This window comes from Cryptomeria japonica, chromosome 4 (assembly GCF_030272615.1).
Source record: "Cryptomeria japonica chromosome 4, Sugi_1.0, whole genome shotgun sequence".
Taxonomy (NCBI): domain Eukaryota; kingdom Viridiplantae; phylum Streptophyta; class Pinopsida; order Cupressales; family Cupressaceae; genus Cryptomeria; species Cryptomeria japonica.
The window spans coordinates 516903223-517191580 of record NC_081408.1 but is presented as its reverse complement, the minus strand read 5'-3'; the positions used below and the strand labels follow the sequence as shown (position 1 = coordinate 517191580).

At 38.1% G+C, this 288358-nt stretch overlaps 1 protein-coding gene across 1 annotated transcript; it reads right to left on the bottom strand.

The window, feature by feature from the left end:
- Positions 1-57072: 57072 nt before the first annotated feature.
- LOC131031224 (phosphoglycolate phosphatase 1A, chloroplastic) lies at positions 57073-261321 on the bottom strand. Its single transcript, XM_059219922.1, has 12 exons — positions 260883-261321; positions 260727-260794; positions 206937-207029; positions 206746-206817; positions 171146-171217; positions 160026-160085; positions 159821-159873; positions 147639-147736; positions 90658-90757; positions 57834-57937; positions 57414-57536; positions 57073-57252 (listed from the first exon to the last, which is right to left on the bottom strand). The coding sequence occupies exons 1-11, from the start codon at positions 261178-261180 to the stop codon at positions 57430-57432; spliced, it is 1125 nt and encodes a 374-aa protein (XP_059075905.1). The 5' UTR covers positions 261181-261321; the 3' UTR covers positions 57073-57252; positions 57414-57429.
- Between the last annotated feature and the right edge of the window lie 27037 nt (positions 261322-288358).

Sequence of the window (288358 nt, the reverse complement as noted above, 5' to 3'; positions counted from 1 at the left end):
CTAAATTCAATTTTGAAAGAATTTACAGATGTTGTTGTAATAGTGTTGATAGGTAAGATAATATTTTCTAATTTTGTGTGCCAAATGTAATCTTTATGTACTTGTTTATCTAAATTAAATGTTTGCAATTCCATGTGTCATTAACCAATGTTTGGAATTTGGCTTTACACCAGCCAATTGCATTTACGGTGATGTTATTCCATGCGCTGATATCTCTGAATCATTATGTTAAACAGTTCACATGCCTGGTCTTTGCTTCCATGTCTAACTACTTCCATGTCTACTTGGATAGTTAGACATGCCTGTCTATGCTTCCACATTTCAGATACATGGGCAGTTACACATGCATCTTATATGCTTCCACATTTTGGAAGCATGTCTTCTGGGTAGCTACAACCACAATATTGACAAAATTCTTTTATATTTTACCTATACAATATATGACAAAAATCCCCCTTCCACTATGCTTTGATGGATTTTCAAACCCTGCTCCAAAGCTCCCATTTTGGAACAGGTAGGGAGGATTTTAGAAAAGGTTGTAAAATGTGACTTTACACCTGCCAATTGCATTTTCTTGAATGTTTCAACAACCTTTTTAATACAGCCGTTTTAATAAATCCATTTTGTGCATATCCTGTGACCATGGGATTGCATGAGATAATCTATTTGAGGAATTCTGTCAAACAGTTTATGTGCCTTGTCTATTCTTCCACATTTTGCAAGTGTCTACCAGAGCATTTCCAATTATAATATCTGAGAAAAATTCTCTTTTCATTATGCTTTGATGGATGTCCATGCTCTGTTCCAAAGCTCCCATTTTGGCATTGGCAGGGAGGATGCTAGAAAAGGTTGTGGAATTTGGCTTTACAGCATAATTGCATTTGCTTGAATGTTTCTAAAGCTTTTTCAGCAATTCCATTGTGTGCATATCCTGCAACCATTGCAGTCCATGTGATCACATTTCATAGAGGCATGTCGTCAAACAGTCCAAGTGCATTTCATCTAGACTCCTACCTGTAATAGATAACAGAGCATTAAGCACGACCTAGATTAAGACACACCCTGCCTTTGTTTTGGAGAGTGGAAGATTAAGGATTTGCCCACACCATCCTTTTACAGTAGCTTCTCATGGCTGCAACCTGTTATGAACAACACACCTCCTAAAAAAAATAGAGTAAAAATTACAACCATGAAAATCATATCTGCAAAGCTCAACCAATTGGAGAAGATTTAGCTACTTGAACAACTGAAAGAGAGCCCCGTTATAAAAAATCAAAAGAACTAGCTCAACCACCTGAGGAGGACTCCATCTAAAAGGAAGTCCGTGACCATCTTTAAAACCAAGAAAAAACAGCTCAAACAAAAAGAAGAGAAGTTTTTTAGTGCTCCTCCATTAAACCACCTAAAACTCACCCCAAAGAGAAGGTAGATTTGGTGGCCAAGATGGTCTCTAGATGCAGAGGAATGATCCTCAAACTTGCTTCAATGTCACTTATGGTCTTCCCCTGTTTATTCAGCTTACCCATCATTTTATCCTGAACGCACAAAAATATCTAAGGCTTAACACTTGCAACAATTCAAAAATGAAATTGCTACAACATAACAAGGAGTAGCACGCATTGTTCTGGTTTTGATGAATGTGCATGCCCTGTTCCAAGGCTCCCATTTTGGCATAGGTAGGGAAGATTCTGGCAAAGGTTGTGGCATTTGGCTTTACACCCGCGATTGCATTTGTTAGAAAGTTTCAAAAGTTTTTTCAGCAAATCCATTGTGTGCATATCCTCCAACGCATGACCACATTTCTTAGAGGCATGTTCTCAAACAGTCCAAGTGACTTATTTGTTCTTCACGCATGGCTACCAGGGCAGTTGCGACTACAACATCCAAAATTTTTTATTTGTCCTTTATACTTTGAAAGATGTCCATACCCTCTTCCAAAGCTCCAATTTTCGCACAGGCATGGAAGATGCTGGCAAAGGTTGTGGAATTTGGTTTGACATTTGGCAATTGCATTTGCTTGAAAGTTTCTAAAGCTTTTCAACAAATCCACTTTGTACATATCATGCAATCAGGGTATCCCATGCAAACACATTTCTTTGCGGCATCATTTCAGAGAGTTCATGTGCCTTGTCTATGCTGCTTGTCAGTCACACACAGCAACCGCTCAACAGGGGATCCATCTTTTCGCTGGTATTCAGAATGCAAGTGCGCGTGGGGTTATTAGCAAGCTTCTCCATTTCGTCGAGGATGGCCAGAAGCACAATGCTCAGCAGGGTATCGATCTCTTATGGGAACGAGAACTGCTAAGTGAACGGGAAAAGCAAATACGAAAACGGAAACCGTCAAACAGTCGAAACGGCAAATCCATAAACGGAAATCCTACAAACGGGGAAGGTCAGGTTAATCCTACGAACAGGGAAGGTTAGGTTAAAGGTTAAGAGTGGGCCCGGCGATTAAAAGAGTCAAAGCTTCGAGTGTGTCGGTTAAGTCCGACCCAGCTTTTCAGAAAACCTACATCCTCCCGCCAGATGGCCATATAGTGTGGCCCCCCTCCATTTTGATCTTATGTGCATAATGATAAATCACTCGGATATTTTATATCTTCATTTCAATATTGTCAATAATAATTAATTTAAATCATTGATTTAAATTAATTTTGACTTTATTTAAATATTATCCCCTTCATTTATAACCATTGCATATATATATGTGTGCGCACGCGCATATGCATATGCATACATATATATGCGCATACATATACATATGCATATGCATAGACATATACACACATATGCATATGCATATGCGCGCGTGCGCACAAACACACACACATATATATAATGAAATATTATTTAAATCAAATTGATTTAAATAATATAACTTTAGACCTGAAATCAATTTTTTGCCTTTGCATGCCATTATACTCATAGGTCCCCTTTGAAACTATATGATGGGCTCTACCCTTATGGAAGTCACATCTACCCCACATATAATGCAAAAATCGAAATATTAAATTCTGTTTGAATTTAAACCATGACTTAATGATGAATACAATTTTAGGATTTTTACCTTTTTTTCTTATTTAGGAGACCTTAAACTTTGCAAAAAATTAAGATTCCAATAGAAAGCAAGGTATATATAGAACATATCATTGAAAATATTTATTTCTTTTGTATGCATAAAGTTTGCAAGGCATCCCCTATTCATTTGTTTTCACCACATTCTTGGTTTTTTAAATTTTCACATCAGGATTAGTCTACATTGATTTAGCTAGTCTTAAATAGTTTAGGTTTACGAAAACACAAGTGGGGCCAAACAATCCAACTAAATATATTGAATAATTCTTTTGGAGTTTGTCATGTTTTAATTTAATTAATTTAATTTTATGGAGAAATGTTCATTCTAATATTTTATGTGGGTTAAGAAAGGAGTTTGGAAAATAATTTATTTAAAACTTACAAATTTTAGATTTACGATTAATTAATATTTTTAATTTGTTTAATTGAAGCTAATTAAATAGTTTAATATTTTATTTGTGTTGGTAATTTTAAATGAAGTATGACGTTGTTATGGTGCAATTAATAAGTAACTTCCACTCATGTTGCACCTAATTTTAGAAAATTCTATAACAAACTACAATCTATTTTTATGCAAAAAAAACTCAACTTTTATGGGGTCTATTTTGAAAGGAAACATTTGAAAATATTTTTAATTAATATTTATTTTGGCATTTTGGGATGTTAAGATTTGTGCCCTAACTTATATATAAATCAAGAAGCTTTTACAATTGATACCTTTTGTCAATTCATCTTATCAAACTTTTGTAAAAACACTTATGTTTTATATTTTCTTTTTGGATGAAAATCTATAAAAAAAATAAGAATCATTGAATAAAAATTCAATGGTTTCAAGAGGCAATCTTACTTAGAGGTTGCATGAGCTTCAAAGATTTGCAAGATTTTGCAAGTTGTGTAATTTGATTCGTTTGTTGCAAGATTTCAAGAGATTATGTGGAGTTTCATTTTCATATTTGTGTTTCTATTGTAGATCAATATTTTTTCTATTCATTTTTATTTCTGGATTAACTTACAAAATTGTGAAGATTTATCTTTCAAATTGAAACAAAATATATATTTTTGTGCTGAATTATTGTAGGTTGTAGGTGAAGTTTATGTATAAAGTTGTTTATTGTTTTGGTGTTGTATGTTGTAGCTTATTTTGTTGTTACATAGTAGTTTGCTTATGTTCATTTTTTTTGTTTTTGATCGGTTCCAAGAGCTATAAATGATCTAGTTAAGTTATTTAGTAAGTTGTTGAGTTTCGGTGAGCTCTATATAGTTTATTGAGGTAATATTTGTAAGTTTGTTTCCAATGTTCATTTGGCATTTTAGGTTACTATTGTTTTTGTTAGAAATTTGTTTTTTCTTTCTATTAAAATTTACTTTATTTCTGTGTTTTTGGGTCAATTAAATCAATGTCAGGTGTTGGAAAATTCATCGTTTAGAACTTGGAGTTGATTGGAGTCGACAATGTTGTGTAATTTGCAGTTTTTTGTGGTTGTTTGTTCTAATAATTTCTAGATTTTTTGCTGCTATTTATGTTGGAGGTTTTTCTATTGTAACGATATATTTCAGGTATAAAAATCATATTTCATTTATAGAAAAGTATTCATAGGTTTATGAGCAAAAATCTATCAATTTGGGTGCATAGATTTGTAAATAAATTATTACATTTCTTTGGGTGTTAATTGTATTTCAATATTTATTTGAAGAGGGTTTGAAGTTAAATATTTTAATTCAAATCTATTGAGCATAACTATAAAATTACAAAATATTTTATTCAAGAATATTACAATGGTATTAGAGCTATGATCTTGTTAACTTGAAAGGTAAATCAAATTTAGTCATGGAGGCGAGATCCTTTCTAAAATCTAGAAGACTTTAAATTCTTACCAAAAGAAGAGGGTATAGATCCTTTGGAAAAAAAATTGTTGAAAGGAAAAAGTCTCAAAATAAATGGAATAAGACTTGTAAGAATGGGATAGAGATAAAAGGTAGAAATTTGAAGCTTCCAAAGTTTTTATTAAATAACAAAATATGTTTGACAAGGTTAAAAAGATAATGTAATTTGATGACTATTTGAGTTATCTTGAAATGAGGAATCCAAATAAAAAGGAGTTTTATAACTATATAAAAAGATAGAGAAAGAAAAAGGAAAAAAAACAAAAGTTGCTAAGGATGATATCAATGAGAAAAAGTCAAAAGGATCATTCCTAAAAGATGAAGAAAATCTAGAACTAGAGCTACAAGAGAGTGAACCAATCATTGAACATAAGCTAGAAAAAAATGTTGAAGTTTCAAAGCTTTGATACCATGTTGAATTTTGCAACACAAGCCTACAAGATCAAACAACAAACAAGAACACCTTCCACAAATGAGAGTTGCACAAAAGAATACTATGTCATTCAAAAGAAAAGAATATAGAGTAACAAAATGAATTACAATTGTACAATGAGGTGCTTATAAAGAAAGCACAAGGCTAAATTTAGGAGAACTAAAGTGCAAGCATGAGGAGCTAAGTAAGGCTCAACTCTATCTAAACTAGATGCATAAAATCTAAACTAATATCATGTTCCTATGCGGCTGCTTAACTCTATTTTTTGCTTAAATTTAAGCAGTTAAGTGTTCCCATGCAACTTAAAAATTGTCAAAAAATGGATAATTGAGAATCTTTCCCTATTTTGGTGGAGCAGCTATTGTTTAGGAATTAGAAATAAGCTATGGAACAAAAGGGGGGGCTGGAAATAAGCAGTGGCTGCTTATTAACAAAAATGCCACATGGCTCCATAATTTTCTTTCCCTCTTTTTTTTAAGATTTTATTTCCCTTTTTTTTTCAAATTTTAAGTGCACAAAGTAGTATTAATGCTATTAATACAAATTTAAGATGTTTTGCTTAAACATAAGCAGCAATGATCAATATTCATGGAGTCAGCTGCTTCACAAATAATCCCTAAAAATATTGAGCAGCGACTCCTAGCCAAAATAAGCTAAGCAGCCGCATGGGAACATGCCCTAAGTGCACTTGACTAAAATAAACACTACTAAGTGAACTTAAGCAAAACAACATAAATAGTTGTAAAAAAGCAACTAATAGCTAAATATTCTCTAACACCCTCCTTAAGTGAAACTTAGGGTGAGTAGAAAAAACTCTAAATGCATGAATGGAAAAATGGGTCCCAACAACAAAAGCCTGGATTAGGTACCCATGTACAAAACCAATGAAGTTTCTCTAAATAGAGAAAATGAGAAAAATCAAGTGGAAAAAACCCCTCTCCAAAAGTGAGAGATGCAATGCATGAAAAACATGAACCACAAAAGGAATGGAGGACTAAGAAGCCTCCAAAAAAATGTCCCAAAAAACAAGAACATGAAGAACATCCTCAAAGCACAAAGAAGTTGCAGACATCTGTTGAATGATAACTGCTATAGTGCTGAATGAAGAACCTTCTTCAAAACCAAGATGATGATCAGGATTAAGAAGACAACAATTTGCATGAGTACCTCCAATGACACTACTTGAACAATTAGATGGAAAAAAATGCAAACACATCTATTAGTCAAGATACATATGACACATGAATCTACATGAGTGGCCCCAAGTACACTACTCAACCATGCAAGAGAAAATTGCTAGTAAAAAATATAGGTGGCAATAGTCTGAAGAACTTTGATCAACAGGAGATGGAAGGTTGCCTCCACAAAATTGGAATGTAAGAGTGTCTAACTTTAAAGTAAAATTGAGGAAGCATTAGCACCAACATTTGAAACCCCCCCATAATGCTGACAAGGGAGAGGCTTGATAGATCCACTGAAACTGTGTGTCACAATGAAGTGCATGAAGGAGAATCTAAATGCGCTCAAGGAAGTACTTGCAACTGAAAAAGGCATGCAACTAATGCACACATGCATGGGACAATAATCATTGGGATTCAATGTTGTCCTGGACGGATACTCATCAAACAAAGGTATGATAGGAAAACAAAATGCATTACACAAACCCCCATGACACTTTATAATATAGTGCATGTACAAAATAAGGCACAACAAGATATGTAAAACCCCCAAAAACCATACACAAGAATGACACTTTATCTCAGTGTGTCTACAACCAAAGAAGTTATTAAAAAGGATACTCAAAATGTCCAAATAGGACAATGTGTTGCAAATATATTTAGGACAGCCCAAGAGAAGCCATCCACTGCAAACATAGAGACTTTAAGAGCCAAAATGACCAAATAATCAGCTATGAAGTGAAAACACAAAAGACTAAATAAAATATACTTGGAGCACAATTTGCAAAAAAATAGCAATATATCTGGATAGAGGACTCTGAGAGCTTTTCGATGATATACGAAAGTTAAAAAATGAAGTAAGTCTACCCAAGTTATGAGCAAAAAACTGAAGGCAACTTTTTATTGCTTGAGAGGCTTGCATGGTTCCCAAAAATTGAAAATGTCTAGAAATAACAACTTTCTAAAAATAGTAAGTTTTTAAAAAAGAAACTTTCCAAAAATAGAAACTTTTTGAAAACGAAAGCTTATCGAAAATGGAAATTTGCTGAAAATGAAAACTTTCCATAAACAAAAACTTGGCAAAAATAGAACCTTGTTGAAAATTGAAACTTTCTAAATGTTTTTGCAAAGAATTCCCTGATCTTTGATTTTGACAAATTGACAAGTGATTTTAGGGTTCTCAAGCCTCTTGAATGCGATGGTGACCTCCGTTATGGTCTAAAATGACTAGATTTTTTAGCTACCTCTAGAAATCACCTCAACAAATGTGTTCCCAACCAATTTGACTCCAAATTTCAATTGCCCAAATTTTGACAAAATGACAATCAATCTTAGGGGTTTTCGACACTACAGACAAAATGTTGAGGTTCGTTCTACTCCAAAACTAATATTTTTTTCCTCACAACCATATCCACAAAAAAACAAATTTGGGACCCTACAACTCTTTTGAGTAAAGAAAACCCCTCAAAGCTTGAGAAGGGGTTTGTTGAATCCATGCTCTGATAACATGTTGAAGTTTCAAAGCTCTGATACCATGTTGAATTTTGCAACACAATCTTGCAAGATCAAGTGACAAACAAGAACACCTACAAATAAGAGCTTCACAAAAGAATGCTATATTACTCAAAAGCAAAGAATACAGAATAACAAGATGAATTATAATTGTACAATGAGGTGCTTATAAAGAAAACATAAAGCTAAATTTAGGAGAACTAAAGTGCAAGCATGAGGAGCTAAATAAAGCTCAACTCTAGCTAAACTAGATGCATAAAATCTAAACTAGTTGTACAATTAAAATAAGCACTCCTAAGTGAACTTAAGAAAAAAACATAACTAGTTGTAAAAAGGCAACTAATAGCTAAATATGTTCTAACAAAAATCTTCTTATGAAAAGAATTTGTTTAGAAATAGAGCCACAACTAGCCCCAGAAGAAGAAAACAAATCCACATTAGATATTCTTACTAAAGATTTCTTAATAAATATTTAGTATTCTCTAATGAGCACTCACATGAAAAAATGTATGTTGTAACGAAGTCAATAAGAAATCAACTTTGCATATTGAAGATAAAAAAATTTTAAATGGATTTTTTTTTTCAAGAATTTCTAATAATGTCAAAGAAACACCTATCAATATTCCATGTAGTAAAACGATTGAATCATTGGTATGTGAGAAAAGTTTACAAATTAATAATGTTGGACACGGGTTTTTGGAGGATGTTTTGATTGGTTAAATTATTTGTAATGTCCTCTTCCTAGAATTCATAGCATGATGTTGTCCTTAGCCTATTTCTCATGGTACCGTAGGCTAACCAGGACATTGAAGGGACTTAGAGGCCATTTGCCCTAGACTGTTTCAGTTGTAGGCCATTTCTAAGGGGTTTTGAGGTAGTTTTGGGCACACTTACTATTTATAGTAAGTCATTCTCGACATGGCTGAACATCCAGTGGTAGTGACATGTTGATGGTAATTGTTTAAAATTGACAAGATTTATTTCGCATTGATACTATTTATTATGCATTAATAAAGTTATTTTATAAAGCTAAATTTAATTATTTAACTTTATTAATGCATAGTCTATAGTTGTGGGAAATATTTAAATAAAAGAGTTTCCCTTTATTCTATAATACATTGAAGACATAAAAAAAAAGTGTTTATGGACTTAAGTTGAAGGAAAATCATTTACATGGTATGTGGAATATTAAAGAAAAAGAAAAAGTGATAAAACAAGGGCCAAAAAAGTAATCACAAGAAAATAGGGGCGAGAAAGCAAAAAACTCAAAATTATAGGGAAGGGCAAAAAGAGTGATTTTTTTTAATCCCACATTGATAAGTGGAGTGAATGAGCTCTTAGAAGGTGTTATAAAAGAGATTGAAGAGTCCTCTTTCAACATGATTTGGATGAGGTTAATATTATGTTGTTAGATTTATTGGAAATCTGATTATTGGGCGGCCTAGAGGACGAAATCCCTCTATGCTAACATTCTCTTCGCTATTTAAAGACATAGTCAGGAGGATTTGGGTTTGAGATTCAAGATAAATCAGAAGTTTGTGGTAGTTGTAGAAGTTAATATTTAGTGCTAGGAAGGATTTGGTTGAAGGATTTGAGGGTAGATTAAAGACTATTTGATGTGAATGAACTGTTGGTGATATTTTACGCATTTGGGAAGTACATTGCAAGCCATACAAGTCTGAGATATTTTCCAAAGTGCCGACTCAACCTGCAACACTTCAACACTCAGTCATACATGCTTGTAAACACCTAAATCAAAGTTGTACAGTACAAGGGAGAGCAAGGATTGAGCCGTACAAACTTGTAGCTACATATAGGGAGCTGTACATGTCATGGGAAGGGCAAATCAGGTCTTAAAGGAGTATGGAACTGTATTGCGGTAGGCGTTTCCTTGACATCTCTTTTTGAGTTGCAATGATCAATGGATATGTAATTTGAGCTGAGTTTTTAAAATGAAATATAGTCCATTAACATTGTTTTCAATCTGGAAACATGAAGTAAATTTGAATATTGTTTGAAAGCATAGTGGGTTCTTTAAAATATGAATATTAATATTGTCAATAAATTGGTTGATGCAATCCATTATTTCCTATGTTTGGGTTAATATGATATATTTACATCTACAAACATTATAAACAGCGTGTGGAACAAATTAGGATAGACCCTCACAATAGTATCAGAGCATGTCAAGTGTTTGACAAAATGTCAAGCTACTCAAATTGAGAACTTAGGCCAGATTTGATAGGGGAATTTACACTGGTATCAGAGCAGAAAATCCTACCATCCTAAGGGTTAAAAAATGTACAAGCAGTGACATGTTTGGTTTTTATCAACAACCTTTCATTCACCATTACAACACTAGAAGGAATAGAGCAATATTAAATACAAGTCCAGAGGCACAAGGGGCTCCAAAAGAACACGGAGCTACAGGAGAACATAATGTTGACAATATGGGTTAGAGAAGAGACCTAGGTGAGGAGAGATTTTTCAATATGATGGATAAATTTACGCAAGGGCAACAACAGGTAGATCAAAGAGCATAGGAACAAAACCAATGGATGGACTTGTTGTTACAGATGATGGATAGGCAATTGGGTGTTAATATTAATGCTAATGTTGGAGGTGGAAACAATGGGGGGAACAATGGAGGTAATAATGGTGGAAAAAATGTGAATGTATAAAATGGAAATGGGGGTAATATAGGAGGAAATGTGGATGACAACTCTAGTCATGTAGCTCAACCCACTAGAATGGTGAGCTCTAGACCTCTTCTAACCACCTTTCCACCTAGGGAACCTGCTCAACCTGTGAATGAGCCTTAGATCGCCAACTTACAAGATCAATTCAGAAGAGATTGGGAGAGTGGAGGACCCGATTTTCAGGCAGCTATATCTCTATGAGATTACATTGATGTGAGGATGAGACACATGCCTCATGTAGAAGACATGAATTAAAACTTTGAGTTATGAAAGAAAGTAGGGAAGTTGTCTCTACCAAATTTTGATGCTTTTGGGAAGACTACAACATGAGCTTGGGTTCAAAAGGTGGATACTTATCATCAACTTAATCCTATGACTAAAGAAGAATCCATTAAATATGCCACTATGCACCTCGATGGAGTTGCACATGAGTGGTGGCACCATGGCATGGTGATTATGGGACATAATCAAATCAATTCATATGTTGAGTTTACAAAACGATTGATAGAGAGATTTGATAGGAAGGATCCAAAACTACATTTTAAGGAGTTGGCACAGTTGAAACAATGGGGACCACTGGAGAACTATATCTTTGAGTTTCATAGACTCTCAGCTTATTATTTACAGATATATCACAGAGGAGGCTCATGGTGATTTTTATGGATGGATTGATTGATCCATTGAGAGGATGGATTAAGGCCCTCAATCCCCCTACACTATAGGAGGCCATTAAGAAGGCCAGGGACATGGAGGCTTCTAGCTCAAAAAGTTGATTTCAGTCTAAGAGTTTCCCATAGAAAAGAAAGGGACAAGAAACATAGTGATTCCCACCCACCACGAGCGGATTTAGGGAGACTTGACAGTGATCAATTGAATGAGCTTAGAAGAAAGAAACTTTGTTTTCATTGAAAAGAGCCCTAGGACCCTTCACATAAGTGTACTGTTAAAGCAAAGGCAAAACAATGAGTATTTTCTGCTACAGAATCAACTTTAGAAGATTCAGAACAATAGTTAGATTCCGAAAGTAGTGGGGAAGAAGATACTACGATAGAGGATGCCAGAGAAGATAAGAACATTGCACGACTTACCAATACTGAACCATCAACAACCTTTAAGGTAAGAGGTGTGATACATGGAAGCAAGTGGTTTTGCTAATAGACGGAAGAGCCACCCACAATTTCATTGATGCAAGCTTCGTGAAGAAGCGAGGTCTTCAGAGAGAGGAGCATGAGGGGTTCAGAGTGATGGTAGCTAGTGGACACAAGATTCTCAGTACTCAGATGATTCCTAATCTTCATATGTTGATGGGAGACTATGACATGGAAGGTAAGTTCTATGTTGTTGATATAGGAGATTATGATGTCATCCTGGGCATGACATGGATGAGATCTCTAGTGGAGTTCACCTTCAATCTAGAAAAAATGGAAATGAGATTTAAGCATCAGGATCATAAAGTGGTTCTTAGAGGATTATCAGATGGGGGACTTACAATAGTCTCACTTAAGAGGATGGAACGTTTGTTTAGACATGACCAGGTGGAGTGGGCAACAAAATGCATGATCATGCCTATAGTTATAGAGAAACAACTTAAGGAGTACCATCCGAGCATTTAGGAGGTCATATCTAAGCACACAAAGGTGTTTGGAAGCATTTGACCAGGTGTTCCTCCAGAGAGAGGAATAGAGCATGTGATTGAACTGGAGGAGGGGGCGAAACTCGTGATTACCAATCCATATTGTCATCCTAAGGTGCATAAGGATGAGATTGAGAAAGTGATAAAGGAGTTGCTGGAGATGGGACATATTAGGCCAAGAAAAATTCCATTTTATTCAATAGTGGTGTTAGTGAAGAAGAAGGATGGGACAATGTGGATGTGCATTGACTACATAACACTTAATAAGAAAAACATTAAGAATAGATATCCCATTCCTAGGATAAACGAGCCGATTGATGAGTTGCTCGGAGCTTGTTATTTCTCGAAGATAGACTTGAGATCCAAGTATCATCAAATTAGGATGAGGTTAAAGGACATCAAAAAATTAGTATTTAGATGTCATTTTGGGCATTTTGAATTTTTGGTTATGCCATTTGGGCTAACCAATGCACTGACTACTTTCCAAAGATACATGAACCAAGCCTTTTAGAGACAGTTGAGGAAGTTTGTGCTTATATTTTTTGATGACATCTTGATATATAGTAGGACATGGGAGGAGCATCTTCAACACTTGGAGGAGGTATTGAGTATTCTTGAGAGTGAGTCCCTTATGCCAAAGAATCTAAATGCAAATTTGGTTTGGCAAAGTTGTTGTATCTTGGGCACATCATTAGCACAGATGGAGTGAGGGTGGACCTAGATAAAATCAGAGCTACAGTTGAGTGGCCTACTCCTCCTAATCTTACCCGACTCAAGGGGTTCTTTGGTCTATGTGGATTCTATAGGAGGTTTGTGAAGGGGTTTTCACAGACAATAGCTCCATGTATGGATTTGACTAGGAAGGGAGCCCTTGTATGGACAAAGATAGTTCAGAGTTGTTTTGAACACTTCAAATAGTTGATGACATCTTGCTGAATGTTAGCACTTCCAAACTTCTCCAAACCATTCAAGCTTCAATGTGATGCATCTGGAGATGGGGTGGGTGCAGTCTTAATGCAAGAAAAGCATCTCATTTATTTTGAGATCAAGAAGCTAAGGGGAGTAGAGAAGAGCTATTCTATATATGATAGGGAGATGTTGGCCATAATGCATGCATTGGCCAAGTTCAGGTCTTATCTGGTTGGAGGTAAATTTGTGATTAAAATGGACCAAATAGTATAAAATATTTTATGAACTAGAGAGATTTTAATGATAGGCAACAAAAGTGGATCACCAAACTACATGCGTACAATTTTGACATCGAGTACATCAAGGGGAAAAATAATGTAGTGGCAGATGCACTCTCACGAAGACCACACATATGCTCTTTGGTGGAGATATCAACTGATTAGAGGGAGATGATTGCAGCAGAGTATGTAAAAGATTCATGGGCAACAGGTTTGATCAAGGGCACAATTCAGGATGATATGTATACAGTGATTGGTGACCTCATTTTATATAAGGATAGGATTTATCTAGTGCCTTCTTCTCACTTCAATGAAGTAATTTTGAGGATATTCCAAGATGCTTCATTGGCTAGTCACTCAAGATTCTTTGAGACATACAAGAAGATTTGGGAAAGTTTCACATGGAAAGGACTTAAGAATGAAGTCCCTAAGTATGTTAGAGAGTGTCCAATATGCCAGAAGAATAAGAATGAGCATACATTTCCAATCGGTTTACTTCAGCCCTTACTGATTCCAGATCAAAAGTGGGAAAGTGTATTGATGGACTTCATTACATGATTGCCCAAGGTGCAAGATAAGGACTTCATATATGTGGTACTCGATAGATTGACAAAATTTGCATATTTCTTCGCTATTGTAACCACCTACATAGCATCCCAAGTGGCTAACTTGTTCTTTAGGGAGGTATTCAGGTTACATGGGTTGCCCAAGAACATTATGAGTGATAGGGACCCCAAGTTCTTGAGTCTTTTTTGGTAGGAAATTTTCAGGTTGAGTGGTGCAGAGCTCACTCCTAGCACCAGCTATCACCCGCAGACTGATAGTCAGACAAAGATAGTGAACAAGTGGTTAGAAGGTTATCTACGAAATTATGTATTAGGAAAACATAAGGCTTGGGTCAGATGGCTGCACTTGGGAGAGTATTGCTACAATAACACCTACCACATGACTATCTAGATGACTCTATTTATAGAACTGTATGGGTATGAAGCCCCAAACTTCATGGATTTAGTCTTTGGGAACAACAGGGTGCCTAAGGCAAAAAATAATGTTGCAAGAGAGTCAGGACATCCTGAGGGCATTGAAGGAGAACATACAATAGGCATAGAATCAACAAAATCTATATGTTGATCAACACAGGATTGAGCGTAGCTTTGAGATTGGTGATATGGAATATCTGAGACTCCAACCTTATAGGAAGTCTTCTCTGAAGAAGAGTGACACTGAGAAATTTAAGCCATGATTTTATGGTCCATTTAGAGTCACTCAACACATTGGGGAGGTGGCTTATGAGCTAGATTTTCCAGCCAACAGTAAGGTACTAATGTATTTCATGTCTCTAGACTCAAAATAGCCTTAGGCCATAATGTAGTGCCATCAACAGAGTTGACACCCTTGGATGAAGAAGGGAAGCTGATATTGGTTCTAGAGGCGATCATTGATACCAAGGAGAGGACACTTCATAGAAGGAAGATTAAGGAATACTTGGTTAAGTGGAGGAACTTGCTAGTTGAGGATGCTACATGGGAGTGTGATCAAATCTTGCAGTATCCAGAGTTGAAATTTCTTGAGGGCAAGCAATTTTGGGATGGGTGGACTGTAATATCCCCTTCCTAGCATTCATTGCATGATGTTGTCGTTAGCCTATTTCCCATGGTCCTGTAGGCTAACCAAGAAATTAAAGGGGCTTAGAGGCCATTTGGCTGAGACAGTTTAAGTTGTAGGCCATTTTGAGGCAGTTTTGGGCACACTTACTATTTATAGTAAGTCATTCTAGACATGGTTGGACATCCTGTGGCAGTGACACGTTGATGGTAATTGTTGAAAATCAATAAGAATATTTATTTGTCATTGATATGATTTATTTTGCATTAATAAAGTTTTTTTATAAAGTTAAATTTAATTATTTAACTTTATTAATGCATAGTCTATAGTTGTGGGAAATATTTAAATAAAAGAGTTCCCCTTTATTCTATAATACATTGGAGACATAAAAAAAAGTGTTTGGGGACTTAAGTTGAAGGAATATAATGTTACATGGTATGAGGAATATTAAAGAAAAAACAATCGCGATAAAATAGGGGCCAAAAAAGCAATTATGAGAAAATAAGGGCGAAAAAGCAAAAATCCTGAAATTATAGGGAAGGGCAAAAAGAGTGATTTTGTTTATCCCACATTGACAAGAGGAGTTAATGAGCTCTTAGAAAGGGTTATAAAAGAGATTGAAGAGTCCTCTTTCAACATGCTTTGGATGAGATTAATATTATGCTGTTGGATTTCTTGGAAATCTGATTATTGGGCCTGGAGGATAAAATCCCTCTATGTTAACATTATCTTCGCTGTTGAAAGACACAGTTAGGAGGATTTGGGTTTGAGCTTCAAGATAAATCAAAAGTTTGTGGTAGTCACAAAAGCTAATATTCAGTGCCAGGAAGGATTCAATTGAAGGATTTGTGGGTAGATTAATGACTGTTTGTTGTGAATGAACTGCTGGTGTTATTTTATGCATTTGGGAAGCACATTGCAAGCCATACAAGTTTGAGATATTCACCAAAGTGCCGAATTAGCCTGCAATACTTCAACACTCAGCTGTACATGCTTACAAACACTTAAATCAAAGTTGCATAGTCCAATGGAGAGTAGGGACTGGGCCGTACAGACCTATAACTGCATATAGGGAGTTGTACATGTCATGGGAAGGGAAAATTAGGTCTGAAAAAGAGTATGAGACTGTAATGTCCCCTTCTCAGTAGTAATCAACTCAGTTGACTGTTAGCCTATTCCAGAGACTCGTAGGCTAGTCAGAAACAAAAATTAGGGTTATGTTTAAGCATTTTTGGCGGCTTGCATGTTGAAGTTTGTCAGTTTTGGTTTTGGATTCCTTTTGGGTTTTCCGAAAGCTTCGTGCAATGATGGTACATGCATAACAAGCAGTGGAGTTTGATAGACTTACTATCTTTAGCAATTGGAGGTGAGGACAGCTTATTTCTCTGGGTTTTCTAAGAGCTTCGTGATGGTATAACATGCAAATCAATATGAAGACTTTTTCCAGGCACTATTTTTAGTAAGTTGCGACGACTGCTCAGAATGTGGTTAAAATCACTTTTTACTATTTTTAGTAGTATGATATTTATAGTAAGACTATTTTTGGCAGGTTCCTGTGTTCTAGCTCAGATGGCTATTTTTAGAAATGCAGTTCAGTACTTTGGCCTTAGCTCAACATTGGTAGTTGTCAGTAATTGAAGAAGGTATATTTTAAAAATCAAGCCTTATATTTATTTTATTTAGACTTGGATGACTTGGAGAGGAGAAATAATATTTTTATCCTGTTTATTTGGCGAAATATTTTACCTTCATAATGGGGCACCAAAATGCTGTTAAATTTATAACTTATGGTTGGACGCCTTTGGAGGAAATTCTCATTAAAAAGGTTTATACTTAGTATTATTTTATCATTGGCTAAAATTGGCTTCCACTTCAAGGAATAATGTATTTGTTTCCAAATAAAATATTATTATTATTCCTTAGGTGATTTGATGAGGGAATGAAATGAAGTGACATGAAACACAAATTAAAGGAAATTTGAATTTTGCTGTTTAATCCCATATTGGAGGGAAAGGAAATTCAATTTGGAGAGGAAGTTATAAATAAGTACCTTGGCCTTAATTTGAGACTATCCATGAATATTATAACAAAGTACTACTGAAATGTTGTTGGAATGCTTCAAGGAATGCTTACCTCCTAGACTGTATGCTTAGCTTCTCATTTGAAATATAACGACTAGTTGAGATTGGGACTATTCTTCATTAGTAAGAATGGATGGATTCATTGCAAAGTGTGTGTTTGAGTTTTTTGATTTTTGAGTGTTGTGTGTGTTCCAGGTTGCTGGTTTTGGTATGGTTGTAGCTTATTTTCATTCATATCTCTGTGCCCGTGCATCCGTTCATTCTGGGTATCGACTCATTATTTCTCTATGCTATAGGTGATCATATCTGTAATTTTTTAGCATCTATATTTGAGTCTTGAATTTTTAAATGCAAATCAAATTTTCTGCCTAGCCGTACCCTGCTATAATTGCCTTGGGATGTTTGCAAAATAGTTTGGGGTCTGTTTGATGTATTTTTCAGTCCTAGATTCATTTCTTATCTTCTAGCTTTCATTTGCATCTGATTTGGGGTCATTCTGTTGAGTGTGGGCATAGTTGTGAGCATTTTGGTGAGTTTTTAGGTTTTTGGTCTACATTTTTCCAGTGTGTGGTTTGCATATCAGAATCTAAAAATTGATAGTGTGGAGTGTGTTCTTGGTGTGTTTGGTCTGTGTTGGTTTTGGGAGTGCTTAGATTATCATTTGTAGCGATGGACAATGATGTTATTCATCTAAAATCTTATGTTCTTAGTTGTAAAGATGATTAGTAGTACTAACTACTACTTCATTCTGGATTGTAACATCAGACCCACTGAATAAGTGGAAGAAGCTGGCTTGCCGCCTTTCTTGTTATTGTAATATTGTCCTCCCACTGAATAAGCGGTCGAGTAGATTGTAATTTCATTTTCAGCTCTCCCACTGGATAAGTGGTCAAGTGATTGTTGCTCATTTCAGTTTCTTAGATTTTGTAATTTGGCTGGTTGCACTGCCAAACTGCTGTGGAAATCTCTATCACCCACTGGATAAGCGGAAGGGGCTGGATTGCCGCCCAACACTGTAATTTGCATTGAAATTTCTACTTGATTATTAAGATAACGATCCCCTTATCACCGTACGCTCTCACCTTCCCACATTGGGCTCTTGATGATCAGAAAGTGGAAGGGTTCCTTTCAATAGTGTTTGATTATCATTTCCTAACCCTAATGGGTGTTTGTGTTGATTGTAATTTAGAAAAATCCAAAAAAAATCAAGGGGTTTATTTCAGAGACTGTATTGTGTTAGGTGTTTCCTTTACATCTCTATTTGAGCCGCAATGATCAATAAATATGTAATTTGAATTGAGTTTTTTAAATGGAATATAGTCCATTAGCATTGTTTTCAGTCGGGAAACATGAAGTAAATCTGAATATTGTTTGAAAGCACAATGAGTTCTTTAAATTTTGAATAATATTATCAATAGATTGGTAGATGCGATCCATTATTTCCTATGTTTGGGTTAATATGATATATTTAGATCTGTAAACCCTCACAATGGTATCAAAGCATGCCAAGTGTTTGATGAAATGTCAAACTACTCAAACTAAAAACTCAGGCTAGATTTGATAGGGGACTTTACATTATTCTATTAATAATCTTCATTTTGAAATTGGTGATATTGTTGCCAATCTTTCAAATATGTCTTGATTAGCAATACAAGGTAGAAGCATTAATTATTTATTTGTTAACAATTGAAGGAATAAAGAGAAGAATAATATAGAAGAGTTATTACATCAGTCTAGCTCCATATCATTACATAGGTTCTAACTTTACGAGGACTTTAACAATGATAAAAAGATGAAAGGTGCAAAGTGAGAGAGAGATATTTCTCTCAACTTTAAAATGTTTCCTGGATGATGTTGTGGGATGTTGGTGTTTTAGCCAAATCTAACATCAATGTTGTTGTTAAGTTCTTTGGTAATAGAAAACATTTTATTGACTTTTAGTGATTTTACATGGTAGAAAAATAATGATTAAGTTAAGGAAGAAAAGGATTTACTTGTTGGATGCAAGGAGTTCAAGATGAAGGACCTTGCACTATCCTTTGTGCTTTCAAAGGGTGAGCCATTGATTAATTTTTCAAGTTGCATTGTGGATGGACGCACATTTGGAAAAAAATGTTTTGAGCTACAAAGATAGATGTGTTAAATGTTAATGGTATCTCCACGATTCCTACCTTAGCAAAGGAGGATGATCTCATTGTTAACAACCTAAGATATAAAAATAAAGATCATATTTGAAACTTGCTGCTTCCTCTTATCACTACAAAATTCTAATCATCATGGGAAGCATGTTAAAAAAGGGTGATAGAGTAAGGGAACTTGCAATACAAGGCATGAGGACTATTTGATTCAAATTCAAGTTGTTTTTTCATATGGAATTCAAGTGATTTTTTGAGAGTCAAAATAAATAGAGGTATTGATGTCACAATTATCTTCTCCATCTCTTGTATTTGGATAGGAAAGGATATTATAAAGAATCATATGATGATTTTTATACATTCTACATACTTTGTGAAGGAAAAATATGGCAACATAAGTGTGTGCAACATCTATGGAGTTTTAAACAAGATTCCCAAGTTCACACAACTCGTTAATGATTTGCAAGAGCAAGTTTATTCCTCAGATATTAATTTGAGAACAAACTACCATTGGATTCAAGTGAGAGATATAGATATGCACATGATAACATTCAGGAGACACTTTAGCACTTTGAGTTCATGATCATGCCATGTGGCATAACTAATGCACTAGACACCTTCCAATCCAAGGCGAATGAGGTATTTGGTGACCATTTGGAAAAATTTGCATTGATGTTTTTTGATAATAATTTGATGTGTAATAAAGCTTGGGAGGGTTGTATGTGGAAAATAACACTAACTAATGAAGTGTTGGAGCAATGGGATTTAGTTATAGAAGAATCTCAATATAAATATGAGGTCAAATTTTCTATTCATGGGCCATGACATTAATACTAGATGCATGCAAGAAAATACCACACTAGAAGATTTTGATAAGTGGGAGAAGGTATTAATCTTATGTCATTTTATTATTATTTTATGTTTCTCACAATCATCCTCTATAAGATGTGATGCTTCAAAAAAGGGTTCCTTGATGTAAGGGAGAGGAACTGGTACCTAAGTGTGTTCCAATGGCTATGATAGCAGTTTGTTGTCTTCATTTTGAATTCAAAAATATGAGGACAACTTTCATGAATTTTTCTTTAAAAACTCATATTTTTATTTCTCTAAGGCACCTTTTTCAAGGCCAAATTTTATCTTGATTAATGTCTAATCATTTGTAGGAGTTTTGGTCATCCTTGTTCAGGTTTCAGTTGTTTTTGGTTATTGTTTTTGTCCTTTTTAGTGCATTTTTTGGGTTTTAGAGTTTGCATTCCAAGTTGGGGAACTTTTTTTTGAGACATTGCAAGTCTTTATTGTTGGAATCAAGGATCACTGAGAGGGGGGGGGGGGGTTGAATCAATGATCTACAAGAAAGTAAAATGCAGAAACACAAGATAATCAACCATAAAATTATAACACTAGGTTTTTTACATGGAAACCCAAATGGGAAAAACCACGATGGGATTTGAACCCACAATATTATTCTACTATGGCCAGTACGAAAACAATATTACAAAAGGGGAATGCACTAGCATTCATGCACACTGCCTAGAGCTTACAACTCAAGATACAATAGTCCGGAAGGCTCACTGCCTTACAAATCATTCACAATGATAAATTACAATTATTGAACTCCAAAATAGCATCAAACAATGCATGGATGAATTCCATTTAAGTGCATAAAGTTTGATTGTACCACCTCTTCTACTCTCCTCTATTTTTCTATCATAGTTAGCTATTAGATCAAGAATGCACACGTGAAACTGTGCTAAAAGGATTTATCGATCACAACTCACTCATATAACTTCATACCACACACCAAAAAAGATCTTCTACACCGATCTTATATATCCTCAATCACAAAATAGACAATTATCAAGTCGGGCTACAGTATAATGTGTAATCATGAGTCAGCTTGAACCAGACCATCAAAACATATGTGGATCCATCAAATGACGTCAAAATGTCTTTGAAAAGTTGTTCCTATCACCCCATACACGAATCTCACAACCGCAATCACCATAAAGCTTCTGGACCAAAACTGCACTGCTTATCCTGCAATATTGGAGCCAGATTACTCGTTACCGAACCACAATAACTTCCGGATATCAAAATATGTGATTACTGGATAGGATTTCCAAGGAGATTTTCCATCAATGAAAACCCTAAACCATTAATCAAGCATCGATATCCAATGGATGAGTTTCAATTGCCAACATTTATTTCACTTGCAATCGAATCTCTTAGACCCGATTACAAGTAAGTGGAGACTTTAATATTTTTATAAAAGTTTCTACATATGTAATCAGGGATCTAAGGCTCAATTACATATGAAGCTTACCATTTTTATAACTTAAAAATATAAGACTTGTAATCGAGGTTTCAAGACCTGATTACAAGTGTTTGAGACATTGAAAGTGTCATATACCTGCGTGGTTTCCTTTACCTAGGCGGTTTTAGGGGAGATGTTTTAAATGCTTCCTAATTTGAATAGGATTTCTCCTCCTAAAAATATTCTTAGAGCCTACCATTGAGGGTTTGAGAATTGTTCATTCTTCTTTTGGAAATCTCATCTCAGTCTTGGACGATTTTCAAGCTTTGTTCTTTCATTTTTCAGGTATGTTTTCTCTCTTCTTTTGTTTGTTTTGGTAGTTCATTATTGAGTCTTTTATAGGTGTTTTTATTTGGTTGTGGTTTTGCATTTTGATCTCCTTAACCAAGCATAGAAAGGAATTCATTGTTGCTAAAACCCTTGCATTCCATGGTTCTTTCACGTTGAATCCCATGTATGCATTTGCCCATCTTATTGCATAATCTTTCCTTGCGCCATTGCCTCTATTGCAAGATTTAAGATTTGCAATCGAGTTTTAGAGACCTTATTTAAAGCTCGTGTTTTGTTCCCTTGCATTCTTGTACAAATTTTGTACGTTTCGCTAGTTCGTTTCTCATGCATTTTCCATTGATATTCCTTTGTATGCTTAGAATCAGGCCTTGGCGAGCTAGCTGTGAGTTTCTCATCCATCGCTTTTCCTATGCATTCATTTGTAATGAAATTGGTAAATTTTCAAGTTTATTTCACTTGCAATTAGGTCCTAAAGACTCAATTACAAGTGCTCATTATTATATTTTCCCTATCAATCCCATTCACTCGCAATTAGGTCCTAAAGACTCGATTATAAGTGCTCATTATTATATTTTCCCCTATTTTTCCTTCAAGTTGCCTTCGGGTTTCTTTGGGTATGATTACAAGTTCATCTTTTTCACATAGAAACTTTATATTTGCAATCGGGTTTTAGAGACTTGATTGCAAGTCTTTCACTATAATATATTTGCTTACATTTGGGTCTCTGAAACCCAATTGCAAGTGACTTCCAATATTCAAGCATTGCTCACTTACAAGTTTCCAAGTTCCGATTTCAAAGGAAGATTATGAAGACTTTTCCCACTCGACTACAAGAAATTCACACTTGCAATCGGGTCCTCAAGACCCGATTACAAGTGCAAAATATATCATTTCACCCACCATTTATTCAAGCTTATTTGCTTGCATTTGGGTCTCAGAGACCCGACTACAAGTGAAAGTTTTATCATAGCTTTCAAGAAATGCATTCTAACTTTCCTTTCATCCACTTGTAGTCCATCTCTCAAGATCTGAATTCCACCCTTCTCATTGTCCAAGTCTTATCCACAAATCATCTTTTGAGTTTATCCACACTATTTCATAATTGTGAGATTTTGCCAAGATCAAGGGCACAATGAAAAGTATAAAAATAGAGACAAAAGAATGACAAGAACAAACTGTATTCTCATCAATATGAAAATGATCAACTAGATTCACCAATACAATGAATATAGGCCTGCTTATATAGGCAAGGCCATATGGATGTACGAGCACACAATCATGACATGTGGCTCAATGAGAAACAAGGGTAGGTAAGAAATACTAGGGGTAGGTAGGAGAAATAATATAATATTCCACAAGAGGTGGATGACCCACCGAATGTGGAGTGTAACAACAAAACAAGACCACAAAAGGTGAAATTTCTCCTACAAGCTCTATCCCTATGTGCACACTTCCCTAAGTGTCTCAAATCCAAACTACGAAGAAATGCATTATCCTAAGTTAACTTAAGTAAAGTGTAATAATATACATAATGAATATTTATTTACACCAACACCCCCCTTAAGTGCAACTTAGGGGAATGAAGACTCAAGTCAACAATGCAAGATGGGTCCCGGCTACTAGGCCATGATAGGTACCCATGTACAATATGCAAATGCAAGAAAAACTATGCAATGCAATCTCTCACAAATGGAGAAAAGGAGAAAACCCAGCGGGAAAAACTTCCCCCCAAAAGAGAGATGAATGTACAAAAGACTCTCAAAGAAGATGGACAAAACCTCAAAGAGGAAAAAGTCCCCCCCATAAGAGAGGAAGGAGAAGTCAGCTGACCCCCCCTAATGACACATCCCGCACCCCCAAGAGAGCTCGCAATTGCTGGAACTCACTCTCGGTGAAAGGTTTGGTGAATATGTCTGCAACCTGCTCCTCTGTAGGACAATACTGCAAATCAATGACCTTCTCCTGAATCAGCTCTCAGATATAGTGCATATGAATCTCGATGTGTTTGGTCCGCTGGTGCTGGACCGTGTTCTTTGAGATAGCAATAGCACTCTGATTGTTGCAATGTAGAACTGTCAGCCGTGGAGTGGTGAACCCAAACTCTGTGAGAATCTGCTGAAGCCAAATGGTCTCAGTTGCTGCGTTAACAGTGCCTTGATACTCAGCCTTAGTCAAAGAGAGAGCAATAGCATGTTGCTTCTTGCTCTGCCAACAAATGGGGCCTGAACCAAGGTGAAAACTGTAACCGGAAGTAGACTTACGATCATCAAGATCGCCAGCCCAATCGGAGTCTATGTAACCAACCAGGCGAAGTCCTGTGCCTGCTGCATAGTGAATCCCATAGTGATGTGTACCCTGGATGTAATGGAGGATGCATTTGGCATCTTTCCAATGAAGCTCATGTGGTTCCTGCATGAAGCGGGAAACCATGCCAACTGCAAATAAAATATCAGGGCGTGTATGGGTCAAGTAGATGAGACTACCCACAAGCTGACGATACAAAGTGGCATCAACTGGTGGAGAAGAACACTGAGCCTCAAGCTTGACTCCTGAAAGAAAGGGAGTCGGTGCAGGCTTACAATTAGCCATATGAAAGCGTGCAAGTAGATCAAGAGCATACTTGGGTTGCGATAGTGTAATCCTGGAAGGTGACTGTGAAATCTCTATCCCGAGAAAGTAGTGCAAAAGACCCAAGTCAGGCATAGCAAATCTGTCATGCAAAGCATATTTGACCCTGCTAATGATGGATGTGGTACTCCCTGTAATGATCAAATCATCAACATAGAGCACAAGTATCAAGTGACAGTCATCCTATTGCAAAATGTAGACATTCGGATCAAAATGACACCTGGTGAACCCTGCAGAGAGAAGAAAGGAATCCATCTTGGTATACCAAGCCCTGGGGGCTTGCTTAAGGCCATAGAGAGATTTCCTTAGTCTGCAAACCAAAAAAGTATCCTGGATGAAACCCTGTGGCTGCTCCATATAAATCTCCTCATCAAGATCACCATGAAGAAAAGCACTCTTCACATCCATCTAATGTACAACCCAACCATGAGCTACAACAATAGCAAGTGTCAAGCGAATGGAGTTCATCTTGGCTACGGGCGCAAAGGTCTCAGTATAGTCAACACCTGCTACCTGGGAGAAACCTTTCGGAACAAGTCGAGCCTTGTACTTATCCACACTACCATCCACAACATACTTGGTTTGATAGATCCACTTACATCGAACCATCTTTCTCCACTTAGGGAGATGGACTAAATCCTGGGTGTTGTTCCTCATCAAGGAACTATACTCTTCCTCCATAGCTTGGTCCCACTCAGGAACCCCTGATGCTTCCTGAAATGTCTGTGGATCGGAAGCGGTAGCAATGAATGCATGTGGAAGATCCTGATGCTGTGATTGATTTCTCTGTGTATCTGAAGGATCCCCAACAAGAGAACCCGTAGACTCAAGTATCTGTCGAGCCAAACAAGGTCTAGGTGGAGGTGGAGAACAAGGCTCCTTAACTACAAGTGGACCCTGCGGAGGTGTAACCCTGTGAGTCGGAGTTGAAGAAGTCTCATCATCTGAATCACTAGCATCACTATCCACAATGGAGTAAGGTGGAGGAGGTAGAGAGGCTAAGCTAGGAGAGCTTTCCTCAAAGTGAACACTCCTCTCAATGAACACCTCATGTGTCTCAGGATCCATCAATCTATATGCCTTAACACCCTCAGGATATCCAACAAATATGCAAGGTCGACTCTATAGTTCCAATGCCTTGCGTTTCTGTGGAGGTATGCGAGCCCATGCTGGACACTCAAAGACTCTGAAATGTCTCACAATCGGTTTCCTACCAGCCCAAGCCTCAAAAGGAGTAATACCTTGCAAAGCTTTGTGAGGAACCTGATTCTGGATGTGTGTGGCACAATTGATAGCCTCTGCTCAAAAGGCGGGATCAAGAGAACGTGCATGAATCATACAACTAGCCATTTCTTTGAGAGTTCTATTCTTGCGTTCTGCAACTCCGTTCTGTTGTGGAGTGTATGCTACAGAATGCTGAAGATCAATCCCCTCAAATGTACAAAAATCCTCAAGTCTCTTGTTCACATATTCCCTTCCATTATTTGTACGAAGAATCTTGACCACTTTCCCGGATTGCTTCTCCACATGAGTCTTGAAGTCTTGAAATCTGTCAAATACTTCACTCTTATGAATAAGAAAGTAGACCCAAGTGAAGCGGGAGTAGTCATCAATGAAGGTGAGGACATAGCGGGCCTTACTAAATGAAGGTGCTGGAAATGGACCTGCTACATCGCTGTGAACAAGTTGAAGAACTTCCAAAGCTCTCCAAGCTTTCCCCTTATCAAATTTTTCCTCGGGATGCTTGCCCATGGAACAACCTGAACATACACCCTCTGAAAAACTAATTCGAGGTAGACTTGTGACCATGTCTTTAGTGCTAAGCTGCTGAAGATAGCGGTAGTTGAGGTGACCAAATCGCTCATGTCGTAGCTTACTTTTAGAATTTGAATGAGTAAGCAAGGCCCTAGAAGGTGAACTTGGCACAAAGTGGGAGAATGAATAAAGCCTTGAGTTGTCATTGAATTGTCCCACTGCTACCAAGGCATCATCATCAAGTTCCTTTACCACAACTGAATCTGGTGTAAACTCAACCTTTTTCCTATTCCCATAGTGAGTGATTTGGTAGATAGAGAGAAGGTTGGTAGACAAGTTAGGAACATAGAGAACATTCTCAAATGTTCCATCATCCATGTCAACTGAACCTTTCCCTTCAACCTCTACTTGTGTATCATCACCTATGTAAATGTGAGGTACCTTAGATGGCTCCAATGAAGAAAACTGCTCCTTTGTAGAACCCATGTGATATGAGGCACCTGAGTCAAGTATTTACTGCTGTGAAGAACTTGTTGTAGCCACAAATGCTTGCCCTTTTCCCTTAGACTGTGAGGAAGAGGAAGGAGATGAATCCTTCTTTGTGTAGGTGGATGGCAAGTTGATGTTGTTTTTCTTAAGAAGATTAGTTAACTCATCAACTTGCTTTGTGTGGCATTGATACTCATCATGACCATACTTCTTGCAATATGCACAAGTTGGCTTATCCTTCTTAGGTGGTGTCCCCTTCTTGGAAGAGGATGAAAAATCGCCTTGTGATGGAGAGGATGATTGTCCTTTTTCCTATTATGGCTATGACTTAGATTGCTTCTTCTTCTTGTTGGAATCTTTGCCTTGACTTCCTTGATTCCCTTGATTAGCCACCAAAGCCTTAGACTTTGAAGACTTGAGAAGCCCCATGTTCAACAACTTAGATTGTTCCAATATCAACATTTATGTTAAAACATCAAATGAAGGCATAACATAGGATCTCCCCACTGTCAAATGATGAGTTTGGAAGCTAGACACAAATGCTGCATATTCTAGTGCAAGCTTGTCCAACAAGTTGAATATCAACTGAGCATCCTTTTTGTCAATTCCACAATCCTTAAGCTTTGCTCTTAGCTCATTTGCTTTGGTGACATAATATTGGATTGTATCAAAACTCTTGGGATCCAAGTTGGTGAGCTCATTGTCAATCTTATAACATCTGATTTCATCAACTTGACCATACAATTTCTGAAACATATCCCAAACATCTTTGATTGTAGTACACTTTTCAATATAAAAGATGAGGTCATCTGATACATACTTGCGCAAAGTTCCAAGAGCCATGCAATTCTTAGTGAGCCATTCTAATTGAGTATTAGGATCAGCCTTAGGATCAGGTGGTGCTGCTATTGTTCCTTCTATGTAATGCGTGAGACCTTTTTCCATTAATTTGCTCCATACTTTAATTTTCCATGATGCATAATTATGTGGAGTTAAAGGTGGAAATTTATGAGGACTCATTGCAACAAAAATGAAAGAGCACAAGGAAAGAGAGGCACAATCACACAAGACACCCCCCCAAATTCACTCAATCAAAGAACCCCCCCAAAAGTGATGATTTGACACTTTATACTTAGTGCATGTACAATGGCCCACTTGCAAAAAATGGCAAAGTGGACTTCTGATTTCAATTTTACAACTACCTCAATAAGGCCAAAAGAGACTCAAACTAATAATGCAAGAGATCTAAACTAAGATCCAAGCAATTTATAAGTACCAAATAGGCCAAATAAGACCAATATCTGAAAGTACAATTTATAATTAAAATCCTTGAAATATGATCATATATTATGAAAGTAGATGAAAAAAAATGCACTTTAAAAAAAAACGGCACCTGAAAAGAAGGTCGTATGAGCTCAAACGAGGCCTTTGAAGTTGCAGAATTGAGGATTGGACAGGTATAGCTGAGAGAATCTGAAAATTTTGAAAAGCCTATGCACCAAAACTAGAAAATAACAACACCACTGCGAAGAGAACGAAAAATTAGCCCAAATAAAAAAAAATTGCACCCAAAAAGGAGCAAAATTGAGCAAGTTATGGGCCTCCAAAGTTGACCCAAAAATCCAAACTGCTCAACGGAGAGGGGTCTAAAAATTTCCAAAGAAAATGTTGACTGGGCAGAAGGTACGGATCCAAAAAATAATTTTCAATTTATTTATTTTTTTTCTCAATTTTTTTTTTTCAAACTGGAAAATAATTTTCAGAAAAAAAATAATTTTTTTGTTTTTTTTGAAAAAAATCCGAAAATTCCGTACCGTACCACCCGAATTGGGCAAAAAATTTCCTCCACACCCCAAAATCGATTTTCACCAAAATAGGTCGAATTTATACTCAATTTTTATGGAAATGGCCTCCCGGATGCAATGGTGAGGTCGAAAATGCTCTAAGATGCCTCCAAAAAATGCAATCCCTCAGATCCGAAAATAGAAGCCTTCCACGATGTCTCCAAAAACCAATCAATGAAACCCCAATGGCTCTGATACCATGTGAGATTTTGCCAAGATCAAGGGTACAATGAAAAGTATAAAAATAGAGACAAAAGAATTACAAGAACAAACTGTATTCTCATCAATATGAAAATGATCAACTAGATTCACCAATACAATGAATATAGGCCTGCTTATATAGGCAAGGCCATATGGATGTACGAGCACACAATCATGACATGTGGCTCAATGAGAAACAAGGGTAGGTAAGAAATACTAGGGGTAGGTAGGAGAAATAATATAATATTCCACAAGAGGTGGATGACCCATCGAATGTGGAGTGTAACAGCAAAACAAGACCACAAAAGGTGGAATTTCTCCTACAAGCTCTATCCCTATGTGCACACCTCCCTAAGTGTCTCAAATCCAAACTATGAAGAAATGCATTATCCTAAGTTAACTTAAGTAAAGTGTAATAATATCTATAATGAATATTTATTTACACCAACAATAATAAATACCCAACGAGTCTAGGTTTGAGCATTGATTTTCCAAGTTTTGGTATCAAGGCATCCCCAATAGCTTCAGAATACGTCTTAAATCTCCCAAGTTTTCATCACAGTGTTGCAGATTCCCGTTCAATGACAAGAACCGTAAACTCCTTCTAATAAGACGATAAAATACAAATATGATAAATATCAAAATGAGATTGCTCCTACTCAAGTGAGCTCTTTGGTAGATGAGATTAAGGATATAGAGATTGGACATGTTGACATGTTTGAATTCCTGGAAAGGACAGAGGGATCACCGGCCTATGCCATGTAGATGCTCTTGAATAGCCACATCCATCTGGTTTCTACTTTTTGAGTGGCTGCCTTGGAGCCAAAGTTTGTTCTTGCATGCGCTGCTCATTTTGATAGGGGATCTAGGACGATCGAGGATGATGACGATAATATCATTATCAAATTAGGTGCTAAGACAATTGACAAGATCTTCAAAGTTCCTACCACTCACGTGTATGCAAATATCTCAATGAAGAATGCTCTAGATTATTACAAGGAGAGAAGGTTAGACTACATTAGACATTTCAACTCTAAATGACTCAAGACTCCAAGGACCTATTTCTCAAGATGGCCCAAGTTGTATCACTCTAACTTCATTGAAGAAGTCAACGATATGATCACACTTCTTAGTAGAATAATGGGATTGAAACACTCCAATGTGTTTAAGATCTGGATGTATAAGTATATTGTGGTCATGAGGAAAGGATAGTCTCACATCTTCTGGGGTGAAGTAATTATTGACAACCTGTGTGAGTAGTTGTCACAAGTACCAACCACCCTCACTTTTTACATGAATTTGTACTTGGTGTACATAATGTCATCACTTAGATAGTTTCCTGGTCTTTCTACCAAAGGTGACAAGTCATTGGTACTGGTATGGAGATATTATGAGAAACTCATCTTGAGGCCCAATAGAATTCACTATAGGAGGGTGCATGATGCCTTCTTTGGCCATTTCATGTGCTTGTTTGATAAGACACTCAAGAATAGGAAATTGTCTGAGGCATCCTAGAGGAAGGTGAATGAGTATGGATGTTTGTTCCTACAGTTCCCAACCTTCACCTACATGAGGGTTGGATATTTTGAAGATTAGCCATACATGCTTCCTAGATATCCTACTGACAAGATCATCCTGATGAAGTTAGCTAGGTAGCTGATGGTAGTTCAGGCAGTCCAGTTAGCCAGTCATAAGAAAGGTATCAATATATCCTCTCACAACTTTGACAACCTCTGCTAGAGCCAAGTTAATGGAAACATAACTTCAAGAGATCAAGTTGAAGAAGTTCAAAGAGAGGAAAGATTTTGATTATCAATGGATGAAGGACAAAATCAAGATAGCCTTCACTCATGTTCACCACCTTGAAGATATATGGGTTGATCTTCACACAGAGGAAGATATCAGAAAAATGGACTATAGCAGGCTCACTTTGGAGCAAATTGTGGATATGGACCCGACCAAGATTCTAGAGAGAATGATAGATGATGGGAAAATTCTTGACCCAGTGTATATAGAGAAAAGGGTTGCTGAAGCTCCTATTCCATCTCCTCAATTGGCACATAAGTAATGTACTTCCATCTTTGATAGATTTTAGCCTATCCTTGCTAACACCAATCATTGGATGAAGAACAATAATGTCAAAACAATCAAGATCAAAGTTGGTGAAGAGAGTGATTCAGCAAGACTAGTCGGGCATAGGTTCAAAGTCAGGGTCAAATCCAAAGAGGGTGCTTCTTCCTTGGGTACAAGGATAAAGCTAAGGGTGAGTAGAGCCTTGGTCATTCCTCCTCAAGAGGTGTCACTAAAAGGAAAAGAGAAGCCTCAAGTGAAGATTCATTTCATCGACCTTGAAGGTGAAGAACATGAGGAGAGTACAACAGGATCCCCTCCTACTATGGGCTCAGATTCTCCTCATGCAACCATTCCCTAATTGTCATTGGATGTACCTATGTATCCAATTGACATGGATGTGGATTATTTCTCTACAGTTCATGTAGATCTTGTTGTGCTAAGCACATTTGCCTACACTAACATTTCATCATCATATGCATAAGTGCTTGTAGAGATTCCTCATGGTGGCTTGGAGAATGTCTTTGATGTGAACCCCTCATATGCCATTTTGTCTAGCATACCACTTTATGAAGTTGATACTTATGCCATAAGATTCGTTAAGTTCATGTCCGAAGCTTGTCACGATTTACCATCTGAGAAAATACTTGTTGCTATCCAGATAGAGGCTTCTCCTAAAGTGACAACTGTGGTATAGGCGGAGTCTGTTTCTTCACAAACTACAGTTGTTTCAGATACAAACTCATTAGAGTTACCCCCATGGTTGAGTTCAATCACTCCAAAAAGAAAGAAACAAGAGGTTTCTCCCGATATATTTGATTTTCAGTAGCTTAGGAAGCCTAAGTCAAGAGCTACTAAGAAGGCAAAGACAGTTTCACGAGTGGTTGCAGACATTAATAAGAAGAGGTATGCAGAAGTGGTAGAACCTCTAGCTAAGAAACCTCCATAAGAAATGTATCTATCTAATTACTGACTCGCAAGGGTGGAACTAGGAAAGCAGATACATGATGGAATTATGCATAATGCTCAGGATTCGGTGGCTTCACTGGTTTAGAGTTATGATGAACTCTTGGCAAAGAAGGATGAAATCAAGGAGAAAAATGCACAACTTATCTCAATGATCCAAAAGATCACCAACTCTTTGAAAAAAGTTGATCCTTTAACCTCCTCCACTTCTGAAAAATCCATCAAGCAATTGGAGAAAACTTCTCGAAAGGCCAAGGCAATTGATTCTTGAGTAGATCAGTTAGTTAATTAGAGCACTCAAGTGGTGAGGGAAGAATTGTACATGTTGAGTAATGTGAGAGCAACGAAAACAAAGTTGAATAAGACTTTAGAGGCTTTTGGCCAAAATTTGGAATCAACTAATAAAGATTTGAAGATTTGACATGAAATGGATCAGATCAAGTTGGAAACTCTGTGCAACAATATGGTGCTACCAAATAGAGAGACATACATTGAGTTTGAGGGACTTTTGGTCAATAAATCATTGGTTATCAAATACCTTATCAAGGATATATAGGTTACTCTTGAAATGAGTGATGAAGTGGAGCAAGATGTCATCCTTAATTTTGAGAAGATATCTTGTGAGATCTTAAGTCGTGATGGAGAGTTGCACACAAAAGATTTGATACTTATTGAGTTGATATCAAAACTTCATCAAGAGATGGAATCAAAACAGTTTACGATGGCTTCATTTCATTAGTTTGTGAATTGCCAAGCCTTTCTTGATAAGATTCAAGCTATTCTTGAAGAACATAGAATTGTAATAGTTAGATACTTTGATGTCATCACCAAAACTCTATCCGTTTCAAGGAACATAAGAGGTCCAGATCTTGATGAGTTGTAGAAATCTATTGACAAATTCTAATCTTTCATGGCCAGGGAAAGAAGAGAATAGGAAGTGTCTTATGACATTTGATTTTTGTTTAATGTATTTTCCTTTCGACAAATTACATGTAGTGTCAATACTTGTGATTACACTTGGATTCTCACTTGTAACCTTGTAAATTGTAATTACATGTAAACAAATTACAAGTTGGTTAGTAATAGAACTGTAATTTGAATAAGTCATAGTTAGTTAGTTAGTTGTGAAAAAAGTCTCAGTTAGTTAGACTTCTCCCACATTTTTCTCTCATCCTCTCTCCTATATATACATGAGGGTGTCCTTTGTAATTTCTATCTTTTTCAGCAAACAAGAAAACTCTGTAGAAATTTGCAATCATAGAGACTTTGAGCTTTATACTTGTAAACTATTTTTTCTCAAGTAAAATCAAAAGGGTTTTTGAGTTTCAGACTTTGTGTTGAAACCACACTTTTATATCCATTGTGTTCTTGTGTCATAGTGGCATATTTCTTTGCATTTGCTTGAGATTATAGTGAGGTTGTTGAAAGAAAATTCAATTTTATTTCTTGTGGACTTTGTGCTGCAAATATTAAGGGTTGAATTAGTGTAGTAAGTGTTAAAAATTGAGAAAAGTTGCAAGACTTTGTGTTTGTGGTTGTTCCCATTTGAAATAGTTCAAAAGGTGCATCATACTTGCAGACTTTGTGTTGTTATATGTTGTTCATTGTTCTCGTTTTATTATTCTGAAAAAAGGTAGATATGATAGTGGGAACTCAAGACTTTGTTCTTTGTTTCTATTTTCCCATCTCGGAGGAAGTGATGAAAGACTTTGGGCTTTCACCGAAACTTCACTTCATTTTTGTTTAAGCATTAATGTTATTTCTTTAAGTTGTTGTATTTGTTGTTAAAACTGCTATTTCTTTCCTAGGAAGAGGAAAAAATATCTTTTTTGAAAAAACAGAAAAGGATGTCGTCTCATCCAAATTAGATTAGTGTTTAGTTAGTAATAGTAGAAAAGGGGGAGCCTTCCCTTAAATTAGGAGAGTTTTATACTCATACGCTGTGGTTGAAACATAATTTTGCACATCTTCCCAGGTGTGCAAAATTTTCAACCAACACAATTGTTGATTTAATACCCATACTTGTTGATTTAATGTGTAATTTTTTTTGACAACATTGCAACACTACTTGTGACTTTAACGTTGTTATTGTTAATGATGACTACCCATAAGTGAATGAAATATATCCCTCAGTTGTAAAATGCAACCAATCATATGATGCCACTTCAACTGCACAAGTATGGGTCTCCCTTTTGCACGATCACTGGTCTCACCTTTTTTTTTGGGGCTGTTTTGGACACCTTGGCAAAAAGCATGCTGATGTGGCATCATATTTGAGGATGTGGCCTTGAAACCTTAGTTATAAGCAGGGGACTTTCCAACTAAGCTATTGTAAAAAAATTGAGAGTGATTTAAAATTTTCATAAAGAAAATTAGGGTGCTCAACTATAGATCCTCTCCCCTATGGCCAAAATTATTGTCATCATACATATTATAGAAAAGTTTAGAAAATATTTTGAATCCTTAAATCAACCTAATTTTAATATGAGCAACAAAAACGGGTAAGAAAATTCAATTTTATGATTTTGATAATAGAATGAAGGCAAAAAAGAATGAAGCTGATGTCCACACTTTGTTCTATTTATGTCATTTTTGAATGTTAGAAGATCTCCAATGTGGTAGAATATGTCAAGAATACATTTTTCCCAAACATCTTCGATGAAAATAACTCTGTGATCTGTGGATTTGGATGGGCTTCTGGGCACCCCAAATCCTCCTGCAACACCATTCGTTGTTGGCTCCGCATCCTCTGGACTTACCTTGGGGCCTCTGCCTCCATCTATTATAGGTGTGCATCTTCCTGCACTTGATATGGGTACCAATGACAAAATGGTCGTGGGTGGGTATGTTCCTGGTGCCCATGATTTGCATGCTATCTCTGGCCTGGTGGGGGTTGGTTGTGGTGTTGCACCTAAGAGGCCCACTGCTGGTGTTAGAATATTTTCTTGTGGCCAGTGTTGCTGTTGTTCTCCCAACCATGGGAAGCCTCACCTGTTTCCTTGTGCCAAAACCTCTTCGATGGTAGTGTGCGGCTAGGATGTGATGGAAATGAGGTTTTCTATTAGCACTGTGGTTTGGTCTATTGTCTTTGGCCTTCCCTTTTAGATATTCATAGTTGGGTTTTGGAATCTTGGTTGTCTTTGGTGTGAGTAAGGTTAAGCTCTTTTCTTGAGCTAAAGGTTTTTTTATTGCTTTCTTTGTATAGATTCTAATGATAAAGATCCAGTATTGAATAAATTGTGGGCTTGGGATGTTCATTCTCTTTCGATTAAATCTTGGACAATTTCATTTAATCCTTTCCAGTCTTGGGAGGTTTCTTTTTATGAGGCCATTGGCAACCATTGGTTTCTTCTTTCATGGGGCATTCCATTTTTGTGCACATTTTGGTTGATATTGACACCTCCAAACCCCTTCATAGGGAAGTGGTTTTGATGGTTGGGGATAGGCCATGGACTTAGTCATTGGATTATGAAGGCCTCCCTTTTCGATGTTGTTGTTGCTTCTCAATTGGCCATTTGACTATGGATTGCACTCTCAGGATTATGTTGAGCCTCTTGTTGATGGTGTGGGCTTCCCTGGCCTAGTGGATCCTACTCTGCCTATTGCTCATGTTCAACTCTAGCTTTTAGTGGATGATGTTTCACCTTGTCAGCACTCTGCCCCTTATGCTAACAAGCCTTCTAAGAGGATTTCCCCTCATGCTTCTCATTGTAATGATGTTCTATATCATTGTATTGCTTTGATTGTTGTTCAACACCAAAGGAATGTCGTTCTTCCTCCTCTTCCAAAACTCTTCCCCAATCAATCAATGGAAACTTTACCTAATCTTGATTTGGGTTGCTATAAGTAGTCTTTATTGGCCTGAGTTTCTTTTCCCTTGGGAATTTTCGCTATTTGGGGTCAACACCCTTGTTTTGTTGATCTCTTTGTTTTGATGTTCTATTGTATTGGGTTTAGGGTGCTTCCCTATTTTAATTATTCAAAAACAACTTTGATGAAATTGTTAAGAATGACAAGTTTTTGCTAGAAATTAACTCATTTTGTATTAGAACATAATCTTTCTAGTGCTTGAATCAAAGTTGAAATATTTTTTTTGAAAACATCCTACATAAGAGAAAGATTCCCTTGGAGAAAGGGCTTGAAATTCATAAGGAAATACATCACCTACTAGCAAAATGAAGTAGAGCATGATTTTTTGGTTAGTTTATTGCAATCATTGTTGATTCATTAGTAATATTGGAAAAGTGTCTTCAAAGATGATATTGGAAGTATTTTGATAGTACGTGATGAAGATCTCATTTATGTTGTAAGTTTTCAATTTTTATTTACTATTTATCCTCATAGGAGACAAGTTTTTCAAAAGGAAGATTAAATCATGAGTTGTACAAGGATGTTGTACATATTAGGGATGATATATCTTACAATGCTCTTGGTTTGTCTCACTTGCCACGTACAAAATTTAGATTATATGGACAATTCAATTAGATTCATGATATTTGCATTAAGACACTTGAGTATTTAAATTTAAATTTTCACAAAAGATACATCTATCATGTACAAGACCTAGGTTTTATGAGAAATATAACACAACTCATTACATTGGCATGGCAATTTATGAACATTTTGGATTGTGATTACTTGAGGAAAATAAATTTTGGGAAAGGCAAATTTATCATGTACCATTTTTTATTTAATTTCATTGATAAAATATTCATTCCAATATTTTATGCGGTTAAGGAAAAATAATTTATTTAATATTTAATATTTTGGACCCATGACTAATCAATATTTTCAATCTACTTAATTGAAACCAATTAAATATTAATTTTTTTTGTGTTGACAATTCAAATGTGGCGCAAAGGTTCTTATGGTGCAATTAATAACTTCCAAGGTCACCTTTCACCTATTTTTTGAAGATTCTATGACAATTATAGATTTTACATGTCATACTGAGAGTTACAATCTATATACACAAATCAACTAATGATTTTACCAACTCTTTATGGGATTTTTTTTGAGAGGAAATATTTGAAAATATGTGATGTCCCCTTTCTAGCATTCATAGCATGATGATGTTGTTAGCTTATTTTCTCATGGTCTCATAGGCTAACTAGGACACAAAAGGGATCCGAGAGATGTTTGGCCTAGACATTTCCAGTTACAGGCCAAATCCAATTGATTTGATGCAATTTTGGGGAACTTACTATTTTTAGTAAGTCAGTTGGCTAGGGCAGTGACTTAGCATTTCAGTGCATTCTTGAATGACAACAATGTCGGTGATGATAGTTTAATGTCGACTAGGTAATTTACTTCTAATTCGAGATATTTATTATTTAAAGATAAGTTAGTTATAAAGTTAAATATAAATCATGATTTAATAACTTCTATGGGTCTATAAAGTTAAGTGTTAAAAGTATTAAATGTCCCTTTTCTTTAAAAAGGTACATGGGCAACTTAATGAGGAGATTATAATATTAAAAAAAAAATGATTTGTATTATCCCACATTGCCTGTGAGTTGGATTAGCTTCTTGGAGAAATGGATAAATAGAGGCTATGAGAGTTTTTTAGCATGCTTGGATGAGATGAAAGTTATGCTATTGGATTTCTCAGGAATCTGATTATTGGGCTTGGAGGACGAAATCCCTCTTTGTCAACATTCTTCTCAATATTGCAAGCTACAATCAGGAGAATTTATGGTGTTTTCATTTAGGAAACACATTAGGCTTATTATATTTTCAAAGGGAAGATTTGGAGAAGATATTAGGAGCAGATTCCAAAGTGATAGTGAAGATTTGTGAGTTGCTATAGTGTCATGAACAATGCCATGAACAATAATGTGAACAATGTCATGAACAGTGCTTCTACAGTGCGTGAACTGTGTCATGAACAGTAACATGAACATTACTACGAACAATGCTGCTACAATGTGTGAATAGTACCGTGAACAATGCTACTACAATGCGTCAACAATGTTTTGGGTAGATTTCAGACTTGTGGAGTTCAAATTTGAATTTATTTTATTATCATATAGTCTTCCACATAAGTTTGAAGTATATTTGAGTGTCATTACGAGTTTGAAGACATTCACAGGTCTGTAATATTGTTCAAATTTGTTTTGTATGCTTGGAGTTGGAATTAAATAAGTGTTATTAGCATTAATCTTCTTGTTATTAGTATTTGTTATGTATAATTTTTCTATATTGAATGAAATTTGGAAGCCACTCAACAAATATCAATTTATCCAATTTATTTTATTGCAAATTAAGAACCAATTTAGAAAACCAGTAGTTAGCTTGCAAGCCAACTGTTTGACAAAATTACATTGAGTGAAAAAGCACCAAAAATAGTCTAGAACAAGGGGTGTTCTTATAGTGGTATCAGAGCATTGTATCCTGCCATCTTGAAGGGTATGATAAGAGTAAACAGTGATATGTCTGGATTTGATCAACAACCTTATACACACCACTATAATACTCATAGGAACAGAGCAGTTGCGAACTTAAATCTAGAAGAACAAAGAGCTCCTGAAGAGAAAAATACAGGTAACATAGAAGACATGAATGTAAGGGATCTAGGAGAGGAGAGGTTTCTACAACTATTGGACACACTAGTTCATGGGCAGCAACTAGCAGAGCAAAGAGCTTAGCAACAAAATTAGCGGTTAGATCTTTTGACACAGATGATGGCTCGCTAATTGGGTATTGATGTAATAACTTAGGTGGCATAAACAATGGTGTAAATAATGACGTGGAAATAATGGGGGAAACAATGGAGGTAATAATGGACACAATGTGATGTAGGAGGACTGGAGTAGTTCATCCAGTTGGAGTAGGAGCACCGGAGTAGTTCAAATCGGTTGGAGCAGTTAGCGGTGGAATTGCTTGGAGATCATTGCATTTCTTCATCTTTGAGAGTTTAGCGTTGTGGATTTGGATTTATCACCTTGAGTTAGTTGTCTTTATCATGTTTGATATTCATGGCATTTGGATTTGATTCTGGTGAGATATCGATTCCGGTATTGGTCCGGTGTTGGTATGTTCTTACCGGTTGGTCTTGTAGTGTGTGGAACGAAGATGAATCGGGCTACGGGTGGTTCCCGTAACTTGCAGATCGTTGAGTGATGTTATTTTGGGCCTTGGCCGATGTTTTAAGAGGACCACACAAATTTTTATACATTTGAATATGTTCTTGGTGATTTGGGCCGACATGTTATCGTTTACACATTTCATCATGAACCAGTTGGTCTTTGGTCAACTTGATTGAGTTGTTATTGCTTGCGATTGGTATAAAAGGAAGTTTTGAGAATCATTTTAGGGGACAAAGGTCGAAGAAAGAAGAGATCGAGTGAAGATGTATTTTCCGGAGAGATTTTGGTCTAGGGAGAATGAAGTTTGGAAGGACTGAGGTTTGGATCAGTGCAGACTGCTACCAGAGACCTATTTGTCGAGCAAAAGATCTGCGGATCTTAGATTTGTGTTGTAAGGATTGTTTTTTAATCCTGGGCTGCGGTCTGGCATGTGTAGCTGCTGAAGGCATATGTAATTCATTAAATGGTTATAATGATTGATTTATCTGGTTACCAGTTCCATCGTGTGTAACTTCTACTGGTTAGGGTTTGTCTTTCTCTGTTTACCAGTTAGATATTGTGTTGTGTTACTGGTTGCTGATATCTTGCATGGTGTTTTGTGTTATAGGCGGGGAAGTCCTTCATTGGATCTCCTTCCCTTGGTTGCGTCAAGTGGTATCAGAGTTAGTTTGTGAACCTGTTGATCGAAGAAGACCTGGTTATGTACCGGTTGGTTGGAAAGGAAGTTGAGGCAGCTTGTAGACTTGTTCAAATCGTCGAATGTGAGACAGTGCAAGGTTTGCAAGCAGACCACCAAACCCCTGAGGCAGTTGCAAGTACCTACTGATAGATCACCAAACCAGATCAAGTGATGGGACTCACTTTTCAATTAACCCTGAGAGTCTGATGCAGGAGCACCAGAGTAGTTCATCCAGTTGAAGCAGGAACACCAGAGTAGTTCAAACTAGTTGGAGCAGTTAGCGGTGGAATTGCTTGGAGATCGTTGCGTTTCTTCATGTTTGAGAGTTTAGTGTTGTGGATTTGGATATATCACCTTGATTTTGTTGTCTTTATCATGTTCGAGATTCATGGCATTTGGATTTGATTCTGGTGAGATATCGATTCCGGTATTGGTCTGGTGTTGGTATGTTCTTACCGGTTGGTCTTGCAGTGTGTGGAGCGGAGATGAATCGAGTTGTGGGTAGTTCTCATAACTTGTGGATCGTTGAGCGATGTTGTTTTGGGCCTTGGCCGATGTTTTCGAAGGACCGCATGAATTTTTATGCATTTGAAGATGTTCTTGGTGATTTGGGCCGACATGTTATCGTTTACGCGTTTCATCATGAACTGGTTGGTCTTTGGCCGACTTGATTGAGTTGTTATTGCTTGCGGTTGGTATAAAAGGAAGTTTTGAGAATCATTTTAGGGGACAGAGGTTGAAGAAAGAAGAGATCGGGCGAAGATGTAGTTTCCTTGAGATTTTGGTCCAGGGAGACCAAAGTCTGGAAGGACTGAGGTTAGGATCAGTGTAAAACAATGTAGATTGTTATGGGAGACCTATTTGTTGAGCAAAAGATCGGCAGATCTTAGATTTGTGTTGTAAGGATTGTTTTGTAATCCTGGCCTGCGGTCTAGCATGTGTAGCCGCTGAAGGTATATGTAATTCATTAAATGATTATAATGATTGATTTATCTGGTTACCGGTTCCATCATGTGTTACTTCTAGTGGTTAGGGTTGCTCTTTCTCTATTTACCAGTTAGATCTTGTGTTGTGTTATCGATTGCTTGTATCTTGCATGGTGTTTTGTGTTATAGGCTGCAAGGTGGGGAAGTCCTTCATTGGATCTCCCTCCCTTGGTTGCGTCACAATGGTGGAGAAAATGGTAATGGGGGCAATGAAAGAAGAAATGTGGATGATAACTTTGGGCATGTAGCTCAACCAACTAGAATAATGACCTCTAGACCTCTTCTACGTACCTTCCGACCTAGGGCACCATCACAACCCGTGAATGAGCCTCAAATCACCAACTTACATGATTAGTTCAGAAGAGATTGAGAGATTGGAGGACTTGATTTTTAGGCAGCTATATCTCTACGAGATTACTTTGATGTGAGGATGAGACACATGCCTTGTGCAGGAGACAAGAACCAAAACTTCGAGTTGCAGAAGAAAGTAGGGAAGTTGTCTCTACCATAATTTGATGCTTCTAGGAAGACTATAGCACAATCTTGGGTTCAAAAGGTGGATACTTACCTTCATATTAATCCCATACCTGAAGAAGAAGCCATTAAATATGCCACTATACACCTAGATGGAGTTGCACATGAGTGGTGGCACCATGACATGGTGACTATGGCACTTCCTATGTTGAGTTTACAGAACAATTGATAGAAAGATTTGATAGGAAGGATCCAAAACTACATTTCAAGGAGTTGGCATAGTTGAAACAATGGGGATCATTAGAGAATTACATCTCATAATTTCAGAGGCTCTCAGTATTGGTTATTGATATTTCACAGAGGAGGCTCATGGTGTTGTTTATGGATGGGCTTGCTAATCTATTGAGAGAATGGATTAAGGCTCTCAATCCCCCCACATTGCAAGAAGCATTTAAGAAGGCAAGGGACATGGAGACATCCACTTCAAAGAATAGATTTCAATCAAAAGGCTTCTCACATAACAAGGATAAAGATAAAAAAAATCATAAAGGAATCTAATCAGCAAAAGAAATCAGTTACCAGAATTGATAGCGAGACACTCAATGACTTAAGGAAGATAAATTTATGCTTTACATGCAAAGAACCTTGGGCTTGGGCCTGAGGTCATAAATGCACAATAAAAGGGAGGAACATCGGATAGAATACTATTCGATTGAGGAAACTACATCAAAAAAATCAGATCAACAATCTAATTCAGGGGAAGAAGAATCATAAGAAGAATTTGAAAAGGAGGAAGAGCCTAAGGAGGATAAGGCCCTAGCATAAATTTCAGGAACTCAAAAGGCTATTACCTTCAAGGTAAGGGGTGTTATACAATGACAACGTGTAGTAGCCTTAATTGATACAGGTGTAACACATAATTTTATTGACGAGTGGCTTGTATCTAGGAGGGGACTTAAAATAGAAGAGCATGATGGGTTTAAGGTGATGGTTGGTGATGGGCATAAAATCCCTTGCACTCACAAAATTTCAAATTGGACTATGCAGATTGGTGACCATTGATTGCAAGATGAGTTTTATGTGGCAGATATGGGGGACTATCATGTTATGCTTGGGATGACATGGATGTTATCATCAGTAGAGTTCACCTTCAATTTGGAAAGATTGGAAATGAAGTTCAGATATTAGGGTCCAAGAATGTGGTACTTAGAGGACTCTAAGATGGGAGACTTAAAAAACAATGTCACTCAAGATGATGGAGTGTCTATTTAGGCACGACCAAGTGGAGTGGGCAACATAGTGTCTCATTAAGCCCATTGTTACAGAGCAACAGGTTAAGAGCTACCATCTAGACATACAAGAGGTAATCTCCCGACACACTAAGGTGTTTGATAACATCCCTTATGGAGTCCCATCTGATAGGGGAATTGAGCATGTGATTGAGTTAGAGGAAGGGGCAAAACTAGTGATCAGCACTCCATACATGCATCCAAAGAAACACAAGGATGAGATTGAGAAAGAAATTAAGGAGTTGTTGGAGATGGGACACATTAAGCCTAGTAAGAGTCCCTTTGAATTGACGGTAGTTTTGGTGAAGAAAAACATGGGACTATGCAAATGTGCATTGAATATAAGGATTTGAATAAAAAGACTATCAAGAACAGATACCCCATACCACAAATAGATGAGATTATGGATGAGCTACATGGAGCGTGTTATTTCACCAAGATTGACTTAGGTCGAGATACCATCAGATCAAGATGAGAGTCGAGGACATAGAGAAGACAACATTCAAATGCCATTACAAACACTTTGAGTTCTTGGTAATGCAATTTGGGCTTATCAATGCTCCTACCACATTTCAGAATTGTATGAATCAGGGGTTCAGGAAGCAGTTGTGAAAGTTTGTATTAGTCTTCTTTAATGACATCTCAATTTTTAGTACATCTTGGGAGGAGCACTTGCAACATTTGGAAGAGATCCTAAGTATACTCAAAAGTGAGTCACTATTTGCCAAGGAATCAAAATGTGAATTTGGCATGACAAAGCTTTTATACCTTGGACACATCATTAGTGCAGATTGAGTGAGAGTGGACCCAGAGAAGATTAGAGCCATCATTGAATGACTGACTCTGAATAACCTTACATAGTTGAAGGGGTTCCTTGGGTTGCGTGGCTTCTATAGGAGGTTTGTGCAAAGGTTTTCCTAGACAATAGCTCCATTATCAGATCTTACGAAGAAGGAATCCTTTGAGTGGTTAGAGACAACACAAAAGTGTTTTGAGCATTTCAAGCAGGTGATGTCATCCTGCCTAGTGTTGGCCCTTATAGATTTTACCAAATCATTTGAGCTACAATGTGATTCTTCAGGTGATGGGACTGGTGAAGTTTTCATGTAGGAAAAACACCCCATAGCGTATGAAAGCAGGAAGTTGAGAGGGGTGGAGAAGAGCTATTCCATTTATGATCGGGAGATGTTGGCTATCATGCATGCGTTGGCCAAATTCAGGTCTTATTTGGTGGGAGGCAGATTTGTGATAAAAATATATCATAACAACGTTAAGTACTTCATGAGAAAGAGAGATCTCAATGATAGACAACAAAAATGGATCACTAAGTTACATGCCTATGACTTTGACATTGAATATGTCAAAGGGAGAAAAAATGTGGTGGCAGATGCACTTTCACGGAGACCTCATATATGTTCTTTGGTGGAGATATCAGTTGATTGGAGAGAGATGATTGTAGAAGAATATGCAAAGCATCCATGGGTAGCTATTTTGATTGAGGGCACTAATCAGGATGACATGTATACAGTGAAGGGTGATCTCATTTTTTATAAGGACATAATTTACTTATTGCCTACTTCACACCTTAAAGGGGTAATTTTGAGAACTTTCCATGATGCTCCATTGGTTGGTCACCCAAGTTTCTTCAAGACTTACAGGCAAATCTGAGAGAGGTTCACATGGAAGGGACTTAAGAATGAAGTCCAAAAGTATGTCAGGGAATGTCCAGTTTACCAATAGAATAAGAATGAGCATACCTTTCCAGCTAGTCTACTTCATCCCTTACCGATCCCAGACTAGAATGGGAAAGAGGGTACAAGGTAATGACTGCATTTATGTGGTGGTTGACAAGCTGACAAAGTTTGTACATTTCTTCGCTATCACAGCCATCTATACAACAACCCAAGTGGACGACTTGTTTTTTAGGGAGGTGTTCAGGTTGCATGGGTTTCCCAAGAACATTGTGAGTGATAGGGACAATAAGTTCTTGAGTTTATTTTGGTAGGAACTTTTCAGATTGAGTGCTACGAAACTCACTCCTAGCACTAGCTACCACCCATAGACCGATGGCTAGACATAGATAGTAAACAAATGGGTAGAAGGTTATTTGCAGAATTATGTGCGAGGACAACAAAAGGCCTGGGTCAAATGCCTATATTTGGGTGAGTATTGCTACAATACCACCTACCACATGACTATTAGGATGACTCCATTTATGGAACTATATGGGTATGAAGCCCCAAACTTTATGGATTTTCTATTTGGGGACAATAGGGTGCCTAAGGCAAAATATTTGTTGCAGGAGAATCAAGACATCTTGAGGGCATTGAAGGAGAACATCCAACAGACATGGAACCAACAAAAGCTGTATGTTGATCAACACAGGGTTGATAATAGTTTTGAGGTTGGTGATATGGTTTATCTAAGACTTTAGCCTTACAAACAGTCTTCTTTAAAGAAGAGTGGTACTAAAAAGCTCAAACCATGATTTTATGGTCCATTCAAAGTCATTCGATGTGTTGGGGAGGTGGCCTACAAGCTAGAGTTGCTGGCCAACAGTAAGGTTCATAATGTATTTCATGTCTCCAGATTCAAAAAAGATTTACATAATGTAGTACCATCAGTAGAATTGCCACCCCTGGACAAGGGGGGAAAATTGATATTGGTTCTAGAGGCGATTATTGATACTAGGGAGAGGACACTTCAGAGAAGGATGATTAAGGAATATTTGGTTAAGTGTAAGAACCTTCCAGTTGAGGATGCTACATGGGAGAGTGATTAGATCTTGCAACACCCAGAGATGAAATTGCTTGAGGACAAGCAATCTTGGGAGGGCGGATTTGTAACGTCCCCTTTCTAGCATTCATAGCATTATGATGTCGTTAGCCTATTTTATCATGGTCCCGTAGACTAACCAGGACACAAAAGGGATCCGAGGGATGTTTGGCCGAGGCATTTCCAGTTACAGGCCAGTACAAGCCGATTTGATGCAATTTCGGGGAACTTACTATTTTTAGTAAGTCAGTTGGCTAGGGAAGTGACTCAGCATTTCAGTGCATTCTTGAATGGAAACAATGTTGGTGATGATTGTTGAATGTCGACTGGGTAATTTACTTCTAATTCAAGATATTTATTATTTAACGATAAGTTTAATTATAAAGTTAAATTAAAATATTTAACTTTATCGTTATTTAATAACTTTAGTGGGACTATAAAGTTAAGTATTAAAAGTATTAAATGTCCCCTTTCTTTAAAAAGGTACATGGGCAACTTAATGAGGGGATTATAATATTAAAAGAAAAGTGATTTTTATCATCCCTATTGCCTGTGAGTTGGATTAGATTCTTGGAGAAATGGATAAATAAAGGCTATGAGAGTTTTTTAGTATGCTTGGATGAGATGAAAGTTATGCTATTGGATTTCTCAAGAATCTGATTATTGGGCTTGAAGGAAGAAATCCTTGTCTGTCAACATTCTTCTCGCTGTTGCAAGACGCAGTCAAGAGAATTTATGGTGTTTTCATTCAGGAAACACATTGGGTGTTGGAATCAATGAACACTAAGAGGGGGGGGGGGTGGTGAATCAATGTTTTGTAAATTTCAAACTTGTTATGCTTATATTTCAACCACCAGATGCATAAGAAAGAAAGTAAAGTGCAACAACACAAAACGCATAACCAAGCAACCATAACACCAATATTTTTACGTGGAAACTCAAAAGGGAAAAACCACGGTGGGATTTGAACCCACAATATTATTCTGCTATGGCCAGTACCAAAACAATATTAAATAAGGGGAATGCACTTGCATTCAGGAACAATGCCTAGATCTCACTACTCAAGTTACAAAAATAGGGCAACAACCCCAGAGGAAGGCTCACTGCCTTACAAGAGATTACAAACTGATTACAATAGGTGGTGAATTAGAAAATAACATCCGATTATGCCAAAAATTAGTTTTGGTTAAGTGCAAAATGATCCTCCGTAACTGATGTGCTTATCCGCTCTATTATACTCTGCAACTGCTTATCGGATCAACCAAGATCAAGATGTGCATGTGAAACTGCACTCAATCACTTCAAACAATTTTCCACATCATATCACACCAAATGCATCATCCAAATCGGTCTTATATAACCACACATACAAAAATTAATCTTCCACAAGTCGACTTCACCAATTATCAAAATGTGAAACGTGTAGATGCAAGCTGACTTAGATCTATTACCGAACCATATTCCAGACCTAAAATACAAAATCACATGCTTCCTATAGGTCTCACATATCACCCCAAACACATTTCCAATCACCGAAAATCAACTTAAAGAATCCAGACACGATACACCATCAAACATGAAGAATACTCTTCTTTATTGCTCTACCGGATACCAGATCTTTAAATAGACATAAGAAATAACACCGGAGGGTGGATTGTCGTGATAATTTGCTTCATATACCCAAACAACTAATCACTGATCACCGAAACCAAAATCTGCTTCATATACCCAAACAACTAATCACTGATCACCGAAACCAAAATCTGCTTCATTGGAAGTGAGAACAATCACAAAACTGTACACTGAGCATCACCGGGCAAATTGATATCAGAAGACAAACTCAAGACAATCGGTTAACCAAAACTTCATACCAGATCAGATCAGAAGGATGAGTTGCCATCAATGGAAACTTCTAAGAATCTACAAGTATCAGGAACCACCAATCTTCACCGGAGCATCACCAAAACATCAAATGCCAACAATCTCCCCCTTTGGCATTGATGGCAACACAGGTGAAAAATGATAAGTATCCCAAAATATGCAAAACACCAAAAACTGAATTCCCTACACTCAATTTGACTGACTCCCCCTGAACTGCTTCCTCCATTTTTCATTGCTCTCTCTCTCCCCCTTTGACATCAATGGGAAAGGGTGGGAATATACCATAGCTTATGTACAAAAGAATGAATGAATGCAATTATTTACATGGACTTAAAGATGTCAGAGTAAGTCACCTTTAAGGATTTCAGATACTCATTCCATCCTACCAGGAAACACTCCAAAACACTTATTAGGGCACTATACATGAATTCATGAATCTCAGGACTTTTAAGATCAGATGGCATCGGTTTACCTAAGGAACTTATTGCATCCTACTAAGCTCCCAACAAGGTATCCATTCGGGGAGTTATTAAACTCCTCAATTCTCCTACTCTGTTCAACATTTTCTCCTTGTCTTGGTTCAAACTCTTTATTTTATCAGTATAATCCAAAATTTGTGCTTCAAGTGAACTTGGAAAGATCGATTGAGGTACAAAAGAATGACCAATACTGGATAAATTACCCTCAAGATATTTTATCTGTCGATCAATGTCTACAGTAAAGCTAGACAAAAATAGACACGATTTGAAAAATTTACCACCTTCATCCAATGCCTCTTCTACACTCTTCATTGCAGTTTTTAGGCTTGCTCTATCTCTCTCAACTTCTTTCAATTTATTTTGTAATCTCATCTCATTATATCTCTCCTATACAGATTCATCTGAAGCCTTCTCTAATAATACAAAATTGGAGTTAACAACATTTAACAAGTTCTTAAGGTTTCTGGAGGGAGAGGCACCAAAATCTTGACTGAAACTAGGTAATAGATTTTCCAAAACCCCAGTTGCAAGAGAGATAATTTCTTTATCTTCAGACTAAGATTTCAACAAGTCTTCACTTGCCTTGATTTGAGCTTGAGTAGCAAGTTTCAATGCTTGAAGAGGGGAAAGAGTGCTTAGATCAACAAGACCATGAGAAAAGTCATCATCTACAATAGTCTCCTTTCCTTTGTTAGTGATATTGCCTGCAGTCATGGTTACCTGATGTTTCTCTGTTGACTCATCACCCTTCTCCTCTGCACTCACACCCTTTTCAACTTTTGCAATCTCCTCTGCTATCATCTCTGCAATTACTTCTATCTCAGGAGGGTCTTGAGTAGCTTCACCAAAGATATTTGCTGTTAGATTCTCAGAAGGTGCATCTTGTGCTACTTCTTGCTCAACCGAATCAATTGATGGCTGATCCTTCTGATCATCAAAGACTTCTACATGTACTTCAGGAATGGAAGTGTCTTCAAGATTCTATCCTTTTGAGTGGGAGGCATCCTAAGGTTGATTTACCTCATATCTCAACTCTAGCAAAAAGTCTTTTATTATTTGCTCAGTCTCTTTTGCAACTTCATCAATTTTTTGAGCATTATTCTATTGACCCTTCTCTTACTCCTGAAATTTTCTTTGGCCAACTTCATTAATCTTTCAACTTCATCCTTGGATATAGCTCAACAAGTATTAACCAATACATATTCCTGCATTTCTTCATCTTCTTGACATGCAATATTTCTTCAGATATCAAGAGTATCATACATATCTTTAGGTAACTTAGATGATAATTCAATTAGAGCCCTACTGAAGTCGTTCATATATTGAACAATTGCTTCCTCAATTTCTTGCCACTCCTTATCATCCGTATTCTCATAATATACAACAAGATTATTCAAATTTCCATCCTTAATGATTTCATTCTTTATATCTTCTAAGGACTTAGGAGGAATAATGTCAACCTTACCGAACTCCAAGGCTTCATCTATCTCATATTTCTACTTCTTGGTTCCCCTAGATCTTCCAGATGGCTCACCTTGAGTCTTTGTCTTTTTGGAGGGTGGAGCATCACTGTATGGATTTTTGACTACTCGAGCATAGGTAGCAGTCTTCTTAACTTCCCTGATTTCCTCATCCAACTTTGTCTCCTCCTCTGCTACAACATACTGCCTTGAAGGCTTCTCTATTTTCCTTTTCTCAAATCCACCGGTAGATACTACTAGTTTGGGCTTAGGTGGAGGTACTAGTTTCTTCACGCCAGAGACAGGTGCAGATTTACTAGGCTTAGCTTTAGGCAACATAGAAGAGGAAGACATCGGTTTAAGATGTGGTTTGATCACATCCTCTTCCTTTAGTATATTCTGAGCTCTTGCCCTCTGTGTAACCTCCTTTGTTAGTCCCATCTGTTCTGCAATAGCCTCAGCTTCCTTTCTGATCTTTCTCTTTCTTCTGGCATCCATGAATTGCATGTGCAGGCTTAAGTCCTTCTCCTTAAAGGTACCAAATCTTTCTTCCTTAGGATCTACTGGTTGTCTCAATAGATGTTGAGCATATGCTTCGAGCGTAACAGAATCAACTTCATACCCCATGGGCATGATCCAAACCATATGGCATTGATCTTTATCAATCATAAAACAAATTGTCTTCTCATACTTCTCTACAATATCCTTAGGGATTCTTTCACGGGATTTCATAGAGGCCTGAAAGGTCTTGAAATAGCCCCATAATGTGGATATTCACATTGTAGCATCACCGATGCCCCACAACCCTTCCTTGATTTGCATTGCCACTGGTCTATCATAGGCCCATTGGACTTTTCCTTTTATATTGGGGATCTCATTCAATAAATATAATGCCAAACAAATAAGAAGAGACCCATACTTGAAAGTGTGTTCCTTGTCCTATTTAATCTTTTTCAAGTTATTTATCAGTTCATCTAGAAGGACTGAGCACAAATCATACCTCTTATCCTCCTTAAGCATCTGGTATGCTGAAAATATTGTTGTCCCAGAGATCGAGTTCTGTTTGCTCGATTGATAGACTTTATAACCAACCACCATTGATGCAAATCAGACATCATGCTCCAAGACGTCACTAATAGTCATTTCTCTGTTGTGAAACTTCGAACTGGTAGTGGCTATTACAATGTTATTTGATACCTTTCTTAGACCAGGTACTTCACCGGTTGCACTCAGGCATGTCACAACTTGAATTGTCTACTTAGTGATCTTATAGGGCCTATCAAGCCACATGAACTCATCGTGGAGTCGACTGAGGACGTACTGAATCCATTTTGCTTCATCAAATAACGAGAAATGGATGAACTGTGCAAAACCCTTGTCTTGCAGATTTTGATATTCTGGTTTAAGGTTCCCCAAGCTATCCACCAAATGTTTGTTGTACAAGGACAACATATTAGCACTCCCAAGCTCCTAAAGATTACAATGGATATATGCCCTGATATCCTCGTTGTGAAGAACGTCGTAGGGTACTTAAGAAAATGCTCCTTCCAGATCATCTTCGATAGACTTGAAGGGATGTTTCTTGAAAATAGGTCTAGCCCTATCCTTAATCTCAACAACCAACGGGGTAGAAATTTCGGATGCTCATGCCATTTTGAATCTAGGGTTTGATAACATATAGCTTCACGAAATAGATAAATACCTTTTAATTCAATCGGGCACAAGAAATCACTTTCGGATTGCTACGAGATCGATTTAGATCGCCAAATCTCCTCTATTCACTGCACTGCTCTTTTCTTTTGATCGCATTGTGAAAAATAAACCTTTGAGATGCCTTTTTAACCTCTGAAAACCTAATTCTGCATTGTAATAAATGCTTCAACTAGTTACCTTGATTTTCATGAAATCGCTTATCGGAGCCTCAAATCTCCATTAGATCTTCTGGAAAACATCTGCATACATGATTTAAACCTTCTACAACCTATCGAAATCAGTTACAGATCACCGAAGAGGGGTTTCTATGAATCTGCATGGAAAATTCCCCTTAAGGCCAAAAAGCCCTAGTTATCGGATGAGGTTCCATCACTGGATTCAGGTGTGGACCCATTTTGCACATTGGAATCATCTTTCTTAAACAACATTTTCTTGTGTCGATCTTTGATTTCATCTACTTTTGCTTTGCCTTTCTCATCTGATTTGCCTTTGTTTACCAGACCATTATTCTTGCTTCTGCAATACCTTGCAATGTGACTTGGTTTGTTGCATGCATGGCAATCAATATTTATCTGCATAGGTTTGAAATTCATCTGATTTGGTCTCATCCTGCATTGGTTAGAGATATGTCCAAACATCCCACAAGCATATCATCTCTTGTTCTGGAAATTATTCATAGCTGCTTTGCACATGTTTGACTTGTGACCAAAATTGTTGCATATAAAACACTGACTGGCAAAGGTAGGACCATTGTTCACATTATTCATTCTTATTCATCCTACTTCTGCATTGATTTGCCATATGACCAAATTTATTGCAAGTAAAACATCTACTATTGAATTTATAAGCATTAGGTTGTCTTATTAGATAATTCTTGCTTTTCTGATGATTAGGTTTTGCATTGCTCTGTTTAGAACCGGAGGATTCTCCTTTCTCATATCCAAGTCCTCGCATGTCTTTGACTATCTAGCATCTCAACAAGCCTTGCCGAGCTAGCATTAAATTTGTCTTTGTATTCATTTGCAGTAGCAAGTTCATCTCTTAAGACAACAATCTATCTTTCAAGTTCTTGTCCATCATTCTTTGATTGCATCAACTCAAGCTTCAATTGATCATTCTCATAGGTGAGTTTGTAGCATTCATCTGATCTATCTTTCAATGATTGAGTCAAACTTTCTTCATTCTTCTTCCGGTCTTCAATCTCCTTAGTCAGCTTCATCACAATGGATTGCATCTCATACTTCAATACAACATTCTCTCTAGCAAGCTTTTCACATTCATCAATTTTGCTTTGGTATTGTTTCTCCTTCAACTTGTCCATTAACTCTTTCCTCTTGTCTCTTGAGGTGTTGACTTGCTCTTTTAAATCCTTAATGAAGTCTTTAGTTGCATTCAAGTTTCTCTTTAAGGAACTTATTTCATTTCTTGTTGCATCAAGATCCTCAAGTGCCACACAAAGTTGTCTTTGCAAACCAAAATCCATTGATTCAATCTCCTGGACCTTCCTCAAGCGGTTAGGCTTCCTTAGAGGAACTAGGCTCTGATACCAATTGTTAGAATCAATGAAAACTGAGAGGGGGTTGGGGGTTGGGATGAATTAGTGTTCTATAAATTTCAAACTTGTTATGCTTATACTTCAACCACTGAATGCATAAGAAAGAAAATAAAGTGCATGAACACAAAACAAATAACCAAGCAACCATAACACCAATATTTTTACGTAGAAACCCAGAAGGGAAAAACCACGGTGGGATTTGAACCCACAATATTATTCTACTATAGCCAGTAGAAAAACACTATTACATAAGGGGAATGCACACCGCCTAGAGCTCATTGCTCAAGTTACAAAAATAGGGCAACAACCTCGGAGGAAGGCTCACTGCCTTACAAGAGATTACAAACTGATTACAATAGGTGGTGAACTGGAGAATAGCATCTGATTATGCCAAAAGTTAGTTTCGGTTAAGTGCAAAATGATCCGCTGCAACTGATTTGCTTATCCGCTCTGTTCTGCTCCGCAATTGCTTACCGGATCAACCAAGATCAAGATGCGCACGTGAAACTGTGCTCAATCACTTCAAAACAGTTTTTGACATCATATCACACCAAATGCATCATCCAAATCGGTCTTACATAACCACACATACAAAAATTAATCTTCCACAAGTCGGCTTCACCAATTATCAAAATGTGAAATGTGTAGCTGCAAGTCGGCTTAGATCTATTATCGAACCATATTGTGGATCCAAAATACAAGTTCACACGCTTTCTATAGGTCTCACATATAGCCCCAAACACATTTCCAATCTCCAGAATCAACTTAAAGAATCCAGACACATGATACACCATCAAACATGAAGAATACTCTTCTTTACTGCTCTACGGGATACCGGACCTTTAAACAGACATAAGAAATAACAACGGAGGGTGGATTGTTGTAATAATCTGCTTCATATACCCAAACAACTAATCACTGATCACCGAAACCAAAATCTACTTCACCAAAAGTGAGAACAATCACAAAACTGTGCACTGAGCATCACCGGGAAAACTGATATCAGAAGACATACTCAAGACAACAGGTTAACCAAAACTTCATACCATATCAGATCAAAAGGCTGAGTTGCCATCAATGACAACTCCTAAGAATCTACAAGCATCGGGAATCACCAATCTTCACTGGAGCATCACCGGAACATGAAATGCCAACATTGGGCTTATTAGAGTTTCAAAGGGAAGATTTGGAGAAGATATTAGGAGCAGATTCGAAGGCGATAGTGGAGATTTGTGAGTTGCTATAGTGTCGTGAACAATGCTGCCACAGTGCGTGAACAATGTTTTGGGTAGATTTCAGACTTGTGGAATTCAGATTTGAATTTGTTTCATTATCATATAGTCTTCCACATAGGTTTGAATCATATTGGAGTGTCATTACGAGTTTGAAGACATTTCCAGGTCTGTAATATTGTTCAAATGTGATTTGTATGCTTGGAGTTGGAATTAAATAAGTGTTATCAACATTAATCTTCTTGTTATTAGTATTTGTTATGTATGATTTTTCTATATTGAATGAAATTTGGAAGCCACTCAACAAATATCAATTTATCCAATTTTATTTTATTGCAAATTAAGAACCAATTCAGAAAACTAGTAGTCAAATTGCAAGCCAACTATTTGACAAAATTACACTGAGTGAAAAAGCACAAAAATTAGTCTAGAACAGGGGGTGTTCTTACAAAATATTTCTAATTAATATCTATTTTGGCCTTTTGAGATGTTAAGATTTGTGCCCCAATTTTTATATAAGTGAGGAAGCTTTTTACAATTGATATCTTTTGTCATTTCATCTTCTCAAACTCTTGTAGCACTTGTGGTCTACATTTTCTTCTTGAAAGAAAACCTATCAGTTTTAAGAAAAACTTACTTAGAGGTTGCATATGAACTTCAAGGATTCATGGGATTTCGTAGGTTGTTTCAATTGTGCGATTTGTTTTATTTGTTGTAGGATTTCATGAGCCTTTGTGTAGAGTTGAATTTTCAGATTTGGTGTGTTTTATGAGTGTGTGCCTATTGCAAAAAAAAGTAACTTTTCTTTCATTTTTCCTTTCAAATCAGCTTGTAGAGTTATGAAGATTCATATTTCAAATCACAACAAAATAGACTTTATGTGTTAAAGTTGTAGTAGATTGTGGGTGAAGTTTATATGTAAGCTTGTTTAATGTTTTGTTGTTGAGTTGTCGAGCAATTTGTTGCTATTCATTTTACTGTTCTTGATTAGTTCCAAGAATTAGGAATGATCTAGTTTCGTTGTGTAGCAAGATTGGATTTTGGTGAGCTCTATGCTATTTATTGAGTGGAAGTTTGTAAGTTTGTTCCCAATGTTAATGTGGCTTTTTGGATTGCTATTCTTTTCTGTTAAAGATTAATTTTCTGCTGTAGAAGTTGAATTTGTTGTTGTTCTTGGGTCAAGGAGATCAACCGCAGGTGTTGAGAGTTTTCTTTCATTTAGCAAATTAAAATCAATAGTATTGTGTGATTTATAGTTTTCAATGGTTGTTTGTTTCAATAATTTTTTGATTTGGTTGCTATTTTTTATATTGGATTTTTTCTTGTAGTAACAACATATTTCACTTATAAAAATCATATTTCATTTAAAGAAAAAAAAAATCATAAGTTTCTATTCAAAAAACTATCAATTTGGGTGCTAAATCTTTCTAGGTGTTCATTGTATTTCAACATTTATTTGAAGAGGATTTGAAGTTTAATATTTTAATTCAGTTTTTCTCTGTAATGTTATAAAATTGCAAAATATTTTATTTGAGAATGATATAGAGTTGTACAAAAAAACACAAACATTTACCATATTAAGGAAAGCAAGTTTGGGTTATTTATTGTGATAAAGGCCAATTTGTTGAATCATTATGACCCACCAATAATTTTATAGAAATACTAATGCACAAACAAATGATATCTAACCACAATTTAGTAGAGAAATTGCTAAATATTTGTAGCTGTTCATGGTATTTCAATATTTATTTGAAGAGAATTTCATTTTTTTAATTCTGATTTGCTGTGGATTGCTATAAAATTATAAAATATTTTATTTAGGAATAATAGAATTTTACAAACAAAAAACATATATTATATAAGGAAAATATTTTTGGGTTATTTAATATGAGAAATGCCCATCTGCGAAAACATTATGGTCTATTAATAATTTTATAAGAATCTTAACACAAAACAAAACAATATATAATCAAAATATAAAAGAGATTGCTAAATCTTTGTGAATGTTCATTGTATTTCAATATTTTTTTTGAATAGGATTTAAAGTTTGATATTTTAATTCAGATTTACTATTTATTACCTCAAAATTAAAAAATATTACAAAGTTATACCCCTAAATAATAAATAATAAATTAAAAAAAAAAAACAACCACAACAACATTTACCATATTAAGAAAGCATTTTTAGCTTATTTAATGTGAGAAAGGCCGGTCCACCGAATCATTATGGCTCACCAATAAAGTCATAAAAATAATAACGCACCAACAAATGATATCTAACTAATCTAGAAGATAAAGTAAACCACGTGAAATAAAAAATGGAACACGAATACATTTGTTTATATTTACACATCTATATACATATTTCCCGTTTCCAGGTTTTTTTATTGTTTCCAAAATCAGAAACATTTTCGAAATTTCTGTCATAACTCATAGGCTACTAGATGCAGAGGCCAACATAAGATTTAGAACCCTCATTGTCAGACAATTTGAGGATTCTAGTCTTTATGAGGGGTCGCATATTCGAATGATTCTAAGAGTAAACAAATGAGTTTTAGGAAGCCAAGAACTAATGAATACAAGTATAACGCTGCAGTTGATAGACACATCATTATCTGAATCATTACGTACACACCATACACTCTTTGAAGATTTCCATTTTGACTACATAAAACTCACGAATCATTACTTATCTTTAGATGTTATACAGAGATACAATCAAGAAACATGGTGCATTCTTGTAAATGTTTCTTAAGAGGCTGATGTCAAGAGCAATTACTAGTCAACGTATATACAGGATGTTCAAGAAAGTCCATGTGTACATATCTTTGGCAAGATTTCAATCCAAAGATTTTTTATGTCAGCCATTGACAACATTTAGTTCCCAAGATACTGAGATTTGCATTTATATCTTTCAAACGCTATTTATAAACTAAAACCAATCTTCTAACTCTGCAACTTAATTGGCAGAATTTTATTTCTGGAATAAAAGAGAGTATTTGGCAGATATACTACCACTCTGCTTGAGAAATGATAGGTTACATTATTAGTCTTTCCATAACCACAGGGATTCCCATATGATAGTGCATTTGGTGTACAAATGGGCTTATGAATCCTTTTTTACAAGCATAATACATTCATTGTATCAAAGAATTTCAAGAAACATAGGGAACCATATTTTTGTTGAGACCAGGTATAACTCTGCAACTTAATTGGCAGAATTTTATTTCTGGAATAAAAGAGAGTATTTGGCAGATATACTACCACTTGCTTGAGAAATGATAGGTTACATTATTGATCTTTCCATAACCACAGGAATTCCCATATGATAGTGCATTTGCTGTACAAATGGGCTTATGAATCCTCGTTTACAAGCATAATACATTCATTGTATCAAAGAATTTCAAGAAGAAACATAGGGAACCATATTTTTGTTGAGACCAGGTACAAATAAAATCTAAGAGCTACTTGCCAAAAAAATTGAAAAAACAAAATATTATTTTATTGCACGTAAGAATGATGCTGTTTTATTACCAGCACTGATTTCTGTCTAATGGCAACTACAAAATAAACCATCATCGAATAAAATGGTCATTTTAATATCACCACCATTAGTGTTTCTCGTGACCATATGTATTTCATGTTACATTTGTTCCAGTGCTGATATACATAAAACGGCTTTAGAAAGAAAACTGCTTGTGCATTCGAAAAATTACAATTGTAAAAGCACAAGAGGTGATACCAATTTATCTATATTATATATGGAAATAGTGATGAGAAACATGACATTTGATAAAAATGGAATGAGTCAGCTCAAATACCTTACTGCTTCTATCCCTATACATTAGCAGATTTCTTGGCAAGGAGATCTGACACCTTATTTGTATAGAAGTCAGGTTGGATACTGTTCTTAGGGTTTTCAAGCATGGATAATGTAGTCACACCTGTATTATAAGAATAAGAAACAAGTTGAATATGATAAATGTGGATGATATATATGTAATTTGCCAGGAATGTGCATATAATCACAAACAGAATAGTATCTACAGTATATGAATGGAAATTATGTATCTAAATTTATACTAAGCCACTATGTTCAATATATGTAAGTTATGCCAAAGATATGATAAAGAAAATAGGACTGTTAAGCACAAATGTGAGATCTCTGAAATGTTTGAACACAATATGCATATACATTCAATGCTAGGAAAGGGAACAGACAAAAATAGTTTCCATATTACCTGAAAGAACAAGAAGCGTTTTGCAGCCACCATTCTGGCCAAATAAAATATCAGTGTCCAATCTGTCACCTACCATGCATATCTGTGACTTACTAATCTGAAACCTGCAACACAAAGAGCATGAAAAATGTTAAAGAGTGAGATTGAAGCCTTAAAAATAAAGAAAATATTTTATTATACCAGGGATTGGGATAATACATTCTATGGCCATTTGCCTTTGTCATTGTAAGATTGGCTTGGGCCAGTATTGGATAGCTACCTATTCTTTATTGCTTGAGAAGTTTTATCTGGGAAAACCTCAACGAGAAAACATTATAAATATAAATTTAGTCTCCCCAAATTCGTGGGATTTCTTGAAAATCCTATAGAAAAAGCTTTACCACTTTTCTACACCATACACTGTGATTTGACAGCAACCACCTATCATGGCTAATGGTAAAGGCTTTTGTTGAGTTCATTTTATTTTTCACTAAAATGCAGAATAATGCTTGTCTATCATGACAAATGATATTGCTTCAATGCTAGAGACCATTAACACTCATTGTCAAACTATAAGGCAAAGGATATCCTCATATGAGATTGATATTTATTAACTTATAGGAAATGCAGGCCATACCATCTTCAACAGATTTCACAAGATGACAATCTTTATAAAGACAATTCCTTTCTAGGATTATTTGTTAAAGGTATCAGCACTGCCCAACCATGTTAACCAAAGAATTTTAGAAACCTACCTTTAAAAGTTTTGGATGCGAAGTAGAAAATTGAAAAAGTTTTTGAATTGCAAATGATTGACTATCAAGCTAGACAGGATGTAAATCACTGGCTAAATGATAAGCAAACAAAAGCAGCATAAAATGCAGACTAGCTGTTAAAAGAAAGCAAAACCAAATCATTGGCCACTAATAGCCCACATTCGAAAAGATTTGGACTAACTCAAAATTCAGTGACTCGGCCTCATTAAGTATGTAAAGACCCTGCTCAATCCGTCTTTGAAATTTCACCACAATAAAATATTTTGCTGCAATGTTTAATTTCTATACTGCTGAGCGTATAGTTTCAGATGTGCATGCTTTTCATATTTGGTGTTTATTGTGCTTTCATACAAAGAATGCATTGATATTCATAAATAGAAAACAGAGTAACCACACCAGCTTTGTAACTCTAAGCCAAGGAAAATAACAACAGATGCAAGTAATTTTATTGATCTTTGTTTCCCAATCTGAAGTTGACAAAATTGTTCCAATAGTCTCAGTAGATACATATATGGAAGGTAATTTACATAAGCAGAAATTACAGTTGGCACCTTGTAGTTAACAGCAGTATTGGAGGGATTGATGAATCGATATGATGTCTCACACACAGCAATAATGAGCAGCGATATTAGAAAAGTTGATGCACTATGATAATGCCTGCATTGTAGAGGCACTAGGCATTATGAGGTCAGAGCAGATATCAAACAGCCGCACAAACCAGCAAACTCCTCATTACAAAGAGAAAAGACACCAGCCCAAGCCAAGAAAGACAGACCCGCATTCTAGAATAGCTGCCACACATATTAGCTTATGCCAAGATTAGAGAGGTATGCACCAAAAGACTCCCATCCAACAACAGACCATGTCCAATAGAAATTCGCATTGAATATGAGGCCTGTGCTGAATAATTAAACACCGAGTTAAGATATGATGCCGTCTTTTTATAACGACCCATGTTCCAATAATCCTTTCAATAATGAAATAGCCCAACTGAAGAATTCCTACGCCAACAATAAAGATAGATAACTACAATAAATATAAAACTTAATACCATTGAAATCTTCAGAAATATAACCTTCCAGTTTCCAGAATGACGTCTCCAGGCAGGGAATCTATAATGAATATCCTTCAAATAAATCAGAACCATTGGCAAATTTGTCTGTAAAGAGATTTCACAAATTTGCAGCAGTCAACTGTAGAACACTGTGAAAGCACTGCAAAATACATGAGTGATATTTCCTGCAGTTAGGGCTGGTTAAAGCCGATAGTAGCACTATCAAAACCAGCAGGCTCAAGATTCAAGAACCTCTCCAAATCAACATGAGAAAAAAATGAGGCCCCAGCTGCTCTTTTATAACCACTGGTTTCCACTCTTTTCAATTTAAATTTGAGTTGATGGACTCAATAAACTGACTTTATTAAAATATCACTTAAATCATCATTGAAACCACTATATAAATAAAATTATTTTTAAGGATAAATATTAAATAATTAAATTATTCCCTTAGTCCTGACTATAGTCTACCGGAATTAAATAGACTAATAAGTCCTCCAAAAGCGACTACGACGAAGGGGACATGTTGACGTGTATTTTGTACACAATCATACACAGAATAAAATACCCAAGGGTACCTTATCCTCTCTTGAATAAAGCCTCTGATTGCTGAAGATGTCGCAAAAAAGGATCAATCAGGGTGACTCCAATGTTCTTTTATGTAGGGTCTCTACGTGTGGATAAGCACCAGTGGTCGTTGTGAATGCTGTTTCATCAAGGGGCCTTACGTTCTCCGATTTGCAGGAACAAGATTTCCTAAAACTAACAAGTTCTTAAAAAGATCAAAAGGTAGAGTTTGCAAGGGATAAATTCTAATCTAATCCTAAGAATGACCTAATGTAGGCTAGACTTGGCAAGATTCTACCAATTTCAATATTGCCATGAAATAACAACCTAACTGAAATTGATGCGATCTTCTAAGGTAACAAATGATTTTTTCAATTCATCAAGGGTCATGGACACTACCACAAAGGCACATATCCAAAGCTCAATGACGATTGAATAATTCAAGTCTCTCCAGTTGACCACACAAGGCGTTCCTACAATCAGTAAGAAGCTAGTGGTTTGGAACGTGAATCTCACCAAAATCAAGCCCAACACTTAGTCCTTCAAACTTAAATACTAATTCGACTGAGAATGATTCAAGAAAGTAAACAACCATGAAGATAGCCACAAGAATTGCAATAAAACACCATAACTTCAATATTTTATTGATCTCAAAGCCAAAATAGACAACAATTGCTTGAAATTCTTTCTTCAAAACTCAATCTTGCTACAAAATAACTTTCTTCTCTCCAAAAACTCTAAACTTCTAATTATTTCTTATTGCTCACTATTTCTAATTATCAAAATGAAAATGAATGAGGGTATATATAGCATCCTCAATTACAATGAACGGCCCAGATCAAAAGAAGATCAACGGCTGAGATTTTGACACCTAAACCCTAATTAGGGTTTTATTACAAAAGTTCCCTTTTTATTGAACAATATTAAATGCATAGACAAATATTTAATTTGGCACAAAAATCTAGGAAACATAGACCAATGATAATTAAGGTGCCATGTCATCTATAACAACCTCTCTTCTAGAACCTTATTCCCTTTCCAATGCTCCTCTGTGAGGTAGTCCTGCATATTCAAAACTCCTGATCAAGGCATATATGATGTATGAGCTCATGTGGAAGGATTTAGTAGCTTTCAGTCTTCTCAACTGCACGTCCAAGCAATGGCTAATGATTCTAGCCCAATGAATTGTTCCTTTTCCTTGAACTATCACTTGGATGAAGAAGAACATCCACTTCTCAAAATAGAAGGCTTGAGAAGCCCCTGTAACTCGATTGAGTAAAGTTATCAAATCTCTGTACTCTTCCTAGAAGTCGATCCTATGTGGTGTGTTGGGAATCTTGCTCAGGCGAGGACGACTTTTGAGTAACCAATTCTTGTTGATGATGCTCAAGCAAGTGTCTGGATCATCTTCGTACATGGATCTAGCTCCTTCCAAGCTTTTGTAAATCATGTCTTTATGTTCTGGTAGATGGAGAGCTTCACTGATAGCCTCCTCTGAAAGATAAGCCAAAGTGTTTCCGTCCTTGGATACGATCGATCTTGACTGTGGGTCATAATGGCGGGCACACTCGATCATCAGCTCATGGCACTGGACTGCTGGAGGGAAGCCGGCCGCCTTGATAATGCCACTTTCAATTATTCTCCTTGCGACAGGTGATGGCTTTCCAATATAAGGGACCTCTCGAAACTTCTTCACACTGAAGTTTCCCAAGTTGGTATCTCCAATGTTGCTCCATTTTGACACGATCTTGGTCTCCATTTCTTCATTCCTTTGATCTTCCTTCATGAGGGTTGGACGACTAGTGGATGCTCCTGTCTTCGGGGTCGCCATCTTGACACCTACACAACATTTCATAATGAGCAATATACCTTGGAACGTAGAAATATAGACTGGATTTAAGTTTTAAATTTAGGAAACTTCATGATAAATCTTTGAATTATCATTTCCTAAATACGATTATGCAATTGGAAATTCAAAATTTCAAAATTTGAACAAGGGAGATTTTGCCATACCTCTCTTTTAGAACTAGCTCTAAAAAACGATGCAAAAATTAAGAAATTCGCTAGGCAAAATGAAGATCGAAGTCTTCTAGCAAATGCGCCTCCTTCATCAACTTCATCACCCTTTGGGTCTTCAACGCCTTGAGAAAAACTCGCTCCACCTCTAACCTCCAACAAAGTTCGCACTCCTTCTTGGATTGAAATTCGCACTTCTTCTTGGATCAAAATTCGCACCTCTATTGCTTCTCCAAATCGCATTTAAATAAATGATTGAATGATGGATTGAAATGCATCAAAATACCTCCCTTATATAGGCGCTTACTATTGCAATTGCCCATAGGCCGACTTGGAAAATAGGCAAAAAACAAATAAAAATTAAATAAAAGAGGAGGCCGACTTTTACAAAAATATTAAAATAATATCCCAAGCGCTCTCTTTTTATTTAATTTAATAATAATTAATTTAAATGTCTTTGCAATTAAAAACTTCGATTTTTTCAAAAGGCCTAAATTAATTATTAAATGCCCATGCGAACTTATTAAATGCCAACTTAATTAAATATTTCACGTTTTTAGCGAATTTGGCATTTAATGTAATTTGGAAAATATTGGCGCCTAAACATGGGAAGAATAAGGGACATCTATCAACATCGCTCTGGTCCCTGGGAGAGGGACAAGAGCGCCCATGCATTTTGGCCTTGTATTTCTCGCTTTTCACATTCAAAGTCTTATCTTGGACATCCAAAATGGCCTTTTTGCTTGGAATCTTGAATTTGATTTATTCCATCTTTGGAAGGAGTGTATCTTAAAACATTTTCGCCCTAGTCCCTTGGTGACGGACAGGAGCGATCCTACCTTTTGCCCTTGGTCCTTGTCTTTTCCAATCGCCAATTCATGTTGCAGGGCAATCAATGATCTTCCTCGTTTGTTCTATGCATGCCTAACTCGCTTCTCCAAGACAAAATGAGCTCTTCCAAGGATATTCGCCCTGGTCCTTCAGTGAAGGACAGGAGCGATTTTTGCTTTTGAGCTTAAAATTGTTGATTTTGAGGTTAATTCCTTGTTCATTATCTTCCTAAAGACGTTTCTCACTTTGCATAATCTCGCCTTGACGTGGTTTTGGAAAGGAATGATTGATTCTATAGAAATCGCCCTGGTCCTTGAATGAAGGACAGGAGCGATCTTTAGTCCATGGCACAAATCCTTAATCATATCAATATCTAATTATCTCCAAGGCATGAGACATTGTTCCTTAATCCATCTTGAGTCTTGCAAACGAAAGTAGCACTCCAAAATGTTAGGCAATCAGGCAAATTTGAAAATTTCGCTCTGGTCCCTTGGTGAGGGACAGGAGCGCCTTAACCAATTTCATCAAGTTTTGTGGGTTTTTGCAACTTCGTTCTTCTTTGAAATATTCCAAATATCATTGCCATCATGTGCATTGGCCTGTATTCGACCAAATTTGGAAGGGAAGACTTGATAATGTATTTTTCGCCCTGGTCCCTGGGTGAGGGACAGGAGCGCCTTGGCCATTATAGGCTCCACTTGTGTTTTGCAATCTTTCAAAATTATCTTCAATGGAGCGATTATGCCTCCCTTTACTCATCTCAAACGTAAAACTTGCTTTTCCTTTGCCAAAAACTTGTCTCTTGAGAAAATCGCTCTGGTCCCTGGGTGAGGGACAGGAGCTTCCTTTAAAAATCGCCTTGGTCCCTGAGAGAGGGACAGGAGCGTCTTAGCCAATTTGGATCGATTTTCTCCATTGTGGTCCATTCAAGTTATATTCAATGAGCAAAACATACTTTCCTTGTCCTTCTCAAATCGCGAAATCATTTAAATCTTGCAAGGATAAGGCAAACTTGGAATTCAAGCTCCGGTCCTTCAGTGAGGGACAGGAGCGATTTTGTCATCTTGGCATATTTCCTTGCCTGTCGATTACTCAAATTATATTCAATGGACAAGACATGCCCCCCTTGATCTCTTCCAATCATAAAATTGTCTTGATCCTGCAAGAACAGTGCAACTTTGAAAAACAAGCTCCGGTCCTTCAGTGAGGGACAGGAGCGATTTTGGTCCTTAAGGTCAAATCTTTATAATTTTCATCTCAAATTTCCTTTGCTGGGGAAAATACCATCATTCTGCAAGCTATGAATAAAAGTCCAAATCCAAAAATGTCCAAGAAGGTGTGCTTTGAAGAAAATCGCTCTGGTCCCTGGGTGGGGGACAGGAGCGATTTGTCCTTTAGACAACGATTTCAACCTTTCACTACTTTTTGACTAAGTCTGGATATTCAATTACGTTCACTTCATCTTTCATTGCGTCCTTGATGCTTCAGTTTGATCAAATGAGGCCCAAAACGATCTAAGTGAGCCATTTCGCCCTGGTCCTTCAGTGAAGGACAGGAGCGATTTGGTCTTAAACTTTAAAAACTTGTCATTTTGAGTCTTCAAAATCTTCAAAATCTTCAATTTACGTCCAATTGTATCCCCTGGTGACCCTGCATAAAACAGTTAAAACAAATCAATAACCAAGATGCACAAAATATCACTTTCGCCCTAGAGGGACAGGAGCGATTTTGCCCTTATAAGCCAAAATACCAAAAATTTAGGTCTTCAAATCACTTCATCACGCAGGGCTAAGTCATCTTCAAGTCCAAGAATCGGTTACCTTGCTTCCAAAATTTGGTTAGAGTTTGCCCAGACAAAATGTATAATTCCATCATTAAAATGCTAACCCTTAGACCTAACTTGAATTTGCCCTTAAAATCTTAACTGGACCCATCCTGAGACATACTTGACTTCCTGGTAGGCTCATCCTATTTCAAAATTGCAATCTCTGTGAGGATGCTTAATAATCTTTCAAAAATAGACTGGACTTCGGCTTGAAAATATCAAAAGGAAACTCCTAAGGCCTAACCCTAGTCCAGACGACTCACTCACTTACTCAAAACCCTAAAAGCAGAGAGAAGAACAGGCAAAACAAAAGCAAAAGAGGGGGTCCCCATTTTAATGGGGCGATGTGTGAAATGGTCACAACAGGACATTACAAGGGAACTCAGAATGGTTTTGTAACTCAGAATGGTTCATTGCAAAGGGTGATATCTTGAGAAAACAGAACTTAAAAGAGTAAGATAATGTTAAAATCAAAAGTAGTATTGGTGCAAGAGCACCTGGGTGAATTAACAATCAGCACTAACAAAAATATTTTGCAATTTGTTTTGGTTTTTATTTGACATCTCTCGCTTTGCGAACACTTTGCACAATCAGATTCTGACAGTATAATATCCCAAGCACCATGAGGTTTGGTGTTCTCATCAAATGCAACTAAAAGAAGATTTGATCCAACATTCTATGGATGCATCAGGAACCGCCTCATTTTACAACTACATATAAAATCGTTGAGGGCAACTGAAGTAGCTTGCCATTCCTTGAAATGTCATGAGCAATAGAGGTTGCGACCATATGGAGAATGCACCTTTCATATTTTCATTTGCAACCACTGTGGAGGCTGCGGACAATGTAAGGAATTGAGAAGCTATTAAGTCAACGCATATGTGAACTCATATTCTGCCATCACTTTTGTTCGAAGGTAATCATATGCAAGGCTTAAAGTTGTTTTCATTGCTCTTGATTTAGAGGCCACATGGGACAAAACTTGGAATGTTGGGCAGACTAGAGGGGCCACGCAGTAAAAGCAATAATGTAGAAACTACCAAAATAATAGCAAAAACTCGCCAAAACAGAGAAACCAAATCCCAAAGTGGCATTGTCCTTTCTGCAGCTGATAAGAACATGCATGAAGTAAGAAAGTGGAAGAGCATTATGCCAATAGTATGTGTTATATTTGCTATAATAGCATGTGTTATTTGCTCCTAAGATTACGATTGGAAATTAACAAAATTAAGGTCTTTTGTTTTTGCCTATCGATATAGAAACCGTTCAACTCCCATTTCAAGCAAAGACCGTATTGGGGGATTAATAAAATGTAAGTACTTTGGTTTTTCCCTATCAATATGGAAGTTAAGTAATGGGCTACAGGAGTTGATAAAAGGCCAAGACACATCCATCAAATGAAAAAAATGAAAAGTTGCTAAGTCATGGATCAATTGGACTATTGCATGGCAGAGGGAAAAAAAATGATGTGATGAAAATAAATTGCAGTTTATTAAAATGCTTTATAAAACAGAAAAGGAAGGAAATCGTTGGTAGCAGTGGAAGGGAGAAGAGAATTGGGGTTTTTGGCCAGAGAACACAGAGATCTTGTGCGAGTAAATCATAGAGGAAAGCGAGTTGAGACTCTTGAGTGTTAGTTGAAATTTTATGCAAAGCTGAGGATCAAAATAATGAAATATTATGCAGAGAGGCCATTGAAAGGCCATAGCTGTAAATAATATGTTCGCGGATTTTATGTATGTTTATCAAAGCATTTGATTGGAATAAAATTAGTTCTCTATGATGCAATCTATGTGCTGAATTAAACGCAGAGAGTCTCTACTATTGTTTAGTGTCATTAGAGTTTTGAAAATTGTAGGCAGGATGAAGCACCTTTGCATCAAGTAACAATTCATTTTGTTAGAGTTTCAAAGGTCAAGGGTTTTCTTTTGTGTATGCATGCAGATAATTGAGGAACAGAAGTGAAGAATTAACAAATGCTTGCTTTCTGTTGTCCTCATTTTTGTTTCCAAAAATGAAGGACCACTACATAAGATTTTTGTGACAAAATGAAAATTTTTACTCTATGGCACACTTCCCGATGCAGAATTTTGACTAATCTTTGGACTGGCTTAATCCTTAGTCCATCCTAGAACTACGTTTCGAATTTCGTCAAATTCTGCGTTCATTTGCTATGTCTTTCCTTCAATTTCGGGTTTTAAAATCCCGACTGCAGGTGGAGAATTTTCTTCAAACTGCAAGTTTTAATGATATTCATTGTTTTGGTCTTTGTAGGGGAATTTTCAGCTTATTACATGTGCACTTTTATAAAAAAAATGTTACTTGTAATTTTTTTTAAATTTCCCTTTTATTGTTTTTATCTTTTTTATTGTTTTTTGGTCTTGTTTAAGTTAAAATAGGGATTTTTTGGCTAAATTGCGAGTAAACTTGTAGTTCTCTCCAAAAACCCCTACTTTAATGGTTTTTACATGTAATAGGGATTTTAAATCCCCATTACATGTGTGCAAGCAATTCTAACTTGTTGTAGGGATTTTATTTTCCCTTTACAAGTAATTAAAACTTGCATCTCTCTCCCCAAAACCCGATTTTACACATAAAGTGCATTTTTGACAATTTTAAACTTGCAGTTTGTTCCAAAAACCCGAATTTGGCTTTGTAAGTGAAAAAGTGAAAATTAGAATTTGTCATATGTTCTAAAAAATCCGATTTTCACATACATACTTATGCATTTCAAACTTGTTCTTGTCTCCCAAAAACCCGATTTTCAGTTGGAAGCAAAATTGTTGAAGATTTCAATCGATTTTTGGGGAGAGTTTCTAGGAAGGAGAGGCATTTTGGTTTCTACCCTATTCTTGTGCATTTGAAACCACTTGTCACGCCATTTTGGGGTTGCATTTACTGGTTTTTTGCTTCAAATCAGCAACCACGTGTTTCCAAAACGCCACATTTTGGTTGATTAAAACTTCATCAAGCTGCATTCTCCTAAATCGATTTGAACTCTCCTACCTAGGTGTGGAGATTGGAGTTTTATTTGTGCCATTTTATTTGCATTTGCTGCCACGTTTTTCCACATAAGACGTTTTTCTAAAAACGTGGCAAGGGTTTGGCATCTCGGTTTGTCTCTATTTATTGGATATTCTTCTCTATTCCAAGTTTGTTGCATTTTTGGAGAAGCATTTTCAGTTTGAAGAAAGGTATGTTCTCTTTCCTTTCTTTCCTTCATTTTATTATTTTCTTGTTTTCTTAGTTTTCTTTCTAAGTTGCATTTTTGGAAATGTGTTGTTCTTCCCTCAAAAATCGGTTTTTGTGAGAGAGATCTTCCCCTTGCTATGCAATTTTCGAATTGCATTGTTCTTCCCAAAATTCCCTCTTTACTTGTATTCGGGATTTTTAATCCCGATTACAAGTTCGCTGGAAATTCTTGTTCTTCCCTTACGGTTAAGGAATTTAACCATTTTTGGTTAAAATTCCAAGTTGAAAAGTGTGAAATACCCCTCCCTTTCAAATTCGGGTTTTAAAAACCGGATTACATGTTGAAGAGTTCTTCCCATTTTCATGAAAATGACATTCCCGGATTTTCCCATTTTTATCCATTCATTTTTCCCATATCCGTACTTTCCATTTCCATCATTTTCCGCAAGTCAAATTCTCATTTTCCATCCATTTCTCCATTTGCAAATTTACAAGTGTACTTGCATTCGGGTTTTAAAACCTCGATTGCATGTATGTTCTTTCCAACTTGTATACTTGCGAAAATTTCCCCAAGATCCGAAATTGGTCAAAGTCAAGATTTTCCCATTTCCATATATTTCCCCTTCCTCTCACAAAATCGTGAAGTTCAAGAATCGAAGTTTTTCTCATTTGGAGAAGGAAGAATGATATTTGCAGTTGACTATGATGTTTCCTTAACTCTTTTAAGTCTTCATCACAGTATTCCAGGTTCACAATCAATGTCAGATTTGTCAGCATCCCCAGCTCCAAAGAAGATGAAATACAAATATGACAAGTATCAGAATGAGGTAGCACCTTCCCAGGTTTCTTCTTCTTTGGATTGCATCAGAGACACGGAAATAGGGCACGTTGATATGTCAGAATTCATCAAGAGGGTAGAAGATCCACAGAATAATAACTTGCAGCGGCTGTTGGACAGCCATGCCCACCATGCATCATCTTTCCCGGTGGCTGCCTTCGAACTTGAATTTGTTCTCGCCTGCGCCCATCATTTTGACAAAGAGACAAGGGTCATCAAAAATGATGATGGCGAAGCTATAATCCATCTTGATGCAGATACGATCGAGAAGGTCTTTAGAATACCTCCTGCACCTGTTTACATGGAAATCTCCCAAGAAAGTGCAGCAAAGTATTATGTGAAGAGGGAAAAGGATTGCAAGCAACATATCAATAGGTGGATCCAAGAGCAACGAGCCTCCTTCTCAAGGTGGGCGAAGTTGTACCACTGTGATTTCAAATGGGAGATCGGATACACCATAACCCTTCTCAGCAGGATGATGGGCCTTGAGCATTCCAATGTCTTTGAGCCATGGATGTACCAGTTCATCATGTTCATAAGGCAGTCTCATCACATTTCATGGGGAGAAGTCATCAGCGATGCCTTGTGCGAACAACTTGCAGCAGTTCCTACCACCATGACCTTCATGAATTCATATTTGGTATATTTGGCAGCATCACTTAGACACTTTCTAGGTCTTTCTACCAAGGGTGATCGTGTTGGTTGAAAATTTTGTACACTTGGAGAAATATACAAAATTGTGGTTTCAACCACAACATACGAGTACAAACTCTCCTAATTAAGGGAAGGCTCCCCCCATCTAACTAAAACTGAAATAAAAATAGGATGGTACAACAGTCTTCCTTCTTTCTTCAAGAAAGACAATATCCTTTTCTCTTCACAGAAAATGATAGCGATTGAATATGAATAGCAGTAACTACTTTCAAGTGAAATGAGAGAAAGGAAATGAAGTTTCCTGAAAGCGCAAAGACTTCCGTCACTTCCTTCGGGACGGGACAGCAATATCAAGCTCAAAGACTTGACTATTGGAAGTCCTATCTACCCTTTGCTATACTAAATTTTACAACGAATAAAAGATAACAACTCAAAGACTAGAATAATCTATTCTTTCAACACAAAGACAAGAACTAATGCAAACTCAAAGACTTGCTGCTATTTCTTATCAAACAGTAATTTTTCCTCAAAAATAGACGCAAGCTCAAAGACTTGCTGCTCCTTCAAGAGAGTTTCCTATTTTAATTAATCTTCTCTACTTGCAACTCAAAGACTTCAAATCAGATTGGACTAAGCTCCTTTAGAAATACTTTGCATAGAAGAAATAAAAAGATTCAAACTCAAACATGTAGCTCAAAGACTCAAAACTTGAGTAATCCTTCTTTATTATTCTTCAAAACCTTCAATTCACATACATAAGCTCAAAGACTTCTTGCTGTAAATTTGGCAGAGTTTTTGCTTGCTTTCCCAAAAGATAAAAATTACAATAGACCCCTCAAGTATTTATAGAAGAGGAGCCTTGAGAAAAAGGTGGGAGGATCCTAACTAACTTGAGAGATTCTCTCAACCACCAAGACTCATTCAATAACTAACTGGGACTTCATTAACTAACTAAGAGTTACTCCAACTAACTAAGACTTATTCCAACGACAGTCCTAATCAGACACAACTTGTAGTTGCCTTACATGTAATTATAAAACTGCAAATAATGTGTTACTTGCATTTTACAAAAAATACTTTTACATGTAACTTGTCAAAACTAAATTACAACTAAAGATTACAAAAGAGGGAAAATTCAACTAAGTGTTGAAAAACACTTAAGTTGCATTTTGTGAAGACACAAATCCTTGAAATTTATGGATGCTCGCTTGTAGTTCATCGGGATTCGGTTCATGGGTGTTCTTGGCAACAACCATAGTCTTCACAATAGTGTCGTGACAGCCGAGAAGTGCAGAATTGTTTTTATCCAGGATAGACTGGATTTCATGCAGAAAGGCTTGGTGTTTCATCAATGCTTGAATTGAAGCTACTGAGAATTGTTCGCTCCTCCATTCATTATGAATCCTCATCTGTAAATCAGCAAGAACTTCTTCTTCTGGAATCAGCTCTCCATCCTGACTTACTATGTTGCAAGAGGCCCTTTCACAATGTGAGACAATATCTTGGTAAACTTCACCCTGGAATCTCCTTGCATCACCGATCTCCTCAATGAGGGATTTAAGAACAAGGGTCTTGTTTTCCAAGAGTTCTTCAAATTCCAAGTACATGACCCTGGAAGAGATGATGGCATGCTCCTGCAAAATACTTAGCTGTTGTTGGGGCATGGTACGTCAGATTGTCAGACTTTTCTCAACACTTTCCAGATTCTTTTTGAAAGTGTTAGAAGTCTGATCCAGTTTCTCCTCAATGGTCTCTAGTTTAGACATTATTTGAAAAATGTCTTTTATTAATTGTACACATTGATCATGAAGTTGATCAACCCAGGAATCCAGTGCTTGTACCTTTTGAGCAGCCCTTTCCACTCCACGAATCAATTCTTGGGAACCAGAAGAACCTATGGAGTTACTCCCTTCAGCAGCAGGTTTTGTGATTTTATGAATGGCTGCCATAAGCTATCGGTTTTCCTCTTCTAGCTTGTCTTTCTTTGCTAGAAGATCATCACACCTTTGCACCAATGAAGCAACAGAAAACTAAGCATCATGTTTAATGACCTCATGCGTTTGCTTGCCCAACTCTATCCTCATAACCTTATAATTAGCAGCTGACATTTCATCAAGTGGCTTATTTGCAATAGGTTCCACAATTTCAGCTACTTTCATCTTGTTACTGTCAACCGTTACTCTGGAGATAGTCTTGGCCTTCTTAGCAACTTTAGATCTGGACTGTTTCAATTTCTGATAGTCAAAGGCATCAGGTGAGATCTCTTGCTTCTTCCTTTTTGGGGTGAAAGAACTAAGCCATGGAGGCAAAGTCATCAACTCTCTTCCAGTAGCATCCATAGGCAAAGGAGAAGCAGTTTCTGTTTGAATTACCGTGGCCATCCTGGGAGGAATATCTGTTTGGACAGCGACCACGGTTTGCTCAGTTACCAATGGGCATGAAGATTGCCTCATGAATTCTTCAAAACCAGAAGTGGAAGTATCAATTTCTAATAACTGGATGCAAGTAGGAATATCTTCAGGAACTTTCAACACACTTTCTTGTTGATGATCAGGAGATGGCTCGTATGCTGAAATGGGAATTGCATTCTGAGGAGACTCATCCACAAGCAAATCAAGAGGAGAAAGAGGCGTCTCAATGGAAACTGGAGGAATGGCCTCATGAGGCGAGTTTGAAACTGGAGACTTAGGAGCGTCATCAGATTGCTGCCCCTCTTTTGGATTATCCAGATCGATCACCTGAACATGGAATCGTGATTTTTCCTTCCCACGAATAGTCGTCTCCTCAGGAGGAAGCACTATTGCACGACTGACTCGTAACTTGATCCTTGTGCTCGAAGATGAAGCACCCTCCTTGTTGTCAATCTGAATCTCAGATTTCCGTCCAAGAGGCCCCGTAGAATCATCTTCTTTACCAACCTTGATTTTGTTAAGGCTAACAACATTACTTTTCAGCCATGCGTTAGTGTTGGCCAAGATAGGCTGAAATCTGTCAAGGATGGAGATGCACTCTTTGTGCGACCATTGGATCAAAGGAAGTGGAGCTTCCTCAACCCTCCGTGAAGTGTATTTAGGATCAAGTATATGCCCGTCATCAATCATCCCTTGTGGGATATCCGCCAAGTTCAAATCAACAATTTGCTCAACAGTGAGCCTGCAGTAATCCATCTTGAGGACTTCGGCTTCTGTACGGAGATCTACCCAAATGTCTTCAATGCGATGAACATGCACAAAGGATTTTTTGATTTTCTCCTTCATACCTCTGTAATCAAAATCAGCTCTAGGTTTAAACCTTTTGAGCTTGATTTCTTGCAATTCAGCCTCCATGGCCTTAGCCTTCACAAATGTGACAAGGGAGTATCGGTCAATTTTCAATGGGTTTGTGGTAGAGATCCCCATTCCAACCTTGTGTCTAGCAGATTGAAAAGTGTGAACAGCCATAATTTGTCTTCCCAACTCCATAAGAATTATCTTATCGGTTGGGTATCTCGGAAGCATGTATGGCTGACCATCATAGCATCCTATCCTCATATAGGTGAAGCTGGGAAATTGCAGAAACAAACACCCATACTCAGACACCTTGATCCATGCCTCATCTGATACTCTCTTGTTCCTGAGATTTCTGTCAAACTGACACATGAAATATTCGAAGAATGCATCTTGGACCCTTCTGAGATGTAGTCTGCTGGGTTTCAACGGCAACTAGTCATAACATTCCCAAACTGGTACAAGTGAGCGATCACCCTTGGTAGAAAGACCTGGAAAGTGTCTAAGTGATGCTGCTAAATATACCAAATAAGAATTCATGAAGAAGGTCATGGTGGTAGGAACTGCTGCAAGTTGTTCGCACAAAGCATCGCTGATGACTTCCCCCCATGAAATATGATGTGACTGCCGTATGAACATAATGAACTGATACATCCATAGCTCAAAGACATTGGAATGTTCAAGGCCCATCATCCTGCTGAGAAGAGTGATGGTGTCTCCTATCTCCCATTTGAAATCACAATGGTACAACTTTGTCCACCTTGAGAAGGAAGGTCGTGGCTCTTGGATCCACTTATTGATGTGCCGCTTGCAATCTTTTTCCCTCTTCAAGTAATATTCCGCTGCACTTTCTTTGGTGATTTCCATATAAACAGGTGCGGGAGGTATTCTGAAGACCTTCTCGATTGTATCCGCATCGTGACGAATTATAGCTTCACCATCATCATTTTTGATGACTCTTGATTCCTTGTCAAAATGATGGGCGCAGGCAAGAACGAACTCAGGTTCTAGGGCAGCCACCGGGAAGGAAGATGCATGATGGATATGGCTGTCCAACAGCCACTGCAAGTTATTATCCTGTGGATCTTCTACTCTATTGACGAATTCTGCCATATCAACGTGCCCTATCTCCGTGTCTCTGATGCGATCCAAAGGAGAAGAAACCTGGGAAGGTGCAACCTCATTTTGATATTTGTCATATTTGTATTTCATTTTCTTTGGAGTTGGAGATGTCGGCAAATCTGACATTGATTGTGAACCTGGAATGTTGTGATGAAGACTTAAGAGAGTTAAGGCAACATCATAGTCAGCTGCAAATATCATTCTTCCTTACCCAAATGGGTAAAACTTGGATTCTTGAATTTCACGATTTTGTGAGAGGAAGAGGGGAAATATGTAGAAATGGGAAAATCTTGACTTTGACCAATTTCGGATCTTGGGAGAATTTTCGCGAGTATACAAGTTGGAAAGGACATACATGCAATCGGGGTTTTAAAACCCGAATACAAGTACACTTGTAAATTCGAAAATGGAGAAATGGACGAAAAATGAGATTTTGACTTGCGGGAAATGATGGAAACGGAAAGTACGGATATGGGGAACATGAATGGATAGAAATGGGAAAATCCAGGAAAGTCATTTTCATGAAAATGGGAAGAACTATTCAACATGTAATCCGGTTTTCAAAACCCGAATTTGCAAGGGAGGGGTATTTCACATTTTTTAATTTGGAATTTTAACAAAAAATGGTTAAATTCCTTAACCATAGGGGAAGAACAAGAATTTCCAGCGAACTTGTAATCGAGATTAAAAATCCCGAATACAAGTAAGGAGGGAATTTTTGGGAAGAACAATGCAATTCAAAAATTGCATACCAAGGGGAAAAAACCTCTCACAAAAAACGATTTTTGGGGGGAAGAAGAACACATATTTACAAAAATGCAACTAAGAAAGAAAACTAAGAAAGCAAGAAAATAATAAAATAAAGGAGAGAAAGGAAAGAAGCCATACCTTTCTTGAAAATGCAAATGCTTCTCCAAAAATGCAACCAATTTTTGAAAAAAGAAGACCAAAAATAGAAGCAATCCGCAATGCCAAAACCCTTAACACGTTTTTGCAAAAAATCCCCAAACTGATAAATGTAGCAGCAATCCCAAATTTGGAAGATCAAAGTGCCAATGAGAGAGCACACCCAAGAGGATTAGAACAAAACGCCTAAGGAGGAAGTAGAAGAAATGATGACAAGTGTTTGCAAAACGTAGCCAAAGAAGTCACGTGGAAAAAACGTGGCCATCATTTGCACACTAAATGGCATCATTTAATAGCTCAACAATCCTCCTAAACTCCACGCCTAGATGAGAAAGGGCAAAACGATTTAGGAGAGTGGAGTTTGTTGAAGATTTAATCCCTCAAAAAGTGGCATTTATGAAAAACGTGGTTGCTGATTTAGGGCAAAAAACCAGTCAATGCAACCTCCATTTGGCGTGAAAGATGTCCATGAATGCATGAAAATAGGGTAGTAGCAAAAACGCCTTTCCTCCCTAGAAAATCTCCACAAAAAATTGCTTTGAATTCTTCAAAAACCATTTTTTTTGCATTTCGGGTTTCTTGGAATGAAAGACAAGTTCGATTTTGCATAAGGGAATGAAAATCGGGTTTTTGGGAGAGAATGACAAGTTTTATTTTCCACTTTTTCACTTACTAGCCAAAATCGGGTTTTTTGGAGCAACCTACAAGTTTTATTTTCCACTTTTTCACTTACTAGCCAAAATCAGGTTTTTTGGAGCAAATGACAAGTTTAAAATTGTCAAAAAAGCACTTGCAAGGCAAAATCGGGTTTTTTGGAGAGGAATACAAGTTTTAATTACTTGTATAAAGGAAATAAAATCCCTACAACAAGTTAGAAATACTTGCACATATGTAATGGGGATTTAAAATCCCTATTACATGCAAAAACCATTAAAGTAAGGGTTTTTTGACCAAACTGCAAGTTTATTTGTAATTGGGCGAAAAAATCCCTATTTTAACTAAACAAGACCAAAAAACAATAAAAAAGACAAAAACAAGAAAGGGAAATTTAAAACAAATTGCAAGTAACATCTTTTAATAAAGATGCACATGTAATAAGCTAAAAATTCCCCTATAGCAACCAAAACAATGAATATTATTAAAACTTGCAGTTTGAAGAAAATTCTCCACATGCAGTCGGGGTTTTAAAACCCGAAATTGAAAGAAAGGCATAGCAAACAAACCCAAAATTTGACGAAATTCGAAACGTAGTTCAAGGATAGATTGAGGATTAAGCTAGTCCAAGGATTAGTCAAAATTCTGCCTTGGGAAGCATGCCATAGAGTAAATTTTTTCATTTTTTCACAAAAATTTCATGTAGTGGTCCTTCATTTTTGGAAACAAAAATGAGGACAACAGATCGCTCACTTATACCAGTTTGGGAGTATTATGACCAATTGCCGTTGAAACCCAACATACTACATTTCAGAAGAGTCCAAGATGCATTCTTCGGATATTTCATGTGTCAGTTTGATAGAAGTCTCAGGAACAAGAGAGTATCAAAATGAGGCATGGGAAAAGGTGTGCGAGTATGGATGTTTGTTTCTACAGTTTCCCACCTTCACCTATATGAGAATTGGATGCTATAGTGGTCAGCCATATATGCTTCCCAGATACCCAACTGATAAGATCATTCTTATGGAGTTGGGAAGACAAATCATGGCTGTTCACACTTTTCAGTCTGCAAGACACAAGGTTGGAATGGGGACCTCTACCACAAACCCATTGAAAATTGGTCAGTATTCCCTTGTCACATCTGTGAAAGCTAAGCCATGGAGACTGAACTGCAGGAAATCAAGATCAAAAGGTTTAAACCTAGAGCTGATTTTGATTACAGGGGTATGAAGGAGAAGATCAAGAAATCCTTTGTGCATGTGCATCGCATTGAGGACGTCTGGGTAGATCTCCACACAGAAGCCGAAGTTCTGAAGATGGATTATTGCAGACTCACTGTTGAGCAAATTATTGATTTGAACTTGGTGGATATCTCACAAGGGATGATTGATGATGGGCACATACTTGATCCCGAATACGTTTCTCGGAGGGTTGAGGAAGCTCCACTTCCTTTGATCTAATGGTCGCACAAAGAGTGCATATCCATCTTTGAGAGATTTCAGCCTATCTTGGCTAACACTAACGCATGGTTGAAAGTAATGCTGTTAGACTTATAAAAATCAAGGTTGGAAAAGAAGATGATTCTACAGGGCCTCTTGGACATAAGTTTGAGATTCAAGTTGACAACAAGGAGGGTGCATCGTCTTCGGGCACAAGAATCAAGTTGCGAGTCAGTCGTGCAGTAGTGCTTCCTCTTGAGGAGACGACAGTGCGTGGGAAGGAAAAAATCACGATTCCATGTTCAAGTGATCGATCTGGATAATCTAGAAGAGGGGCAACAATCTGATGATACTCCCAAGTCTCCAGTTTCAGACTCGCCTCATGAGATCATTCCTCCAGTTTCCATTGAGACACCTCTTTCTCCTCCTGATTTGCTTGTGGATGAGTCTCCTCAGAATGCTATTCCCATTTCAGCATGCGAGCCATCTCCTGATCATCAACAAGAGACTGTGTTGGAAATTCCTAAGGATATTCCTATTTGCATCCAGCTGTCAGAAATTGATACTTCCACTTCTGGTTTTGAAGAATTCATGAGGCAATCTTCATGCCCATTGGCAACTGAGCAAACCGTGGTCGTTGTCCAAACAGATATTCCTCCCAAGATGACCACGGTGATTCAAACAGAAACTGCTTCTCCTTTGCCTACGGCTGCTACTGGAGGGGAGTTGATGACTTTGCCTCCATGGCTTAGTTCTTTTACCCCGAAAAGGAAGAAGCAAGAAATCTCACCTGATGCTTTTGATTACCAGCAACTGAAACAATCCAGATCCAAAGTTGCTAAGAAGGTCAAGACTATCTTCAGAGTAATTGTTGATAGCAACAAGATGAAGGTAGCTGAAATTGTGGAACCTATTACAGATAAGCCACTTGAAGAAATGTCAGCTACTGATTATAAAGTTACAAGGATAGAGTTGGGCAAACAAACACATGAGGTCATTAAACATGATGCTCAGTTTTCTGTTGCTTCGCTGGTGCAAAGGTGTGATGAACTTTTAGCAAAGAAAGACAAGCTAGAAGGTGAAAACCGACAACTTATGGCAGCCATTCATAAAATCACAAAACCTCCTGCTGAAGGGAGTAACTCCATAGGTTCTTCTGGTTCCCAAGAATCAATTCGTGGAGTGGAAAGGGCTGCTCAAAAGGTACAAGCACTAGATTCCTGGGTTGATCAGCTTCATGATCTATGTGCACAGGTAATGAAAGACATTTTTCAGATAATGTCTAAGTTAGAGGCCATTGAGGAGAAACTGGATCAAACTTCTAATACTTTCAAAAAGAATTTGGAAAGTATTGAAGAAAGTTTGACAATCTGGCGTACCATGGCCAACTCCGCTAGGACCGCCAGATGACAGTTCCATTCCGCCAACTCCGCTAGGACTGCCAGATGGTAGGTCCACTCCGCCATGTTTGCCAGGTGATGGTAGCTCTGGAATGTTCTCCACCCGAACACCCAATGTCTCTAGTAGCCATGAATTGATTGTTTCTTCCTGCCCATCCGTACCTCTTGTGGGGCTGAACGACGATGCCTCTATGTCAACTACATCCATAATGACTCGTTCTGGAACATTCTGCATCCCCTCTTCCCTTGACAGTGGCATCTCCTCCATCTGACCAACAGGGCTCTCGTGATTGCCAGGAGTTTCCTTACTTCCGTCGACGGGTGGAGCAATGTCGAGCATCATCTCAGGAACTACTTGAGAAACTCCGTTTTCCCCTAGTCCTGCCACTCGTGTCTCACCGACCACTTCCAACAACTCTCCTGCTAGATGTACACTTCCCTCCGCCAAACGGTTGGAGAAACCGTTTCCTTGCCCGTACAGATGCCTCCAATTGTCACCATATGAGATCTCCTCAGCCTCCAATTCTGTATATAGATTCCTCCAAATTTTCCCTCCAACTCCGTACGGATTCCTGGCAATTCTGTACAAATCTCTTCAAACTTCTCTGCCAACTCTGTAAGGATATCTGCAAACTTCGTACGAATTTCCTCACTGCTCGTATGGATTTCTGTCGCTTTCGTACATACTACCTCTTCGTAGACTGACGATTCCATAGAGATTTGTACGATAACTCCTTGTCTGCTATTTGCTTCCTCCGTACAGATTCATACGGTGACTCCTGGCCAGTATCTCTCACCTCTCGTACGAACCCGTACAACAACTTTAGCTCTCCTGCGTTGGGCTTCCACTGTACAGATTCATACGACAATGTCCCTCTACCAATGTCCTTCTCTTTCCGTATGGATTCGTACGATATTCCCCTTTCTGCCAGGCACTTCCTTTGATGGTACAAATTTTCTCTTTCTACTAGGCAATCCCTTCGATAATGCAGATTGATTTCCACCAAGCAATCCCTTCGACTGTATCAAGCAATCCGCCAAGCAATCTGCTAGGCAACCTGCCAAGTAATCCGCCAGGCAATTCGCTAAGAAATCCCTTCCTTCAGCTAGCCAATCCTTTCAATTGTCTCCGTACAAAATGTTTCCTTTGGCCAGTGAATCCTTTCGAACCTGTTCGTACGGGATTTTTCCTTCGGCCAACTTGTCTGAGTGATGATTGTACGAAAATTCTATGGTGGTGTCTTGGCAATTGATGCTTCCATATGAAATTTCTCCTGGTAGTTTGGTGTCTGTACAATGGCGACTGCTGTTTCTGTACAAAATATCCCCTTGGTAGTTTGGTGTGATGACGTCTGGGCTACTGGTGTACGAAATATCTTCTGCTCGTATGATGATGGCGTGATTGCTGGCGTACAAAATATTCCCCACGTACGGATTTTGGTCTCCCACTATTCTCGTGTCTCTTTCCATACAGATTCCTTCGTACGATTTGAGCGTTATTCCCTTCGCAAGGCTTCCTTCGATTCCGTCATTGTATGGTTCCATTATGTGGCTTTCCTCAATGTTGCCTCCGTACAGATTTGTGGTACGGATTCCTTCGATCGCTTCCTCATTCCTGCAACCACCTTCTATAGTTTTTGGCCTCCAACTTCTCTTCTCCTTCTCATATGGCCTAACCCCATACAGTTCCCTCGAGCCTGTTCCTGTACATAATGTTCGAGCTTGGCTTGTGTACGAACTTTGAACTTCCTCAGTTCCGCCAATCTGTAGCATGTTACAGTTGGGGTGGAAGACTTCGTAATCCTCCATCTGCCAGTGAAATAATCCATTCAACGAACTTGTCTCATCTTCAGAGCAATCTTCCAATTCGAGCACCCCTTCGTCATTGGGTTCCATCTTCCCCTTTCCGTCCTCTGAACCCCATTCATAATCATGAGAGTCATTTGAGTCAGAGTCGGATGATGCCAATTCCTCGCTCACTGCTTGGTTCCTCAGGCCAATCACATATTTACTGCCTTCACTCTCGATGGAGAGTGTATTCTTTTTCCAATTATGGTTTGCCTTGGCTATGATCAGCCAGCCCCTGTTGAGGATAGCATCGTAGGCCTTTTTCTCCAGTGGGATGACGACAAAGTAAAGGAAGAAATGTTCGGTGCCGACAACAACCTTTTGTGCCATGAGTGTTCCCAAGGGCTTGATACCATGTCGGTTGACATCGACAAGGTGCAATGTTGGTGGCCAGAGAGTTGGTTTTCCTAGACCCCTTCACGTCTCCTCCGGCAACACGTTGACTCCGGAGCCGCCATTGTTGTCCTCATTTTTAGATTCTCAAAAATGTGACAACCCCTACAAATTTTTGCTTAAAAAGTGTCATTTTTGTCTCCAAGACACGTTTTATGAGGTACAAAACTCACATTTGATAGTGTCAAATCATTGGGGGGTGTCTTTGCCATCATTGTCTAAGTTTTGGTGAGTTTTGGTCTTCCTTTTCTTAGCTTTCTGTGCAATTTCGGGTTTCAGAATAGTCACTGCAGGTTGAAGATTTTACTCTATGGCACGCTTCTCGAGGCAAAATTTCGCCTAATCCTGGGACTGGCTTAATCCTCGGTCCATCCTCGAACCACGTTTCAAATTTCGTCGCATTCTGGGTTCGTTTTCTATGTCTTTCCTTCAATTTCGGGTTTTTTCTCCCTGACTGCAGGTGGGAAATTTTCTTTGAATTGCAAGTTTTAATGATTTCCTTTGTTTTGGTCTTTGTAGAGAAATTTTTGGCTAATTACAAATGCACTTTATTGAAAAAAGAACTTGTAACTTACTTTTTATTTCCCCCTTGATGCTTTTTGGCTTTTTAAGTCATAATAGGGATTTTTTGGATAAGTTACAAGTTAATTTTAAATTGCATATTTAAAAGTCACTTGTAATTCTTTTGAAAAACCCCTATTTTAATGTCTTTTGCTTGTAATGGGGATTTTATTCCCCTATTACATGTGTTGAGTTTTTAAAACTTGTTGTAGGGATTTTATTTTCCCTTTACAAGTTATTTATAACTTGCATATCTCTCTCCAAAACCCGATTTTGCTTAGAAATGGAATAAAGTGACAATTTTAAACTTGCTATTGTGCCCAAAAAACTCGATTTTCTCCATTAAGTGTAAATTGAGGAATTTTAAACTTGCAATTGGATTTCTAAAACCTGATTTTGCCTTGTTGAGAGCAAAGTAACATTTTAAACTTGTAATATGGGAATTAAAACCCGATTTTCACTATTACATGTAAAATTAAACTTCTTGTTCTTTCCCAAAAACCCGACCAGCAATATTGGAGGATTTTGTTGACAATTTCCACTGATTTTTGTGGAGAAATCTTAGGAGGAAGGCGTTTTGGATTCTTTGCTATTTTCATGCATTTTCCAACTCTCTTCATGCCATTTGGAAGACATTTTTGCTGGTTTTATGGTGTTTTAACAGCAAAAACGTTTTTGAAAAATGCCACGATTTGCCTCATTCAAGTGCCATGAATCTTGTCTTTCCTAAATCATTTTGGCTTGTCTTGCCTAGGCGTGGAGGTAGGGTGCTTTACTTGACCGATTATTCATGCTTTTAATGGGCATTTTGATACATATGGCGTTTTTTCAAAAACGTGGCTAGGGTTTGAATCTTCTTCTTTTTTCTATAAGAGATTCTTTGTCTTCATGATAGTTATATGTTTTGTTTTGTTCTTGCCTAAAATTGGTTTTGTGAGAGATTTTCCCCTTTGTTCCAAGTTTGCAAAGCAATTTGTGAATTGCATTGATCTTCTCCATTTTCCCTCTTTACTTGTATTCGGGATTTTAAATCTTGATTACAAGTAGGATGAAAATAATTGATCTTCCCCTTTGGCTGGAATATTTTAATCATCTTTTGGTGAAACTCCAAGTTCTAAATTGGAAAATATTCATCCTTTCAAAATCGGGTTTTTAAAAATTGATTACAAGTAAAAGTTCTTCCCATTTTTCATATGATCAACATGGAAAAGTTCTTCAAAAATCCATTCATAACCATCCACACTTGTTGTTTTTGGTCATAAGCTTCATTTCCCTCATATCAAGATCCCTATTCCCACCATTTCATCCACTCATTTCACACCATTCATTTTCCCCATTTAAAGTCTACTTGCAGTCAGCCATCCAGAACCCGAAATTGGTTCAAAATGCACTCAAAAAAACACTTGTAAATGAGTTTTAAAGGTCCATTTACAAGTGCAAACTTGTAGTTACCCATTACACATATGAAGTTGCATGTTTGTTCTCCACAATTGCAAGTTAATACTCTTGTTTTTCCCACACATGTAATGCAGCTTCCAAAACCCAAAATTCACTTGTGAGCCCATTTTTACATTAATTTATCCCTTCCATTATCAGTCCGGTTTGCACACATGACCTACCAAATCAATGAATTAAGGCATGGGCCTTATTTTGCAAGCGGATTTGAAGATTGGAGGATGGTACAAAGAAGAGATACAACAACAATTCATGGTGAGAACATAGAATGCTTTCAAGACAAAGATGGTCATAACATGAAAAGAGGAAGGTAGTTCTTTCCCTCCTGAAAATCTAGTACTACCCCAAGCAAGAAGATAAGGTTGAAGTTCGTTGGCCAAGGACACAAAGATCATTAAGGATGCAAATTCTCGTTCCGGTTCAAGATGCCTTCACTGATCCAGAATACTTCAAGTTCTAGCATCCTAAAGCGACATGAAGATCATCACAGACAAAGGATGATGCAGTTAGAGTCATGTCTGTAGACACATGGAATAGTTTTAGTTATGCATTTGTAATTTTGTTTTGACAAGTTACATGTAAAAAAAATTGTAATTGCAAGTTAACTCATTACTTGCACTTTTGTAATTACATGTAAAGCAACTACAAGTTGTGTTCAATTAGGACTGTAGTTGGAATAAGTCATAGTTAGTTATTGAATAAGTCTTGGTGGTTGAGAGAATTTCTCAAGTTAATTGGGATCCTCCCACCTTTTTCTCATGACTCCTCTTCTATAAATACTTGAGGGGTCTATTGTAATCTTTATCTTTTTGGCAATGCAACAAAATTCTGCCAGTTTGTATGTGCACTCTAAGACTTTGAGCTTAGATGTAAATCAGATTGCTTTCAATAAAAGAGGCAAGTTGTGTTGAGACTTTGTGCTAATTCAAGTTGTTATGTGACGACATTTTCTAGAGTTGATTGTGAGTTTTGTTCTATTGTGAAAGAGGGATTTAAATTCAATTTTGCAGACTTTGAGTTGCTAATTGTATTTAGAGTTATATGTTTGGTTTTCAGATTTGGTCTTGCAGACTTTGAGCTGCTTATCATATCTGAAACTAGTGTGGAAAGCTAAAGTGGGAAGATAGCTTGTAGACTTTGTGCTACCATTTTTAAGACTTGTGCATGTAAGGTGAAGTGCATCATGTAGTTAGACTTTGAGCTACTACATATTGTGCTTAGTTAGCAGAAAATCATCTAAAAAGGTTGATAGGAGAATAGATAGTTGAAGACTTTGAGCTTTCTTTCTGTTTTCCCATCTCAAGGAAGTGACGGAGGTCTTTGTGCTTTCATGGAAACTTTGCTTCCCTTTATGTTCCAAAAACCCTACAAAAAAGTCTCATTTCTATATTTGTTGTTATTTATTTCCAATTGCTATTACTTTTTTGTGAAGAGAAAGGCATATAGTTTTTCTTGAAAGAAGAAGAAAGACTGTTGTCCCATCCATATTAGATTAGTTTAGTTTGTAAATAGGGGGAGCCTTCCCTTAATTAGGAGAGTTTTACTCACACACTGTGGTTGAAACCACAATTTTGTATATTTCACCAGGTGTACAAAATTTTCAACCAACAACCATCGATGATGGTGTTTGTCAACTTCCGTCCCATTATCTCCATTTCTACTACGACCAGCTTCCGACCGATACTCACGGTGAGTAGCATGGGGTCTGTGGCAGACGTGCCTGGTAGTCCTGTTGATGTCACGAGGTCTATGTTAGATGGTTTTGTTGCCATCTGACGGTGTTCTTGGGTGATGGTGTTATCATTGACTACATTTGTAAGCACCATTTTCAATTGTGGCATTGTCTGCAAAAGGTCAGATACCCGTACTGGTACGGTAGCTTGCAACATCTGTTTGATTATAGTTTTTTCGGACTTTGACTGAAGTGGGGTACCTGCAATGTTGTGTGAGGCCCTTCGTTCTTCCACCATCGCCCATTCAATATCGACCTTTGCTTCTCGGAGTCTTTCCTTCTCCATATGGAGATTGGGGTACACTACCTTTTTTCTCTGCAACCTTGTGATTGCCAGTACCTCCTCGTTCAACTCCTTCACGTCCAACATATTTACCCCTTTATGCTTTGGGCAGTTAGTGTCCTCGTGGTTCCCAGGGCCGCACCACTTGCACAACAAACTTTCGTTATTGTTCTCGCTCTGACACTCACGAGCGAAGTGGCCCCACTCATTACATTTGCGGCATTGGATCATGGATCGCCCTTTCTCATTGTACTGGATTTTAATTCTTGGTGTGTTGTTATTGGACCGGTTGTTCCCTCGCCAATTATTACGGTATCCTCCTGGTGAAGCATCAGAGTTTGTTGATTTAGGTGGTGTGGTTGGCGGAGTAGCTTGTTCCCCTTGGGTGAAGAGCACTTGTTTGCTCCGTGTTTTTAGATTGTATGGGCATTCCTTAATGGAATGTCCCAGCACCTGACAGATATCACAAAAAGACTTCCTTGGGCATGTTCCCTTGGTATGACCTTTTGCTTTGCAGTCGGTGCACCAGAGTTCTTTACCCTCTTTGCCATTCTCCTTATTGGCCTTCAACTCCCTCATCATCCGCATCATATCCCTATGGAGGGCCTGTATAGTCCTGGACTCACCATCACTATCTTCATCTGTACCATCATCGTCGCTCGCCCTCCTCTTCCCTTTTGATGTTTTGCTTTCACTCTCAATATTCATTGCTCTGTTGTAGGCCTCCTCATATGACGGTGGAGGGACCACCTTCATCTTTATTCTGAGGGATGGTATGAGTCCCTCCACAAACCATCTTTTTTTCAACCCATCGGTCGACTAATTTTCCATCTTGTTTAGCAACTCCTTAAGCCTACAGTTATAGGCTTGGACACTTTCACTTTTCCCTTGCTTAGTACTATAGATCTCGGCCACGATCTCATTATCATCCCTAAATAGCTTGAATTCCTCCTAGAAGGCCCTCTTCAAAACATTCCAACTTGTTTTGTGTTGGGCATCAAGGTCCGTATACCAATCAATCGCGATCCCTCGAAGAGTGGTTGGGAACGCTTTCAATTAGTAATCTTGGTCATCTTGGCCATTTGCTTCCCATATGGTTACACATGCTTTGCAGTGTTGTACGGGGTCCTCTGACGCGTCGCCCATGAATCTTGGAAGCTTCTGTCTCTCTGGATTGTTCTGTTTGTGTGCCATTGCTTTTACTTGGAAGGTACTCTGTCCCGCTTGGGAGGTGTTATGTCTCGCTTGGAAGGTACTGTATGTGTTCGACCAGATTGGGCCGTTTGGCTCCAGACGCGAGCTTTCTACGTGTCCCCCTCCATCCTTTGCACCTTGGTCACCCTCACTCCTATAGTCCCTCCTTCCTGGGGTTTTTGGCTCCGACCATCCTATTTTTGACTGCTCCTCGAGAGACAAATTCCCAATTCTATACAGATTATGTTCAAAAAGTTCGGCGACCTCACCCTAGAGGTGTCATACGACCTCTTCGTCACGGTTGGATTGCTCTCAGATTGACTTCCGGTTTCTTCACTCGATGTCGAGTGAGCGACTTGGTCGGCGAGATCTTCCTCTGCTATGTTTGGTAGTGGTAGGTTGCTGGCAACCTCTACCAACTAGTTTCACGTACACGGTTCTTGCCTCTCCCAACTATAGCTTCAACTCACACTCTGACTCTTGCTTTGCCTTTCCAGACTCTTTGGGCCTTCAGCAATCTCCCTCAGCCGACGTCTCCTCTCATTTTGTTCTCTGAGACGTAGGGTTCTCCATACCGATCCCTCGCCTACCTCTTCGTTGGTACCAGTACATCGTCGGTCTTTGTTGGGACATAGGGGCATTAATTGCCAGGGGTACGACGTCTGCTTGTATCCCTCTCTTCCTCTTCCCTACGACTTTGTTCTTCGTACTACTGCAGGATTTGCTGCCAACGATGTTCACGACTGATTTCTTCCCTCTGCTCTTGCCGTTCAATCAGGTTCCGTGCCAGCAGTCTAGGAAGCCTCCCAAGAAGATCAAATACGACAGAATTTACTGTGAGTTCCTCACGTACCGTGCCCTTAGGGACCGCTCTCTCCTGAGCTTCCCTCTACACGTATTGAGTGACGGAAACGTCCCACAACTCCACCAAATCCTCCATCAGTTGATCCTCCCATGCTTCCGCCTGCGTGACCTCTTCGTGTGTATCACCTTCAATGACTATCAACTGTTGTTCAAATGGTCGACCCATTAGTGGTTACTACCTACCGCCATATTGATCTCTGGAATTCAAATCAGCAACGACGCCAAAATGTTTGGTCCCTTAAGTGTCGGTTTAATTCACATAGTACAGAAAGTAATACATAGACGATTATTCATAAAGTGCTTAATAGAAGATCATAGAATCACATAGGCAGAAAGATATGTCCTTTATTGCATTTCAGAAAATTCAGTACATGATCATTACTACTGCCAGGGTTCCCTTACATGGCAATATATACTACTTAGCGGTTGGTTGAGGTACCAACTGTCATAACTAACACGGGAACCCACATGATCGACTTATTACAAAAGTATTATTAAAACATAACTAAGAGTATTATTCTTGTTTGCCACCTAACACCAAGTGCAATGAACCAAACTCAACAAGTGGAAGGTATTAAATGGCTCCTATTTTCTCATTAGTTATCCAAAGTGTTGTAATTTTCTCATTGGGTAGAAGGAGTTTTTTTTAATTAACCCTAATTAACGTTTTATCTGTTAATCTTGGCCATTGATCTTAAATCAATCTAGGTCGTTGTTTTGTAATGGGGTGCCTATATAAACCCTCCTCTCATTTGTAAAGAGAGATTTCTGAGAAATTGTTGTAGTGATACTTCTTAAGTGCTAAGACAATTCATTGTTCAATTGTTGCTAAATTTTTGTCCACTTTTACAAGTTAGCATGGTTTCTTGGCTCTCAATAGAATAGATTTCATTTTCAAGTTGATAGATTGAATGAAAGATTTGATAGAATTGCTTAATGTGGAATGGATGTGTTCATACTTTTGATAATTGGATGATTTTCAATTATCGTGCAAAGTTAGCCTGAACCAATAAATAAAAACTTAACTTCAATTTCTATATTCATTGTTCAAAATGTTGGTGAATATCCGTGATATGAAAATATTTTGAATTCCTTAGAAGATAGCATTGTTCTTGCATAGTTGAATTTGGTGAAACAAGAATTGGTTTTGGATTCCACTTTTGCAATTTATGTCTCCGGAGTTCATAGGATTAGATTATGCTTACAACTATCTTTCTAAACCGTCACCCTCTTTTTCCCTTTTTTTCCAAGTCTTGGTAGAAGTAGGATTGAAAAGGAACTCATTGCAAAATCCAAAAAAAGAAAAAAGTTAGAAGTGTCAGCAATCAGCAAAATCCTTTGATTGATTCACTCCTTGAACAATTGTGTAAGTCCTCCTTGAGATTACCAACATATCACAACGAACCAATTGAGACTATCCACATGAATCTGGAACCTTGGAGTTGTCTTTGTGATCACAGAGTCCGTTTGTTTAACACATAGAAGATTTTGATCAAGAGAGAATAGGATATCTTTGGGTATTTTATTCTGAATTGTGCGTGCATAAAAACACACCAAGAAGTTCTTATTCAACTTTTCACCTATACCTTTCACCACACAATACATGTGGGATTAAAAAAAAACACATTGACTTGCCAAGTGGAAAATCGCTATGAATTGGGACAATCAAATTTAACTTTATTTTTACCTCATTTCATCCACAAAATGCAATGGTGGAAAATCGCACCTCATTTGGACTGATTTGTCATTAAAATCGTATTCACTTTACCCTTAAAAGTTCATTTGATCATGCAAGGGGAAAATCGATGTCCATCAAGACATTAGAATTCATCATTAATTCACTTCTCTTCACATATTTTCCTCAAGTGGAAATTCGTGTTGCATCCGGATTGATTATCCTTGAAAAATTCTCACAAAGCTTAGTCAAATATCTCCTGGTGGAAAATCGATGTCCATCAGGACATAAAATTAATCAAATCATTGCATTTTGACCCCAAGTGGAGAATCGACCTCCATCAGGACGCATTGTTCACGTTATTTTTCTTATCGTTTAACCATTTTCCCCTCAAGTGGAAAATCGAACCTCATCAGGACATTCAAATTTCACTTCACCTTGGTCATTTTACCATCAACTGGAAAAACGTGGGTCATTGGGACTCACTTTCCTTATGCATGTTTACTCTTGTAAACCTGGTGGAAAAACGACCTCCATCATAACTCACTTCATCCTCAACATAAATTTGGTACCTTTATGCTCAAAATGGAGTGGAAAATCATGTTCCATCGAGACTTTATCTTTTATGACTTAACTGCTTGGTGGAAAAATGTTTTCTATCGGGACTTTGTTGATTTTCGCACTTTAAAGGTCCATACTTACCCATTTTCATCAATTTGTGTAGTGGAAATTCTATTTCCATCAGGACTTTTAACTTTTTCCAAAATTTGGAGGGTCGAAAATAGAAGTCCATTGGGAATTTGTGCAGTTTTGACTTATTTCACCTCCTAGGAGTGGAAAAATGACTCCTATAGGGACTTTTAACACTTTAGCACAAAATTCACACCCATTTGCAACATTTTTTTCATTTTTCACTCTCATTTTAGGGCAAGTTGCAACTTCAACACTTGGAAAAATAAACTGGAACTTAGGATCACTTTAACATTTTAACATCTTTTCAACGTTTTGATCCTAATGACTTCAAAACTTAGAGATTTAACATTATTTGCATCATGAAGAGCCGAAAGCATGACCATACCCAAGGACAAGACTTGGTCATTCAAAGCTCAAAATTGTCCCTTGACTGCCAAAACCTTAAACAAACAAAACCAAAAGCAGGAAAGAGAGGGTCCCTGTTTGCAATGAGGCGATGTATGAAAAGGTCACAACAGGTTGCTACAAAGTCAAAAGGCAAATGAATGTATTGTGCTAAATCTTGAAAGAACCTATCATAAGCACTCCTCAAGTTTTTTTTTATAGTATTTATACACCTAGCACCATAAGAGCCTCAAATTTCAAAAGTATCCCATTCCATAAGGGATCCAGTCCAAACTCAACTGAAATGGAGTAAAAAAATGTACTAGTACCATAAAGAAGATGCAACCATGCTTCCTTTCTTTCTAGGAAAGAATCCTTCTCGGTCTTGAAAGAGTCTTGGTAATCATTGAAACCTCCTCCTTGTTTCAGTCTTACTATTTGTTGTTCTTTTTTTCTTGGTGCTCTTCTTTTGTTCAAACTGTCATGTTCTCTTACTATTCTCAGTACTACCAGATGTAAAAAGAGAGAGATTTTTAAAAAGTTGATTTTTTAATCTACACCAACCACTTTCAACCTCTACTTGGTTCACAAAAAGTGCTGGTTTTTGTAATATGGCTCACATTACAAAAACCAGCACTTTATGTGAGCCAAGTAGAGGTTGAAAATGGTTGGTGTATATTACAAAATTAGCTTTTTTCAATTGTCTTTTGACATCCACTAGTAGTGAGCATAGTAAGAGAGCGTGGCAGTTTGAATAAAATAAGACCATTGTAAAAAAAACGGCATGTAGTAAGAGTCTGTAAGACTGAAAAAAGGAGGACATTTCATTATAAAAATAACACCTAGCATTATTTTAAAGGATTTAAGATTCTGTAAATCTTTTGCTTATGTAATGACTCTTTTATCCACCTTACACCTACCATGTATTTAAAGGACGAGATTTTCTAAAAATTTCCTTTATGTAATATAATTCTCTTTAATAAAAAAAAAACGCCTGCCGTGTAATTGTAAAACCTGTTTAATAATTCATCATATTTTGCATCATAGACAAAACTGATCAAGCTAGTGTAGAATGGAAAATAATGCAAAATAAATCATTTTTTAATAATGAATCATATTATGTATCAGCAGGAATAAACCTTTTACAAGGGGTAAGGAAAATAACCAAGATTGAACATAAGATAATAAGAAAACAATTGCCAAAAAGAGGTAAGGGTACACACTTTTTTGAAAGGTAATCCATCATAAACGTTGAAGGTTTCCCAACAACAATAGGCTCCCTTTGTGTTGATCCTCTCAATGCACCAACCATGGATCCACCGCCTATACTTTTACATTAACCAATACTTAATCATTAATCTATTGTTATCTACTTATATGTATGTTAGTGTGTTTATGTATGAATATGTGCATATAGCTGTATGCCAATGTTTTCAGCAATGGAAGTGAGATAGGAATGCATGACAAAGGTGCATGTATGTGATTCAATAGTGAAGTTTGCTTTTCCACTACTTTATATAACCACAGAAAATATATTGCATTGCATAGAAGATATTCATTAGTGTGAGTTCATGTGTCTGACTTTATTATTGTGTAGTGCTTCTTAAACTCATGAAGATGTCAGAATGCTGATATGGAAGAGATGACTAAATTTATTAAAAACAAACATATTATTGTATTGATGCAACTGGAACTCTCTATTGTGTTATAGCTCCTTTTCCATTTAAATTTATTTCTGTACTACTAATATATCAGTTATCCAGAAAGGATCTTGATGAACTAAGGAACAAGAACAGAAGTTTTTTCCAAAATTTGAAAATGTTCAAGTATTTATTGTCTTGTGACAGATGAATTTGCCACCTAGTCGAAGTCATGAAAATGATGAGCTGAACCAGCGAATTCATAATTAAGTTGGACTAGTGATTAATGTTTGCCCTGACAACTGCACGAAGCAGTGAAATGCCATAGCGCAAGCAGCAGTTGGAGAGTTTGAATAGACATGACTTTTGATGCTTCATTTCTAGTCTTTGAGGCTTCTGCTCAATGAGAGGACCATGCCAGAACTAGAAAAAGAGAAGTGAGGAGTATATCGAAGCTTCTTGAAAATTTTGGGGAAGTGCAAAGCATCTTTTTTTAGCACCAAAACATAGTTTCAGTTCCCAGTGAACCAAATGAAGGGTTGAAACAGTAATTGAAGTTGTTATTCTTCCTTGGTATTGTTTATGTGTAATACAAATCAGTGAAAGTGCTATTGGCACCTACCAAGATGGGCTCCTCAAAATTGGGGAATTTTCCAAAGAGAAAAATGGTAATTTCAAGTAAGTGATTTTGTTTTGCAATGATTTCCAGCTTGCATGAGCATAATTAAGGTTCCAAATATTGAACACTTCTCATACAGAGAATACCAATAATTTGGTAATTTACTAATATGTAATTCAAAAAGCATAATTTTGTAGGCAATTACAGATCAAATAGTCTAATTTATAGCTTATATTCTGTGTATCACAAGGATGCATCCCCAGCCTTCAATCCCCCATCCCTGTCCCCTATGGTGTTTCAAGTATAGTGGGACAGCAAGGGATGTCCTCGGCCATCTTCAAAAATCTTGAAATGTCTGAAAAATTTGGAAATGTTTTGTAGGGACAGGAAACACCACAGGCACATTTTGCCATCCCTAAGGTGGCCAAGAACATCTGAGATGTCCTTGACCATTTTGCGGACAGCCAAATGTCTCTATTGGCAAGGCAACTTTTGCTAATGTTTTTTTCTATTCCCTTTTGTCATTAAGAATTTTTTTAAAAAAAAATTCCTGCATGAATCTGAAGAACTTACATAGCCATTATTTGTTATATTCCTCGGTTGTGCTTCTAGACAAACAACACTGCACACTATTGCTTGCATAAACTCAATGGAGAAATGGGCATTGCTGCCTTTAAGAGCATTGTAAAATTAAGCACACAAAATCCTGGACAAGGATGATCAAAAAATTGTGTGAAGATTCTTGGGAGCTAAAAATCACCTACCTCATTAGTGTTGGCATGGCCGCCCTCATCATTCATTGTTGAAATCATAGTTCACGAACACAAGAAATAGTTGACAACATTGTTTTCCTCATTTTTGTTTTCAAAAAATGATGGACCATTACATAAAAATTTTGTCAAAAAATGAAAATTTTACTCTATGGCATGCTTCCCGAGGCATAATTTCGCCTTACCCTTGGATTGGACTAATCCTCAGTCCATCCACAAACCACGTTTCAAATTTCATCGCATTTTGGTTTTGTTTGCTATGTTTTTCCTTCAATTTCGGGTTTTTTCTCCCTGACTGCAAGTGGGAAATTTTCCTTAAGTTGCAAGTTTTAATGTTTTCCTTTGATTTAGTCTTTGTAGGGAAATTTTAAGTTAATTACAAGTGCACTTGATGAAATTAGAACTTGTAACTTACTTTTTATTTCCCCCTTGATGCTTTTTGGCTTTTTAAGTCATATTAGGAACTTTTTGGATAAGTTACAAGTTAATTTTAAATTATAAATTTAAAAGTCACTTGTAATTCTTTTATAAAGTTCCTATTTAAGTGATTTTACTTGTAATAGGGATTTTATTCCCCTATTACATATTTTATTTTCAAGTCACTTGTAAAGGGAATTTTATTTCCCCATTACAAGTTCTTTTTACAAGTTATTAAAACTTGTTAAGGGGATTTTATTTTCCCCTTACAAGTTATTGTGACTAGTAAATCTCTCTCAAAACCCGATTTTGCCTTGTGCATGAACAAGTGAACATTTTAAACTTGTAAATGAGTTTCTAAAACCCGATTTCACATGTTATTGGCAAAATTTGAACTTGTTGTTCTCCCTTAAGAACCCGACCAGCTTTTGGGAGCAAATTTGTTGAAAGTTTCAATCGATTTTTGTGGAGATTTTCTAGGAGGAAGAAGGCGTTTTGAATTCTTAGCTATTTTCATGCATCTTGAAACTCTTTCCATGCCATTTGGTGGATTTATTTGCTGGTTTTAAGGCATTATAATAGCAACACGTGTTCTTCAAATGCCACGATTTGCTCCTCCAAAATGCCATGAATCTTTCATCTCCTAAGTCGTTTTGCCCTCTCTTGCCTAGGCATTGGGGTTTGATGATGTTTTGACCTCTTCTTATGCCATTTTGTTAGGCGTTTTTGCTGCATAAGACGTTTTTGAAAAACGTGGCTAGGGTTTTGGGAGTTCGATTTGTTGCTTATTTAAAGGTTTTGCCTCTTCATCACAAGGATTGTTGCATTTCCTTGGACGAGCATTTGGATTGAAACAAGGTATGATTTATTTTCATTTTGTTTTTATTTCTTGTCTTGTTGTTTTTATTTCCTTGCTTAATCATGTTTATTTTGATAGTTCTTGCCTAAAACGGTTTTGTGAAAGAGATTTTCCCCTTTGCAAAGCAATTTGTAAATTGCATTGATCTTCCCCATTTTCCCTCTTTACTTGCATTTGGGATTTTAAATCCCGATTGCAAGTAAGATGAAAATAATTGATCTACCCCTTTGGCTGGAAAATTTTAACCATCTTTTGATGAAATTCCAAATTTCTAAGTTGGAAAATACCCATTCTTTCAAAATCGGGTTTTTAAAACCGGATTACAAGTTGAAAGGTTCTTCCCATTTTGTTAAAAGTGATCTTCCCAAAATCCTTCCATTTTCATTCATACTCATTGCCTTTATCCTTACATACCATTCACGGCATTTCCCACATGTCAAAATCTCATTTTTCACCCATTTCTCCATTTTCCTTTTTACAAGTATACTTGCATTCGGGTTTCAAAAATCCGATTGCATGTTTGTCGTTCCCTACTTGTATACTTGTAAAACGTTCCCCAAGATCCAAAATTGGTCAAAGTCAAGTTTCAAACATTCCCATTTATTTCCCATCTTTCTCTCACAAAGTTGTGAAGTGCAAGGGTTGGAGTTCTTCCCATTTGAAGAAGAAAAAATGTTAGTTGCAACTGATCTTGATGTTTCTTTAACACTTTTAAGTCTTCATCGCAACATACTGTTGTGACATATTCACACATCGCCCCATTGCAAATGGGGACCCCTACTTTTTTTTTGCTTTCTGGGGTTTGCTTTCTAGGTGTTTAGGGTTTGTTTGTTAGCCTTTGCATTTTGAGTGTCGCCAGGGGATCAATAGGATGGTAGGCTTTTCTTGAGCCAGGGGAGTCAGCAGCTGCTCAAGGTTAGGGTTTCTTTGAGAGTCTTCCTTAGGGCCTGGTTTTGCTCTTGTTGCTAATTGTGTCTTGCTTTGTGAGTGGGTATCATTCTTGAAGGTCCGAGCTAGGTCAAGTTGGTGAGTGATGAAGTTTGGAATGTCATCCTGATCTTCAAATGCCCTGAAATTTGGCTAAGTCTGGAATGTCCTGATCCTGAAATTTGACTAAGTCAGGAAAACTGAAGAATCCTCCAAAAATTAGATTTTGCAATATAACTCCTGGAGGTCCGAAACCACTCTCAAACATCCTGGAAGTATATATGGAATATAACTTAAAGTATAAGCTCTTATACTTAAATGTTATATTCCATAAAATGATCCTGACGGAGAGACCAAAATGTCAAATTTCGCTCCTGACCCTTCGAAAGGGTCCAGAGTGAAATTCTCCATAAGACATTCTACTTTGACCAAAACCTAGAACTAACGCATTCCCAGGCTGAAGGTAAAAACGCTTGTTTGAATGAAGAAATGTGAAAATGAAGTCAAGATCTTGGCCAAGATTAGGAATTTCGCTCCTGACCCTTCCAAAGGGTCCAGAGCGAAAATCTTTATAACTCTTGTTTTCCTCCTTATTTAGGCGTTGGCTTGATGGGAGATGAATGGGTATGTTTTTGCCTTGAGAGGGAGTTTGATTGATTTTGAAGAACAAGATTTTGGCCTAAAGGAGAATTTCGCTCCTGACCCTTCCAAAGGGTCCAGAGCGAAATTCATCATAAACTTCATTTGCTACCTTGTTTGACCTTGAAACCTTCTTCCTCAGGTGAAAAATGATCTAAGTTTGCTTCTTGAAGTGGTTCGAAGTTTGAAAAGTGAGTAATCTAGCCTAGAATGAGATTTTCGCTCCTGACCCTTCCAAAGGGTCCAGAGCAAAAATCTTCTTAAAGCTCATTTTGTCCTAAGTTTGACTAATTTTGATTTGCAGGGTATCTTGGAAGGAAGGATGGACATTCTTGTTGCCTTTGAAGTGTTTGAAAGCGTTGAGAAATGAAGGATTTTGGACCAAAAGGGAAATTTCGCTCTTGACCCTTCCAAAGGGTCCAGAGTGAAATTCCTAAAAGCCCTTATTTTTGCAATGAAGAAGATCAAGTTTTGATTTGTTATGACGTGGATGGAAGAGAAATAACTTGTCTTTGCCTCTTGAGGTCGTTTTGAAAGGGAGAAATGAAGAATCTAGCCCAAGTTAAGATTTTCGCTCCTGACCCTTCCAAAGGGTTCAGAGCGAAAATCTCTCTAAGAGGCATTTCTTTCCTTGTTTAGCCAAATCTTGATGACCAAGACATGATGAGAAGAAGAATGAGCATGATTTAGCCTTTGAGAATGTTTGGAAGTTATGAAAATGAAGGATTCTAGCCAAGAAAGTGAATTTCGCTCCTGACCCTTCCAAAGGGTCCAAGGCGAAATTCCTTATTAGCCTACTTTTCTGACCTTTCTTGGACATGAAACCTTGTTCCTAGGGCAATGAAAGATGAAATCCTACCTTGCAAAGAAGTTTCAAGTTGAAAAAATAATGATTTTTGGTCAAGAATGAAAATTTTGCTCCTGACCCTTCCAAAGGGTCCAGAGCGAATTTTCTCAAAACCTCTTTTTGCTATCAAGTTTTGCTAGATCAAGTGTGGGATAAGGTAAAATCAAGAGGAAGTTGCCCCTAAGAGTGACTGAGTCGCTAGAAACCATGAAAGATGAAGGAATTGAGCCTAAAAGTGATTTTCGCTCCTGACCCTTCCAAAGGGTCCAAAGCGAAAATCTTTAAAATCATCTTTTCTTCAAAATTTTGAACAAAGCCAAGCTTGGACAAGCATGAGAGAGATCATTTGGATTGCTTTGGAGTGGATTTTGGTCACCAAGAATGCAAATTTTGAAGCCAAACGAGATTTTCGCTCCTGACCCTTCCAAAGGGTCCAGAGCAAAATTCTTAAGATCACCCTTTTTCCTTGCAAATCAAGTCAAGATTTTGGTTTTTATACCCTGGAGAGGAGTGAGGCAAGATGTTCTAAGTCTTGGAGGTAATTTGAAGTTGAAAGGATGGCAAAATAGCCCTAAAACAAGATTTTCGCTCCTGACCCTTCCAAAGGGTCCAGAGCGAAAATCCTAAAATCTACCTATTCCTTTCAAATTTATGCTAAGCTATGCCTAGACCAAGGTGAAAGATGCCCTTAAGATTGCCCTTGAGTTGATTGTTGTCTCCAGGAATGATGATTTTAGGCCAGAGGAGGAAATTCGCTCCTGACCCTTCCAAAGGGTCCAAGGTGAAAATCCTTCAATCACCTATTTTGCCTTGCAAAATCAAGTTAAACTTGGGTTGGACGTGAGAGGAGAAGTATTTTCTAGCCTTTCGAGGTGAATGCAACTTGAAATGATGGACGAATAAGCCTAAATTAAGAAATTCGCTCCTGACCCTTCCAAAGGGTCCAAAGCGAATTTTCTCTAAATCACCTTTTTTCCCAATTTTGTGCCAAGCCAAGTGCTGACTAGGGCGAGTTTTGATGGAGAGGTCCTCAAGAATGACTTTGACTTAGCAATGATTATCAAACTTGAAGGAATTGAGCCAAAAAGTGATTTTCGCTCCTGACCCTTCCAAAGGGTCCAGAGCGAAAATCCTAAAACCACCTATTTTCCTTGCAAGTCTAGTCAAACGTTAGGTTTTCATGGCTTGGATGGGTGTGAGGAGACATGTTCTTGCCTTTCGAAGTTAGTTGGTGTTGAAAATGATGGAAATTAGCCCAAACCAACGATTTCGCTCCTGACCCTTCTAAAGGGCCCAGAGCGAAAATTCTAAGATCACCTACTTTCTTTGCAAGACAAGTTAAAATTTTGATTTCTATAGCCTAGACAGGAGTGAGGCAATGTGTCCTTAGTCTTGGAGGTGAATTGAAGTTGAAAGGATGGAGGAACATGCTCAAAACTTGAAAATCGCTCCTGACCCTTCGAAAGGGTCCAGAGCGAAAAACACTAAAACCATCTTTTTCTCCAAATTTTGTGCTAAGTCAGGCCTAACTAGGCTGAGAAAAACTATTTGGAATGCCTTGGAAAGATGTTTGACCATCAAAAGTGTGAATTTTTAGCTAAAATGAGAATTTCGCTCCTGACCCTTCCTGAGGGTCTAGGGCGAAATCCTTAGGGAAGCCTATTCTTCACCTTGTTTGGGCCAGGCAAAGTGCTGGTTGTGAGGTAATGTTGAAAAGAGGTCTAATTTGGCCAGGAATGCAAATTTCGCTCCTGACCCTTCCAGAGGGTCCAGGGCAAAATTCTTATAGGGCCTGTCCCTAGAAAGAGTCTTGAACTAACTTCATTTTAATATCTTTTGTTGATGATTTAAGGTGTGAAATACTATGTTGAAATGAATTTATTATGTCCTTAATCATCTTTTGATTTGTTTTTGCAGATGAAAGAAGATCAAGCCAAGACAAGGACGACCTTCTCCAGTCAAGCATCAACAAGGACAACCTTCTCCAGCCCAACATCAACAAGGACGACCTTCTCTAGCCCAGCATCATCAAGGACAGCCTTCTCCGGTCCAGCATCATCAGGGACGACCTCTTCCAGTCCAACATTCGAAGGAAAGGTACACCATCCATCCTACACATCGAAGACAAAGGAAGTTAAAGCAAGGGTTCGTTGAAGAAGCAGACAGTTTTAGAAGAGTTAATTAAAGCTAGCTTCTCAGCAACATCAAATTGAATATCTACCAAGTTACAAGTGTCAGACAAGGTAGCATCCCAGTCATCACTCCTCCAGTCGGATTGGTCCACCTCAGCGTGTCCAGATTCAATGTACCTGACTCATCAAAGATGGCACAAACTTCGATGTACCTACCCCGGTTATCCATTAGTCGAATATTCCAGAGAAGACATGTGTCCAAATAATGCAATTATTTCATTGGTCAGAATTAAGTTTGTTGTAACAAACCCTAATTAGGGTTTTCATTGTAAAATCTCGGCCATTGATCTCAAATTGATCTAAGCCATTGAATTGTATTGTGGGCACTATATAAGCCCTGGCTCTTCATTTGTAAAGGCTAATAGTTAGTCATTAATAGCTAGAAGGTTAATAGTTAGTTCATAGAGGTTAGAATAGCTAATGATTAATAGCAAATAGTATAGCAATTAGAGTAGAATAGAAAGAGAAGGCAAAGATTGTTGCCAATATGTTGTTGTAAAAGGCTTGTAAAACTTCATTGAAGAAATGGTAAAATCTATGGGTCGATTCAACAATTTGCATGGTCTCTATACTTCTCAGATTTGATTTCATGTTATTAGATGAGTGGAAGAAATGTGTTTGATTGATGGTGAAATTTGTATATCCATACTACTAGCAGTTTGTTGATTGCAGACTTGCCTTGTGTAGTCAACTGGAATCATTCAGCTTAAGCTTAACTTCAATTGTCGCTTCTTCACTGATATGCATCAACCTGATGGTGTCTATGCTTATAGCGATGATCTGAACATCATAAAGCTTTCCTCCGAAGATCGCACTAACCTTGTGGAGATGGTCCTAGGATGTCAAAACAAGACTTAGTTAGAATTTCACCAAAGGTTATTCATTGCTCCTACATTCTTAGTGTCAGAATTAGATCCTTTCCTCGCCCTCATCCTTTTTCTTTTTTTTTCAAAATCTAGGTCAGTGAAATCTTGTGATTCCAACAAATCAGACGTTTAGGTCGTCAAGTGTAAGTCCCCTTGTGATTCCAGCAAAATCACATCATACCACAAAGAGCTTATCCACGAGTAGAGATCCTACATAACAGGAACCTTGAAGCTTCTCCGATTGATCCTTCTGCGATATCTTCAACATTCGGGAGCTTTATTCAAGAGAGGATAAGGTACCTTTAGGTATTTTATTCTGTGTTTGGTCATGTACAAAATACACATCAACACATATCAGGTTGTTCTTCAATGTCAGATTTACCATCATCTTCCATTTCAAAGAAGATGAAGTATAAATATGACAAGTACCAGAATGAAGTTTCCTCTTCACAAGTTTCCTCTCCTTTGGATCATATCAAGGATACGGTAAAATAGGGCATGTTGACATGTCAGAATTCATCAAAAGGGTGGAGGATCTGCAGGATAGTAATATGTAGCGGTTTTTGGACAGCCACATTCGTCATGCATCTTCTTTTCCAGTGGCTGCCCTAGACCCCAAATTTGTTCTTGCTTGTGCTCACCATTTCGACAAGGAGACGATAACCATTAGAAATGATGATGGAGAGGCAATAATCCACCTTGATGCAAATACTATTGAGAAAGTCTTCAGAATATCGTCAGCACCTGTGTGTATGGAGATTTCCAAGGATAGTGCAGCTGAGTACTATGTCAAGAGGGAAAAGGACTACAAACGTCACATTAACGGATAGATCCATGGGCCTTGAACCGCTTTTACAAGGTGGGCTAAGTTATATTGTTGTGACTTCAAGTGGGAAATTGGAGACATCATTACTCTCCTCAGCAAAATGTTAGGTCTTGAGCATTCTAATGTTTTTGAGCCTTCGATGTATCAGTTTATCATGTTCATAAGGTAGTCCCATCACATCTCATGGGGAGAAATTATTAGTGATGCTTTGTGTGAACAACTTGCAGCAGTCCCTACCACTATGACATTTTACATGAACTCATATTTAGTGTATTTGGCAGTGTCACTTAGATATTTCCTTGGTCTTTCTACCAAGGGTGATCGCTCGCTTATACCAGTGTGGGAGTACTATGATCATCTGCCCTTGAGACCCAACAGGTTACATTTTAGAAGGGTTCAGGATGCATTCTTTGGTTATTTCATGTGTCAGTTTGACAAGGCTCTAAAGAATAGAAGAATATCTTATGAGGCATGGGAAAGGGTGAATGAGTATGGTTGCTTGTTCCTTCAATTCCCGACTTTCACTTATATGAGAGTTGGATGTTACAATGGGCAGCCATACATGCTCCCTAGATACTCAACTGATAAGATTATTCTTATGGAGTTGGGAAGACAAATCATGGTGGTTCATGCATATCAATTTGTCAAGCATAAGGTTGGAATGGGGATTTCTACAACTAACCCATTGAAGATTGGCCGCTACTCCCTCATCATATCCACCAAAGCCAAAGCTATGGAGACCGAGATGCAGGAGATTCAGATTGACAAGGAAGGTGCATCATCTGCAGACACAAGGATCAAATTGCGGGTTAGTCGGGCAATGGTGCTTCCTCCTGAGGAGGCGACAGTTCGTGGGAAAGAAAAGTCCTAGATTCACATTCATGTGATTGATCCTGATGATTCGAAGGAAGGACAACAATGAGATTATGCTCCTAAGTCGCTAGCTTCGGAGTCACCTCATGAGATTCCCTCAGTTTCTATGGAGCTGCCTCTCTCTCCTCCTGATACAATAGTGGATGAGTCTCCTCAAAATGTCGTTCCCATTTCAACAGTTGAGCCACCTCTTGATCATCAACAAGAGAGTTTGCTGGAAATCTTCTAGGATACTCCTGCATGCATTCATTTGTCAGAGATTGATACCTCTACTTCCGGCTTTGAAGAGTTTATGAGACAATCTTCATGCCCTTTGGTTATCGAGCAAACCATGGTTGCCATCCAGACAGATACTTCTCCCAGGGTGACCACGACTGTTCAAATAGAAACTGCTTCTCCTTTGCTTTCAGCTGCTATTGAAGGAGAACTAGTCGTTTTACCTCCATGGCTTAGTTCTTTCACTCCCAAGAGGAAGAAGCAAGAAATTTCTCCCGATGTCTTTGATTATCAGTAGCTTAAGCAATCTAGGCCCAAGGTTGCTAAGAGAGCCAAGACGATCTCAAGGGTAACAGTTGATAGCAAAAAGATGAAAGTGGCAGAAATTGTTGAGCCCCTTGTAGATAAGCCACACGTGGAAATGCAAGCTGTTGATTACAGGGTCACAAGGATAGAATTGGGTAAACACATTTCAGAAGGGTTCAGGATGCATTCTTTGGTTATTTCATGTGTCAGTTTGACAAGACTCTAAAGAATAGAAGAATATCTGATGAGGCATGGGAAAGGGTGAAAGAGTATGGTTGCTTGTTCCTTCAATTCCCGACTTTCACTTTATGATAGTTGGTGTTTGCCCTCTAGGCGAACAGTTTAATACATACAGACTTAATACTTAACAAGAATCAGTAATGCCATAGATACCAAACAATAATATTAAACCAACAGAAAAGATACCATTTCATTCATAATCGTGATACTGACAAGTTACATCACATAGTATATAAAGGTACCGAGTGGGTGCGAGGAACAACCGTCGCACCCGTAACTACCAACCCTCGGTTACATTCCTAACAAAGTACTTCCTAATTAATTACTTTTTATTCTCGTACGTACAATATTACCACCAACATCATCCCCCCCCCAAAAAAAGGTCATCTCGTGACGACTAAAAACAAAATGGGATGATCAACAAAAAAGAAATCATGACTGAGAATGGGGCGGAGGAAGCATCCCTGGTGAGAAGGGTGCCGATGCGCGGGGTGCGGCTTCCAAGCGTTCCCGTAACTCATAGACCTGCTCAGTCCTTAGCTTCAGATCCTGCTCTGCAACCATCTGGCGCTCCATAGCTGTTTTCACCATCATCGTGGCCTCCAAGACCTCTTTATCCTTGTGCTCCACCATCTCTAAGGCACTAGCTAGGCGGCTCTCCAACATAGTCCTGTCCTCTCGGGCTTCCTCCAACCGTACCCCCAAGGCATCCCTTGCGGACCTCTCCTCGGCCAACACTGTTTCCAAGGTAGCGCGTTCTGCATCCCATGAGGCCTTCTCCCGAGCAAATTGCTCCCTATGCGACTCCTCCATCTGCTGGAGTTGAGCAACCAACTCTTCTCGTGCCGACACGACCTCCTAGCGCTGGGTCTTGGTACCCTGAGCAATATACTGCGTCCTCCTCAACTCATAGTATGTCTCACGGAAGACCCGCTCTATCCTCCGCAACAGTGACTGTCTACTGGTCTCGCCAACCTACTCCTGGAGGCCCCAATCCTCCAACATCTGCAAGGTCTCCGTAGTAGGCCACCCTCTAAACTCAAAACATTGAGCAAAGTGTGTCGTGCACCTGCCCCTCATCAACCCAAGCAGCTGCTCCAATTCTCCATCTGTCTTGGCATCTCCTTGAAACTTGGTAGAGGCTACAATCCTCTGGGCTCCAACAGCCATGTCCGCAAGAAACTACTCCAATTCCTTGTCACCCTCCACTCTCAGAGATGCTAGGACACCGTGCTCCTGGGCATCCTCATGAGGACTTTGCAGTGGCTATTCATGATGGGGGACTCTGGATCAACTCCTCCTCCTGCTTGGGACTCAGCACCAATTCACGAATGGGTGAGTGGTCTCTTTGTACTATCCATGAAGTTTCTGGCGAGCTATCTCCAACAAAGTCCACAATCTCACGAGGGCTCGGCTCATGCCGTGGGGAGAGGACAACTGCTCCAACCAGTGCTACTGGTGCCATCTTGTATCGACTCAGCCAAGAACTCATATTCGTCTGAGAATGGGTACCACTCCCTCCAGGATGCTTCGATGGTACCGCAACCTCCCTACCAACCGTCCCGCCACTGGTTCCAACCTCTACGTTAGGTGGAACTCCTAACGTCGACTGTTTGAGGCTCTGGTAGGTGTTGACGTGTCTAAATCGCATTGCTACGACTCCATCCGGCCACGCAGAATAGAATGTACTTGTTGAGTATCCTATCCTCTCTTGAGATAAGGAAATCCCTAATGATATGTTAAATTGATCAATGGGGATGACCTCAATGTTTTGGTTGTTAGGTCTTGACTGCAGGATAGCTTAGTAGTTGATGTGATTTGCTAGGAGCACAAGGGGACTTACGTTTTGCAACAAGGTGGTCTTCTACAATTCTTGAACTGCGAAATAAATCAAAAGGGAAGGGATAGGAGATCTAAAACTAACAAGACTGGTATGCGGGTAGACGGATTCAACATAACCAATCCCTGCTTGGCTAGAATGGCTCACAACCTCGCAGGAATGGTGCAATCTTCAAAGGGACTTGGAAGATTTTTAGACAGCAAACACACAGCTAGGCACCCAATTCTGGCGTAGCTCAGACGGACACCTGCAATTGAACTAAGCACAATTCAAAGGCTTAGGTTAACCATACAAAAGGATACACAATCAGTATATCCTCAATGGTATGAGCCTGAATCTATCAAATACTTGCACACCCAAAACAGAAAGATCTATCTAAAATGCTGAAAGAAACCATGCAAACAAGATGAAAACAAGACAATAAACACCAAATCAATGGCTATATATTGATTTCAGCTGCCTATTACAACAATTTCTGCAACATCTCTATGCTACTGCTAAGATCTAACCTATTCTAACTTCTAAAATCTAACTCTCGAACAATCTAACCTTCTAACTGTCTAACCACCAAAAATTCTAACCCTTTACTGTAAATGTTATTCAATTTCCAATTTAAGATGCAAGTTATATTCAAGGTTATCTTTTCTTTCAAGTATGTGTTTATTTCTTAATATAATAAATCTGATTGTTGTCTGGTATGTTGCAGATGGAGAAAGAGCATTTATGAATTTCAATGATCTTCCTTCATTTTACCGATTGATATATATATACAAACATAACGGATCAAGCAATACCTTGACCAGTCATGTCTATTAGACATGAATGATCAAGATATTACTTATTGTGCCTCTTCATACCGGTAATCGGTGTGTATGCATTTAATCATTGAACCTGATACTTAATCGGTGGGTAAGTATTTACTATCAAACCCGATACCAATCGGTGCGTGATCATTTAACATTAAGACCGATATTAATCGGTGTGTTTAGCATTAGCAATACACCCGATACCAATTGGTGTCCTGTGCATTACGTTTAGTAATGTTAATCAATGTTAGTTAAGAACCCGATTGTTAATACAAGATTATATATATGAAACGCAGAATATGATCACAGTTAGATCGTGTATCATGTACATAATATATAATATCTGAATCATGATCATAATCTCATGTGTGTATAAGATAACTGGAGTCTTATCATAGTCTATCGATGAGATAGATGATTGAATGAGAGACTTCATTTATCTCTCATTCAATCATTTATCTTAGCGAGGCTATCTTGTATCAACATTTACAAAAGAATAGGCCTCTGCCTTTTATAGATCTTTACAATATTGAATTGAATGCTAGGATAGACTGCACCCAAGGGTACTGATTTGCCTCCAAAAGCTTAAAACTTTAACTCATGCCCATTAAACTCTCAGTCATCTATCCAACCACTATCCCAACTACCCACAACTGTTTGGCATTAATTTGAGTCTATCCGGTAATTGGACATAACTGTCCATAACTGACTTGTTTCCCCTTTCTTTCAAAATATCTGAGTGGGGCCCACAGGCAGTTTTACAATAAAACAGTTTCAGTTTTCAGAAACTGAACTTCTGGAATTAATTCTAGTTGTGTATTTCTTGAGGATGCATAGACTTGCCGCATTCGGAGTGTTCTTCAGTCTTTGGTCCCGGTGGTGGACTTCAGATTTGTCAGTGGCATGCTTCCCAATGCTCGGTTGCTCTCGCGCTCCTGCAATGCATGTCATGTCCCCTCCTTGATCGTTATATATATTTACTAAATGAAATAATTAATATAATAAAGACCAATGGATGATTATTTGAAATTTATTTATTTATTAAATATTATTATTTAATTAATATTTATTACTAAAAATATTGTTGAAATATTCAAATAAAAATATATTAATATTATATTTATATATTACAAAAATTATATACATATTCTTAATTATAAACACAATGTATATATTTAAAATAATAAATATATAATTGTGAAGACCGGGGGAAATCTACGTTGTGTGTTGTATCTAATTTGATTTGCACTATGACGGTATGGAGAAAGCATCAATAATTGTGATACACAAGGTGTCACGATTATGCCATTACCACTAAATATATCTTCTTTGAATGTATCGCTAATTAGCTGAATTGATTCTAATACCCGATGGCCAATTGATATTTATGATGGTATATGAATAAACCATTTCATATTCTTACTATGAGAATCGGTCCCACTATAGAGACACATATATTCTCATCATCCAAATAATTATATCAAACGAATCCTTCAATAAGTTCTACGATATCGTTGAATATGTCTATTCCATAAAGCCCGTAGAAACAAACATTAATCTATCAAAAATCCACGTACATTTTCATATTAACTCATCCTTATAGTAATCAGTATAAGTATGTTTATTTTGATCAACGAGTGTCCCTAAGGCCATCGTATAACAACCGAACTCATGCTATTTGTATATAAGCGGTGATCTATATATAAACACACATCAATACCGACGGTTGACTTTATTAAGCCATGATTCGTATATTATAAACAAACACCAAAATATACCGATTATAACAATAGAGGTATGATTTGTTAGGAAGTATCGCTTCTCTTTGGAAAGGCATGTCTTTTAAGGACATGCATATTTTGGAAGAGATATATGAAGATGAAGGAGAAAGGATAAAAAAGGGGAAGAGAGAATAATACGGCAGTGACAGGTACGAATTTCCTTAACTTTCTGATTTAACATTTAATATGATAGCCAGCATTATTAATTAAAATCAAATCTGTGCATCAATGAAAATAATTAAGTGAACATTCTTAAATAAAATAATGACAATTAAAATGAGATATGTATATCTCTGTCAAACAGTATTAATCATAGTTTTAAAACTCGTGGACTCGCCACGGACTCGCCACGGACTCGCGAGTCCATGGGAGCCACGAGTCGACTCGCCAAGGACTCGCGCGAGTCTTTTGCATGGACTCGCGAGTCTTTCAGATGGACTCGCGCAACCCAGAAAAAATGTCATGCAAGCTTTAAAATTGAGTTTAACATGTGAAAAAATTTGGTCTCTCCGTTAGGATTCATATATGGAATATAACATTTAAGTATAAGAAAGAAGAAAGATAATTCTTATACTTTAAGTTATATTCCATATATACTGTCAGGATGTTTGAGAGTGGTTTCAGACCTCCAGGAGTTATAATGCAAAATCTAGTTTTTGGAGGATTTTTCAATTTTCCAGACTTAGTCAGATTTCAGGATCAGGAAGACATTCCAGACTTAGCCAGATTTCAGGGCATTTGAAGATCAGGATGACATTCCAGACTTTAAGTTATATTCCATATATACTGTCAGGATGTTTGAGAGTGGTTTCGGACCTCCAGGAGTTATAATGCAAAATCTAGTTTTTGGAGGATTCTTCAATTTTCCAAACTTAGTCAAGTTTCAGGATCCTTCGGCGATGCCCCTTGACCCCAACTTGGGGGCGTTGCCCCCAAACCCCCGTCGAAAAATATAGGGGGAAATTGCGCCGATGGAAGTAGGGAAAATTTAACCTCCGAGTCTGATTAGGCTCCATATAAAAGCATAATTAGCATTGAAGAAATCTTGGTATTATACATTTTAGAGTTGAAAGTTTGAAACTATGAGTATGTGACACGTGTAATGTTTCAATTATGGCTCTTATGTTCTCTAAATGCATTAATTTCTTTATGTTTTTTTGTAAAACTACGGTTTTTTTTTTTGCCGAGTCTTTCACGAGTCTTTCACGAGTCCGAGTCCGAGTCCAAATTTTTGGTTTGCCGAGTCCGTGGCGAGTCCGAGTTTTTCAACTATGGTATTAATTCACAGCACTGTCAAACATAACATATAAATATATGCCTGTGTATACCTCCAAGGATACATAATAGTATAATACTCTTAAATTTGGGTTTGCACAAATTATTGTAATGCTGTGAATATAAAGGATAATAAATTGATTGTAATGAATGAACACTTCATGTTATATATTAACAAATATAAATAATGAACATTTAATTATATACGTTAATAAATATAATTAATACTTATTTAATGTATATGTTAACAAATACAAGTAATTAATATTTATATATATATATTAATGAATGGATAATTTAATATATATGTTAATAAATATAATTAATGTATATTTAATATATGTTAATGAATACTTATTAATGAACAATTAGGAATATACATAATAAATAAAATGTGAATATTGGTTAATGAACATTTTTATGAAAATATGTTAGGGAATACATGTTAAATCAGGAATATGTAAATGTGGATTATAGAATGGAAAATAGTAATCAAATGCAAAAATGTATTATAAATGTGATTATATGATGGAGGCTATAGGGAGGAGACTCACTTAGTCTAAGGAAGGGATTATGATAATCCCTAGGGTAGTATATATATTGAAAATTGATATGCATATGTATGGCTTGGTTGATTAAACTCAACCAAGAAGAGACGGATCTGGCCGGTCCCCTCTGAGGACTTGGATGATGAAGGCATCACCCAAGACAAGGAATAGACAAGGGTCTTCCTTGGATGGCTTGGGTGACAGGATTCGAACTCATCTTCGATTTCCTGGAGGCTTGGAACCAAGGGGTTCCAAGAGGGCGAGCTTCACGACTACCTAAGGACATATTTTCGTATGGCATTCGTATCCTTTTTATTAGATGAAAATTATGATTATGTTAATTTAGTATTAAAGATAGATTGCAAATTAAAAAATGGCTTATATATATATATATTTTGTATTCTAACAATTTGTTTTGCAGGACAGTAATCTCTAACTAGTAGGGACATTACAACGCATTCTTGCATCTTCTCATTCATCTTTTAGTGCCTGACTTTGTCATTTCAGGCTTTCTCCTGGTTCCTTCTGATGACGTCCTTCGACCTGCAAACAATTGATTTCACTTTAATAAATTAATTTGAAAAATTAAATAATTTAATTTAACAAATATTAAATTTTATTTACGACGTCTGGCTTGAGAAGCTCTTTGTGAGATGTATCTTTTGAATGTTTTCGATTTCTCTTCGAACGTGAAATCCGATCCTTGTCTAAGATGTGTGAATTTCACTTTGCTATAAAAAAATGGCTAACTTGATTAAAATCCGACATAATTATTAAAAGGTTGAACTGTAGTGTCTTTTAAATGCGTCCTTTCCTAATTTCGGCCATTTAGACCATTTTGTGAATGTGCTCTTTTCCTCCAATTTTGGCCTGGAAGAGGTGTTTGCAAACTTCATCGCTTTGACATTTTGGCTTCTAAGCCGAATTTGAGAGCCCTGTTGAGTTTTTCGGCTATTTTCAACTGAATGCGCGACTTTAACTTGCCCCTGGTCTACCGAGATTTCGGCAATTTAATTGGGAATGTGCGACTTTAACTTGCCCCTGGTCTACTGAGATTTCGGCCATTTAATTGGGAATGCGCGATTTAACTCTTACTCTATTTTCGGCCGATTGGTTACCTCATGCAAAACTTATGGTTTAGCTTGGTTTGCAACTTCGGGCGAAAATGATTAAAATGTGCAATGTTTAACTTTGGCATTTTCGGCTTAAACTATGACTTTGCAAGATGGTATTTAGGCTTCTTTTCCCTTTCTATGCATTTTAGGTGTTTTTGGCCTAAAAGGCCCTTTTGCCAAGTTTTAGAAGTTTAAAACGCCTTACCCTCCTGCAATTTCGGCCTCGAAGGGCCTTTTGAAAATTTTCTATGTCAAAGCCTTACCTCATGCGACTTCCTATTTTGGGATGAGGGAGGTTTATGAAAATGTCTTAAAACGCATTTTCCAAACATCACACGATTTTATTTCGGGTTGGGAAGGCATGTTGAAAAGTTTTAATATTAAACGCTTTCCCTTCATTTTCATTTTTCGGGCCAAGAGGGGCTTTTGCAAAGTTTATAAGTTAAAACGTTTTTACATCACGCGATTTTCAAATTTTCGGGCTAAAAGCCCTTTTTGCAAACCTCACGATTTTACTGATGTTTGCCCATTTTCGGGCTGGGATGACTATTTTGCAAACTTTAAAAAATAACGCCTTTCAACTTCTGGCATTTTTGGGCTAGAAGGTGATTTTGCAAAGTTGATTTTAACGCCTTTCTGACTTGAGTGATTTTAACTCTTTTGTCCATTTTCGGGGTGAAGAGACCTTTTGCAAGTTTAGAAAAATGACGCCATGCCTTATGACTTGCATCTTTGGGCTAAAATGAGGGTTTGGATTTTGGCAAATTAGCCGATTTTCGCGAGTTTACCCCTTGTTTTTCGAGTTCATTGGATCATTTGTGAGATTGGGCCTTTGAGCGCCTTTGGAAACTCGGGTCCCCTCTCCCTCTTAGCGCGAATGTCCTCCTTTCTTTTTGGCATTACGGGCCGATTCGAGAGCTTACTTTCATATTTCGGCCTCTTAGGGATTTTTTGTGACTTCGCCACTACAGGGCATTCCACAGGTTTGCAACGCATTCTAAACTGGCATTTTTACCTTCTAGACCGATTTTGCCTCTTGTTTTGAATTTTGGATTTGAGGGCCGAGTTTGGCTTTAACCTTTGCATTATGACTCAAATTTTCAAACACCTATTCCCTCCCGTCGGGACAGACAGATACAAACTGGGGGGGGGGGTCCCTTGTCAAAATGACGGGGATGGGTGTGCGATACGCACAACAAATGGCGACTCGGCTGGGAAATGTTCTCGAACATTTCAAGGATGACTGTCCGGATCGAACCCTAGAATCTCCGACATATACCCCACCAAACAACCCAAATGACAAAAGACAGATTCAAGTTTAAAATGAGGTCACAAACTGAATTAAGTCACCAAACTTGAGAATCAAGTGTGTGCAGTGAAGTTCATTCCAGCTTTAGAGAGAGTTGAAATATCATTGTTCAATTAATGCAAGCTACGTAGAGCAACTCTAACTCCAAAAGCAACCTGGATAGAGCCCCGCTGCCAGCAAGCGTCTATAGCCCCGACGGAGTTATCGCTTGTAAGCTCACAGAGATTGCTTTGTTTCCGATTAATTCTCTTTTGAATACCGACAGAGGTGTCTGTACTCCCAAAGCCAAACATTTGATATTTCTTTTCTTTTCAATTTATTTTCTCTTGATTCTTTCAGTTTTTCACATTGGCTGGTAAGCAACGAAGCCTACGTGGGATTGATCGTTACAGTGGTCGTTGAAGTAGAGCCTCAGATTTTCACTTGCAATGACCTCCCTTTGATAAAACGACAGACTGAAGCAATTTTAAGCGTTTAAAAGTGTAGTGATTGCAATTTTGGTGACAAAATGCAGTAAGCAACTAAATTTTTAGAATGACTAAGCCTTAAACCAAATGAGATGACTACGGGGGCAACCATCAATTTGGTGCTCTAGCAAAGTCGACATCCAAGAAATGAGTCGGAAAAACTTTCCAAATTCGTACACCAGTGCTAGGAAAAGCAAACAAACCCCTACAAAAACTGACAAGGAGACAACTTCTTCCGAAAGGACACCTACGCTATGAAAAGCAAACTAACTAAAGCAGAAAACAGGGAAACTATGCTAAGGACAAAAAAGAAAACTACTCTAAAACAGAAATAAAAGCCTAAACTATGTACAAGAAGAGACCGATTGTACAAAATGCGGACTATAAGTATATGTTCCTGACCCGGGGTGATTTCTCAATATGTGCAGTAGTAACAAGGCAACATGAATAGTTCTCAGTTTGGCTTGTTTGTCTTCATACTCTGAAAAGAAAATTTTCAGTTGGCCAATCTCAAGTTTATCCGGGACATTGGGCAAAATTATCAATTGAGGGAGTTCATTAGGTTTGTGGTTAGTCCATTTACAGGTTGTTTTCCCAGAATATTCAAAATTAAATTGAAATTTTTTAGAAGTAATAGCAGGAGGGAAACAAACAACTTGGCAAGTTTTTGAGTCATGTGGGGTGTTGTGTGGAAGATCTTTAGCAACTGTATTAGGAGGTTGCCATTGGTGGTGCAACATCTCGATAGCGTTTGGTGTGTGCAAATCAGCATCGAATTCCACATTAGGTTGCGCAGGCTGAAAATCAGTCTTGAAACTGAACTTGAACTCAAGAAAGAGGGGTGCATTGTCTATCAGTGTATCTTTGGATTGAATGAACCATGCAGCCTTATGCACTTCTGTCAGCACGTCTTCAAACAACAGGGACTCTTTGATTGATTGATCCTCAAAAACGTCCTCGACGAACTCCTGGACCGCATCGTCAATTGGCAGGGCTGCTACAAACTGCTCCTTGGTGTCGGGTTGATCTATGGAGCTAACTGGATCATTCTCAAAAACATCCTCTTCAGCCCTATCTTAATTAAGTGCACAGACGACACAGTCACCTACTATCACATCCTCTTTCGGTGCAAGAACAACATAATCATTTGCTGCCACAGTTTGACTGATTGGTTCACCCTACTCAACACTTGGCAACTCCATCTTTTCATCATCAGGTTCATCATCAGGGAGTGCGACGCTGCATTGATTTTGCGATCTTCTGTACTTGTCTGCAGCAAGGTAGGCACTCCATTCTTTGTTGGTGATGGGCTCCTTTGGTTCTTCCGATAGTCCATATTGGGCTTTGACTTGACTAACTACCTCCATGCATAGCGAGTAGGTGAATTCTAAATGTTGGGTGTGGTAAATTCTACACCACCAAGGTGACAACACGTTCTCCAAGCGTAATTCCTCATCAAGACCAAACTGGTTCTCAATCTGATCCTTAAATCGTGTAAACTCCTCGATGCTGGACGAAGGACTGGGGATATCCGTCTCTATGAATTCCTCTGGTTTGGAGATATCCCAAAAGAATATCAGTCCCTGCAATGCAAGCTCAGCCCTTAACAAAAATGTCAAGCAATTCAATTCATGGTGCGCTGTGGTGCCATGAATTCTGCAGTGAGCTGCAGATGCAAATTCAGACAGTTGCTTGGGATATAGCTGCCAACTTAGCCTCTGCTGGAATTGGAAAACGTCGGATTGCAGACAATCTTCATGAAATGGCTGACCCAACATACTGACTCAGAAATATTTTTTTGTATTTTCTGATTTTCAAGTTTTTTGTTTTTTCCTGGTTTTCGGGGATCTTGCATATCCTGAGTATAGCATTTAAAAGGTCTCAATGGACTCAACTTGCTGCAAGGAACCTGACAGGGCCCTCCTTCTAGCGCCAATTTTGTTGACGCGTCTAAAATCGCATTGCTACGACTCCATCCGGCCACAAAATAGAATGTACTTGCTGAGTATCCTATCCTCTCTTGAGATAAGGAAATCCCTAATGCTGTGTTAAATTGATCAATGGGGATGACCTCAATGTTTCGGTTGTCAGGTCTTGACTGCAGGATAGCTTAGTAGTTGATGTGATTTGCTAGGAGCACAAGGGGACATACGTTTTGCAACAAGGTGGTCTTCTACGATTCTCGAACTGCGAAATAAAATCAAAAGGGAAGGGATAGGATATCTAAAACTAACAAGACTGGTATGCGGGTAGACGGATTCAACATAACCAATCCCTGCTTGGCCAGAATGGCTCACAACCTCGCAGGAACGGTGCAATCTTCAAAGGGACTTGGAAGATTTTCAGACTGTAAACGCATGGCTAAGCAGCCAATTCTGGTGCAGCTCAGACGGACACCTGCAATTGAACTAAGCATAATTCAAAGGCTCAGGTTAATCATACAAAAGGATACACAATCAGTATATCCTCAATGGTATAAGCCTAAATCTATCAAATACTTGCACACCCAAAACAGAAAGATCTATCTAAAATGCTGAAAGAAAACATGCAAAGAGGATCAAAACAAGACAATAAACACCAAATCAATGTCTATATATTGATTTCAGTTGCCTATTACAACAATTTCTGCAGCATCTCTATGCTACTGCTAAGATCTAACCTATTCTAACTTCTAAAATCTAACTCTCTAGCAATCTAACCTTCTAACTGTCTAACCACCAAAAATTCTAACCCTTTACAAAAGAAAAGGCCTCTGCCTTTTATAGATCTTTACAATATTGAATTGAAGGCTAGGATAGACTGCACCCAAGGGTCTTGATCTGCCTTCCAGAAGCTTGCAACTTTAACCCATGCCCATTAAACTCTCAGTCATCTATCCAACCACTATCCCAACTACCCACAACATTTTGGCATTAATTTGAGTCTATTCGGTAGTTGGACATAACGATCCATAACTGACTTGTTTCCCCTTTCTTTCAAACTATCTAAGTGGGGCCCACAGGCAGTTTTACAATAAAACAATTTCAGTTTTTAGAAACTGAACTTCTAGAATTAAATCCAGCTGTGTATTTCTCAAGAATGCATAGACTTGCTGCATTCGGAGTGTTCTTCAATCTTTGGTCCAGGTGGTGGACTTGAGCTTTGTTCAGTGGCACGCTTCCCAATGCTCGGTTGCTCTCGCGCTCCTACATCTTCTTCTTCATCTTTTAGCACATGGCTTTGTCGTTTCAGGCTTTCTCCTAGTTCCTTCTGATGATGTCCCGCGACCTGCAAACAATTGATTTCACTTTAATAAATTAATTTGAAAAATTAAATAATTAATTTAACAAATATTAAATTTTATTTACGACGTCTGGCTCGAGAAGCTCTTTGTGAGATGTATCTTTTGAATGTTTTCGCTTTCTCTTCGAACGTGAAATCCGATCCTCGTCCAAGATGTGTGATTTTCACTATGCTATAAAGAAAAATGGCTAACTTGATTAAAATTCGACATTTTTATTAAAAGGTTGAATTGTAGTGTCTTTTAAATGCGTCTTTTCCTAATTTCGGCCATTTAGACCATTTTGCGAAAGTGTTCTTTTCCTCCAATTTTGGCCTGGAAGAGGTGTTTGCAAACTTCATCGCTTTGACATTTCGGATTCTAAGCCGAATTTGAGAGCCCTCTTGAGTTTTTTGGCTATTTTCAACAGAATGCGCGACTTTAACTTGCCCCTAGTCTATAGAGATTTCAGCCATTTAATTGGGAATGCGCGACTTTAACTCTTACTCCATTTTCAGCCGATTGGTTGCCTCACGCAAGACTTATCTTGGTTTGCAACTTCGAGTGAAAATGATTAAAATGCGCAATGTTTAACTTTGGCATTTTCGGCTTAAACTATGACTTTGCAAGATGGTATTCGGGCTTCTTTTCCCTTTCTACGCGTTTTAGGTGTTTTCGGCCTAAAAGGTCCTTTTGCCAAGTTTTTGAAGTTGAAAACGCCTTACCCTTGTGCAATTTCGGCCTGGAAGGGTCTTTTGAAAATTTTCTATGTTAAAGCCTTACCTCACGCGACTTCCTGTTTTGGGTTGAGAGAGGTTTTTGAAAATGTCTTAAAATGCATTTTCCAAACATCATGCGATTTTATTTCGGGCTGGGAAGGCATTTTGAAAAGTTTTAATGTTAAACGCTTTCCCTTCATTTTCATTTTCGGGCCAAGAGAGGCTTTTGCGAAGTTTATAAGTTAAAACGTTTTTACATCACGCGATTTTTGGATTTTCGGGCTAAAAGCCCTTTTTGCAAACCTCACGATTTTACTGATGTTTGCCCATTTTCGGGCTGGGATGACTATTTTGCAAACTTTAAAAAATAACGCCTTTCAACTTCTGGCATTTTCGGGCTAGAAGGCGATTTTGCAAACTTGATTTTAACGCCTTTCTGACTTGCGCCATTTTAACTCTTTTGTCCATTTTTGGGGTGAAGAGACCTTTTGCAAATTTAGAAAAATGACGCCATGTCTTATGACTTGCATCTTCGAGCTAAAATGAGGGTTTGAATTTTGGCAAATGAGCCGATTTTTGCGAGTTTACCCCTTGTTTTTCGGGTTCATTGGATCATTTGTGAGATCAGGCCTTTGAGCGCCTTTGCAAACTCGGGTCCCCTCTCCCTCTTTGCACGAATGTCCTTCTTTCTTTTCAGCATTACGGGCCGATTCGAGAGCTTACTTTCATATTTTGGCCTCTTAGGGATTTTTTGTGACTTCGCCACTGCAGGGCATTCCACTGGTTTGCAACAAATTCTAAACTGGCATTTTTTCCTTGCCTCTTGTTTTGAATTTTGGCTGAGGGCCGAGTTTGGATTTAACCTTTGCATTATGACTCGAATTTTCAAACGCATATTCCCTCCCGCTAGGACAGATAGATACAAACTGGAGGGGGGGGGGGGTGTCCCTTGTCAAAATGACGGGGATGGGTGTGCGATATGCACAACAATAGGGCTACCAATGTCGCGGCCACATATGGGGGAATCATAATCATTGGTGTCTGACCCTGCCCAAAACCAGGAACCAACACTGCAATATTGTCGCTCTAGGCAGAGTTTGAGTGGCACCTGCTGAGGCCGTCTGCTGGGATAACTCACCCGAGGGCCGTGTGGCTGCCATTGCTGGCACAACTACGGGAGGTGGAGGTGTGGCTATCTATGCAACTGTAGAAGATTTCGCCCCTGTCTCCTCTACCTGTTGTCCACCTCTACCCACGATCTTGAAACTACTCTCGGTGGCCTGTGATGTATCCACAGAGTCCTCTGCACTGGCTTCCTCACTCGGGTCACTAGGCTCGGACTCTGACACAACCACCCGCCGCTTTCGTTTCTTGCCTGATTGTGTATCTCCACTAGGTGCCATGATATCCAAATGAACCCAATAGAATATAGGCGGCTGCCCAGGGTGTACATGGCCTTGCAGTGCCAAGTGTTGTGTGTCTGGTGAACCCTGAAGGCGTACGACATTTAAGAAGAGTCCAATGGCATGGTAGGGCATGTAGAAGGTTTTGTGTTGTAGGGTCATAAATTCCTTCATCCTATCCGCTAGTACTGATGCCCAGTCGTATACTACGCCATTGCAGATGCCATTCATCAATACCACCTGCGCTATGGCAATGTCTGAAGCCCTACTAGCTCCTATCAAGCGGTTCTTCAACACATCTAGAAGGCACCGCCATACCCCGTCTCTCAAAAACGACTTCTTCAGGCCTCTTCCCCTGCTGGCATGTTGGAGACTATCGAGCTCGGCTTGTGTGAGGTCGTCGCGGCACATCAACTTCAGGAGTTTATCCTTTAAATCTGGGGATATTTTCTGCCCCTTATCCACTTTCTTTCCCTGCGCTCCTGGAATACCAAAAACTCTCGTAAACTCTATGGAAGCCAAAGAGACTGTGACCTGGTGGTGCTCATAATCGAATACCAACTGTCGCCTATGTGGGTCATAGGCACCAATCATGGTCCGCAACACAACCTTAAAATCCTTAATGCAAAAGATGGGCATCTGGATGGCCCATTAAACCTGTGCATGTCGCAGCTGTGCCTTCACAGGATCATCATGTGGGGTCTCGTTCCACCATTTTCTACAATCTGCTCCACTCAAACCCTCGAAGGTAATGGTGTCCATGGTCATATCATTCTTCGCTGCTATCTGCTACTGCACTTTGGGTTGCACCTTTTTACCTTTGCTTTTGCTGTTGTCAGCCATGCCGCCCCTGACTTTCACACTGGAAGGCAGAATCCGAATAGCTTTCTTGTTCGCAGAGGTTGATGGCATTGTAGCAGGTAACTGCCACAACTGTCTTTTCCAATTCTTTCCACTGCTAGGGTCCATTAAATGATTTTTCTTGTCTCTTGTGCCCTTAAATATATTAAAAAGTAGGGTTAGGGAATAATTTTCTGCACATGCTTACCCCTCAAGCGACCACAACCTCCCCCTTATACGCCGTTAAACACTTCCGTACGCATGTTGCCAATTGAACGCTTCTGTAAGACCTTTGGAACACTATCGTACGACCACCATACGATCACATCACCGCGTGTTGCTACCGTGCAAACCATATGGTCACCTTTCCCTTATGTTGCTTCTCTTCGCCATACTTCCATTGTACAAGCCGTACGGTCACTTCATGTCGCTTCTCTATCGTATGGAAATCGTTCTTGCCCCACTATACACTGTACAATCTCTCTGCATAGTGACGAAGATCTTTTTCTGTCGTACACCAGTCGTACGGTAATCATATGTTGTACGGTGTCCCTTCTTTTAATACTTTCGTCGTGCGTTATTGGTCGTATGGCGCCGTACATATACCGTACGGTGTTTTCCCCTTTATATATTTGTCAGCTGTACGGTGAGCGCTTCCCTTGCATGAACTTTTTGTCGTACGATATTGGTCGTACGGTGAATTCTTTTTATTTATTTATTTATTTTTAATATATATTTTTTATTTTATTTTATTTTATTTTTAATTTAATTTTTACATTTTTTAATATATATATATATATATTTATATTTTCTTTTAAGAAAAAGTTAGAATTCTGAACAATTTTACCTAAGTCTTCCCACGGGAAGATTCCGAGTCGGTCTTCTGCCTGCACTCATGATATGGTTTTAATTTCAACCCCTTAATGCTGTCCGGAACCGCCCGTCCATCCAGTGTCCACAACTTGACTGACCCGTTCTCGGCCACCTCTCGAACTTTATATGGTCCTAACCATCTTACCTTGAATTTGCCCGGTTTAATCTCATTGCGCCCATTATATTTCAGTACCAGTTGGCCCGAGGCGAACCTCATTCGTTTTAAGTGCTTGTCGTGCCATAGCTTCCTCCTTTGTTGGGCTACCTCTGTAGCCCACTGGGCCATCATTCTTTTCTCATCCACCTTGTTCAAGACATACAACCTCTCTCTTAGGCTTTCCATATCCCCCAGTCTGTTTTTGATTGCAATACGGAGGCTGGGCACCATAAACTTGGCTGGCACAACAGCTTCCTACCAGTACATCAGTTGGAATGGAGTTTGGCCTGTGGTCACCTTGTAGGTGGTGCAATAGGCCCACAAAACCAAGGGTAATTTTTCCTCCTAGTCTTCCCCCTCGACTCCACATGACTTGTAAGTCACTGCAACGAGAATCTTGTTGGTGGCCAACGCCTGCCCATTCGCTCGTGGGTAGTAAGGGCTGGACAATGAATGCAAAATTTTGAACTCAGTAGTGAGTAGCTTGATGACATGGTTTACAAAATGTCCACCCTAGTCATTGGTCAACTGTATGGGGATGCCATACCGTGTAATTATCTGCTCATAGATGAATCTTGCCGTACTCAGGGCCAAGTTGTCAGGCAAGGTCCATGCTTCTACCCACTTGTTTAAGTACTCTGTGGCAACCACAATGTAGCGGCACCTCCTGGCACGACTGGCCTTGAGTGTTCCAAATTTCCAATAAAATCCATCCCCCAATGCTCAAATAACTCTTGAGCATGCGAGGGGTTGAGTGGCATGAAATCCCTCTTCAGCGGCTTCTCGGCTCTCTGACACGTGTTGCAACCCACTACCCATTCTCTGGCGTCATTATACAACGTGGGCCACCATACACCTGCAAGTAGCACCTTTCGTGCGGTAGTGTCCGGTCCCATATGGCCTCTCGTGGGGCCCTCATGTGCCTCCCTCAGAACGCTAGGCACCTCTTCCTCCATCACACACCGACGCAACACCTGGCTAGGCCCCATTTTGTACAGTAATCCATTAATCAACTGGAATGTATGGCTTCTTAACACCAGTTTCCTTCGTTCTCCAGGTGGCATACCTTGCGGGAACACGGAGGTGGAGAGATATTCCTCGATAGCAGTATACCATGATGGCAGTACTGCAATCTTGAACAGGTGAGCATCTTGAAATTCATCATTAATTCCCTCTGGCGGCTCCCCCGACCTTATCCTGGATAATTGGTCGGTTATCACATGGCTTTTTCCCGGTGTGACAATGATGGTGAATGTAAACTCCTGCAGCAAGAGTAACCATCTGCTGATCCTTCCTTGAATGATTGGTTTGTTGACCAGATACATAAGCGCCTGGTGATGCACGTAAAACGTGAATTGCGTTGCGAGAAGGTAATGTTTGAATTTCTGCACAGCATAAACCATTCCTAGGGCCTCTCGCTTTGCTGTGCTATAATTCTTTTCAGCCTTAGACAATAATCTACTCGCAAAGTAGATTGCATGGTCCAGTCCATGGTCATCCACCTGAGCTAATGTGGCACCAATTGCGAAATTAGAGGCATCTACGTGGACATGGAACTTCCTGTCCCAATTCAGATATGCGAGGATGGAGGCCGCCACTCTTCAAAAGCTTCGCCTTCCCGAAGTCCCCCACGTGTACGGCTCACCCTTCCGAGTTAGTTAATCCAAGGGGTAGGATATATCAGCAAAATTTTTTATAAACCTTCTATAGTAACCAATGTGAACCAAGAAGGATTTTACCCCTGTGACATCTGTGGGTGACTCCATCTCCACAATCACCCGGATCTTATCAGGGTCTGTTTTTAGCCCTACTTTACAAATAATGTGCCCAAGCAATTTGCCTTGAGGCACCATAAATCTGCACTTCTTAGGGTTGAGTGCCAACCTTGCCCTCCACCATCTCTCCATGCATTCCCTTAGGGTTACCAGATGTGTGTCCTGCTCGTTGTAAATCGACTAATCGTCGAGGAAAGCCTTAAAGTTTCCCAAAGACATCTTATCAAAGATGTGCAAGATGATCCTCTGAAAAGTTGTAGGTGCATTGCATAATAGACCGAATGGCATCCGGTTATATGTGTAAACGTCGTCCTCCACCACGAAGGTGGTCTTGAGCTTATCCTCCTCGACGATGGATATCTAATTGTATCCTGAAAATCCGTCCATGAAGGAATACATTTCGCAGCCGGCTACCTCTTCCAGTATGCTATCCGTGAAAGGAATAGGAAAAGGATCTTTGATGGTGACTGCATTCAGGCACCGAAAGTCGACGCAGATCCGGATTTGATTAGCCTCTTTCTTTAAGGAAATAACAATCGGAGACACCCATTCACTGGTCTGGACCCGGAAAATGATGCCAGTGTCTAACATTTTTTCTATTTCCTCATTCACTCTTGCGGCATAGTTTATGTTCATTCGGTACGACCTCTTCCGCATCGGCTGGGCTCCAGGTACCAGTTGAATGCGATGTACACACATCTCAGGGGGCACTCCTTTCAGATCTGTATATGTCCAGGCGAAAACAACCTTATATTCCAACAAGATTTTGAAAGCTGCTGCCTTCAACACAGGATTCCAATCGTCCTCGACCAAGCTGTTGCAAGTATTGGAGATTAATTTAGTTAAAATAGAAGTTCTATTGAGAAAAGTTGTAAGACTTTGCGCTTACACTCGTTCTTGAGAGAGATTAGAAGTAGATTTTATAATAAGAAATAGTTGTGAAACTTTGAGCTCACACTAGTTCTTGCTGTCTTGTGTAGAAAGAAATAAGTTATTTCAGACTTTGTGCTGTCATAATTTGTTTTTGATATCATTAGAATAGAAAATGGCAGATACGACTTCACATAGTCAAGACTTTGAGCTTGATATTGCTGTCCCATCCTGAAGGAAGTGACGGAAGTCTTTGAACTTTCAGGAAACTTCATTTCCTTTCTCTCATTTCATTTCAAAAAGTTATTATTGTTGTTTTATGTTAAATTGCTATCACTTTTCTGTGAAGAGAAAAGGATATTGGCTTTCTTGAAAAAAGAAAAAAGGCTGCTATTTCACCCTATTTTAGTTTTAGTATTAGATAGATAGGGGGAGCCTTCCCTTAATTAGGAGAGTTTTACTTACACACTGTGGTTGAAGCCACAATTTTGTATATTTCCCCAAGTGTACAAAATTTTCAACCAACAAACATTGTCAAGTACTTACAAGGTTTACTTGCCCAATGTTTTTGCTGAGTATTTGGAAAAACTCAGTGAGTTTTTCTGCTTAATAGGCTGTGCTAGCAACACATGAAAATTGTACAAAAATAATGTTGTTTAAACTCCAAAAACAGTTTTTTGGCTTTTAAAAAATTATGAAATGGTGTGCACCATGAAGGTTTGTGTAGTTTTGAAGGTAGTCATTTGGGCTTGGTGTTGGGGGATTCATCCCTCGACAACGCTAGGGGCACTAGCCCTTGACCCTACAAGGGGTGTTACCCCCAAACCCCACCAGATTTATTTGATACATTTTGTAGTCGTATTTTGCATAAATTTATGATTTTTTAATTTTTTTTTTACAAAAATTTAAGCTTTTTTTAGTTGTTTAAGTTTTGTTGAGTTTTTGCCTAGTACTTTTTGAATCAAAAATTGCATTTGAATCCATGCCCCTAGAATTAATAATGGTTTTTAGCATCGCAGAAAAAATCGGCAAACCAAAAGTATAAGATTTTTTGAAAAAATCGGGAATTAAATGAGAAAAAGTTGGTTTAAAACAAAAACATAAAAAAATGTAGAAAAAGAGACAAAACTACTTGTTTTTTAAATTTAAAGGCATTTCCATAGCATAGAGATATAGATAGCAAATAAAATTGAGAGTTAATGAATTGAATTGAATAAAAATCTCTATCTTGCTTACTATTGATACCTCGATAGTGTTTCTAATAGGTAAAATCTTGTTACTCAGAAAATAAGTTTTGTAAAATAAAAAGATTTCATAGATTAAAGAGATGGCTTTCATAAGGTAGAATAGTGCAATAAAAGAATCTTTATCATATAGGTATATATGCATAATCCTCTACAATCAATTTGATCTCTTAGTAAGACAAGAAATGATAGAATGAGATACATAGTTGACCATAAAATGATCTCTAAACCAATTGTCCTATGCTAAATGGCTTATGTGTAAACGATATAGAATGAATATATTTTTTTGGTACCTCTCCCTCCATTGTGATATCATTTCAATAAGTAGAATATGGTTACTATTGTGTCATTTGCCATAATATAACTAACCTTATAAATGTGAGGAAAACTATAGATAATAAAAGACAATTTCTTGTTCCATTGTGCTATGTCAAGAAAGGTATTATATGATGATGCTTACTTAGTGGATTGGATTAATAAATCTTTATCTTTTATGTACTTTCCTATTATCATATTCTTGTATTATAAAAGTGGAAGCTTTCAATGTTTCAATCTCACATTTCCTTCCTTTTTTGTTATGGAGCTTAGTTGTTGTGAACAAAACTATTTGGTTAGGTTGTACTATCTGATTTCTATTTCCCATCCTTGTAAATTTCAAATATGGGTAGAGAGAAATGAATAGACCTTATGGTAATAATTAGTTAACTTTCTCTTGTTTTTATGAATGGTTCCAAAGATTAATGGATTTAGCCTTTTAGGAAGAAATAATAATTACTAAATCCTATCTTTGATTAATCAAAAGTAACATAGGTCTTCTCTTGTTAGCCTTGTCCTCTTGTGTTTGTATTGATTCAAAATCTATATGAATTAGCTCTTTGTCCAATTCCAACATTGATAAGAGTGCTTGAGTTAGTAGTATTGTAATGTCTCTTTCCTAAGTATCATCATTATTTATATGATTAGACTATTAACCTTCGTTCCCGTAGGCTAATTGAGTGGGTAGGGAACCCGTCCGAAGATTGGATGTCCTTGCAAGGGTTTTGTTGGAGCACTTAGATATGTTTTATCCACACTTATTTTTAGTATGTCATGGTCAGTTGAGAGACTTTCTATTTTTGGAAGGTTAGTTGGATGTCAAAATTGATATTCATTTGCAGTTATATTAGTCCCAGACACTAATATTAAAATAGCGTTATATTAATGAAAAGATAAAGTAACTTTAATGTTATTTTAATTTATTAAAAGAGACTGTGGGTTGGCGCCAAAAAAGGAGATACAAGGTGTCTATTTAATATTTTATTCAATTTTATATTGGGCGCCTAACTTAGGGTGTTATAAGTGAATTAATAAAGCTAAAGTATAATTTCATTTTTGTAGGGTTTTTGTAAAGTAGAAATAAATAGAGCTTGGGTACCCTATTGTGACGTTTTCACACATTAAATTTTCTCCTCGAGTGTTAAAAACACTTTTTGAATAAATAGTACATAATCTTTTTTTTTTTGGAAGAGGGGGTAAAAATTTATTCAAAAAGAAGCAGGAAGTACAAAGCAAAAAGCCTCAAGCCCAACCAAGAACAACTAGACAAAGAACTAAAGAGAACCCGATAAAAAAGAGCACCTAACCAGGCATGTCCTCCCTAATTAACCTTCCCAAAGTCTCCATACACTCAAGGGGAAAAAACTCCAAATTATCCACATCCCACCTATCCAGGCCCTCAGAAGCCCATTTAGCCAGACAATCAGCCACCCTGTTCCACTCTTGAGGAATATGATAGAAACAGATATGATCAACCAAACACAGCAGATTCAAGATCTTCTTAACCACTAAAGCTAACTGCCAACTAACTCTATCCAAATGCTGATCATTTAGCAAATTGATCACAATCCAAGTCAGATTCACAGACGATTCTTCGCCAACCTAAAGAGCATCCTCTTTCAATCGCATGAAGAATAGCAAGAGCCTCCATAAGATTATTGGAATGCTAGCCCATATAGGTGGAAAAAAAGAGCACAACACCACCATCACTACAATGCCCAATTTCCCCAATTCTTGCATGCCCAGGATTCCCCCTGGAAGATTCATCACTGTTAACTTTCAAAACACCTTCAAAAGGAGGGAGCCATCGTCCCTCCCTATGAATCTTTTCTTTTGCCTGTCTCAATCGCCTATTAGCTAAGGGGTTCAACCCATTACCCACCAGCATCAAATTCTTAAAACATCCAAGTCATTAGAATCCACTATAGCCGAAAGATCACACTTAGCTGAAATGGTCTCGTAGAGCCTGCTAACAAAATCTTTCTCCATAAGTAACCACTTCCTATATGAGACTCCTGAAAAATCCGACGATTCCTTTCTAAGCAAATGTTCCAGATAATGAGAGTGGGGCCAATATCCCAAGCAACTTGGAGGAAAGAGGTCTTGACTGGCAGTCTACCAATCCTTTCCAAAAATTCAACAAGAGAGGTAGCATGGACACAAGCATGATTCCACGCTACCTACCAAAGATGCCAAATCTCTCTTGAGTACTAACACTGAAAGAAGAGATGAGAAATGCACTCCTTATTGTTATTACACAAAACACAGATGGAAGGGCCCTAGAAACCATGCTTACGAAAATTCTCCCAGGTGAGTGTTGACGAGTCTAAAATCGTTGAACTTACGACTTCATCCGGCCAATGTAGAATAGAATGTACTCGCTGAGTATCCTATCCTCTCTTGAGATAAGGAAATCCCTAATGCTGATTTTGCGTTTGGTCAAAGGGGATAACCTCAAGGTTTTGATTGCCAGGTCTTGACTGCGGGATTACTCAGTGGTTTGATGTGTTTTGCTGGGAACACAAAGGGGACTTACGGTGATATGGATAATTGCTGGATGAGTTCCCTAAAACTTTGACAGTCTCATTATCGATTGGTTTCAGTTGCATGATACTATTTCAGCAGGATTGCGGATTCCTCTTGGTAAAAAAGGGAAAAAAGAGGGATAGGGAAAGAGAGGTACAAAGAGTCTAAATTAATTTAACTAAGATAGCATATTCAGAAAACAGACAGACACCTCCAAATAACTAGATTAAACATTACCAGCCATTTAAGCACAATATTTGTATGAATCTAGTGCGATCTTCAAGGGAAAAATAAGTTTTCATGCTATTAAATACAACATCAGAACTTTAACATTCATTTAGTGAGTATTCAATAACCGAACTTAAGCATGTGAAAGGGTTCAGATTAATCATGCAGAAGGAAAAACAATCAGTCATTCCCTAATGGTATGAACAACGAGGGTTCTATCAGATGTTTATCTAGAAAATACTATATAAATGAAAGAAACATAACTGAATAACTCAAATTAATGAAGGAGACCATGCACTCACAAGGAAACTTGAAACAGTCTTAACTTTTGCATTAAATCCTGTAAATTTCACCAGAGCTTCAACAACAATCCATGAACTTCTTACAAAACGAGGGAAAACCAGTCCCCTTAAATAGGCTTCAAAAATAGATGAATGGCCAAGATCTAATCTAAACAAGTGGCCTAGATTCATCCTTACAAAAGGGTACCCATACCCATAAATGGAGGGTAAATATCAACAACTACCCCAAAGGGAGCAATAACTACCAAAAAGGTAATTAAAACTTATCCAAAATAATTCAAAAAGGTGCACACACATAAAGTTTACATTTACAGTTGACTTGAAGGTCAAATATGACCCTTTGGCCAAAAAGTGCACTTTTTCAAAATTCAAAAGAAAAAAGCACTTTAGGAAAGCACTTTCTCTTTTCCAGCTTCACATCCTTTTACCAAAAATTGATCCTCTCCATGCAAATATTCTTGCCACAGGTCTCGACCTGCTGCATGTTCCTCACGAACATACTTCTGGAACCTGATGCACAACTGGAACAGCAAACCAAACTGAGGCATAGGGGGGTGATGAATTTTATACTGCATGCTCTCCAGATAATGATCTATGTGTTTCAAACCGTCCTGCTAACTGGACCGATTAGCCTCAAAGCTCAAAATATCAAAATGTAATTTACTAGCAAAATCTAGGTCCTCTGCAGAGTAGACGATTTTATCTATTTTTAATCTATCCTCCCAATTTGGATGGATTATGGGATCAGACAGACTATTTTGCCAACCCAAAACCATGGATCGGAGGATTATCACACCAAGGTCCCCTGTGTTCTTCAGAATTTCCTCGCATGTCTCTTGCTCTTTGTTAATGGTAGCCTTTATGTCATTCTTCATGCTGATGGTCCAGTACCATTCTTTAAAAATGTTGATGTCGTGGGGGTCCAAGATGTCAGACAATGTAGGAATCTGCGGATGGGTCTAGAAAAGAGCCGTCATGAGGGGGAGAGTTGTAGTAACGACTTCATGAATTATGAGGAACTCTCGCTTCATCTCGTACAATTTGACCAAAACGGTTTTCCGGTGGTGGGCCATTTTCTTTACATCCTTAATGATTAGCTCCCCCTTCTCCTTGAGACTTCGAATCCATTCCCTAACAGCCTTGGCAGTATCCCGTACTCCTTCAAATTCTGTCGTGGTCTTCTGTGCCAATGCTGTCGGGAGAATATGGGATTCAGGGGCATTATGCAATGGTCTCAGGAGTTGGTCAATGTACCCCTTGGCCTGCTCAACACGAGCTTGATACATGTTCTTTTCAGCTGTTATCTCTTCGAGTTGCCTGAGTATGTTTTGTACTGAATCCCTGAATTCCTCATTTTCCTATTCCTTAGTGGCTTGTCCGATGGGGACAGTCATGATGCTATTATCAGCCAATGTAATCTGATCTACCAGCTTGTCTATAGGTGGGGTGGCAATATGAAGAGTACAATTTCTTTGCTCATCCTTGGTTATTCTAGAATATGCCTTGGGCTTTTTCTTCCCCTTGGCCTTAGCTTGGTCTATGCGTGAGAAGATGTCCTCCAAATCTATGGGTGGCTTGGTGGCGGCCTTGCGCTGAGCTCGGACAATTAACCATTCTTGAGGTACACTCTGGGCTGATGCTATGGTTAAATTGGCACTCTGTTCTTTGATGTTTTCGGCCGACTCATCGCATATTTGCAATTGTTCTGTTACAGGAGGAGTAGAGGAAGTGTCAAGTTCCTTGCTTGCAGCCGAATTTTCTCCCACTTCACTGAACAATTGTTTGGTACCTTCATGTGATGGTTGTTCTTCAGTCTTTTCAGGCTCGCGGGTATCATCTGTCCTTTGCTCTCCTTCAACAGTGGAGTCATCTTTGGTAGTATTATGGAGCAGCAATTCATGGGGTAGGTTCATGCAATTCAATCCCCTGAGTGGAAGGAATCTCTCCTTCCTCAACTTGGTTATTCGGTTCGGCTGATTCAATGGCTCTTAGCTCGGCGTCCAGCACGTTGGGTGCAGGAGGATCATCAGCTCCGAACGCGTCAATATCACTCTGGGAAGGCGGGGCAGGTATATAATCTAGTTCTACTACATCATCGGACGAACTAGGGTCTGTTGACGATGAAGTGACCTCTGGCCTCCTAATAGGGATCTTTTCCCTTCTTGTTCTTTTGGATGTCCGAGTTCCTCTGCTGGCCTTAGCCTTCTTTCTTTTCTCGGGTTTTTCGATTTCTTCCTTAGGTGCACTAGAAGTTCCCTCATCTTCAGAGGATTGAGAATCAAGGTTACCCATCAAGTGGTAGGTGAACTGGACTCCCTCATGTATCAATCGCTCAACCTACTGGTGCAACCACCGGTCGGTGTATCTTCCTGGGGCTGCCATAACCGCCTCAAAATCAGTGATTGGGTCTTGTAACCAATCAATGCCTGGCAAAAGATCCCTTACTGCCTCAAATTCCCGGACTTGCAGGCAATTTCCTGAATTTGTGAGTTGATCTGAGACCCGGCAATATTCATAGAGTTGCATTTGCTGCACACTCAGCCTCGAATACTCGCGCCTTCGGACCTCATAGTCATCAGAGCAGTTCTTCCAATAATCTTCAACTGACTCTTTTGCTCTGTATTGCTTGCCATAGGCCCTCTTTGCCAGATTGTCGTGATCGAAGCATTTCCTTGGAAAATGCTCTTGTAGGCCATAGGAGGCCAGCTCTGCAAAGGATTCCTCTACCTGGGATGGGTTCTTTAGATGGACATCCTGGTTACCTATAATCATAGGGAATGTGAACCCAAACTGCTTCATGTCCTTGAGTAAGCTGCCTGTCGGGCGTGACTGCCTTGCGATTTCCAGGAGAACTATCTTGTCGATTGGGTACCGCAGAAGTCGGAAAGGAGTACCCTCAAAGCCAACTATCCGGATGTAGGAGAACCTTGGGAACTGGATGAACCAGGCACCATATCTCTGTACTAGAATAGTAGCTTTCTCTGAGAGCCTTACGTGTAATCCTCCCTACATTAGCCTGACCAGGCGCATTGTGAAGGCGTCATTGGCACGCTCATATTGACCAACTGCATAGGCAGGGCTGCTCTTTTCTCTTTGTGCTATGTCCAGATAGTGTAGCTGCGGATAACAATCGTATACTTTTACCTGACCAGGTCCATTCCCGATTTCACCTTTCATGATCAAACCTAGCAGTGGCTGGTTTCTGGCGAACATGTAGACTAAAGAGGATGTCATAGTGAAGTACTTCTTCGCCTCAAGTTCGATCAGCTAAGTGTGGATGTTGTCGCTTATGATCTGGGCCCAGTCAAACTTGGACTTCCCAGAGAAGACCTGTTCTGTGAAGTAAAACATCCATTCTTCAAAGTAATTGGATTGGGGAAGTCCCATAATCTTGCTGAGCAATGTGACCATGTCCCCATGCTCGTTGTGAAAGTCACTTCTAGGGGTCTTTTTTCCAATCCTGACACTTGGAGGTCTTCTCTCCTTGTACCACTCTTCATTTATCAGTGTTCTGCATTTGGCAGGGTTTACATCATACGTTGCCTGCGCTTCATCCATAGTTGTTGCTATAGGGTTGTTGGGGAAGGGGATGTCAAATGCGTCGCCAATGGCCTCAGGAGTGAAGTTAGCGAGGACCATGTTCTTGAGGAGCACCAATCTGGAGCCTGGTTGGTAATATCGGGCAACCTCTACTACTAACTCATAATTTTGTACTGTCGGGGGAAATCCTGCCACTTGGGCAATGCCGCTTTCCATCATCCGCCTAGGCCTGCCATAGGTATTAGGGGAGAAGACTCGGTTTCTGAAATCTTGAATATCAATATGGCCCAAGTCAGTATCACTGACAATCTCCCAAACACTCTGAACTTTTGATTCCCTCAGTCCCCCTCTCTGATACTGATACTTCATCCTTTTGACTCTGCGAGGGATATCTGACTTGGATGCTCGTGATGTTTCGGCTGCAGCAGGTGTCTTTGATGATTCTACCACCGATTTCGGCATTTATCTTGCACAGACGGATGCGGATTACGAGGTGATATAAAGGAAGTAAAGCGGGTTAGATAAAGGATATGTTAGCATACAAGGATCAATTCGAAAACCGAATTTAAAGAACAACATGACACCTTAGCTAAAAGCTTGATTGATTTAAACATGAATATTTATAAAGCTTTTGATTACGAATTTATTCTTAGGCACTTTAGGATCAATTTTCAAAATGGACAAAGCTTGAGAAATTTGTAAGTCTGAAAATGCATTTCGGTTAATTTCTAGGAATAAATTCTGATTTAATTGCTTTGACGTCTTATAAACGGAAAAAGATGTGGTTTCGGATTTAATTAGTTTAAATTTATTTCGCATACGCATCTATATGATTTTGCAAATATTTTGAATGATTTTGAGAGAGGTGAAGCCCACTCACCTGGCAAAAATGAATGGCGCGGATTCGCACAACTTGCCTTGCAAGAACGAATTCCAAATTTTGAATGGGAGAGTCTGCAATTTAAATTTTAACGTTTAACTCCCTATTCTGGATTTTTGTGCCTAAAATTTGGGAAGAGAAGTTCGAACTTAAACACCTTAGACACAGCGATTCTTACCTTGGGCGAAATGGCGATTGAACTTGGATATTTAAATGGGTTTTGCTTTTTGACCAAACACCAAACCTCCGCGGCTTTCTCTTCCAGTCGCCAAACTTGGACGTTTTGACCTCTCGACGTTTAACCTGGGCCAACAAAATCGCGAAATGCCCTTGGATAGCGAACTTCGGAGTTTGGAGGGTTTTGCGAGCTTTATTTTCTCACTTTTCTCACTGTGCGACTTTCAGGATTATCACGCACCTTGCAAACTTTTACTTTCGCACTTTTATGCCCTAAATCGCGAACTTCGGCAATTGGATGGGTTTTGCGAGCTTCATTTTTCACACACCTCTCTTCACAATGTGCCTTCGGCAATTTGAAGAGGTTTTTAAACTTTTATCTTCCACGCACTTCACCCTTGTATGGCGAATTTCAGACATTTGAAGGAGTTTGTAATGTGCGGCACTTTAAGTGTGTTTTCAAACTTTAGCACTTTAGTCGTTTGCCAATTTCGGTGTTTTAGGCGATTTGCCAATTTCACACTTTTAACTTGAAATGTCATTTTCGGGGTTTTGACCCATTTTGAAAACTTCGGTACTTTGGGTGCACTTTCAAAACTTTGCATTTTCCCTTTTCGTAACTTATCCTCTAATATCGTAGTTTTCGGCAAATGGGCGGCTTTTGCAAACTTCAGCGTTTGGAGGTAGATTGTCAACTTTGGCGATTTGGAGAGGTTTTCCAACTTCGCACCTTTTAAACCTTTTTCAAACTTCGACACTTTAGGTGTGTTCGCAAACTTCGACTTTTCACTTACTTCGCAAACTTCGGCGATTTTGAGGCTTTTGAAAAGTTTGCTTTAATACTCCCTTTACTTAAAAGTGCGAACTTCGGCACTTTTAGTCTGTTTGCAAACTCTTAACTTCAATGCAATTTTGCCTCCTTCGCGATTTTCGGGCTTTAGGGAGGATTTGAAAACTTTTTAAACTTCTCGCATTTGCACCGAAAAGTGCAAACTTTCGGCGTTATGAAGCAGTTTGCCAATTTTGGCATTTTAAGCATTTTCACAAACTTCGGACTTTTGACTCCTTTTGCAAACTTTTTATCATTTTGACAATTTACCCCCATGTGGCGCATTTCGGGGTTTCTACTCATTTTGCAAACTTTTAACCTTTAATGCTCACCCTCTAAAATGTGAATCTGGGCCCTTTTGGATGCTTTTGCCAATTTCGACACTTTGGGGCACTTTGCAAGGTTTTCGCCCCTTTTACCTTTCAGGTGGCGAAAATCGCCATTCTCACCAATCCTCCAAACTCTCAAAACATCATGTAATCTCTCCCTTGGTGCGAATTTCAGGATTCGGAGGAGGTTTTGAAGATTTTCACTTTTGCATCCTCTTATCTCTCCTACATCCTCATGCAAAAATCGGCGTCTTTGGGTCTTCATGCGACCTTCAGATGCTTTATCCCTTTTACCTGGCAGACTTCGCCAGTTTCTATCATCCTATGCCTATCTCAGGCGATTTTACAAGCTTAGACAATCTCTTGGAATTCATACCCAAAGGCTCAACTGACCTCATGGATTCACAGGCTCCTCCGCTCAACACAATCATCTCATGGACTGATTACGGGCTCGCTCAAAAGGACGTGAGGCACTCTGCGCGGAACTCAACAAGGTGAAGACGAAAAAGGGGCCCAAAAAAAGGAAAGGGTTCCCTGTCAGTGACAGGGAGCATGTGCAACGCACAACAGTGAGACTTATTTTGGACCACCAACCAAATGAAAAAATTACACTTAGGCCAAGAGAATCTATTCCAAACCCGCTTCCACCAATGAAAAATCCCAAATGGATCCTTTTGCTATTGCTGCTGTAAATTCTTAATTAAACATACTATATTTTTTGTAATTTTCCGGCGATCTTATAGAATAGACAGAAGTTGCAAAAAGGGATTGTTGCTTTTTGGGTTTTGATGTTATAAGTAAAGTAATTGATAAATAGCAACAACTATGAAATAATACAGTAAACAATGTTCATATGTAAGAACACTTAAGCAATCTGAAAATACTGCAAATCATACCAGGCAAATAACCTAGTTTTGTATTCAGCAAGAATCCATACATTTATTTGGAGCTGTTCTCAATCTGGATTGAACCCAGATGGAGGAATATTACTGGCAATGAACAAGGAAGACCAAATAAGATGAATACAACCCTTCAAGCCAACATACAAACAAGGCGTGGTTGCAAAAGAGGCGTGGAAGCTGCTGCAAATCACGTGTCAGCTGAAATAGACCAGCCGCCCTGTTGAAACCCCCAATATGCATGCTGAATCTTCAGGTCAAGAAGATGTGTCTTCTACCTCTGATAATCTCTGTGCAATACTGGATAAATCCACTGTCAACTCCTGCTGAGGGCTACGTCCCAGCAAGCTCAGACCTGGGGTTTGCGTCCCAGATCAAAATCACTCTTCCAGAGCAATTCCCAAATTCGCAAGTTTGAAAATGATCAAAGATACTATCAATTAGGTTTTCATCTCCTTATAACTCCTTTCCCTTTGCAAGTCGAACCCTAAAGAATAATAAAGCTTGCGCTTTATAATTAAAGTGACACACTCCCTGTAAAGTTATTTCAATTTTAATTAAAGAACAAGTTATGAACTATGAATGCTATATATGGATATGAGGAATTATGTCAATGTCTAATAATTCTGATTTTTATCTGCAGGTCTGAAGGAGAGAGATCATTTAATATTTTCTATATCTTCTCCAAATGAATTCAATTGGCATATATATCATTTAGGCAACCGGTCAATTGGTGTATTGACCGGTCATGCCTTTTAGGCATGACCGATCAATGCACCCATTGATCGGTGCCTTTACAATTATACCATTAACACAATGCTGATTATCGGTTCAAAAACCCCCGATAGCATATTGTAATATCATAATATAATGACTGATCAATTTAATGAACCGGTTCATATAAACACCGATGATTCAAAGTGCACGATGAATATAATCCAACCGGTGCATTTGTTAACCAATGTTAATGCCAAATGAAGCGGTGTATTCATTAAACCCGATAACAAATATGCTCGATATAATTAAGCCCGATAATCATATGCAATATAAATCAGACATGAAGCATGTAGATAAATAACAGAACAAGGAAGGTTAGGAAGATCTTATCTTGCATAAGCTACCATGCATTAACACTCCCTCTTAGCTTTGGAAGATAGATAAGGCAACCTGATCATGTGAGAAATCACCAAAACATGTGATCTGTAAGATTCATCAAGATATCACCTAACACATGATATCAGTATTGCCTAACACGCAATACTTAAGGATAAGTCTATGAGAAAGGTTAGTTTCTCATCATATCCAAGTTGTGATAAGTGCAATAACATTTATAAATGTTTATCACAACATAGTCATGGCACATCCATGACTTACCAGAGATCCAACATGATCAATGGTTGAGATATCACCTACATGTGATATCAATATTGCCTAACATGCAATACAAGGATAACCATATGAGAAGTGCTTAAGTTCTCTTCATATCCAAGTTGTGATAATGCAATAACATTTGTACAAATGTTGTATCACAACATAGTCATGGCACATCCATGACTTACCAGTGATCCAACATGATTACTGGTTTGACTATCATAAGATCGTCACCTTATGATGTCTACATACAAGTGTTCAGTATCTGAGAGATCGTCACCTCTTAGATATGAACACAGGTGGCAAGAAGCCAAGAGATAGTCCAAACATGACAAAGAAGTTTACACCTTAAACATCTTAAATATATTTAAGTATAGATTACAAAGCAGATTACCTTTCTATCATACCTAAACCCTTTCTGCAGTGATCAACCTTCACTCTGGAAAGTGGTTTGGTCAGAATATCTGCAGTCTGATCTCCTGTACACACATATTCTAACTTTATCACATTCCTGTCAACCATATCTCGTACATAGTGATATGGAATCTCAATATGTTTGGACCTGTCATGAAATACTGGATTTACAGAGAGTTTTATACAGCTTTGATTATCACACTGAATGGCTGTAGGTTTCATAGGTTCTCCAAATAATCCCACGAGCAATTTCCTTAGGCATACTGCTTCTCGGGCAGCCATTGAAGCTGCAATATATTCAGCCTTTGTGGAACTCTGAGCTACTGAAGATTGTTTTCTGCTGATCCAGAATATCATGGCTGACCCTAAATTGAAGCAGCACCCTGAAGTACTCTTTTTGTCAGTCACACTGCCAGCCCAATCTGAATCTGTAAATCCATGTAGATCTATGTCAACCTTTTCATATTTAAGAGCAAGCTTTAGGGTACCTTGTAGATATCTCATTATATGCTTTACTGCAACCAGGTGTATCTCCTTAGGTTCACACATGAACTGACTTAAGGCATTAACAACATAGCAGATATCTGGCCTTGTATTTACTAGATACATCAGGGACCCAATCATCTGCCTGTATTGAGTGGGGTCAGTAGGTCTTGATTCTACTGCTGCTTCTTTAAGTTTATGGAAGTTGGTTTCCATAGGAGAGGTCATGGGTCTGCAGTTTAGCATTCCAAATCTTGTCAATATGTCCAAGGTGTACTTCCCTTGGTTCAGTACAATATTATCAGAATTCTGCCATACTTCCAATCCTAGGAAGTAATGAAGAAGTGCCAAGTCTTTCATATCAAATTCTGTGGATAGATCTTTCTTGCATTGATCTATTAGGTGATCATCTGCTGTAATTAATAAGTCATCAACATATAAAATTAATATTAACATATCACCTTTATTTCTTTTGAGGTAGAGATTAGGATCTGCATCATTCTTAGAGAAACCCAGCTTTGAGAGATAGGTGTCAATTCTTTCATACCAAACTCTGGGAGCCTGTTTGAGCCCATAAAGAGCTTTCTTGAGTCTACACACATGAGACTTTGCATCATGAATTTCAAACCCTTCAGGTTGCTCTAAGTAGACTTCTTCCACGATCTCGCCATTTAGGAATACTGTCTTAACATCCATCTGATGTACCTTCCACCCCTTTGTTGCTGCAATGGCTAGGACAACTCTTACTGATGTGTACCTGGCAACAGGTGCAAATGTTTCTTCGTAATCTATTCCTTCCTTCTGTGAGAACCCTCTAGCTACAAATCTGGCCTTGTGTTTTTCAATACTGCCATCTACAGCATGCTTGATTTTAAACAACCATTTAGAAGACATGACAGACTTCTTGGTTGGCCTAGGAACAATCTCCCAAACATCATTCTTCATAATGGACTGATATTCTTCAGTTATGGCATCTATCCATACTTGATGTTTGAGTGCATCTGAAACATTGTTAGGTTCAGCTTTAGAGAGATCATTCATAAGTGCAACATAGTTGATGAATTTATTAGGCCTCTTGCTTTCCCTGAAGGTTCCTGAAGGAGCAGCAAACTTCTGAGCTTCTGCTATAGTTTTGGTGGCCCATAGTGGTCTTTTCTTGCGATTATCTATAGGTGGGTCTTGTGTTTCACTTATAGTTTCCTCAAGATACTCCCTCTGAAGCTCAGGAGTAGGTTCTTCTTCTAGGTTAGGAGTAGGATTATGAATTTCAAGTTCTATTGTATTTTGGGCCCTTTTGAAGGCTAAATCTTCTTCGAAGATTACATCCCTACTGAGTTCAATATTTCTCTGCCCTTGTACATAGATTCTGTAGGCTTTAGAAGTTTCACTGTATCCTACAAGTATTCCCCTTTTTCCAGAGGGTTCTAGTTTTAGTCTTTTCTCTTTAGGTACATGAATATAGACCAGACACCCAAATATCCTAAGATGGCTGATATCTGGTTTTGTCTTGGTAAAGACTTCCTCAGGAGTTTTATCTTCAAGGTGTGAATGAGGACATCTATTTTGTATGTACACAGCAGTGTTAGTTGCTTCTGCCCAAAGGTTCAAGTTTAGATTTTGATCTAGTATCATGGCTTTGGCAGCTTCTACTATGGTCCTATTTTTCCTTTCAGCTACTCCATTTTGTTGTGGATTATAAGGTATTGTCAACTCCCTCTTAATCCCAGAATTTTTACAAAAGTCTTTAAATAGTCCTGATGTGTATTCCCCCCCATTGTCAGTTCTTAAGGTTTTAATTTTGTTTTCAGAGAGATTTTCTGTTAATGTTTTAAACTCTTTAAACCTACTTAGGATCTCTTCTGATTCTTTACATTTCAGAAAGTAGATCCACGTCTTCCTAGAGTAGTCATCAACAAAAATTACATAGTACAAAAATCCCCCTAGCGAGGGTACGGACATAGGTCCACATACATCAGAATGAATTAACTCCAAAACTTTGCTAGTTTTCCTAGTACTATTCTGAAATGCATTTTTGGTATTTTTACCTAAGGCACACCTTTTGCATGCCTTTGAATAATATTGCTTCAACTTAGGTAGACCTGTGACAAGGTTTCCCATGGTTGACAAAGCTCTATAATTCAGATGGCCTAATCTCCTGTGCCATACTTCATTTGCATTAGTTGCTTCATGGATCAATGCTAGATTGGGCTCTGAACATAGCTCATACAAATAGCCTTGTCTTCGACCAATGACTTTAGCGTGTTTGATGGAGGATCTCTTTGGCCAAGCCAACACCTTGTTTTCTATGAAGGTCACTCTGTATCCTTGATCTTCTAGTGCTGATATGGAGATTAGATTTCTTTTGATGCCTGGAACATATAGTACTTCTTCAAGTCGTAGTGACATGCCTGTCTTCAGTTTGATGGTGCAGGTTCCAATTCCTCTGACTGGATGTGAAGAATCGTCTCCGATGGTTACTTCCTCATCATCTTTCTCTATCATGGAGTCTAGTATTTCTCTAAAGCCGGTGATGTGTCTGGATGAACCACTGTCGATTACCCATGAGTTAGATTTGTTTGAAGCATGGCTTGTAAGTGCTGAGTAGAGGACATAGTTCTCGGAGTCATTTTCTCTTCTAGATTTCCTCACTTTTGCAAATGTGGCTTGCTTCCCTTTCTCCGGACAATTTGCAACATAGTGTCTGAATTTGTCACACCTATAACATTGAACATGTGATAGGTCTTTCTTAGAAGTGTTCTTGCCTTGTTTAGCTTTTCTTTTCCTAAATTGCTTCTTTTTGTACTTCTTATTGATGTTTGTATTTAGGACTTGCAAGTCTTCATCTATATTCTTCTGTTTTATTCCTACCTTGTTCAATCCGGATTCTTCTTGTAGACAGTCATCTCTTAGTCTTTCAAACTTAGGATATTTGGACCTAGCACTGATGCCTTGGACGAATGTGTTCCATCCACTAGGCAATCCATCTAGAGCAATGAGTGTTAACTCTTTGCTTTGGATGTCGTATCCAAGGGAAGCTAGGTCATCTCTTAGGCTTGATATCCTCATGAAGTAGGAGTTAATTGTCTCCCCTTTGTTCATACTGATATGGTTGATCTCTCGTTTTAATGCCAGAGTACGACTTGCATTTGATATCTCAAATGTCCTTTCAAGTGCCTTGAACATTTTATAAGCCGTCTCTTGCTTTCTAATGATGGGCATTATATTATTTCTTACCCCATCCACTATTATTTTAATAGCCTTATCATTTCCCTCGATCCATGTGGATTTCTCGGTTTCATCTTCTGGTTGTGCACTTTCAGTTTGGACATATGAATCAACTTTGTTTTCTCTTAAAATCATTTTGATTCTAAACTTCCAAGCTGAAAAATCTTCGCTACCTCCGAGTCTATCTTCGAATCTGATAGCGTTGGCCATTATGGAAATGTGATGTAGTTTGTAACTTAGTCCTTGAATTTTATCAAAATTGAATAGCCTTAGGTTAGATTACCTTGGCTCTGATACCATGTAAAGTTATTTCAGTTTTAATTGAAGAACAAGTTATGAACTATGAATGCTATATATGGATATGAGGAATTATGTCAATGTCTAATCATTCTGATTTTTATCTGCAGATCTGAAGGAGAGAGATCATTTAATATTTTCTATATCTTCTCCAAATGAATTCAATTGGCATATATATCATTTAGGCAACCGGTCAATTGGTGTATTGACCGGTCATGCCTTTTAGGCATGACCGATCAATGCACCCATTGATCGGTGCCTTTACAATTATACCATTAACACAATGTTGATTATCGGTTCAAAAACCCCCGATAGCATATTGTAATATCATAATATAATGACTGATCAATTTAATGAATCGGTTCATATAAACACCGATGATTCAAAGTGCACGATGAATATAATGCAACCGGTGCATTTGTTAACCAATGTTAATGCCAAATGAAGCGGTGTATTCATTAAACCCGATAACAAATATGCTCGATATAATTAAGCCCGATAATCATATGCAATATAAATCAGACATGAAGCATGTAAATAAATAACAGAACAAGGAAGGTTAGGAAGATCTTATCTTGCATAAGCTACCATGCATTAACACTCCCAATTATGGCGTCAAACTATAGAAAAATATCACTTTATTGCGAATAAATAGCTTCAAGCATCCAAAAAGACTCCGGGAGGTGAGAATCATGTAGCAAAGTTCAAGACCTTTCCAACGAGCTATAACACATAGGCATATAACACCAGATGAAGCCAAAAACCCCTTATTACTCCGAAATGGCTATATACATAGCCTTATTTTAATTTATTTAATCGCTAACTTAGGAAATATTTAAATATATTAAAATATTTCCATAGATCCAATAATAGCCCAAAATAACCAACCAAACATGAATCTGACTTTGTCACCTATCTGTGACTGATGCTGGACAAGATGGGCCAACTGGCAATCCCATCCCTAAAATCTAGGGATGCTCCTAGAAACTAGGAAACACACCCAATTTTCCTGAAATTGAAACCATGGTATGGTCCCATGGAACCTCAAATATGGAAACTGCCACAACCTCCTAAAAAGTAGGGAATCTCCCTAAAATCAAGGAACTGCTCCCAATGGCCCACAAACTGCTTGAAACACCAACTTCGGATATTGAATACCCTGTGTGAGTCTCTATCCACCACTGCCAGCCTACGAGAGCCCCATAATAGGCTAACTCACATGTCTCTACTAGACAAACTAAAGAGGGGACATGACAGGACAACCAAGCAGCACCCATTGTACCATGCAGCTACCTATCCAATTCTAAATATCCAAAAGCAACTGAGAACTTGCCTTTTGGATTTGGGCCCTAAGCAAGAATATCCCCATCTTTAACAGAATTGTAGGGTCTTCCAGCTAAAATCCTAGCCAATTCAAGATGATCTTCCATGGTACCCCCCAACGGCCACATCTGAGGGTCCTTCCAGCAAGTAACCTCAATCTGACCCTTAGCCTTAACATTCTTGAAATCATCCACCGTACTCCATCCACCAGCAATCATAATGTTATAAAGAGACTAAAGATGAGGAAATTCGTGAATGATCGGAGGATGACCATCCCAAGAATCCTGCCAAAACAGAGCAGACGATCCCCTATTGCAAATCCACAAAAGGCCATCTTTGATGAGTTTAGCCCCTCTTTTAAGGGTATCCCAAATCATAGATCCCTTCCCCACCAAGCTGCATCAAGGTAAATTAGACCCACAAACCCCCCAAAGGTAGTTATGAGTAAGGACTTTGGCCCAAAATTGATCCTGACAAGTGCACCACCTCCAATATAACCTAGCAGATGAGGCTTGACTAACCAGCCCAATTGAATGTATCCCAAGGCCACCTTCCTGCTTCGGCCTACACATAGAGTCCCAATGAAACAAGCTCCACTTGGAGGATAGAAGATTGCCAGACCATAGGAACTAGCGGGAAAGCGCATAAAAATCTTTGATAAAACTCGAAGGAGCCACCTGAACAAAGAATTTGTATAAGGGCATAGCTTGCACCATTGCCTTCAGAAGAGTCACCTTGCCAGTAGTGGAAAGCAATCTACAGGTCTAATGATTGACCTTCTTGCAAAAAATTTCCAAGATCTCTTGCAAGAACTCTCTCTGATGGACTCCCAGCCCCAGAGGGATCCCAAGATAAACCAGAGGGAGGGGACCAATTTGAAATCAAAGAATGCGAGCTAATCTGGTTTGGATTAGACGAGGAGTGTTAAAGAAAAAAATAGATGAATTGTCCTCATTAATTTTTTGTCCTGAGGCAGCCAAATAAGTGTCCAAAGTTACCCTGAAGTTAGCGGCTTCATTAATTCTAGCCACACCCATCAGTGCAGTATCATCCACAAACTGGAGGTGGGAAGCACGAAGTAAACCATTTGACCATCTCCAACCCTATAAGAGCCCCTGCTAAACTTAAGAATGGAGAAATCTACCGAGCCCCTCAACCATGATGATGAACAAATAAGGGGATCGAGGGTCTCCCTACCTAAGGCTCCTTGAAGCACTAAACAGCTCAGAAGGCTCACCTTTGATCAAAACAGAAAATGAGTAGAGACAACTCATGATCCAATCAACCCATTTCACACTTAAGCCAAAAACTAATAAGATCTTATGAATGAAAATCCATTTAGCTCTGTCATAAGCTTTTGCCATGTCAAGTTTGATGAACATGGCCTTATCTTTAGAGGTCGCCATAGAATGAATAGCCTCCACAACAATCACAATACCATAAAAAATTTGCCTACCAACAACAAATCCCCCTTGTTCAATAGAGATCAAAGCGTTGAGGCACATCTTAAGCTGGTCCGCAATCAATTTAGTAACAATTTTAAAGACTACATTGCAAAGGGCAATGGGTCAAAACTAGTCAAGTTTGTTCGCCCAAACATTTTTAGGAATAAGGGCTAGAAAAGTGGACTTCATGGTTCTCAGCATTTGCTTGTTTCTATGAGAATCCTGAACCACCTCTAACAAATCTAATTTAATACTCCCAAAATTCTTGGAAAATTTTAATAGGAAAAACATCAGGGCTTGGGGCTTTACCTTTTTTCATATGAAACACAACATCCTCAAGTTTCCGAAGCGTGATGGGCCAAATGAGAGCTTCATTCATCTCCGAAGAAATCAAAGGTGGGATGCATGCAAAAATAAATCTTTCCTCTTCATGAGCAAGGGGAGAGTTCTTCGTAAATAGAGCATGAAAATACTGAGAGGCTTCATAGGAAATATCTCCTTTGGAGGGGAGTTGAACACCTTTTGAGGATTCAAGAGAAGTAATGAGATTGCCATTCCGTCTAGCCTTAACCAAATTATGAAAGAAAGCAGTATTTCTATCGCCCTCCTGAAACCAATCAATATGGGAATTCTGCTTCCAGAAAGTCTCCTCACGAAGCTCCCATTCCTTCAAATCCTTAACAGCTGATGTCTCCTCTCTTTGCAGATCCAAGTTAAGTCCCTCATCTTGAACTAGGTGAGTAATACTATCCAACTGGGCTTGAGAATTTATTTTATTAGAGTGAAGATTGCCAAAGCATTGCTTATTCCACCGCTTGAGCTTATATTTGACATATAGCAATCTTTTGACAAAAGAGTACATTGCCCTACCATTCTCAGGCCTCCCTTCATACCACCAACCAGACATCAAATCCTGGAGAGACTAATCCCACAACCACATAAGTTGGAAATTGAAGGAAGGGTTCTTCGAGGCTCTGAAGGTATCTGCCGAGAGTTTGATCGGCCAATGATCCGAGCCCTTCCAATCCAATATCTCTGAGCTGGTAAACCAATTGACTCCCATCCGGAAAAAGGAAAGCAGGAATCTATCACGCCTTTTAGAAATCGCCTCCTCACCACACCGTCTGTTGTTCCAAGTGAAGACACTGTTATTTGGTTTCACATCAATAACATTCAGAAGATCCATATTAGCATTAAGGAGGAGAGCAGAGGGATCAAGCCAAGCTATGCCTCCTCTTTTTCCTCCAAGCTACATACTACATTGAAGTCCCCCACGAAGATCCAAGGAAGAAAGGGCACCAGAGATCGAACATATTTGATGTGATCCCACAATTGAGACTTGCCCAACAAATCAATAGGAGCATAATGTTGGTAAACATATTGGTTTCACTTGTCTCTAGACTAGAAGCAAACAAAGAGATAGAAGAGTGGCAGGAAATCCACCAGAGAGGGACCACTTTCCTTGGATCCCAGAAACAAGCCATCCCGCCTGAATTAACATGGGCTCCAATGCATCGACAAGACCCATGAGACCAAATTCTAGGAGCTCTATCCAACATACCATCCACAGTCAATTTAGTAACCTGGATAAAGACAACATCCAGAGAATGAGTAGCAACCAAATCATGAACAGACTTTTGTCTAGGGACCTTGTTCATGCCCCTCACATTCCAATATAGCATTATCATTTGTGAGACTGGGAGGAATGCGAGTCAATGGTTTTCACTGACCCAAATTCCACCAATGTATCACCAATCAATGTTACCTTCTCTTGGTTTGTTTTATGACCAGTCTTCAAAGGTTTCTCTGGAGGCCCCTTCAATAAAGATTTTTGTTGCAAGCCTAGCCCCTGACAAGCCTTACTGCTCCTCCCTATGTCAAAAGTCCCCATTGTTGGGTAGAGGCCTAGTTAACTACTATAACACCTTCCTTTGGTATCATCCTCCCATTAGGATCCGGCTCATCTAGGAGTTGTGAATGCAAGTCAGTATCCATTTGCCCTTCCTCACGGTTCACTGAAGGCAGGTTAGGGTCATCACTCTCTCCAACTGCTTTTACATCTTCGCCCATAGCCTTAGCACCCAAGGATAATTCCATAGGAATTCCTTCCTCCTAAATTAAATCATCCAGCACATCAAACCAATTAAAGTTCTCATCATTTGTCCATCTCTTAGAGTCCTCTTTTGATCTCTTCCCTTATTACAAGACTTTATAGGCACAAAACCATCCTTATCTGCAGGCTTTGTTTGCATAGGAGCCTTCCCTTCATCTATCTTTGGAACAAGTTTGGAAGGGCCATTAGGTGTCGCTATTGACTAATTAAAACGAGGGCATTGAAATGCCCATACACATGAAATACTTTGCATTTGAAGGGTAGTGTTTCAGTCCAACTGTTGGACCCAAGAAGAAGCTCCTAGACATATTTCAACTGAATCTAGCAAAGGGTTATTTAAATAAATTTTAACACATGCGCGCATAAGAAATTACCTTTCAATCCTATGTTTGAGATGCAAATCCAACAAGTTTGTCGAGCAAAAGAATGACCGAGTGAAGAATATCGCTTCTCCAAAATTCTAGTAGAAGCCAAGGGAGACAGACCCACAGGAACTCACGAGGGAAGCTTCTCAACAGAATTAAACCCCACATGCCAAGGTTTGATGCACAATCCGACTTGATTGAAAAAATATGGAGCTCCTTGAAAAGCTTTATTCTAATCTGCCATGCATGAGAAAACAACTAGAAAATAATAGTTTGTGCCTACCAAAATCCCTATATCACCTTCCGGGTTCCAAACCCTCCGAGCCCGAGACTCTAAAATCGATAGAGAAAGGTGTAGCCCCATAAACTTACAGATAAGGGTGTGATTTCTCCAGTAAGCAACATCCTTCGAGATTGTTTCAGGTTGAATCACCAATACCGGACGATCTGAGCTCCTTGCCAAGCATCCATTAACCTTCTTGATCTTAGAGGCACCCATGGACAATTCACCCTTCGAGGGTTTAAAGTGAAGTTCAACATCACTTGCATGCATCGATGGAGAAGGATCAGAGGTAACCATAGTCCTGGGGATTACCACATCTCGAGAAGCACCTCATTCTACCATATTGGGAAAAAGAAAGGGCTCACACCCACCAAGCTGAGCAGAGTAGCCCGCACCAAACTTTTGTAATCTACACAAACCCTAAACCCGCAACACTGAGAAGTAACTACCACTCAAAGAAACCACCAGGCTTCACCCCATAACAAATCACGACAGAAAAATGAAGAAACACCAACCACGACTCACCCACGAACCAACCGCAACACCTCCCCCCCCCCCCCCAACTCTGGTAAACCCTACCCGGCTATAGGAAACTCTCTCCGCCGCATCGCCATCCACTAATACCACCATTACATAATCTTTATAATCTCTCATTTAGATGACCACTTTATTAAAAAATAATAATATTCAAATTGTCCTTTCGAAATAAATAGACTTGGCCAAACTTAAAATATTATTAAATTATTTACCTTATTTTAAATTATTTTGAAAAAAGGGCGTGACATCACAACAAAAATAAGACTATTTTCATAGGCTTGCAAAGGGGTTCGAGCACTATTATTGTAGGGTTATCTCCAAACGCCAAGTTTTCAATCTTCTTTTTTTTAAAAGGGTAAGCACTTTTGACCGAAAGCTATGATATGGTGAGGTCACAAATAAGGGACCCCATCCCCAAGGTAAGCATTCAACAATTACAGCCCAGCAAGGTTCGAATCTTGATGGCAAGAACAACAACACAACTTAACCATCACACTATGCCAACACTAGAAACCACTTTTTCAATCTTATAGAATAGCACAAGCTGCCATTCCAGCCACTTGTAGCAGCATATTTGACATCTAGGTTTGGCTGGTATAGATGATCAGATGCAACCAGCCATTGCTTAGAAAGTTATAAATGCAAAATTAAAGTGGCATTTTTCATTCGTTCATCACCAAATTTTCCAACCTTTGTGCTAGGGTTTTAAAGTGTCTTTATTTCAAAGGTTCAGCCATGGTTATTTCAAATTTCTCAAAAACCTTAGACAATGGTTTTCACAAGTATCAATGGATTAAGGAGATTAGGGTTTCAAATTCAAAAAGATTGACATATCATCATAATGGAGCATTTGGTGTATCATCAAAATACTCAAGCAAAGTGCAGGAATTTAAATTAGGGTTTCAAAATATCCGAAGGATTCACCAATTTCAAGTCAAAAGGTTCATTAGAATCCCAAAAGGGTCATTTATCTGCAATACACTATGTTTAGCAATGAATGAATCAAGCAATTTTCAACTCCAGCAATGGCTATTTTGGGGCAATGAATGAGTCTATTTTAGGTTTATTTTATTTTATTAATTGTTTTAGAATTAGTGTCTTAAAGTTGTCTTCTTTCTACTTGTTTTCTATAGATAGGAATAGAATGGCTTTAAAGAAATACTTTTGAGCATATTTTCAATGTTAGATCATGTGAAGCTATGTTGCAAAAACTAGTATTCAAGGATTATTTAGTCAGAGACTTATGTTTATAATTCGATGAAGTAAATCAAAGGAAGATAAGATTCAGTCAAGCTTTGTATTGGTGAAGAATGTCTATTTAAATTGTAACTTCTTGAAATCATGTCATGTTCATTCATTTGACTCTCTCTTGTCGATGTAGATTTGTTGGTCTCTACTCTAGCAAATAGTAAGCATTCTTCTATTTTCCTTCCGAGTCTTTGTTTAAGCCAATAAAAGTTTGTGTCCATTTGTGCTTGAATTATTAACTTCATTTTATATCTAAAACTCTTGCTACAAAGCTTGACTAATTATAATCTGGTGTTTGCATATGGGTCAAAAACATAGTCAGTTCGTGTTGGCATTCATGCAAAACCCCCCATTGTAGTGTGCATCCTTGATATTTTTGTCTATAATTTGTCTAGGGTTAATTTTAGGTTTAGTTAGGTCTTAGGGAGCTTCCCCTTCAATCTAAAGAATGATTCTATTATGTGTTGTTCTATTTTGTGTTATTTTGCAAGAGGCAAATAAAATGCTAATAGGTGAGATTTAAGAGATTTTTCACAACATGCTCAGGTAGATGTAGTAGGAAATTCATAATAAGGATTATAATTTGGGATTATATGACGAGCATATCAGGCCCACTATGATGGAACAATAGAACACTTTGAACACACCAATTTATATGGCAGCCTATGATCTAAATCCCAAATGGTATGCATCAAGAACTAGTAGAGTGCTTCCGTTTGATAATGAAGATGTGAAAGAAAGGTTAATGAAGGCCCTTCAAAAGGTGTACAACACTAAAAAGGCAAATTTACTTCAAACATTGTGGATTGCCTTTGGTAATCTTCATGGTCCAACATTAGGCAAGGACAAATACAATTGCATTAGCTCAATTCAATCCTATTGGATGGTGGACATGGCATGGCAAGGATGTCCCAAAGTTGAGGATGCTTGCTGCTCCCTTTGTTTCACACGTTGTCAATTCCTCTATTGCAAAGAGAAATTGGTCCGTATAAAGTTTCATTCACTCTATCCACATAAAGCTTCATCCACTCTATCAAGCGAAACATGTTTACCTCTCCATGAATGGATAAGTTGGTGGTTGTGAACAAAGCCTTGTGACTCAAAGATTGATAGATTTCTGAAAATTGATAGATTTCAGCTTTACGATGGAAGTTGATCCCAAAGATATCACACAAATTAATGACAACGCACAAAAAGGATTGGTAGGTGTTTCATTTGATGAGGCAGCCCTTGATATTGGCAATGAATCGAATTCAAAGTCTGATTTTGAATTAGAGGAGAATGAGGCAAAAGCATAGCAGCAATAGATCTTAGCTTGTCTACATTTGACCATTTTGCACTTGTAGTCTTTCAGCCTTGGCATTTTGATGTATCACATCTATGCACATCAGTACTGAAAAGTCGAATTCAAATGATTAGACACTGAAATTTTGTTAGTGTGTATGTCTACTTGTGATTTCTCAATTCAGCTCTTTTGTTTCATAAAATGGTTATATAATGAATATGGTGAATCCTTCATCATATAAATATTTGAAATTTTTTATGTTTTTGAATTTTCCCTTTTTTTATTTGTCATCACCTAAAAAAAAGCCTCTTATCCCTCAAGTCTTGGAAATGTGTCCCCCCATTCCCTACTGTACAATTTCCTACAAGCTTGGTGGAATATAGGTTTACATATTTTGTTCTCCTTTTTTGTATTTTATAGTTTCTTTTCCACAATTTTTTGATCAGGTAAGTCGGCTGTTTTGGACATTCTCATGTTGGAGCCGAATTGGGCTATATCTCAACTGCACCTGAGACATCCTTAGGTTTCGCATACCATGGAGGGCCATTTTTCAGGCCATTACAAATACCCCGTGATTCCAATACTTGCATTCATCATTTTTTGCACGCAGACGTAATGTAAGGCATAAAAGCTTAATCAAAGCCATCACATAGATATGCAAATAAAATGTTCTAAAAAAAAATGCTCTTCTCACTGCCACACAATTCTCATATCTGTCACTGGAAAGAAATTTCATAAAAGCAAAGATGAAGTAAAGGCTTAAATAGTTGAGCTTCCTAATCCATCAGTTAACATCATTTATGGTAAGGTTACCCAGTTCCTCCAATTCTGATGCCATAATGCTAATTAACTTGCTTGGTTAAAGAATTCAAGGTGCTAAAACAAAAAATAAAAAATGGGAAATCCAAGGTTTGGATATTGTCCATTTTATGAAGCAAATGTTGATTTACAATTTTTAGAGATAACTTATCCATATCTTTCAATTTTGCAATTTTTATTGAATTCATTCTTTGAAAACTTGTAGTTATTCTATATTTTTTTTACCTCTGAAGTGTCATCTTTGAAATTAGTTCACATAGAATCCAGAAGAAGACTGATGGCATATGCGGAAATAGTTGTCTTATGTATGGAATGTTAATCATGGCTAAAAATGAGAAGATAATTTCGAATAGCAGGCAGCCATTTATCTCTCTAAAAACCTCCAATTTTAGAAATTAACATACAAAGAAAATCAGAAGTGTAAACAAGTCAAAAAGAGGGTGTAACAAATACCTGCCCATTCTTGTGCATCAGTGAGATGAGTGACAGCATCACAGTTTGTTGCAATGAAAAGACATCCTGGATTTTCCCGTATACACAATGTTCCATACCTGTCATATCATAACATGGCCTTCTGAGAAAACATTTACACTAATTGGATAACTATAACATTGAGAAGATTTCATATCATATGACAATTAGAAATGAAAAATGTACAAATATATTTATACTGTTTTCCCTCAGGAAAATAAGGTCGTCCTGTACTAGTATGCTTAGCTGTAAGAAGCCAATCATAAATGTGACAACACAGGGACCGACTAGATTAAGGTACAGAAGATCCGAAGAAACTATAGAACCATTCTATTCTACAAAGTAGCTGAAGACATATTGCCGGAATGGTTTAAATGCCCATAAGGCATCAGTACATCATTGCATATCATATTGTGAAAGGAGCATATCATCAATAATTTGCCCAACAAAATGCAGAATGCTATGGTAAGAAAGTTGTACTTACACATTGATCTCTGATATTCCATTATATAATTTGCAGGTTAGACAAGAAAAACATACAGATAGTTGACAAAGTTTTAAGAATGGGACAAGAAAACTAGAAAGAGTTTCAAGTGAGATCCTATCAGAAATCACTAATACAACTATTGGCAAATCTTAACATTGTGGTTGGAGAAGCTCACTATTCAGAGTTATTGTATCATTGATTTAATTGCTATAGAAATATAGATGTGAACAAACTAATGTCATTTTGTTAGGCACAAAAATAAACAAAGAATATCATAAGCCCCAAAAGTGAAAAAAACATTGGACAACCTATTGCTGATTTGTAATGTCCCCATCTTAGGAGTAATTAATTTGGCAAAGACCTTTTGCCTATTTTATTTCCCGTAGGCTATTTGGGATGCAACAAGGGAATAATAATATTATTAAATTATGTTGTCTAGAGATTTTCATTTTAAAGGCAACTTGTATTTAAAATTTTAATTAATTACTTGTTATAGAGATTGGACAGTATTATAAACGTGACATATTTTGGGGTCCAAAAAAGAAGTTTAATTAAAAATAAATTGTAAAAGTCACTTTTGAAGGGAAATAAAGAGTTGCAGGAAATAATATTTTATTATTCCAAAAAGTGTATATAAGGTGATATGAGAAGAGAAAATCCATTCTATGCATTTTATCAAACCCTAGCTTATTGGAGAGATTGAACTTGGTCACCTTCAGCCAAAGGATGAAAACCTTTTCAGCAATTGGTTTCGAGAAGGAAAACCTAGCTAGTTGATTGAGTGAATACATCCAAGATTCATTGATTGGATGGATCAAAGAAAATTTGTTTAATCTGATTTTTCAGCAAAAATATTGAAGATTTTTATATTTTTGAAGGCTGCTACAGTTCTTGGAATCAACATTTTTTCGACTGTATAATCACCCTTGGAAGGTACTATTTGTGAGTTTGGATATTTTCTAAAGTTGATATTAGTATTTGATGAATGTATAGTCTTGTACTGAAAGATGCATAAAATATTAGTTGTCTACTGCATGGTTTCTTACTATATAACATATCAATTGCTGCCACTATTGTATATTGACATTAAATACCAGCATGGGTTGTGTTGGCCAATTGTTTGTGAAATTGTCAATGAAAGGTTCATAAATGACAACTATTTGTTATAATGTCCATGAATTGTTAAATGCCTGAAAATGTTTGTGAATATGCTCATTAATAAAAGATAGTTATAATTGTTTCTAAGCACTAAATTGAGAAATATTGATTGGTTCAATGTGTTTATGTTTGTAGCTATGGTCGGATTCCTTCTATGGCCGACATAGCTAATATAATTGTCTAATTGGCCTATTGGCCTTAGACAATTATAGGTCCGATTTATATTCATTTGTGTTAAGCACAATTAAGGTCTTAATGCATGCCGATTAGCATCTTGCTTTAATAGTAATCGATTGAGGTCGACTTGGATGTCCGCCACCTCTTTGTATTGAGACGTGTTGCTTAGGAGAGGGCCGACTCTTGGAGAAAAGGCATAAGTGGTGCATTTAAAGCAGATCGAATCTCCATTCATATATATATACACTCAATCATATAGCAGATATACATATTGAGAAGAGATGTGCTCGGGGGTGACAATAGAGTTTACCGTCTATGGTTGGGAGGGCAACGTTGTGTCATTGCCCGTGGTTAATCGAGCATACCAAAAATCAACATGATATCAAAGCCAGGTTCCTTCTATAGAGCCTAATCACTTGAAGGTAGATCTTGTGTTTTTGAGGGAGTTCATTACACCTCTCAGAGGAGAGGCAAAGGGAAAACCAAAACTAGAGTAGAAAGAAGAATTTTTGGTCAAGCAAGGAATCATGACGAAAGCTCTAGTATTGCGCGGCACAATGGAGGGGCACTCAAACTAGGTGACGGCCATTGCGACACCCATCGACAACTCGGACATGATTGTGTCTGCCTCGCATGACCGCACAATCAGCTGTGGAACACTTTGGGCGAGTGCAAGTACACAATCCAGGCCGATGCTGATGTTGCAGGTTGCGCACTTGTGGTTGTGTCGATGTGCTTTTGCATTTGGCGGCCCTACTTTGTGTGGCCCGTATTTTGGTTAACCCAACTATTTCGCCGGCTCATTTTGATCATTGACATCTCAGTCAAAGGAATTGCTTGGTTCCTTCATTGGCATTTTGATTGGCCCAATCAAAGTTTGGACTTGTGTTAATCACTTGTGGAGTACTTTCCTTCATTGGCATTTTGATTGGCCCGATCAAAGTTTGGACTTGTGTTAATCACTTGTGGAGTACTTTCCTTTGGCCGGGTGATCGTGGTTGGCAAGATCACGATTTGCAGATCTCTATGGATCTAACGAGATATATTTTGTAGAGATGTGTTGGCGCATATCCCGTGTGATTGATCTGTGTGACTCATCATCCTTGTGGCGGCTGATCCGGTCGAGAGGGAGGGACTTTTTCCTTCTTGGCATTGATTCTTGGAGTTTCCATTAGACCTGCATTTTATAGAGGTGTTTCTTGGCGATTAGCAATGCCATTTCATTGGTGTCGTTTTGCATCAGATCGGGTTTCGTTGCTATTGTGACAGATCAAGTGTTTTTTCAATTTGGTCAATGCTTATTACAGGCCTGCGTTCTCCTCAGTCAGATCAAGTCGATTCATATTGGCTTATTGTTGAGAGTTTGCAATGACAAATGTATGTATTGTTGCGTACAACATCATCATTGCTTGTGTCGATTACCTCTTGTTCTACAGTTTAGAACTTGCTTAGTCGACATATGTCATTGTGTGGTCTGCTCTCCATTTGCCTTGGTTCATAGGTGCTTACATTATTTTGGCTTGATCGATATGTTCTTGATGGTGGTTTCGTTCATCTGATCTACCCAAGGAATTTTCCTTAGATCGACATTCTGCCCAATACTCATTATATTTTGCAGCTTGCATTTTTGGGTGATCGATTTCTTTCATCATCACCTGTGGTGGTGTTTCTCATTCGGCTGTTTTGAATCGATTGGTTTTGGCTTTGGGCGAAAGTTTGGTTAGAGGTCCTGTTCGTCTTCTTTTCAGGCATTGTTGAATGGGTGGATTTCTATCACATTTATGTGGTTAATCCATCACTTTGTTGTGGATGGTATTAAAGGCAGTTCTTCAGATGATGCTTAAGCTATGCACAGAGCAGATATTGTGGACAGATGATGAGTGATGGCGAGGGCCAAAGGCCACCCAGCCATTAGATCATCACTAGGTGCTTTGGTGTGATCAATCCAAGTGAATGGAAATTCCATTGTTGAGCAAAATTATAAAAGATAAGTACTCTTTATGTTTGAATAATGTTCATGAATTTTCACTAAGTCATGCTACTTTATTGAATAGTGAATCTTGTATTGACATTTCCCCTGACTATCATTATCTCTCTCTGAAATGTTTCCAGGACGAATCAAAGATTGCATTCAAGGAAGAAAGATTGCTTGCTTTTCTTCGCAGAGGAAGAATCAGCATTTAGAGGGAGTCTGACATATTGTCAGAAGTAACCTTGGACGAAGAGGTTAGAAGGTTGAGAGGGAGTTTGGCCTTTCAGCTTCAGAGGGAGCCACACCATCATGAAGATTTATTAATGAGTTCTTCTCTGTGAGGGAGAAGTTTGAGGTTCAATCCCTTGTTTAATGCATTCTTCTTTGTGAGAGAAGTTTGAGGTGCAAGCCCTTGTTATGCATTCTTCTCTGTGAGAGAAGTTTGAGGTATCAGGCTGTTGTGACCTTCTTCACACATCGCCCCATTGCAAATGGGGACCCTCTCTTTTTCTGCTTTCTAGGGTTTTTGTTAGTGTCCCGTGGCCTTCCGCTTTAGTTTTGCCAAGCCTTGCTCAGTTTTGAACAGTTTGAGTCCTAGAGATTGAAAGCTAGTTTTTGCAAGCCAAATAATACCAAAGTTTGGATAGTGTCAAAGTGCCTAGAAAGGCCAAAGGACGAAGATCGCAATTGATTTGGACGAATTAGAACAACTTTCTATTTTTAGAAAGTTTGCTTTTTTGCTTTTTCCTATTTTTTAGGAAATTTCGTTTTTGGCATTTTTAGCCCAATCCCCGGTAGGGCTATTTTTAGAAAGTTTTCCCTATTTTTTAGGGATGTCTTCTTTTTGCTTTTTCGGAATGGGGGCTTGGGGTTTGCATTGGTGGCATTGGCATGCATCGAAAGCTATCGAAAATTTCCAAGTTTTGACCTAAAGAGCTAAGTTCCTATATTTTAGGGGGTCATGGCACATTCAAAGGATAATCAGCTCGAAAAATCATCTAAGTCTGGAATGTCATCCTGATCCTCAAATGTCCTGAAATTTGGCTAAGTCTGGAATGTCATCCTGATCCTGAAATTTGACTGTCTAGAAAATTGAAGAATCCTCCAAAAACTAGATTTTGCATTATAACTCCCGGAGGTCCGAAACCACTCTCAAACATCCTGCCAATATAAATGAAATACCACTTATACTTTGTTATATTTCATATATAGTCCGCCCTCTTGAGGCCTTCCAAAAGTCCGCCCTCTTGATGAAGAGTCTCCAAACTCCGCCCAAGGTGATGATGCATGGTGATCTCCCAAAAGTCCGCCATGAAGTTGGAGGCTCAAAAGTCCGCCCTCATGAGAAGTGAAGAAAGTCCGCCATGTTGGAGGGAACACCAAAGTCCGCCATGCATGAGGAAGTAGTCAAAAGTCCGTCTCGAAGAGGGAGCACAAAACTCTGCCCTCCTTGATGCCTTCCAAAGTCCGCCATCCTTGGTGATAGACCAAAAGTCCGCCCTTGGAGATGGTTTCAAAAGTCCGCCTAGCCAAGGTATGATGATGCCATGGAGAGATGCCTCCAAAGTCCGCCCTAGGAGTGATCTCTAAACTCCGCCATCCTTGTTGGAGGGATGTTAAAAGTCCATCCATGATGGTGTGCAAGCCTCTTAAGGCCTCCCAAAACTCCGCCTTAGAGGTTGTCTCTCCAAACTCCGCCCTATGGGATGATACCTTCAAACTCTGCCCTTGGTGAAATCATTCAAAAGTCCGCCTTGGTGAGAGCCTAACAAAGTAAGCATGAGAGCCTAACAATGGGGAGCCTTCAAAAGTCCGCCCTATGAATGGGAAAAAAGAAGTTTAAGGCAAACAAACATGGTGATAGAGGCACCTCTAAACTCCGCCCAATCATCAAGTTGGAAGATAGAAACTATGCTCAAACATGAAAGAGGTAGCCTAAAACTCCACCCTACTTGGTGATCTTTCAAAAGTCCGCCCTATTGAGGTCTTCCAAAACTCTGCCCTATGCCAAGAGTCTTCAAAAGTCTGCCATGCTTGATGAAGAAAAGTCCACCCTTGAAGCATGTCTCCCAAAACTCTGCCCAAGGTGTTGTTGAGTGGATGTCTATGAAAGTCCGCCCATGATGCCGATGTCTAGAAAGTTCACCCAACCTTGCAACAAGTTAGAGATATGACCAACAAGGTCCGCCTTGAGAAAGATGTGGTTAAGTTAAGACATGAAGTGCACATAAACATAAGGAAAGTTATAAAAGTCCGACTTTGCCTTGCAACACAATGAGAAACAAACTTCATGAAGTTCGTCTAAGTCAAAGGTGAAGCCAAAATACTTGATAAGTATTGAGGAAAGGAGAATATTCCTTTGTGATGTCATCCAAATCTTCATAAGATTCAAACTAAGTTCCAAATTAGAAAGTTTTGAAAAGGGATATTTAAAGATCAAGTTCGGATCAGAACTAAAAAAATTAAATTGGAAACTTGGATTTGGAAAGGAGTTCGAACTTGAACCTTAATTAGAAAGTTTAAGGTCTGCAGATTTGGATTGAATTTAAACTCAAAATTAATTTAGAAACTTGCAAGAGTAAAGAGGTTCGAACTGAAGGAGATGATTGTACAAATTCATTTAAAATTAGAAACTTCCTCCATGAACAAGATCGAATTGAAGTCAAGAATGGAAGTGTATTTGCGTGTTTATAACTTTGAATTTAAGTTTGAATACAAATAAACAATCTCTCCTCTCATTATTGCACAATAAGAGTTCGAATTTTATGAAGAGAGAGAGCATTTTCAAGCAAGCTTCTTGCAAGTCTGAGGGTTTTTAAGAAGTTTTATTGCCGACTGGAGGCATTGTAGGGTGATCTCTTGCAGATTGAGTGAACTTTTGAAGGAGTTTTAATTTTTCAACCTCATTCTTATCAAGTATCTGCAGATTTTGGAGTCCAATCAACTAGTAGAAGGCAGAACTTTCAAGTTTTCTGAGTTTTGTTCCTTCTATATTCTCATTTATGTCAAAGGTGAAGTTGATTGGTGGGCAGACTTATCAATTTTCAAAAATTTTCTGTGTATTGGGGGTGTCTTTATCGGGTTTATCCAAAATTTTGATAAGAGGATCATTTTGGATTGAACGTTCTTTCTTCCAAGCATGACCTTCTAAGTGTTCGCAGCTTGTTTCAAAGCTAAAAGTATTGAGAAATCGGAAGATCAAAGCATTCTGCCATCTAACCTTCGAAACTTTGCACTAAAAGATAGATTTCTAACTTAATTTCCTTTGGTTTTGTAGGTCGCAGATGGTAGTAGAAGCAGGATCATCTTAGAGATCGCAGCTGGAGTTTCAAGCCAAACAAAGGATTGAGGACAAGTTCACAGGCAAGGTTCATCCGAGCGTGAAGATAGCCAAAATTTGGCTAAGTATGGGAAATGTTTCACAAAGAAAATTCCAATTTCCTTAATTATGATGAAGGCATGGAGAAATTCTTCTCCAAATTTCAAGTATCAAGAAGGAGGGCATGATCACAGCGAATGTCTGAACAGAATGATCCTATCATTTCATATTTGCAAGGGGTTATCTAGAGCTTTTACCCTCCTCCCGCGCAACATAAATTGGCAGCTGAAGGCGGGATCGTCATAGAAAACACAAATGGAGTTTCAAGCCAAATTCAGAATTGAAGACAGGACCACGAGCAAGGTTCGTTCAAGCATAGAGAGGGCCAAAATTTGGCTAAGTATGAGAAATACTTCACGAAGGGATTTCTTCTCCAAATTCGAGGCACTTGAAAGAATCTCAAGGCATCAAGAAAGAAAAGTTCTTAGACTTGGTGAAAATATGGAAAAGTTAAATAAATTTCCAACTTCTTGGAGGATTTCATCTCCTAAAGAAATTAAAAAAGACAAGCTCCCAAGCAGAATCAAATGGTGACAAGAAGGAATCAAATTTCCATACTAGACAATTTCTTGACACAAATTGGAGAATTCAAGGAAGACATCCAACACGTTGAGGTGGCGCCTCGCCATCTTTCGACCAATCAGATTGCTCCAAGTTAGCATGTCCAGGTTCAATGAACCTGACTTATCCAGAAGCTTCTACCTTCTATTTTCATTGATGGTTCATATTTAGCAAGAAGGACAAGTGTGTGTCCCAAATGTAATTTTCTCATTGGTCGAGGGTAGTTAGTTTTGGGAAACCCTTATTAGGGTTCGTAGCTTTCAATCTGGGCCCTTGATCACTGTTTGATCTCGGTCGTTCATTGATTTCTGAAAAACTATATAAGGCTACCTCCTCTCATTTGGAGAGTGTGAGGTTTTTGACATATTGTTGCGTGAAGGTCATTTTCGAATAATATATTGCACGTGCGCTTTCTCTTAAGGCTTTGTAATCCCTATTGTTTGAATGATTAGCATGGTTTCAATTTCATCAACACTTAGTTAAAATTAATTTAGATTTGCTTTCATGTTATTAACGTTGAATGAAGGATTTGATAAGTGTTAATTGATGGTGTATCTCTGCTCATACTTTTGGTGAATGGATGATTTTCATCTCACTGTGCAAAGTTAGTTTGAGCCCATCCTCTATGCATCCCAACATCTCGATCATAAGCACAACCCATTGAAGATTTCATCAGCTTTGTGTAGTTGTCCTTAGTGTGGCGAAGCAAAGTTTGGTTTCCCGAGAGCACCCAGTTGATACCATCTCTGGAGTTTGTAGGATTAGATCAGCCTTCTTAACCCTATCCCTTTTCCCCTTTTTGAAAGTCTAAATCTCAAAAATCCAAAAAAAAAGAGAGCCTAAAATTGCTAAATCCGTCGAAGTCCAGCAGCTTCAAAGACAATTGTTAACATAAGTCCCCCTTGAGATTTTCAACATACACTACTCAAGAAGCTATTTCACTAAAGTCGCTTGTTCGCACATATAGACCTTGGAATTAGTAGTGATTTTTCAGGAGAGGATAGAATACATTCGGGTATCCTATTCTAATGTTTGGTAGATGATAAAACAGACACCAACACAGCCCTTGTTGTGCATTCTTCTCTATGAGAGAAGTTTGAGAAATCAACCCTTGTTGTGCATTCTTCTCTGTGAAAGAAGTTTGAGGTATCAGCCCTTGTTGTGCATTCTTCTCTGTGAGAGAAGTTTGAGGTTTCAGCCCTTGTTGTGCATTCTTCTCTGTGAAAGAAGTTTGAGGTTCCAGCCCTTGTTCCACCCTCTACGAGTAGGTATGGTGGATGTCATGTGAGAGACTCCATGACTTGGCATTTGTGCTTATTCACCCTTTGGGAGTAGCCATGGTGAACGTCATATTGAGGTGACAACATCACGTTGAGTGACTCCATGATGAAGCACTTGTATTTACTTAACTTTCCATACATGGGAGTAGCCATGACGACCCACCCTCTGGGAGTAGCCATGGTGGATGTCACTATGTGACTCAAATATCAAGAAGGATTCCTCCCTAGCTAAGAGGGAGTGTTTATGTTTGTAGCTATGGTCAAATTCCTTCTATGGCCGACATAGCTAATATAATTGTCTAATTGGCCTATTGGCCTTAGACAATTATATGTCCGATTTATATTCATTTGTGTTAAGCATAATTAAGGCCTTAATGCATGCCAATTAGCATCTTGCTTTAATAGTAATCGATTGAGGCCGACTTGGATGTCCGCCACCTCTTTGTATTGAGACGTGTTGCTTAGGAGAGGGCCGACTCTTGGAGAAAAGGCATAAGCGGTGCATTTAAAGGAGATCGAATCTCCATTCATATATATATGCACTCAATCATATAGCAGATATACATATTGAGAAGAGATGTGCTCGGGGGTGACGATAGAGTTTATCGTCTATGGTTGGGAGGGCAACACTGTGTCATTGCCCATGGTTAATCGAGCATACCAAAAATCAACACAATGTTCCACCGCTTGTTTGATAAATTATCTAGAAGTTAGAAATCTCTAAATTTGCAAGTTTGTTGAAATAATTTGGTAAGGAATTTACACAGTTTGCCACAATAAAATATATTCTTGTAGTACAACTATGTCAATTCATGACACTAACGACTAACGTGTATATGGGATGAGTAAGAGAGTTGCATAGATTAAAAGCTCACCATAAAGTCACAAAACTTGCAAGTTCAAATGGCTCTTAAGTTACTCACAATATATCTCGGTTGTGAGTTGTTATTGAATATTTTGCAAGTTTTTGCCAACGACTCATGACTGTTGATTAAAAACTAGCCCATGGTTCTACAGTTCTTTAAGCCTTAAAAAATCATCATTTTGCATCATTTTGGAGTGTTTTTTTAGCACTTCTGTTAGTGTTTGTTGGCATTTGGGAACAAGAAATCAGCTCTTATTTAGCAGTATTTCAAAGGTATATAACAATTGACACTAACATCTTTCCATTTTTATTTTTTTATTTTGGTGCTCTCATTCTAATTGTCTTGTGCTAGGGTTTAGTAAATCGTTATTTTCTATTTTATTTTTTTATTTACTGCTAGGATTTCGGTGCCCAAATAGTAGTATTCCTAGTGTCTTTCATCTAAATGCATTTTCATTTGTAAGTTGGACGGTTTATTTACATTCAAACCCACTTTGGCATGAACAAGCCAACCTAAGCTTGACGGTTAATTAATGAATAATGCTATTATAAAAAATGTAACTCAGTAAACCCTGATCTTATTATGACAAGCCGACTTACCACATTATACTGATACAAACTAAACAAATATTGAACCTAGGGGCAACAATGCAATTCTTAGATACATGTTAGAAACAATAGATCAGATCTACACAGCAGCAAAATGGTCTAAAAATGCTTCACAATAACAACTAACAAAATTCACCTTAATTTGCTTGACAAATATGAATTGATCCAAACTATAATCTTCAATAAATCTCAATACTTAGCACAGATGTACTATAGCAGTAGTTGATAAGGTTAGCAGCAATCAAGGTTTGAATAAATCACACTTCCACAAACAAATCTTCTAAATGCTCAATCAAAAATTGGAAGTACTTCAATCTTTTCAACTCAGATGTAATCCTTGAATAAGATCACCTCACATGAACAAGAGGGTTTTCGCCCTTTGATCTAATAATGGAAACCAAGAGGATTTTGTCCTCCTAATCTCCATACACCAAGGATTTTCGTCCTCAAATGAGAAGATGAACACAATACTCAAACTCCAAAATAGGATTGAAAGCAATAACAATAATGGATAATGGAAATGACCAACTTGCCCTCCATTTATAAATTCCTTTTAGGCCCTCGATTTGAATTTCCCTCCAGAATGTTTAAAAACAATTTTTTTTAAACATACAATATAACATAGGGATTATGTCTCATTTAAAAAACCACTTTATTTACTATTTAAGTTGTCCTTTTGAGATTAAGTGACTGGGCTCAAATTAAAATAATATTATTAAATTATTTCCTTTAATTTATCCCTTACCCTAAAGAAATAAGGAATAGGCTATAGGTCCTCAGTCAGATCCTTTCAATTCTGAAAAAGGGGCATGACATGGTGACAAGAAAAAGGCAAGCATAGAAGTTCCACACAAATCCTAGGGAGATGGGAACTCAAATGAATATCCAATGATTCAAAGATGTGGGGTTGAATAGGGATGCACCCCCTAAGATGCTAAAGGATTATGAACGTTAATGAAGAAAATAGGAGGATTAACCTCGTTATATAGTAAAGAAATGTAGTTTATTTGTGTACCACTTATTTGATTTATCAAGAATAGGAATAATCTTCAAACCATCTTCATTACCCATGGAAGGGTATATCACAGTATGTTAATGGTAAGGGAAGATGGGGACAAATGTCTTATAACCGTATCAATGTAATAGATTGCTACAAAAATGGTTGATTCCTGTTGGAGTGAAAGTGAGTGAGTGAAAAAAGCTCCATATGCAGCCAAATGGGAACGATGTCTAAAGTGCCTAGCAAGGTTATCTAGCAACAGGCAGATGCTAAGCACCAAGCAGTCACTGATTCAAATTAGCATCAGCCATTTTCTGAAATCTCGAAAAGATACTAATATGCCACTGGGTCTGGAGGACATGACCACTGTAATGTCCCACTCCAAGAAAACATCTACGTGCAATTATTGAGATGTGTACTAGATCCTTAACTATGATAGAGGAAGTGTATGTAGTCTTTGAATGTCTGATACTAAAGCATTTTCTTTGCATTGTATGATGTAGTCACAATTTTAAAAGATAGTGACACGCAATTCGATATAATCCTGCATTGGGTCTTGACCATCACATCTGAATCTAAAAAAATCTCAAGTTCACCTCATTCATTTGTCAGTCAGTAATAAATACTTTGATAACAGTGTTAATAGAATGGAAAAATTAACATTTATGAGACTTACTGTGTCTTGTAATAATTGACATAACGATCAAAGCCCACTACAACTGCACCCACCTGCAAAACAATGACATTCTTATTTTGAACCTCTTTTTCAAGCATGCATAGGGGTAAAAGCAGGAATGTGCAGAAAATACAAAAACTGACAAAAAGAATATTAAGATCGCATTTGAGAGTGAAAAGATTAAGAGAAAAGTTTAGAGAAATACATTTTCATCATGCTCCATAAGAAAGCCAGGTTTAAGTTCTATTCTTTTATTTCCATCTTCCTGTCAAGCAAACAACATATCATATCTGTATTCTGATCTTAAACTTTACATCATAAGAAATTGATCAAAGCTACAGAATTCTCTACCATACAAAACCATATTTCATAATTATATCTGTAAAATCTTATCCAAATCATGTACACAATGCTCTTTTTAGAGTCAAGATTAGGGTACCAAATTCTTTGGCCCTTTTGGCAAGAAGGAAGAACTTCCTATCAATAGAATATCAATAATATTTTCTCTTTTGGACTTAATCAATCATTCTGAAGATAGGCCCTAAAGATGGATTTAAAGTGTCAAGACCAGAAATTTTTGAAAGAATGACAAAAGGTGCCGAATATGCATTATGCTTTTAAGGCAAAGCAATTAGTGACTATTCATGTGACATTTCATCTCCTAAAGTGAGATATCATGATACACAACTGGATTTCAAAAGGGTCTTGAAGATTGTTCCTAAAGATGGACTTGAAATGTCAAGACATCCAATTTTTGAGAAAAAATGGCAAAAAGGTATTGATTGTGCCCTATGATTTTAAGACAAATCAATAAGTGACCATTCATATGGAATTTTATCTCCTTAACTGAGGTATCATCATACACAACTTGATTACAAAGGGAAAATATTGCAGTATGGCATCCTGTTGTGTATATGCATCTATTGAGGGGAAAACTGCTCTAGAAGAAGGGTCATGATCTAGCAGTTTGCATTTACAATAGTTCAAAAACATTAATATAAGTCTGAAAGCCCTTCTCGCAGCCATACAAGGAGCCATTGGCTCCTAATTTGTCAAGAGAACTGAGGTTAATATGCAAGGCATTGTGGACTCTAGTCAAGGTCCACATATACGTGTCCCATCCTCCTCATCCACCTCAAGCAAAGTCCAGTTTTTTGTGTTTAGAAATGAACCAGGACCACAACCTTCATTGGAAGCTACTAGGTGGAATAGAGAAGTGCACAAAGAAGTAGATAAGGCTTGTGCAAATTTTTGGTATTATCACAACCTTCCCTTCAACATGGCAAGGAATCCATATTGGGAGAGTTTGATGATAACATTGGCAGTTACAGGGAAAGGGTACAAGGCCCCCACTCCAAGAGATTTAAGTCGCAAGTTGTTCAAAGATGCTATTGTAGATGCAAAACAAATTGTGGAAGATGAAAAGAAGCAATGGTGAAAGTGTGGTTGCTCAATTCCTGTAGATGGGTGGATAGATGGAAGAAACCGCACTCTCATTAATTCTTTAGTGGCTTCAAATGGTGAGATGTTTTTTCTTAAGTCAATTGATGCCTTCAACATAATAAAGAATGCAGAAAATTTGAGCTTGATGTTAGAGGAAATTGTTTTAGAGGTGGTCATAGAAAATGTTGTCCAAGTTGTTACTAACAATGCAATGGCATGTGGAAATTGGAAGATTGCTTCAAGAGAGGCATCAAACACTTTTTTGGACTCCTTGTGTAGCTCATTGCCTTGACCTTCTTTTGGAAGACATAGGAAAAATTGATTGGGTGAAACCAATTGTAGAAGCAAGAGATACTATAATATATATATATATATATATATATATAATTGAACCCATGAGTACTTCAATTGATGAGAGATTACACCAAGAAGAAAGAACTTGTGCGATTGGGTGCTACAAGTTTTGCAACTAATTTTCTAATGTTACATAGTATTACTAGTTTATTGACTCCCTTGAAGCAGATTTTTGTGAGTCAACCTTGGGTAGACTCAACTTAATCAAAGAAAGCTAATGGAGAAAGGATCACAAAAATAATTTTTGATGGTGATTTTGCAGCTCGAGCATAGAGATTGTCAAGGTAACTTCAAGTTATTTAATTTTCAAATTGAATCCTTTATTTTTAAACTTAAAAATTATTTCGTTCCATTGTAAATTGTAATTTAAATTTGCTTCTACTATGTACTTTGTAGGTGGCCGAGTTGTTGGTGAGGGTTTTGTGCATGGTGGGTTGCAAGAAAAATGCAATGGGATATATTTATGAGGCAATGGATAGTGCCAAAGAGGCAATTCAACACTATTACATGGGGGATGCAAATAAATTTGCCCCTATTTGGGAGATTATTGATTGGAGGTGGAACAATCAACTCAACCAACCCATTCATGCAGCAAGGTACTATCTCAACCCCAAGTTCTTCTTCTTTGATAGTTTCACGGATGCTAATGGGGAGGTTATGGAGGGCCTATCCACATGTATTGAGAGGATGACACCTACAGATAAAATGACAGACCTCATCATTTTAGAGTTACAAAATTATAAGGCAGATAGGAGGAGGTTCTTTTCTTCGAAATTAGTTATACGAGGAAGAGAGACCCAAACACTCAGTAATAAAAAGTGAAGCCTTATTTAATGCAAGTTATAAATTACAATTATTAATAAAATAATGCTCATTTACAAAAACTTGAATATCTTATTTGCAAGTTCTTGGTGGGAAGATTGGGGTGGAAATACCCCAAATTTGAAAAGGCTATCCATTAAAATTTTGTCCCAACCTTGTAGTGCTTTTGGCTATGAGCGCAGCTAGAGTTTCTTTGATGCCATTCACAAAAAGGAGCATAATAATTTCACTCAACAATGCCTCGATAATCTTGTTTTTGTGCAATATAACCTTTGGCTTCCCACAAGAAAGGTGCAAGACTAGCCAGACGAACTTATTTATTTGGATGAGATTAATCAATGACTAGACCATGCAAGATGATGAGGCTTCCTTGTTTATAAAGGATGAGATTTCTAATTTCAAGAGGCAAGCTATGGAAGTTGTGGTTGCAGCAAAAGAATGGGAATCGGATTGGATGGCATTGATTCAATGAAGGAGCCACTGCCATCTATCAGCAAGGTGAAGCCACATGCACAATCCTCTATGGTAAGTAGGGAGCCAAAATCGAGTGCGAGGACCATGTTAATGATAATGTAGCTATGGTTGGATTCCTTTAGGCCGACATAGTCAACCAAATGTCTAATTGGCCTATCGGCCTTAGACATTTATAGGACCGATTTAAATATGTATTAAATATGCAAATGTAATTATGAATCGGTATATATGTATATTAGCATAACCGATTTGCTAAATATCAATTAACCAATGGGGCCGACTTGGAAGTCCGCCACCTCTTGTAATGGGTCGTGAAGTTTTGGAGAGTGTCGACCCTTGGTGAAGGAGCACCTCCGATAAGTATAAAGGAAGATTGAATCTTCCTCCCTTGGCGATGGATTGATATACAATCTGCAGATCGAATACTTCCTTCAGCAGTCCAAATTCACTCTACAGCAGATCATATTCCTTTATCAGGAGATCGCACATTATATTCTAGTCAGATCGAAGAAGATAATTCATCCTTTGGCAGTTCGTGTATCTTACAGCAGTTCGGATTGCATATACAGCAGTCTAGGGTGATTCGATCTATTAATATAACTTCAACGAGTGAAGCATTCTCGTAAAGACATACCTCTACTTGATAAATATAATCAGAGACTTTTGTTGCTGGGTTTTTCACCTTCAAGTTGGAAGGTTTTCCCAGGGTATATGCTGTGCAAACTTGTGTAAATTGTTTTATATCTGCATTGTTCAAAATCTGATCATAAATTTAACAGACCATATCCTCTACCTCCCAATTTTTCACTAGGGTGGGGAAGAGGAAAATGTAAAAACATGTAATGTTTAACTTTCCTAGATATTTATGATGATTATTTTCAATTAAAATAATCATAAATTCATAATAGTTATTAGTTAGTAGCTGGCTATTGTATCCAGTTCCACTATCTGACTTCGCATGATCATGCCATTTTGTAATCCATATGTATTCAAGAAACAAATTTAAAAGAAAAAACTTTCTCATGGTCTTTTAGACTCATTTGATACATTTTGTAATTGAATTTTGCAAAAGAAAAAGTGTTTTTATAAGAAATTTTAGTACTTTTTAAGTTGTTGAATTTTTGTCAAGTCAAAAAATTTGGGCTTGCCAAGTACTCTTTGAGTTCGAGTTTGTGAACTATGATTTGAGGTATCCTTCTAGTTGGGCAATTGAATTTACTGATTATCCATGTTTTATGGAGAGTTGCAGCTGTTTATGTAAGATGAATTGCATTTGATAAATCATTGTAAAACACCGGATGGTAGTACCACCAGTGGGCTTGATCGATGCTCTTTAATGTTTTTACTTACCCCACTGAATGAGTAGTTATTCTATTTTTTCCCATTGAATAAGCGGTAGCTTTGTATTGTTCCTCACTAAGAAAGCAAATGGTTTGGTCCTTGCTCACCCCACTGAACAAGTGGTAACGTTGTATTCTACTTTCCCACTGAATAAGTGGAAATGCCCTTTGCTTACCCACTAAATAAGTTGATGCTTTGTAATTGCACTCCATTGAATAAGTGTGAAGTGCTTAATTTCATTGTACAAGACACTCCGCTAAGCCTGAAGTGTATTTTCTTTCAGTTGCCTAGCACTTTGCTGAATAAGTGGGATTGGCCAGTTTGCCTCTAGTGCTTTCTATTTTAGCTGCTGCAATTTAATTTGCTGAGTAGGTCCTCTACATATGCTCTCACCTTGCCATCTTGAGAACTAGGTGTCATGTCCCCTCCTTGATTGTTATATATAACCTAAATGAAACAACTATTATTTATTAATTAATATAATATAATATTTATCAATGAATGATTATTTGAAATTTATTTTTTTAATTAAATTAATATTATTATATTACATAAACTGTAAACAAATATTACAATCTCTGATCTTACTAAGAAGGTATGCAACCAATAATATCGAAGGCAATTCATTTAACATGGAGCAGCATTTAAATGAACAAAAGTGGCAACGATAAATATAATAAAAGATCATTAATAACTGAGTACATAAATTGTTGTATATTCCTTTGAAGACTATAGCGAATCCAGATTAATATTTGATGCAAGTGTATTAGTGGGAGCAAGCGGGAATTGGAAAAATAATATAGTGCGTCCATTTCATACCTTCATGCCATTGTATTAATTCCTCTTATTGACAATGCCTCCATAGAGATACGTATATGGGGCAACAATAATCACTGCCCATGAAAGTATTGGTTATACTTAATAACATAAGAGCATCGATCTGTACACAGCAAGTAAGATGCATGATAGTATATTATCGAAAAATCAGATAATGAACATCATAGGTATCGACATGATAACAACTGGATAAGGTTCTGGTTGCTTAAGACTAAGCACCACTGTGTATGGAGGATCAATATTGAGGACGTTTAATACTAATGAATAACGTTCAGTCTATGTGCACAGAAATAAAGTTTTTTAAATTATGAATCGTCATTGAACAACGGTGGCATGAATAACCATGATTAAGATAATTTCAGTTTGTAAAGGATGCCACTTGTGGAGGGGTGTGTCCTTTGTGAAAAGTGATGTCTCTTTACAAATCAAGGGTGAAGGAATTTATATACCAATCATTCAACAACAATCGCGAACCATCGAATAGACTGGGAATTATTATATATAGTCTGTGCCCATAAAAGGAGATCAGATTGCATCCCTGTTGATCACCATCAATCAGATCAGATCAGAATTGTTATTAAGTTACAGGAAGTAACATCCTTGCTCTTGGTAGTATGCATGGGGATGTGCTTAATATGAATGTTTAATATATAAAGCACGATAATATTCTTAAACAGAACTTGACAATAATTATAGAGAATATTATAATGATTATAATTACTATAATATTCTATAAGAACCACTCTGCAGTAAAATATTTAGTATAAGTTATAACACTATCTGGAAATAAATAAAATATATATAAATACATATAGATATATATAGAAATAGATTAATTATAGTTAAAACAGGCCTAAACCCAGTAGGGGACATTACACTAGTTGATCAAAAAGTGACTTGGACATTACATTGTATCTCATTCAGTTGAAATAATTTCCAAACAATTTAGGGGTGTTTATTACACTTGAAAGGATGTGGATCATGTCATTGGTAAATTATTCTGTCAATACTAGTTCATGTTGCACAATCTCCTTATTGCATAGAATAATTTTCCAAGGTACTCACTTATGTGCCTCCAAGTAGGGATTGGCCAGTTTGCCACTAGTGCTTTTACTTTTAGCTGCTGCAATTATATTTGCTGAGTAGGTCCTTTCATCATATGCCCTCACCTTGCCATCTTGAGAACTAGCTGATCAAAAAGTGACTTGGACATTACATTGTATCTCATTTCAATTGAAATAATTTCAAAAAAGTGTAGGGGTGTTAATTACACTTGAAAGGATGTGGATCATGTCACTGGTAAATTATTCTGTCAATACTAGTTCATTTTGCACAATCTCCTTATTGAAAAGAATAATTTTCCAAGGTACTTACTTATGTGCCTCCAAGCAAGACCAAAATAAAAGCTACTGTCTTGGGGGAAAAAAATCAGGAGTTAATTTGTTGATAGAGGAAATGAAGGTTAAAGAGGTGACATATGGATGCTGTTCATTATCATGAAAGGGTGGATATTGATAGCCATTGGCCACCACCCTCTCATTAATGCCATAGTTGTATGTATAGAAAACATTTACTTCCTTAGGGCTCTTGTATTGTTTTGCAAAGCATAAGAAAATGGATTTCAATTCTAAATTTTGAAGTAGGCTATAGAGGAGGCTAGCCCTGCCAATGTACTGCATGTGGTTATAGATGTAGCATTTATGTGCAAAGGGCAAATGAACTGTTGAGTTTATTTGTTGGCATATCTCCTAGACCCATGCTGTGTGTATACAATGAATAATGCACTTTAAGGACATTGGAAAAACTAAGTGGGCCAAAGAGATGATGATAAGTGCAACGGAAGTTCAAATGCTCAGATGCAACCAGCTTGCCTTATTGGCATTGTTTTTATTTTTGTCCTATTTGAGGATTTGAGATTAGATTTGCATCCTATTTTATTTTATTAGAGAGGATGTATGAGTTGTAGGAGGCATTAGCCAAGCCCTAAAAAGAAAGTTCATCTTATGTGCTTCCTGACAAAAGCAAAATGATAAATACCATCTTGAAAAAAAAAGTTATTTAGAAGCTAATTTGTTGATGGAGACGCAGATACATATTAGTGCATGAGAAATTCCTTTCATTCTCCTATTAGAATTTCTATATGTAGATTAGATATATTAGAATTTCTAATTTTGCTGTGTGTAATGTGTATATATGTATATCTAAATCTGCTCCCCCCTCCCCAATTGATTTGTTCTTCCATCTTCTATCTTTACATTTGAGGGAGACGCCACTCTTCATATCATGCCTCTTGACCTTCCATTAAACTTAACTTGTGATTATATTATATTATATTTTAGAATTATTATTTTTATTTTTATTTTAATATTATTATTAGTTTTTACTATTAAATCCTATTTTAGAAAGGTGAAATTACAGTCCACCCCATCCACGATTGCTTGTCTTCAAGCAATGTCGGTTTCTAAGAATTGAATCATGAAGATCCCCAAACCTATCCTTGGAGATTTATTTATTTCATTGACCAAATGTTTGTGCACCGTACTGGATATCACTTTGCATTAAATCAAGCGTGATCTTTAACATATACTAAGATGAAGATTAGAATCATGACACATGTCTATGACCTCAAATGCGATTCATATCTTTTTGGTTTACTATAGTTATTCTCATATCAAGTATGAACCAAACACGGACCATACACATAAAAACACGAAGTATACACATGAATATATGCAAACACGGAGTAAACACATAAATACTTGAAGTATAGACATTAATAAATGCAGACACGGAGTATACAAGCAAATAAACGTGTTGTTAGATCCCTTCTTTCTTTTTTTTGATCCAGCAAGTGGGCCTAACTCCATCTTTTTGTTCATAAGCCATTAGAGCCAGAAAGTGGGCCTAACCCCATTTTGCCGCTCACAAATCATTTGGAGCCCGAAAGTAGGCCTAACCCCACCTTGCTGCTCGTAAGCTATTTAGAGCCAAAAAGTGGTCCTAACCCCATCTTGTTGCTCGTAAGCTATTTAGAGCCAAAAAGTGGGCCTAACCCCATCTTATTGCTCCCATGTGTCATAACTTTGCCCCAATATGCTTCAAACATTTTCTTAATATGTGTCATAGATCTTGAGGATATAAGGACATCATAATTACTAGATTGGCTCCTCCACAAATCTCCACTTGTTTATTGTCCTTCCTTCTTTAATTGGATGCCTTTAAGATCTTCCTCATTGTGCCTTGTTTTCTTACTTAGATTTTCTTTTGGACATTGCCTCTATATTTTGTATTTGGCACAAACCTTTCGCTTTTGGGTCTTCTTGTCATCATTTAAGTTTTTTCTTGATTACAATCGACTCCACATGAATATTCTTTTGAATGTTTTTCCAAGCCACAAGAAGGAAAATAGAATGACCATGTGCTTTCATCAAACTATAAGTACTCTACAATGAGGAAGAAGTCCAAATATTGAATTTTCAATCCTAGTAGAAACAAAGCCGCTTGGCAAAATGATGCCTAACTTAATTTGAGCAACAAAGGTAATCTAATTTCTCACGCCACAAGTTTACAAAGCCCGATAAATTCCACGGCAAGTATAGAAAGCCTAATATGATTGAAGCTACTATCATAACTCCTGCATTCATTAGTATGAAAGCCCCAATACTTTAAAGCGCTTAAGTCGAACAATATTCAACGTAGAACAAGAACTCTTCACCAAAATCATTAACGGGACCTCCACTAATAAGGAAGAACACTGTTCCTTTTCCCCATACCAAGGAAAGATTGTTCTCTTTGCAGCAGTGAGAAATCATGCACAGGTTGTGTCCAAATAAAGAGAAATTCACGATTCCAAAATAAGATACCTGTACAGCCACATCCCTTAGTCTGAAGTGATCTTATGTTTCCAGTGAGTCGGTCCACGTTTTAACCTTGGTCTTGCTTTCCATGTTGAAATTACTGCAAATGAATCTTTCAAAACTCATCAATTTCGATTCCTTTAATGGTGCGGCGTCTTTGTCTTTCGAAGCGATTAATCAACCTTGAATGGCTCCTCACAGCTCATAATTTGTCCTTTTATTGTTTGCTTGGAAAAATAATTGAAAATGATTTTCTTTGCTTGCGCCACCTCAACAAGGTTTCAGCATTAGATGGAAGAGAAACCAAATTGATTTCATGAATATTAATAATAATCTATCTTCTGTCTTTAGCGCCCTATCTCCTATCACTGAGTCTTCAATGATTCTGAAATCAAACAAATAAATTCTATATTTGATGTTCGACTCAATGACAACAGCAACAAACAATTGGTGGCAGAAACCTGTTTTTCTCTATATTTCCACGATTTGCTAATTTGAAGAGGCTGACAAACATATTTCCGATGTTTATTAAATCACTTTTTTTAATCAAAACCATACGTCCTTATAATATTTTTGTATATTGGTGCAGCTTGGAACTTTAAAACAACTTACAATATTATTCTTCAACCTGGAGCATTTAAGCACCCAGCTCAAACAAACTACCATAAATAGAATGTGCTAACTTGATAAACTCGAAAATTGTCTTCACAGGCTGGCAGGAAAACCAGCTCTGGTACCAATTGTAATGTCCCATAATTGGGGTTGGCCAATTCTTGTATAATGCAAAGGTCAGCTGTTTGTCTTATATCAACCTGATCTGCTGTTTATACCCAGATAAATATTAGTGTACGAGAAATTCTTTTCATTCTCCTGTATGTAGATTAGATATATTAGAATTTATGATTTTGCTGTGTAATGTATGTATGTATATCTGAATCTACTCCCCCTCCCCAAATGATTTGTTCTTCCCTCTAATATCTTTACATTTGAGGGAGACACCACTCTTCATGGCATGCCTCTTGGCCTTCCATTAAACTTACTTAACTTGTGATTATATTTATTATAATTTATGATTATTATTTTTATTTATATTTTAATCTTATTATTATTTATTTTTTAATCCTATTTCAGAAAGGGGGCATTACAAAGAGAATAGTAGCCCAATGGATGTAACCCTGCCAAAAAGAAAACAACAGTTGCAAGAGCATAAATGTTTTGAATACGAAGCGAAACCCTTTCTTTGAGTTGAGCAATTTTATGTACATACAGACAGATATTCAGCTAATATTGGATATAGTAAATAACTTCCAATTATTAAGCTTGCTGATCAATGCATCTAAGCATTTTCATCTCGCCAATTTTATTTTCAATGTTGAATTTAACTTATTTGTGGATGATAATGAATCGTGATCATATTACAGTTCATTTTTAATCTCATGGATGATCATTCGTATAATTTAGAATTATGAATTTAAGATTTGAATTTTTAATCTTCTGCACTGCAACGCTCTTTCAGTGTCGAATCATGGATGTTCATTGTAATTTAATTTTGGCTTCTTTCAATTTGTTTCTATTATGCATTTTGAGTTTGGTTAATAAAAGATTTTTATATAGCTTGAAAATATGGTTTATATATATTTTTAGTATTCATCCCCCAGAAGTTTTGTCATCCCTTGGTCCCAAAACCCTTTCAAAACATTGATTTTAAAAAACTGCAACTCTCTAAACATTTTCTATTCTACTTTAGTTTTGCATTCCCTACTTAAATCTAGTAACAACAAATATTAAGTAGTTCTGGGCCTCTGGTTAGCTTCCTCGAGGCAAATATTAGATGGTTGTTTTAACACAGTGAGGTGAGATGTCCTCAATAGTATATGAGAGAGCTTTTGATTAAAAAACAAGGAAGATAGAAATACTGAAACATATTAGAGAGTGCACTCCCACATAAATCATACTAGTTCCTCTATAGGACACACTATAGAATTAAGAAATGAAATGGTGAGCAAGGGATATGCCATTCCAATAAATATAACGCTGCTAAAAAGACGAACACTTGCCAGACTACTGATACTTCATGTTCTAAATAAGAAATAAGCATAATACTTTACTTTGTTGGGCAATTTTATGTACTGACAAATGAATATACAGTCTATATTGCATTTAGTAAATAATCTAAGTATAGGATAGAAAGTAATACCGGGCCACCGAGGTAGTTAAACCCAGCAAGCTCTAGTTCCTTTAGTATTCCCTCCTCACCAATGACATAAACCTGCAAACCACAAAAGAAGCATTAAGTTGAAATACAGAACCTTTTCCTCAACTTTTGGCTAGAAGCCCATAACCACCAAATGTGTTAACAGAGAAATGTACCAGCCAAATATAAATGTGACACAAATCTATAAAAAAAGTATCAAGAAAGAACAAGGTAATATCATGCACCGTTAGGATTATATATCTCAAGTTTCAAGATGCATTGTCCTATCATGACAAGAGAATTCACTTGCATAAGAAAACTTCAAACCCCAAATAAATTGTCAATTATGTTAAAGGGTTAACACTCAAGCATATGAAAGCAAATGATATATACAAGGTTCTTTATCTTCCAGGCACATGTGATCAAATATAAGGTTTTCATGGACTTCCAATTCAATTAACTAAAAGCAAAGAAGCTTCTTCAAAACAAAACTCATAGAACAAGAAACAAGTAGATCATCTGAAAATGAAAATCAATCGTTAAAATTACTTCCCAAATGTGAGGATGACAAATTGATGGCAAGGCTTTGCAATCTCTCATATGTAGCACAAAACTTATAGCATAGCATAGAAGCTCAACACTTACAAGTTGTATCACAAAACCAGTAACTTAATTTGGAGCTCACAACTCACCAGAACTGATCCTGGACAAGTATGCATGTCAAAATCACCATTAGTAGTTTGCAAGTCTGACACACAAACTTGTTAAATGCAATTTGAACATTGCATAATTTTGGCACCTAGAAATACATGGAGAAATGTGCCTAAAATTCTGAAAAACACAGTTTTCTTGTCTTTTCAAGCCCACATGCCCATGTCATTTCCTCAAACAGCAATTGATGCTTTGTTTGAGTGAATTTAAACAAGTTTATCTTTGTTTGTTTGTTTTTTCTCAAGCATTGCAAGCATGTAAATTCTCTCAAAAATGTTACAATTAGGTTTTTAAACATGATTTGCATCAATGTTACAAAACTCACCAAAAACCTGCTAAATCCATGTAATATCCCCTTGTTAGCCAGCATCTGCCGATCAAGGTTAGTCTATCACCGATTTCTCGTAGACTAACAAGATGGACAAATGAACCGTATAGGGTTGGTTTTCTTAGGTTTTAGACAACATATCTGAGTGGTTCGCGAGATATTAGGGCATTATTTTGTGATAATTAGAAAAGGTTGCTAAGTCAAATCAATATTCAACGTATTTAAGACTCCTCAAAAGTACATATTATGATATGATTCTAGAGAGATAGTATGGCATCCCAAGAGAGAGAAAGTGGAGCTCACTTGAATTTGTGGTTATTTGTAATATTACAAATGATATTAAAGGTGACCTTGAAAGTAAGAATTATTAAATTATGAAAATGACTTTATGATAGTCATTGAAAATAATAAAGGATGAATTTAACTCAATTTGGATGCCACCTTATTTGGGACTATTAAGTCATAAAGTGAAATATTAGAGGGAAAAAATAAAAGTAAATAAAGTTATAAGTTGGGAACTAGAGGAAACCCTAATTAGGGCATACCTTTTGGGAGACTATTTAAAAGCAACCTGGAGTTCATTTTGAACATGTCTTGGTGAAATATTTTCTACTTTTGCCTCCTGAGAGGAGCTTGTTTGAACCCTAGGGTATAGAGCTGCTTGTGGGGGCGAAATCCTCCATAAGTAAACATACATGCAGTTGTGAGAGACCATCTCAGGGTGTGCCAGGGAATCCTATTTGCAGGGATTTCATTTGTGCTTAAAAAAAACAGTTAAGAGGTGATTTTACTGGACGAAATTTGAAGGAGGTGCTTGCTTGCCTATCCACCCCCTTTCCTTGACAATTTGAAGTTGTTTGAAGCCCAAACTTGCTTCTCTAACATCGGTTATCAATAGAACTTCATCTTCAGCATGTGTGGAGTAGCCTTCAACCATTTTCAGTCACTAGAGGGGATTCCAACACAAAAGACCAGTCCATTTGCAGACTGTACAGATCAAGGGTATTGGAGCCTCATGTAATATCCCTACATTAATGTTTTCATAATATCATTATTACCCTTCTGTTCCTTGCACTTGATGATGAAACAATAATTTGTAGATAAATTACTATTATTAAAAATATTGTATTTTGAAATGATATTAAATATTTATCAATTAACACACACACACACACACACACACACACACACATATATATATATATTAATTTAAATAAAATAATATTAAATATTTATCAACTAACATATATATTACTTTAAACAAAATGATATTAAATATTTATCAATTAATTTTTTTTCATTAAAATAACCATTACACGAATCGATAATGAATGATGATCCATGGTTGGTCTGCGCGCGGTTTCTTCCCGACATACTAGGACCAAAGATCTAATCCTCATAGCAGTCAAAGGACTCAAAACCCTTTGCGGACTCAAACCCAGTCTAATCGTCATGCTTTCAAGAGTTTTCCGAGCCGCCAGAAGAATCTTAATCTCCGAGATAGCCCCCCTTTCCAAAGCTCCGCTCAACAGGCGAAATATCAGAAATCCTGGCCAAATGTTTTTTCGAAGCACCAAAGTTTAGACTCTTGGGCAAAGAAAGTTGCGACTCGTCCAAACTGTATTCCTATTGCAACCACAAATAAGTGTTCTATTCCTCTCAAGCAACCTCTTTTTGTCAAGCAGTAGTCCCATTGTCAAAGTCTGCGAGACTGCCCTCCTCCTGCATCTGGGCTGCCCTACAGGGGTTCGCATGCCACGAGTTTGCCCTACAGGGGTTTGCGAGCCACGGGTTTCAGAAATCCTTTTCCCTCGTGGCCTACGCCTTCTTTTGAGCGTAAGGTTCACAAATGGAACTGAAAAATCTATGGGATGCAAACTATTTGTGCTCCCATCAGACTCTTTGAACCCCACGAATGACCGTCTCAAGGAAAATGCCTTCTTTGCGAAATGGTGTGGCAATGGAGGGTCCAACAAGGACAGTCTTTTTTGGTGGAAATCTTCCTTTCCAGACCTCATATCAGTAAGACAAATGCAAAATGATTTTTTCTTCATAGAATGTGTGGATGCGTCGCTAAAGAAAGCAATCACAAAAGGCAGCCCTCTATTCTTCCAAGGCTCCACCTTTCACTTCCTCGACTGGAAACAAGGATTTGATCCAGTGCAGCACAGATTTGATAAAACTCATGTTTGGTTGTCTTTAGTAGGCCTCCCATCTGAGTTCCGGTGCCCGAAGTCACTCTTGAAGATCAGCGACGTTCTTGGTCTTCTGGTGGGGATTGAAGCAGATTTTCTCGAAGGCCTTAAAGGGGATATAGAAAACATTTATGTGGAGATTGATCTCTCCAAAGGCTTTTACAGTGAACTTGAAATCATCTCGGAACTGGGCAGATGGAAATAAAAAGTGATAAGGTTGGGTAATGGAGTTCCTGGCAAATGCTTGCTAAGGAACCAAATAGTTAACAACAGCTCCTTGGCAGCGTCTTTGGGAGCTCTCAACCTTCCTCTTCAGCAGCCAGAACCAATCATTGCCAACCCAGACTCTAAAATGAGGGCCTTGGATCGGGCAACTATTCCAAACCCAGCTGCTTTAGTCTGAGCTCAGGTTGTTTTGATGCCCCCTCGGCAGTCCCATCTCAGAGCTTCAGTTTCTCCTCCTATTTCAAACACTGACCCAGATATCCAGGTCCTCCACTCTCCTAGTTTAAGCCAGTGCCCTTCAAATAAATCTGCAAGTATGAATCTCTCGATTCCACTTCAGAGTCCTCAGGGTTCTCAACCCCCTCTTGTTAATCGACCACCTCTCATTTTATCACCGATTGCTAAGCCCCAATCTCAAAAGGCTGTCAGGAGTTTGTTTGGGCAAAAAAAAACTCCTTCCTTGAGCAGAGGGGCTTTCAATATATTTTCACAACCTCCAGCTAAGGTCTCCAAAAGAAAGAGTTGCTTAAAGCGTAAGAATCTCAGGGGTTCTTTTCTGACAACAAAATCCACTAAAAGCAAAAATGTTCACCTTTCAAAAATCTTACACAAGGAGGAAGTCATTGAAGAGGATCTAATAGCAGACATGGAGGAGAATATTGAGCCAATCTTATCTGAGGGAGAGATTTCTCCCTTTTCAGATCCTCCCCTTTCCAATCAACATTTCAACCTCTCGGCGGAAATTCCCTTTCCCTTTCTCTTCTCCCTGCCATTAGGGTCAAATAGTCTGGACTTGACTAAGGATCAAAATGCCTAGAATCTTCTGCAGAATCTCATGTTAGGAGAGGAAGACCAGGATGCAATATTAGATACTCCTCTTGCAGTTCTATACTCACAAATTAAGGAAAAAAGGAAGTTAGGGCTTCATCAGAATCAGGAGGGTCTGGAGAAGCCGGATTTTAGCTCTTCTCCTCCCAAAAAGGGCCGCAAGTCATTCATAGAGGCTAGATCCCAGGATGGAGAGGCGGAGAATCAGTCTAAACGATTGGATCTATGGAAAGTAGGGAAGGGGAATCCCCTTCCTGAACAACAATGAAAATCCTTTCATGGAATGTTGGGGGCTTCAATGCCCCTAATAAACAAAGGGTGATCAAAAGACGGCTTCTTTTGGTCAGCGCAGACTTAATCCTATTGCAAGAAACTAAATTGGAGGACAAGCTAGCAGTTGCCTTTGGAAATGGAATTAGCTCTTTGTTCCAAGCTTCTCTTCAAACGACAGTAGCATCAGTAGGTGCCCTTGGAGGACTAATGATAATCTGGAATCTCTCTCAAATTAAAGTTGAAGGCATTGCATCTAGCAGGGATTGGATCCTTGCCAAAGTCACCCATCTTCAATCAAATACTTCTTTTTTCATCATCAACATCTATGACCCAGTGTCCTCACACAAAAAGCGACTCACATGGTCCTCTCTAGATGGAGTTTTATCCACTTTATCCAATGAACAAGTCTTCATTGGGGGTGATTTTAATGCTATTAGGAGGGCCTCAGATAAGAGGGGAGGAATCACTCGTTTAGGGGGTCCCAACAGGATTTCAACAATTGGATCGAAAGGAATGGTCTCTTGGAAATAGATTCAAGAGACACCTTTACATGGACAAACAGAAGGAAAGATTTCAGCAATATAGCAGAAAAAATAGATAGATTCTTTTGGCAAGGAGACTTGGCGCTCTTTCCTTTTACTCCCTCCTGCAGTGTCCTTCCTTGCTCAGGCTCAGATCATTACCCCATCTTGCTCTCTTTGCAAGGCACTCAGGGATCGTCCAAGACTCCATTCAGGTTTGAAAATATGTGGATGAAAGACCAAAATTTTCTTACACTGATAGAAAATTGGTGGAAGGAAGGATCTTTTGAGGGATCCAAACTTTTTTGTTTCATTGCAAAGCCCAAATTAGTTAAACAGAAACTGCTTCAATGGAACTCCCAGCATGTCAAAAACATTTTCTCAACGAAAAGATCACGAGAAGAGAGATTAGCAGCTCTTAATGACAGGATTATCTCGGCGGGAATGGATCAAGAATCTTTTCAACAGGAAAGGTCCCTCTTATTGGAGTATGAAGACATTCTCTCTAAAGAAGAAATCTTTTGGAAGCAAAAATCTAGAGAGAACTGGCTCAGAATGGGGGACAAAAACACCAAGTTTTTCCATAATGTAACAAAAAACAGAAGAAGCAAGAATTGGATATCTAAACTGCAATCTAAGGATAACAAAATCTCAGAGGACTCGGAGGAAATTAAGGAAGAGATTATATCCTTTTATTCTAATCTTCTAAACAACAATGAAGGATCTCATTTGCTGGATCAAAATAAGCTGCTGGCAAGGATCCCCAAGATCATAACAGATGATCAAAACCAGATGCTAAATGATAAAATAAAATTGGAAGAAGTATTCCAAGCTCTAAACTAGCTCCCCTCTTGCAAGCCTCCTGGTCCAGATGGCTTTCCTGTGGATTTTTACAAGAAATGCTGGCATATCTTAGGTCAGGAACTCTTAAAAGCCCTAGAGTGCTCAAGAAGATCAGGGAATATCCTCAAAGAAGTAAACAACACCTTCATAGCTCTCATCCCAAAGAAGGAGAAGGCAGAAAATCTTGGAGATTATAGGCCCATTTCCCTATGCAACATAGTCTATAAAATTCTCTCAAAAGTGATGACTAACAGATTGAAGCCTCTCATGGACAACATCATCACAAAGGAATAGACTGGCTTTGTTCCTGGTCACTCAATCCTTGATGGAATGATTGTAGCCCAAGAAGCAATCCACACCCTTCAAAGCACAAATAGGCCAGGTATGATAATAAAATTAGACATAACAAAAGCTTATTCTAGTGTAGATTGGCGATTTCTATGCAAAATTATGCAAGCATTTGGCTTTGACAATCAATGGATCAACTGGGTATTTGAATGCATATCAACGCCTAAATTTTCAATTCTGGTTAATGGAAAACCAGCGGGCTTCTTTTCCTCTTCAAGGGGTATAAGACAAGGAGATCCTCTATCTCCTTTTCTCTACATTATTATGGCAGAGGCACTAGGAAGGGCAATTAAAGCTAGTTTCACCATTAATCTACTAGAGGGAATTAAAATAACAAAGGATTTTGTAGTTACTCATCAACAGTTTGCAGATGACAACCTTCTCTTGGGGGCAGCGAATGTAAAGGAAGCCTCTCATCTCAGTCAGATTTTAGAAATGTATGGAAGGGCTTCAAGCCAATTTAGAAACAAGGATAAAACCAAAGTTTATTTCTTTACTACTCCAATCTTTTTACAAACCAAAATTCTCAGAATTCTAAACTGTAGAGATGGATGTCTTCCATGCACTCACTTGGGCATTCCAATAGACCGAGGTCTAAGGAACTCTAAATTTTGGGACCCCCTGAAACTAAAAGTTGAACAAAGTGCAAATTCCTGGAAGGGCAAATGGCTCTCTTGGGCGGGAAGGCTAGTGATGATCCAAGCAGTGATCTTGGCCCTTCCAATTTATCTCTTATCCATACTATCCCTAACAACTAGTGCTAACTCCTTCATAATTAAGAAGATGAGAAATTTCTTCTGGCAAAACACTGAAGAGAAGAATAAAATTGCTTTAATAGCTTGGGACAAAATTATTAAGCTCAGATCAATGCGTGGCCTAGGTATTAAGGACCTTAAACTGCAAAATATAGCTCTAGGGGCTAAATTAGTCTGGAAATTCATAAAAACCCCCAATGCAACATGGGTTAGAATGCTGGCAACAAAGTATCTTCCAGATCAGAACCATCTCAACATCCTCAAATCAGGCAATTTTCCCAAGGGGTCCAAAACCTGGAACTTTATCATCTAATGTAGAGATCTGGTTTCAAATTCGATTTCTTGGGATACACATGATGGCTCATCTAGTCTATTTTGGGAGGACTCTTGGGGTGGTTATCCACCTCTAGCTAATTTAATCCACATTCATGTTGCAGAACATTGGTTCAAACAGCACTGGGGCTCTCGAGTTGGAGACTATTTGGAAATGGGCGACTTGTTGAACCCACATTGCTGGAGATGGAAAACAATGGAGGGCCTGCCAATTCCAAGGGAAGACCTAGATCAACTTCTAGGACTACTAGAAGCAAGAAACATCAATCCCAGAAGAGGTGAAGACTCTTATCTGGGCGCCAGCCAAGACAAGGCAGTATAATTCAAAAGATCGTTATAGAATTCTAGTTAGCCTTGCAGATCAGTGCAACCAAGATATCCCTTTGAAGTTGTTTTGGAGCCCCAAAGTAATTCCAAAAGCGGGCATCTTTGCATGGTTGGCCTTCCAAAAAAAGATTCTAACTGCAGAGAAGTTTACAAGAATGGGCTACGAAGGACCATCAAGATGCATTTTATGTAAAGCCCAATCAGAGACAGTGGACCACCTTCTTTTGAATTGCCCCTTTGCTTCCAAATGTTGGAGATGGCTTTGTGCCAAGTTGGGTTTGAATATAGCCCTACCGAATGACATCAAATCCCTATTCCAAAGTTGGCCCCTTCCTATTAAGGAGAGTTCTCTAAGTCAAATTCTGGAGGTATCCCCGTCATGCTTAATCTGGGAAATCTGGAAAGAAAGTAATCGCAGGTTATTTGAAGGCAAAGCTAGGAGGCGGGATTCAATCTTGAACTCAATTGAATCGACAATTGTGGACTCAGTCAATTGCAAAATAGCATTTTCTTTGGATCAGCCCAAAGTCTTTTCTTCATGGAACGAAAATATCAAGCTAAAGTGGCAAGGAATTAACATCCCTTACTCTAGTAAAAAAATCAATGCTAGAAAAGATGCAACCTGGTCCCCCCCAAAACCGGATTGGGTGAAATTAAACTTTGATGGGGCCTCTGGAGGCAATCCTGGCCCTTCTGGAATTGGTTATGTTATCAGAGATCAATCAGGAGCAGTTATTGGGAAAATGGCAAAGCCAATTCCCCCAGACACCAATAATATAGCATAATTCACTGCCCTGCTACTTGGCTTGAAGGATTGCATTGACCATGGTTTAAGAAATGTCTCACTGGAAGGAGACTCGGAAATAGCAATAAATGCAATAAGGATTAAAAAACCCCAAACTAGAGACTTCAAGCAATATTAGAAAAAATCCTTGATAATTTGAACAGACTTGAGCAATTTGAGGCCAAACATATCTACAGGGAAGCGAATGCAGCAGCAGATGCCTTATCCAAATTAGCAGCTCAAGGTTCTTCCATTCATTGGTGCTCTCAGAGTTTTCAAGGTAGTGGTTATGCAGATCAGGTCACCTAACAAGTCTCGTCTTACTGGAGTTTTGGGGTCGCTCTCTATCAGCTTGTTTGAGGAATGCAAATTTCAAATTTGAATGTTTACTACCCGCCTTCCTTTGGCGGTTTCTGCTAACGGCTAATTCGCTTCTTTGAATTCAAGCGTCCACCTAAACCTGGGGTTTATGGTGGGCCCAGTTTACCTTTGCCAACAGTCCGTTAAATCTAACCACGTCTTCATCTTTCTGAGGTTTTCGAAGCTCCAGCTGGCTTCCGCCATCATTCTGTACCCTTTGTATGAGTTGTCCGTAGGTTGCTATTACCATCTGCGCTTGGGAAGATTTGGTTTTGATTGGGACATTTATCCTCCGCCACCTTCGTGGGAGCCTTTAATGCTCATCTGCTCCTCATTATTAGGTGTTGAGTCGTGCGCCCGCTTTCCTACCGGAGCGTTTTTTGCACGCAGCCTTCATTTCTTCTAGCATAATCTGCATCTTTCTCTTTGGTTTCCGTTCTCGCTTGCCCTCTCTTCTTTGCTCACAATGTCTTCTGAACCACCGTTTGGATTCATCATGAGCGTCTACCCAAGGCCCTCCTCATGCTTTGGTGCAGACACTCCTATTTCTCTCAACGCATCCACTCGGCAGGTTTCTTTTAGAAGGATCACGGATTTGAGACTGAAGCGTCTCCTCTTCCATGCGGACCCTCCAGTTTTGCTTGCAATCAAAATGATCCTGGGTAGTACCCATTTGAGTAGGGAAGAGTACCCGCGAGACAATACCAGAATTTCCTCTAGGTTTGTGGCTTCTCTGTTGGACCAGAAGCTACCCAAGCAAGCTATTTGGAGCCTTACCAAGGAGCTTTTTCCCGAGGAAATTCTCCAGGATTTCCAAGAAATCTTGAACAAGGCCCTCCACGAGTCTGGGGCACCTCGGCCAAGCGACCGAATTCTTTTCAGTGCTCACGGAGAGCTCATCAAATACTATCCTTTCCTACTTGATCTGAAAGGAAAAGATTTGGATAGGCACAAAGTCTTTGTTGGAGTGGGTTTGAGCTACCTTAAATGGAGGTTTTTGGGAGACGATCTAGAGGCCGTAGGGAAAGAGGAGGACCTCTTCCAGTTTGCAAAATTGAATGGAATCCTGCCCATGAAAGATGCAGAGGCAGAACTACAAGCTGGACAAAGCGGCAGAGGCGGTTCGAGCAAAGGCCGTAGGGGTTCGGGTCGTGGCTAGGGTCGTCCAGCAGGCAGAGGCTGAAGAGGAGCAAGAATTGAGCCGCACCAACCCGATCCTCCCTCTACAAGCTAGGCTCTCTTTTGTTGTTGTGATTAATTTCCATTATCGATACTAAACGTAAAATTGTATAAAGTTTATTTTGGTTTCTTTTGCATATGCTTAAACACTCTGGTTCTAGGCAGTTGAACCTGTCGTAATCGTTTTTAGCACCATTTTCATCAGACTGCTAAATTTTTGATGGCTCTGTTAAAATGGCTAAACCATAAGTTTAATGGTTTCCTGACTATTTAGGAAATCAGGTCTTTTTGGGTTCACTGAGAATAGTCTTTTTAATGGCATTATTCTCAGATAAGAATTTTTTGTACTTAATCTAAATCAATACAAATCTTGGCTTTGCCTTTACCGACCCAAAAAAAAATATTTATCAATTAACATATATTACTTTAAACAAGTGTTACCAATTAAAGGAAACAAAAATAGCAATCGGTGCCTAATAGTTACGTGGATTCCTAAGTTTACCGGTCAACAAGGAAAGAGACACCCTTGGGCCAAGTAAGATGTCTCCACATGAAGGGACATATTTATTTATTTGACCATATTGAAAGGTATTTAGAACTGGGGAAAGCCTCTGTAATGTACCCAACCGTACGGTACGCAAATTTCCACCACACATCACGTACCACTGTGATGTATCGGCACTCTCTTATGGCACAGTACCCGAGGGCAAATACCCCAAGGCAAAGTACCCGAGGAGAGTACCTGAGGGAAATACCCGAGGGAAGTATAGCCGAGGGCAAAGTACCCAAGGTAAGTACCCGAGGGAAATTATTGAGGGAAGTACCTGTTGATGTGTTTTTCATGCACATGCGAACACAGAATAAAATACCTAAAGGTACCTTATCCTCTCTTGAGCAAAGTTTCCCGACTGCTGAAGATCTCGCCGAAGGATCAGTCGAGGCAACTCCAAGGTTGTATGTAGGTTCACTACTCGTGGATAAGCTCTTTGTGGTATGATGTGATTTTGCTGGAATCACAAGGGGACTTACACTTGACGACCTAAACGTCTGATTTGCTGGAATCACAGGATTTCACTTGTCTAGATTTTGAAAAAAAAGGAAAAAGGACGAGGGCGAGGAAAGGATCTAATTCTGACACTAAGAATGTAGGAGCAATGAATGATCTTTGATGAAATTCTAACTAAGTCTTGTTTTGACATCCCAGGACCATCTCCACAAGATTAGTGCGATCTTCGGAGGAAAGCTTTATGATGTTCAGATCATCGCTACAGGCATAGACACCATCAGGTTGATGCATATCAGTGAAGAAGTGACAATTGAAATTAAGCTTAAGCTGAATGATTCCAGTTGACTACACAAGGCAAGTTTGCAATCAATAAACTGCTAGTAGTATGGATATACAAATTTCACCATCAATCAGACACATTTCTTCCACTCATCTAATAACATGAAATCAAATCTAAGAAGTATAGAGACCATGCAAATTGTTGAATCGACCCATAGATTTCACCATTTCTTCAATGAAATTTTACAAGCCTTTTACAACAACATCTTGGCAACAATCTTTGCCTTCTCTTTCTATTCTACTCTAATTGCTATACTATTAACTGACTATTCACTATTTCTAACTATTCACCTTCTAATTACTGACTAACTATTCACTAACTATTGTCTATTAGCTAACCATTGACTAACTATTAGCCTTTACAAATGAGGAGCCAGGGCTTATATAGCGCCCTCAATACAATTCAATGGCTCAGATCAATTTGAGATCAATGGCCGAGATTTTACAATGAAAACCCTAATTAGGGTTTGTTACAACAAACTCAATTCTGGCCAATGAAATAATTGCATTATTTGGACACGTCTTCTCTGGAATATTCAACCAATGGAGAACCGGGGTAAGTACATCGAAGTTTGTGCCATCTCCCATGAGTCAGGTACATTGAATCTGGACACGCTGAGGTGGACCAATCCGACTAGAGGAGTGATGACTGGGATGCCACCTTGTCTGACACTTGTAACTTGGTAGATATTCAATTTGATGTTGCTGAGAAGCTAGCTTTAATTAACTTTTCTGAAACTGTCTGCTTCTTCAATGAACCCTTTCCTTAACTTCCTTTGTCTTCGATGTGCAAGATGGATGGTGTACCTTTCCTTCGAATGCTGGACTGGAAGAGGTCATCCTTGATGATGCTGGACCGGAGAAGGCCGTCCTTGATGATGCTGGGCTGGAGAAGGTCGTCCTTGTTGATGTCGGACTGGAGAAGGTCGCCTTTTAAGTGCAAGACTAACAAAAAGATGATTAAGGACACATAATAAATTCATTTCAACATAGCATTCTATACCTTAAATCATCAACAAGAAGACATCAAAATTAAGTTTGTTCAAGAGTCTTTCCAGGGACAGGCCCTATAAGAATTTCGCACTGGACCCTTTGGAAGGGTCAGGAGCGAATTTTGCATTCTTGGCTCAAATTCTTCTCACCTTGTGATCATACTTGCTTAGATACATACCCAAGGACGTCCTCATTCTCAACCAACACCAAGCTTGATGTAAATTCGGGGCAAAAATGGAGGTTTTAAGAATTTCGCTCTGGACCCTTTGGAAGGGTCAGGAGCAAAATTCAAGCTTTAGGTCTTAATTCCTCATCTCCTTCACTTCAATTCATCCTACAGAGCAAAGAAACATCATTTCAACCTCAACTACGCCTTAGGACTCAAAGTATCGACTTGACATAAGGAGAAAATAGGGATTTTGATGAATTTCGCTCTGGACCCTTTGGAAGGGTCAGGAGCGAAATTCCAATTTTAGCCCAAAATTCACATTTTTGAAGGTGAAACATCTTTCCAAGGCATTCTAAATAGCTTCTCTCACCCTAGTATAGGCCTGACTTAGCACAAAATTTGGAGAAAAGGATGGTTTTAGTATTTTTCGCTCTGGACCCTTTGGAAGGGTCAGGAGCAAATTTCTTGCTTGTAGTTCACTTCTTCATCATTTCAACTTCAATCCACCTCACAAGGCTAGGAAATAGTTCTCTTCTTTCATCCAATCCAAGTTTGACTTGATTTTGCAAGGCAAAATAGGTGATTGAAGGATTTTCACCCTAGACCCTTTGGAAGGGTCAGGAGTGATTTTCCTCCTCTAGCCTAAAATCATCATTTTTGGAGACAACCATCAACTCAAGGGCAATCTCAAGGGCATCTTTTACCTTGGTCTAGGCATAGCTTAGCATAAATTTGAAAGGAATAGGTAGATTTTAGGATTTTCGCTTTGGACCCTTTGGAAGGGTCAGGAGCAAAAATCTTGTTTTAGGGCTATTTTGCCATCCTTTCTACTTCAAATTACCTCCAAGACTTAGAACATCTCGCCTCACTCCTCTCCAGGGTATAAAAACCAAAATCTTGACTTGATTTGCAAGGAAAAAGGGGTGATCTTAAGAATTTCGCTCTGGACCCTTTGGAAGGGTCAGGAGCAAAATTTCCTTTTTGGTCCAAAACCCTTCATTTTTCAATGCTTTCAAACCTTTCAAAGGAACCAAGAATGTCCAACCTTCCTTCCAAGATACCCTGCAAATCAAAAATTAGCCAAACTTAGGAGGAAATGAGCTTTCAGAAGATTTTCGCTCTGGACCCTTTGGAAGGGTCAGGAGCAAAAATCTCATTCCAGGCTAGATTGCTCACTTTTCAAACTTCAAACCACCTCATAAGGCAAAATTAGATCATTTTCCACATTAGGAACAAGGTTTCAAGCTCAAACAAGGTGGCAAATGAAGTTTATGATGAATTTCGCTCTGGACCCTTGGGAAGGGTCAAGAGCGAAATTCTCTTTTAGGCTAAAATCTTGCTCTTCAAAATCAACCAATTCCATCTCAAGGCAAGAACATACCAATTCATCCTCAAACATGCCCTAGAAACCAACACTTAGCCAAAATTGGGAAGGCAATGTGGGCTACAAAGATTTTCGCTCTAGACCCTTTGGAAGGGTCAGGAGCGAAAATCATGTTTTGGGTTGGATCCTTGACTTTTCCTATTTTCATCCTCTTTGGGAGGCAAACATAGATCCTTCCTCATGCATCTCCACCTTGGTCTTGACTCTTGCTAAAGGAAAAATGAGTGTTTTCAAGAATTTCGCTCTGGACCCTTTGGAAGGGTCAGGAGAGAAATTCATCTTCTTGACTAAAATCCTTCATCTTTCAATCTTGACAAGGCTAGAACATTCAAAAATAGCTTCAAACATGCCTTAGGAACTAGAAATTGGTCTTGACAAGTGATAAATTGAGGTGTAAAAGGATTTTCGCTCTAGACCCTTTGGAAGGGTCAGGAGCGAAATTCCTAATCTTGGCCAATATCCTGACTTCATTTTCACATATCTTCATTCAAACAAGCGTTTTTACCTTCATTCAAGCCTGGGAATGCATTAGTTCTAGGTTTTGGTCAAAGTAGAATGTCTTATGGAGAATTTCGCTTTGGACCCTTTGGAAGTGTCAGGAGCGAATTTCGCTTTGGACCCTTTGGAAGGGTTAGGAGCGAAATTTGACATTTTGGACTCTCCGTCAGGATCATTTTATGGAATATAACATTTAAGTATAAGTGACATACTTCCAAGATGTTTGAGAGTGGTTTCGGACCTCCAGGAGTTATATTGCAAAATCTAGTTTTTGGAGGATTCTTCAGTTTTCCAGACTTAGTCAAATTTCAGGATCAAGACATTCCAGACTTAGCCAAATTTCAGGATCAGGACATTCCAGACAGCCAAATTTCAGGGCATTTGAAGATCAGAATGACATTCCAGACTTCATCACTCACCGACTTGACCTAGCTTGGACCTTCAAGAATGATACCCACTCACAAAGCAAGACACAATTAGCAACAAGAGCAAAACCAGGCCCTAAGGAAGACTCTCAAAGAAACCCTAAATTGGAGCACCTGCTGACTCCTCTGGCTCAAGCAAAGCCTACCATCCTATTGATCCCCTGGCGACACTCAAAATGCAAAGGCTAACAGACAAACCCTAAACACCTAGAAAGCAAACCTCACAAAGCGAAAAAAGTAGGGGTCCCCATTTGCAATGGGGCGATGTATGAATACGTCACAACAGTACCCAAGGGAAGCACTCGAGGGCAAAGTACCTTCGACACCTTCGGCCCTCAATCAACGACACTCGACACCCTTCGGCTCCGGATGTAAAGTTCCACTTGTATAGAAAAGAAGGCCGCACACTTCCAAATACTCCGTACAACAATGTTACTTCCACTGAAGGATCCAATCGTCGATAATTCCTCCATCGATAAGATTATTGCAGATACAGGAATGAATTATCAACACAGAGTATACACCAACAACATTGAAAGGCCAAGAACCATATTTTTGTAATTATATTTCCACACGGTAGGGATAAATCCGACAATGAAGTACAAAGTGAAATATCAGAAATGATATCTCCAACAACAAACTAGGGTGGCTGCTAACCACAGAAACTGTGATTACAGAATAGGGAGGATCTTGCACCTCCGAAACTACAACAGTGCCAAACTCCAACTGGAATTCGCAGATACAAAGAAAATATAAAATTCACCATGCCATACAACTATGCCAAAATCGGCCTTATAAAGAGCTCCGAGAAGTTTCCCGAAGGGTTACAAGAAGGCCGACAATAGCTTATTATTTTATTAATTTGTGCCCCTTTATTTAATAATTAAATTAATTAATTAAATAAGACCCGAGGGAAGTATACCCAAGGACAAAGTACCCGAGGGCAATTACCGAGGGAAGTACCCAAGGGAAATACCCGAGGGCAAAATACCCAAGGGAAGTATACCCGAGGGAAGTACCCGAGGGCAATTATCGAGGGAAGTACGCGAGGGCAAATACCCGAGGAAAGCACTCGAGGACAAAGTACCTTCGACACCTTCGACCCTCAATCAACAACACTCGGCACCCTTCGGCTCAGAATGTAAAGTTCCACTCGTATAGAAAAGTAGGCCGCACACTTCCAAATACTCCGTACGACAATGTTACTTCCACTGAAGGATCCAATCGTCGATAATTCCTCCGTCGATAAGATTATTGCAAATACAGGAATGAATTATCAACACAGAGTATACACCAACAACATTGAAAGGGGACAAAGTACCTTCGACACCTTCGGCCCTCAATCAACAACACTCGGCACCCTTCGGCTCCAGATGTAAAGTTCCACTCGTATAGAAAAGTAGGCCGCACACTTCCAAATACTCCATACAACAATGTTACTTCCACTGAAGGATCCAATCGTCGATAATTCCTCCGCCGATAAGATTATTGCAGATACAGGAATGAATTATCAACACAGAGTATACACCAACAACATTGAAAGGCCAAGAACCAAATATTTGTAATTATATTTCCACACGGTAGGGATAGATCCAACAATGAAGTACAAAGTAAAATATCAGAAATTATATCTCCAACATCAGACTAGGGTAGTTGCTAACCACCGAAACTGTGATTACAGAATAGGGAGGATCTTGCACCTACGAAACTACAACAGTGCCAAACTCCAACTGGAATTCGCAGATACAAAGAAAATATAAAATTCACCATGCCATACAACTATGCCAAACTCGGCCTTATAAAGAGTTTCGGGAAGTTTCTCGAAGGGTTACAAGCAAGCGACAATAGTTTATTATTTTACTAATTTGGGTCCATTTATTTAATAATTAAATTAATTAATTAAATAAGTCCTTATGATATTATTTAAAATTTAGGACCACTTAATTAAGTCACTTTATTAAAATTGGGGACATTACAGCCTCCATCTAAGGGGTATCGGGGAAAATAAAAAGAAGGAAAGAATTAAGGAGAAGATCACAGAGCAGGTCACGTATATAGTGACAGTCTAGTTGGTTTTCTGGTAAGTTCAATCCACTCACTGCTAACTGTGCATTTTTGTATTTAATGTTAATCAATATATGAGCACTTTAAATATATATATATAGAAAAAATATGAATATGCATACACACAAGAAGATAAATTAGTAATCTATTCTGAAAATTAGAGGTAGTCAGTACTTAATCAGATTTATGATAATGCAAATACATCAACAGTAATAAATAAATTTATCAAGAACATAAAATAAAAGTTAATCAATTATATAAGAGGGTCATAAATAAATAGATTACGAGACAAATAAACAATTCATAAACATGAATACCTTAAACTGACCTAAAGCCATAAAGAGTTTGGTATTTCCTATTCCCTAAGGGAGATGGGTGCAGCTAGGAAGGGGCAGAATAAAACCAACTCAATGGGAAACCCCAAGGGTGAAAGGACTCTTCCTGAAATCTGGGTTGCATGCCCCAAGGGTGAATGGACTGGGTCCCGGTAATCTGGGTTACATTGAAGAGGTGTGTTAAGCACTCTAGGCAGCCAAGCCCTCTTCTAGGAATAGGGTCAAACTGGTTTGGGTTTAGGAATGGTTTAATAAGTCATGTTACAAGGAATTAGTTAGATTAATAACAATAGAATATAGTAATATAGATGTTTCTCTTGTTAATTGACAGTGTATAAATAGGGGACATTACAATTAGCATCAGAGCACCGTTCCTGCCAGCCTAAGGAACAAAATAATTGATGCAATGTACTAGGAGAGCTACATCCACCATGAATGAACAAATGATCAATGAAATGAGAACCTTCATGGAGAAGGCAGTTGATCTTAAACAAGCACTCCAAGCCATGAGTGGGGTATCACCATTATCTTGATTAATGTGAAATACTACCCAAACCCCTATGTTCATTAATTAAGGTTATCACTTATTAAAACAACTCTCCCAATGGGTTGTCTTGGCAATCACTTAGGACCCTGGTCCCCATGGAGAGCCATTATCCCTTATGACACTATGCCTACCTAACCCAATTCAAAGCATAAGATGGAAACATGAATCATCAACAAATGAACAACATAATATGATTCCAATAAATCTCATAACAGAGATCTGAAACATTATTACATCCATAAAGCATCAAGTACAATTATTTTCCATCAAAAAGCAAAATAGGGCTCAATCCCATAAGGAAAACAATGAGATAACACCAAGAGCTTGATAAGACACCATAGACGTCCATAAATCAAGCCCATACAGAAAATCTGAACATGATATTACTGGCAATTAGGACCTAAGATCAAAACTCAGTCTCTAGAGCCCCCGGAAGACACCTGGGCCAAAACAACGGAGAGGTGCAAAACCCTGACACCTGTTGGTTCAAATTAGTATTAACATTATTGGTCAAGAGGTTGATTTTCTATTAATAATAAAGGCACAATTTCAAAAAACACTCACACTGACATTAATGAATTAAGGGCATGTTTCAATAACAATGATAAGGAACAATTAAGATAAAAATAATAATCTCTCAACCTATAAAAGATTCCAATTAAAATTACGTAAATATATTTAATTCTATTCTTCAACGTTATATAACTTAATTATATTAAACAAACTATATTACCAATATACATAAGTGTTATTAATTACTTAATAATAATAAACTTCATTTCATTAAATTTTCATTCAACACATATTAAAGAACTTAACCCAAACACTTAAATAAATAGGTAAATAAATTGAATTCACAAAATTTTGACCCGAATAGTAATCAAAATATTTTATGTGCAGATAAACAAATTGTATCATTCTGTAATATCCCTTGGCAATTTGACCCTGTTTTGCTTATTTGAACCCCAAGGAATATTGTCAAACACTTGGCATACAATGTTTGAAGCCGCTGTAGTGAATTCTTTATTTGTCTTTTTTTGGGGGTTTGTAGGCTGCAAATGAAGTTATGGAAAGCTTCTAACAATGCAAAGTTGTTATAGAAATGATATACTAGCTGTTTTAGACCTTTCCACACATATGTAATGACTGAAATTAACTAGTACAGCTAGTTGACAATAAGACAAACACTTGTCATGCATCCCAATGTATACCTACAGCCATTAGGCATTTAAGCAAACAATTGGCATGAAAGCTAAATGGCTGATCAATATTGAATGTTACCATGAATGTGGAATATGCAAATTATATCTCCATTAAACATATGCAACCTCCAAGTATTTCATGATATAATCATAATAGAAAATGATGCAATGAAGTAATGATTTTCTAATACAATGACCATAGATAGAAAACCTGGAATTTCAATGGCTGCCTTGATATATTGGTTTGATTCTCCTCATATGCAAATCCCTTGTCAAATATATATAGCTGTTCAACCTTTCTAAATCCCCTTCTATAGAACTCAAACTACTGTAGCGCACTGTTCACGGCACTGTTCATGCGCACTGTTCACGGCACTATAGCGCACTGTTCACGGCACTGTTCATGCGCACTGTAGCGCACTGTTCATGCGCACTGTTCATGGCACTGTAGCGCACTGTAGTCTCTTTCAATCTGCAAACAAACTCTGAAATAAACCCTCCAATCAGCTCAATATTGACTTCTGAATGAAGCCAATTCTCACAAGCATAATCAGATGATATTGCACACCCTCTATATGCTGTTACAATGAAGAAGCCACGCTCTCCAATGCCGACAAGCCTTGAATCCTGCAGAAACCCTTGGTATTCTACACTTCAATGCTCCAGAAAAACTTCAATCAAAAACTCCAATCACATAATCAATCCCCCTTCTCTTCTTTTCAAAAGCCTTATATATATTTCCCATGAAGGTTCGATTTTCTCCAATAAGGCATTAAATCAATTAATGATATTAAATGACATTTAATGATATAATATTTTCACTTTGTCATTTAATATTTCACCTTGGTAAAAGAGCCACAATTAATTAATTAAATGGTCCCCCTTAATGATACTTGGACCCTTACTTAAGTTATAATATAAAATTATATTATAACTTAATAATATAAGCTCAAAACATTAATGTTTATTTAAACTAAATAAACATTAATATGTCCATTAATACTCAACATTTTTAAACGCCGTCTGAGCTGGGAGCTAACATGATGAAGCTGCATATGACCATACCCCTTTACTAAATATAGAAGGGGTCCATCTCTAACATCTCAAACTTACTATAAATAGTAAGTATAGCAAATGAAGTCCAAATGATACCAAATGAAAGCCAGATCGAAACACACTGAACTCTGGAGCTGATACAAGCCTCGGGAGACCCTCTATCCATACTCATTAGCCTAAGAGGGTCAGAATGATAGGCTAATCACCAAAAAACCATGTCTGCTAAAATGGGGGCATTACACATTCAAAATATAATAAAATAATCATTACCGGATGAATCCACAATAGGATAGTAAACTGTGCATAATACTAGACAGGAAAAACATACCTCCGAAATATAATTCCCCAAAGGAAATAATAAACAATAACTAAACCCTAATATCTAATTTCAGCAAACAAAACCATATGAAATAAGAACAAATTGGTCTGGCACAAATATTGGCAATCGGGATGCAATCGTTTGGCTAGGCGTATATTTGACCATTAAAACCCTAAAATCTATCCTTGGCATCTAGCATTATAATATAACAAAAAACTTAGCCATGGCACATTATTTTATTGGCTGGCCAAAATATTTCATTGTCTAGGCGAGAGGAGAAAAGTCGATAGGCTGGGCAGAGGTTGGTGTGAGGCGTGTGTGCCTACTGTTGTGATGTATTCACACATCACCCCATTGTAAATGGGGACCCCCACTTTTTCGCTTTCTAGGTTAGTTGTCTTAGCTTAGTTGGTTGTTGTCGAGTCTTTGTTGTTAACCTTTTGTTCGTAGTTGCTCAGGAGCTGGCCAAGTCTTTCTCTTTTGGAGATGAAGTGAGGTTTAACATTCCCTTTGCCCAGCCAAGGCATAATCCCTTCCACTTCTCCCGATCCTATCAGTGGGTGCCCAAACCCAATCACTCCCATTTCCATTTCCTTCCATTTCCACCTCCCCTAACACTCTTCACTTCCATTTACCATACCTTCTAACTCACCTACCTTCCTATCCTCTATCCTTCATCCACCTTTCATACCCCATGCCTTAACCTCCTTCACATCTCTACATAACCTACCACTTCCATGTCCCTTACCTTACATCCCATCTTCTAGCCTTTACCTACCTAACCCTCTCCCGTCCTAGTATACTCATCCACTACCCTTCATCTATATTTACACCTACCTTTGCCCACACCTACATCTTCTACCCTCCTATCTCCATACCCCTTGGCCTACCACATCCTAACCTCCCTACCTACTTAATTATTCCCATTTCCCACCTTTATTCCTAATTACCTTCTTCCTACCCACACCTTTCCATCTTATCACCTACCCCCATCCTAGCCTACCCATATCCTATCCCTATCCTAACCTACCACCCTACCCCCTTACCCTTTTTCCTTGCCCCTTATAACTCCCATTATAACCTAAATCCCCTTTACCCTTTCATTACCTCCCACTCCACTTTATTCCCCAACATATCCTAACTCCAACCCCTTTTACCTCCCATATCTTAAACTTCATTCTTCCCCACGTATCTCCTACTTCCATCATTTATATCCCTTATGTCCCCCTTTCCTCACACATCCCATTCCCCTCTCTTTCTCCACGTAGCAGCTACCCTTAACATTTCCTACCACTCCCCCCCTCATATTTCTCTCCACCGTATCATATCATCCTTTTGGGCCCCACACACTCAAAAATGGAGAATCGAATAAGATTTTTAACGACCTTCCTTGTTGGGCCCATCGAGCTTTACCCTGGGGATTTTAAGTGTTTTTAATTACCATGCCACATATTGCTTGGGCCCAACAAAATCTGAAATGGAGATTTTAAAAGCTTGTTTTACGGCATAATATTTCCTTTGACTTCCTTTACCACCGTAGCCTTGATTGGGCCCCACCAAACTCTAAGGGGAAGGAAAAAGTTTTTAAGACATTTTATTTTTATTTGTTTCAAAGGAAAGCAGCCACCTCATCATTTCTTTGACCCCTAATATCCCCAGCATGAGCCACGATAAGAGACAATGCAAGACGTGGCACCAACAAAAAATAAGCAAGCTGGCCTCTGAAGTGGAAGATGTGTCACATAAACAAAACATTGGGGGGGATTTAAATTAAAAATCAAATCATAAGAAGAGCAGGGCAGGCCCGAATATGATCTACAGCAGAAGAGCATAAAACTCTCAATTTGAACAAGGCAGAGATAAAGGTAGTTAACTTCCAGCATGGGGGAAAGGTGAATCAGACTTATTTTGAAGGTAATCTCAATCATGTTGATGTGAATTTCACCAAGTGTCATCTTTCAGAGTCCAATCTGATGGAAGGTGAAGAATATCAGATTTCAAGACAGTAGTACCGAGAGATAATTCATTTCCAGATTGATAAAGCTAATAATGTTGTTAAGTTTTGTTTGATTCTTCTTAATTGAAATTGTCTTTTTTTTTCACTTTCAGGTGAAAAATAAAAGACTCGGGCAAATCAGAGCAGATCAGACCTAAATGAATTCAAGAAGCAGGATTCAAAAGGAGCAGACCTAATTAGATGCAAGCCATAATTATCATCCAACACTAAATTTACAACCAGACCTGATTTGAGGTCAATTTCTGCTTGAGATGAAGCAAAAGCAACTTGTTTGAAGCCTAATTCTGTGCTTAATTCAAGGTTGAGGCAGAAGGATCTTAATTTGAATAAAGAAGAGCAGATTGGGGGTATTTCTACAGACCTGGTCCATATTAGATTCAGGTTGGATTTCATCAATCTGAAAGTGACAGATTAATGGGAAAAGGAAACCTGAATTTTACAAGGAAGAAGTGAATTCAACACAATCTAGGACAATTTCATTAAGCACAATTGCTTGTGCAAATGAGGATAAAATCACCGGTTTTCCTGAGACCTGAGCAACACTGGATGATGGGCATGCAGATTGGAAACAAGGGCTGAATCACAGAAGTTTGCCGCACTTCATGTGCTTGGTGAGAGGAGCGAATTTTTCTAGACTTCCCTTCTTGCTTCTTACTTGGGTCAAAATTATGTTCCTAGGCCTTGATTGAAAGGGAATTGATTCATGTATGCCTTTGAAAGTAAGTTGAAATGAAGTTGATAATGAAAATGTAAAGAATTTGTGCAATTTCGCCAAATTCGCTATTGTACCTCTCAGAGGGATAGGAGCGAATCCTTCCAAGGCACATGTGTAGCTCCTAAATTGGACGAATTTCTCTCTCCAAGGCCTTTCCTATGGTTGAATTAACTTCATTATGCCTCAAGAGAGCATAATCATGAGATTTGAGTTAGTAAAGTATTAGAAAGTGATGAAAACTTGAGTCAATTTGTTTACCTTGCCAAGGGACAAGAGCGAACTTAGTAGGGTCTTTGATTTGCAAGAAAATTTGAAATGAATCCTTTCTCTAGGTCTTCTCAAAGCATCTAAACTTGATATGATCATGATATGATTGAACTAAATGTGAAGGAATTTGAGTGATAATGTCAAATTCGCTCTTGTACCTCTCTGAGGGACAGGAGCGAATTTCCCTATAGCCCTCTCTTGCTTCTAACTTGGATTAAAATCTTTGTTTCCAGGGCATTGATTGGAGAGAAACCAACTTGTGCATGCCTTTAGAAGTGAATTCAAGCAAAGATTGATGATGAAAGGTGGAGAATTTGAGCAACATTGCTAAATTCGCTCTTGTACCTCTCACAGGGACAGGAGCAAATCAACTAAGGGGTCTCGTACCTCTCTAAGTACACAAGCGAATTTGTCAAGGCTTGTCTTTGATCCAAAATTTTGAGCAAGCAAACCTTAAAGGTGACTTCTAAGCATAGCAACATAAGCAAAGGTGAAGAGTGAGTTTTTTATCAGCATCTAAGCCTCGTGCTCCTAATTCGCTCATGTCCCTTCCAAAGGTACAGGAGCGAACTTCTTGGAAGGACCTAATACTTCACCTAAAGCATTGAATGGATCTTGTTTTGAGCAGATTTGAGAGCAAATTAACATGATTGTGATGAATGAAGGATCAAAGGTCAAATCTAAGGCAGGTGATGAGAAAAGAAGCATGAATTGAGCTAAGAAACAAATTTGCTCCTGACCCTTCCAAAGGTACAGGAGCGAACTTCTTCAAGAGACCTTGTACCTTGCTTAAACCCTTGAACGAACCCATTCCTAAGCAATTTTAAAGGCAAATGACTTGATTTTGATGAGGAAAAAGTTGAGAGATGAAGTTCTATGAAGGAAGAATCAAGCAAAAAGGCTAATTCGCTCATGTACCTCTCAGAGGGACAGGAGCGAATTGTCTTAGAAGTGGGTACCTTGCAAACGAAAACATTTTGAAAACTTTCTTGGACATGATTCAAACATTCAAACATTATAAGCCTCCTAAAAATCATTCTACACGAGCTAGTTTTCATCAATTTGTGTTCAAATTATGTGCATTATTGAAAATCACTCATGTACCTCTCAAGGGTACAGGAGCGAATCAATGAGAAACCATGTACCTTCCGAAGGTACAAGAGAAAATTCATGCTAAAGGCACATACATTGCCCCCAAGACAAAGCGAATTCATCAAATTGTAAGCAATTTGGCACCAAAATAATCCAAAGTTTAGTCTCAAAAGGGAAATTTTAAAGCAGATCAGTCACTTTAAGGGGCGGAGTACATCCTAACAGCAGCAAAATTCAACAAAGGAAGGACTGAATTCATCATAGCAAGAGCGAATTTGCTCAAGCAAAGGACAATCTCCCCTAAACCTGCACCTATCAGACCTGCAAATCACATAAAATCAGAGATTATATCAAATTAAGAGATTGTATAAGCTATATATCATGTGTTTGATGTTCATTTGTTTGTTTTGCAGCAGGAAAAGAAAGAGATCAGAAGGACCAGGTTGGAGGGAGATCGGAACGAGGACCTCAAGAAGAATATTTCAACATCAAGGTTAAAGGAAGACCTCTTCAAGACTTCAAGAGGATCTCATAGGCAAACACAAGGGAGTCAAGGAAAGGTACACCATTCATCAAGTATACCAAGGACGAAGGAGGATTAACCAAGGTCATCGCAAGGGTACGTTGAACATGATCAAAGAAGCAGATAGTTTCAGAAGAGTTAATCAAAGTCCTCTTCTCATCATCATCACATTGAGTATCAAAAGATATTGCTCAACATTCCTTGACCAAGCACAAACGCAAGACAAGGTGGCATCCCAGCCACTGTTCCTCCAGTCAAAAAGGTCCACATCAGCATGTCCAGATTCAATGAACCACGCTTATACATGAAGGCACAAACTCCGATGTACCTACCCTGGTTTCCTAATGGTTCACAAACATTGAATGTAATTTTCTCATTGGCTAAGGAGAGTTTGTTGTAACAAACCCTAATTAGGGTTTTCATCTTGAAATCCTAGCCATTGATTGTAAATTAATCAAAGCCATTGAAATGTAAAGAGCTCTCTATATAAAGCTCTGGCTCTTCATTTGTAAGGGTTAATAGTCAGCAAATAGCTAATAGCGAGTAGAATAGCTAATAGTCAATAGATAGTCTTAATAGAAGAATAGCAATTAGAATAGAGTAGATTAGGAGAGGAAAGAATTGTTGGTATGACTTGTAAATGAGATACTCTTTTCATTGAAGTTATGGTCAAATTTGTTATTTCAACAAGCCTCATGGTTCTACTTCTCAATTTATTTTCAGGTTGATTAGATTGAATGTAAGAAGTTGTTGAATGTATTCATGTGGAATCCGTTTTATCCATACCACTAGCCTCTTGCTACTTGTAAGTGCGCCTTGTGTGGTCGACTGGAATGATATGAGCCTAACTTCGAATCGTTCTACACTCATTGTTTATGCATTAAATTGAATGGTGATCAATGTTTGATGGTATTGATTCGAACATCTTTGAAACGTCCTTAGAAGATTGCACTGAGCTTGTGTCAAATTGTTCAAGTTGATGGTGAGACCTCGCTCGGTAGGATTCCATGTTCTTACATTCTAGGCCTTAGAATAGACCTTCTCAACCCTTCATCTTTTGCCATTTTTTCAAGCTCTAGCTAGTTTAGGATCAAAGAGCATCACCATATTGCAATATCAAATGATCAAGTTCCAGCAAATCAAACATTCACGCATTTGAATGTAAGTCCCCTTTGTGAACTCCAGCATAATCACATCTAACCATAGAGCTTATCCACAAGTAGAGACCCTACATTCAGGAACTTTGGATTCGTCTCGAATGATCCTTAAGACAATCTTCAGCATCCGAGAGATTTTGTTCAAGAGAGGATAAGAAACTTATGGTATTTTATTCTGTGTTAGCATGTGCCTAAAAACACATCAACATCGCTTGTGTACCCTTGGAAGGTACATACCCCTCTAGTGAAAGTGTATTACATTGTGGTAAAAACCGAATGGAGAGGAGGCTAGATGCAAGTCGGCCTAGAAGCAAACAAGGCGGTTTGATGCATTAATAAACCCATCTCACCTTTGGCGCCAAGAGCAAATTTGAATTTCCAATGAAGAAGTCGGCCAGCTTGGGGAAGATACAATTAATTTTATTTATTCAAACAAAGTCGGCTTTTCAAGAGAGAGGTGAAGGCACCTATATAAGAAAGAACACATCTTAGTCATTCATCATTCATTCAAACACATTCTTCTCTAGAGCGAATTTAAGAAGCAGACTTAGGAAGCAAATTTCATCAGCAGATTTCATCAAGTATTAAAGAAGCCAATTTCAGATCTTAAGAAGGAAGGTTAATAATCTTCATGAGACGAATTCTACAAAGAACAAACTGGAAAGAGCAAACAGCAGCAGCTGATTTGAAGGCGAATTTCAAAACTTAATAAGGCAGGTCAAGACAAATTCAACAATCTTCAAGCCTAGACCTGATTCTCCAAAGTGTGAATTTAAGGAGCAATGAATATAATTGATGATTGAGGAGGCGAAATTTAGATTTAAAATGCAAGCTTGCAGAACAGTGATCCTCCAAAGGTGAATTTGGTATGCTTAAGGTGTGGACCTGAATCTTTTAGGGGAACGAACTTCTTAGAACATCATTTAGGAAGGAAGTAAATTCAATAACAAGACATTATTTACCCCTCTTTTCAGGTTTATTTCTTTTAAAAGTTCAAAGATCAAGTTTGAGGTATGTGCAATGTCTAAAGTTTGATAAAGATCTGATTTAGTTCAATAAAGGTTATTTTTGTAAAGTTAGGTCTTCTTATTTAGATTGATTCATTTGTAATTTCAATTTGAAAATTTGTAATTTCAATTTGAAACAAAGCTTATTCATTTATTTTCAAATTGAAGTTCAATTGTTCTTTTTAAAGTCTTGAATCACCTATCTTTGTGACTATACCTAAAACCCTAACTTAAACCTTCCCATAGGTGACAAATGGCAGCCCCCAAGGCGAGTGGATCCACTACTCGACAAGCCCTAATCAAAGAAGATCAAAGGAGTGAAGACTTGGAGACAAAGATCACGTCCAAGTGGAGCAACGTCGGAGACACCAACCTAGGAAACGTCAATGTGAAGAAGTTTCGTGAAGCACCCTACATCGGCAAGCCATCACCCATAGCCAAGAGGATAATTGAGAGTGGAATCATCAAAGCAACAAGTTTTCCTCCCGCAGTCAGGTGTCATGAGCTAATGATCGAATGCGCCAAGCACTATGATTCGCACTCAAGGACAATTGTGGTCAAGGATGGGACTGTCCTCACCTATCTCTTGGAAGGAGCTATAAGTGAAGCTTTTCATCTCCCAGAGCAGAGGGATATGATCTACAAGAACCTAGAAGGAGCCAAGTCTATCTACGAGGATGATCCTGATACTTATTTAAATTTCATCAATAAGAATTGGTTGCTCAAGAGTAGCCCTTGCTTGAATAAGGTACCCAATGTACCTCATAGAATTGATTTCCAAGAAGAATTCAAAGACTCGATAACCATGCTTAATCGAGTTGTAGGTGCCTCTCAAGCCTTCTTTTTTGACAAGTGGATGTTTTTCTTTATAAAAGTGATCATACAAGGGAAAGGGATGATCAACTGGGCCAAAATTATCAGTAACAACCTAGATGTGCAGTTGAGGAGATTAGTCCCTACTAAATCATTCCACATGAGCTCATATGTTATATATTCTTTAGCCAGATGCTATGAGTATGCGGGACAACCTCATAGAGGCATAGTTGGGAGAGGGCCCGGAGAGATAAGAGTTTGTGATTCCTATGCCCAATTACACCATCCACCTAAGAAGTACTACAAGATAGTCAGCAATACTTTCACAATGCATATCACCAGGACATTACAAGGGGAGTTTCACCAAAGGTTGTCTCTAGAAGCACAAGAGCTTGTGAAGAAACACGGTGCGTGGTTCATTCGATTTCTTAAATTCACCTACATCAGAATTCACGGATGTCCTTCACCTCCCTATATGTTGCCAAGGTACCCTACGGACAGGATAGTACTACTTGAGGTGACTAGACAGTTGGCAGCATTTGCTAAGGTATCAAGGTACAAGCATGGAAATGGTATCCCTATACCTATTTCACTTGGAAATTCAATTGAAGTTTGTCCTAACTTTCAAGCAGCTGAAGCTGCAAATAAGGAGCTTTCTCTCTACTCATTCACATCTTTTTCTTCAAGAGATAATTTTGATCCTTATGGTTATGTGGAAGAAACAGTCGGAAAGAAATACAAGCATGTCTTTCAAGTAGAAGACTTTTGGATGAATGTTCAAGATGATGTAGAGGTAAAGAAAAAAAAGCACTCTCGATTATCCCTCGATCTCATCAAGAAATGTAAGATCTATAGAGTGGCAGATCAAGCAAAAGACAGTGGCAGATATCTTCAATCTTCCTATGAAAAAGAAGACAAAGAAGTGAAGATTGATTGGGATGAACAAGAGGTTGCGGACTTGAGAGCATTGATGGATCCAGTTTTGAGTTGCACTCGCAGATGGGTGGATGTCTAGCATCAAAAGTTGAAAGAACAAAATATGACTATGACATTCAGCCTGGAAACAAGAACGGAAGAAGGAGAGGAGAGTGCGAGTGAGAACACTTCTCATTCCAAGGGATCGAAGAGAAAGGAGGGACCTGAAAAGAGAGAGTCATCCAAGAAGAAGCAAAAAGTAAATGCTGATCATCCTCCTAGTGCTTCTTCCAAACATGAAAAAGAGAAAGGTCAAGGTGAGGATCAAAGGGGGAAGGTACATGAGATAGATGAGTCCATGGATTCCATAGTGCAGAATGATAGACAGGACAAAGGAAAGACACCTCAACAATCATCAAGTCAGTCTTTTCCTCTCCAAGTTTGTGATAATGAGCAGCAAGAAGAAAGAAATGATGATGAAGCAACATCTCCTTTTAGAGGCGAGCAGCCATTGCCCGAGGAAATGCAAGTAAAAGAAGGTAAATCTTCCATTCCAGATTGGTTCAGAGAGAGACTTACAAGAGAAGTTGTGGTTGAAGAAGAGGAGCAAGTATTTGATTTGGAAAGTCTTCTAAGCAAGTCTCAAGAAGGGACTGAAAAGAGGAAAGCTACAAAGATATCCAAGGTGATAAGAGATGATACAAGCTCCAGGAAGATACAGATAGCTACACTGGCAGTAGACAAGTATGATGATGAGATCATGGCAGAAGAATATGATTTGGATACTTTTGATCTTGGTCCACTTACCTCCGAGCAAGCCATGGAAGATGCAACTGATTTAGTGAGGGAAGTCAATGATAAGCTAAAGGAAGAAATAGAAAAGAATAAAAGGTTGGAAAAGGAGATTAATGCTTGGAGAAATTATTTTAGCCAGCTTAATGAGCCATTGAGGTGACAAGATCCAGTAGTCTCACCTCTGTGGGCACTCCCTCTTGAGTCAGTGAATCAGGTGGAAAAGATGAAGAACTCAGCCCAACTCATGGATACATGGATTGATAGATCCTACATGATAGCCAAGGAATTTGTAGGAGATATGATGAAGATACTACGCAAAGCCATTCGAGTTCTTGAGATAGTTCATGGTCTTGGTGTAACAATCGATGCATTCACTCATACTAGGGATGTCACTATCCCAGTATTACAAGTAGTAAGAAGGACATCAAGACAGGTTTTGGCACAAGAAAGAATAGTTGATGGTGGAACTCATAATTTCCTACAATGGTCAACTTTGCTCCAAATGAAGGAGGTTTTGTTCAAGGACATCAATAGTAGGTGCAGCCAAGTCAAGGACACTATCCATCCTACTCAAGACAAGGTGTTTGATGTACTATGTGTGTGCATTGATAGGAGGATAGAGATTGAGACAGATGTGGATATCCAAGAGTTGGAGGACAAAATCAAGGTCATCTTTTGTAGAGAGGACAGCATGATCACAGAAGAGCAGCGAGATCAAATGTATGCTACTATGTTCCTGATTGATAGAACAAAAGAGCTGGAGCACAGATGGGAGATGACTCTTCTTGCGGCCTTTGATGAGGTCCTTCACTTGGAGGAACGAATGAAGAACCTACCTGAGATTCCCATTACAAAGATTGAAGGGATTACGTCCAGATTCACTGAATATGCCAGAAAGGAACAAGGAAAAGGGAACAAAATTCTAGATGAAAAGTTGTTATGAAATGATGTGGCAATTCAATCCCTATTGGAGGATGCTTCCTCGTTATTTGTGCCAATTTCTATTGGCTATGTTATGATAATGCTTATCTAAATAGGGTTATTTTTGAACAAACCCTAATTAGGATTTATGTGTCAAAATCTCAACCCTTGATCTTCTTTAAATCTGGGCCATTCATTGTATTTGAGAGTGCTATATAAGCTCCACTCATTTTATTTGTAAAGGTGAATAAGGAGAATAGAGAGCAGTTAATAGTTAACAATTGATAGTGAATAGTGAGAGCAATAATAGCAAGAGTTGGACTTGAAGAATTGTTGTTATTTGGTCATTGGATTAATGAAACATTGAAGTTATGGTGTTTTACTCAATCCTTGAAGCTCATTACATGGTTCTTCTATCTTCTTAAGCTAATCTTTTGATGATAATTTTAGTATTAGATTTCATGGTGGAATGTTGTACTTGATGCATTGTGAAGCTCATTATTCATACCACTAGCTTTCTTGCTGATTGTAAGCAAGCCTTGTGTGGTCAACTGGAGTATTATAAAAGTGTTTAAGTTTGATCATCATTTAACCTTGGATATGCATTCAATTAATGGTGTCTATGGTTGATAGTGATTTGAAAACCTTACAACATCCCTAGAAGATTGCATTAGTTCTAGCAAAGTTGTTCATGTATGGCGATGCTATAACTAGTTGAGTTTCACTTGTATTGTTTCTTCATCCATTCATGCTAGAATAGTTTAGAATCCCCTCTAAACCCTCACCTTTTGCCCCTTTTTTGAAAATCATCTAGTAGTATTAGAGAAAATCCTTACTGCATACCATCTGCTTATCAATCGTTGAGTCTTTTCGAATCATAAATGCCCTTTGACGAAACAGTAATTACAATGACCAACTAGGCTTATCCACACGTAGAAACCCTGCATTCAAGAACCTTGGAGTCGTCTCGAATGATCCTTAAGACAATCTTTAGCATCTGAGAGATTTTGTTCAAGAGAGGATAAGATACTTGTGGTATTTTATTCTGTGTTAGCATGTGCTTAAAAACACATCAACACCTATGACCTTAGCATGGAGGCTTCACCACCCCCACGCAGGTGGGAAAGCCCCCACCTTGTGTGGGAAGGCCCAAGCAAAAGGAAGCACCCCCGCTCTCCACACAACACAGAGATAAGGCCGCAATCCATGTTGGAACTTAGACAATCCAGCAAGTATACAAAGAGAAAGAGCAGAAATATATGTGTGTGTGTGTGAGGACACCTTAGGACAAAAAAAAGTGCAGAAATGAAAGTTTAAGAGCCTCAAGAAATCGCAGGAAGATTATCCAGGCATTGCACCAATAACCAAAACGAGATTGTCTATGGTTAATTAACTATCTAGTAAACGAAATAGAAAATAGGAATACTACTATGAGTATGCAGAAAATATAACAGACAAAATGAAATAAAGCAAGTACAAAACCAGAGAATTCAGTTTTCAGCAACATTGCTCAGGAGAACAATTTGACCAACTTGAAAAACTCAAATAACCAAAGCCTGAACAAGTTTGAAATCTATCAATCCAGTCCAAAACTCCTCTGCACTATCCTCACTCCGATCTCCTCCAAATTTCCCATTTTTTTTCAAAAACCCTGTGCCCCCCTCTCAGAATGCTTCCGAGAGATTTAAACCTCTCAACCATCTCAACCAACCATTACCAATCAATAATTAATTAAAATGAACTTTACCATTAAACTATTTTTAAACTTTTTAATTATTTATTCTATTGAATTTATTTAATAAATTTAGTTAATTAATTATAATTTGCTGATTAAATTGTTAATAAGGTTATAAAGTTTATACATAAATATTTACATATAGATTTTATTATTACTTATTAATAAAATGCAAACCATAAGATCAATATTTATAATTAACCATTAATAGAAAGGACATAGCTAAATCATCACTTACACAAACACAAACATACATAACCCGAATTATTGGATATTGCCTAAATGGCATTCTGATCAGGTGGACACACAACAAGGATTGTTGCCCTGATATAGAGCAAAGGTTTAAGGTTGGGACAATCGGGCCAATATGTTATCTCCGACAACCACCATCGGGATTATTTAGGCACGCTCAGACTTGTGGAACTAGGTGGAGTCAATGCCCTATACCTACAACCCTGCATCACAGATGAACGCATATACAAATATAACATATATAATAATTACACCCACACTAGTGAAGGGAAGTCGTGACATCATATGTCTCTCTTAAGAAAGTGATAAGACATCATCCCCTCGCACCACAAACAGGAACACACAGATAATACATAAATCAAATATCCATACACTTCAATTATCATAATTAATCTAGTTAGTATATGTGTCAGTAATCATATGCATCACCTACGTAACGTATTCATAATTCACTGCAAGATAAACATAATTCATGGCATATATCAATTCTAACATCATAACAAGATCTCATAAAATAAACCATCACAGAATGTAGCATCATCAAAACCACATATAGAACTAAAGAAGTCACCATGAGTCCATCTAAACAGAATCAATGTCTAAACATGGAAGGAATATAAACCTAACTTCAAAAATTATTCCAGAACATAGAATCAACATCATCAAAGTAATCATAATGAATCTACCAATGTCAAAGAGAATAAGATAAAGAATAAAACAAGACGCAAGGAATATCAAGAGCGCAAACAACCCATTAATATCTAACACATCCAATCACAAAGGATGGGTCGAGGAGGGGCACTACATCTGATCTGTGGCTATGATTGGTGTGATTGAGATGGTCATGTTTCATTCTCCTTTCCGCATTTGCATGATGGAGTCGTGTGGCATCTTGTAGATTGCCGAAGACTTAAACTGATTGATTCTGAGTTGAATAGCTATTGATTCAATTCTAAGCTGAATAGTTCATGCACTCTCTTAATGAGAGTATTGGCGTGAGCTCTTTCTACAATATTGGCGTGAGTTTTGCCAAAATCATAAGGCTTTAATCATTAGCAGGAAGACTCTTCTGTGGTATGGTTTTCAAGAGCTGGTGTGGCCCTTGACTTTCCTTGCGTGGGTTACATACTTTAATTTGTCGAAGATTATTTTACTCAGCCCGGTTTAATATTCAAATATGGATATCACTTTTGGCACGCAATCCTTGTCTGAGCTGGTGCAAACTTCCTGGTTGGAGACGTAGCTAACACAGATGCATTTGCTGCTTAATATAAAAATATTGGAACAATATGCTTGAAAGAGAAATTGTGGGATATTGTTGAAGGTGGGAAACACAAATAAATGAAACAAATGGAGAATGAGGATGGTAAACAATAGACCGTACAAGGTTAAAATTGATGATTTGAATTTGAACTCCTTGGCTGGAAGGCACGAAAGGATGAATCTTGCTTGTAATGTCTGAGTTAGAAGTGGTCTTTGTGTTGCATTCTGGAGGCCGTTCGTGGATTTCTTCCGTGGATAATTCCAACTTAAGAAGGTCAATTACATTATGGTGGACTTGAGATACATTCTTTACTATGACTGAGCACCTGGAACAACATGGTTGATAATGAAGCAATAACATTGTTTGATTCTATGCTGTGCGAGGAAAAGTCTTGTATTAGCCATAACATTTTGCGGATTGAGGAGAGTGGTATGCTATGGCAAACTATCATTGAAGGTTTCCTGTGTTTCTGCTATTCATCCGCATTGCTGTTCATATCTGTGCTTGGGTATCTATGCTTGCTTGGATGGTGTTAAATTGCAGTGCAAAGATAATTGTGCTCCAGTTGATGAGTTTGTAACAAGGTCAGAGATAACAAGTTTCTGATGTAATTCTGAATGCTAAATGTTTTGCCAATCATTGCTATAATCAGATTTAGTTTCAGAATTTAGTGTATTTTCAGAACATGCTCCCTTATATTTAAATATCAGTTTTGGTAAAAATCTGCAAACAAATATAATATTATTGTCTACAGTCATAACTGTGTAAACATAAATCCCAATATTGGAAAGCAAGCAATTTTTTTATTAGATTCTGAGTGGGAGCTTACAAATACCCTATATTAATGTGCATGTTGAGTCGTGTTACAGACTATTGTTCACTTTTTTCATATTAGTATGAACATTGACTGACTGACCATATAAAGGCATGCTTTCCTATTCAAGTAGAAAATATATAAACCCTGACTGCCTTTGAAAATCTTGAGCTCGGGGTTCTGAGAAAGCATATTTCGACAATAATAAGATTCAATAAAGCTAATTTATTTTAACTTATGTTCATACATACAGCAGCAGCCTTTTCCTTTCTTCATCGGTGACATGATTTCTTCATTTTTACACATGGATTCAGTATCAATGAACCTCTTAATATACCATGGCAGACATTGTCATACAGATCAGATCCTTGGTATAATTAACAAAGCATAAGTGAGAAATAGCTTCAGGTTTTGTTTTCTCTTTGCTAGGATAAAGTACACAAAAAGTTAGCCCTTTGATTGTTTGATATCCAATACAAATAAAGACAAAGATAAGCCAAAAGATTATGCATCTTGTCTGGCATACGCCATACAGCATAAAATGCTCTGTACCAGCACAGCTGAAGTTGCATTGGATAGAAAGTGTCCATATAAACCAACTATTTAGAGTCTGTGTGTTGAAAAATCCATTTATTTTATTTCCAGCTTACATGTCAGAGGTGCTCCCAACAAAAAAAAATCAAATATGAAGAAACAAATGTTTGCCCAACTTGTGCAGCTTGCTAACTCAGAAAACCAATTTACAATACTTATCATAACAGGCTTTTGTCCCTCAATAAATAAAAATAGATTTAAGTATATTGGAATTAGACTATAGTAATGTGCATGCTTTCAATAAGACATCTGGAAAAGTAAATTTGTTCTACACCCCAACATTCACTTCAACGTTCAAACATTTACTTATAACTTCTCTCCACCTACAAACACACAACTAAATAGACTCGAAATTTAACTGTTTGTTGAACATACCTTTTTCTCTTTAGGGAAATCAATTGACTTCAAGTATGCTGCTGCAGCAAAAGATGAAGCAAAAATCTCTTCCTGCATAAGTATGCGAAAATTAGCATTATTTTCTGTATGCAACAAGCAATCACAAAAATCAGATGAGTCTAGCTCGAGTTTATCACTTCCTTAGGGAACAACTTGTACATTCAACTGACCTCTCCAACTGTAAGACCAAGTGTTTCAAATTTCTTTCCATATTGTTTACGGGACTTAGTTGAGTTGTTCGTCACAAAAACAAGCCTCTTACCCTGGAGGAAAAAAAATTATCAAGACGTGCACATATCAGCAAAGAGGTTAAAAGCAATGACTTCTACATATAAAATACTATATGCATATACTCAATGACCATCATTGTAAACCATGTGCTGCAATATCACTATTTTTGCCATTAGACCTTATTTATAGTCCAAGATAATTGCTATATTATAAATCTTAGTTTTCTTTATTTTTTTCGTCAAATTTTCTTCCTAGGGTCCTGCTTAGTTCTAAAATCCAGCGAGTATTCACCAGACTTGTGAATACTCATGAGATTTCCATGGATGAGTTCAACAGTGAAAACTCACCCACGGACAAGAGTGTAAAGTGCCCAACTAAAGTTTTTGTGGTTTTTACACTTGTTTGACAAAATGACAGTTGAGATAGCAATGCGTAAACAGAGTTTACATTTACAAAAGCAATATAGGAACACAATGTCTATTCCAGGGTAAATCAGCTTAGGATAGAATTCCAAGATTAACAATAAAAATATTAAAAATTAACTATAAATATCTAATAGTACATATATATTGAGCTGGAAATTAATACAGATTTCTGACCTCAAATTTGTTGTGATACACATAGAAGTTCACCATATAGTATACATTCATATAGCTGGGCGAACTTTTCTAATGAGTGCACTAATTGTTGCAGCTCGACATACAACAGTGACCTCTTTAGGAAGTAGCCAATAGCCCAACATAGGGTTACATCCCCTTTTAAACTGCTAGAAACCACAAATAATAAAGATGCTGGGATCTTTGAGGGTCCCACGACCTCTACACACCAAAAACAGTTGCTTCTACTTACCATGTCACCCATTTTTACATGCTGCGATTATTGGTTGGAAATGTAATATCACCCAAAAGTGCTGTGGCTGGGTTGGCCACCAATTCCTCCCAAATTCAATGATTTCTCTTCATTAAATTCCCACACCCTCCTTCCGATATGGTAGGGCAACTCACTAAATCAAAGATATTTATATGGCTGGATATAAAAGGCGTTGTGACCTAAATATTATGATCACTCAAATCCTAGCTCTTTCCAATCACAAAGTTCCCAACATAGGCAAGGTTAGAGTATATGGAGACTAGAACAAGAACAATTGCTAGCCAACCAACTTACAATAGAAGCAAAGTCATAAAATTGATCAATGCCATAATTACCAATAGTGATATGCAAATTCAGATCAAGCCAAACTAGCTTAACACAAGCAAAGTTGCATCAAAGCCAAAACGGTGAACTATATCATCCAATTCTAATACACACCAAGCTAGCAGAGATAATACTAAAATAAAATGGATCCAACAAACAAAATGACTGGGATCTTTTACAATGATGTACAGGGATCCAACAGTGAACCATCCAAGATCTAGTAGTTAAAACCATAGTTGAACTACTTGCGACTCGGCTCGACTCGCCAAGCCCCTGAGAAAAAAACTCAGCGAAAACTCAGGAAAAACTCGGAAAAACTTGGCGAAAAACTCGGCAACATAAAAACACGCTTAATTTTAATTAAAAATGCATTTTTTTTGCAAAATTTAATGAGAAGATGCATCCAATGAGTCAATAAATGATAACACAAAAGAAACAAGCTGATTATAGATATATTTAAATACAAAGTGTCTACAAAATCGCATCCTCGTGAGGAATGCTAATGTAGTAAATAGTTTTTGTAAAACCAAAAGTAAATACATCATTACAAATTACAATTACAACTTCCTCTTCCCAGCTCTACGTAAAACTAGAGGGTCTAGTCCTAGAAGTCTGCAATGGGCGTGACTGTGCCTCCTCTCTCGGTATGGTTGGCTCATCCTCCATCCTGGATGAAGCTATGTCTCCACCTGCTTGTGGCACTGGCAATGACTCCTCATCCTCATCCTCTTCCTCCTCAATGTCATCCAGCGTGAAACCAAATCCACCCCCTCCTCCTCCATAGCTTGCCTCTCCAAATCAATGTTGTCATCCTCAGAAAACAATGGAGGCTACTCCTGTGATGTCCAATCACTGTAAGGATCTATATCATCCAAGTCAAGTGGACCACCTACAACTTCCTCTACCTTCCTTACGCGCAATCGAAGATTATATTGCACAAAGACAAGGTCATTGAGGTTAAATTTTCCCTACTTCCATCAGCGCAGTTTCCCCCTATATTTTTCGACGGAGGTTTGGGGGCAGCGCCCCCAAGTTGGGGTCAAGGGGCAGCGCCCCGCGAGGCCAAAAATACTTTTATTATTTTATAAAGGCGTCGTGTGTCATAAAGTATAAGAAAGGAAAAAGACATATTGAAATGCCACTTATACTTAAATGTTATATTTCATGTGTATATTCTGATGAAGAGAATGAAACTGACCTAAAAAAACAAAAATTGATAATTTTTTGACATGTTTGGGCCTCTTTTTTTAGTCTAGGCGAGTTTTTTAAAGAAACTCACCGAGTTTTTGCAAAAAACTCGACGATTACTCAACGAGTTTTTTGCAAAAACTCGGCGAGTTTCTTCTGCGAGTTAAAGTCAGAAAAACTCACAGAGCTCAAAAACTAGGCGAGTTTTTAAAACTCGCCGAGTACTTTGCGAGTGTCATCTATGGTTAAAACAACTATTAGCAGTAAACCATCCAATTTTTACAATGATATTAGAATTTAGAGCTCAAGTACATTGACTAAAATAATTGCATCAGCTAAACCATAACAATCTAGAAATCATCCTGTGTGCCCTTCTTGCCTCTTTTTGTCTGGTTTCTATGCTGTTCAGACTTTAGGGATCAGGGCCCTTTCCCTGCTTATATAATCAAAAACAATCTAGAAATCATAAAATAATACCTGTAAGTGGAATGAGCAGGTCTAATATGCTAATGAAGGATCCAAAGGAGACTAATAACATTACATAAGTTAGTGTAGCCGCTAAAGGAAACACCAGCACCCTAGTATCTTGGTACGATAGCCTTTTAGGATAAGTTTGGCCTCCCAATAACGTCTGTGAGGCAAGCGAACAACCTAAAAACTAAGCAGTCAATCTAAAGGAGAATAGTATGACTTGTTTTGACCATAGTACACCAACAACAGCAATATACTTTGATATTATGCCCTTCTATACTAATGGACCTCCTTGCAACACATATTTTTGACTAATTCTTTTTATATAATGTGACATAGAAATGGTATAAACAAACCATCATGACTCTGTAAGAGCTGTACAGCCAAGGAAATGGGTGTAGATCAGGGTTTTCAGTATCTATTGTTCTATTTGGACAATTAAAATAGTATAGCTATAGCTTGCATTGGTAAAATGATGGCTAGGCCTTAGGTGACCTTCCACAGTTCCACACCCTCAAACCCCTATATTCTGGGATAAATATTCTTGAAATTCCTTCAAGTACGACTTACAAAGGTAGAAGGATTAGTGTTAGCAGAGGTTAAAACAAAGGAGCAGAAGCCATCAAAACCTATACCACAAATGGCCACAAACAAAGTGTGGAGCACAAAGCCGACCAGGCCCCATAGGAATAGGTGTATTTTGTAAGAGACACATCCCTAATATCATTTATATGCATAGAATAGCAAGATATTGCAAGACAGCTGTAAGAGATATAGATAATATGATGTGAGTAAGAAAGAATAGAAAAGAGAGAAGGAAAGAAGAATATTAAGAGCAGAATATATTGTATTGAATTATATGGATTTAAAATACATAAAGGATATTTATGGTGATGATTCAAATTCATGTTTGATTGTAGTATGATGTATGTCTAGTTCTTGTTAAATGTCGCAAGATAATATTTTGTACCACACAACTTTTGATTATTCTATTATTGTTGTCACTGGGGTATCATTACAACTCCTAAGAATTCTGTAATGTCCCCACTTTGAAATAGAATTTAATAATAAATGATAATAATAAAATTAAAATATAAAATAATATAATTAAATATGATTAATAAAAAAATTAATTAAGTTAATGAAAAGTCAAAAGACATGAAAGGAAAAGTTGTGACTCCCTCAACAATGATATATAAAAGGGAGAAGAAAACCTCATTTGAGAGCAGGGGATAATTTGGTGATGAGAAGTGCAGATTTGATTTAAATAATAAGTGCAGATCTGATTATGAAAGGTTGTGTCCCTTTCAAATGGTAGAAATAATGAAGAGTTACACTCTTTCAAAGGGTGCTAATGGTGAAAGGGCATGTCTCTTGCCAAAGGGCATACATGATAAGATCAGATCAGAATTGTTATCAAGTTACAGGAAGTAACATTTGTGTTCTTTATGGTATGTCTCCCAATCTGCAGGTGACATCTACAGTGCAAACTCCAACCGCAAGCTACTGCGTACAGGTAAGAGGGGTTAAGAAGTCTTAAGGTATATATGTGTGTGGACGTGTGTGCCACACACACACATATGCATTTTTATGAATACATATATCTCTGATGATTACTTATATGAATGTAGCAATAAAGATAGAAATCTATGTAGAATATGTATGTATATTTAGGATCATTAGAAAGATTAAAGAATATGTAAATGAAGACGTAAATTATGGAATGGAAAACAGTAATGAATTATAAAATGTAATATTAATGTGATTATATGATGAAGGTTATAGGGAAGAAACTCCCTTAGCCTAATGGAGGGATTATGATAGTCCCTGGAGGGCAGTATATATTGAATATCTATATGCATATATATGGCTTGGTTGACTAAGTTCATCCAAGAAGAGACGGATCTGGCCGGTCCCCTCTGAGGACTTGGATGATGGGATGCATCATCCAAGGCAAGGAATTGACATAGGGTCTTCCTTGGATGGCTTGGGTGTAAGAGGTTACACCCAAGACAGGAATCGAATTAACCTTCGATTTCCTGGAGGGCTTGGATGTAAGAAATTACATTCAAGACGGGAGTCGAATTAACCTTCGATTTCTTGGAGGGCTTGGATGTAAGAAATTACATTCAAGACAGGAGTCGAATTAACCTTCGATTTCCTGGAGGTCTTGGATGTAAGAAATTACATTCAAGATAGAAGTCGAATTCACCTTCGACTTCCTAGAGGGCTTGGAACCAAGATGGGTTCCAAGAAGGCGAGCTTCACGGCCGCCTAAGGACATAATTTCGTATGGCAATCGTATCCTTTTTATTAGATAAAAGTTGTGATTATGTTAACTATGTATTTTAAAGTTAGATTGCAATTTAGATTACTTCTATATATATATATGTTTGATGTATTCTAACAATCTATTTTGCAGGTTAATGATCTCTAACTAGTAGGGACATTACAAATTCCTAGGGCTCAAAACTCCTATCTATGTCCTACATTTCTCACTAACATTGGTTTTGTTGTTCAGACCCTAGTAAGGCAATAAAGAAGAAATCGATTCTTTTGAAGAATTTGCAAAAAAAATTAACAAAAATATATTATAGGGCAGGTTAAAAAAAATTAACACGTGGCAAAATCCCCTAGGTCTTAGCCTCGTGAGAGGTGGTTGGGCATCTAGGGGATGGTGAATGGAAAAGGGGGATATCCCAAAAGAGATCCCTAAAAAGATGTGACTAATCAAAGTGAGCCTATTATAACACCATGGGATGTGTTGTCCTTATTTTTGTATTTCAAAAATGAAGGTAACTCTTGTGAATTTTTCTTCAAAAATTCAAAAATTCATGTCTTTGGTTTTGAATGCATGCTTTTCGAGGACAAAGTTCGTTTTGGTTAATGTCCAATTTAAACATGCATCATCTTTTTTATTTTCTTAGTTAATTTTCTCTTGTTTTGAGTCTTGTTTTTATTCTTCTTTGTTCAAAATCGGGTTTTAAAGGTCTCAATGCAAGTTGGGGGTCTTTCCTTCTAAATAACAAGTAACTTTATTTACTTGTAATCAGTCATATGAAACCCAATTTTTGTAGTTATAGGCTTTTTGTTATGACTTTACTTGTAATCGGGGGTTCAAAGCCCGATTACAAGTGTTTCTTTGCATTGCCAATTAAAAAGTGCTTTACTTGTAGTCGGGTCTTTAAGACCCGATTACAAGTTAAGTCACTTTTTCTAAATAAGAGGCTTTTACATTCACTTGTGTCAGGTCATTCATAACCCGATTATGGTATCCTCTCTTTAAAGTTTCGCCTTCATTCACTAGTAGTCGAGAGTTCATGACCCGACCACAAGATCAAGGGAAGAAAGCCTTATTTTTCGTTGTATTGTTTGGCATGAGCCCGTTTTCTTTGGAGAAGCGGTTTTGGATTTATGTTTGAGGAGATTGCATTCTAGTGGGAGTCATCTTTTCCAAATATTTTTAAGAGTCTTTGAGAGATGCATTTCTAGGAATCATTGCTTATTTCAAGATCCCATTTTTTGGCTAATGCGATTTATCTTTCAAGCATGGTCTCTATCTCTTGTCATTTCTTTGTTGATTTGTGGTAGGGTTTTCTTTTTTTTTGCATTTTATTGTTCGTGTCTTTCCTTGCTCCATTTTTCCTTGATTGATGGGAGTTTTTATTTTGCATCTCCAAATCACGCCTATGACTTTGGCAATTTCTTTTGCAAGTTTAAAGTTAACTAATATACTTGTAGTCGGGTCTTGAAGACCCGATTACAAGTGTTTGTGGTCTTTACATTGAAGATGTTGATCGTATTTTTTTGTATGTATATGAAAGCTCATTTATAGGCAAATCCTTTCCCAAGTTCACCTAAAGTATAGTCGGTTCTTCCATTTTCAAATGCAAGTCTTCAAGTGAAACATATTTTCACTTGTAATCGAATCTTGGAGACTTGATTGCAAGTGAACCTTTGGCATTTTAACCCATGAAGCTCTTTATACAAAGGTGGACTATCAAGTTTCATATGTTTGGCAAAAACTTTTTTACTTGCAGTCAGGTTCTCAAGACCGGACTACAAGTATAAAATTTATTGTTGTACCCTCCTTGCACACTTGAAATTGGGTCTTCAAGACCCAACAGCAAGTGTGGAATTTGTCATTACACTTTAACTTGGTGAGCTCATTTCATTTGCAATCATATCCCTCCATGCCAAATATGCTTTCCAAGAGGTCATGTCACATGTTAGCCGTTTGTAATCGAGTCTCCAAAGCCCAATTACAAGTACCCTTCATTACTTGCCTTCAAATTTTCCCATTCCATTTGCAGTCGGATCTTGAAGACCCGATTACAAGTGTGAATTGTGAAAGATTTTCCACTTGTAGTCACCTCCCTGAGATCCAATTTTCTTCCTATCTCTGTCCTAGCTCATCCATAAAGCATCTTTGAGTTAGTCCACGCTGATGCATGTTAAATACCCACGCAAGTGTTGATGGGAGCATTGGTTTTCAAGGGATTTGGCATCATGGAATCACCTATAGCTGTTGAAGATGTTCTTACTCTTCTTAGTTTTCATCACAATGATGCAGATTCTTGTTCGATGTCAAAAGAGCCAACATCACCTCCAAACAAGAAAATGAAGTATAAGTATGACAAATACCAAAATGAAATTGCTCCCACTCAGGTGGTCTCTCTCATTGATAAAATCCGAAACACAAAGATCGAACATGTTGATATGTCCGAGTTTCTGGAAAGAACAGAGGATTCACCAACTCAGGGAATGTAGTTTGTTGTCCTCATTTTTGTTTTCAAAAATGAAGGACCATTACATAAAAATTTTGTCAAAAATGAAAATTTTACTCTGTGGCACGCTTCCCGAAACATAATTTTGCTTCGCCCTTGGACTGGCTTAATCCTCAGTCCATCCTCGAACCACGTTTCAAATTTCATCACATTTTGGATTCGTTTGCTATGTTTTTCCTTCAATTTCGGGTTTTTTCTCCCTAACTGCAGGTGGGAAATTTTCCTTAAGTTGCAAGTTTTAATGTTTTCCTTTGTTTTAGTCTTTGTAGGAAAATTTTTAGCTAGTTACAAGTGCACTTTATGAAAAAAGAACTTGTAACTTACTTTTTATTTCCCCCTTGATGCTTTTTGGCTTTTTAAGTCATAAGAAGGATTTTTTGGATAAGTTACAAGTTAATTTTAAATTGCAAATTTAAAAAGTCACTTATAATTCTTTTATAAAGTTCCTATTTTAGTGTTTTTACTTGTAATGGGGATTTTATTCCCCTATTACATGTGTTAAGTTATTAAAACTTGTTGAGGGGATTTTATTTTCCCCTTACAAGTTAATAACTTGTATTTCTCTCTCAAAAACCCAATTTTGCCTTGTGCAAGATAAAGTGGCATTTTAAACTTGCAATTGAGTTTTAAAAACCCGATTTGCTCCATGAATAAAAATAAAGGCATTTTAAACTTGCTAAAAGGTTTTGAAAACCCGATTTTGCCTTGTGCAAGATAAAGTGACATTTTAAATATGTAATATGAAGTCAAAAACCTGATTTTCATTGTTGCATGCAAAATTGAAACTTGTTCTTCATTTCCAAGAACTCGACCAGCCAAGAAGCCAGATTTGTTGAAGATTTCAAGCAAATTTTGTGGAGGAATTTTAGGAGGTAAGAGACGTTTTGGATAGTTTCCTATTTTTATGCGTTCATGAACACGTCCCATGCCATTTGGAGGTTCAAATCGTTAGGTTTTAATGATATATGAACAGCAAAAAACGTGTTTATTAATGCCACGATTTTCTTTGAAATTTGTCACAATTTCAACACTCTCCTAAATCGTTTTTGCTTCATTCACCTAGGCATGGGGTTTGGATAGAGATTCGACCCATTTTCTTGCGTCTTGAAACACGTTTTTTCTGTTATTCTCCAAATCCGAGTTTGGAAAAACGTGGCAAGGGTTTTGGAATCTTTTTCTATTTAAAGGATTGTCTTCTTCATTCAAAGATTGTTTCATCGTTTGAAGACGCATTTTGGATTGAAGCAAGGTATGTTTTCTTTTCTTCTTGTTCCATTTTCTTGTCTTCTTGTTTTTCCATTCTAGTTGTAAATTTGTATATATGTTGTTTTTGCCCTAAAATCGGTTTTGTGAGAGAGATTTTCCCCTTTGCAAAGCAATTTGTGAATTGCATTGTTCTTCCTCATTTTCCCTCTTTACTTGTATTCGGGAATTTAAATCCCGATTACAAGTTGGATGAAAATAATTGATATTCCCTTATGGTTTCAAGACTTTAACCATCTTTTGTTGAAATTCCAAGTTGCAAAGATGAAAAATACCCATTCTTCCAAAATCGGGTTTTTAGAACCGGATTGCATGTTGAAAGTTCTTCCCATTTTCTTGAAAATGACATTCCCAAAATCTTCCCATTTTTCTCCATACTCATTGCCTATATCCGCACATTCTATTCACGTCATTTCCCACATGTCCAAATCTCATTTTTCACTCATTTCTCCATTTTTTATTTTACAAGTATACTTGCATTCGGGTTTTAAAAATCCGATTGCATGTTCGTTCTTCCCAACTTGTATACTTGTAAAACTTTCCCCAAGATCCGAAATTGGTCAAAGTCAAGTTTCCAGCATTCCGATTTATTTCCCATCTTTCTCTCACAAAGTTGTGAAGTGCAACGGCTGGAGTTCTTCCCATTTGAAGAAGGAAAAATGTAGTTACAACTGATTATGATGTTGCTTTAACATTTTTAAGTCTTCATCGCGGCATACCAAGTTGTTCTTCAATGTTAGATTTACCATCATCTCCCATTCCGAAAAAGATGAAGTATAAATATGACAAGTACCAGAATGAAGTTTTACCTTCATAAGTTTCCTCTCCTTTGGATCAAATCAAGGATAAGGGAATAGGGCATGTGGACATGTCAGAATTCATTAAAAGGATGGAGGATCCGTAGGATAGTAGTATGCAGCGGTTGATGGACAGCCACATTCATCATGCATCTTCTTTTCCAGTGGCTGCCCTAGAACTTGAATTTGTTCTCGCTTGTGCTCACCACTTCGACAAGGAGACAAGAACCATTAGAAATGATGATGGTAAGGCAATAATCCGCCTTGATACAGAAAATACCACCAACACCTATTTATATGGAATTTCAAAGGATAGTGCAGCTAAGTACTATGTTAAGAGGGAAAAGGACTGCAAACGCCACATTAACAAGTGGATTCATGAGCCACGAGCCGCCTTCACGAGGTGGGCTAAGTTGTACCGTTGTGACTTCAAGTGGGAAATTGGAGACATCATTACTCTCCTCAGCAGGATGATGGGTCTTTAGCACTCTAATGTGTTTGAGCCCTGGATGTATCGGTTTACCATGTTCATAATGTAGTCCCATCATATATCATGGGGAGAGATTATCAGTGATGCTTTGTGTGAACAACTTGTAGCAGTCCCTACTACCATGACTTTCTACATGAATTCATACTTAGTGTATTTGGTAGCATCACTCAAACATTTCCCTGGTCTTTCTACCAAGGGTGATCGCTCGCTTATACATGTGTGGGAATATTATGATCAACTGCCCTCGAGGCCCAATAGATTACATTTCAGGAGGGTTCAAGATGCATTCTTTGGTTACTTCATGTGTCAGTTTGACAAGACTCTAAAGAACAAAAGGGTGTCAGATGAAGCATGGGAAAGAGTGAATGAGTATGGGTGTTTGTTTCTTCAATTCCCGACTTTCACTTATGTAAGAGTCGGATGCTACAGTGGACAGCCGTACATGTTTCCTAGACACTCGACCGATAAGATCATTCTTATGGAGTTGGGAAGACAGATCATGGTTGTGCATGCTCATCAATCTGTCAAACATAAGGTTGGAATGGGGATTTCTACAACTAACCCATTGAAAATTGGCCAGTATTCTCTTGTCACATCCGTCAAAGCCAAAACTATGGAGACTGAGATGCAAGAGATTAAACTCAAAAGGTTTAAGTCAAGGGCAGATTTTGACTACCAGGGTATGAAGGAAAAGATCAAAAAGTCCTTCGTACATATGCATTGTATTGAGGATATCTGGGTAGATCTCCATACAGAAATGAAGGTTCTCAAGATGGAATACTGTAGGTTTACTGTTAAGCAGATTATTGATCTGAACTTGGTGGACATTCTGCAAGGAATGATTGATGATGGTAATGTGCTTGATCCAGAGTTTGTCTCATGAAGGGTTGAGGAAGCCCCACTTCCTTTAATCCAATGGTCACATAAAGAATGCACTTCCATTCTTGAAAGATTTCATCCTATCTTAGCTAACACCAATACTTGGCTCAAAGGTAATGGTGTTAGACTCATCAAGATCAAGGTTGGAAAAGAAGATGACTCTACAAGGCCTCTTGGATGTAAGTCTAAGATTTAGATTGACAACAAGGAAGGTGCATCATCTTCAGGCACTAGGATCAAATTGCGGGTTAGTCAGGCAATAGTACTTCCTCTTGAGGAGGCGACAGTTCGTGGAAAAGAAAAATCCCAAATTCACATTCATGTGATTGATCCTGATAATCCGGAGGAAGGACAACAATCCGAATGTCGTTCTTATTTCATAATAGTGGAGGAGTCTTCTCAGAATGTCGTTCTTATTTCAGCAATTGAGCCACCTCTTGATCATCAACAAGAGAGTTTGCTAGAAATCCCCGAGGATACTTCTGCATGTATCCATTTATCAAAGATTGATACCTCTACTTCTGGCTTTGAAAAATTTATGAGGCAATCTTCATGCCCTTTGGTTGCCGAGCAAACCATGGTTGCCATCCAAACAGATACTCCTCCCAGGGTGACAACGGCTATTCAAAGAGAAACTGCTTCTCCTTCGTCTTCGGTAGGTACTAAAGGAGAACTAGTCGTTTTACCTCCATGGCTTAGTTCTTTTACCCCAAAGAGAAAGAAGCAGGAAATATCTCCTAATGTCTTTGATTATCAGCAACTCAAGTAATCTAGGCCCAAGGTTGCTAAAAAAGCCAAGACGATCTCAAAAGTAATTGTTGACAGCAACAAGATGAAAGTGGCAGAAATTGTTGAGCCCCTTGCGGATAAGCCACATGAGGAAACGCAAGTTGTTGATTATAGAATTACAAGGATAGAATTGGGTAAACAAACGCATGAAGTGGTCAAGCATGATGCCCAGCAATCTGTAGCTTCACTAGTACAGCCGTATGATGAATTTCTACCAACGAAAGACAAGCTAGAAGAGGAGAATAGGCAACTTGTTGCAGTTGTTCATAAAATTACAAAACTTGCTGGTGAAGGGAGTAATCCTACAAGTTCTTCCAGTTCACAAGAATCAAGTCGGGGAGTTGAAAGAGCTGCTCAGAAAGTACAAGCGTTGGATTCTTGGGTGGATCAACTTCATGATCTGTGTGCACAAGTGCTAAAAGACATTTTCCAAATGATGTCTAAGTTGGAGACCATTGAAGAAAAATTGAATCATACCTTGGAGACTTTCAAACATAATTTGGAAAGGGTTGAAGGTAGTTTGACAATTTGGCGCACAATGCCTCGACAACAATTGAGTGTTCTTTAGCAGTATGACATTATCCCTTCCAGGGTCATGTATTTGGAATTTGAAGAACTTGAAGAGAACAAAGCCTTTGTTCTCAAATCCCTCATTGAGGAGATTGATGATGCAATAAGATTGGGAGTTTAAGTGTTCCAAGGCGTTGTTTCCCACTAAGAGAAGGCCTCTTGCAATATCATGAGTCGGAATGGAGAGTTGATACTAGAAGAAGAAGTGCTCGCAGATTTCTGGATGAAGATTCATAATGAGTGGAGGAGCGAACAATTTTCAGCTGCCTCTATTCAAGTTTTGATGAAACATCAAATCTTTTTGCACGAAATCCAGTCCACTTTGGAGAAGAACGACTCTATGCTTCTTCAATGCCATGACACCATCGTGAAGACCATGGTTGTTGTCAAGAACACCCACGAACCAAATCCTGCTTTGCTACGAATGATCATCCAGAAGTTCGAAGGATTCATGTCTTCACATGCTGCAATATCAGTGTTTTTCAACACTTAGTTGCGTTTTTTCCAGAATTGTAATCTCTTAGTTGTAGTTTTTTTTTTACAAGTTACATGTAAAAACATTTTGTAAATTGCAAGTCAAGTCTTTACTTGCACTAAAACAACTACAAGTTGTGTTCAGTTAGAACTGTAGTTGGAATAGTCATAGTTAGCTATTGAATAAGTCTTGGTGGTTGAGAGAATCTCTCAATTTAGTTAGGATCCTCCCACCTTTTTCTAAAGACTCCTCTTCTATAAATACTTGAGGGGTCTATTGTAATCTTTATCTTTTAGAAAAACAAGCAAAAAGTCTGCCAAATTTACAGCAAAGAAGTCTTTGAGCTTTCATATGTGAATTCAAGAATTGAAAGAAATAGAAGAAAATTGCTCAAGCTTTGAGTCTTTGTGCTACATTCTTGAGTTTATGTTCCATATTATCTTTCTTGCAAGTGTTTCTTTAAGAACTTAATCGAATTTGATTTGCAGTCTTTCTGCTGCAAGTATTGGAGGTTAATATAAATTAAAGTAAATATTCTTTTGAGAGGAGTCGTAAGACTTTGTGCTTGCACTTGTTCTTAAGAGAGTTTAGAAGTAGTTTTGTAAGAAATAGCTGTAGTCTTTGAGTTTGTACTACTTCTTACTGTTTTACGTAGAAAAGAATAAGGTTTTTCAATCTTTGTGCTGATATAATTTGTTCTGAATATCATTAATATAGAAAAAGGGTAGATAGGACTTCACATAATCAAGACTTTGAGTTTGATATTGCTGTCACGTCTTGAAGGTAGTGACGGAAGTCTTTGAGCTTTCAGGAAACTTCATTTCTTTTCTCTCATTTCATTTCAAAAAGTTGTTACTATTGTTTTATGTTAAATTGCTATCACTTTTCTATGAAGAGAAAAGGATATTGGCTTTCTTGAAAGAAGAAGAAAGACTATCGTCCTATCCCATTTTAGTTTTAAGTTGTAGATAGATAGGGGGAGCCTTCCCTTAATTAGGAGAGTTTTACTCACACACTGTGGTTGAAACCACAATTTTGTATATTTCCCAAGTGTACAAAATTTTCAACCAACAATTTTTGGCGCCTCCGTTGGGGACACGAATGCACACTGTGGTTGAAACCACAAATTTGTATATTTCCCCAAGTGTACAAAATTTTCAACCAACAGTTTTTGGCGACTCCGCTGGGGACATGAACGCACACTATGGTTGAAACCACAATTTTGTATATTTCCCCAAGTGTACAAAATTTTCAACCAACAATTTTTGGCAACTCTACTGGGGACACAAACGCATTAGGAACCCTCACGCTTTCGTTTGAAGTCTAGTGTCTTGCTGATTTTTCAGAATTTTATCACTTTGGTTTTCCAGATTTCTCTAAGCTGGAAGGTTTACATGTTTATATTCGTCGTAGGAAGGGTGAAAGTTCTCAAGAAATATCTCTAGCTGAACGAGCTAGATTCCATTTGCTTGCTAGTACATCCTCCCTTTCACGAACCACAAGTTATCCCCCGTCAAAGAAAAAGAAGTCTATCCCAAGTGAAAATTCTCCTTTCTTTTTCAAACCGTTGATATCTTCATCATCTAGTATGGCTAATCCTCCTCCACTTCCTCCTCCCGGTCCGTGGGGAGCAGCTTTTGGTCCTTTGGCCTTAACCCCACCTCTTCATCCACTTCCACAAGGTTCCCGGAAAAATCTTCTCAAGTTCTATGGAGATGGAAAGCAGCATCCCGATAAGCATGTCAAATCTTTCTATATGGCATATGGTGTTCTTGGAGTGGAACATCAAGATGTTGTTGTTTGTTTGTTTGTAGAAACTCTTCAAGGTATTGCAGTCGATTGGTTTTTCAATTTTGTTGTTGGTTCGATCGTTTCTTGGAACTCATTGAGAGACAAGTTATTGCAGCCGATTATGATGTTGCCTTAACACTTTTAAGTCTTCATCGCAGTATACCAGGTTGTCCTTCAATGTCAGATTTACCATCATCTCCCATTCCAAAGAAGATGAAGTATAAATATGACAAGTACCAGAATGAAGTTTCACCTTCACAAGTTTCCTCTTCTTTGGATCACATCAAGGATACGGAGATAGGGCATGTGGACATGTCAGAATTCATTAAGAGGATGGAGGATCTGCAAGATAGTAATATGCAGCGGTTGTTGGACAGCCACATTCATCATGCATCTTCTAATGCAGTGGCTGCCCTAGAACCTGAATTTGTTCTCGCTTGCGCTCACCACTTCGACAAGGAGACGAGAACAATTAGAAATGACGATGGTGAGGCAATAATCCGCCTCGATGCGGATACTATTGAGAAAGTCTTCAGAATACCACCCGCAATTGTTTATATGGAAATTTCAAAGGATAGTGCAGCTGAGTACTATGTAAAGAGGGAAAAGGACTGCAAACGCCACATTAACAGGTGGATTCATGAGCCACGAGCCGCCTTCACAAGGTGGGCTAAGTTGTACCGTTATGACTTTAAGTGGGAAATTGGAGACATCATTACTCTCCTCAGCAGGATGATGGGTCTTGAACACTAATGTTTTTGAGCCCTGGATGTATCAGTTTACCATGTTCATAAGGCAGTCCCATCATATATCATGGGGAGAGATTATCAGTGATGCTTTGTGCGAACAACTTGCAGCAGTCCCTACTACCATGACTTTCTACATGAATTCATACTTAGTGTATTTGGCAGCATCACTCAGACATTTCCCTGGTCTTTCTACCAAGGGTGATCGCTCGCTTATACCTGTGTGGGAATATTATGATTAGCTACCTTTGAGACCTAGCAGATTACATTTCAGAAGGTTCAAGATGCATTCTTTGGTTACTTCATGTGTCAGTTTGACAAGACTCTAAAGAACAGAGGGGTGTCAGATGAAGCATGGGAAAGAATGAATGAGTATAGGTGCTTGTTTCTTCAATTCCCGACTTTCACTTATGTAAGGGTTGGATGCTACAGTGGGCAGCCAATCATGCTTCCTAGATACCCGACCGATAAGATCATTCTTATAGAGTTGGTAAGACAAATCATGGTTATGCACGTTCATCAATCTGTCAAACATAAGGTTGGAATGGGGATTTCTACAACAAACCCATTAAAGATTGGTCAGTATTCTCTTGTCACATCCGTCAAAGCCAAAGCTATGGAGATTGAGATGTAGGAGATTAAACTCAAAAGGTTTAAATCAAGGGCAGATTTTGACTACCAGGGTATGAAGGTAAAGATCAAAAAGTCCTTCGTACATGTGCATCATATTGAGGATATCTGGGTAGATCTTCGTACAAAAATGGAGGTCCTCAAGATGGACTACTGCAGGCTTACTATTGAGCATTATATTGATCTGAACCTGGTGGACATTCCGCAAGGAATGATTGATGATGGTAATGTGTTTGATCCAGAGTTTGTCTCACGAAGAGTTGAGGAAGCCCCACTTCCTTTAATCCAATGGTCACATAAAGAATGCACTTCCATTCTTGAAATATTTCAGCCTATCATAACTAACACCTACACTTGGCTCAAAGGTAATGGTGTTAGACTCATCAAGATCAAGGTTGGAAAAGAAGATGACTCTACAGGGCCTCTTGGACGTAATTCTGAGATTTAGATTGACAACAAGGAAGGTGCATCATCTTCAGGCGCTAGGATCAAATTGCGAGTTTGTCGGGCAATAGTGCTTCCTCTTGAGGAGACGACAATTTGAGGAAAAGAAAAATCTCAAGTTCACATTCATGGGATTGATCCAGCTAATCCGGAGGAAGGACAACAATCCGATGATGCTCCTATGTCACTGGCTTTGGAGTCACCTCATGAGATTCCCTCCTCAGTTTCCATGGAGTTGCCTCTATCTCCACCTAACATAATAGTGGAGGAGTCTCCTCACAATGTCGTTCTTATTTCAGCAGTTGAGCCACCTCCTGATCATTAACAAGAGAGTTTGTTGGAAATCTCCGATGATACTCTGCATGTATCCATTTGTCAGAGATTGATACCTCTACTTCTGGATTTGAAGAATTTATGAGGTAATCTTCATGCCCTTTGGTTACCGAGCAAACCATGGTCTCCATCCAAACAGATACTCCTCCCAGGGTGACCACGGCTGTTCAAATAGAAACTGCTTCTCCTTCGTCTTCGGTAGCTACTAGAGGAGAACTAGTCGTTTTACCTCCATGGCTTAGTTCTTTTACACCAAAGAGGAAGAAGCAGGAAATCTCTCCTGATGTCTTTGATTATCAGCAACTCAAGCAATCTAGGCCCAAGGTTGCTAAAAAAGCCAAGACGATTACAAGGTTACAAGAATAGAATTGGGTAAGCAAACGCATGAAGTGGTCAAGCATGATGCCCAGCAATCTGTAGCTTCACTAGTACAGCCGTATGATGAACTTCTAGCAAAGAAAGACAAGTTAGAAGAGGAGAATAGGCAACTTGTTGCAGCTGTTCATAAAATTACAAAACCTGCTGGTGAAGAGAGTAATCCTACAAGTTCTTCCGGTTCACAAGAATCAATTCAGGGAGTTGAAAGAGCTGCTCATAAAGTACAAGCGCTGGATTCTTGGGTGGATCAACTTCATGATCTATGTGCACAAGTGCTGAAAGACATTTTCCAAATGATGTCTAAGTTGGAGTCCATCGAAGAAAAATCGAATCATACCTCCAAGACTTTCAAACACAATTTGGAAAGGGTTGAAGGTAGCTTGACAATTTGGCGCACAATGCCTCGACAACAGTTGAGTGTTCTTCAGGAGCATGCCATTATTCCTTCCAGGGTCATGTACTTGGAATTTGAAGAACTTCTAGAGAATAAAGTCCTTGTTCTCAAATCCCTCATTGAGGAGATTGATGATGCAATGAGATTGTGAGTTGAAGTATTCCAAGGTGTTGTTTCTCATTGTGAGAAGGCCTCTTGCAATATAATGAGTCGGAATGGAGAGTTGATACGAGAAGAAGAAATGCTCGCAGATCTACAGATGAGGATTCATAATGAGTGGAGGAGCGAACAATTTTCAGCTGCCTCAATTCAGGTTTTGATGAAACATCAAATCTTTTTGCACAAATTCAGTCCACTTTGGAGAAGAACGACCTTATGCTTCTTCGATGCCATGACACCATCCAGAAGACCATGGTTGTTGCCAAGAACACCCACGAACCAGATCCTGCTGAACTACGAATGATCATCCAGAAGTTCGAAAGATTCATGTCTTCACATGCTGCAGCTTAAGTGTTTTTGAACACTTAGTTGCGTTTTTTCCAGAATTGTTATCTCTTGGTTGTAGTTTTTCTTTTGACAAGTTACATGTAAAAACATTTTGTAAATTGCAAGTCAAGTTTTTACTTGCACTTTTGTAATTACATGTAAAGCAACTACAATTTGTGTTCAGTTAGGACTGTAGTTGGAATAAGTCATAGTTAGTTATTGAATAAGTCTTGGTGGTTGAGAGAATCTCTCAAGTTAGTTAGGATCCTCCCACCTTTTTCTCAAAACTCCTCTTCTATAAATACTTAAGGGGTCTATAGTAATCTTTATCTTTTAGAAAAGCAAGCAAAAACTCAGCAAAATTTACAACAAAGAAGTCTTTGAGCTTTCATGTGTGAATTCAAGAAGTGAAAGAAATAGAAGAAAATTGCTCAAGCTTTGAGTCTTTGTGCTACATTCTTGAGTTTGTATTCTATATTATCTTTCTTGCAAGTGTTTCTTTCAAAGCTCAATCGAATTTGATTTGCAGTCTTTGTGCTGCAAGTATTGGAGGTTAATATAAATTAGAGTAAATATTCTTTTGAGAGGAGTTGTAAGACTATGTGCTTGCACTTGTTCTTAAGAGAGTCTAGAAGTAGATTTTGTAAGAAATAGTTGTGAGTCTTTGAGCTTGTACTACTTCTTATTGTTTTATGTAGAAGAGAATAAGGTATTTCAATCTTTGTGCTGATATAATTTGTTCTAAATATCATTAATATAGAAAAAGGGTAGATAGGACTTCACATAAAGAAGACTTTGAGCTTGATATTGTTGTCCCATCCTGAAGGAAGTGACGGAAGTCTTTGAGCTTTCAGGAAACTTCATTTCCTTTCTCTCATTTCATTTCACAAATTGTTACTGTTATTTTATGTTAAATTGCTATCACTTTTCTGTGAAGAGAAAAGGATATTGGCTTTCTTGAAAGAAGAGGAAAGACTGATGTCCCATCCTATTTTAATTTTAAGTTGTAGATAGATAGGGGGAGCCTTCCCTTAATTAGGAGAGTTTTACTTACACACTGTGGTTGAAACCACAATTTTGTATATTTCCCCAATTTTACAAAATTTTCAACCAACAAGTATTATCAACCACTTCTGGATTGTAAAGCATACCCCGCTGAAAAGTGGAAGAGGTTGGCTTGTCGCCTACATTTGATATTTGTAATTTTGTCCTCCCGCTACATAAGCGGTCGAGTGATTTTTGTTTGTAATGGTCCTCCTGCTGCATAAGCGCTTGAGTTGAGCTTTCTTGTTTGTGTTCATCCTCCCGCTGAGATATGGGGTAGAGTGATTCATGCTTGGTTATGTTTTTGTCTCTCCTTGGCTGAGATATACAGTAAAAAGATGGCGCCAATAAATGAGCAAGTTGTGTGTTTGGGAAAAGAGACTTCCAAACCACAGAAAATTACCAGCAATAACAGCAAATAGAAAACCTACAACAAATTTGCCTTGTAAGAAGCCAAATATGCCCCCAATTTGATTCAATTTGACTTCTAAATGAAGCCAACCAAGCTACAACAATTCGATTGATCTTTCACAATCTCAAAGCTACTGAATTCTGAAGAATGCACGCTCTCCAAAACAGGTCCAAACCCTAGCCCCCATAGCCAAGTGCTCAAAAGAAATGTCAAATGCTCAATATCAATTAATGAGGTCTAATTTCATCTTGGCCGCCTAAATACCCAAAAGGTGCGATTTTCAGCAATTAGGGTTTTAAAAATAGTAACTTGCTTTTAGGTTTCCCAACTTAACCCTAAAAGGGACGCCCAACTTAGGAGATATAGAATTTTCACTTTAATAAATTTAAGTGATGCACTTTAGGATTTTATTTTAATATTTCATTAAAACATTAATTGCCTGCGAGAACCACTTAAAAATTCATATCTCCCTCATTATCACTCAGGAACTGAATCCGTCAGAAGCTAAGGCCATTGTCATGTCCTCTCCTTGATCGTTATTTATAATCTAAATGAAACAATTATTATTATAAATTAATATAATCAACAAATGATTATTTGAAATTATTAAATATTTAATTATAAAATATTATTATTAAAATTTATTAATATTTAATTATTAAATATTAAAATTATTATACACAAATTATTTATTAATATGTGAATCACATTTTATTATTAATAGAATTATTCAGAATTTATTAATGTGTGCATTACTTATATCAAAATTTGTTTATTTGGAAAGCACCGATCAAATTACCAATGCATTAGGCTGTGTTTAAGAATAACAAATTTTAATCAGAAAAGGCGCTACTCAATGGGGAGTCATATTCTTTATGAAGGGTCATAACCAGTCAAAGAAATTAAATACCTTTGACCACCTTCCTCCAAACAGGACACACACGGAAGAATAAGAGAAAAGAGAGTACGGAAGAAGAGAGGAAATAAGGGAAGTAAGAAAAGAGGAGACGGAAGGATTGGAAAAGGAGAATACGAAGGGAAAAAGAGAATAAGAGGTGTATACGGGACGAATTAAGTGATATCAGCAGCACCTTGTCTGGTAATCATTACGGGTATGAGGAATATTGATAATATATCATGCTACTATTAATGCAGTTTAACTTCACTAATACAACCATTAGTTTGGATATAATTTAATATTGTTAATGCAATTAAATACAATTAAAACTAATGATACAATTTGATATTATCATTAATACAACTGAAACAACAGTCATTAACAATCAATTCTAAATTTATATAAGAGACTCAAGAATATAAAAACCTGGATGTACTACTTAATTAAGGAAAACATAAGGAAAGACATCAGCAGTCACTGCCTGAGAAATACGTACAGTATAAATATGGGAATATAAGATTGCTGTCAATACAATATGATGCTATTAATATAATATGATATTATTAATACAATATACTGCTATTAATATAATATAATATTGTTAATATAATAAGCTGTTGTTAATATAATAGTATTGTTAATACAATATGATGCTGATAATATGATATAATATAATATTATTAATTCAATATAATTAATATGAGATAGGGGGGATAATTTGGGAATGGGAAGTGCAGATCTGATTGTGATGGTTGTGTCCCTTCAAAGGGCAGAGCTGCAGGAATAATGAAGAGTTGCACTCTTTCAAAGGGTGTGTCTCTTGCCAACGGGCATACATGATGAAGAGGTGTGTCCTCTCCCGCACATTGAGAGATAAAAAGGAAAGGAATCAAAAGCATCCAGGGACATCACCATGGATCAAATCAAATCGGAACTGTTATTAAGTTACAGGGAGTAACATCCTTGTTCTTGGTGGTATGCATGGGGATGTGTTTAATAAGTATGCTTAATATATGAAGCCCGATAATGTTCTTATGCAGAATAAATAGTAATATTAATATGGACTACAATATGTATGACAGTCATACTTAATTTCATATATATATTCATAATATATATATAGAATAGTCTAAAACATGTTATTACTATCAGTATTTAAGAAGTGGGGAAGGAGATGTTCCTAATAGGGGACATTACAATTGGTTTGATACTTACATTAAGAACTAGGGATGTTTGATGGACGAATAATTTATTTATGAATATTTAATTGATTGATTTGCGAAATATCATTGATTTGATGCATGTTAAGGTGGAGTTGTCTCCTAATATATTCAGTCTAAGTCATAAGTATCTTGAAATTGATTAATTATGGCTAAAGCATTCCTAAACCCATAAGGGGACATTACAGCCATAGTTTGCCATGCCAATGAAAATAGGACCATGTCTATTTTTAGCAGTTTTTCCCTAAAAAATAGGAAATCCTCATAGGATGCGAGAAACTGATGAAACGAAGACTAGAACTGAACTCAACCCTGAACTAGAACAAATAGACTGACCACTCCTCAAGATATTGCATCACTGATGTAATATCCCCACTTTGAAATAGAATTTAATAATAAATGATAATAATATTCCCTCTTTGAAATAGAATTTAATAATAAATGATAATAATATCCCCACTTTGAAATAGAATTTAATAATAAATTATAATAATATCCCCACTTTGAAATAGAATTTAATAATAAATGATAATAATAAAATTAAAATATAAAATGATATAATTAAATATGATTAATTAAAAATTAATTAAGTTAATGAAAAGTCAAAAGACATGAAAGGAAAAGTTGACTCCCTCAACAATGATATATAAAAGGGAGAAGAAAAGCTCATTTGAGGGGGGGATAATTTGGTAAGGAGAAGTGCAGATCTGATTTAAATAATAAGTGCAGATTTGATTATGAAAGGTTGTGTCCCTTTCAAATGGTAGAAATAATGAAGAGTTGCACTCTTTCAAAGGGTGATAATGGTGAAAGGGTGTGTCTCTTGCCAAAGGGCATACATGATGAAGAGGTGTGACCTCTCCCTCAAATTGAGAGATATAAAGGAAAGGAAATAAGGGAAAATTAGGGGAGGATAAGGGGTCTGCTGCGTGGAAAGAGGAAGAGGTCAGGTAAGTAATGAATGAACACTTCATGTTATATATTAACAAATATAAATAATGAACATTTAATTATATACGTTAATAAATATAATTAATACTTATTTAATGTATATGTTAACAAATAAAAGTAATTAATATTTTTATATATATATATTAATGAATGGATAATTTAATATATATGTTAATAAATATAATTAATGTATATTTAATATATGTTAATGGATATTTTTATATTAAGGAATGGTTTTTAGGAATATGTGTAAACATATGTTAAATGGATATGTGAAAATATATGTTAATGAATACATATTAATGAACAATTAGGAATATACGTAATAAATAAATGTGAATATTGGTCAATGAATATTTTTATGAAAATATGTTAGGGAATACATGTTAAATGAGGAAAATGTAAATGTGAATTATAGAATGGAAAATAGTAATCAAATGCAAAAATGTATTATAAATGTGATTATATGATGGAGGCTATAGGGAGGAAACTCACTTAGTCTAAGGGAGGGATTATGATAATCCCTAGGGCAGCATATATACTGAAAACTGATATGCATATGTATGGCTTGGTTGATTAAACTCAACCAAGAAGAGACGGATCTGGCCGGTCCCCTCTGAGGACTTGGATGATGAAGGCATCACCCAAGGCAAGGAATAGACAAGGGTCTTCCTTGGATGGCTTGGGTGTAAGAGGTTACACCCAAGACAGGATTCGAACTCATCTTCGATTTCCTGGAGGGCTTGGAATCAAGGGGTTCCAAGAGGGCGAGCTTCACGACCGACTAAGGACATCTTGGAACCAAGGGGTCCCAAGAGGGCGAGCTTCACGGCCGCCTAAGGACATTTTGGAACCAAGGGGTTCCAAGAGGGTGAGCTTCACGGCCGCCTATGGACAGGGGTTCCAAAAGGGCGAGCTTCACGACCGCCTAAGGACATACTTTCGTATGGCATTCGCATCCTTTTTATTAGATGGAAATTATGATTAGGTTAATTTAGTATTAAAGATAGATTGCAAATTAAAAAATGGCTTATATATATATATATATATATATATATATATATATGTTGTATTCTAACAATTTGTTTTGCAGGACAATGATCTTTAACTAGTAGGGACATTACAACTGACCCCCTTATCCATAACCTGTTAGCCTATAAGGGTCCAAAAATAGGCTAACTCCTCAAACCACTACTTGTGACCAGGATGGGGACATTACACAACTCTACCGCTTATGCAGTGGGAGGACAGTATTACAATATTCAAGTAGGCGGCAAAGTCAACCTCTTCCACTTATGCAGTGGGACTAAGAGCAATAATCCAATTAGATACTTGTTAGTACTACTAACCAGCTTTACAATGCCCAATATGGATTACAAATTAAGTGAAATCATTATCCAAAAGATAGGCGGCAAAGCCAACCTCTTCCACTTTGCAGTGGGTCTAAGAAAGATCAATAGAAATTGATGTTAGTACTACTACTAGCATTACAATATAAATCATAGAAGATAACAATGAAGAACCAACAACTGCAAACAATTACCAAGATCTTTCTCTCCACACCAAAGAACCCACACACCCTTAAACCAACTCCACACAAGAAGACACTCTAAATCAGAAAATCTCTAAATCTCATATACTCCCAGCACGCTGAAAACACATAGACCAGCAACACCAAATCCCACTAAAACACTCACAACTCGCCCAATTCTTAACCAAATAACATGAAACTGAAAACATATGATCACTACGAGGTAGGCAATCAATCCTACGACAAAAAAAAATGGCAAACTGACCCCAATAACTTATACACGCATTCCAAAGCACTCAGCCACATGGTACGGCCAGCTAGGGTATGATTTGCAAAAATAAAATCCCTAACACCATTTTAGACTCTACAAACTCACAAAATCAATCGCCCAAACCACAGAGAGAGATAGAAGAAATACCCAGAACGAGAAGAATGACACACGGAGACCTGCAACCAAGAATCTACTTCAGCACACTCTGCGACCAGCAACAAGAACACTCAGAAATCCACACAAATCTTCACCACATTGAGTCCAATCTACTCCTCTGGATGAGAAACAGTCATACATTCAGCTAGGCGCTATCTCTCAAGCACGAAACTGAGGCACTAGGAGGTATGCATTCCTCGAAGTAAGAGTCTAACAACATTTTGGCAACACTTCGTTATCAAAGCAATAATGGATACCAAAATGAGAGCCCAAGGCCTTTATTTATAACCTCTCACCAAGCCAAATTCAAATTCAAATTCACTCCAGATGGTGCCCAAATCAAATGCAAATTCATTTCATCTTAATTTGGCGTTGGCATAACATTTCATTTCATCTCCTTCCCAAATCGTCCAAGTGCATATTATTAAAAATGCCAATAATGTATAAAGTGAGCACTCAACAATGACTTTTAAATAACAATATAACTTACGCAATCCAACTAAGAAAATCCTCCAACTTGCCTTAAGCTATAATTTAATTAAAAACACCATGTCAACCCCTTTAAGTCATAACACAAATTACGCCTAGACCATGGGAATTATTAAAGTATTAAAAAATAATTTCCAAATACTGAATACTGCCAAAAAGAGATGGGGCCAAGGAACTGAATTGCATTATAGAAAACAGTCATGTGAGTTCGAACACAGGATTCTGCCAAAAATAATACTGCCAGAAATAACCACTGAGCTGAGCTGCAGAACCCCTGCCAAAAATAGCACTGCTAAAAATAGTAAGTGTTTCCAAAGTGATTTCGACCACATTTTGAGCGGCAGTCGTACTTACTAAAAATAGTAAGTCCGGAAAAAGTCACCCGATGCAGATGCATGTTGAACCATCCTGAAGCTCTTTGAAAACCCAGAATGAATCTAGAATCAAAACTGTAAAACTCCAACATATACACCCCTGAAAATACCAAAGAATCCTCCTAGAAAATAGGAAACCCTAATTCTACATTTGACTGGCCTACAGGCATCCAAGGATAGGCTAACAGTCACTGGAAAGTGTAGTGCTAAAAATGGGGACATTACAATCCACCCTTCCCAAAAATTGCTTTTCCTCAAGCAATGCCACCACGACTCCCGAAAATCTAGACTAATCGACACCAAATCAAGTAGGATCCCAGGGTCCCATGTCCGTCTCAGGAAGGACCAACCATGTCGAGGCTGCACCAGTGTGATCACATTAGTGAAAACATCATGCCAAGACTGCACTAACCTCCCTTGTAACTCCAAAATGTTACCATCCATGATACTCAAACTGAAAAATCTTCAAGGACTGAAATCAGTATCATGCAACATCTCATGCCCATATAGCTCTGAGTCAACAATGCCACTGTCTATCACAATCCTAGGCAATAGGAAAGACAGTCTACTCAACTCAAAATCAAACTCATCAGCACATCTCCATATGGTATCTAACAGAGCCACGATTGCCAATGTGACATCTCCAAATCTTCTTGCAAAAAGGAAAGTGTTCCTTTGGAAGAGCTCAACAAACTCATACTCATATCTACACATGAATCTACTATGCTTCCCCAAAATTATTCTGACAAAACCATGGAGACTTCTAAAAACTCTTACAATTCCCACTCCAATAACCTCAAAATGAAGAACCAAAGAAAGCAAAGGTTCGTTGTCCCAATCATAAGTAGGAGAGGGCATAAGGATAACCACTAATTAGAGCTTGAACACTTCTCATACACGGATACCGGTTGCCCCAACTCACCATACCTCTCATTTGAGACCATACACCTGTCCTGCCAGGAGACTATGAAGTTTGAAAAAGAGTACACCAGCAGCCCACCAAGTCTGAAATGATTGACTTGAGATCTGATTTTAGGAAAATCAGCATCCAAGAATGAACAGTTGTTGCACACAGGAAATCGTCATCCAAAACAACACATGCTCACGTTCAAGGCTGGAAATATCCTCTCTAGTGACTCCAACTCCACATAGAACTATCCTTTGCTCAGAATATCTTCCCAATCCACTAGTTGATGAGCAAAAGGAACCATCAAATGGCTGGTAAAGAAGGGAACAACACCATCAAGACTGAAAATGTGTTCCTTATCCCTCCAAAGATTCTTCTTTCCACATGTAATAAGCTCCATCAAACCATGTTGACAATCTCGAGCCTGGATACCCAACCGAAAGTGATCTTCAACACACTAAAAAGAAAACTCAACACATCCCTAAGTGCTAGTAAGGACTAAGTGCATACTTAAGAAATTGATGTCTCCTCTAGCAAACCCTTGAAGTCTAACCATGAAAGCTTCAACAACATTGGAGTATGGAACAAATGTTGTCCTCAAATCCAACTCCCAAAATGGACTAGTATGAGCCTTATTATTATTCAACCCAAGAAATAGGTTATCAAGCATGCAATCACTACATTCTAGTCCTTCTTTCTCCCCTACTTCATGAGTAACAAGTCTGAAATCTTCACTCCTTGCTGCTGCAATGAAACCATAGACGGCTACTAAACAATGTTTAGACAACACCTTGATGCCAAAGATGTTGAAATCATCTTGATACAACACTTCCCAAGTGGAGTCTTCATCCTCAACCCCACTTATGCATTCAATATCAAGCAAGCTCGGAAGATTACTATTCACAAAACGTGGCACATCCTCATGGTTTGACATCACATCATCCATACACTGGAAACCATACTCAATATCATGTTTGATCACTTCTCCACATGTTTTATCATCCATCACAAAGAGAGGGTTATCAAGAACCTAGAAGCCATCCCTTTCCCCTTGCTCACTTCCATCTTGCTGATCCGAATCTGCAAATGCAACTTTTGTTTTTCTTGTGAAGTTCTCGAGATCAAACTCTTGTCGAAGACTATCAATCTCACCAATTAATTGCTTGATTTCTTCAGCTCTTAGTGCATTCTCTTGCTCCCTAAAATGTTTGAAATCAACCAACTGACCTTCTATACCTCCCTTAGAGCCAACTGAATGTTTTCTAATATGTCCTTTGTTGATTCAAGCTCAAGAGTAAGCTCATTAACATTTATCTCTTTTCCTTGGAATGCACTAGTGGTCTTCCTTGCAAGTTCGAAGGCATAATCTCAATCTTCAATCAAGTGTATGTAATCTGAATTTAAATATATCCAAAGAGTCTTTGATAAGTTGCACTTCATCCTTAACCCCTTTCTGTCTCTCATCCATTTGAGCCTTCCAATAGAGTTCTTCAATCAAACTATGAGTGTGATCAAATTGGGATAGAGCTTGCATTTCTTTTTCAACAAACACCTTGAATTGACCATCCCACTCATAAGAATGCAGAGATGGTGTACTGTTGATAGGCAGCAAGAAAAAATCAGAACTTTGTTTCTTGCAATCGCTGCCCCCATAGCTGCTCCAAGACCCTTGTCTAACTCCACCAACTAGCTGAAAATTCTCAATATCATAAATAGGATTAGACTCCACTAGTTCTTCGAGCCTTTGATTACAATCAAAATTTTCATTCTTGTTTTCAATGACTCCTTGGTTGTCCCTAGTCTCACACCCCACATCATCCACGTGATGACATTGCTCAACACCAAGATGATGATCAGCTCTGTGCACTAATAAATCTGATTTATGTTCAAGAACACCAACAAACCTTTCAATATCAAGAGCTTTATAGACTTTTAAATCTACTTCCACCTCATTGTGACTTTGTTCAAATCAGTGTTCCATGGGGATGCGTCCCCCCCCTTTTTGGGCACGTCTCCCCATCAGAGACGTCTCGGGGACGGGGACGCGACGTCCCTCGCCGTCCCGCCACCGCCACCCAAACGCCGCCAGGACGTGGAGACGTCCCCGCGTCTCCGCGTCTCCCAGGGAGACATGGAGACGTCTGGGTGTGGGAACGCGGGAGACGCCTGGGCGTCTCCCCGTCCCTCAAGAGATGCCCAGGCGTCTCTCGAGGGACGGGGAGACGCCCAGGCGTCTCCCGCGTTCCCACTCGAAAAAAGACACTTTTTTAAGTTTTTTTAAAACATGTGCCTTTTGGGGGGGGTTAAGGGGTAACCCTAATTGGACGTGGGCCCCACCCTACCCCCCAAAACAACACAAAAGCATGTTTATTTTGGATTTCACTCTCATTTTGGAAAACTGATTTTTTTTCCAGCAACTTGAAGAGGAGGAAATACTTGAAGAAGATTGATTGAAGGGGTGAGAAAAGTGATTGCAAGCGTGATAGGAGCTAGAAGAAGCAAGAAGAAGAGGAAGAAGATTCTTCTACATTTTGGAGAGATTTTTCAAGCACAAGGTAGGGTTTTTCAACTTCTTCTTGTTTCTTTTTTGTTTTACTTTCTGATTTTCATTGTTCTATGTCATTTTTGGTTTTTTTTTCCCTATTCATCTCAAGACTCAAAATGAGATTTGATGTTGAATCTTGAGGGCAAAATGATTCATCATTTTGCCCTCAAGATTCAACATCAAATCTCATTTTGAGATGAATAGGAAAAAAATTTAAAAATATATTGTTAAACAAGGCTGATTTTATTTTTATTTTTATTTTGTGAAATGCAGTGTCAATTTCACAATGAGCTCCCAAGGCATGAGTGAAGATGACATGGAAATCCATTCTCATAGTGAGAATGATTCAGAATATGAACCTGAAATTGAGGGGGGTGACCATGGGGCTGATCCTGGAGCCCAATCTAGTTCTATAGCAAGTGCACCAGCTAGTACAAGTTGCCCTTCAGAGTTGTTGGCACCATATGCTAGGGGTCATTTTGATCCTAAGTCTCCTCTAAAACAGTTTGCTTCACGAATATCAGTACAAGGCACTGCATCACATTCAAGTGGGGGAACAAGGAAGTGGAAGTGCAATATTTGTGACAGAGAATGGTTCGGTAGCATTAGCAAGGTGAATGCACACTTTCTGTTTTGGAGAGGAAAAGGCGTGAAACATTATAAGTTTTTGGAGGAACCCAAAAATATACAGTACAGAATTGAGTTTAACAGGCTTTGGGGGGTTCCAGATGACACAAATATTTCAATGCCTACTACTTTGTCTGCTAGGGCATCACTTCACGACAACCAGAATGTGCCAGTGCCACATACTTCTCATGCTTCGCAGGCGGGAGGAATGATGTTTGGATCTCCATCTACTTCCACTTCTACTACTGCCAGGGCTGGGAAACGTAGGTTGCATACACCACAGAGCAACCCCATTGCTGATATGTTTAATGTGTAGCTGAGAGATGAGATAGATGAATCCATTGGCAATTTCTTCTTTGCCAATGGCATTCCATTTCATGCTACACAGTCTCCTTATTATAGGAAGATGATGGATATGGTGGCCAAGGGAGGACCATCTTATGTGCCACCAGGGGAGACGAAAATGAGGACCTCGATCTTGGATAAAAGGTATTCCAAGATCAATATTTTGATGGAGAAGATGAAGGCATGTTGGGTGGCATCGGGGTGCAGCATAGTTATGGATGGGTGGACGAACATTAGCCATCGTCCACTCATCAACGTCATGGTCACATGTGCAGAGGGCCCATACTTCCTTAGAGCAGTTGATTGTACAGGGCATCGTAAAGATGCTGATTTCCAGTTTTAGGTCCTCAAGGAGGCTATTGAGGAGGTTGGGCCACAAAATGTGGTCCAAATAGTGACAGATGCAGCCTATGTGTGTAGAGCAGCAGGGAGACTCGTTGAGGCAGCCTATAGACACATTTGGTGGACCCCATGTTGTGTGCATGCCATGAACAATGCACTCAAGGACATGGGGAAGATTGACTGGATTAGAGGAGTGGTCACCGATGCGAGAGATGTGCAGATGTTTATCTGCAACCACCACACTTCACATGCACTCTTTAGGACCTTCGCGAAGGAGTTCTTGAAACGAGTTGAGACTAGATATGCATCCTATTTCATTCTCTTGGAGAGAATGATTGAGTTGCAAGAGGCATTGCAACTCATGGTTATGACTAATGAGTAAAATAGGTGGGCTGAGGCCAAGACAGAGCAGGGGAGAAGGGTGAAGGAGATAGTGAAGAGTGATGTGTTTTGGACTAATGCGAAATACATTGTCTCCATCATTTCTCCAGTATTCCAGGTGATCAGATATGGGGATGGGGATGCACCTAACCTTGGAGAGGTGTATGAGTGCATTGACTCTATGCTTGACCAGATGAGGGCTGCTGTGCGAGTGAAGGACCCCTCTCTAGCATTCTACAATGAGCAAATCCGGCCTATCATTCAAAGTAGATGGGACAAGTTGAACACTCCTTTGCATATGGCTGCCTTTGCCTTGAATCCTAAGTGGTACAAGGCTAGACCAGGTAGAATGACACTGATTGAGGATGATGAGGTGAAGGCGGGTTTCTTTAGGTGCATAGAGAAGATGTTTGATTCCAGAGATGCCGGCACAATGCGCACTGAGTGGGGAAGATTTGCCACTCTTAGAGGTTATTCAGATGCGGCAAAGATGGATATAGACACTATGGCACAGGAGGACCCACTTTTGTGGTGGACTTGTCATGGCCCGAAATTTTTGACCACCACTCTAGCCATCCGTCTGCTCTCCCAGGTTTCCAGTTCTTCAGCTGCTGAGAGGAACTGGTCTACATATAGCTTCATCCACTCTCTTAAGAGGAACAGACTTACCTCTAAGAGAGCAGAGAAGCTTGTGGTTGTACACGGTGCTTTGCGTCTCATAGACCGCAAGACACTCGTGTACAAGGAGAGTCCAGTGGCACGATGGGATGTAGAGCCAGAGGAGCCTTCACAGATTGATGAGGATGATCCTACCACTTCAGATACAAGGCTAGTTGGTGTGAGCTTGAGGGACCTTGATCTTCAAGAGTCCAGCAGTTCCAGTGAGGAGTTCGCAAATGATTAGAGGCCTCCATTAGCTACATTTTGAGTTTTGTCATTTTGTCTTTGACTCTAGTCTCTTTTGTAATGCTATTGCTACACGTATTTGTATTTGGCTACTCATTGTAATGATGAATTATGTAATCATCTTTATTATTATAGACTTTGCAATGGCATCAGATATTCGTATTTTCGTTTTCCTTTTTCGATATTCATATGATAGAAATGAGAAATCTCCAATTTGACAATTTCATTTGTCAAATTTTATTTAGCATTTAGCAATTAGTATTACTAATCTAAGTAATCTTGGTATTTCCTATAGTTTCAATTGAAATCTAATTCTTATACTGTTATACTGTTATACATCTTTTCAAAACTAGTTTTTCAAGTACTATATGTATATATATGAGCACCACCACCTCGCCACCCCCCCCTTGCCATCCCCCCGCCGTCCCCTTGCCGTCCCCAAATTTAGGCCCTTGGTCCCCCCGTCCCGGAAACGCGTCCCCCTCGTCCCCCCGTCCCCAACGTCGGTGGAACACTGGTTCAAATGAGAAGGCAGCCCCAAGATCAAGTGTAACGTCACCATTGTTTGCTGATATAGAATCCTCATCAAGTTCCATTTCATCATCCGAATCAAAGGGAAATTCATCCCACACAGGTTCCTTGTCATCGCTAGGTGCCATCACACCCGGATCCCAAGTGCTAAGGGGCTGATTGTTCTGATCAAAGGGAAAGTGCTCATCATACTCATGGAGTCTTGACTCATTGAATAACGCACCTCCCAATTCACTTAAACTGATATCTTCATAAGTATCTCTCTCCAAAAGCTTAGTTTGATAATCAAACCCAAGACCACCCATGTCACCAACACAATAATGAAGCAAAGAGTTATCAATGCTAGCTGTTTTGAATATGTTATCATTTTTGCCTTCAATGAGCCCACCATTTATAGGTGTATCTTTGATCTCATATTTAGTAGTCACATGCATACCAAAGAGGTCTTCTTGTGAAAACTCTTGGGAAGTTGGGGCAGCAATGAGTGGAGAACCGATTATCACCAAATTTTCAACATGATTATGTACAAGCGCATTGAAATCATCACCACCATCATCACTTTGGTACTGGTCATAAGCTGGTTCAATGATGCCACCCAAATCATCCTTAACATGCTCTTCTTTAGCGAACTCATCATGCACAACCTCAGCTACTGATTTTTATTCTTCTTGAATGACAACCTCATCAACAGTAGTTGAATGCATCACCAAAGAGTCTTCATGAAGCACTATCTCAAAGTTATGTGTCAAAGCACCAACTCCATCATTTGTCTTTGTATTAAAGATATTATTTTCAGAGTCTTCCTTATGTTTGGATTTTGCAAGAACCATTACCAACCCATTTCTAATATCTGGATCCTTCATCAAATAAATCAATCCTTGCATTAACTCACACATAGACTTATCTGAGGTAGACATTCCTCCAAACTCTGATATGCAACCAAAAAACCACGACCCAATAGGATGGCAGGGAGAACTTGTGCTTTGATCAACTTAACACACGGGCTGGCAGGAAAACCAGCTCTGATACCACTAAAATATCTCCCTTAATTTTTTTTCCATTAGTTCAATTTACAATCAACATAAACACCCGTTAGGGTTAGAAAATGAAATCCAAATACTGTTGAAAGTAACCCTTTCCACCTTTTGATCACCGAGAGCCCAATCTGGGAGGGTCAGAGCATACAGTGTTGAGGGGATCGTTAGATGCAAGAAACTGAAAATTGATTACAATACTTGGGCGGCAAGCCATCCCCTTCCACTTTTTAGCAGGATAAGGAGAATACTAAAAGATCACTTGGCGGTAAACCAGCCAAGGACAAGCCAAGAAACAGAAGTAGCAATCACGCAACCGCTTATCCAGCGAGAGGACTAGAAATGAAATTACAAATCAACTCTACCCCTTATGCAATGGGAGAACAGTATTACAATATTCAAAGTAGGCAGCAAAGCCTCTTCCACTTATGCAGTGGGACTAAGAGCAATAATCCAATTAGATAGTTGTTAGTACTACTAACTAGCTTTACAATGCACAATATGGATTACAAATTAAGAGAAATCACTATCCAAAAGATAGGCGAACCTCTTCCACCTTGAAGTGGATCTAAAAAAGATCAATAGAAATTGATGTTAGTACTACTACCAGCATTACAATATGAATCATAGAAGATAAGAATGAAGAACCAATAGTTGCAAACAATTACTAAGATCTTTCTCTCCACACCAAAGAACCCACACACCCTTAAACCAACTCCACACAAGCAGACACTCCAAATCGGAAAATCTCTAAATCTGATATACTCCCAGCACGCTGAAAACACACAAACCAGCAACACCAAATCCCACTAAAACACTCACAACTCGCCCAATTCTTAACCAAATAACATGAAACTGAAAGCATATGATCACTAGGAGGTAGGCAATCAATCCTAGCACAACAAAACATGGCAAACTGACCCCAATAATTTATGCACGCATCCACTCAGCCACACGATACGACCAGCTAGGGTACAATTTTGCAAAAATAAAATCTCAAACACCATTTTAGACTCTACAAACTCACACAATCAATCGCTCAAACCATAAAGAGAGATAGAAGAAATACCCAGAACGAGAAGAATGACACATTGAGACCTACAACCAAGAATCTACTTCAGCACACTCTGCGACCAGCAACAAGAACACTCAGAAATCCACAAATCTTCACCACATTGAGTCCAATCTGCTCCTTTGGATGAGAAACAGTCATACATTCAGCTAGGCGCTATCTCTCAAGAACAAAACTGAGGCACTAGGAGGTATGCATTCCTCGAAGTAAGAGTCTGACAGCATTTTGGCAGCACTTTGTTATCAAAGCAATAATGGATACCAAAATGAGAGCCCAAGGCCTTTATTTATAACCTCTCACCAGGCCAAATTCAAATTCAAATTCACTCCAGATGGCGTGCAAATCAAATGCAAATTCATTTCATCTTAATTTAGCGTAGGCATTACATTTCATTTCATCTCCTTCCCAAATCGCCCAAGTGCATAGCATAGTCACTTTATTAAAAATGCCAATAATGTATAAAGTGAGCGCTCAACAATGACTTTTAAATAATAATATAACTTAGGCAATCCAACTAAGAAAATCGTCCAACTTGCCTTAAGTTATAATTTAATTAAAAACACCATGTCGACCCCTTTAAGTCATAACACAAAATACGCCTAGACCATGGGAATTATTAAAGTATTAAAAAATACTTTCCAAACACTGAATACTGGCAAAAAGAGTTGGGGCCAAGGAACTGAACTGCATTGCAAAAAATAGTCATCTGAGTTCGAACACAGGATTCTGCCAAAAATAACCACTGAGCTAACTTATAGAACCCCTACCAAAAATAGCATTCCTAAAAATAGTACTTACTATAAATAGCATACTACTAAAAATAGTAAGTGTTTCGAAAGTTATTTTGACCACATTCTGAGCAGCAGCCATACTTACTAAAAATAGTAAGTCCAAAAAAAGTCACCCGATGCAGATGCATGTCAAACCATCCTGAAACTCTTTGAAAACCCAAAAGGAATCTAGAATAAGAACTCTAAAACTCCAACATATACACCCCTAAAAACACAAAAGAATCCTCCTAGAAAATAGGAAACCCTAATTCTACATTTGACTAGCCTACGAGCATCTGAGGATAGGCTAACAGTCAGTGGAAAGCGTAGTGCTAAAAATGGGGACATTACATCATCGTTGAGAATTTTTTGTTTGACAATTTTTCCTTCAGTTGTGTTTGGCTCTACCCATCTAGTCCACTTTGAATTAACCTCCATTGATTGTAGAGGCTCCTACACCTCAATCACTCCCTCCAACAAAATAAAGTAGCTAGCATATCTAGTATCCACGGGCTTGAGAAATTCCTTCCTTAAAAAAGTCCTAAACAAAGAAAGTGATGTGTGATGATTGGAAATACACATCTAGATGGCACTAGCATCTAGCACCACCTCCTTCACCTAATCTATTTTTCTAATGTCTTTCAATGAATGAACATAACATGGGGTCCAAAAAATGTGCTTGTAAGCACCCTCCACCATCAATCCAGCTAAGTTGCATAGACGTGTTGAATCAGTCACTACTTGTATAACATTAGAGGATCCAACCTCTTCTATGACATCCTTCAAAATCTAAAATTGGAATCTTGCATCCTTCCTCTTCTCGAACAATCAATATCTCTAAGAAATTAAGAGTGTGTTGAACACATAACAATGACATTAATGAGTGCCTAATGTCTAATATCAGTCCACCCATCCAAAATGATAGAGCCACCATCCCTTATTCAAATTCGTCTCATCTCCTACACCATTATACTCACCTTGGAAACTCCTTATCAAGGAGAGAGGTGCATAACTAGTGATCTTCTGGGGGAACTTATGAAGGACCAACAAGTGCATCTTTCAACATTTGTTTAAAATATGAAGAGAGTGTCACGTGAAATGGTATGGCATTAGCATAGAAAAATTTGACGACAAAACTATTAGCTACATCTCATGATTGCATGCTAAACATGCTTGCAACACTAGTGGACCTTTTCTTTCCTTTTGACTCTCAAGATCAACAGTAATAGTAGCATCGGCACTAAACAATGATGTATTTGGCTACAAAGAGTCCATTGGTATTCCTTATTTTGGCTTCACCCTCCATGTGCAACCGAGTTACCTCGGCCTTCTAAGCTAATGTTATGGTTTTACAAAATTCTACCCCTTGACAAGGTATGCTTACAAGATGGGAGAAAAGTCTTGTGTAGTTTCCCTATATGTCTCCTTGCAAAATGACACGACCACAATCTACTCCCCGCCTGTACAGCACGGAACGTTTCCAGCCCGTCCTCGTGTCCTAGGGACATTTCCAGTAGGGGACTGACTCATTTTGGTTGAGGAAGTGTCCCCAAGAAAAATACGAGTTATTTAGGAATTCTCCAAGTGACAACCACATATGATGCAATGCAAGACATGGATGGAAAAAATCAAAGCACAATTCGAAGCCTTACATACCTAGCTACAACAATTGCAAGACCAAAGGGAGACAATTAAGGCTCAAATTGAACAATTGTTAGAGGTGGTAAGCTTAAGACTTGCCCATGTTACTAGTGCACTAGACAATGCTAAGAACATTGCTCAAGAGATTTGATGGAAGCAGAGCAGATCTTGACATGGATCAATGCACGAAAAAAATCTCTTGCAACAAGCAAAAACACAATGGGTAAGTACGCTTCTCTAGCTGAAGGAGATCTACAACAACATTTTTCCTACCAATTAATTTATTTTGCATGTCAAGGACAAGACACAATTTTAAAGGGGGGATGATGTTGGCAAAGTTTAGAACAAAGGTTCAAAAGCCATTAGAACTTTCACTTTGTACTTGTAGGTTAGATAGAACGGCAAATAGATAAGCCTTTGTATTAGGCTCAACCTCAACCTCAACCTTAGGATCAATGCCGGTTATAAGCACTCATCCAATTGGAGTTAGAGACACTAGTTGAAAAATATGTCATATAGGGACAAACACTTGAGATAGTTGTTTGCACCAAATGCCAAAAGCTATATCATAGAGGCATAAATCACCTCAAATACCTTCTTGTATGCATTACTCATTGTGATGCCAAGCCCTATACCAACACCACAGAAGAGTTAACGCGAGAGATGAATGCACACCTTGCATTGGTAGAAGAGAAAAAACTACAAAGGGAGAAGACAAGGGCAACCATAGCAACATCCATAGCTAGTGGTCATGGTCCTCAAATGTAAACAAAAACAAATGAAAAAAAAAGTATTTGAGGCGTAGCGGGCTCCCTTTGTGGTCCATGCATACGAAGTTCATTGGAATCCACTTCATCTACTTCAAATACAATGCCTAGACACACACCACAGCTTTTTATACCCATAAACATACTTGGAGCACTATCAATGTTGGAAGGTACAAGATGGAAAAGGGAGATGCATTGAGGAATAGATAAGGCATGTGTCAACTTTTGGTATTCATCAACCTTCCCTTCAATGTAGCAAGCAATCCTTATTGGGAGAATTTGGTAATTGCATCAACAATAGCAAGAAAAGGCTACAAGGAACCTTCTCGGAAAGACTTAAGTGGGAGGTTGCTCATGGATGCAACTAAAGAGGCAAAGTTAGTAGTACAAGAACAAAAGAAGCAATGGCACAAGTATGGTTGCACTATTCTCTCAAATGGGTGAACAAACAGAAAGAATTGCACCATTATCAACTTTTTGGGAGCTTCAAATGGTGAAGTATTTTTTTAAAATCAAGGGATGCCTCTGACAAAGTAAAAAATGCAAAAGAAAATGAGTTTAATGTTGGAGGAATTTGTCATGAAGGTGGGCATAGAGAATGTAGTTCAAATCATAACTGACAATGCAATAGCATCGGTCACTCTTTTGGACCCCTTGCATAGCACATTGCCTTGACCTTCTTTTGGAGGGCTTAGGAAAACTTGACTAGATGAGACAGGTTGTGGATGATGCAAGAAGCATAACAACATTTATTTATGATCACCCTTGGGTTCTTAATTTGATGAGAGATACACCAAAAGAAAAGAGTTAGTATGATCGGGTGTCACAAGGTTTGCAACATTTTTCCTAACATTACAAAGCATTATTGGTTTGTTGACTTCCTTGAAACAAATGTTTGTGAGCCAAGCATGGCTAGACTCATCATATTCAAAGAAGCTTGAAAGAGAGAGGGTAGCAAGAATAGTCTTTCATAATCTTTTTGCACAAAGAGTTACGGAGATTGTGAAGGTAAACTAAAAACTTCGATTTTAAATTCAAATTGAATTTTTTTTTAAAAATAGTCTTTCATGATAAATTTGTAACCTTAATATTTTTGTATTTGTGAATTGTAGGTGTCGGAACCCTTGGTTATATTTCTTTGTTTGGTAAATGGGGATCAAAACTCCATGGCGTACATCTACGAGGCCATGGATAGGGCCAAAGAGTCAATTTGAAACTATTACAAGGGGTTAGTCTTAAGTTTGATCCCATTTGGGAGATCATCAATCAAAGGTGGAACAATCAACTCCAACAACCCATCCATGCAATAAGGTACTTCCTCAAACCCAGTTTTTTCTATTCGGATAGCTTCACATATCTTAATGGAAAAATTATGGAGGGCCTCATGACATGCACTTAGAGGACAACATCCTAGGTTGAGGTAAGAGACCTCATTATTGAAGAACTGCACAATTACAAGACTAGTAGGGGTAAGCTCTTTTCCTTGGAACTAGCTATCCGAAGAAAAACCACTCAATCACCAAGTAACAAAAACTAGAGTCTTTCAATCACATACATCTTACTAATTACAAATTTAAAATTCAAATCCACTGATAATTTGATAAAACAAGGTTTGCTTATTAACTTGAGTATTTAATTTGTAGACTCTTGGTTATCCCTCCACATTTTGTGCCAAACTTGTAGTGCGTCTAGTTGTGAGCCCAATTGGAGTTTGTTTGAGGCCATCCACAAAAAGAAGAGGAACAAATAATCTCAAAAATACCTCAATAAACTTGTCTTTGTGCAATACAACCTTCGACTTCACACAAGAAGGGTACAGGACAAATCAAAGGAGATCATTGATATGGACGGCATTGATCCTTATAGTGATTGGACAGGGCGAGATGAGATTCTTTATTTTGAGAGGCAAGCAATGTAGGATGTGGGTGCAACAAAAGGATCTATAGCATTGGATTGCATTGATGAACCAGCGGAGTCATTGCCATTCACTACTAAGATGTAGGTTGAGCCAGAGCCACAAGCACAACCTTCTATACTAAGAGAGGAGCCACAACAGACTCCAAGGATTAAAACCTTAAATCTCTCCCCAAGTTTTCACTAGATTAGGGAAGATGAAGATGTAAAATGTTGTATTTTGTAATATGTAATTTATATATTATGATGATAATTTTCAAAGGCAATCATCATAAATTCATAATAGTTGACAATGTGTCAACTATCTATAGTATCAATATTTTGCATAATGATGCGATTTTGTACTCGATATGTATTCAATTAAATCAAACTTAATAGAAAACACTTTTCTAATCACCTGCGGATTCATTGGATACATTTTATCATTGAATTTTGGAAAATAAATGTGTTTCTAAAGAAATTTCAGCAATTTTTATGTTGCAAAGTTTTTGCCAAGTCACAAATTTTGGGTCGACCAAGTTTTTGGCTGGTATGATAAATACAACTCCTAAGAATTCCTAGGCTCAAAACTCCAATTTGGGTTCCACTTTTCTTGCTAACCTTCAGCATTAAAAACTAATAGACTAAAAACAATGGAATACCCATAGTGCAACCTAGAATGGCCTACAAGATGTACGACCTAATCTCATGATGGTAGGGTCAGCTCTCAAGTAATATTCAATAATAATTCAGCACTCATGAGACTATTGCATTCTACAATCGCACTTGAAAATACAAACCCAAAAATTTTAGAAATCTTCACACCAAAATAATTGAAAAATCTAGAAATCCTATCTACTAAAGCACAGTGGCAATCCTTGTCTACAACTACAATTCAAGGCTAGGAGGGTTTTCGTCATCAAAACCAATAATACCAAAGAGTTTTCCTCCTCAAGAAGAAAGAAAAATCTGCATTCATTCTTAGGAAATGAAATTATTCAAATGAGCAAGAAGATCCATTTCAAAAACATATTTTCCTTTTTATAACTTTTTTTGAGGAAATAATTTGATATTATTTTTTATAATTATTCCTTTGAAGTTATTAAAATATAATATTGTGTCCTTTTTCACTCACCTTTTTGTACCTTGGGTCTAGCAACACTTCATTCATTAACTTATAACAATCTTTTAAATGATTAAACATAAGTCATCTTTTCATTTATAACTCACAAAGTTACTTTTTGACAACTTTATTTTATTATTTAATTAATTTTTCTTTTTCCACCACCCCATGAGCCAATGGAAAAATTGCAAAAATAGGCTAAGGGTCATCAATGAATTTACATGCGAGAAGGTTACATGCAAGAAGGGGATATGCCGAGAAATCTACTTTAGTTAAGCATAAGGAAAATAAAATAAAGAAGAAAAACATAAAAGAAAATAACAAAACATGCTAAACTAATATAATTTCAAAATCTTGGAGGACCCTTTAAGCTTTTTGGAAAATCCAATCAAATAACAGTTTGTAACACATATAATAACAACTATGTTTTTGATTAAGGGAAAAACAGGTTTTGAGGGGGACCCGAAACCCCATACAACAGGCTTTGAAGGGACCCGAAACACGAAACCCTTAGATTTTACCAAGATCTGGAACCTACAATGAAACTTCTGCCAAAAAAGATAGGCAAATAAAATCAGCAGACCACATCAACAAATCTGGCTAGTGCCAGTCAAAAGCCAACACAACCACAAGCAGAAATAAGCCAGCCAAACTAAGAGAAAATCAATACAAAACCTGCTAGCAACACAACCTAAGCCTTTAGCTGAAGTCGATAGACTCCCTCATCCAAACATCAGGGATTTTTCGGTTCCCCAACCCATATACAGAAAATTCAGGCATCAAAAGGCTAGCCTGGGCCTTAACCAAAAACTAATACGATCTAAGTTGGGCCCTTCAAAACTGTCAGCATCCAGCCAGACATAAGCAAGGGAATTTTGAAAGGCTCCCCTAACCTTCGATTTGGGTTTTAAAATGGCTCCCAAAATCACCAAGAAACAACCAGCAATCCCAAAGTATTTGATCACACCTTTAACAGCAAAACACTCATCCACCTCAATAGGATAGTGACCCACCTCCATAGGGGCTGAAAAGAGGGAAATCATCCATAGAGAGACCCAATCTGCTAGCCACAAACCAAAATCCAGCAACCAAGAGAAGGCACAGTGAAGCTTTGTTGGACAGCTGGGTTTTGAAGAGGCACCCACAACCTTACAAAAAAGAAGAGGCCTGATCCAATCAGAATCCCTACAAACTGGCTCCACCAAACTCTCCACCTCTATAGGAGAAATAGGAAAGAGACCCAGCAACAAGGAAAGATAAAAAAGCACACTAGCCTCAAGAAAAAGGGCTATCAAAACCCCCAACAGGAACCATCCCAACAAACTCAGCCAACACTTCCCCGTAACAGAGGAATGGTCCCCCTCAATAGGACGGACTGAGGACAGTTGAAAAAAGGCATCCTACGAAACACCTAGGAACCTCTTGCAAAGGATGGAAAGAGAGGTGTATTCAAACACAGCAAGAAGGAACCCATAGAGAAAACAAAACAAAGACAGGCAAACCTCCAAAACAGAGGTCCCATGTAGCTTCAGAATCCAACCAACGGCCATATAGTCAATAAATCTGCAGCCACCTGAGTCCCAAACAGCCCATCCAAGCCAAGGCGGGCACAAGGCCACATACCCAGAAACGCATGAAGGAATAACAACCCCAACAGAACTTCCGGTAGAAGTCGCACTTGAAACACCCTCCCATAAAAGAGCAATCTGAAAGATCAAGCCATCGTCCGATTCAACTTCACACTAATGTTGCAACGAATGGAGCCAATATAATTGAGAATTTTACTTTATATGGAACTAACACTAAAAGCATCTCTTAAATATAGTGCTGCATTTTAAATATTTAAGAGTTTAACTAAATTGGTAGGCAATTAGACATCATAGCTATTGCACCACCGCATAAAAAAATATAACCATGTGACTTTTTCATGACTTTGGATTATAATCAATTTATTCGAGGAAGCCTCTAATATAAATGCCATGTTCTACTATTACTCAAAAAAATTGTACCAGCGAGGGAGATAAAAATATATCACTGCATATGCATAAACAGCTTAATATTAAAAAAACATCAATATTAAGGCAACCACAACATAAATCCTCCCATGCCTATAACACATGTGACACAATAGTAACAAGTACACAGCAAGACATAGTTTAGGCACAAAAAGCTGAAATAGGGCTAATCCAACAAGTCTAAACTAGTGGTAAAGAACTGTTGCTATGATGATGCCTTCGGCTTAAACATTGTTGGGCATGCTTCCCCCCTAATTAGCCAGACTAATATTTAAAGAGATTAAAAAGAAAAAGAAAAAGGAAAAAAAGGCCAGGTGTAACTTCGAGGTGAATTTTGGTGGAACAGAATACTTCATAGTTCATACCATGGTTCTTGGCCAAAAGGGAATAGAATAGATGGTTTTCAACATTCACAAGGATAAAGAAACCTTAAGGGACAACAAACTCCATCGTTTCAGATTTCTACCTGGCTGATCATCTCTTATTTATTCTGATGATAATCTACCTTGTTTTCTCAACCTTTATTCTTTAAACAGATTCAATTGTTGTCAAAGTACTCATGTAATTAACCCAAATGTCACTGTAAACTTCACATTCTAAAATAAAGTGTTTCTCTAATTCAACTATTCCAGCTATGCAAAAGACATACTCTCTCCTCCCATTCTTCTTTTGGCCTCTTCCATCAACTTGTTTCACACCAAAGATGATACGAGTTAATCCCCAATTGAGCTATGAGCATGGTGCAGGAGCACCTAGGGCAGTCATGCCTCCAAGAAACCACTTTGGCACAATGATTTTGTCATTTCAGTTTGCTCATGTAATAAGGTCTTTTAGACCATTTTGGACTTGTTTATGTCATGTTTGTCATTGTGGGGTCAGATGTAAAGTGATACATATAGTTGTATCAATGTTTGTTCTAGGTTGGCATAGGTGTGTTTTATGTTCTTTTTGGGAAGTTCAACGGTCATCTATTCAAATGGTGGTTATAAACCATTGGACCTTGTTTGAAACAATATAAATATCACTTGCTTGGGTCGAGGCAAGGTTCTTGTGAAGATTTGGAGGCATAAACAATAAAGAAGACTTCAATTTTCTGCATTTTTCCCATTATTTTGCTGCTACAGGTGACTGTACGGTTCCATACAGGTAATAATTTGGCATTAATTGAATTTGTTTTGACAAAGGCATGAACTAGGAGTATTTTGATGTTGGTTTGATTGGATTTCACCAAGTTTGAAGAGTTTTAAAGCAAATTTACCAAGACCAGGTTATTGTACCCTAGGTTTGAGGGTTTTGTGGGCAATCATGCAAATAAGGCCATTCCACTGATACAGACCTTGAAAATCAGTGGAATGGAAGTGGATAGAGAGTTAATGGTGTTAGGAGTGTTAGTAGTTGCAGGGGTTGGAGTTAGGGCCTGGTTTGTGCAGGTCTAGGCCTAATATCTCTATGTATTAGGCTAGAAGAGATAGGTAAGAGTAGGGTTTGGTGATTGGGCGAGTTGGTGATGCAAATTGGTGTTGGAAACTGCATATAGGATGCCCCACATGACATGATTGCAATCCTGGAGTGAAGGTTGAAAGGTTGGAATAGTAATTCCACACACTTGCCTTGTAAAAGTGACCTAATTGGGCCTTAGAACAGAATTACCAGTCAATTATTGAGCCTTGTGTTCCAAAGTAACCCTAGCCACAAACTGGATATGTTAGAAAATGGCCAAATGGGTACTCAAAAAGGCTTTCATTTCTGTCTGAAGTTGTCCGTACAGGAAGTTATGCTCAAAAAACCTCTCTGAGAGGGCTACAAGGAAATAAGCCTAGTTGCAGGCAAGGCAGCATTGAATTTACAATAGGGCTTAAGTCAGTGGTAATTTGCACTTGATAAGATGTAATATGCCTAAGGAGGGTCTGCAACAACAGTTTGAGGAGAATTTGAGGCCCTTTTCTAAAAGACAGAAGAACGGGCTAGACTAGTGTAAGAACCTCAAAAGGCCCTCAACTCTGACAACTGAAGTTTAGTTGAACCTGTTGCATTTTAAGTTTATTCTTTGCAACTTTTTGAACAGCAAGTATAATTTTGACTATTACAAGCTCAAGAAGCAACCATGCGGAATTGCTAGAAAACAATTATAATTCGATAGTAAACTGAACAAACCCTTATTACATTTATTCAACCTTTATTTATCCTCAATACATAAACAAACAATACTAGAGAGGAAACTGATAAATACCAAGAAATTCTGAAAACCCTTATTTCCTTCTTGCTGGTCATACACGGTCGAATATGACAGCATGTTGTAATTCATTCCAGACTAGCCCAAACAGCTTGCATGATAGCTTAATGGAAAAATCCAGGCTAGGCGCACCTTCTGCTTATTTTTAATATATTTTTGCAACCCTCCAGCATGCAGATCGCAGCCTCCTTCAGGTGATTGGCACAACTCCCAAGCAGCCGTACAATCCCCACAGCCACCTAATAATATCCTCTTTGTGTACCTTTGTTTCCCTCTTACTACTGCAAACCAAAACACTAAAGACTAACAGTGACTCTCTGATTAATTAGCACAAACTTGGTCCCTGAATGAAACCAACTGAATAAGCAAGATCAACTGATATTTCACAGCCTCTGATGCTGTTGTACAAGAATCCCACGTTTTCCTGCACCGATACCTCCGATCACTGCAGAAGAATCTTTTGCTGAAACCCTTGGCCAAAAACTCCTCTCAAAGCTCAAATCCAAAATATCAAAACTCAACATAATGAAAAAAAGACCTAAAAAATCTTCTTTAATCTTCTCCACTTAGGGTTTGGCGCGATTCCCAAGAAAGGTGCGATTTGGCATTTAATGATGTTTTAACTTTTATTATTTATTTTTGACTATTGAAGTGTCAAAAATAAATCACTTTTAATTTAATATAAAAATTGGCCCCAACTGATGAGAAATAGACCCTCACTTAAGTTATAACTTAAAGTGACTTTTAAAACATTAAAACATTAAAGTTCACCCATTTAATATTTAATTAAAATAATTAAATATTAATATCTCTCTAAGTATTCATCAGAATTGCCTGTCGTCAGAACTGGAGACTGCCAAACCATACTCTGCCCCTGCCCAACCCATTGGCTATAAATAGCAGGATTGCTAAAAATGGAAAGTATCTCAAACGAAGTCCTAGAGACCTCAAACGAAAACCAATCTTGGAGTGCTCACTCTAAGGATGACGAATTAAACTCCGGAGGACCCTCTAACCAACCTCATCAGCCTACGAGGGTCAGTGATAGGCTAATCTACTCAACTGACAGATGTCAACTAGAAGGGGACATCACAGTCCGCCCCTCCTGAAATTGCTTGTCCTCAAGCAATCTCAACTCCGGATGCTGTAAAATCTCCTTGCTCTCTCACATAGCATCCTCTACCAGCAAATCCTTTCATTTCACCAAGTACTCTGTGATAGTACGTCTCCTGAAATTCCTCTCCCTGAACTCAATGATAGTCTCGGGTACAAGTATCAACTTCCCCTAATCATCCAGGGGTGGTAAAACCGTGGAAGGAACAATACAGTGTCCCAACACCTTTTTGAGACGTGACACATGAAACACATTGTGTACTCTACTATCTGCCAGTAAATCCAACTCATAACCCACCTCACCAATACGCCTGGTTACTCTGAAAGGGCCATAATATCGTGGCTTGAGCTTCTCTGCTCCACTCCTCCTGAGAGTAGACTGCCGATAAGGCTGCAACATCAAATACACCATGTCTCCTACCTCAAATGACCTCTCTGTCCTCTTCTGATCAGCATATTGTTTGTGCTGATTTTGTGCCTTGGCTATATTTTCCTTAAGAGTCTTCACAATGTCTTGGCTCTCCTGTATCATGTCTCCCGCACTAGGCACCCTACTGTCACTCAGCAATAAGTCAATGAAACTAGGAGGCTCATACCCGTACAGTGCTGTAAATGGTGTCATCTGAATGGACATGTGGTGAGTGGTATTGTAACAATACTCACAGAGGTAAATCCACTTCACCCACGCCTTTTGCTGCCCTGAAATATAGTTTATGAGGTATCCCTTCACCCATTTGTTAACTATCTCAGTCTGGCCATCAGTCTGAGGGTGGTAACTGGTGCTCGGTGTAAGCTCAGTCCCACAGAGTCTGAAAAGCTCCTGCCAAAAGTGGCTCAAAAATCGAGTGTCCCTATCACTAACAATAGTCTGAGGCAAGCCATGTAATTTGAATACCTCTCTGAAGAACAACTTTGCTACCTGAATAGCTGAATAAGTGGTGGTGATCGGATAGAAGTGAGCATACTTCGTCAAACGATCCACAACCACAAATATGCAATCACGTCCCTGTGCTCTTGGCAGCCCTGTGATGAAATCCATAGACAAACATTCCCACTTCCTATCAGGAATTGGAAGTGGCTGAAGTAAACCATCAGGGTATGTATGCTCCTGTTTATTCTGCTGACAAACAGGGCACTCTCTAACATACTGTAGAACATCCGCCTTGAGCCCTTTCCACATGAAGCACTCAAGAACTTGTCTGTAGGTTTTGGAAAACCCGAGATGTCTTGCCATCGGTTCATCATGAAAAAACCACAGTACCCTACTCCTCAACTCCGATCCTGGGATCAAGTACACTCTCCCCTTGTAGATGATCAAGTCATTTACAACTGTATACCTGCTGTCCACTACTGACCCCTCTATCACACCTGCAGCCTAGCTATCTTTGGTATACTCTGCCACTATAATATGTTGCCAATCCTCTGCTATCTGGACCATAGAATTCAGGTGGGGATGACGTGACAAGGCATCTGCAACTACATTTTGTGTGCCTTTGATATAGGAAATATCAAAGTTGTAAGCCTGAAGTTTGCTGACCCACTTTTGTTGCCTGTCATTTAAGTCACGCTGCCCAAGGAAATGTCTCAAACTATTGTAGTCAGTCTTAATGCAGAACTTGCTTCCCACTAAGTATTGTCTAAACTTGGCCAGTGCATGCATTATGGCCAACATTTCCTTATCATAAATGTTGTAAATTCTCTCAAGTCCACGGAGTTTCCTACTCTCATAAGCAATAGGGTGCTTGTCCTACATAAGCACCGCCCCAATGCCCTCACCAAAGGCATCACATTGTAACTCAAATGACTTCGAGAAGTCAGGTGTAGCAAGTACTGGACATGTTTTCATGAGCTCCTTGAACCTCTCAAAACACTCCTGAGCCTCAGGAGTCCATAAGAAGGCACCCTTTTTCATCAAGTTTGTCAAAGGTGCCGCATGACGTGAATAACTGTTAACAAAACGGCGGTAGAAACCACATAGACCCAAGAACCCACGCAACTGAGTAAGATTCACTGGAGTAGGCCAATCTACAATAGCACAGATCTTCTCGGGATCCATCTGCACTCCCTCTGCACTGATAATATGGCCCAAGTACAATAACTTAGTCATTCCAAGGTCACATTTGGATTCCTTGGCATACAAGGACTCCCTACTTAGAATGCTCAAAACTGTATCTAAGTGACTGAGGTGATCCTCCCAAGTACAACTATAAACCAGTATATCATCAAAGAACACCAATACTGATATCCTCAACTGATGTCTGAAGACTTTGTTCATTGTGGACTGGAAAGTAGCAGTAGCATTGGTTAGCCCAAATGGCATAACCACAAACTCAAAATGTCCATAATGACAACGAAAAGCAGTCTTCTCAATATCCTGCTCACGAACACTAATCTGGTGATAGCCTGATCTCAAATCAATCTTTGAAAAATAACAGGCCCGATGTAATTCATCTATGAGCTCATCAATACGCGGAATGGGATATCTGTTTTTGATCATCCGCTTATTAAAGACCCTGTAATCAATACACATCCGCAATGTGCCATCCTTCTTCTTCACCAAAACAACTGAAGAAGCAAAGGGGGACTTACTAGGCCGAATATGTCCCATGGCCAGAAGCTCCTGTATGGTTTTCTCTATTTCATCTTTCAGGCGCTTCGGATGTCTATATGGAGTAATCATTACTGGCTTCGCACCCTCCTCTAGCTCAATGGTGTGCTCAAAACCCCTATCTGGTGGCCTCCCTGATGGTATGTCACTGAAAACCTTGTTATGTTTGGTTCTTAGTATCTGAATGTCAGGATGATATTCAACTTTCTGAGCATCTTGTTGTATGGGCATGATCATACACGCTACTGCCCACTCAGTCTGATCATGGCGTACAAGCCTCTCCATCCGCCTGAGTGTAATCATTTTGTAATTGTTGTCCTTAATCGCTTTCAACACATGTGTCTTTTCATCAACGGTGAAAGACATCTCCATCTCCTGCAAGTCAAGTGTAAACTTTCCTAGTTCATGCAACCACTTCATACCAAGGACCAAATCTGTATCTCCCATCTGAACCACATAGAAATCAGTCTTGAACTCATAGTTGTTTACACGCAATGGGAGTTGTGTAATCATCCTATTGCACTTTAATGTGTAGCCATCTGCCACCCTCACACGGATTCCCTCAAACTCCTCTGTTTGGATTCCTCTCTTCTACACTAACCTGGCATCAATAAAGTTATGTGTGGCTCCGGTATCCAGCAGGGTAATAACTTTCTGACCAGCATGTACTCCTCTCATTCTGAATGACCCTTCCTGCTGAATACTCGTGAGAAGTGCCTCCTTAAGGTGTTCATCACCTTTTGCATCCATCTTGTCAAGTCTCGGAGGACCCTGTGTGTCATTTTAAGCCTCTAAATTATCATAACCAGCAGGCTGACCTTCATGATCAGCTTCTAAATCTTCATAATATGCCCACATTACTTTGTTTGCCCTGCCCTTAGGCCTCAATGGACAGTCATGGTTGGCATCATATGGACCTTTGCAATAAAAACATAGTTTCTTCTGCCTTAAATCGTTAAGTGTCTCATGATCTAAGGGGGGGGCTGTTGGCTTTGGTTTGTAATCATTTCTAAAGTCTGATTTTTCTTTCCCTTTGCTGAAATCCTTATTATCTTTGAAAGATGTTGATCCTTTTGACCCAAATTTATTCCGAGTGGCTGTCACATCCATACTCCATGCCTTTTTAATGGCAAGTAGAAGTGTTGGGGGATCAAATGCTTTTACCCAACCTCGCAAAGGCTCCATGAGTCCCTCTATAAAAAAGACTACTAACCGCTGATTTGACATGTTATTTACCATGCATGACGATTTCAAAAACTCTGAAACATACGCCTCCAAGTTCGCTATTTGTTTCAGTTGTGCTAAGTCCCAGAAGTAAGACTCGGGATCTTTCTTATCAAACCTCTACTAACAAATCAACAGACTCCTGGTAGGTGGTAATCTCATCATGTTGGAGAGTGATGAGTCCATTATGCCACCACTCATGTGCAATACCGTCCAAGTGTAAGGTTGCAAACTTAATTGCATCCCTTTCAATCATGGGTCTCAGTGTGAAGTATGTATCTAGTTTATGGATCCAGGACCTAGCTGTAACTGCACCGCTGCCATCATAATAAGGTAGAGTGAGCTTGCTTGTGGCAAACTCAAGATCTCTATGTTCGAAACGAGGCCTCCTCTCTTGCCTGTTTCTCTCTACCTCCCGTTTTTGCCTCATGAACTGATCAAAATTCAGATTCTGCCTAACATCAAGTGGAAGAAGACTCCACTCATCATGTACCGTCATAACATTATCAACAAAGACAGGCTTTGCCTCAGCTCTATCAACATCCTCAGGTTCTTCTACCAAGAAATTAGGCCTTGAAGGCCTATCAACTGTGCGTGTAGCTGCCCTGTGAGGTCTAGGAATATTGGCTACACTCCTGTTATCCTCTGGGTCCTGATTGGGTCGGTTTGGAGGATTCATACGCTCCATCACAGTGGTGAGTGTCTATAAAGCCTGAGCAACCTGCTGCTGCCCCGTAGCCATAGTCCTAAAAAATTCTCTTGTCTCCTCATCCTCAGCTCTGTGGCCTCTGGGTGGACTGCCTGCATGCCTGTCACCCATAGTATCGGACTGTCTGTTAATGCTTTGTTCTCCTTCAAGGGGGGCTCTTCTGCGTGTGTAATACCTGTGTGAACCCGCTTCCTGTGACTGCATGTAACTGCTAAACCCTTAGGATGGTAGGATTTAGCTCTGATACCACTGTAAGAACCTCAAAAGGCCCTCAACTCTGACAACTGAAGTTTACTTGAACCTGTTGCATTTTAAGTTTGTTCTTTGCAACTTTTTGAACAGCAAGTATAATTTTGACTATTACAAGCTCAAAAAGCAACTATGGGGCATTGCTAGAAAACAATTATAATTCGATAGTAAACTGATCAAACCCTTATTATATTTATTCAACCTTTATTTATCCTCAATACATAAACAAACAATACTAGAGAGGAAACTGATAAATACCAAGAAATTCTGAAAACCCTTATTTCCTTCTTGCTGGTCATACACAATCCATTATGACAGCATGTTGTAATTCATTCCAGACTGGCCCGAAAAGCTTGCATGATAGCTTAATGGAAAAGTCCAGGCTAGGCGCACCTTCTGCTTATTTTTAATATATTTTTGCAGCCCTCCAGCATGCAGATCGCAGCCTCCTTCAGGTGATTGGCACAACTCCCAAGCAGCCGTACAATCCCCACAACCACCTAATAATATCCTCTTTGTGTACCTCTGTTTCCCTCTTACTGCTGCAAATCAAAACACTGAAGACTGACGGTGACTCTCTGATTAATTAGCACAAACTTGGTCCCTGAATGAAACCAACTGAATAAGCAAGATCAACTGATATTTCACAGCCTCTGATGTTGTTGTACAAGAATCCCACGTTTTCTTGCACCGATACCTCCGATCACTGCAAAAGAATCTTTTGCTGAAACCCTTGGCCAAAAACTCCTCTTAGAGCTCAAATCCAAAATATCAAAACTCAGCATAATGAAAAGAAGACCTAAAATCTTCTTTAATCTTCTCCACTTATGGTTTGGCGTGATTCCCAAGAAAAGTGCGATTTGGCATTTAATGATGTTTTAACTTTTATTATTTATTTTTGACTATTGAAGTGTCAAAAATAAATCACTTTCAATTAAATATAAAAACTGGCCCCAACTGATGAGAAATAGACCCTCACTTAAGTTATAACTTAAAGTGACTTTTAAAACATTAAAACATTAAAGTTCGCCCATTTAATATTTAATTAAAATAATTAAATATTAATATCTCTCTATGTATTCATCAGAATTGTCTGCCGTCAGAACTGGAGACTACCAAACCATACTCTACTCCTGCCCAACCCACTGGCTATAAATAGCAGGACTGCTAAAAATAGAAAGTATCTCAAACGGAGTCCTTAAGACCTCAAACGAAAACCAGTCCTGGAGTGCTCACTCTGAGGATGACGAATCAAACTCCGGAGGACCCTCTAACCAACCTCATCCGCCTACGAGGGTCACTGATAGGCTAATCTACTCAACTGGCAGATGTCAACTAGAAGGGGACATCAAAACTAGAGTAATGACAGGAGGAATTTGAAGTCCCTGAAGAGAAGACCATTGGGTCATTCACCAAAGCTGAAGAGTTGATCAATTAGATTGATTTGAGAGTACTACACCCCTGCCTCTGCATCAGAGCATCTTTGTTCTCCAAGTGGCATCTGCCTTATAATCTTTGGTGATGATTAGGATAATATTTCCTCTTTCTCCTTTACTTTTTTCCCACGTAAACTTGGAGAATTTATCCATAACAAATATCTTTATTTATTTGTTATTATTTTGACATGAATACAAATTGATGTTCCATTTGATATTTTGTTTAATCTAAGTCTTCTTTCTCTTGTTCAAAACTTCTTTTGTGACAACCTTAGGCTGTCTATTTGTATCCATATGTTCAATTTTTTTTATATATCCTAAGAAATGAACCATAGCAATCACCTCAACAAAGAAGGTACTTGTTTCTACAAGAAAAACCTCATAAGGAACCAAAACTTTTATTTTAAGCTGTTTGTTATCAAGTATTTTTTAGTCCTCTATTTGTCTTAGGCTGTTTGTTATCAAGTATTTTTTAGTCCTCTATTTGTCTCCATTTTAGTTCTGTGTTGCTATCCCACAATTCACAATCATAAAGCACCTCCAAAATTACTATTAACCAAAAAGAATCCAGATAGTTTTTTAATGCCATTACTTAGTCTTTCTACTTCTGTTTTAGAATACAAAAAGTGCTCCAGGCTCTCAAAGTCCCAATATATTTATACTTGGTTACTTCTTCCAAGATGCCCCTTCAAAATATAATTTAAAATGTTTTTTTCTTTTAGTTGGAAAAGACAATGATATTGGTCTTGATTGTGTTTTGAATTGCATACCCACCTACTTGTAAAAATGCTCTAAAGCATAACCTTTGAGCAGACATTCCAATCAAAATTAGATTATCAACATACAAAAGAAACCTCACAATAGTATAACCATTCTTCTAGACAAATAGATTAAGGGAAAGAGGGCATCTTTGCTTAACTCCAATGTCCTAAAGCTTCTGGAAGGGCTCTATGATTTCTGATTTTTACAAAAAACCTCCTCATAAAGTCTGAGGACTGCTGCTCTATATTACTCAGGAATGTCAGAATCCTTCATTCTGTTCAATAAATTATTCCTAAGAATCTTTCTTGAAGTCAACAAAATAACAATGTCCAATGTCCAAAAACTTCTGAAAGGACTGTGAATTTTGATTTTTTCTTGAACCTAAAAACTTCTGAAAGGACTGTGACTTTTGATTTTTACTTGAACCTCCTCATAAAGTCTATGGACTGCAGTTGAGTTTTGAATTTTACCCGAACCTCCTCATAAAGTCTACAGACTGCTGCTCTATACTGCCCCAGTATGTCGAGATCTTCTATTCTGTTCCATAACTTATTCTTAAGAACCTTTCTTGAAGTCCACAAGATAATTATATGCTTCCTCTTTTTAACTTCATACTTTTTCAATGATATACCTCAAAGTATTGCTATGATCCATTATTATTGAATATTTTTATTTGAAACCTGATTGTCTTTTTGCCCTCTATCTATTTCTTGTACCCACTGTTTAGCCATGTGCTAGTCCAAGAAAGTTCGATGGAATAAAACCCCCCAGGAAGTGGCAAATGGTATTTAATTGTTTGAGGGTGGGCTGCTCGATGTTCCCATTGGCACTCACAGAATTTCACAGGTTTTTCTTTGAATGATCTTAAATGAGGATAATTTAAAGGACACATCAGTATGTTTCAAATTCGTAGATAATCTTACAGAATTTTCAAGTCTACAGTACCTTTTCTTTTTTAAAACGAGATTTTATATCTTCTATCAAAAACAACATAAAATCTCAAATTTAAAAAAAAATTGTTTTATCGAAATTCAAAATATATGACCTTTGCTCTAAGCATGTCTAGAGTTTCTGGCACGCCATCAATTAATGTATCGCCCTTCCATATAACACCTGCAAGCAATGGAACAGAGCCTCCGTCAGTTATATTAATAGCATTTTCCACGACTGAATTGAAACAATTCTGCAATATAGTGTTTACCATCACAATCGAATATGAAAGTTTCAACTGAATCTATCAATTCTTCGGCATTATGTAGAGTAGAAGCGCCGGCCTTTGGCGTGCCATTGCTGGTCTCTGATGCTTTTGCACTCACAGACATGGAAGAAGAAGAGTTACGGAGATTAACAGTTTTCGATACCGCGACCTTGGGAATTTTAAGACGTTGAAAGCTGGAAGCAGGGCGTATGTTGTTATGTAACAAGACGTGACAATGAGTAGCAGAAAGGGTTAAAGTTGTTCTGCTGGCTGCTACGACCATTGTGATTGCTCCCAACATGCTTACTTTTTCGTTCAATTGTGGGTTATTAATTCAATATCTATAATTTCGTTTGAATGTCTGGCGAAATTTTAAGAGGTCATCTCGAGTGGATGAGATTTGTGTGCTCCAGCTCACGTCAGACAACAAAACATTTCTTACAAGGAATTTGAAAGTTGTGTTACTCTACACTACAATTTCAAATCTGTCATTAGGATTGTGAGGTGGTCAATTAAGTGTATGAGCTTTGTCAAGGGTTTCGATGTTAATTTTGTGTCATCTTGTTTTTTGACAGCATAATTTCAGGATAGAAAGGAAAACTCATTAGTCTTTTGTATTATTTTCAACTGATTTTAGTTTTTCACACGTGGTTTTTTTTTAGTTTTTTAATAAAGTAGTTTTTATTTGTGTTTGCAATCTCATGGTTCTTAAGAACAGTTTCGTTGAATAAGTGTTTATGAAGTTCATCCCCAAGATATTTTGTGAAGTATGAACTCTAAATCTTTTTCATATATGGTATTGCCATCTTGAAATTTGGCAATGTCTATAAATGGCTAGAACATTTTACTTTAATAAGATACATGTTTAGAGTGTGGATCAACAAATTTTGGGTCCCACATGGGGTCTTCCTTGAGGCTATCCAAAACTTCTTTAAGAAATTGTTTTCTTTGTTCACTTACTAAAGTCAACCATATCAAGGTGATTCTTAAACATGGCTCCTTGTTTGTTTGTGTTTCCATTTTGATTTCTCAACCCTAGACTCAAGACTTTATTGTCTTTGAAGAAAGGGCTCTTCATGTCATCGCTTTGGTGAAATTCTTGGGTTTGCCTTTATCATGTTGGAATTTCTTAGCCAGTATGGTTGACTCACTTGCCAAATTTATTTGTGTTGAGTCAAATAAGTTCTTCTTAGCTTGTCCTCAAAAACGAAAAAGTGTTGAGATTGGCCTCTCTAAAGATTTAAAAGAGATTATGGACATTCAAATTGGCCAATGTGTCATATCAATCAAGCTCTTTATCTTAATTTGCAAAACATTTGTTTCAAGTGTTAATTTTCCAATCACAAGATCAAGGATTATCTCTTGGTTTCCCCACACAACAAACTACTTTTCAACCTTCTATTGAAACTCATCTTGTTATAAAAGAAGGATGGGCCACAATGGAGAATCATAAAAATAACTGGAAATCTAACAACAATGGAGCTCATGCTCAAACTCTAAGTAAGACTGGTAATCAAACTATGAAGACACTTTTACGCACAATTTTAAAATCTTGCGACAAGGAGAAAGTGGTGGTTCTCTACAAAAGAGAGTCATCCAATGAGCTAAATAGGGCTAAGTTTACTAAAATGCCTCAACCAAATTTAGTTCTATTTTCTCAATTGGACAATATTATTTGTTCTCCTAATGTTTTCCCCCAGTTAACTTTATGCCATTCTAATAGTCCACTTGAGCATTTATAAAAGGGAGAGTTTTTCTTAGGGAAAAGAAGATTGAATAATCCTATTTTTAGTTGAGTAGTTTTTCTTGAGAATATTTTTTATAGAATTGTTATGCCACTCTTAATGAGTTGGAAAGTGATGGTATGCCACTTGACTCTCATCAATGACTTGTCTCTCCTAGAATATTTTAGGTCATATGCACCTCCCAAGAAGATATTCAGTGAGAGATGCTCAATAGTAGTTTTCAAGTTTGGATGTTCTATGTTTTGCAAGAAGTTAAAACTACAATTTTTTTTCTTTGTCTTGCTTGCTATATTATTTGGCCAAACAATTCATTTTATATGTAGCCCCACTAACAAAGTGTTATGGACACTTTTAAATATTGACAATCATTCCTTTGGAGTTATTAATATTTATGTCCTTAATGATATTGTTGAAAGATCTTCCTTTTGGTGTTGGATTCTCAATTCAATGCATGTTGCCACTTGGGTTCTATGCAAAGACTTTAATAAGGTTGAGATGATGTGTGATAAAGATGGTATTATTTTCATGTGTTGGATAGATAGTAAAAGGGAAGCATGGTATTTCATGTGTTGTGAATTGGGACTTTACAATCCTTACATGGGTTAATACCACAATCACTATGGAGCAATTTTCAAGCTAGATCTAATAGAGTACAAAAATATTGATCCAATATGATAAAAGTTGAATCTCTTTCACTTTGATAGTTGTTTTTTCCTTCTAATGGAGCTTTTATCAGAAGTTGTCCTTTCTAACCATTCTCTCGTTTAATTTTTTATTGAATGACAACTTGCTAAACCCAATGCCAACAAGACCTAGTTTTTTTCTGAACACTTACTCATCAACCCACATTGGGCCACATCTAACATGTTTGGAACCATAAGGCTTGGCTCTCTTAGTAGACAACTTAGATTGATTGATGAAATAGTGTTATCAAATGCACCTCTTGTTTCCTTCAAATGTATGATCACTAGCTAGCACAATTTTGCCATCACTAATATGAGGCCATCGTGTTGAATCTCACCAAGCCATCATTGCACTAGAAGCTCATCTCTTTTATCTTATTTTTATAGTTGTGGACAGTTAAGATTTGTCAATAGAAATAAATTGTTAATAGTCATACAACTAAAGTTGATCAGATTAAATTTCATTTGTGTTATGGAACTTTTTCCCCAAAGTGAAAAGAAGCCTATGAAATAATCATTTAGCATTAAAGGGAGATAGAAAAATAAAGGATATTATGATCCTTTAGTTAAAATGGATATTAATATAGAATATTTATAAAACCTTATTATTTATTTTGCATTGATTATTTACATCTATTTTAATAGTATTACATATTGCAAATTATCTTAACTCTAATATTGACTTTATTAAACCACTACTGATATTTAAATTTAACTATGTGCGAAAAGTAGCATTATAGTCTACATTGGCTCTAAGTGGGAAATTAAGCCTCTAAAGAAATTTTTCAAGATTTTAGTGATTGCCACACTTCCTACACCATTAAAAAATTTAGATTACACACCATCAACCTTGACTCAACTTCTTGATATCTTTTAAGTTTTTGTTCATTATTAGATCATGCTTTGCAACAATGCCTCGAGGTTGTCCCTCATAGGTTTTCCCATTCTTAATAATTCTTTTGTGATCAAATACTCACTCTTATTGATTTTCACAAATTTGTCTTTGAAAAAGCTCCTAAATGTGATAGATTCCCATGTGAGTTCTGCAAGACTCTTTAGGAGTTGATTGGAGAATATCTTCATAAATTTTTCCTTGAAACCTTCCACTCTATTTCCTTAATATTAAATAATAAATAAAGGAAATATTATGTTCATACTTAAGTCTAGAGATTTAGAGGATATATGCAATTGGAGATTGATTACTTTTCTCGATCTCTCCTATAGGATCATCACCAAGGCTCTTGTTTTGAATCTAAAACATTTCCTTCCAAATATTGTACATCCAAAAGAAATTGGTTTCATCAAGTCCAAGTATATTTTTAGATAATACTATTATAACTTGGGAAGGCATGAAATGGTCTTGGAGATCACAATTAAGCAAGTTGTGCTTATGAAAATGACTTTGCTAAAGCCTATGATCACACTAAGTGTTCTTTTATCCTTGATATATATCAAGCGTTAGGATTTGACTCTCACTTTGTGCAATCTATTCACATGATTTATCTAGATGTCTCTATGTATCTCACTATCAATGGCCATCACTACAATACCTTTGCTATTCTTAAGTCCACCCATCAAGGATTTCCTTTAGTGCCATATCCCATTTCTAGTTTGTACTTGTGTCTTTTCAATTTCTATCTATCATGTGTTTTTCATTCCCAAGTATGTTTGTTCTTGCAACTCCACTCTCCTACTATATTGTTAGAATTTCCTTTATAGGCATGTCTATTTTCCAACCCCTAACACATCATCCTATAGTTTGAGTCTTGTGATAGGGCTAACAATCCCCAAATCCGAATGTCTCTACCTATGTTTTCATTCCCCTACTAACTTTGTAGTGCATGTCATATAATTTTTAGTAGTTTACTTTGGGTGCCCTCACTTTCAAATTGGAATCTTTCTCACCCATTATCACTATTCAAATTTTAAGTTGCAAGTGCATATGGTGCCTAATCATTCTATTTTTGAAAGATATAAAATAGTGAATTTTTTCATTCAAGATTAACATATACACTTAACCAAATTCCTTTCATTATTTTATTTAAATATTTATGTTCAAGTGTGGAATTCTAGAATGGAAACCCTAATGATTTTAGAGAGTAATCCATACACAATTTTCATTTCAAATTTATTAGATGCAAACTCCAACCACGTTATATTGATTTGAATTTTCATTATTGTTAGTATGAACTATTGTGATGCAGGAGCATCCTTAGTTCTTGACAATATTGCATCAACCAAAAACATTTTCTTTCAGCATGTTCATGTTTTGCAGTTTTAGCATTTCATTCTGAGTTTCTTGGCATTTTCTCACCAAATCTTGCAGAGCTGGATTTTGATTATGGACATGTTCATTTGCCTTATCCTATCTGCGGGACGTTTGGATCTTTTCCCAACAAGTTATCACTTCCAGAATCCAAGACAGGTTTTTGGCTTAGAACACTAGAACCGCTTGGGCCTATTTTGCTATTGGTGAATCTTGTGGATCACTTTCATAGCTTGTGGAGCTTCAGTTCATTGTTTCCAACGTTCCTTGGCATGTAGCCGACCTTCCCTTAGGTCTGCACTTCATCCTATGGATTTTATGGATGGATCTCTCAGCAGAGGCCAACCTTGTTGTTTTACACATTTCATCTTGTTCATCGGTGATTGTTTCACCTTGGGCCGACGCGGATCGCCCTCGATCATATAAATTGATGTAACTAAGCATTTAGAATCAATTTTTTAGAAGATAGAAGATAAATCTGAAGGTTAGGAAGTCTGAAGCTGGCTCGCATTCTACTTGAGCCAAATGTTGCATAACACGCATGTTTTGTACTTAGCCTATGAGCCGAATCTATGAGATCGGATGTGGCCAAAAGTTTGTAACTGATTTTCATGATATAATATATATTATTTCTGCATTGCCTCCATCACTTTGAGTTGTTTCTACTGTGTAACTCTTGTTGCATAGTCCAGACTATTCTCTTTGAGGACCCTCCCACCGTGACTGCATCAAGTTGTATCAGAGCAAGATTTTATTTTGGAGATTGTGTTGTCTTGTCAAATTTTGTTGTAAGGTGGAAGACTGCGGATCCGACCTACAGCTGTAGAGGACTTGCGTGAAGATGGCACAAAGAGGAAATATAAATGGTGGAGCGCGTGGAAATGCAGATCCTGCTGTGATGGAAATGTTGAGAGGAATTACAACCCGATTAGAAGTTGTTGCAATGGCCCAGAGAAGAGGTCAACATGTTGAAGATGTGAGCGAAGATGAAGAAGAAGTGGCAACTGGAGAACAAGGAGAGAATCCACCAGCGAACGATCCAGATGAAGAAAGGTTTATAAGAGCATTATCTAGAGTGAATACTAGACCACATTTTACCCCAACAGATTATGATAGCAAGTTGGATTCGGATGGCAAGTTGGATTCAGATGAGTTGCTAGATTGGATCACGAAGATGAAAAAGTATTTTGATTTGAAGGCATTGCGGAAGGTGAGATATGCTTGCACTAATTTGAAGGGACGTGCATCTCTTTGGTGGGAAATTTACATGTAGATAAATAGAGAAGAGGTAAAGAGAAGATCAAATCTTGGGAGTGGATGGTTAGTAAGTTGAAATCAAAGTTTATGCCTATTGATTATCAAGTGAATTTGTTCTGGAAGTTGCAGAACCTGAAGCAGAAGGAATCTAGCATGAAAGAGAATGTTGAAGCATTCTACAAGTTGAATATCAAATCCGAACATACTGGTGATGAGATTGAACAAGTTGCTAGATATTTGAATGGGTTGCAGATGTCTATACAAGATGAACTTAGTTTAATCAAGTTGCAGAGTGTTGAGGAAGCCTATCAATATGCCCTGAAAGTAGAAGAGAAGTTGACCAAAAGACATGAGCAGAAGCAAAGAAGTAGAGGTGGAAGGTTTTCCGAAGGAAGATTTCAAGGAAGAAGAAGCTATTTTGAAGGAAAGGACCCTGTACAGATCAGAACAAAGACAAGGAAGTTAGCAGTGATGGAAGTTCATACCGGAAGGATAATAGAAATTTTTACTGGATAAGAGAACCTGATTCTTACCGGAATGAGGGTTATGTAAAGCAAGACATAACACAAGATAAAAGGGTGTTTAGAGGAACCTGCTTTAAGTGCGGCGGAGAAGGAAATTGTTCTTTTGAATGTAAGAAGATATAGAACACTGGGAGAATAGCATTGATAGAAGAAGACCGTACCAAATCAACTAATAAACAAGAAGATGGAGAATTGTTGGTGATGGGGGGAGCGTTGTGTCATACCGGAGATGATGAAGAGCCCTTGCAGAGGAGAAATTTGTTCAAGACCAAATGTAAGGTATCTAGTAAGTGTTGTAAAGTTATAATTGATAGTGGTAGTTCAGATAATCTTATTTCAGAGGAAATGATAAATAAGTTGAATTTGAAGAGATTGAAGCACCCTAAGCCTTATCAGATAGCATGGATTCAGGATGATCATAAGATACTAGTAATGAACAATGTTTGGTGAAATTGAAGATTGGATCTTATCATGATGAAGTTTTGTGTGATATCATGCCTATGGATATTTGTCATATTTTGTTTGGTATACCTTAGCAGTATGATAGACAAGCAATACATGATGGAAGGAAGAACATATACACTATTGTTGCAAATGAGATGAAGCACACCTTGTTACCCTTGGAGGATCCTCTGAAAATTAAAGTTTGTACCTGTAGACACCTAAAGTTTGTAGCTTGATTCTTCTATTAATTAAATAAATCTTTATTTATTTAATTAATTCATTTATCCTCTTCTAAGCCTTTTCTCATTTAAATAAATACATTTATTTATTTAAATTGTCCTTTTCCTAAATTAAATAAATACTTTTTTTTATTTAATTGATCCCATTTCCTCTATTAATTAAATGAATCTTTATTTATTTAATTAATTCATTATCCTTTTCTACCTATGACGCATGCCATTCATCTCTTAATTCCTACACTACCTACCATCTCATTATTTTCTTATTTTCTCTACCTACCCTCTAATCCTAGCCGACCATTTATCTTTGACACCTCTTAATCTTATCCCTCCATTTCTTACAGTGTCTTCTATATAAGGAGATGCTTCCTTCATTATCAAGACTCCCAAGCATTCTAGCATTCAAACTTTCATATGCGATCAAGCTATCAACCACATTTTTTGTTCTTTGTTGAGCTCTTGTGCACACATAAAATCTGAGAGAAAATATATCAAGCAAGATCAATGGAGATAGGAAGAATGGAGATTCAAACCCTATTAGACATGTGATGGTATAATCTTTGTGATTTTGTTGATTTACATTGTCTTAGGTAATCTTCATATGTTATGGTGGATCTTTGTTGTTGTTAGGCTAGGGTTTTGTGGTTGAATCTATTCAGTCTTTCAATATTGTTGTTTCCATTTTTACCATAAACATTTAGGCACGCCTAGTGGGACTCTTGTCCCTTTTGCATTTAACATCTTGGTTGTAGATTTTATGTTTTTGAAGTTGCAAATCTGACATTTTTCAATAATATTTTGACATTTTCGCGTCTGCATCTTCTAGAATCGCGTTTTTGTTTTTTTGCCGCATCTATCACCTCAAAAATTGTGTTTGTGTTGCCGATAGTATTTTACATTTTTCCATATTGCAGAGCCATGTCTGTGTTCCCGAATCGTGTTTCTGAACCTTTTAACCACATCTGTGTTGCAGAGTCGCATTTGTGTTTTGGAACCGCGTCTGTGGGATCTAAAGTCGCGTCTATGTTGCGGAACCACGTCTGTGTGGGATCTAATTGTGTCTATGTTTGGTTCTTGCAGTTTTGGTTTTTGTTTCAGTTTTTAGGGCTTTATTTTGTCATTTTGATTTCAGGTCTGGTTTATTTGAGCTAATATCTTGTGATCTAGCTAACAAATTGGTGCAGCTTATCCTTGAAGCAAATCACATTGTCGAAGGCCCCTATTTCACAGTCTTTTGGATCTAAAATTTACCTAACTTATGTGCTTGCAGGAGGGGTATTATTGCAAAACTACTAACAAATCTTTGTTGCAATATCTTGGCAAGGGTTTTCTTTGATTTTCATGATGTGCCTTGTTTTCATAGATTAGCAAACACTTCAATTGGTGCACTAAAATTGAACCAGTGTCTTTTGTGTCTTGGGAAATAGGATCTTTTGTGTTTATCTTTAGAGGGCCTGCCTCCCCGTGTGGTCATTAGGACTACTAGTGAGGAGGGAACGACCCAAGTGGTAGCGAGGAAAACCCACCTCTTCCGAACCACTATAAATAATTGTATCCATGGTGAAAGCCATGGGTAACGTTTGTTGATTAGTTCATACCAACACTATGTCTCCTCATAAACCCATTTGATCAAATTTATTTGATCAGTAGTAGGGTGTAACCCCTACCAGCTGGGAGCCTTTTGTATTTACAAAGTTGAAAGTGCCACATGTATGGCCACACAAGAGGATGCCCTTAATAGCACCTTTTTTTTTAGAAATCCAAAATCCTTCTAGTTGTTGGGGCAGGAGGTTGGACCTCTGGAGCGGCCAACACACATACAGTTCTTAGTAGAGATACAAAGTTCACCACGATGATTTTTCATGAGGACTGGTGCTTGGCTTCCCCAGAGAAGTGAGTGTCGAGGGTGGATCCAATAGGGTCAAGCATCTAAGTATCTGCTTTGAATAGTGTGGCCTCGGGGGAAACCCATGTGGGATCAACAACTATTGTCCTGGCCAACCATAGGAATTGTGTTTGTCTTCTTTTAAACATTCAAACATTCATGATCAAACATCAAAACATTGTGTCTGCAAGTGTATGTAAAACATTTTTACATCAAACAACACACTTTTCTTTGAGTCATTTTGAGTCTAAACACCTGCAAACATGGAGTCCTCGTCAACATTGTATCCTCTTGTCATGAAAAACGGTCAAAATTTCAGATTTGGTCACAACAAGCAACTTCACAAATTGGAAAAATTGCACTCAGATTCTGGAAACATGTCTGTGTAGGACATAAACGTGTTTGTGCAGTGTCTAATCATGTCTCTATTGGGTAATCGCGTTTGTGAAGTATACAGGCACATTTGTGTTTAGTATTGGGAAAATTTACTGATGCAGAGCCCTTCACACACCTAATGGGAGGTCCAAAAGGTTTAGTTTGACCCCTTCAAATGATAACAAGGATCCTACAAAAAGGACTCCACACCTTAAGGTTTGAACTACTCACACTCCCCTAGTCTAGCATCTACTCAAGATGAGTAAATGGCTCCAACATCTCTAACATGCCTCACCATGACTCTTGCTCTTGGGGGCCTTGGATTTGGTCGATTTATGTCATCTAGGGACTATTCCAAACATTTATTTTGGACTTTGGCACCAATGCCCTATACTTCTTTTGGAAACCTACCCCCTAGGCTAGTAGCCCTATTTAGCGGGTATTTTGCCCTTAACTCCAAAATATTGCACACAACCTGACAAACCACTTACCATTCCAGATACCCTTTATGGAGTTACACTCATCCCAAAAGGGATTGGCAAGATCTGCAACCTAAGGGTTTGAACCCTTTAGAAGCCTAGAGACCTAATTAGGGCGATTAGGCCTAATTTACAAAGAAACACCAATTTAAAGGATTTAAATTAAAAAACAACCTTCATGAGCATGTGGGGGACAATGAATAACCTCTAATTCCAGGGTTGCATGCTTGGATTCCACTGCTGTAAGATTTTAGGATGACTGTCCTAATTTTGTCTAAGGTAGTCACATGGAGATGCCTACCTAGATTTGCATCATACTCTTCACAAAAAATAATTCCCTTAAAAAACCCATGAAATTATTATAATACACTAACCAATATTGCATTCCACCAAAGGAGAGAACTTCTAGGTGAGTGGGATGCAAGATATGGCCATTTTTAGGAGAAACCCTAGCCAAACCCTTGCTTTCCAGGTTACAGTCAGTAAAACAAGGGGTTCTCACTGCTCCCAGAAGATTAAGACCTCAAAAAACCACAAAAATATATTTAAATCAATCCTCTTCCTACTCCATGAATATATTAGTCAGACTCAATCCATACAATGACGTACAACAACAATAAATTCAAGATTTCAAGAAAAAACTCAGTTTTATGTCTTATTATGCTTTCAAACTTTACTCAACAACCACACCAACCTTGGGAATCATGTCCATGAGGTTTATAGGCCTACTCCAAATTTTTTCCAACCAATTTTGAATATTTTTGAGCCGTTGAGAGGTTTACATCAACTGAAATTTGAAAAGTTGCACTTTTGCTTGCAAAAGTTGCATTTTCAAAAGTTGCATTTTGATAAAAGTTGTTAATCAAACCAAATTTGGGGATCCACACAATTTGGATCAACCAAACACCACCTACACACCCTAAAATACTATAAAACATCAAAACAAACATCACGCTACCCCTATTTACCAAATTGTCCAAATTTGCTTATCAAGATGCCTGATTTGGGACATTGGTTTACATGGTGGGGTCCTTATTGAAAACATGAAAGTGCCTAAACAAAAGACACTCAAAATGATCCTAATAACCTACTCCTCATCCTATGATCCATGAATGGTTTTTTGAAGAGGTTCCCTTGCACCATACACCCCAGGAGAAGAGATCTCAAGCCCACTTGAGATCAGAGTTTGGAGGTCTGCACCATGATTGGAGATTTGGTTTTCTATCATCCAAACTGCTTTAGAGTCAGGTTTTCCCTGCCAAGCCACCAAATATTGTATGTACTCCTTTTTCCTTGTTCTCTTTGTTACTCTAGTGTCAAGAACCTTGCTCAATTTTGGTGGATCATGCTTTGGAATAACATCATCTACTGCAACCTAATAGTGGAGGTACTAAAGGACCACGTTTCATGCCTGAGTCACCATCATCTTTGTTTGAAAAACCTGAGGTCCAAAATACACATGTTCAAGCTTATGATACTCATGAAAGAGCATCTTATGTACAACTTTGTCTATGTAGACCATTATGGAAGTCTTATGCAAATAAATACACTCAATTGCATACCGATGCTAAGGACCAACCTCCAAAACAATTGGATATCCAAATGCATGCTCAAAATTTGGACACAAGAAAACCCCATGTCAAATTTGGGGGCACTACACAAGAAAAAACTCATGACATGCCTATCGAATATGATATGCATGGACAAATCAAATATTCCATTCCTCATTATGACTATATACCAAGTGGTCCCTATACACAGTATCATTATAGACCTCCTCCATATGAACATGTTTATGGTCAATACCATCCATATATGCAGTATCCTCCTCCTCCACCCGGTGGCTCAAGCATGGGATATGGTCCAAGAAGTCGGTCTCCACCCAAAAACAATTTGGAACAACAAATAAAGGACTTACAAAAGAAAATGGAGGACAATAATACACCAAAGCCAGCCTACACAATGAGAGACATGTGTCCCTATCCATTTGACAAAAGCATTCCAATGCCTCCTTTTCCTACACATTTCATGACACCTAGGTTTGATAAGTATAGAGGCAAAGGAGACCCTAAGGCACAGATAAGATAGTTTTTCACAGCTTGCATTGAGGTAGCAGCAGAAGAAACATACTTGATGAGATTGTTCCCACAAATCTTAGGTGATCAAGCTATGGAATGGTTCTCCCAACTTCCACCTTGAATTAAGTCATGGGGTGATATAGCATAAGCTTTTATCCAACATTTCACATACAACATAGAGACAGACATATCATTTACACTTTGTGCAACACTAAACAAAAAGATGGGGAGTCATTTTCATCATTCCTAAAAGATGGAGGAATTTAGCCAGCAGATGCTCTTGTGAAATTCCACAAAAACAAATGGTAGATATGTTCACCCAGAATGTCGATAGAGAAATTGGTTACGACTTGAGGAAAGCTTGTTTGTCCACTTTTAAGGACGTCATTGAGAAAGGCTTAGCAACCAAGAAGGTCTTAATTGAGCAAGGAGTCATTAAGATATTCAAAGAAAACAAAGAGGATTTTAAAGGAAAAGACAAGCCATGATTTTGGAACAAGAATAAGAAATAGTAAATGATGGCGTTGTCAATGCTAACACGGTGAGACCAAAAATCATTCTTTCTGGATCAAGTCCTACAAGCAACCAAGTGAATACTCAAGCAACTTCAAAACCATGAAGGAAATACACCCCATTGGGAGAACCACTTGAATTGGATTTCAAGAAGCTAGTGGCAAACAATATAATAACAATTCCAGACAATCCTCCATATGAGCCAAAAGTCAAACCAAATTGGTGGAATGATGATGAGTATTGTGAATATGAAAAGAGCAAGGGACATAAAACAAGAAATTGCCATCGGTTGAAGAACATTATACAAGATCTTATTGATAGAGGTGACATTGAGATCAAGGGACATACATCTTATCAAGAACATGAGATGTTTAAGGAACCATTCCCTAAACATGACAAGGGAAAAGCCAAAGCCACAGATGAGAAAGCCAATATACCAAAACATCCTATAACTACGATTCATTGTTAATCACATTTCGATGGACAACTATGTTTCTATTATTATCATAAAGGACAAAACACCTGAAAGTTCTACCCAAAGAGCCAAAGTTGTCCTAAAAGGCATTGGACATTCTTTTGAATCTACCTCTGAATGTAATGTCACAACTCGATGAGGTAAGGTCGCCTTGCAAGATGCTCCAGCTAAAACCACTGCTTCCTCATTAGCCAAACTTGAGTACGACCTAGTAGAACAGTTAGGGAAGACACTTGCACTTATCTCCATCCTTGAACTTTTATGCATATCCCCTGCACATAAAGCCATCCTTGATAAATCTTTGAGAGAAACCTCTATCCCCACCAATCTGAACATTGACCATTTCAAGCCATGGTGGGATGCCTTTCCATTCCACATTCTCTTACATTCACCGGAGCTGACGACACCTTCATAAGCCAACCACATAATGCAACTTTACACATTGAAGCCTTCCTATACAAACATCAAATAAAATGAGTCGTGATAGATGGAGGAGTTGGTCTCAATATATGTACTTTAAACACAATCATACAATTGGGATATTCAGATAAAGTTGTGAATGCTACAAACAAAATTACCATCAAGGCATATGATGATGAAGAACGTTCATCCAAAGGCACGGTCACTTTACCTCTCAGAGTAGGGCCGGTTACAAAGGATGTGGTTTGTCAAGTCCTAGACCTTGATCTCACCTACAACATATTGCTAGGACATCCATGGATTCATGAGATGAGAGCAGTCCCATCTACATACCATCAATGCATTAAGTTTCCTCATAATGGAGTTGAAGTAACAATTACTGGTGATCCTAATCCATTTATATACTACAATAATTTGAGGCTGAAAGTCGAGACAATAATTTTAATTAATAGAAAAGCTATCCCATCTTCTGCATATATTGACCCTGAATCATTAAAAACTCCAACATCAAAGCAAGGTGAGCTTAAAGAGAAATGTCATGATAAAGGCATGGGTGAATACACTCTAAATCAAACCATGTGCTTGCGGCAAGTTATAAGTTCACCAAAAGAATATGGATGACCACATCCTTCTAAACGGGTATCTATCATTACACTGAAGTGGGATCCTACTATATTCCAAAAGTGGGGTGAAATGGAAGAAGAAGACTTATACAAAATGCTTTACAAAGACCTTGAAGATGATACACAAGATCACATCAAGATACCATGAGAAAAATATGGCAAAGGATTCAAGATCCTACAAAAGTTTGGGTACGATGGTAAAAGTCCTCTTGGCTTAAGAAAAGAAGGTATCACTCAACCTTTGCAACTAGAATTGACATTTAAAAATCAACGCTCAAAAGGGCTTGGTTTCATATCTTCCAGGGTAAGCACTTGCAAATCAGAAGAAGCATTGAAAATCATGATTTCTAATGATCAACAAGAGAACCACTATTCCATCGACTCAAATGAATGGGAATGGGGTTCAGACAAATCCTCCAGTGATTATGAACTCACTAAGACATTTAGAGAGCCAAGTGAACCCACAGAAGAGGAGGAATTTTATAAAAAATTCAGAGTTGGTCAAGAAACAACCCCTGAGGATCCCACACAGTCTTTGTTTTTAGGTTCTAGGTCGAAATCACGAAGAATGAGGACACCCATTCCAGAATGTGATTTTAGTGATGACAATTTGGACTCGTTCACTATCGATACAGATGAGGAGAGTGATAGCGATGACCTCGACAACTACCTTGACATACCTGAATATAACTATATCTTCACCCTTACTCCCGCTAACTTTGAAAACATTGAAGGCCTTCCCCTTGTTCACCACCAACTCATTAATTGGGACCATGAAGGACCTATACAATTCACCACATTCCAAAACGATGAGGCCTTCATCGACTCTTTAGGCATACGAGATGATCTTCCACTTGGGGACCATAAGGCGGGATACATTATAGAACTCAACAACGTGACATATTCTGGTGAGGGTGTTGGGCCTTCCAGTCGCAAAAATATAAAAATAAAAAACAAATCATGGGTTTTACGATGAAAACCACATTGTGGTATTGTCTGACCCCAAAAAAGTAAAAAGAAAGGATGTATCTGAGGGTGAAAATCTCTCTGAGGCGCCCGAAGATGGAAGGCTCAACATTATTCTGGCATCATATGAATAAAAATCATCCATGTTAGTAGAGGAGACCATCAAAACAAACATCGATACAGAAGAGATTCCACATTACATATTCCTGGCACAATCTCTGACAGAGAGAGAAAGACCAAAGTTCATAAGTTTCTTCACAGAGCGACAAATCAATTTTGCATGGTCATATGTTGATATGCCTGGACTGGATCCGGATTTGGTAATGCATCATTTGATAGTTAAACCAGGAGCAAATCCAGTGAAATAGAAATTAAGAAAGATGCATCCACAAGTGACATTATTAGTAAAGGTGGAGCTTGAAAAATTGTTGGATGTTGGATTCATATGACCAATTGATTATCCTGAATGGATCTCCAACTTAGTACCAGTCAGTAAGTCAAATCGTAGCATCAAAATATGTACAAATTTTAGAGACATAAACAAAGCTTTTCCTAAGGATGACTTTCCATTGCCAAAAATTGACCTGATAGTAGATCTCACAACAGGTCATGCAATGTTATCTTTGATGGACGGATTCTCTGGCTATAATCAAATAAAAATCGCATCTGAGGATCAGCACAAAACAACGTTTACTTGTCTCTGGGGAACTTTCTGCTGGAATGTCATGCCCTTCGGGCTAAAGAATGCAGGCGCTACATACCAACGAGCCACGACTACTATATTTCATGATCTTATGCACATAACTATAGAAGATCATGTTGATGACCTCTTGGGAAAATCATTAGACAGAGAAACACATTTGGACATACTTTCAGTCATTTTTGATCTATTGGAAAAATACAAAGTGAGACTAAATCCCAAGAAATGTGTGTTTGGAGTAACCTCCGAGAAGCTCCTTGGATACATTGTTTCAAAAAGAGGAATTGAAGCCGATCCAAAAAAAGTCAAAGCTATATTAGAAATGCCACCTCCAAGAAATATCGGTCAACTTCAATCTTTACAAGGAAGACTCGAGTCCATATGAAGATTCATAGCACAACTTGCGGATAAATATCATCCTTTTCAGCACTTGCTACACAAAAATGTCAAATTCAAATGGGATGATAACTGTCAATAGGATTTTCAGATACTCAAAGATTATCTTCTGAATCCACCAGTCTTGATGCCACCGATCCCAAAACAACCCCTATTACTCTACATATCAGCTACACCAACAACATTGGGGGCACTCTTGGTGCAACAAGATGTTGAAGGTAAAGAAAAGGTAGTATATTACATCAGTCGTACTTTGGTCGGTTATGAGCTAAACTACACACCAATTGAGCGTGTGTGTCTCACTGTAGTTTTTTCTTCATAGAAATTATGATATTACACACCAGTGTTAGAATGACTATGGAGGATAGTCAGAATCAGTTGGTCGATGAAATTCAAAGGGTTTATCGATCCCAGGGGGTACAAATTTCTGATAAACATATAGAAATTATTGTTCGCCAAATTACATCGAAAGTTAACTCATAAAACTAAGCTGGTCGCAAGGATCGATCCATTAAAGTATCTTCTCAATAAGGTGATGCTCACTGGCAAACTAGCCAAATGGGTGATGATCTTGAGTGAATTTGACATTGAATATATGGATAGAAAAAAATAAAGGGGCAAGCTATCACTGCTCAGTTAGTAGATGCACCCATGATAGATGATGCTCCTCTCATTTCAAAATTTCCAGATGAATCCATCCTGGCAGTATCACACACGAAGCCTTGGCAACTATACTTCGACAACTCATACATAGAGTATGGTGCAGGAGCTGGCATCCTCTTTATCACACCACAAGGGGATTCCATTCCAAAATCATATCGATTGTCATTTCCTTGCACTAATAACATAGCAGAATACGAGGCATTAACAACTGGGTTATGAATTGCAGTTCAATGGAAGATCCAAGAACTTCATGTTTTTGGGGACTCGCAACTTGTAATTCATCAAGCAACCGATGACTACCAAACAAAGGATGAAAAATTAATGGCTTACAAGAAAATGGTAGATGAATTCAAGCAATATTTCATAAAGATAACCTTTGAGCAGATACAAAGAGAGAAGAATCGAGCCACAGATACCATGGCTACTATTGCCTCACTGATTGATCTATCGCAAAATGAAGTTCGCTATGAGTTCTTAGTGGATAACCTTTTGGTTCCCTCATATGAGATCACTCCTACTGAGATGATATATGTCATTGGTCCTGATTCCCAATTATACGATTCCGTTTTCACATACCTTCATAACAACACCCTTCCTCGTGACTTATCCAACAACCAACGTCGTACTTTCATTCGCCAATCTTCTTGATATGTCATTTTAGCCGATATCCTATACCGTCAAGGTCTAGATGGCACTCTTCTTAGATGTTTAGAAGGGGACGAAGCTCAGATTGCATTACGTGAAGTTCATGAAGGTATATGTGGTCCATATTCTAGTGGTCCTACCTTAGCCAATAAACTCATCAGGACTGGATATTACTGGCCTAGTATGGAAAAAGATTCATATCAGTTTGTCAAGAAATGTAAGCAATGTCAAATTCATGGAGACCTTATTCATGCACCAACACAAGAACTTCAACCGATTGTGACTCCTTGGCCCTTTTGTCAATGGGGACTCAATCTCATAGGCAAGATTCACCCTCCTTCTTCAAATGGCCACAAATTCATTATACTACCACAGAGTATTTCACAAAATAGATTGAAATCGTGCCTCTTACACAATTAACTAGAAAACAGATTGCTACATTCATTCTTAACTACATCATTTGCCAGTACGGTATTCCTCTTTCCATCGTCACCGATAACGAATGTCCCTTCAAAAACCAGGATGTTCGTGAACTTTGTGATCACTTCCATATTACCCATCGTTTCTCCACTCCTTATTACCCCCAAGGCAATGGTCAAGCTGAGGCGCCTAATAAAACCATTCTTAAAATCCTCAAAAAGACACTCGATGACGTTGGCCGAAATTGACATATCCAACTTAATCCCGCACTTTGGGATTATCGCACAAGTGTTCGCACACCTATAGTAGCCACACCTTATTCACTTGTCTATGACACCGAACCAATCCTACCTATTGAGGTCGAGTTACATATTTACAAGTCTCTTTGCACAAAATTATCAGTGATGAAGACTACAGGGTCTCTCGCTTACAAAAACTAGAACTATTGGATGAACGAAGACAAACTACTTTTAATCACCTCAAGGTTTATCAACAACGAATGAATCACAGTTACAATCATAAGATAAAGCCTCACACATTCGAGGTGGGTGACTTAATTCTCAGAGAAAATCCTAAAAATGAGCAAGACAAAGCGAAGGGCAGGTTTGAACCAAATTGGCTTGGTCCTTACATCATTACAACAGTCTATGGATCAGGTGCATACCAACTTTTGACACCAAGTGGAGAACCTTTGGAAGATCCTATCAATAGCATGCACCTTCACAGATTTTATGCATAGCTCTTCAGAATATCCTAATTCAAAAATACAAAAAAAAAAAATTAAAATTAAAAAATTAAAAGTAAAAAAAATATCAAAAATACAAAAAAAAAAAAAAAATATATCAAAAATACAAAAAAAATCATAAAAATAAAAAATTGTTACTTGGTGAAAACCTGGCAAATAGGCGCCTTGTGACACAAAAAAATTGAATAAAAAGAAAAAAGTAAAGAGAAATAAATTGGTCCAATGATGAAAACCACTTCGATGGCGCCCTGGGCGAGTACCATGGTGAAAAACAGGTTACTGGCGCCATGTGTAGAGACATTGCTCCTCCCTCCTTCAAGATTCCATCTCATCCCTTCACTTTACACACACTCACAACCTATCCATCCATAATAAACTTACCCATTCTCATCATGGCTTGTTATTGATCTACCCAAGATTGGTTCGCCATTCATAATAATCCTTCCTTTTCACCCCTTTCCATCCATAATAAATCAGCTCCTATCTATGGCTAAGGCAAATCCTATGTCTAGTGATGGGTGTGGAACTGAGAGCATCGCACGTTCTGAGGAGTACGGTTTCTTCCAGCTTTCTTCAGTCTATCCGCGCACAATCTACAATAAAGCAACACTTGCATCATAGATCCACAATAAAGTTCCATCTTCTCTGCAATAAGTTTCAATTTCATGGATTCAGTCAGTTTCAGATGAGACACAACAACAATGGGCTTCAACAAATCAAATTTTTCAATAGACTCAGACAACATTATGGTTCAGTGCTATTTATCCTTTTGTGAATGAAAACATTGTGACTACAATTAACTAGACTTATACAAGTGACAAGAGATAGTAAACTTGAGGACTACAGTGGATGTTGGTGTCGAGTACGTCTTGGTTTTCTTTTGATTTTATCTTTTGGTGACATGTCTTTTAGCTTTTTTGGGATGTCTTTGACTAGAGATTCTATCTCGAGGATTTCTTTGACTAGAAAGGCGAGGATGGGATATGTTCACCTATTGTTTTGTTGTCTATGGATTGTCTCTTAGTAATGCTATGACTTGTCCAAGGATATGAGGACACTATGAGATTAGTATGAACTGGGGCATTCCTTGTTTGCAACTGTCTAATCTCCATGCAAATAGGTACAATGACTTTCTGGGTCGAACCTATATCTGGATTGTCATAACCTATTTGCCATAATAAAGCTCAATGATGATAAAGCACAAGATCTTTCACTTCCATATCTTCTATCTTCCATCCCCCTTTCTTGATTGACCTCCATCGTCCTTCCTGAGTCCGCTTAGCCTGCTATCACATGACTGAGTATAATGACATGCGAAAAATATTTGCATTTCATGTAGTCTGCACCTGCATTACCACATATTAGCATTTCATACATATAGATACCACAATTGTACCATATCCTGCACACAACACATGTTAATACATTTTACATTTTAATCATGTAAATAGTTATTTGCATTATCATATTCATCTGCATTTCATACAATTTACATTCACATTTGCATAACATATTGAAAACATAATGAACAAAAAATATTGCATTCCATCATGTACATATTTGCATCCATATCATAAGCATCATAGATACATGCATCACATAGAAGCAACATCACATAGGTACACATTCATATCACTTCCGCAAGGATGAATCATCTCATATATATATATCAAAATCATAAGTGTCATGATACAATGATGTCAAAATCATATGGCTACAATCACCCGAAGGTGTCTACATCATCATACAAAAATGGTACAAAACTGATACATAGGGAGACCTCTAAGGCTGAGATGAACTCCCTCCCTTAGAGCCAGCTAGCCTCAACAGAGTCTAAGCCCTGGAAGTCCCCGCCCCAGGATCATCTCTCCTGCCCCCTCTATCTGGTGGTGGTGGAGGACCCATGACCCCACCACTAGATGCCTGTCTCTTGTCTCTCCCTCCAGTGGTCGTCGTACTCCACGATGGTCTTTGAAAGCTCCTAGCCTACTGATCTGGTGGCACCACTACATAATATAGGTCTCTCTAGTAGGCTATCTCCTCCCCTTCTCATAGAACATAGGAATATCCAGACCCTGTGTCCTCTGCTACCTGTCTTCCTACCCTCAGTGTTGTCTCAGCCTCCGTGTAGCATTGAATAGCCTGATCTCTCTCCCACTCAGTGTCCCTCAGCTATCTCCTGAGCCTAGCTCCATCTCGCTCCATCTCCTGGATCTCATATGCTTATCCCTGTCAGATCTCTCTCAAGATAGTAGGTCATCCTCCTCCTCTCCTCCCTCCTCCCTCCTCCCCCTATCCCTGTGGCTGCTCCTGTGACTGTCCCTGTCCTTGTCCTTGTACCTATCTGGGAACCTGTGCTGCTTGCACCTGTAAAGGAAATCCACCTCTACCCCGGACTACATGAGCCTGCCTCTCCTCTCCTCTGTCTCTCCTGTGAGCTACCCTCCTCTTTGCTATTGCACCTCGCCTCCATCATCGGCCTCTGCCTCCACCATCCCCACTATCATCTCCACCATCTCCACCATCACCCTCTATCAGGTCTTTTGGATCTATCAACCATGGAAATGGATGCTCTACCTACTATGCATTATACTCAACATCCATCCCTACGTCCTCCACATCTACCCAAATATCCCAAGGCATGGGAACCATCTCTTGCATCTATGTCAATACATGATCATAAGACAATAATAGCCCTAAATGAACCTCAACTCTCATTGTCTGCGCATACATCCCTGACCCTTGTGGCATCCGTTGTATCCTGCCAAACTGCCCGCATACCCTATCAATCAACTATTGCTCAATGACATATGGTGTTCACCCTATCTGATACCTACTCTTAAATACATATGGCAGCTCCACTGCGTCTTCCTCCCACTCCTCACACTCTCGATAAGGCCTCCATATCACACTGTCTATCTCATCAATAACCTGATGCCAATACTCTAGCCTCCCAATCTCTGGCTGTGAAGTAATCATATCATATAAATGTACATAACTGCGCCCATGTCCCTTGCCTCTAAAATATATTGGTCATGTAACCGACAGATGCTCATATGCCCATACCTGCAATGAGGTCACTCTGCATCCCAATCCTGTTGTTCCATGATACACAAACTGATGCAACTCATAATACAAGTGTGCCAGCAGACACGACCCCCATGCAAACCTGGTGTGCTTAGTCACCAATGTCTCTAGAGTCCTCCCCATCCCACAACCAACCCTCGTGTCACCCTATCCAGACAGAGGAACCCACTAATAACTCCTGCCAGCACTGCCAGTGGCGCTAATCCTATCACTGTCATGGTTTCCCAAGCCACATGTCTTGCCCTCATCTCTAGTCCTGGATCCTGAAACACTCATCTCAGTGCATCCCTGTCTCCCTCTCAATCGTAAGGAACTAACTCCCCAATGATCGGTATCCTCAGTATCATGTATACAACCTCTAAGGTGACTATCATCTCACCCATCAGCAAATGAAAAATGCATGTCTCTGAGTGCCATCTCTCAGCTAATGCAGTCAGCAATCCCTTGTTTGCCTGAAACTTAGGCATATACATAATGTATCGCAAGCCCATGGCCTCAATTGCTGCCCTATCCTCGAATGTCAACTCTACTTGTAATCTCTGAGTCGAAGGGAATCTCTCTCATGACTCCAACATCGGTAGGTCCTCCTGCAGTCAAACCAATCAATTGTGCCAATCCTAGTAGTACTCCCTATTCATCACAAAGTGTTGTTTTTTAATCCTAGTGCTTATATCTATCATATGGCACTCTATCCTAGTATTATTCCCTGTTCATCACAAAGTGCTTTTTTTTTTTTATCCTAGTGCTTATATCTATCATATGGCACTCTAGCCTAGTAGTACTCCTTGTTCATCACAAAGTGTTGCTTTTATCTTTTAGGGCACCTACTTGAGTGTATCCTATTGAGTAGCTTATCCAATTGGCAACATATGTTCTATCACAAAATTGTCAATTTCAGCCTAATCCAATTGACAACGTATGTTCTATCACAGAATTGTCAATTTCTTTAGTACTCCTTGTTCATCACAAAGTGCCTCGCTATATCCTATCCTAGGGTCTCTGCTTGAGTGTATCCTCTTGAGTAGTTTCCTGATTGGCAATGTATGTTCTATCATAGAATTGTCAGTCCTAGCCCTATTTGTTATCCTAGTCTTCCCTAGAGGACCTGCTTGATTGTATCCTCTCAGCAACTTATCCAATCGACAACGTATGTTTATCACAAAACTACCGATTCGACCTTGAAGACATAAATGTGCATTCATGACACAAACGCGCTTACATAATTCACCGACATTTCTACATTTCACAGACACGCCTGAAACACACAGACGTGCCTTTGTTCTGCATAGACGCGCCTGCCCTGCATAAACGCGCCTGCACTTCACAAATGTTCTCACATCTGACATAGACACTTTTACAATCATAAACGCGGTTACAATCGACACAAACGCGCCTAACCTACCCAGACACACCTAGCACTAACGCAGACATGCCTTCTTAGATTTGACCCTCTTGACATTTTTGCAACATACCTAATATGCATTTATTACCCTACCTAACATGCATTTATGACAACAATTAATGCACCAAGGTACAAGGAGGTTTTGTGGTAGTCACTGGCTCTCTTGCGTCTGCTAGCCTCTGATATCGGCGAACACGATCGAATTGATGAATACTAAGAGGGGGGTGAATTAGTATAACCAAAAACCTTACCAAACACTTAAGCAATTTTATTGCAGATCGGTATAGCCCTTTAAACAACAAACCGATTAATACACAAACAAGCCAAATAGCAAATAAAGCATTCACCCACAATAACACAATCACCATAACACAAGATATTTTGATGTAGAAATCCAAATGGGAAAAACCACGGTGAGTAAAACTCACAAGTCTACTATCTGAAGAATAGCAACCAGACTGGTTAAGCTCAGACCAGTTAAGGCCTTACAATGTTCTTCACTAGAATAGATCCTGTTAGGAATCCTGAGCTCTGTTAGGAGATAAGTCCTATTAAAGACTACCCTATTAAAGGATTTCAGATCCACAACTGTGAACCACCTTGTTAGAGGATTTAGAATAGGCTTAACTGAGCCTACTTGGTTAAGGGTTTCTGACCTGTCGAAGAGATTAGTAATCAACCAGTAAGTAATCTACAAAGTAGCACAAAATGCTTAGTAAGATCCTTGATTTCTCTATGTTAATGCATTGCAGCATTACTTCAGTATTATGTCCTTCACATGTTCAATCTCTGTCGCAGGATACTTTTTGCAAAGACCTAATCTTCCTCTCTCAAAACCCTAGACATGATATCCTCATATAGGAATTTGATTTCATGCCGGTCCAATGAGATTAGATTATAATTTCCTAGGTACAATGCATCTAGACACAATTGTAACATGACACAGAATCACTACATCGGTGTCGGTGGATGATAACTCATCACACTTTACAAGTTTGTCAATTAACAAAACAAAGTCGATTACCAGTTTAAAACAAAGACTGGAAAAATGGAACATAGTGTTCTGATCTTAAAAACATTGGCTGCCGCTTGGGGTCCTCGTACCGCTTGAGGTCCTCGGTCATGCTTTGACCGACAAGCTCCTTTTGCAAACACTGATAGTCTTCTACAAACAAAGACTATGCATACATTGGCATAGAATACTGGTTTGAACAATACATCACATACTACCAGTTGAGAATAACTCATACTACAAATAAGTGTGTGTCCATCAATGACAATCACAACTAAGTACAAACATCATCAAAATGCCAACAATCTCCCCCTTTGGCATTGATGGAAACAATTAGGATAATTTGACATCTAAGTGCTTACAAAACAAAAATGATGCCATGATCAAAATTACTCCCCCTAAGCATATACACTACTCCCTTTGCCAAAATTACAAGAATGTACTACTTCCATTTGCATAAAATTTTCATGCAATACCACTCCCCCTTTGCCAACAATGACAAAGTAATGCAAACATGCTGCAAAAATTTACCAAAATCATATTGCATAACATGAAAATAGACTATATGTTTATGACAATAATGAGTAAAACTTCTCAAAAATGAATTTAAAGTCTTTTAGAAATTCCTGCATGTCTGTAGACCAAGTATCTAGGAGTGAGGCAACAATTTCACTCTGATTCTTCATTTGGAATGCTAACACCTCCATGGCATCCATACTGCTCAATTCCCGATTGACAATAATGGCTTCCATGTTCAGAAAGCACTTCTGAAGAATCTGCAACTTAGGTAACAAAAGCAACTGAAGCTCCTACAGATTTTGAGTTTGCTTGCAGATCTCTGAATCAATCCTGACAATTTGTTGCCTGTGAGTCTGTATAGTCTGCCCATACAAACTTTGAAGGAATCAAATGACACTTTGAAGGTCTCCATACACTGCTTTAATTCCAACTGGAGTTGACCTTTCTTCTTCATAGCATCATCACAAAATAGATTGGGCTGATAGATTTTGCTCAAAAGTTTATGTCCTTTAGCCATTTCCAGACTGATATCATCTCTCTAATGGATCAACTTGGTTCTGTCTTCGTCAATTTGCTTCACCAATGCAACTTTTAGTGCCTTTCCATGCTTTTTCTTTGCAGTAGTCTAGGCAACATCTTCCAATGATTGCACTTGATTACCCACTATTGTGCATAGAAGCTTCAACTAGGCCAGTGAGGAATCGATACTGGAAAGATCAGTATCGGGGACTAAGTTTGAAAAAGTATCAACAACAATTTGAATATCATATTTTTCTTTCTTCTTTCTTAGTTCGTCCAATCTTTCTTTAGCAAGTTGAATACTTCTAAGTAGCTCATTTTCATCTATAAATTTGGTAAGTCAAGCAAGAGTCAATTCACTATGACCGGTGGGATCAACCTGCTTAGTTTGAACTTGATCTCTGGTTGCCTTGAGAATCTCAGAAGTTTGTCCTCCTTCCTTTGCTATGATCTCCTCTTGTCTCTTCTTCTCTTGCTCTTCTTTCTCCTTGGCCTCCTTGTCGGCCTTCTCTTTCTCCTCTTTTTCCACTTTCTCCTTCTCAGCTTTCTCACTAGGTGATTCTTGAATATCTGGTGCAGTATCCTTCAGTTTAGTGCCTTCAGCATCTAATGCATCCACATCAATAGGATCATTTTGCTCAGCTGCTCTTTCTCCCTGATCATTGAAGGCTTCATCCAGTTTTGACTTTGATAAGTCAACCACTTGCTCAGCCCGTAGATTTGCTTCAGATACCATTTTTATCTGGACAACTTCTTGAGCCCGCAGATGAGTGTCCTTTTCTACTTCAGATATTTTACCTCCAAGTAATTGAAGTCTTCTCTTTCTCATGAAAAATATGCCTTTGTATTGATCAAGAATCTCAAATAATTCAAAATTGGAAGCATTTGGAAAATATTGAGCAAAAATTTGCTCCCTAATTGCTTGCTCCTTTTCAATGGCAATGCACCATTTATTGTCCAAAGAATCATACAAAGAATTAGAAACTATAAGTTTAATATCGGTTGGAGACCGATCATTATTACATAAATACTTAACGAGTTCTTGCTCTACCTCTTGCTTTTCAGTATCATTAAAATCATCAAAATAATCTTTTAGATCATCAAGAACTTTCCTTCTAATATTCATTATAGTCCTTTGACAATGTGTCATAGGCTTGTAAGAAGTAATGTCTATATTTACCGGTGCAGGGGTTACAGGTACATTACCGGTTAGCTTGGTCTTCTTACCCGATTGCCTCATATTCTTCATTTCATCTTCTGGTTCAGTGTCTTCTGAATCCTGTGCTCCGTTCTTGGTTTTCCTCTTCCTCTCAAATACCTTTGGCAGAATAGCCTCCGATTTCTTCTTGGTTGGTGACCTCTTGGTCACTTTTGGACTGGCAGCAGATGTAACCGGTGTCGATGCCAATGGCACAACTTTCTTCTTCTGCTTCGGTACTTTAGTAGGATTAACCCTTTCAGAGTAGGTATCGGTCCTCTTCTTCTTTGGATCAAGCGATGAAGAAAGTAGGGTAGAGGCATACCCAATGAGTATATCGTTCACCACTTCATATCCCATAGGCTCAACTTCCTCTTTTCTTGTCTCAACTGCTTCCATTATGCAATGATCCACTTGGATCATGAAACAAATATCCTCTTCATACTTCTTAACGAGGTCACCTGATAGCCTTGTTCTCTGGTTCATCTTCAATCCGAACTCATCAAAATACATGTTCAGAGTCTCCAGATAAGTAGATCCCACTGCTTGCAAACTCTCCTTAATTTGTCTTGTAACCGGTAGGCCACTTGACCATTGAAAATCACCAACTCCCGGAAAATACCCTTGAAAGTAGAAAAAAAACCCGACAAGTAGTTGACCGAACTTGAACCTTAGTGCCTTGTCCTTTTTGATGGATTTCAAATTCTCCATGAGTTGGCAGACAAGTCGTACTCTGCATCTTTCTTGATCATTCAATAAGCGGCATGCATCGCAGCTGTAGGAAGATAATTCATCCTATTGGCATAGAATACTCTATACCCGATCACCATGCACACATACTTCACCAAGTCATCTCTTATGGTGTTGACAGTCATTTCCCGCTTGTCGCTCACAAAACCAGTGAGCTTTTCCACTTTGGCTTTTGTGTTCTTACGAAGAACAAGGACTTCTCCAATATTGCAGAAACCGGTCACGACATGGATTGCCTCTAGTGTGATATCATGGGTTTGCTCAAGATACATCTTGTCACCATGAACCCTACTAAGAATAATTCTTATATGATCTTCTGTGAATTGCTCGAGAAAATATGTTGCATTGTGGAAATTCTTCTTCTCGATCACGCTGTACTCCAATTTAATCTTCTTATCTTCTCCATAGAACAAACTCAACTGGGAGTGAATCACTAGAGACCTTAGGTCTT

Bases quoted from the DNA above. Each gene is read 5' to 3' on its own strand.
- LOC131031224 (XM_059219922.1), bottom strand. From the start codon at position 261,180: ATGTTGGGAGCAATCACAATGGTCGTAGCAGCCAGCAGAACAACTTTA. The intron at 171,218-206,745 runs GTATGTTCAACA...TGTGGTTTGCAG, and splicing joins ATTTCCCTAAAGAGAAAAAG to GTTTATGTCATTGGTGAGGA. The intron at 159,874-160,025 runs GTATTTCTCTAA...ATTGTTTTGCAG, and splicing joins TTATGGAGCATGATGAAAAT to GTGGGTGCAGTTGTAGTGGG.